The sequence below is a fragment of the Lynx canadensis genome, chromosome B1 (genome assembly GCF_007474595.2).
Source record: "Lynx canadensis isolate LIC74 chromosome B1, mLynCan4.pri.v2, whole genome shotgun sequence".
Lineage (NCBI taxonomy): Eukaryota > Metazoa > Chordata > Mammalia > Carnivora > Felidae > Lynx > Lynx canadensis.
The window spans coordinates 137,976,763-138,182,979 of record NC_044306.2 but is presented as its reverse complement, the minus strand read 5'-3'; the positions used below and the strand labels follow the sequence as shown (position 1 = coordinate 138,182,979).

Below are 206,217 nucleotides of genomic sequence, written 5' to 3'. Positions count from 1 at the left end.
GCTCTGTCTCTCTCTCAAAAATAAACATTAAAAAAATACCATCTGATTTAAAACTGTATGTGGCAGTGGAATTGGGGCCCCTGAGGGGTGTTATGGTGGCGCTTCAGATGGAGCTGATACTTTAGAATGAAAGGAAATTAGCCTGGAAACTGGATAAATGTTGACATTATATAATGACTAGTGAGACAATAGAACATGAAACTAGAGGGTATAGACCTCATTATTCTGCTCAACCTGGGCTTTTTTTTTTTTAATTTTTTTTAACGTTTATTTATTTTTGAGACAGAGAGAGACAGAGCATGAACGGGGGAGGGTCAGAGAGAGGGAGACACAGAATCTGAAACAGGCTCCAGGCTCTGAGCTGTCAGCACAGAGCCCGACGTGGGGCTTGAACTCACAGACCGCGAGATCATGACCTGAGCTGAAGTCGGCCGCTTAAGCGACTGAGCCACCCAGGTGCCCCCAACCTGGGCTTTATAATGAACCACTTTTCTTCACATGTGCCTGCTCCTCCCCACTCCCATTAGACCCACATACTCCCTGCAGGTCTCTAATTCAGACTGTCCTTTCTCTCAGGGATGGACTAGTTGCTTGCCCAAAAATCTCTGGGTTATTGTAATGACTCACCCCACACACGCTCTGACCATTCGATCATTTGTGTGGGATTTATTGGGCACCTGCTACGTGCTGGGGACTAGTGGACACTGGGGATACAAGGATGAATAAGCTGTCCCTGCTCTAAAGGAGCTCCTCATCTAGGGGGGAAGACAGAGCAAACAAATGTAACCTCTTGGCTATGACCTTCAAAGGGCAGGAAGATCCAGCCCATTATCTGGAAAAAAAAGTTATTTTATATCAACCATACACAACAGGAGTCTGGGGGGTGGGAGGGTAGGCAGCAAAACAGTTATTTACTTAACCCCTGGGTACATTATCTGTTAGATAAGCTACTCTATCTTGAATCTGTCTTGAATGAACATCTTCCTCTCTTCCCTCCAAAGGTTTAGCCTGGGTTGGGCCACTCCTTTCAGCAGGTTGGACTCAGGATGGAGAAGGGAATGTTTGTATGTGTTGGGGGGAGGGGCAAGTGCCCATGAGGTCTTTCAGACCTCAGAAGGATGACTGAAGAAAAATGGTTCTTCCCTATCTAATTTCAGAGTGAAACCTCTACAGATATAAGATATACTCTTGCTAATAACAACTTTCCCCTGTAGCATATTATGCTATCAGGGCTAGTGTCTCTTTTCTTAGCTTCTGGTCAAGACCCCAGACATGGATGAGTGTTCATTTCATCCCTTAATGGGGGCAAATGGGATAGTAACCTTTATCCTGTCAAACAAATAATTACCAAAAAATGTGGTAAGAGCCCTAATAGTGGTATATATAAGGCAAAGTGGAGGTACAAAGGAAGGAAGAGGTAGGGGGAAAGGAGAAAGGGTGGTATCTTGAGTAAGGATTTTTTTAACTTGGATTTTTAAAGTTTTTTTTAAATTGTGGTCAGTATGGGGGCACCTGGGTGGCGCAGTCGGTTAAGCGTCCGACTTCAGCCAGGTCACGATCTCGCGCTCCGTGAGTTCGAGCCCCGCGTCGGGCTCTGGGCTGATGGCTCAGAGCCTGGAACCTGCTTCGGATTCTGTGTCTCCCTCTCTCTCTGCCCCTCCCCTGTTCATGCTCTGTCTCTCTCTGTCCCAAAAATAAATAAACGTTAAAAAAAAAAATAAAAAAAAATAAATTGTGGTCAGTATGCATAAATCCCAGCATTTTTAAATGTTCAGTTCAGTAGTGTTAAATATATAATAAAATAAATATATACATCTCTAGACCTTTTTCAACTTTGCAAAACTGAAAGTCTATGCACATGAAAACAATTCCCCATTTCTCCCTCTCCCTAGCCCAGCAATCATCATTGGATTTTGTGTTTCTATAAGTTTGACTATTCTAGATACCTCATATAAGTGGAATCATACAGTGTTTGACTTTTTGTGTGACTGGCTTATTTCCCTTAGCACCATGTCTTTAAGGTTCATCCATGTTGTAAAATGTGTCAGAATTCCTTTTCTTTTCAAGGCCAGATAATATCCCATTGTATGTATTTACCACATTTTGCTTATCCATTCGTCTATGATGGGCACTTGGGGTTGCTTCCACCTTTTGGCTCTTGTGAATAATGCTACTACGAACATAGGTGTGCAACTATCTCTTTGAAACTATGCTTTCAATGCTTTTGGATCTATATCCAGAAGTAGTATTGGTGGATTTAATGGTAATTTTATTTTCAATTTTGGGGGGAACTCCATACTGTTTCCCATAACAGCAGCACCATTTACATTCCCACCAACAATGTGCAAGAGTTTTCATTTCTCCACATCCTCACTGATGCTTGTCATTTTTGTTGGGTTTCCTTTGTTTTTTGGATTTTTTTTTTTTTAGATTACAGCCATTAATCTAATGGATTTGAGCTGACATATCATTGTAGTTTTGATTTGCATTTCCCTAATAGTGATGTTGAGCATCTTTTCATGGGCTTGTTGGCCATTTGTATGGCATCTTTGGAGGAACGTCTATTCTAATCCTTGGCCCATTTTTTAATCAGGTTTTTTGTTGTTCAGTTATGGGAGTTCTTTTTACACTCTGGATATTAACCCCTTATTAGATAAATGGTTTGGAAATATTTTCTCCCATTCCATAGGTTGCCTTTTCACTGTTGGTTGTGTCCTTTGATGCACAGAAGTTTTAAATTTTGATGTAGTCCAATGAGCCATTTTTACTTTTGTTACCTGTGCTCTTGGTATCGTATCTAAGAAATCATTGCCAAATCCAATGTCATGAAGTTTTCCCCCTGTTTTCTTCAAAGACTTTTTTAGTTACTTCATACATTTAGGTCTTTGATCCATTTGGAGTTAATTTTTGTATCTAGTATAAGATAAGGGTTCAACTTCATTCTTTTGCATGTAGATATTCAGTTTTCTAAACACCGTGTGTTAAGGGGACTCTCCTTTTCTTTCCCTGAATGGTCTTGGCACCCTTATGGAAGAATATTTGACCATACACTTGAGGGTTTATTTCTGGACTCTATTCTATTCCACTGGTCTTCATGTGTGTCTTTATGCCAGTACCACATTGTTTTGATTACTGTAGCTTTATAATACATTTTGAAATCAAGAAGCATAAAACTGCCAACTTTTTTCTTCTGTTTCAAGATTCTTTTGGACATTTTGGATCTGTTAAGATTCCATATAAATTTAGGATGGATTTTTCTATTTCTGCAAAAAATTCCACTGGGATTTTGATAGAGATTGCAATATATCTGAAGATCACTTTGGTTAGTATTGACACCTTAACAGTGTTAAGTCTCTAATCCAAAAACTTGAGATCTCTTTCTATGTGTCTTCTTTAATTTCTCTCAGCAACATTTTGTAGTTTTCAGTGTATAAGTCTTTTGCCCCCTTAGTTAAATTTGCCAAGGAAGGATCTTCAAGGAGTGCTCTCTAATAGAAATATAATACACACCACAAATTCCAGCCACATGTATAAATTTAAATTTTCTAGTAGCCACATTAAACAAGTAGAAAAAATAAATTTTAGTAGTTTGTTTAACCCAATCTATCCAAAATACTATCTTTTCATTGTGCAGTCTATATAAAATTATTAAGACTTTTACACTTTTCCCCACACTGTACCTTCAAAATCCATTGTTTATTATTATGGCAGATGTTATTATAACATGTTAATTCGGGTTACCACATATCAAGTGCTTAATAGCCATGTGTGGCTCCTGGCTACCATCTCATAGAGCACAGTTTTGAAGGATAAGTAGTTTATCAGACAAATAAATGGCAGAGGACATTCCAGGTAGAGAAAATGGTGCAAGCGAAATCTTTTGCATTTGGCATTTAGGGACGTGTCTGAAATATCTGAGGTGAAAGTAGGAAACAGTAGGAGATGAAGTTGAAATGCCATGCAGTGGGCAGCACATGAAGGTAGGTGGCTTTCTTGAATGTCATGCCAAAAGAGCTATGTGGTAGGTGAGGGGAGACATGGGAAAGCTTTATGAAGCATAATAATGTGATCAAATTTGTATTATAGAAAGACCACTCTAGAAGAGGTGTGGAGAATGACGTGATTGGAGGTAGAGAGAGGTAGGACTGAAGGCAAGGGGACTGGTTAGGGCACTGTTTTAAGAGTCTGGTCAAGTGATGATGAGGGTCTGAAGTAAGGCAAAGGCACAGATTCTGGAGAAGAGGTTATGGAGAGGAGGGATAAATCCAAAGAAACTAAAATGGAAGAACCAGCAGGCTTCATGCTTGATTGAACATGAAGGGGAGGAGTAAAAAATACTGGATCCTTTTTGGCTCTCTGGATTTGGTATTCAAGTGAAAGACAGGGTCACTTATTGAGATATTAAATCTGTGCTTATATTTTTGTAAAATAATATACTTAATAATACTTAATACTTAATAATAATACCTACTTTATAGTATTCTTGTGGCAACTAAAGGTTAGAACAGAGCCTGGCAGGTAGTAAGGAATCCATAAATATTAATCATCATCATCACCATAATCATCCTAATCATTTTTTGAGATTGGGACTGAAGAAGCAGGAGCAAGTTAAAAAAAGGAAAAAAAAGGTCCTGTGTTGTCAGACATCCAAATAGAATGTTCAGTAGGTTGTTGAATACATAGGCCTGGAGCCCAGCGAAGATGTAGGCTGGAGAGAACATCTTAGTCATAACTGAATAGAGTAAAATCTAGCAGTGGAAGCAGTTGCCCTGGGAAGGTAGGAAGGATTCTGGGTAGAATTCTAGTGAAGTGCTATTCATGAGAATGGCAAAGAAAAGGAAGCCTGTGGCATGGATTGAGAAGATGGAAGAGTTAGGAGAATCAGCAAAATGTGGGAGAGGATTCACAAAATCGCATGTTATAGAGAAGCTACTAAGGAGGGAGAATGAGGAGCCCACTACATACAAAGGTCATGGCTGACTTGTGCCGAGGCCTTTTCAGCGAGTTATGGGAAAAGACCTTACACAGAAGTTTAAGAATGAGGAAGAGGAGACAAGCATAGCATATATATGGAAATCAGTTTTTCAAGAAGCTTGAAGCGAAGGGTAAAGAAACCAAAACTGAGTGTGTGTCTGAGTGTTCAGACAAGAGGGATTTGAGCACACTTATTGGCTAGCAGAAATATAATGAAAGGTCAAAGGTCAAAACCATGAGGAAGGGAATGCTTGATGGAGCTAGTTTCCTAGCGTTGGGGAGGGGGTTAGGCAGGATGGGATGGAGTGATCAGATGGTTGAACTTTGAGCAGAGGGACAGCTTGTTCTTGGAGACTGAAAGGAAATGAGGATGAGGGCAGATAGAGCTTTTAGAGCCAGTAAAGTGAAGGAGGGTGCCATGACAGCCTGTTTCTTCTGAAGGGAAAGGTCAGATCATCTGCTGGGTAAGCAGAGTGGGAATTTGGTAGAGAGCTGCAGAAAGGTGATGAAGGCTTCCAAGAGCTATTGAGCAGAACGAAAGAGGAAGCTGACCAAGAAATGCTTAAAAGATTGTTGAGCCAAATTAAGGGCGCAACCAAGAATGGATGCTCTAAGCTTAAAATGGCATCATGATGTCTGCACAGTAACGGTTACACAGCCTAACTCAGCAGTCTGATGGAATATCCCAATTGAAGTAGGGATGGGGATTTAAAAAAAAAATTCTTTTATGTTTATTTTTGAGAGAGAGAGTGGGGGTGGGGGAGGAGCAGAGTCCTCCCCCCCCAAACCCCCCCATGTGGGCTCAAACTCCAGAGTGAGATTATGACCTGAGCCCAAGTTGTACACTTAACCAATTGAACCACCCAGGTGCCCTAGGGGTGGGGTGAGGACAGGAGAGTCAGGTAACTGAGGTGCTGGTGATAGAGAAGTTTGTATGGAGCCCAGGCTGGAGAAAGGAGAAGGAAATGTGATCAGAAGGAAGCTAAGAACTCATATATAGTAGAGAAATCAGAGGCAACAAGGTTTTGAAAACAGTTGAAGAGCCGATTTCTGTTGGGGAATGAGAATAAAGGGAGTAATGGGCACTGTGCTCCAAGAGTGGGATTTGGGACTTAAGACCTATAGTGGTAGAAGCGTTTTCACTGCTTTTCCAATGATCAGTTCCAAGGTGAGGCCACAGGATTATAGTGGAGGTGGCTGTCCCTGGGATGAGCAGGTCAAAGGTAGACTGGTGCTGAGGAGGTTGAGGTTTACTGGACAGGACCTTCACAGGAGTTTGAAATCACACAGAGTGGTTGTCCAGATTTAGCTGAAGAAGATTGTGAGCCAGGTGCTCAGTGGTTTGGGTCACAGGGGGCTTCCTAAACAAGGACAAGGCACAGCTCTCAATTGTCAGTGAACGCTTCCAAGATTATGTGGGTATTTCATTATTTTTTAATCACCTAGAGAGATGGACTTGATGCAGTTATGAAACCTGCCTGACCTGGAAGCCAGGGTGTGTTTGAGGGTTCCAGACTGGGTGGGTTGGAGGGATTCAGCCCTTCAAAGAACAAATTCTAGCCACACCAGGCAACTGTGAAATAAAATCACAGTTTTATTTACCACGGTATCAGAGGTAATCATGCAAGGCAACTCCCTTGGCCTAAGGAAGGGATTCACCCTGCAGCTCTTGTGGAATTAAAGGAGGGGGGCGAGCCGCCTTTTGGATGAGAGGCATGGACAACAATTTCACATGTAAACAATCTTTGTGCACCTAGGGGTGAGGAAACCATTCCCAGGCTTTAGGTTAGAATAATTTCAGGGGAACATAAAGTTGGGAAGTTTGCCTCCAAGATGACCAGAAGAGTGGCTTTGAGATACAGCAACACCATGGGCTTGGTATAAAATTAGTCTTCTCAGCTTCCTCCAGTCACAGAAGGGTTGGCTTCCCTTTTTCTGTATTAAATGGATTGGAAATTTTTCTTATTGAGATTTTATAGCAGTGGATGAGGGGGGACCTGTTCCTAAAAAATGAATGATTCTATTGCTTTGGATATGAAGGGAATGAGGGGTTTTCTTTTAACAAAGCCCAGCCTTGTTGCTTAAGACCCTTCCCATATTTCCTGACCACTCTTAACAAAGTGCTACCAGGGCACCTGGGTGGCTCAGTCGGTTAAGTGTCTGACTTCGGCTTAGGTCGTGATCTCACGGTCTGGGAGTTCGAGCCCCACGTCGGGCTCTGTGCTGACAGCTCGGAGCCTGGAGCCTGCTTCAGACTCTGTGTCTCCCTCTCTCTCTGCCCCTCCCCTGCTCATGCTCTGTCTCTCTCTGTCTCAAAAATAAATAAAAACATTAAAAAATAAAAAAAAAAACCAAAACCAACAAAGTGCTACCATTTGGCAGCAGGAACCTAGGCAGGGGAGATGGCTGGATTTGAAGGCCTTTACTTCCTAATTCTTAGAGAAGAGCATCTACTTAATGAGAAACTGGAGTACCGAAACCAACCCAAACCTGTCTCTTCTGTCGGTGATATACTGTCCTTTGCATCTTTCCAAGTTATCTTCAGTTGGAATGAAATTAACATTTTCATTCAACATCTATTTATTTGAGCCTCTCGTAGAAGCCAAGCATAAGGTCAGCTCCATGGACAGGAGTATATGGCTGTGCTCATGGAACTCAAGGTCTAGCCAGGCAGCCAGAAGGCAATCAAATCCTCACTATGAGAAGAATATACCACAAACTCTAACAAATGCTATGGAAGAATCACTAAGCATCTTTTAAGAGCCAGTCATGGCAAGTTAACATTTGTGAAAACCTACACCACACCCCCCTTTGACCAACATCTGGGTAAAACAAGGTGTACAAACCAAACCAAGCTCCTCCCCACTGTCTCTCTCTCCCTGCTCCCAAATCCCAGCTCTCTGAAATAAATGAACAATCCCTATTATTGTGACAGAAGAAAGACAGTATTGAAACGTTTTCACCCACAGCTCTTCCAGCTCTCCAGTTCCCCTTCCCCCACAAACACCCGCCCCAATTTCTTTTAGGATAGTTATTTTGGTTTCCAAGGGCAGATAAACAAGCTCTTATTTATTTCTCAGTATTAGCTGCAGTTATTGTTTCTGTTTCAATGACCTCTTTCTCTCCCTGCTGTGTCAATTACCACAGGCTGCTCTTAAAAGGCAAAGGCCCCTGCTGTTCTTTAGTGGGGAGGGGGCATTTGTAAATAGAGTTCAGGAATGTCAAAAGGGTGACCCAGATTTTGCAGCACCAGAGAAAAAGCTAGTTCATTGTTGAGTATCTATGTAATCAAATGTGGCCTATTCTTGATGTGGGAAACAGGTGTCTAGAAAGGTTAATTTCATGGAAATATATATCATTACAGAGGGGAACTCACCCCTAAGGACCTCAATGCCAAGCAAATATATTTATCCCAAATCCTCAAATCAGAAACTGTTTTAACGCCTGCCCACTTATTTCCAACCAAGGAAAGCCTAGCATTGATCTTTCTCCAGATTAGACATAAAATTAATTCTACAAAAGAAAGAAAGGTATCCAAATATAAATAGGCCTGAGTTGTTTGTCATTTTTCTTCAAAGCTTCGGTGCTTATCCTAATTTGTTTTCCATTGCTTTTGAAGATTTGTAGTTAATACACAAAGACGCTGTAGGAAAGGTAGGTGGATAACAGACTTCCAGAGCTGGGAAGTGAAATGAGAGTTTTCTTGTCCTACCCTCTCATTTTACAAACAGGGATTTGGAGGCAAAAAGCGGCAACATTTGACTGACAGTAAGTGGTGGAGTAGATGCCGAAATCCAGTTCCTGGACACTCGGGAGGTGCTCTTTTACACCGTTTCCCCGTGAAATTTTGCACTGGGACCACCCAGGGCTTCCCTCCAGTAGGTAAGGGATTGTTTTGGCCTACTCTTTCCCCCACTCTTCTCTAAATTGCACCCCTTCCTATGGGGAAACCATTCCATGGGCTTCTTGGTGGGGCTTACAAATCACTGTGTTCATACATAGGCACACTATGTGGGCCAGCAGATTCTAGTATCCTACTTCTCTGGGCACAGAACTCAGGGAGTGGGCACGAGACCCAAACAGAAGCAATTGGAGTTGTCTTTGTGAGCAGTATTTGGGTATTGTGAGAGGTTTCCTCTCCCCTTTGTATATCCCAAGCAGTGGAGGCGTATGCAGGTTTTGGGTTGCCAGGGCCATCTTTCCCAGCACATACAGAGAACCTGCCTAAAAAGAAGCCAACACATAATGCTCAGTAAGTTGATCCATTTATAATAACCACATGCCTCATTTGTGGGAAATGCCAGGTCTCTGTAGACTAAGAGGGAAAATAGCAAACTCAAAGAGCATAATGTGTTTTCATTGTAGTAGCAGTTATTCTTACTTTGGGAAAACTGGTTTTGTGAAAGGAACATGCTCACCAGGCTGAGATCTGGGTTTGAATACAGATTTTACTGCTTACTAGCTGCATCGGGCAACTGAACTAATAGCTTAGCTTCCTGGGCTGATGTGATGAGGACTGAGAGAGAGAGCTAAGTACCTCGTTCAGTGCCCAGCTCAAGGAAAGGTTAGGTCCCTTCAAGGTGTCCAAGCAGTACCTTCCAGCAGAAAACTCTTTGTGGACTTGATTTTTACCTGTTAAAACTGACTTGTTCTCTCCCAAAGATTCCTTCAAGCAAAAAAGGTGGTCAGGGAAGGTCATCGGTTATATGGAGATAGCTAGAGGGATAGGTTGTTACTTTTAGGTCACTTTTAGGAGATGGTTGCTTTCCCTCTTTACTACTGAAGCCTGTTTTTCATATTCAATTCCACCACGTACTCTAGTTCTCCTAGAGTAGCAAACTCCTTTATTGGACAAAGTACAAAAAGAAATGATGTCTCATAATTTTTTTTTTAATAGTTAGGGTCATTGATTTTTTTTATGTTTATTTTTTTGCAAGCGTGAGCAGGGGAGGAACAGAGAGGGGGACAGAGGATCTGAAGAGGGCTGTGCGCTGACAGGCTGACAGCAGCAAGCCTGCTGTGGGGCTCAAACTCACGAACCGTGAGATCATGACCCGAGCCAAAGTTGGACACTTAACTGACTGAGCCACCCAGCCCCCCCTGATATCTCATCATTAGCCAACTCATACTTATTGGCTGCCTTAATGGTTCCCTTAAATTATATATTATACTCACTACTCTTTTACTTAACAGAAAAAAAGGTTTGAAACTTTCCTCTTCTAATCAAATTTGAATCCATTCTGTTCCTGTGATAGGCTCCCTCCTGGTTCATTTTACATCAACTACTGGAAACACATGTTTGGAAATGAAGTCTCTACTGAACTGCATGAAGCCATTTACAAATATTAATTACTGAAGTAAAGAAACCAAGTTAATAATGCTAAAATGCTATGCTCTAGACCTGAGAAGTGTAAAAGCCTCTAAAGATATAAAAGAGATAATTGTAGATGTTTGAGACACCAATTTCATTAGAATTTACCTCACATAGGCTAAAGTCCAACAAGTCTTGTATCTTTTTGAAACAGAAATGTTTCGGGGCTCCTGGGTGGTTCAGTCGGTTGGGCGTCTGACTCTTGATCTCAGCTCAGGTCATGATCTCTCGGTTTCATGAGTTCAGGCCCCATGTTGGGCTCTGTTTTGACACTGTGGAGCCTGCCTGGGATTCTCTCTCTCCTCTCTCTGCTCCTCCCTCCCTTGCGCTGTGCCCCCCCCCCCCCCGCAAGTAAGTAAACATTAAAAAAAAAAAAAGGAAATAGAAATATTTCCTCTATTTCATAAGGCTTCTGAAGCCATCTCCCCCTCCCCCCTCCCCGCTTGCACATTAACCCATTGATACATAAAAGGTGGTTTAGAAAGGTCTTGGACCAGGAAATTATAAGACAGCAATAAAAGCAGGAACAGGCTTACCTGATGAACAATAACAACAGCCTTCTAAGTCTATGGAATATCAGCCAAAAATTGAATTCAAATTCTACAGGGAGTACAACTCCATTAAAATGAAGATCTTAGACATTATGGAGTAATGATGTTTGTACAAAGTCATTCTAGGTGTTTCAGACTAACAACATTAACATTGTTTGCTAAATAAATACTTTAGCAGATCTCTGGAAGCATGAATCCAGAATGCAAAGAACAGGTACCAGAGTTTTATCAAAGTCTAGTTCCCTTTGCTGGATTTTACTAGCTTTTTCTAGATCTACACCAACCACCTTAAAATCCACACATCCCATTCCTCCAAGAGGGGGTAAAAAGGCAAACAACTGGACAAAAAATGATACAATTTGACTTCAGTCAGGCTTAGATGCGCACTATGCAACCTGGTTCATAGTTCATAAATGACTGGTTCAGTTACGAAAGCACTGATGCTACAGAAATGTAGATGAAACAAGTAGTATACTGGGGAAAGTGGAAATACAGAGCTAATTTGATTGCTTTTTCTTTGTAATCTAGTTTGGTTGAAAGATTTGGGGTATTCATCCATAAGACCAAATAGTTAAGATTTTCTGTGCATACATGAAAAGATGCTCAACGTCACTCCTCATCAGGGAAATACAAATCAAAACCACACTGAGATACTACCTCACGTTGGTCAGACTGGCTACAATGAACAAATCAGGAGACTGTAGTGCTAGAGAGGATGTGGAGAAACGGGAACCCTCTTGCACTGTTGGTGGAATGCAAACTGGGGCAGCCATTCTGGAAAATAGTGTGGAGGTTCCTCAAAAAATTAAAAATAGACCTACCCTATGACCCAGCAATAGCACTACTAGGAACTTATCCAAGGGATACAGGAGTGCTGATGCATAGGGTCACTTGTACTCCAATGTTTATAGCAGCACTTTCAACAATAGCCAAATTATGGAAAGAGCCTAAATATCCATCAACTGACAAATGGATAAAAAAGATGTGGTTTATATATACAATGGAATACTACTTGGCAGTGAGAAAGAATGAAATCTGGCCATTTGTAGCAATGTGGATGGAACTGGAGTGTGTTATGCTAAGTGAAATAAGTTGGGCAGAGAAAGACAGATACCATATGTTTTCACTCATATGTGGATCCTGAGAAACTTAACAGAAGACCAGGAGGGAGGGGAAGGGGGAAAAAAAAGTTACAGAGAGGGAAGGAGATAAACCATAAGAGACTCTTAAATACTGAGAACAAATTGAGGGTTGATAGGGGGGCGGGGGAGAGGGGAAAATGAGTGATGGGCATTGAGGAGGGCACCTGTCAGGATGAGCACTGGGTGTTGTATGGAAACCAATTTGACAATAAGTTATATTTAAAAAAAAAAAAAGATTTTCTGTGCATAGACAGTCCCTTTTACTCATAGAGTAATTTGAGATACTACTTGTGACATCTTTAGCATTTGATGAACACCCACAGATTTGTCAGGGGTTCTATCTGGGAATGCTGCCTTCACAGCAGGGGAACAACAAAATAAAGAGGGGAGCACACATACTTTTGTACGAATGCATACACGGATGTGCACACGCTATTTGCTCAATCTTCATGACAGTTCCAAACGAAGTCTCCACCACAACAGAAGTCAACAGTTGGCCTTGCAGTCGCTCTTAGGTGAACACAATTCTGGCTCAGGAGATAAGTGGTTATCAGTGTTAACCAGTCATCATCCCTCCCTTTACCTTTTAGGCAGGTGTTAATCAAGGTACATCTGGTTGCCCGGAACTCCATTGTATCTTTTTGTCCTCCAGAATACATAGGAGTTTTCTGAGTCCAGAGGAATATATATAGGCTCACTGGGCTCCCAACAGTCAAGCATAGAGCAAGGTGTTCCCAACTTTTCCCTGCTGCCACACTATTCAAATAAACAACTACCTCCATCAGCTATGTATGCCATTACATATAAAGATTCTCAAATGAGGCCTAAGAATACATCCACCCCACCAAGCACAAAGGGCCGTATGAAGAATGAAGAGCAGGTGCAATACTAAAAAGCACCTCCAGGGGCTCCTGGGTGGCTCAGTCGGTTGGGCCTCTGACTTTGGCTCAGGTCATGATCTCACAGCTTGTGAGTTCAGGCCCCTGCACTGGGCGCTGTGCTGACAGTTCAGAGCCTGGAGCCTGCTTCAGATTCTGTATCTCCCTCTCTCTATGCCCCTCTACTCATGCTCTCTCTCCTTCAAAAATAAATAAACATTAAACAAACAAACAAAAAAAGCACCTCCCAAGGGTGCCTGGGTGGCTCAGTTGGCTAAGCTTCCCGCTTCAGCTCAGGTCATCTTACAGTTTGTGAGTTCGAGCCCCGCGTCAGGCTCTGTGCTGACAGCTAGGAGCCTGGAACCTGTTCGGATTCTGTATCTCCCTCTCTCTCTTCCCTACCCCTGCTTGCGCTCTGTCTCTCAAAGATGAATAAACGTTTAAAAATTTAAAAAAAAAGGAAAGCACCTCCCAGAGGTCTGATACATCTCCTGGCCACACCCAGCCCCACCTACCAGTTTCCCTCACACCCCTTTCCTTGTTTTAAAATTAAGTAGGTTCAAAAAAATATAAAGCACACCAACAAAGGGGCAAAACTGAAGGAATTTGGGATTCAGGATGAATTGATTCATCACTATACACAAAATAATCTCAAGGGTACAGCTAGAACTTTCCCAAACTAAGTAACAGATCCACCACATCATCGTGTAAGAGTAACTTTATACAGAGGTGCCTGAATCGTGTAGGAATACAGTGCAGTGTCATTGGAGTTGAAAATGTTAAAAACAGGCTCATTTACAAAATCAAGTTGAAGTTTTTTTCTCTACTTTTATAAAAAGAAAACTTTTTGAAGTTGTTCTGCTTTTCTTCAAGAAAACAAAGTGTGCTCTTTCCATAATCTCCTAATATCTTCATACTTCACACAACACAGTATTTTGGGTTCAGCTCTTCTTACCACCATCCATTTATGTGAAAATTCTCCAAGGTTACAAGCCACGTGAAAAAATGCTCCACTGTGGGAAAAAAATTATCACAATGCTGTATTGAGAAAGGAGAGATAATGGCTGCTCAGATGTCACTGGCAAATAGTTTTTTACCCTCTACTTGTAAAATCTTTGGGGTTGGCCAGGACTCCACTGCCACGTACTTTTCTTTCTCTTTTGGGAATTTATTTTTTTCTAAAATGCTGCCAATGATGCTATTATCCTATCAGGGTAAATGTGCAGCCATAACACAAATTGTAATGTAAGGGCAATAGATGAAAAAAATTACTAGAAGCCAACCTGCTGTTCCGATGGAGTCTAGGACTGACACTGCAGTTGGGGACCAGGTCCAGAAGGTCAAGCTGTGACGTCAGTGAGTCACAGAACTGACTCAGACTACTCAACTCCCAGGAGACTGAAGGGTAGGTGCCCCAGTATATCACCCTAGTCCTGAGGCTCCAATGTTCACACATACTATCAAGGTCCTCCTTTTTAGTTATAAAACTATTCTGAGCTAAACAATGAGTGGTTAATTTTTAAAAGAGGGGTTTAATTTGGCAAGTAGGGAATCCCAGCAAAAGAAAACGAGAGGTTCTTGCAAACTATTTCACTCAGGACATACAAAGCCTGATGAACTACTCTTACTGGAGCTACTCTTAATCCTTGAAACAGCAACTCTATCTCCATAGTAGTCACAGTATTTATTTTCTAGTTTTCCAATATACTTAGGTAAAATTACATAATGTAACAATGAAGAATTGTTAGTATTTAATTCTCAAGATTCTGTGGGGACCATTATCTTTTATTAATTGCACTGTTCTTAAGACAAAATTATAATAAAATCACTTGACAGAAAAACTGGCTGATAAATGTTTTCCTTTGATTCAGGAGGCTGATAGAAATTAAAGTTTTCTTTCTAAACTTAAACCTTAGAATTCTGGGTGACTTTTAAAAAAATGGATGAACGAATTTCTAAATATAAAATGGAGATAATTCAATCTTAAAACTCAATACTGAAAACATTTATTAATAGAAGAAAGTCCAATGAATTCTACACAATGAAAATGCTCAGTCTTTTCCAATAGATACTTAAAGCTAGTGATCCCACTTTTCATTAATATTTGCTAAAATCTATGTAACAGCTTCTAGATTTAGTTATTTGTTCAGGACTGGAATGAAGCCAAAGACACAAAAAAACAGGGATTAAACTAACCTGTGAGCAGCTGTTTTAAAAAAAAAAGACTACATACACATAAAATAGGATTACACACTTTAATCTGATTGACATGGAGGAAGTAGGGAGGATGTGAAAGAAATTTAGTTTTAGCTCTGCTTTATGCATAACAAGATGCTTCTTTCCCAAAAAGTATACTGAGGTTTTAAAAACCACATTTGATCAGAATACTTCAGGAAAACATACTAGTGTAATCCAGGAAATACACTATTTGCAGAATAGGAAAATCGTCATGGGCAATAAAAGATTAAAACAAAAGAAAGCACCTGGGTTTTGAGCAGTTCTAAGGTGAGTATATCTGCAGGAATAGTGTAAATGCTCTTGACTGGCTGCTATGGAAACATGCTAATGAGGATTGGTCCATATCTTAACATTTTTAAAAATATGCTTCTTTGGAAGAATGGCAATATGGGCTGGGAATAAAGATGTCCTTTCAGACACCCAGCTTATTGGCCTGGGTGAGAACGACTTTGAGAACTGGCATGAAAGCTGAGGTCTCACTGAAGTTGCTGGTGCTAACTATGTGGGTATGGATGGTCAATCCTTCTGAGTAGTTTCGAGTTTCAATGCTCCTCGCAATGTTGTGTAAACCATTGATGATCGTGGGTGAAAGCTGAAATAAAGGTAGAATCAAGAGAAAAAATTAAATTAAGGAAGAATTTCCCATAAACACTGATATTTAAAAGGAACTAAAATAAATATTATAAAAAAGCAAATAAACCATTTAGCATTTCTAGAAATAGTTTCTTGGACCAAGCAACTCTTTAAGTTATAAAGCATAACCATGACAAAATGATTTATGTAAGGAAACTATTATGAATTATGAACATGTATAAGCCAGGTTTTTGTTTTGTTTTGTTTTATAGAAATGAAGCCAGATTTCCACCCCGAGCTGAAATGCTAACATCTTCCTCCACTTAAGAGCTTTACTTCTTCAATTATTTTAGATATAGCCTCATACCTTTTAAAAATTTTCCCATGTATATGAAGGAGTTTAAAAATTCTTAATCACTATATCTCAGAGTAAGGACCCTATTTATTCTCAAACCTTGTCTACAATAGAGATCTTGAACTTGTGGCCTACCTGCATGTGTAGGACAATAGTTCTTACCAGGTACTCAATTTATCAATTCTCAACGGTTTTTTGTAATCTTACCATCTCTTAAAACCATAAAATCTATAGTTTCTGTCCCCCATTATTTGGCCTACATGCCCATACTTTTGAGGGAAGAATTTATTTTGGATCAGTCCATGGACCACACCACTTCTACTGTTACATCAACTTCCTTTGGTTTGGTTCTTGTGAAATAAGTGATGGGACTGATGTGAGGGTAGGGAAGAGAATGCTGAAATGGAAACAATACAGGACATATATAATGAACGGAAGACCAGTTACTCCAGGGCCACTACAAGTCAGTATGTATTTCTACTCTTTGTTACAAGAGGAGTTAAAACTATACCCCTGCCTGACAAACACATACTCTCTCTCTCCCCACTACCCTCCCATCCCCAATAAATGACATTTAAGACTCTAGCTAGAGAAAGCCCATTCTATAACTGTCACCACAATTTTATCCCCAAATACATTACATACGTGTGCTGGTGAGATGCTCATTTACTAGCTAAGAAAAAATGATTATCATAGATCCTTCTTTTTCCCACAAACTTACTGTCTGTTCCCTAAGTTTATCATATAGAAACTCCAAGCGTTTGCTGGCATCATCTAGCTTCCTCTTGGTTTGCTGCAGGAGAGGAAAAACAGATGATGTTATATTTGAACGTTAACTTTAATCCAAAGACTTTGCCTTAACTCATTTCACTAACCCTGACACTCATCATGCTGAACAGCTTCATTTAAAAAAAAAAATTTTTTTTTTTAATTTATTCATTTTTGAAAGACAGAGAGAGACAGAGAGCAAGCAGAGGAGGGTCAGAGAGAGAGGGAGACACAGAATCCGAAGCAGGCTCCAGGCTCTGAGCTGTTAGCACAGAGCCCGATGCGGGGCTCAAACTCACAAACTGTGAGATCATGACTTGAGCCAAAGTCACACGCTTAACCCACTGAGCCACTCAGGCGCCCAGCTTTATTTTATAAAGAAACAGAGGCAACTATGAACCAGAAACCTGAAAGACCATTACTGAAAGACAGAGTTCAGTAACCTATTAACGGGAGGGTCGGGGGAGAAAGGTAAAAGGATAAGGGGCTTCCTTCTGGAGTGCAAGATGGAGTAGTGGTGGATTTCACGTGGACTGCAAGCTCATCTGACAAGGTGTGTGCATGTATAACTGCACTATTCACAAAAGCAGGAAGGGCCATCTGGAGGAGCAGTGCATCATTGTACACCAGAAAAGAGGATCTAAGGACAGTTATTGTAAATTATGGGTGCTAGCAGGCTTACACAGAGGTGAACTGGAATCTTATTTTAACCTTTCTACTTTAATATTACTTGTACACTTAGTCCATTTGATAGTTAATTCTGCTTCTTTCTGAGCTGTTAGAACACCAAGAAAAAAAGAAAATTATCTTCTGGTGGCTTAAGATTACTAACACGGAAGTAGTAAAATGAGTTCTTAAATTAAGGAGTCTTCCTACCTCCCAATCCACGTACTAGAAGTCCAGTGAAAGAAAACTATTCTAAAGCTAAAATTACCGGCTTCAATTACAATGTGATTAACTTAATGACCTACATTATGCAGTAACCTTAGAGGTGACACTGGTCTTCAATATTTATTGAGTGCCTATTATTTGCCATGCTTATGTCTCATGGAGCTCGGATACCATTGGGTGGGAAAAAGATACTAAATAAATAATATGTTGTACATGAGATGGTGATGAGTGCCAGGAAGGAAAGCTAACAGTGTGAAGGGCTTAGAAGCGCTGGAGTGCGGGCGGTAAAGAAAGGTTGGAAAGCTACTGGGACACGGGAGCAGAAGCCTGGAGCAAGTGTGCAGTAAGCAATGCAGCCACGTGGGGGCAGCATTCCAGGCAGAGGAGTGCTGACGCGCGCTGGGTATGCTGCAGGACAGTGTCAGCGTGTCACAAGAAGAGTAAGGAAAAGCTCGGAGCTTTTCCCCATCGTGTATAATGTTAGTTGTGGGTTTTTCATACATGGCCTTTATTATGTTGAGGTACGTTCCCTCTACATCTACTTTGTTGAGGGTTTTTATCATGAATGGATTTTGTACTTTGTCAAATGCTTTTTCTGCATCTACTGAAATGGTCAGGTGGTTCTTATCCTTTCTCTTGTGGATGTGATGCATCACATCAATTGATCTGTGAATATTCACGGAACTGCATGTCATCCTCAGGCAGGGGCCATGCTGATCTTCTCTGTACTGGTCCAATTTTAGTATCTGTGCTGCCGAAGCGAGCAAAGATTTATCTATGAATACTGAACCACCTTGCATGCCAGGAATAAATTCCACTTGATTGTGCTGAATGATTTTTTTTATGTATCAAAATCCCAACAGCATTTTTCACAGAACTAAAACAAATAATCCTAAAGTTTACATGGAACCACAAAAGACCCCAAATAGACAAAGCAATCTTGAAAAACAAAAGCAAAGCTGAAAGTATCACAATTCTGAGCAAAGTTGTAGTATGGTACTGGCACAAAAACAGACACATAGATCAATGGAACAGAAGAGAAAACCCAGAAATAAACCCACAATTATATGGCCAATCCATCTTCGACAAAGGAGGCAAGAATATGCAATCGGAAAAAGATGGTCTCTTCAACAAATAGTGTTGGGAAAACTGTAGGGCAACATGCAAAGGAATGAAACTGGACCACTTTCTTACACCATGCACAAAAATAAACTCAAAATGAATTAATTAAAGACCTAAATGTGAAACCCGAAGCTATAAAAGTCCTAAAGAGCATAGGCAGTAATTTGACATCAGCCATAACATTTCTCTAGATATGTCTCCTGAAGCACAGGAAACAAAAGCAAAAATAAACTATTGGGATTACATCAAAATAAAAAGCTTTTGCACAGTGAAGGAAACATTCAACAGTTAAAACTAAAATGCAACATACTGAATGGGAAAAGATATTTGCAAATAACCTATCTGATAAAAGGTTAGTATCCAAAATCTATAAAGAATTGATACAAACCCCAAAAACAAATAATCCAATTAAAAAATGGGCAGAAAACATGAACAGACATTTCTCCAAAGAAGGCACACAGATGGCCAACAGACACATGAAAAGATGCTCACCACCACTCATCACCAGGAAAATGCAAATCAAAACCACAATGACATATCACCTCATACCTATCAGAAAGGCTAAAATAAAAAACACAAAAAACAACATAGTGTTGGTAAGGATGTAGGAAAAAAGGAACCTTCTTGCACTGTTAGTGGGAATGCAAACTGGTGCAGCACCTGTGGAAAACAGTATGAAGGGTCCTCAAAAAGTTAAAAATAGAAATACCCTACAATCCAGTAATTGCACTAGTGGGTATTTACCCCCAAAATACAAAAACACTAATTCAAAGGGATACATGCATCCCTATGTTTATTGCAGCATTATTTACAATACCCAAATTATGGAAGCAACCCAAGTGTCCATCAATAGATGAATGGATAAAGAAGGGGTGGTATGTATATGTATATAGACATACACACACATACACAATGGAGTATTACTCAGTAATAAAAAGAATGAAATCTTTGCTATTTCCAATAACATGGATAGAGCTAGAGGGTGTTATGCTAAGTGAAATAAGTCAGTCAGAGAAAGACAAATATCATATATTTCACTCAGATGTGAAATTTAAGAAACAAAACAAACTAGGGGCGACTGGGTAGCTCAGTGGGTTAAGCGTGTGACTTTGGCTCAAGTCATGATCTCACAGCTCATAAATTCAAACCCCATGTCAGGCTTTGTGCTCACAGCTCAGAACCTAGAGCCTGCTTCAGATTCTGGGTCTCGGTCTCTCTCTGCCCCTCCCCTTCTCGCACTCTGTCTCTCTCTCTCTCTCAAAAATAAACACACAAAAAAAAGAAAAAAAAAAAAAACAGAACAAACTACCAAAGGGGAGAAAAAAAGAGAGACAAACCAAGAAACAGACTCTTCACTATAGAGAACAAACTGATGATACCAGAGGGGAGACGGGTGGGGGGATGAGTGAAATAGGTGATGGGGGAGTACACTTATCATGAGCACTGAAAAATGTATAGAATTGCTGAATCACTATATGGTACACCTGAAACTAATTAAAAGAAAAAAAAAGAAGAGGGCAGAGGAAGAGATGAAGCTATTAAGGATAACATTAGAAACTAAGTCATGTGGCAAAATTGCTCTCTGTTGTATGAACATAACTAAAGTGAAAATAGGAATACAGCTATACTGTAAAAATGATTCCAGCTATTTGTGAGGAGGGGACCTCTTACAGTCCCCGCTCAAAGCTAGTATCATCTAGCTACCAGTAGGAGCCCTGCCCCAATGTGGCGGAGTCACCTGGATGGGATAGCATATTAGGGCCTCTCCCCTAACTAGGTACAGGAATTATAGAAATAGTTTGTCTTTTGTGGTTCTCATCTGGCCCAGGCCTCCTGTGGACCCAGAACGAAGATAAGATGTTGACCTAGAGGAGTTTGAAGTCAACAAAAATTTATTAAGTTGGGCTGGGTATCATGTGCCTTCTTAACCTCTCTATACTGACTCATGCCTGAAGGAGGGCTGGAGTCTTCCTTCATTTTTAGTTTTGAATGACTGTGTCCTATTTAGAGGTATGCACAGGGGACAGCATATACTAGGCCATCTGCTCTCTGTTCCTAGCTCAGTCTTTCCATCACTTCCAGAATGCTGGGCATGAAGATTTATGATAACCTTTCCTTGCTTCTGCTTTCCTGACACTTTTAGTACAGGGAACTGCCTTCCAAAAGACCGGAAGAAAGTTGCACATATTAATACTCAATGTTTGATGAAACAACAAATTCCAGGAGCTGTTTTTCAAGCAGACAAGTGGCCAGTGGCTAAATAAACATATTCAATGTTTGCTGGCAGAAACAGATTTCATCTAAAACAAGACAGCTTTGTGGAACTTTTGTTGTTGCCAATACACAGGCATCCTCTAGGTAAACTAAGTAAAATCAGTTGCTTTAACTATGAATATGACGCTAGTATCGAAAACAATTATTTTTAAGATCTTTGCAAAGTTACATATAAGATTATCTACCTACTTTTAAAAGCTTTGAGTAAGCTCAGAAAGAAATCCCTAACCTGAATTTTTTATATACCACCATTCTGTTCTATTTATGTGCCAAACATGAGGTCTACTGATGAAAGGCAATGCGGCACAGTGGTTGACAGCATAAATTCTGGAGCCAGACTGGGTTTGAATTCTGGCTCTGACCTTGGGTGTTACTTAACTGCTTTTTGTCTTAACTTAGTCATCTGTAAAATAAAGATGACAGATCTACCTACCCTGGGGTTGTTGTAAGGATTAAATAAATTTATATATAAAAGAAATTAATTATATTTTTTTATGTAAAGCAAAGTACACAAGTGCTAATTTTATTACTATTGTACAAACTTTTGCAGAATCTTGTAGGACTTCATACAATTACAGAAGAGCTCTATAAATGATTATTAAAAAAATTTTTTTTAATGTTTATTTTTTTTAAGAGAGAGACACAGAGCATGAGTGGGGGAGGGGCAGGGAGGGGGGGAGAGAGAGAGAGAGAGAGGGAGAGAGGGAGAGAGGGAGAGACAGAGACACAGAATCCGAAGCAGGCTCCAGGCTCCAAGCTGTCAGCACAAAGCCCGATGCAGGGCTCGAACCCACAAACCGTGAGATTATGACCTGAGCTGAAGTCAGATGCCAAACCAACCAAGCCACCCAGGTGCCCTGAAGATTATTTTAATTAAGCAAAATATGAGAAAAAAATACATACAGGATCTGTGGCTGAGGAGAGGCAGCGCTGAATAAGATCCTCAAATGTGGTCTTTAGAATGAGGTGCTCATCTGGAATAGGTTTCTTGGTAATTTTTTCTGTTGGCAAAGACTGCACATGCTGGAAGAAATAATAGCATAAATGACCAGAAATGACCAAAAGCTACCTATATGCAAAGCCCTGAAACTCTGTGATAAAGAGAAACCAGCTAACTACCTTGTAGACAGGCTGTGACAAATTAACATGTGAAATCCCTTGGGAGAAGTAGAAATGAAAATCAAATATTCAGTAGAAGGTACAGACACTCCTCCTACAGCTTTGATTTTGAAAAACAGAATTGGATATAAAGAGTTTGATGAACTACGGAACATATGTTGATCACTATTGTATGTACCTGAGGGGAAGGAGACTGTAGACCTATGCCGGTAGGAAATAAAAGGGCAGTTACAAAGCTGGCTAGTTAGAGTGGCTGCTTGCTCTGCTTGTTGGCTCATTTTTGTTTATCTTTCCATTCTTATGTTCTTTGATTTATTCTTGGAGGTTGGTAACTGGGCTATTATCAAACTGCAAGATTAAGTCAAAAGTTAGGATAGAAGAGACCATGATGTTACTGAATGTACAGATGGAAAAACAAAGAAGGTATGTTTAAGTGTTTAGGGTTCTGATTTATTAGTACATTCATTCAAAAAATATTCGGCAATTATGTTCTAGGCACTGGCTATGTACTTGTGAGCCAATTCAGAAAAGATCTCAGCTCTCTGGCAGTTTTTAGCTAAAGGAAGGAAAAAGAAGTTTTAAAATGTCATACAAAAAGCAAGTTTACAAATACTTACATCTTAATGACAGATGTTACTTGAACAAAAAGTAAAATAATAAAATGCCATAAATACATGTAAAATAGCAACTGCATTGCTATTTTATAGCTAATAAATTAACATTAATGGAACCAACAGGCAATATAACTGGAATTTAACTGAGGGGAAAGTTCTCTTCAGGAAATTCTATTAGAAAGACAAGTAGGAGTTAACTGGTGAAATGGGGAAGTTAGAGTGTCAGAGAAAGAATGTGTACAAAGGAAGGACCATGATACAAGAGGACTAAAAGGAGGCCAGTGTGGCTGAAGCAGAGAGACAGCAAGGAGGAATATGAAGCTGAAGGGCTTCCAGACAATGTGAAATAATTTGGTCTTTATCCTGAGAACAATGTTTTAAACAAAGAGGAGACAAGACCAGATACAACGATCAAAGTCAATGCTTGTAGACCAGTTAGAGGCTCCTGCACTGCCAGAGACTGGAAATGAAGGCAGCATGGGCCAGATTAGAAGTGTATGCGGATAAAGGATTTGAGAGAGATTTTAAAATAATATCAGCAAGATTTGGGGATAGATTTGAAAGAGGGATTAAAGGAAAAAAAGTATAAAGATGATTCCCAGGTTTTTGGCTAGATTGAATATGGATTATGATGCCATTTTACTGAAATAGGAAACACCAAAAAAAGATCAGGTTTGGGAGGAAGACTATGAATAAGGTTGTAGAAATGCTGAGTGTGAGGTGCCTTGGAGACATCTAGGTGGGCAGGTAGCTGGCTATTATGGCCTGGCTGAACATATACATCTGTGCAAGCTCTCCCTTTCGATGGTAACTGAGGTTCTGGTCTGGGTGAGTATTGCATGAGCACCTAAAGTCTAAACAAAAGTGAATGGCTGGGTAGCTTCCCAAACTAACATAGACTTGTAATCAGAAAAGAAAAGAAAAGAAAAGAAAAGAAAAGAAAAGAAAAGAAAAGAAAAGAAAAGAAATTAACAATGCATCTTTGTAATTTATATTCCTATGGAAAGAAACAACTCCTCCCACCTCCATCAAAACACTGGTTTTTAGAACGCCACTTTTAATATTTAGAAGTTCCTTAGGCAGAACTATCTCTTAATAGTAAAGCACACTCTTGTGATAGAGATACAACCTTTATAAATTTGACTTCAATGAACCAAAGACAAAAACAGAACTAATTTTATACTTTGTGCAGGGATTTGTTTCACCTTCACATGCTGAACTTTGACCCAAACTCTTTACTTTTCACAAACTGATCAAAATGTTCATCTTTGTATGTTTAAGTCGGTTGTATCTGACTTTTCATCGTCTAGAAGAACCCTGTGCCAACTAGCTGTTTATATGTGAATAGCAACTACAAATTTATATCTCCAGCTGAAGATAAAGCTGTATATTACTAGCTCTTATACATACATTAGAAATGATATAACTCATTACATTTTTATTTTAGATTTTAAAAGGAAAACCCTTTGGAAATAGCTTCTGCTTAGCAAGCTTGGCTGAAAATACAGATTCAACTAATCTTAAATTGTGGGTACTGATTAGGTCAAATGAAATATAATTGTCAAGTTAGTGTAAACATACACAAGCAATTATAAAAGCCTCTTCTAGAAAGTTTATGGCCATGTAATTGAAAAATAATATCCATCCATGATCAATCTTAAAAAAAGGGGTTACTATTTTTTACTTAGGTTGTCTTAATTGAAACCAAAGTTAGATGCTCATTAATAAAGGTGTAAACATAAAAGTTAACACATTAAAAAGAAAAAATGAACTGAAATAGAGCCATCTCCTCATTCCATTAACACAGATTTGTTACCTGGATGGTATTTCCAATAGGAGCCCCTGGGGCACCTTCAATATTGGGCTTTGAGAAAGATGGTGGCATGCCTGGTTGACCAAGAGGTTGCTGTATGCCATGGAAGGTCTGGCCACCTGGAAGGTGTGGCTGTGGAAATGAAGCTTGGCTTGACAGAGGTAAAGGAGCTGAAGGTTGTTGCTGCAGCATCTGTGACTGGGGGTCACCCAAAGGGTTCATGATTGGTGATGTGATGGGAACAGGAGGCATAAAGTTTTCAGGTATCTTTTAAAAGACAGAAATAAAAGACACTAAGCATAAGAAAAAAAGGTACAATTTCCTCACCTTTAAATAAGGTTTAAAAAAATTTTTTTAATAGTAGAATACTTTTTCAAATGAAATTTTATGCAGAATTCTACAGTAAAACGTAAAAGTAGAGCTAATCTGGCTCAGAGGGGTGGGGAACTCAAAACTGGACCTCTCAGTTTCCCCTTTGCCTTCCACACTTACCCTCGTATGGGGAGCCAACACCTGGTGTTTTTGAAAGAGGATCTCAAAGTCTAGAGAATTATATCTAGCAATAGTGGAATCAGATAATGTGTGTTTATATTTAATGTGACCAAGATGTAATACCCTTTTCCTAGATCACTAAATAGACATTAACTATCAATTCAATCATATTAAAAGTAGTAGATTAAATTCAATCTCTGATTATTATTAACCTAAATTTGGGGTTTTTTTTTTGCTCATTTAGTGTCTCCCAATTTTATTGTTATGACCTCTCCCTACTATATTTGAGAAAAGGACATCACGGTGAGTAAAAAAAAAAAAAAAGTAGAAATGTTTGGGGAGAAAGAAGAAGAATCTTAACTTCTGCTTTAATGGCTGTCAACAGTTACTGACATTTAAACAACGCTTAGCTACAAGGTGATTTCTTCATTCATACTATATGTGATAAACAAAAATAGTCCAAAATATAATTACCAAATTCCTGACTATTGTTGGAACCCCTAAAAGACATAAAAATCACTGGAAAATTTGTTTCCTATTCTTTGAAAGAAACCTGTTAGAAATTTACATCTTATCTTCTTCTTTTTAATGTTTACTTATATATTTTTGAAAGAGAAAGACAGAGAGAGAGAGAGCACGAACAGGGGAGGGGCAGAGAGAGAGGGAGACACAGAATCTGAAGCAGGCGCTCCGAGCTGTCAGCGCAGAGCCTGACATGGGGCTTGAATTCACGAACTGCGAGATCATGACCTGAGCCGAGGTCAGACGTTTAAATGACTGAGCCACCCAGGCGCCCCTACATCTTCTCTTCTAAAGGAAGTTAAATTCACACCACTGTACTGTTTTTAACTTTCTTTCCTTCCCTTCATGGAGAAGATGCAAGCTGAAATGCACTTTAAACCTATCAGTCAGTAAGCTTTGCCTTCAAAAGGATCAGTGAAAGGTAGTATGTTCCAGGTGGCTACATGATTAAAGAACATCTGTAGGCAACTGGATGGACATCTTTTTCTGGTACCTTCTTCTTCTTGGGTACTCTGTTCAAAGCTGGAGGATCATTCCAACCATTCTGAGGACCTATAACAGATAATAAAGAGCATTTTCCTTTAGAATTCTGAAAAGAGGACAACTAAATTGTATCCATCGCACAGTACCTTCAAATTCTGCCTTAACTAACCTGAGGATAACCATCACAAAGGTTTTACCAGCTCAGGTGTGGGGATCACTCTGTAGCCCTGGATTCACAAACTCATTCCCTCAAATATTCACAAGGTCTTGGCTTAGGAGGCAAGATAACTTGACATTATTTCCATTGAAAGTGAAAGAGCTGTACTAAATTTAGGGATGGTGAAGTGTTTATGTCTATATTGGTGTATAACTTTCAAATCAGTTAAGAATTCTCTTGTAATAAAGAAAAAAAAATCACCTGAATCTGCTAAAAAAAACAAAAACCTTGATGTATTCAGCATACTAAAAAAATAAAATAAAAGTAACAATCTCCTACTTCCCAAGAGAGTAATTTAACATAAGCAATTGAACATAAGCAAATTATCCACATGGTAGAAACAGTGTTAAAAACAAAAAAAAAACAAAAAAAACCGGGTCCCAATTACACAACACCAGCAATTTCATCATCCTTCCCTGAAGAGTTACTTATAAAGTATAAAAAAGCATTCAGGTATCTGTGATAAGATTTTTTTTAATGCCACAAAAAAAAATTCCAGATTGGCAGCAAATATAAAATTAAACTACTTGTCAATGTTAGTAAATTTCCTCTACACGTACCCCCTGCCCCCAAATCTTCATCTCAAAGTGAAACACAGACATCAGTAGCAGAATTCATTAAGTATCTTAATGCCAGTATGTTTAAAGAAAACATGCCAGAAATAAAGATAATTTTAAAATCAAAATATAATCATTTTACATTTCATTGAATTTTGTGTATGTTGTATATTTAAAGACCAAAAATTACTCCTCTTTTAACAAATTAAACATTCTTTCAGTATTTTACCTTCTACTTGTTCTACTGATATCCACGATATGAAATCACAACAAAATTGCTTAGACGAAAGAACCTGTGATCCATACATAATGTCACAGAAACTTTTTAAAAAAATAAGATCTTCTAACCAGCATGTACTCATTTCCCTTGATTTTTTAAAAAAGTTTATTTATTTTTAAAATTTATTTTACCCAATGTGTGGCTCAAACTCACGACCCCTGAGCCAGCCAGCCAGGCATCCCTCATTTGCCTTGATTCTAAAAATGGGATTAATTTTCTACAAGTTTACGAGGAGACAGAATGCCAAAAGAGCCTCAAAACATTGAAGAGCTAATCACAAAACATTAAACTACATGCTGCTATCTGCTTAACAAATTCTTAAAGTTCTGGGCTTGCACAGAGAATCATTCAAATCTCTCATCACCTTCTAATCTTACTCATAGCTAAGACAATCTTGATATGGTCATGGTCTTTATGATTATATAAAATAGACGACTTTAATGATTTAAAGCTACTGCTGTCACCATGTTAATTCAATCAACTCTAAGATTTGATTTAAGAACCCAAATTAAAAAATGATACTGATCACATTCCGAATATCATCAACTTTGAGGTTCACATGCATTATTGTGAATGTCCATTCATTAACTATATTTAATGATTGAAAATTTTCCAGAGGTATATTTTATAACTAATTCACCTTCCAACATAGGTGCCTGGTCTTGCATAGACTGATTTTCTGCAGACAAAATGTAAAAGTCACTTAAACAGTATTATCATGAAAAACATTCTAAACTCATTTTGTAATTGCTTCTTCTCCCTCCATCAAGCCAAAAAAGAAAAAAACTAATTTTATAAAGGAAAGAAACTTTTTAGTCAAGTCATGTGAAATGTCTTTTATCTAATTAAGAAAATAATCAGCTTTTGGGTAAATTGAATTCATCTAGGTTGTGCCAGATCCAATTAACTCTTAAACATTACTTTTTTTCTCTTCCTGTGCTACATGTCTCTTTTAAGAAAAAAATTTTCCTGCCTACTTGAAATATTTCCCTGTTTGCATGGAATTTTTTTCTACTACTTCATCAGTAATATCACTGTGTGTGGGGGGAGAGTATTTGGTACTATTTAAAGCTGTGAATCAAAATCAGCTGAGAGATCGATCTTGTTAAACTGCAGATTCTAATTCACACTAAGTACAGGGAAAGGCCTGAGATTCTATTGTTCCAGCTAGCTCCCAGGTAATGCCAATGCTGCTGGCCAAAGCACTCTTTTAGTGGGGACTTAAAGAAAAATGGGAGGCTTTAGCAAGGTGGTGCCACTTTACTGCTAGATTTAGGAGGCAACAGGGGGCTGCACCCTGATGAAACTGTAATTTCATGTAATTCATGTCACACCATGAATAGAAACATAAATGAGAACAGGCCCAATAAATATGTAACCATCCCATATGGTCTTTTCTGTAAGAATATATGGATTTGTAGACTGTTGAGCACAGGTCTTTCAGAAACAACTACATCTCTTAAGAGAACTGAAGTTTCTGGCAGTGGACATGAAAAGAAAAGGGTGAAAACTAACACAGCAATGCCAAAATTATCAGATATTATTATCAGATATTCAGGGTCAGGCCAGGCCCAGCCTCAAATCAAAAGTATGCAGTGGAGGTATATTATATGCATATGTAACTTACGAAAATTGAACTATCTTCCTTTGGGGATAGAAGAACCAAGAGAATATAGCAATTAATGAGTTCAATTCGGTTTGAGTTCTACTCAGGAGGCACGTGCCTCAGAGAAATTGTGAGGTGGGGAGGTAACCCCATAGCTTGCAGTTTTCCCTCTAATCTCTCATAGCAGTGACTTAAGCCCTGGGTATTAAAACCTGGGAGGGTATCCGGAGATTTCAAAAACTGTAAGTACAAAAAGTTTGTGGAGCAACTTCATACAACCCTTTTGTAAAATGACTCCAAATTTATGATGAAATCAAATCAAATTCAAAATTAGGAATGACAACCTAAATTAGAAACAAAAAGACTTGCAGCAGGAGTACATAGCCAGTGGGGTAGCTCACATAACTTGAGGGTGGAGAATGTCTTGTTGAATAGAAAGTAACAGTTGTACAATAATCAAAGTTCTCCCCCAAATATATGCCTAACTGACTCCTCCCAATGTCAAACCATGCAATATATTTAGCCATTTTTATTTCAGCCCAGATAATCCTTGTTCAAATCTCTTATCAATTTAATGCAGTTTTGTCTCAGCTATAATTCGCTTTTGAATTTTTTCACTTTTATGTCTTTAAATTGACTGTTTAAATATGACTTTTTTTTAAATTTAAAAAAAATTTTTTTTAACGTTTATTTATTTTTGAGAGAGAGAGAGACAGAGCATGAATGGGGGAGGGTCAGAGAGAGAGAGAGGGAGACACAGACTCTGAAACAGGCTCCAGGCTCTGAGCTGTCAGCACAGAGCCCGACGCGGGGCTTGAACTCACGAACCGCGAGATCATGACCTGAGCCGAAGTCGGACGCTTAACCGACTGAGCCACCCAGGCGCCCCTAAATATGACTTTTTAAAAACACAGCTAAACTGACCTCTGTAAATACGCTTTAATAGCAACCTTAGGTAAAGCAAACTACATGAACAAAATAAATATCTCTAGGAAACAGTATTACAGAGGTTCATTATAGATATGCAAAATGATACTCTTGGTCAACATTTTTAAAAAATCAACATAGAACAGTCATTGAAAATAAATCAATACAGCATAATCTAATCTTAGACATAATTGTCCCATAAAACTATAAAGAGAATCTTTTTTACTCTTTCAAAAAACTATAAAATGAAGATAAATCTCTCTTTTTAAAACATGACATGACTTTAAAGGCATGAAAAATATGGTTCATGGTGTAATATTAAGAAAAAATGTAAGATGTAAAATTGTGTGTGTATATATGTGTATTATGATCTCAATTCTTTAAAAATAGGGGCACCTGGGTGGCTGAGTCGGTTAAGCATCTGACTTCAGCTCAGGTTATGATCTCACAGTTCATGAGTTCGAGCCCCACATCAGGCTCTGTGCTGACATCCTAGAGCCTGGAACTTGCTTCAGATACTGTGTCTCTCCCTCTCTCTGCCCCTTTCCTGCTCACACTCTCTCAACAATAAATAAATGTTAAAAAAAAAAAAATACATGCACACAATGAGATACTACCCATTAGAATGGCTAGAATTAAGAAAGAAAAAAACAAACAAACAGAAAACAAGTGTTGGTGTAGATGTGGAAAACAGTATAATGCTTCCTCAAAAATTTAAATACTGAATATTGAATTTGATCCAGCAATTCCATTTCTGGGTATGTATCCTAAAGAACTGGAAGCAAAGACTTGAACAGATATGTGTATACCTGTGTTCAAGGAGCATTATTCACAATAGTTCAAATGCCCACATGCAGATAAATGGATAAACAAGATGTGCAATATAATACAGTGAAATATTATTCAGCCTTAAGTAGTAAAGAAATTCTGATACATGAATATTGGAGAGCATGAAATAAGCCAGTCAAAACAGGACAAATATTGTATGATTCCACTTATATGAGGTACCTAGAGTAGTCAAATACAGAGAGAGAGTAGAACAGTGGTTACCTGGGGCTGGGGGAAACAAGGAGTTATTTAATGAGTACATAGTTTCAGTGTGGGATGATGAAAACTTCTGGAGACAGATAAGTGGCAATGGTTCTTCAGCAATGTAAACGTACTTAATGTCACTGAACTATACACATAAAAATGGTTAAAATGGTAAATTTTATGTTAGTATATTTACCACATTAAAAATATTTTTAATAGATGCATATAGACATACATAGATATATGTATATATGTGTACGAAAAGAATAAATAAACCTATATTATCACTGGTAATATTTGGGCGGTAGAATTATAGATAATTTAAATTTTATTCTTTTTTTTTTTTTTTCAACGTTTATTTATTTTTGGGACAGAGAGAGACAGAGCATGAACGGGGGAGGGGCAGAGAGAGAGGGAGACACAGAATCGGAAACATGCTCCAGGCTCTGAGCCATCAGCCCAGAGCCCGACGCGGGGCTCGAACTCACGGACCGCGAGATCGTGACCTGGCTGAAGTCGGACGCTTAACCGACTGCGCCACCCAGGCGCCCCTTAAATTTTATTCTTTATAATATTTTGAGTCTTTAAAAATCCTACAGTGAAAAATTAATAAAAATCAAGGGAAAATTAATTTAAAAATTGAATATGGCATGTTACTGGAGATCCTTATCCACTTTAGTGTAGGGTTTAGTTCTCCAGTATCTTTGGGGAAGGAAGAAGGAACCACATGGTCCCACATATACAGGAGTGCAGCTGAGTACCATCTTTACTTGAATCCCACTTCTCACTCGGAACGTTCTTAGGTATTCCAGCAGAAGCAAAATGTGCTATATACACTGGCTAAGATACTTTTCAGTGGATTCTTTTTTTTTTTTTTTTTTTATGAAATTTATTGACAAATTGGTTTCCATTCAACACCCAGTGCTCATCCCAAAAGGTGCCCTCCTCAATACCCATCACCCACCCTCCCCTCCCTCCCACCCCCCATCAACCCTCAGTTTGTTCTCAGTTTTTAACAGTCTCTTATGCTTTGGCTCTCTCCCACTCTATATTAGTGCAGTGATATGAAGAATTTTGGCTAACAGACAATTTGAGAAAGAACAGAGCATCCTTCTTAACCTCCCATTTCCCCTATAAGCCTAGCATGTCACATTAAAAACAAGAGGGTCGGGGCGCCTGGGTGGCGCAGTCGGTTAAGCGTCCGACTTCAGCCAGGTCATGATCTCGCAGTCTGTGAGTTCGAGCCCCGCGTCGGGCTCTGGGCTGATGGCTCAGAGCCTGGAGCCTGTTTCCGATTCTGTGTCTCCCTCTCTCTCTGCCCCTCCCCCGTTCATGCTCTGTCTCTCTCTGTCCCAAAAATAAATAAACATTGAAAAAAAAATTAAAAAAATAAATAAATAAAAAAAAATAAAAACAAGAGGGTCATGAAATTAAAAATTAAAGTTTAGAAAGACATGAATCCTTGAGGTCATTTTCCAATGACACAAGATAAAACAGGTACTTATAATTTGAGTAAGGAATATTTACAAAAATTAAAAAAAAATTTTCAGAACACTGTTCTATGAAAATATGTAACATTATGCCCCTTCAAGACTTCTATGTGACAAAGCATGAGACTATATACCTAAATTAAATTTTCCATGGTTTAATAGAATCAATAATGTTTACTCAAAGATAGTTTCATGACAGCCTGAGGGTCATTTTATCAGAAAATAATTTTTTGAGTAAAATTCTAAGGCCTTCATATTTGAAAGTGCTCTCCTTTAGTAATAATAAGCACAGATTAAATCAGGACGGGGAAAAAGTCATAGACAGTATCCTAATTATCCTAGAGAGTAAAACCATGCCTTTCAGCAGTTCAAACTCCTTCATGAACTTTCCTGCCTACTGTATGAACTATCAACTTCTTGCCCTGGCATAAAGCTTTCCAAAATTTGGGCCAAATATAAATGTTATGTTCCAAATTACGGCAAAGCTATGTGATGTTCACTAGAAATGTACTGTTCACTTCTGTCTCCCTACCTGTGCCTGGAATAATTCTGATTATAGACCAAACAAGTACCCATTAAGAATTTACTCAATGAATGTTCTGGTATTTGCAACATTAGTTTCTCTGAGCCTCAGGCATAATTTGGAGGCTCACAAACAGTTACAAGTCTTGCAAACCCTAGTGTCTGTCAAAATTATCCACTGGACAAATGGAATTCCCAAGTCTGATAGAGAACCATATGATATGAGACCCATAAAAAAGTAGAGAAAATTTTCATTCACAATTATTTGTACACTGTAAACAACATTTTTAGGAAATCAAAAAATAAAATATGGTAAAATACAGGGGACTATTAACAGGCAAGAGGTAACAAAGCAGCTGGCTTAGAACATGCTGAATACTGAAAAATGTTTGCTTCTTCTTCCTATTAGTCACTCTGTTTCTCAGCCAGGTTAGAACATTCTGTTACTTTGTATATAAGCAAAGACTTTATCTCAAGGCCAAATACACTTTTGCTTAAGAATACCCATGCAAATATTTAACTTAGATGATGAAGTAACAAAATACCTAAAACAGTGTTGTTATAGGATTTTTGTAATTCTAACATTGATAACTACTTCTATGACTTATATCAGGACTAGACCATCTGGTAAAGAAGAATGAACTTATTAGGCTTTATAGACTGAGAGACCTGGGTTTGTATCTCAACTTGGAGACTATCATCATGCAACCATGAGTTTAACTCCTAGGAAACCAAGTTTCCTCATGTCAACTAAAAAAAACATTTCTATTTCTCATGGCTCTGATAATTAAATAAGAAAATATATGGCAAATGATGGTACATGTCCAGTATATGTTCAGTAAATGATGACTCACCTCTCTATTTCCCTGCACCACTTTAAAGTGGGAATTTTCTGGAACTCATCTTTCAGTCAAGAACTCTATCATCCAACTATTCAGAATAGATACTATCTTCACTATTGAGGTTTCAGAAGGTAATTTTTGAACTCTACAACTGAATTAGCACTCCTCTCTAAAATATCAATCTACTGAACTATTTATGTTGAAAGTTACAGAAATTTTATTTGTGCAGTAAAGGGTGATAGAGATATGTGTGTGTGTGTGTGTGTGCGTGCGCGCACACACACATGTGCACGCATGTATGTGTGAGATTTTTGGTACTTTGGCCTTTATATATCAGAGAAGAAAGGTGATAGGTATATAATTCTGCATTCATGAGACTTTGTTAGAATACAATATTTCTTCAATAGATCCTATTTTATAATTGTTTTCAGTAATTATAGCTACTGCTTAAAATATATATATATATATATACACACACACACACACACACACATACATACTGGACGCCCCAGGAGCAACTAAAGTATTAGGAGCAAAGCAAGATTCATTCATCTCTTTGTTCCTTTAGTTCAAAAACATCGGTTATAATCTAAAAGGGAAACTATTTTCCAATACTAAAAGGCACAGAGCTCTAATTTTGAGTCAGGTTTTGTGTAATCACAGCCAACTTTACAGTCACTATCCCCAAATGCTTTAATGTATTAATGCATTCAATCTTCTTCATGAGCTTATGAGCAGGTATTAATATTATTCTGAGGAAATGGAGGCTTGAAGAAGTTTAAGTAACTTACCCAAAGCTGGGGTACAAACCCAGGAGATTGAATTCCAAAGCCTGCATTCTTAACCAGTATGGTTAGTGGTTCCTAACCCTGATTCATCGATCCCTTTTTAAAACACATGCCTTTGAGGCCCCTTTTGGTAGGGGCCAAAATGAAAACCAGATAATAAAACCTCCCCATAAAAAATTAATGTAATGCTCTAATTATAAAATGAGATAAGAATTTAGAAAACGTGTATCTCATTATAATAATAATTTAAGATTATGGTTTTCATTAGAAAACTTCAGGCATGACTACACTGTTAGACTATCTATCGAATCCTTGAAATTCCTAAACTATCTGAGGGTGATGCCGCCCTAATGAAGAATCGCTGCACTACTGTCCACAGACTTTCTACTTTTCTGCTGTCTCATTAGAGATCCTCCGTCAGAGTTGTGTTCTCTCACTTTTTTCCTTTAGATAAGCATATCCAGATCCCTCATCTTTATAAATAAACATAACTATAAAATTATATACAATCACCATGTTTAATCTCCATGAATGGGCTTAAGGCACAAATAATTTTAAAAATGCTAAACTTCTCAATAAGAACAGAGCAAAGTTTGGCTCTAAAGAAATTAGTGTCAATTAAACCTAGTTCCAAACACCACTTATCTTGCCAATTAATTTCTTACCACTTATTTTAAGTTTAGTGGCGGATTATATACTCTTACCCTTTTGAAGCTCTAAAGTTTTCCTCATTTAGCAACTAAAGTTCATTATGGGACGATCACACTTTTAGAAATAGTTTCAGAATTTGTGATAAAAACTCAACACCTCAGATTACTCAGTTTACAAAGAGTCAGACATAATTCCCCTCCATCCACCCACGTGTTCATGGAAAAATAAAGGAGGGAGCCAAACCAAATCCCTTTCAAGCGCAGACCTGTTCTTTGCGACGCAGGCAGCTCACTGGCAGCAGGCAGTGTACCTGTTGTTCCAGGAGGCAGTGCATAAGCTGAAGATGATGGTGGAGCTCCTGGTCCGCCATGCTGGAAGGATGCTCCAGAGGAAGGGGGAGGAGGGAAAGAAGCAGCAGAGCTGGAGGTAGGTGGAGAGGCCTGGGGCTGTGTTGCGTACAGCTGAGACTGCCCAGAATAGGAAGAAGCAGAAGATATGTAAGGGGTGTTAGGGTAAGCGTTTGAAGCAGAAGGAGCAACGGGCTGCTGAGGTCGATACATTGTTGACCCCCCTGTTCCGAAGGAATACTGCTGGGCTGGTTGATAAGCTACACCAAGGAGAAGAAACAGAAATTTTAATTAGTTATAAGTTTATTGACAGCAACAAAAAACCAGTTATCTCATTCTATGGAAATTATTTTTGTCATTATTATTAGAACAATAAGCTACAACCAAATATTAACCCTTATATGTTATGCTTTTGATGACTTGGATACCCTTAAATATACTAAAATATACCCATTGGATCAATATGTGAAATATGCCATCTCCAGACTGCTTCTGGCTATGAAAATCTTTCAATCATCAAACCCAAACACTGAAAGACCGACCCTTTTCTCAGACTTCCTGTGCCTGAGAAAAGACTGCAGTGACACCGACTAGCCACCAGATGGAACCATGCAGGAATTACACGTCCCAAGCACTCCCCGTTACAGTAAATTACAGGGACTTTGCTGGCGGCTCAACATCTCCTCCACCGGAAGAATTGTAGGGTGAGCACTATTGTTATGAATCAAATACCTTCTCCAACATCTAGTAAACTAATCAGCTACTCACATTGTGATTTTGAGCTTAGTTCCAGATTAACAGCCAACTCTCTAAGATCCCTGACAAAACAATTACTACATAGTATTTCATATACTATACACAGTTGGTTAGTAAGCATTCAGGCAGCCAACTAATGTTTTGATGCAAAGACCTGAGCCCAGATTAGAGAATATTACCACATTTTTCATGACCAGGGGTAGGTATGGACCTCTACAGAGTGAATCTACTAGAACTGTACTTGTTCTACTCTGAAGACAGCATTTTCATGAGTGAAAAATTGTGTCAAATCTGTATTCATGTTAAGTAAGAATATCCACTTTAGCATAGAACATGCTTATTAAGATTAGTTCTTACTAGGCAGTGGCCTCTTGCTTTTGTAATAGTTGTTTAATCATATAATTTTCTCCTTGGAGATTTTTTTTTCTCTTCATGTAAATTTTAAAATAGTGGTGATATTTTACTTTATAAGTGCCAATATTTTCTAAAAAACAAAAGCCAATGGTGGGCACATGTTATTACCATACATTTGTCGAAATTCATAGAATGTTCAACACCAAGAGAGAACACTAAAGTAAACTATGGACTTTGGGCGATAATGATGTGTCAATGCAGATTCACTACTATAACAAATGTTCTACTGGGGTGCAGGCTGTTGATAGTCAAGCAGGTTGTACATGGGGGCAGGGGAGATATTGGATATTGAAATGTCCCTTGGAACCATTTTTCCAAAAATGGTTTGTGTCATCTTGCTGAAAGGAAAGAATATATAACAAAATCATTTCAAAAATTCTGTTTTTTAATACCAAAATCATGGGACAATTCACTGTTCTTAGTAATTGCTCAGGAACAGGAGCCAACTGTTCTGAATGGACTGACATAGGAGGCTGTTTCCAAGCATGCTAATTAGGGATGTCACCTAGGGAAACTGTGTTTCTCCCTCTCAAGTCCTACACAGTTCTTTCTTTACTTGTTAAAACTGATTTGATCATGGGTTTGGAGCTTTAAAGCGACATGTTACTACATTAGGTAAGACATGCTGTTGTGCAAGGACTTCAGGGTCACACTACTTACGCTGTGGCTGTGGATAAGGTGGTACCTGGGTGTGCATGTGACCTGGAGATGTGGGAAGCTGAGCTGTGGTCGCATTTAGATTAACATTTCCATGCATTATGAAACCTGGAGGTGGAGGATTTTCTCCCTAGGAAATGAGAATATGATAAAAAGGAGGATTACATTTGGAACCAAAAATCTTACCAGATGGATTTATAATCTCTGAAATGGAACTGTTTATTTTTTTTTTTAACTTTACTGTGTAAGAAACACTGCATTTTGCACATTCTGTCTTCTTTAGAACACATTTTCTGAGCAACACATTCTAAGTGATTTAAAGATCAGACAGGTCTAAAGTATTAATTGCAATAAATGGCAACAGATGCTAATAACTTCACAAAACAGTGTCAATGATATTTATAATAAGTCACCAGGATTTTCCATCTCTACTAAATTCCATCCACACTTTGGAAATATAAGTATAAATGCCACAAGGGAACTTTCGTTTCTCTTCAATTTCTGCAATGCTCAAAAACAAAGAAGAAAGAAAAAAGAAAATCTTCAGTGAAATCAGATTTAAACCATCGTTAGAACTTTAGTTGATATTTTTCTAGCTGAGGTCAATTTAGAACTGCAAAAGGAGAGGGAGAAGAAAATAAACTAATTGTCCAGAAACTTCTTGCATCCTAAAGCATTAAAATGCAATAAGCAGGCGGACAAATGGGGGAAGGGGAAATTAAGAAAAGGGGGGTAGAGAATATTTAACTATATATATATTTAAGTGAGCAGAATTCTGCTCAAAGATGAATAATGAAGGATATACCTGTGTGTCAGAGGGAGAGGCTGCAGGTGGATGGCTGGGAAGGGCGGTAGGAGTTTTGTTACTCCAGGTAGTGACAGTAGGGGCAATTCTAACCTGAATTGAACAAAGAAATACCAATCACAGAAAATAAAAAATAAAAATGTTAAAAGAAGAAAAAAAAAACACCCAGAAGGCATTAACAGCCAGATGCAAAGCAAAAAATAAGAGTAGCAAGATAGCATATGTTAGTCAGGCAATTGCTTTCAAGGTAGCTGGGATTCCAAAAGAAAAACACATTCACAACAAAACAGGGAGAGGGAGGCAGTAGAAAAATCAACATGAAAACCTAAATCAAAGCATAAAAAAAAGTAGCATTCAAGTGTCAAGAATAAGGGGAAAAGCTAGTTCCTGTAAGTAGGTAAGGAAAGAAGATATTGGAGGAAAAAAGGTAATCGAGTAGAAAAGTGATTTTGAAGCATTAATAGTATTCATGCTACTATTAGATCTGTAAGCATATTGCTACAAGTTCCCTTTTCTGGATTTTATTAGAGCTGCAAAAATCGTATTAGTCCCATATCAGGCTTAGAAACATATAATCAAAGGATATTAGAGATCAATCAGTCTAATCCCCACCCATGACCACTGAGAAAACCAACACCTAGAGAAATGAAAGGGCTTCCTAAGGTCAATACAACTAGCTGGTGACAGACCTAGGACTGAATCCAGACCTCCTGATTTCCAGGCCAGTGTTTGCTATACTACACCATGTTGCTTACCCTGGAGTCCTAAGATTTTCAAAACAAATTTTTTAAGCCACCAAAATCTTTCTGGTCAAGTAAATCTTCATAGAAATTCCAAGTGGAAGTGGAACTCCTACTAATCTGGCCTCCCTCTCACCCTTTTACCCCTTCCTGTAAACATTCCTTTAAAACCGCAAGCTGCTGTCCTCATTTGGTATATGATAAAGCTTTAATCAAGAAAATCAGTGCTTGGGGTGTCTGGGTGGCTCAGTGAGTTAAGCATCTAACTCTTGATTTTAGCTCAGGTCAGGATCTCACAGTTGTAAGATCAAGCCCCATGTTGGGCTCTGCACTGGGCATGGCTTAGGATTCTCTCTCTCTCCCTCTCTCTTTTTGCCCCTTCCCTGCTCCCGTGTGCACACATACTCTCTCTCTCTCTCAAAATAAACAAAAAAACAAAAAAACAAAAAAAAAAAAAAGAAAAAAGAAAATCACTGCTTAGTTTCTGAATTTGTTTTTCTTTTGTTAAAGTATTAGACTGCTACATCAAAGTACAATGAAAGTCTTTCAGTGTTTTTATATCTTCCCAGAAAGACAGATAAACTCAAGGACATAGAGAGTAAATATTCTCTTTTCCCAAAGTAGAGGGTGTCTCACCTCAGTACCCTTCAAGATAGCATGACTGAACAAAAGATGCTTGGGAGTTCTAATATCAAGTTGGCCAGGCGATATTAAGAAATTCAAGCTCTGTCTTAAAACTCTGGCTTATCACTTGATGTCTGTGCCTCTTAGTTCTTCCAGTCACTGCCTGCTTTGCCCTACCTATGTCATAGACTTTTCTCAAACTAGTAAAGTCTTCATAATAGTGGGAAACCTAATCTGCTTTGTTTACCAATGTATCAACAGACAGAATAAAGACAGGCACTCATAGAAAAGCTCTCAATAAATTATCAAATAAAGGAAAAAATAAAAAAACAGAGAATACTCTAGATAGTTACAGTTAAATCCAAATGTGATCTATTCCTGATTAAGTATTAATCAAAAGTGCAATAGACAAAAGAGCACTAATTGATCTTTTTTTTAGCTTTCCATGATTTTATATTTACTTTTGTTGCAACAAATTATAAAAAAGACCTTGTCAATTCTATCAGTAATCTGATGTATTTTAAAATGGGGAGAGGATCTGCTTTGTTATCAATCAAGACCATTTATTACTCATGAAAATGTACTTTTCATTCAAGAACATGAAGGTTATCTGCGGGTCCGGAAATATAAGTTTCTGTATGAAATAGTAAAAGACAGTAAAATGCCACATTTTATGCCACTAAATGTTTTAATTTACTTACTTACTTAAAAATATCTAATCATCTTTATAATCCCCATGACCTACAATTTCATACACCTTTGGTCATTCACTAATATCCAAGTTATCCAAAAGAAGTATGTTCTGAATACTGTGTTGATACAAGAGACACAGTAAACCTGTAATAATGATTCAGAATAAAATACTCAAAATAAGAGTACCTTTTCTAAAAATATTTCATAGTATTAACCAAATCACCCACAAATTATTCCCACTACTTTACTTACAGCTTGTCAGATGAATCAAGTTGAAGCAGTTTCAAGAACAGATGTACATGTGTATGGGTAGTTTGAATGATGGGGAAATAAAAAATCTCCCCAGAGAGCTTACATTAATTTATATCTAAAATATAATCTGTTTGACCAGATTAAAGTGATAATTAAAAAAAAAAAAAAGCAGACCAGGGGCACCTGGCTGGCTCAATGGAAAGAGCATGTGACTCTAGATCTCTGAGTCGTGAGTTTGAGCCCCACCCACGTTTGGTGCAGAGATTACTTAAAAAAATAAATAAATAACTTAAAAAAAATAAAAAATAAAAATAAAAAGAACAGACCATCACTTTCAAGAATACAAAAAGAAAAACTATTAAAACATTATGTTGTCTAACTAGACAACTAGACTTATCATAGCAGATTAAGGTCTCTTACCCAACAAATTTTTGAACAGAAATATATAAATGTTCCTACTTAATCTGGACCATATCACTCACATGGGGATAATATTGTTGAGCTGGAACTCTTGACATCTGTGTGTGGCCAGCCATTGGTCCAGGCCTGCCCTTAGGCAGCTGCTGCCTCTCATAAGGAATTTTAGATGATTCCTGTCCTGGTACAGGCTGTCCTTGTGCTCTACAAAGTCTGTCACGAAGCTGCACAATATTTGGCTATAACAAGCAATGGAAGAAAATAAAGCAGAATGTTAGAACTCACTGAACTATATGACAGCATGTTGCTTTTCTTAAAGTAAGCTTGATCGGTCATATGCTCCTTGTTCATATGCTGTTTCCTATATAATAGATCCTAGCACAAGAGGGTTTAACATCATGGCTTCTAATACTCAAGACTGATACCAAAGGCCCATGATATATCATTTAACTGAGGCAAGGATTTGAATTATGCCCACCACACAGTAGTATGTAAGATCAATGCCACTCATCATCTCTGCTCTTTTGTATTTTCTTATAGTTGAGTAATTTTCACAAATCACAAAAGTAGTTAAAAAAAATACAACTTCATTTCTTTATAGGGAAAAAAGGTCCCCAAAAGAATCAACTGCTGACGATGTGATGAAAGAAAATGGTGACCTAAGAAAGGAAGGAAAATTAATAAAAAAAAAAAAAAGAGAGAGAGAGAGAGATGTTGGAAATAAAAGAGTAAGATGTCACACTCATGGTAGCTTACACAGATCTACAATTATACAGATCTACAATAAGTATGAGTTGACCACATACATGTTCCAGATATTAACAAACAACAACAAAAAGGTAATGTTAAAATATTTCAGCAAGAACTGATTTTAGTAACTTTAAAAAGTCATACATTACTATACATTCACTAAAGGTTTAAAGCTGTCATTTAAACTGTTAGGTATACTATTAGGGAGGAAGGTTAGATACTATAATGATATCACAAAGTCTCAGGACATGTTCCCCAGAAAATACTAAGGGTCTACTGAAATATATAGAAGACAGCAACTTCAAAATTGTTTATTTTTACATAGAGAATGTTCTTTAAAAGTCCAAAGGAAACATGAATAATAATATACAGAAAATGTATGTGGTTAGGGGTGCCTGGTCAGCTCAGTTGGTTAATCATCTGACTTCGGCTCAGGTCGTGATCTCAGTTTGTGAGTTCAAGCCTTGCGTCGGGCTCTACACTGACAGTGCCGAGCCTGCTTGGGATTTTCTCTCTCACTCTTTTTCTGCCCCTCTCGTGCTTGTGTGCATGCACATACTCTCTCGCAAAATAAATAAACTTTAAAAAAAAGAAAAAAAAAAAAGAAAAAAATGTATGTGGTTATAAATGGTATTGAAGATAAAGAGTTTAATACTGAGGCTACAAGATCTAAAGGTCTTAGATTAAGTTAGTCTTAAAGGGTCTTATAACTCACTATTAAAGGGGTGTTTAAAAAGTCATAAAATAATTATGCCAAGGTCATCATAAAGTCTGTTTCTATTCTACCTAATATTCTCACAGATAAAATCGAAAGATACGACATGTAAATGTGTTTCAAAACCAACTAGAGTCAAACCTCCATAATGCTGGAACACAGACTTAAGTGTTTTTACTCAGTGAAACTACTCAATGAAATTTACTGATATTTCCCTACAAGAGACAAAATACTGAAAACAATTAACTAAAAAAATCCATCAAAAACAAAATAAAGCTTATAATAAAAAGCATAGAAACAAGAAAATATCTTCAAGGCTCAAAATTAAGCTCTGTCACACACACAATATAGATACAAACATCCTACTTGTGGATAACTGTCCTCAAACCTCTCCCTGATTTCTACCCATGCTTCATTATTAAATTTAGGTTGCCCTCTTCTGTGATTCCACTGCACTACTACCTCTATCATAGTTATGTATCACTTTTGGAAAACTCCCTTAGGAAAAGAATCTTGGCAATCGTGTCCATCATTATATTGTCAGTCACTTACTTAATTCCATTGCATTGAAAAAGCCCAATTTAATGCATACCAAATAATAAATCAGAAATGTCATTCTCCCTGCCTTGCGTATTTTAAAAATATACTTGTCTGCAGACAGTATCAGACTGAAATGGTATACAGAATGAACTTCTTCACTAATATCTATGTCTATGTCTAGCATTTGTGGGAATTTTAAAACTACAACCCCAATTATTTAAGTATTAATATTCATAGCTTTCTAACACAGAAGATTCCTACAAAGAACCATGTACAAAGAATCAGCATTTGGCTCAAGAAATTAGAAGTTGGTCCTTTTCCATTTTTTCCCTCAAATACTATGCCCATCAGTACAAAGGGATCTATCGTACTACAAGAGCATCCTATCTCTCCAATACCGTCTGGGTACACCTAAAATGATCCCTGAATAATTGTCAGTAACATTCACTTATGGTCAGATGACAGAAATTCAATTGTTCCAAAACATTCTACTTACCAATATTCTTATGTTTAATACTAAGTGCTACCCACTGGACTCACCTTATTCACACATTAAAAGAAGAGAAATGGTCAATTCTAATTACCTGGTTGGTGTTTTCAGGAAGAAAAGCCAAGGCTGCAGCAATACTGCCTTGGGCTGCCAACAAATTAGCATACTGACTCATCTTCTCAGCCAAAAGAACTCCTACAGTATTGGTGTCCATGGCTTGGGTGAGTTGCACAGCTTTTCGCAGGATGACAACTTTCTCAATAAGATCCTAAGTGAGGAAAAGAAGGGAGAGAGAAGGGCAAGCAAACAAAATTACCAAGATGTGTATGCAAGAGAGCAGGAATGAAGAGATACTAAGATTTCTAAAACCTCCTAAAAGTATATCTTATTATCCTCTCTCTTAAAAACTTCTGCAACAGCTGTCCACCATTCACATAAACTGAAAAAGTAAGGAGGAAGAAAGTACCTTATCATGGTTAGGGCATAGGTTATTTCCTTCTCCTAAATATCCTTGCCAGATACTTGTCTTGTGAGCTTAAAGTAGGCAAGCATCCAAAGTGAAAGTGATCAGCAGATAAATGTCTAAAGGCAGAAACTGGGTTCCAGCAGGTATAAAAGAAACTGACTGAAAACATCATACTACCTATACTATAAAAACACTACTACTAAGAGGTGACCTCCAATGAGCTTACTATTTCAACCCCAAATTTTTCACATTGTTCTTCAATACCAATTATTTCAACAATGGGAAGCCTCAAGTATAAAGCACAAGAATATCCTATCTATCGGCCCTTCAAAAGTACACAGATCCAGAAGTGTAAAACAAGTGTGCTTTCTCTCAAAAGACCTTAGGAAAACAGTGATTTCCTACCAGATTTTCAGTTTTAATAAAGTGATCTTTAAAGTTACAACTGTACTGAGAAAATCTCTTTCCAGAGCGAAAAAGAAATACCTGAATGAAATATTATGAGACTCTGAATAAATGCTTTGAAAAAAAAATCTAAATACTGTATACAGTTACTCCATGCCTGAAAATAGTCCCCATATTTTTTACTCCCCCTCTTGTCCAGGTTTTAGTGCTACATAGGATTCCATTTACCTCTTACTTTCATTTTCCCTTAATCATGACAATTAAGATTCTCTATTGGTACTGGGAAGGTCTCCCATTCCTTACCCCACATTGCCTCTTTCCTTGCCCAAGGCAGATAGGGTCACCAGAGGCAGGGAGAGAAGCATGGGGGAAAAGACGTACACTCTAGTACTGTTTTCATGCTCTTGCCACCTGCTTCTTCCAATAAACTACCAAATCACAACCTTGATTTCACAAGCAGTTGCAACTCCATTTTACTATTTCATCATCTCATACTTTGCCCCGCCAAATATGCTACAAATACACATAAATTATCCAGCAAAAGAACTTCTAAAACATAGGTAACTAAGGTGAAAGCAATGAACTTCTGGAACAAGTCAATTTCTAGAATAGAAGTAGGGTGAAAGACAACACTAGAAAGTAAGCACCCCTTGTTTCAAAGATACTAACCTGAAGGGACAAAGGACTGCTTCCATCTTGAGCTTTAGTCCAACATGCAACTAGTTTCTCTACATTCCCTGCACAGATATAGCAGAGACATGCCTGAGTCTGCAGGAGGATATCACCTTCACTTTCAAGCCTGGTTCCCAAAAGATCTACCGATCAAGAGGAAAACAAAATAAGACTATACTCAAGGCAATCTGAACATGAAGTCGTAAGTAAGCCAATAATATTTTCAGAAGTATGAATTAAACTTCACAACCAATGAGTAGCAGATAGAAACAAAATCAGTTATGTAAATGCTCAGTAAGTATTTATTTATGAAATGAATGGAAGTGCGTGACAAATTGTATGTAAGGAATGACTTCTCAAGATTCTATATACCTAGTTGCAGAATGAATTTCCCTGAATTACATTAAAAAATAATAAATGGAAAGGACATTTGAACACAAAAATCCTAATGAACATTTAACTCCATTTCAACACGTCAAATATTTGTGTAAATAGATGAAATATGGCACATTTGAAATGAACATCAATGGTAGGTAGGACTACGATAAATCACTTATGATAATAAAGTTAATATCTTATAACTTTCATATTCTCATAATACTTTCAAGGTAGCAAATGGTTGGTTGTTCTGATACTAGCACTCTGAAGCTTCTGTTCTTACAAGTAAGGAGTATCATTCCTTAGCCACCAGTCTAGTCACAGCCTTTAACAGTAATTTATAATTTCCAATCAAATGTTATAATTACTAATTTTATCAAGTTAGTATTTATTAAGTGAAAGCTAATTATGTGTAATTTTACATATAATAGACTAACTAAGGCTTAGAAAGTGATTTTTCCAAGGTCATACAACTAGTAAGTGGCAGAGGCAAGATTCTAGGTCTAGTCTGCTGGAAACCAAAACTGTTAAGAAATATTATTAAAAGTAATGACTAGATATGGTATATGTTAATAATTCTAAGAAAAGTATCCAAATGGGAACTTCTTTTTCTTATCTATGATTAGCTGGTTTGCAAACATTTCTAATAATATGTTACTAACTTTATATAAAATATACGATGCCATATACATTATATAAATATAAGGCTCATTTTCTTACCACAAAGGGCTGAAAACTCATCTGGTTTAGCATAAGTCAATACTGCAGCTAAAGCCTCTCTCCAATTTTTAAGGTCACAAGACTCAACAATTTCTTTCCAGTTCTTCATCACCACTGCAGTAATTAGCTTAAGAAAGGAAAATAAAGGAGAATTAAAAATCTCTGGTATATTAGTAAAAATTACCTCTGGCTAATCAATCATATCTTTTAAACCTACTATTCACAGTATTTCATGCAGAATAAAGCAGCAACAAAGTGAAGAATATCCCTGAACCAACAGACATAAAAAAGATGGTTATTATTTTTCCTCAAAAAAAACAAACAAACAAACAAACAAACCCCATCACACAAACATTTTTTGTAATGTAAATATGCTGAGAAGGAGGGGTGCCAGGCTGACTCAATTGGAGGAGCATGCGATTCTTGATCTTGGCGTAGTGAGTTCAAACCCCATGTTCGGTGTAGAGATTACTTAAAAATAAATAAATAAACTTAAAAAAATATGCTGAGAAGGAAAAGTATAGGGTATTATCAAAACATTAACAGGAAGGCATGACCTGCTCTGATGGATCAGAAAAAATGTTTTGAGTACACGTGAGATATGAAGTCAGAATTAACTTCATCAAGGTCGAGAAAGAGGAAGATGGCAGCAGAGTAGGAAGACCCTAGGCTCACCTCGTCCCACAAATACAATTGGATAACTATCCAATCATCCTAAATACTCAATTTGATGGAAGAACTAAAATTTAAAATTTAAAATATTTACCTTTAAATTTTTCTATGTTCTAACTTTTCTACAATAAAAATATGAAAAGTACTTTTCATTAAAAAATTATATACATAAAATACAAAAAATAAAAATAACAACGCCAAACTATCAATAATAACTATTTCTGGTTCAAGGAACTATGAGTGTTTTGTTTTGTTTTGTTTTTTTAACTGTTTTCTGCATATCAATTATCTATTCTAAGAATGTATTGCTTTTATACTCAGAACAGTGTTATAGTTTATTTTTAAAACAACATACCCTGGTAATTTTGCTTTGGGATTTTGCAAAGTATTTTTTCTGGGTTCGAGCCAAGAGTTCTTGTCCACCTGCTATGGCCAATATAATGGCATCAGCCATGCGGTTATCATGTAAACAAAGGTCAACAGCACTCTCAAAGTTACCCGTCAGCAAAGCCTGAGTAATTAAACCATCAATATCTGCAACAAGGAAATACACCCAAGTTAAAAAAAGGTTTTGTTAAAAGAAAAAATCTTATACATATCAACTTTTACATGCACACACAAAGGAGAAAACAATGCTAATTTCTGAATATTACTAGCGGATCGATTTCTATGGAAATATATTGAGATGCAAGTAAGTAAAATCAGGTAAAATAACACATTTTCAGATCGCTTAAACTGGAATACTAGAGATCATTACACAGTTTTTATTACATTGATGTCAGAACATCTATCTCCAAGAGACTGATTACATATACTAATTTTTTTTTTTTAACTTTTATTTATTTTTGAGACAGAGAGAGACAGAGCATGAACGGGGGAGAGTCAGAGAGAGAGGGAGACAAAGAATTTGAAACAGGCTCCAGGCTCTCCAGCACAGAGCTCGACGTGGGGCTCCAACTCACGGACCGCGAGATCATGACCTGAGCCTAAGTCAGATGCTTAACCGATGGAGCCACCCAAGTGCCCCCTGATTACATATACTAAATAACTGGGTTCTTCTTTTCAACCCTCTACCACTTGTCACAAAACATTTGTAACTTAAATTTAGGGACTATTTGTTTTCAAATAGGTAAAAATAAAAATGAAATAAGTACTTACCACCACTGATGGAGATGTTAAATGTTCTTCCTGCTGGTGGTAGAAATTCAGATTCTTGTTTTCCTTCTTTGATGCACTAAAAGATGGAAAGGGCAGCAATTTAGCCACAGTGGAGAAATTTACTGGCAAAACAAAATTTATATATTTACTATATATATATATATATTTCACCTACTGACTAGATGACATGAGCAGTTATTCCAGAAAAGTTCTCAGATCTAAGACTTTCCTAAGTATTAACTCCCATTATACAATCATAAATAAAATCCAAAGTCATCAGGAATAATGTTAAACAAACTATAAGTGTACATATCCATTACTGGTAGCTCAGAAATTATTGAAGAATGTTTGTTTTTACTTCAAATAAGAGGAGTTTGAAACAAGCAAAATACACGTGTTTTTAATTTTACCATATTTAGACTGTTAAAACAACTCTGCTTCTACACATCTAAAATTTTCTATGTCTAAAAACTTCTGTCCATTAGGTTTAGTTATAAGGTATTTTTTTTTTTTTTTCAACGTTTATTTATTTTTGGGACAGAGAGAGACAGAGCATGAACGGGGGAGGGGCAGAGAGAGAGGGAGACACAGAATCGGAAACAGGCTCCAGGCTCCGAGCCATCAGCCCAGAGCCTGACGCGGGGCTCGAACTCACGGACCGCGAGATCGTGGCCTGGCTGAAGTCGGACGCTTAACCGACTGCGCCACCCAGGCGCCCCAGGTATTTTTGTTTTAATTGAATCAGTTATGAAAGAAAAACCACTTGGTGCCCTTATATAAATGCTATATAAAAGACTGCATGAATATACTCAAATTCAATTATAGACTTTGTATTCTCTTAAATTAGTCATACCTGCCATAGCAGGTTGGTCTGGTAAAAAGATACACACAGTTCTGTTATAAATTTCTGAAACTACTTATCAGTATATTTTCTTTCTTTAGAAGAAAAGAAACATAATGAAGGCATATTGCTGGCAAATAGTTTAAATGCTTTCTCTTCTATGCATAAAAAGTCACAAGAAGACAAAAATAAAATATATTAAAGAAATCATAGAGAAAAATTTAAAGAAAAAGATAGCTGTCTTGCAGGAGATAAAACAGCTATCTTCTGTGTGTGTTACCTATACATCTGAATGTAAACACCTAGTATTCAAAGTCAGGGGCATTTTTGGATTGGGGAATTTTAGTGCAGAGCACAGCATAGCATCATCAATGCTTAATTAGTTAATACTATTACAGAAGAATAGCTAAAACCTTAACTCTTTCACTAATTACAGGGAAGCATTTTAGAACTTTAAAACAAAAACATTTTAGAGCTTAAATTATTCCTATTAATAAATAAATCAGATACTGATCTGATTATATTCACTAACTTACAAAAAAACCCTTTTTTTAACTCACAATTTTTCAAATTTGCCTTCTAAGAAAACAATAAAATCTATTTATTGACTTCTGAAATGTAAATAATGGTGAAAAAAGCAGTTGATTACATATTGAGTATTTTCAATGTGTAAACTACTATGTCTGATAAACAAATGGCATCATCAAGGTAAAGGAGATGATCCTATCTCCTTAAACTTTTTTTGAATACTCCGAAAGTACACATTGGTGACTATCGTTTTGTTATGTGCATATTATTTTAATCTATTCATTCATAAGTGTATTTCCAAATGGCCTTCTATTTGATAATACATAGTTAGTCTAGTTGTACATAAATGAAAATACATTTCTTCAAGGTATCCTACAATTCTGTATAGGTATTCCCAAAATTGGTTCAAAGTTTTACTAAGATTTTACACATATTCTTTATTTTCAGATTAAATAAATGTCAGAAGATCCACTTCTAAGGAAAGTTGTTTTTTTAACAATTTTCTTGTAAAAGTCTAAATTTACTGATGAATTACTCTTATAACTTAGCAAAGGATTGTAAGAGACATTCCAGTCAAGGTATCTCTATACCACAAAGAACAATGAAAAAGTCAAAGATGAGATGAGAAACAAGAACGTGTTGATTAATTAATTGTCCAAGATGAAATATAATTAGAAAGCAAGAAAAGTACAGAATTATTTAGTAGTGGTTAAAAAAAAACCCAGAAAAACAAAAGGAAAAAAATTAATGATACAACTCTGTGTTCAAGGACTCTTTTTAACTGGTTATAAAAATTGTCAACTACAACTCATGACACGTTTATCATGTCAATCAAAAAATCATGACAGTTCAAATTAGTGAAAATTTCTATACCTGGATTCAAAGTTCAAGACTAATCTAGAAGCCTTTGTTTCTCACTGATCGTAGGTCCTAAATATTAATGTGTCAAGAAAAAACATAAATTTTACATGCAATGCATTGTGGATTTCTGAGCAACGTCTCTTTTCATTGTGACATGCTGATATCCATCTGACCGAATTAAGTCAATCTCATGTCAACTATTAATTTTAAGACATATAATCCAGAAGCTAGGTCAGAGGACTAAAGATTTCACTGATGACAGTTCTGTCAAACTAGTAAATAGACTCCTACCCCAAAAATCTCTAAGAAAACAATATCTCCCAATTTCATTCTAGCACAAGTAGTCAAGCAAATTTTCCATATTTCAATGTGAGATAAACAAATATAACATACTTTACCAATGTAATTAAAAAGGAAAAAAATAAGTACCTCTCCCAAGAGCTGCTCTTCAGCAGCAGGGCTCTCCTCCCCATCACTCTGTGCTACTTGGTCAGAATCTTTAAGAGCCTTTGGTACACAAAACAATTACAGAGGAAGTTGAAGGACGTAGCATTAAAAGAATATTAGTGAACAAGGAAGACAAAAGACCAAACCAACAAAACTCAGAGCTAGTTTAATCATAAGAAGCAACACTAAGTAAATTTATTTAAGAAACACTAATAGAGGAAAAACAGAGCCATGATTGCTAAGACTTTCCTTTCTCCCTCTCCCCCCAACCCCCATCAAATGTCCCTTGGGAACAGAGATCTTAACCTTAAGTATCTGAGCAGCCACTGATATTGTTTGCCCTCTTTCGCAAAATTCAAATATTGTCAAGAGAAAGGAATGCTCTACTAGCTAAACTTATACTATTTTAAAATGATAGTTATTCACTTATTAAAACATCTACAATCAGCATGTATTTTTACACTGTAAAGCAATAAAAAAGACACATGTCTTAAATTACATTTCCTTCTTTGTTATGACCTAAACCAAATTTTTGGAAGGTAGCTATTTTTAAAGGCCTTCTTACCACATCGGGTTCATCCACTTTGTTCAAGGCCAAAGCAATCTGAAATAAAAACAACAACTCACCTACTACATGGAATTCTATTTCAATGCATATAACAAATGCTCACCTCTTTCTCCATTTTCATTGGCAAAATGCACAAAAATTCAGATCAAGGATGGTGTGTTTAAAAAAATAAAATCTGCTATTCGATCACAAACCTAACCTCAAAACAATCATGTTTTCTTTTACTTTGTTTTAAATAACTATAATTAATTTAAGAAAATTTCTTCAGGCACTCACTATGGAAAGAACTGCTATTACAAGTATTTTGACAAACAGGTTCTATTTCTTCATTTTTGCTATCGGGCATTCAGCAAAACTTTTTTTTTTAATGTTTATTTATTTTTGAGAGAGAGAGACAGAGCATGAGTGGGGGAGGGGCAGAGAGAGAGGGAGACACAGAATCTGAAGCAGGCTCCAGGCTCTGAGCTGTCAGCACACAGCCCCACGTGGGGCTCGAACCCATAGACCGCGAGATCATGACCTGAGCCAAAGTCGGACACTCAACCGACTAAGCCACCCAGACGTCCCCAAAACTTTCATATTAATCTCTTACAAACCTACAAATTATAGCACCAAGAAGTTCAGACTAATAATAAAATTAAATATAAAAAATATCTAAAGGATTGAGCAAAGACACATAGCCAATAAGCGGCAGAGCTGTGATGTGACATCGAAGGGTCACGAATCTTCATGGTGCTGAGCACCGCTCAGAGTGCGTAGTATCTAAGCTGTACCATATATGCAACAACTCTGCAATGCTATAGAGAACTTTAGACACTCTGAAAGAACAACAAAGGGCTAATACAAATTACACAAAGAATCTAAAGTATTTCCTTCAAGGTTTTCAAAGTCAGAGTGTTTTTCATGCTGTTCATGTCAATATTGTGGAATGAATAATAATTAAGCCCCTCTGTGAGAAGAAGACTGAAAAACTGGAATAGGACTTTCTTTTTATTTATTTTATTTTTATTTATTTTTTTAATGTTTTATTTTTAAGAGAGAGAGAGGGAGGGAGGGAGGGAGGGAGGGAGAGAGAGAGAGAGGGAGAGAGAGGATCCAAAGCAGCTTTGCACTGTCAGCACAAGGGCCCGATGCGGGGCTCAAACTCATGAACTCGCGAGATCATGACCTGAGCTGAAGTCAGACATTTAATTGACTGAGCCACCCAGGTGCCCCAGGACTTTCTCTTTTTAAAAGGGAATCTTTTTATTAAGCAATTATTATTAAGCTGAATATTAAGCTAATCAATCAGACTTTTGTTTATTCAGGTTCAGTACAATAAATTGTCCTTGTTCCAAAATATTTACTTACTTGTCAGCTGGACCAACTCAATACAGAGTTTGGGAACGTGGGCTAAGGCATAAACAGTGAGGGTAGAAAATTGTGGTAACTTCAAACAGTACTCTATTCTTTATTACTTAAGCTGTAGTGAACATGGGGTGATCTCTAACAGTTTCCCCTTTTTCTCTTCCTCCAAGGCCACTGGTTACATACCCTCTTAAAATCTAAGTGTTACTTCCAGTGTTTGAAGTTCAGAGCCTCTTATCTTCCAAGGCCCAATTCTACCCGATACAACACAGCTCATTAAATCAAGTTTGAATTATAGATGGTTCCGGCAGCTTTTAAATCCAGGTACAAGGTAAAGTTACACATTTAATAATATGTATTTAGAACTTTGGCAACCAAACACAAATTCTTATTAAATATATATTGAATGATTTGAGGTTATCTGTGTAGAAGTTTATAAAACAGAACACCTATGCTACATAAATATTTACTTTTATAAGCACAGCCTTTTAACCTTTCCCAGAAATTTACCTTCTTTCCTAGGTCTTTTCTGTATCCTAGAAGTTCCAGGTATTTTCCCCGAGAATCATCCTCAAAGTTTACCTTTAAAAAGACATAGTCTTGAAATAAAGACCTGCATTTAAATTTTCAATTAACTGATCAAATTCTAAGTAGAATTATTAAAAATCATCAAAAATAAAGTCTACTGTATCAAGGAAAGTTTTCTATATCTACTATATAGAAGACTCACTGAAAGAGTCTCCAAAATATTTTTTAAATATCAAGTATACCAGTAATTAATTATCCTTGTTGAATAAAGCTTACTTTTATTTTTTAAGTAAACCCTGTGCCTACTGTGGGGCTTGAACTCATGACCCCAAGATCAAGAGTCAAATGCTCTGCTGACAGAACCAGCCAGGCACTCCAAAGTTTAAACTATAATTTTTGTTAAGTACAAACTAAGTCACGTCCAATGGTTATATGCATGCAGAACCCAACACTATGGGGAACACTCAATGTCCTAAAACTCTCTCCCCAAATTCATAATTACAAGATATGAAATTCTATAATTTTAGAAGTTAACCTTGTTATATTCAAGATCTCTTTGGAAAATTCGGTATTAAGAAACAGACATTCCACTGGAGGCAAAATGACCAACCAAAAAACTCTATTTTCTATTGTCTTAAATGCAATACAGTAAAAGGAATGAGAAATGCCTCCAACCTCTCTCCCCTGTAGCCTTTCCCTCTTTTCCCATTTTCCTTAACTGGATCTACTATAGAAATTATTCTATGTTTCTATTATACTAAACTCTATGTTATTAATTTTAAAATAGATCTGCTGAACGTTATGTCTCTCTCACTTAAATATAACTATTATGTCATTTTTTACTTATTAAAAGAAGTACTTCATATTAGGCTTTTCAAAGCAGAGAAGGAAGAACTCTTGACATAAAAATATGGTTGTGTGCTCTTCATGTTTCTTTAATTTCATCAAGAAGCTCCTGAAATCACAATCTTGTATAATTTCTTTATTAAGACATATTTCAAATATAATGGGAATAGTTAAATTTGCAGATAATGAAATGGTTTTAATGCCAACTTTACCTTCAAAAAGGACCATACGTTTTTTTCAAACTCAGTCTGAGAAGCATCAATTTTTTTCTGACAATAACTGACAAATCCTTGTGACTGCACAACCTGCTGAAGTTGGTCCGATCGGCTGAGGAATTCCTTTTCTGTTACAACCTGACTAATGAACACAGGGCGTGGCTGCTGCTGCTGCTCAGCTCCCTGCTGAGACTGCATTCTGACATTCTCAAAGGTAACCAGTTTGCCTCCAAACTAGAAAAGAACAAATGAACAAAGTCACTCTCAACCACAAGGATAAGGCCAAAACTTGCACTTAGTGTAAAACCTGCTAACGGAAAGAACTATGGTCTTAAAATCTATCACTCTGGATAAAGTTAGCTGATACAGTATCCCATACTCCACTGTCTGACCTTGATCTTCAATTACTATTCTTATTACCTACTACCTTCTAGATAAAATGTACTATTTACTGTGCCCCATAATTTCTCACCTACTTGTTTACACCAACTTCTACATACTCAATGTTACTTCTCTTCAAGGCCTGGGCAAATGTCGCCTCTCTCACCTCAGATGTCCTCAATATATCATAGATCTCTTTTTTTTTCTTCCAAAAATGTGGGAGCTTCACGAATCTGTGTGTCATCCTTGCACAGGGGCCATGCTAATCTTCTCTGCATTGTTCCAATTCTATCATATGTGCTGCCCAAGTGAGCACTATAGACCTCTTTTGACTCAACTATTAGCTATATGTATTTGCCTCACTTTCTGTCCTAGGCTGTAAGTTTTAAAGGGTGGCAGAATATGCCCCTCCAAAATATGCCATTTGGCATAAGGATTATTTGGAGCTAAAGACTACTTGAAAGACAGCAGGAAAGAAAGGCACGCTGACCTGCTTTTTTTTTTTTTTTTTTTTAATATTTATTTATTTTGAGAGAGAGAGAAAAAAAGAGAATGTCCCTGGGGAGGGACAGAGAGAGAGAAAGAGAGACGGAGACAGAGACAGAGATAGAGGGAGGGAGGGGGGAGAGAGAGAGGGACAGAGAGAGAGAGAGAGAGACAGAGAGAGAGGATCCCAAGCAGATTCTACAGTGTTAGCGTGGACCCTGACTCGGGGGTTGGAACTCACAAACCACAAGATCATGACTTGAGCTGATATCAAGAGTTGGACGCTTAACTGGCTGAGCCATCCAGGTGCCTCTGACCTCCTCTTTCCTTCCTAAAAGCAGGAGATGAAACTCCCATGTGAGAGTTGCCCTGTCTATTCCAGGGGGAAAGAAACATTCTTATCACCAGAGGTGGGAGTCAGGCTGAGAGAAATCTATACAAAGAGACTTGTTAAATGATAATTATCTCCCTTTAGTCTCTTTAAATATTTTAGGTACAACTGCCATTTTTTATTCAACCTAGTATATAAGCACTTAGGTTTTGCCATTTGTTTGTATCTTCATTTCCCAGTGAGGGCCCAAGTATACATAAAAATTTGTATGCTTTTCTCCTGTTAATTTGTCTTGTCAATTTAATTCTCAGGCCCAGGTGAAAATCCTAGGAGGGTAGATGCAAAGTTCTGCCTCTCCTATACTTCCAAGGAAGGTTCTGTGGTTCTGTATCTACTCAGTCTTGTATCTCCTACAGTACCTACAATACCTTGTATATAGCAAATATACAGTTAATATCTGATTTATTTATACAAATAAATATAGGTAAGGAAGGAAGCACAGAACCAAACTTCATCCTTCATACTCAGTAATTTTTGTGTAAGGATTATGGTTTTTACATAAACTTATTTTTTTTAATGTTTATATATTTTTGAGAGAGAGAGACAGAGTGAGAGTGGGGTAGAGGCAGAGAGATAATAGGGGGACACAGAATCCGAAGCAAGCTCCAGGCTCTGAGCTGTCAGCACAGAGCCTGATGCAGGGCTCGAACTCGTGAATCACAAGGTCATGACCTGAGCTGAAGTCGGGCCCTTAACTGACTGAGCCACCCATGGTGCCCCCATAAACTTATCTTTTTAAATGTTTTAAATGTTTTAAATGTTTACTATGTTACTTTTTAAATGTTTCCACATTCTAGGAAATAGCAAGAAAACATAAACCACTATCTTTATGGAATTTAACATGAAAATACAACTGAAACAATAGGCACTTGTAGGTTCTAAATGTGGTGCAGGTAATACCACACAGGATATGGAACTTTACAGAAAGGCAAAACTGCTAGGTTTCCCCAAATTTTAGGGGAGTTGGTGAAACTGCACCCTCCAGAACCAAGACCTAAACTGGGTTTCACAAGAGGATTTAACCATTTACTTGGTTCTATGTAATAATATAATGTCACTTAATTGCAATAATGGTAAGTGCTGCCTGTTAGTCATCATTTTTTCAAATCAACCAAAACAAATATGGATATTGAACACAATAAAAATATTTTTAAAGTCTTAACAATATAAAAATACTGTAATTTACCAAAATTGGTAGAAATAAGAAATTGGAAAAATTGGAAGGAAGCATAAATGTACGAATTTAATACTGCACAGAAGAGTTTTAATTAATACCATATGAAGTTGATAATATCAAGACATGGACATTTAGGTATATTATTTACACTTATAAAGATAATCACAAAAATAACCCTAACTTCTAAAACTTCAATGGCAACCTAAAGATATTTGAGGGGGACACTGAATTCTACCCCTCATGTCCACAGAGAGGGCATTTTTCTTGCATTCTGTAAGAGGAACTAGCAGAGGAAGAACACTTCCAGCCTCTTCTGTCCTTCGCACTCTCCTGGAAGAGAACTGACTGATGTTCTTCAGGAAAGAAATGCAACATGCTCACATCAGCTCTTCAGGGCTTCTTTTTGTACCTTTCTTCATAAAGCAATAGCCCATATAGATAAGCTGCCAGCACCTTTAAAGAAAGCCCTCCAGTACTTGGACTTGCCTGTAACTAGGTTAGTAAGGCTGCCTAATGCACGGGTGAAGCTAAAAAAAAAAAAAGTCATCAAATCAGAAACTGGAAATATAGAAGCAAACAAAACAGCCCAGCTCTCACAGTCTATGTTCTAGTTTGCTAAAAGGTACATTATGGTTGAACACCTCTAAACTATAGCCTCCAATCGAGCTTATGGCAGCACTAAAGCTGATATTTTGATTCTCCATCTCTCTTATTTGGTTTTAAACTCATATGGGGAAGAAAAGAGTGTTATTTATTGTCTTTATCATACTCCAATACTAGTAAGTAGAGGAGGGTGAATGGGGAGGAGGAAGACGTTCACTTCTCATTCCAAAGATAAATATATAGTGAACGCTTTCTATTTGTCAGGCACCATTATAGGCACTAAAAACATACCTGGGAACTAGACAGTCTGTCCTCAAGAAGCTTATATTTGGGGGATCTTTTCTGAACAGGTGGTTTTCTTTTAAACCTTGTACATATACAATTTTAAAATAATAAATTATTAATTACTTAGGGAAGGAAGGAACTAACTAGATGAATGGTTAGGATTCAGTACAGAAAGTGGAAAGTCATAAAGGAAAAAATTCAAAGGCAGGAGTACAGATGGTAGAGAAAACTAAACAGGAATGATGACACTAATTAAATCCAAAGAATGGATTTATGAGTGACATAATCAAAGGTCTATTTTAGGAAGATTAATCTAGAGTATGTAGTATAGATTGGAGGGGGAATAGATAAGCAATAGACATGCAATCATATAACAGCTCAGTGTGAAAAGATGAAAAATTAGGCAGAGTAACCACAATGTAAAAAGAAGAATTAAATCCAAGAGATTTATCAAGAGAGCAATATCTGGACCTAAGGAATGAATACAAGAGGTCAAAGGAAAAGTTCCAAGCCTGATTCATAGAAGAATGATATCAAGAACTCAGTAGTAGCTGCAGAGATAATTCATTCAGTTTTGGTAAAAGTGAATATACAGAATTCTATGTTGTGTACAAATTCTGTTACAATGATGGGAAGTTGAATAATATGTTTATTTTTTTAAGTAATCTCTACCTGCAGTGTGGGACTTGAACTCATGACCCCAAGATCAAGAGTCTCATATTCTACCGACTGAGCCAGCCAGCCACCTCAAATAATGTAAGTTTACTATCTTAGTTTTAGGCATTATCACCAACAGACTCACTCTCATCATTATGCACAGGAGGCATCAGATTAGGTTGACAGTAGAATAGCTAAAATCTTTATATCTGTAAGATTAGACAAGTTCTTTAATTTCTCTGTGCTTCTCTTTATCTACAAAACAGAGGTAATAGTAATAGCTATTTTATAAGCAGTTCTGAGAATTAAATGTTACTATATGCAAAATGCTTAGAACACTGTCTGGCACACAGTACATAAATATACTTTAGCTATTAAAAAAATACACTTCAGCTATTAATATTACTACTAATGAAATTTTATTTTACCTGTAGGTTGTATGAAGAAAGTAACCCAACACTGGACAAATGGTCTGTTCTATACAAGACTTAAAAGCAGTAGTGAAATAAGAATATTTAGGAAAGGACTTTATTTCTTCTTTCTGATCTACCAGAGTCTTCTAAGCTGAAGTTTTTCTAAGCTGAAGTCATTAACTTGACAATGACATAGATGTAATACCAAAAGCACAGGCAACAAAAGCAAAAATAGACAAATGAGGCTTCTGTTCAGAAAATAAACAATCAACAGAGTAAAAAAAGCTACCTACAGAATGGGAGAAAATATTTACAAATCATTTATCTGTTAACATTCAGAGTTAACATTTAGAATCCATAAAGAACTCCTACAACTCAGTGACAAAAAAAACCCAAAAACAACCTGATTAAAAAATGAGCAAAGGACTTGAACAGACATTTCTCCAAAGATGACATACAGATGGCCAACAGATACATGAAAAGATGTTCCACATCACTAATCATTAGGAAAATGCAAATCAAACCACAATGAGATTATCATCTCCCACCCATTGACTATTATCTAAAAAAATTGAAAAACAGCATGTTAGTGAGGATGTGGAAAAATTAGAACCCATGTGCACTGTTGATGGGAATGTAAAATGGTACAGCCACTATGGGAAACAGTAGGGAGCCTCCTTAAAAAATTAAATATAGAATTACCATAAGATCCAGCAATCCTACTTCTGGGTATATATCCAAAAGAATTGAAAATAGGATCTCAAAGACATATTTGCACACGAATGTTCATTGCAGCATTATTCATAATAGCAAGAGGTGGAAGCAAACTAAATGTCCACAGATAAATTAATGGATAAAGAAAATGTGGACTATTTCTCAGCCTTTTAAAAGTAGGAAATCTTGTCAGACGCTGCAACACCTTGAGGACCTTATGCTATGTGAAACAAATCAATCACAAAAAGACAAATATTGCATGATTCCATTTATATGAGGTATTGATAGTTGTCAAACTCAGAGAAACAGAAAGTAAAATTTGATTACCAGGGGCTAGGGAAGGGGAAAACGAGCAGTTGCTGTTCAATAGTAAAAGAGTTTAAGTTTTACAAGATAAAAAAGTTCCGATGATCTGTTGTACAACAAACGTATTTAGTTAACATACTGTAATTTACACTTAAACACGATTACGATGGTAAATTTCGTTACATATTTTTACCATAAAAAAAAGAAAAGAAATTGGCAATTAAAAAAAAGTTGGAAGGAATAAAGAGAAGGAAGGAGGACACACAGATACACTTTCCTCCAAATTAAAAAAAAAAAAAATGAAGAAGAGAAAATTATGAAGGAAGGAGAGAGAGAGAAGGAAGGCAAGTTTAATAAGGGGATGGACAGTGTGATGGTTGTACTACGATGTAAATGTACTTAATGCCATTGAACTGTATGTTTCTAAATGGCTAACATGGTAAATTTTATGTTATGTATATTTTAGCACAATTTAAAGTAAAAAACAAAGTAGGTCCTATTTTTCCTGAGAAACCATTTTGAATAATGAAAAATCTACAGACATATTTCACACTCAATCTTCTTCCATCTGAGTGATCCTATAAGAACCCTTTACTAAAAGAAGTCCTTTGTGCTTATGGACCATAAAAACAAATCCACCTACTGAAAAGGAAGCACCAACAGGCCTTCGGATCCACTTGGGTGGCTTCTTCAGAGGCAACACTATACTATGCTGAGCAGTTTGCTGAGGAATTTGTAATGGTGGAAGGGGCTGTCCTGTGCCAAAGGGATCAAGATTCCCAAAAGATGATGAGAGCTAAAAAAAATAATGCAAGTATAATTTATATGAGATTACATTACATGTTTTCAAGCCATACTCAAGAAATATTTTTATCACAATTATCCAATTAATCCATAGCATTGATAGTAAAGTCATTTTCAAAATAATACCATGATAAGATGATATTTTTCAATTGTTACGATTTAAAATCTTAACGCTTTCTATTACCTTGTCAACTTGTTTCTGCCTTAAGCCATCTGCGCTCCCACCCATGATAGAGTAAACGCTGATTCGCCCATCAAAGGAAGCAGCTGATAAGACAGCAGGATTTCTGGGACACCACTGAATATCAAAGCACCACTGTGTGTTGGTGGGAAGTTCATATAACACCTAAGCAACAACAACAAAAAGTCAGAAAACAGTATAGCCACTTTACAGCCAAAACACCTGTATTAATATGATTAACAAGTGCAGCTTAATTAAATAATTCCTTTTAAAAAACAGTCTTGAGCCAGGAAAAAAAAATTATAAATACTTGTTTAAAATATTAGAAGCCCATTTTGATGATCTATTATGATAAAAATAATAACGCTTATTCAAAGTTTCAATCAAATTTAGAAGAAGTGCGTGTTAAAAACTAAGGTTTTCCTGTTTTTATTGAAATGGTAGTAGTGGGTGCATCTGAAAGACCAGAAAAATCTATTATAGTAAGCTTGTTAAACTCAAAGATAATGGTCTTCTGCTCTTTTGCTTGCCAAGATCCAAACAACCATAATTAAACTATTTGAAGACCAAATTTAAAAAATAACCTCAAGGAGGAAGAATTCACTGAGAATTTGGCTTTTACTCAAGCAAAACCATGTATACAGCATTCTTATTACTGCAAAATAGAAACATATTTAGCATAAACAGTTTTCTTTAAAAGGAAACAATATGGAAAAACTATAAAAAATGGTTGATATAAAACATTTACAATGTAATAATTATTGCTAACTCAAAGTTAGTGTGATGCTAATTGATGCTTATAGGAACAAAAGTTTTATGGTTTTAAGAAGTCAAGGGGCGCCTGGGTGTCTAAGTCTTGGTTAAGCGTCCCACTTCGGCTCAGGTCATGATCTCACAGTTCGTGGGTTCCAGCCCCTCATTGGGCTCTGTGCTATCAGCTCGGAGCCTGGAGCCTGCTTCGGATTCTGTGTCTCCCTCTCTCTCTGCCCCTCCCCTGCTCATGCTCTCTCTCTGTCTCAAAAATAAATAAACATTAAAAAATTAAAAAAAAAAAAAAGAAGTCAAATTATCTTAAATTTGACTCAGACATTTTGAATGTTTTACTTTATAAGAAAACAACTAAGTGAAAAGGCATTTAGCCTGCTCATCTTTTTTTTTAAATTTTTTTTAATGTTTATTTTTTTATTTTTTATTTTTGAGAGAGAGAGAGAGAGAGAGAGAGAGAGAGAGAGAGAATGAAAGGAGACACAGAATCCAAAGCAGGCTCCAGACTCTAAGCTGTCAGGACAGAGACTGACATGGGGCTCGAACCCATGAACCATGAGATCATGACCTGAGCTGACGTCGGATAGTTAACCGCCTGAGCCACCCAGGCACCCCTAGCCTGCTTGTCTTTAAGGCTTAAGGTTGATAAGACTCATAGCTTCAAATGTGAATCACTGGTCTGTTCCTAATTTGCTTCTGAATAAAAATCTACTAAAGTTTTTAGTTGCAGCATGTACTAAAAGTTTATTCCTTCAAATTCTAAGCACACACAACTAGTCATATGCAAAAATTCATTTTATCAAATCATATAATTAAGAATATTAGAGTAATTTCCATGATTCTGAACTCATTTGGGAAGGCACAGTATAAAATGCAAGATTTTATTATTTGGTCTACAAATCACATGAGGCAAAACTTACTATTTTAATTTTTTTCTCCTATGTCCCCTAACTTTTAAAAAATTTTTTGAGAGAGAAAGAGTGCATGCTTGCTAGCAGGAAAGGGCAGAGAGAGAGGGAGAGAGAAAAATCTCAAGCAGGCTCTGTGCTGCCAGTGCAGAGCCTGACGTGGGCTCAAATTCACAAACTGTGAGATCATGACCTGAGCTGAAATCAAGAATCAGATGCTTAACTGACTGAGACACCAGGGTGCCCCTATGTCCCCTAACTTTAATGTTTCTATATTCTTACAGATATCACTGCATCTGAAAATTTTAAACCACAAATCAAATAACAAAAGTGCTTATTTCTATCTTAATATTATAGATTAAAACCTATTGAAGATATTCTTATATTTGCTAGCATTCCATCAGAGTAACTAGCAAAACACTTACAATAATCTATCATAATTATAGAAGGTAAAAGTTGAAAAGCTGTAAGTAATATCTATGGTCTTGATGGGTTAAACAGGTAATGGGGATTAAGGAGTGCACTTTGTGATGAGCACAGGGTGATGTATGAAAGTGTTGAATTACCATATTGTACACTTGAAACTAATATAACACTGTATGTTAGCTAACTGGAGTGAAAATAAAAACTTAAAAAAAAAAAATCTATGATCTCTTCCCCAGTACTGAAAAAGACAGAAGCCATTCATTCAACTAAGAAAAATAATTTTTAATAGTTAAGAGTTTTTTTTAGCCCATTAACTTAACCCAAAGCAATTAAAAGCAATTAAGTTATATTTATATGACATTTATATTTAATAAGGGGTAAAATTTCCTACATCTAAATTTCTATGGGTAGGACATATGACAAATATTATATTGTGATGTATTATATTCCTGCTGTATAGTTCAGAAGAGAGATTGAAAACATACATCTACTTGGGCTCCTGGGTGGCTCCAATTCTTGACATAGGCTCTGGTTGTGATCTCACAGTTGTGAGTTCAAACCCTGTGTCAGGCTCCATGCTGAGGATGGAGTCTGCTTGGGAATCTCTCTCTTTCCCTCTCTCTCTGCCACTCCCTTGTGCACGTTCTCTCTCTCTCAAAATAAATAAACATGAAAAAACAAAAACCAAACAAACCAACAAAAAAACCCATACATTTACTGATTTCCAAAAGTCAGGATCTTCAGAAATGGGAAAGCAGGAAAAAGACCCAAACTTTGAAGACACCGATTTCCAGAGATCATGTTAAATAAATCAAATGAAGTATTTGAGTGTAGGTAAACACAGTTTATTGGAAATGGGGAGTGGGAGATGGTTACTAATTTCAAATATACTATTTCAGTGGCTGATTTTCTTAGAAGAAACAGCTGAGCTTAGATAATGTTCCTGATAAAATCTCTGCTAGATTAACATCTCACACATACCTCCATCTCTTTTCTTTAATTCTAATAATACACTAAAGAATCCTTATGGAAAATTTCTTATTCATCTAGAGATAAAATTATACTGGCTGTAAGTTTGAGAAACATTTCCTCCCCATACCTCTCCTGTGTTTGGGTTGGAGCAGAGAATCTTAGCATCTTTTCCACAGCTCAGCAACAATTCAGGATCTGCCATGCTCCAAGCAATTGCCAAAATCCCCCTAAAAAAAACACGAGGTGAAGAAATTTTTAATCTTGAGAAAACCAAGTCTCCAAATGATTCCTGCTTAGGCTTTGGAGAAACATACTGCTAATAGAAGTGTAATTTAATATAATCTTTCTGGAAAGCAATTTAGGAATGTGTATGTTCTTTGATCACTGAAAAGATATTCAATATCCTCTCATAATCAGGGAAATACAGTATAGGAAACTCAAATTGTTTAAGATTGGCTTTTGCTTCCAACATTATATTTTTAAAAAGTTAAAATTAGGGTGCCTGGGTGGCTCAGTCGGTTAAGAGTCCGACTCGGGGCGCCTGGGTGGCTCAGTCGGTTAAGCGTCTGACTTCAGCTCAGGTCATGATCTCACGGTCCATGAGTTTGAGCCCCGCGTCGGGCTCTGTGCTGACCGCTCAGAGCCTGGAGCCTGTTTTGGATTCTGTGTCTCCCTCTCTCTCTGACCCTCCCCCATTCATGCTCTGTCTCTCTCTGTCTCAAAAATAAATAAACGTTAAAAAAAAATTAAAAAAAAAAAAAAAAAAAAAAGGAGTCCGACTTCGGCTCCAGTCATGATCTCATGGTTCGTGAGTTTGAGCCCTGCATTGGGCTCTGTGCTGACAGCTCAGAGCCCGAAGCCTGCTTCAGATTCTGTCTGTCTGTCTGTCTGTCTGTCTGTCTCTCTCTCTGACCCTCCCATGCTCATGCTCTCTCTTTGTCTCTCAAAAATAAATGTTAAAAAAAATTAAAAATAAAAAGTTAAAATCTTTGTAAAAATTATAAGGACAGTAAGATGTACAGCCTTATATTCCTCACCCTGACTCACTGATTTGGCCACATTTACTTAATGTGTTTCTCTCTCTCTCTCTCTCTCTCTCTCTCCCCATATATACACTGACCACTTGAGAGTTAATTGCAGATACTATGACATGTCACCCCTACACTTATCTCTGAGGATATAAACATTCTTCTATGTAGCCATAATACAATTACATACTGAAAATATTTATTATTTATATGTAACATTTAAAAATATATAGTCTGGGGGCGCCTGGGTGGCTCAGTTGGTTAAGTGTCCAACTTCAGCTCAGGTCATCATCTCGCGGTTCGTGGGTTTGAGCCCCACATCAGGCTCTGTGCTGACAGTACAGAGTCTGGAGCTTGCTTCATATTCTGTGTTTCCCTCTCTCTCTGCCTCTCCCCCACTCATGCTCTGTCTACCCTTTCTCTCAAAAATAAACATCAAAAAAAATTTTTTAAATAAAAATATATAGTCTATATTCAAATTTCCACAATTGTATCAATAATATACTTTATATCAGTCCTCCCATTAGAATCTAATCATGCATGTCAAGAATTAAGGCATGTCAGGAATGACTTTGAAAGAAATCTGTACATATTTAATATCACATTTTAAAGATCATTTAGGTTCTTACTAAGTATTAAAGACAAAAATATCACAGAATTATAGAGCTGGAAGGGACCTTAAAGATCCTATAATGTAACTCTTGCATATATTAGAAGGAGAAAATTGAGAAACTAGAGAGTTGATTTGCTCCTAGCACTCAGTATGGTTTTCTGTCTTGCTAAATTACGATCACTCCTAAAACTGGCAGTACAATAAAGTGTTAAGAGCATGGATTCTGGGATCAGAAAGTTTGGGTTGGAAGTAAGCACTTGACTAGTTATGTGACATAGGCCAAGTTTACCTTGCTGAGCCTCAATTTCCAATTTGTAAAATGGGTTAATAGGATCTATACCACAGGTTTGTTATGAGAATTAATCAAGCTAACATTCAAAGTGTTTGTACATTTTACATGTTATATAAATGTTAGTTGTCCTCCCACCATAATGTAAGTTCCCCAAGGGCAGAGATTTTTGTCTGTTACATTACTGAATCTCAGTACAGTGCTTGGTACAGAGCACATGTTCAAGAAGTATGTGTTAAATGAATGAATAAAACCTTATCTAACAGAAAAATATTAAGACTTCTCAGAATCATCCTTTCTTTACTAAAAAGCTGATCGAAGCATAACATCTGAATAGGATTACATTTTTACTGCACTCTTCTCCTAAAGCTAAAGTAGAGGTCACAAACTTTAAGACTTCTCCCAGTGGGAGAAAAGGGATTTAAAGTTTTAGTGTATATATCCCTAAATAGGAAAGAAAGCCCCAAAGTACTTAGAAAATATTAGAGCTAGCAATATTTGTTTGTTTGTTTGTTTGTTTGTTTGTTTGTTTGTTTCAGGGCCCCTGGGTGGCTCAGTTGGTTAGGCATCCGACTTCAGCTCAGGTCATGATCTCACAGTCTGTGGGTTCGAGCCCCGCATCAGGCTCTGTGCTGACAGCTCAGAGCCTGGAGCCTGCTTCGGATTCTGTGTCTCCCTCTCTCTCTGCCCCTCCCCCATTCATGCTCTGTCTCTCTCTGTCTCAAAAATAAATAAACGTTAAAAAAAATTTTTTAAAAAAAGTTAATATTATAAATCTTCTAGGAGAAGCCACAGGAGAAACGTTTTGTGTCACTGAGTTAGATAAAGTGTTTTTTGATAGGTCACAAAAAACACAAATATTTTTTAAACTTACAAATTGGACATAATCAAATTTAAACTTTTGCTTTTTGAAAGACCATGTTTAAAAAAAAGACTGGGGCGCCTGGGTGGCTCAGTCGGTTCAGTGTCCGACTTCAGCTCAGGTCATGATCTCAAGGTTGACAAGTTTGAGCGCTGCGTAGGGTTCTGTGCTGACAGCTCAGAGCCTGGAGCCTGCTTCGGATTCTGTGTCTTCTTCTGTTGCTCCTCACCCACTCACACGCTGTCTCTCTCTCTCTCAAAAATAAACAAACATTAAAAAAAATTATAAAAAAAAAAGACTTAATTTTTTTTTTTAATTTTTTTTTTCAACGTTTTTTATTTATTTTTGGGACAGAGAGAGACAGAGCATGAACGGGGGAGGGGCAGAGAGAGAGGGAGACACAGAATCTGAAACAGGCTCCAGGCTCCGAGCCATCAGCCCAGAGCCTGACGCGGGGCTCGAACTCACGGACCGCGAGATCGTGACCTGGCTGAAGTCGGACGCTTAACCAACTGCGCCACCCAGGCGCCCCAAGACTTAATTTTTAAAAAATGTTTATTTACTTTAGAGAGACAGAGAGAGACACAGTGTGAGCTGTCTAGGGGCAGAGACAGGAAGACACAGAATCCAAAGCAGGCGCCAGGCTCCGAGCTGTCAGCACAGAGCCCAATATGGGGCTTGAACTCAATGAACCATGAGATCATGACCGGAGCCAAAGTCGGACTGACTGAGCCACCCAGGTGCCCTAGAAAATACTACCATTAAAAGAGATTTGTTTCTTGTTTAAAACCATGAAAAAAATATGTATAAACCCCTGGACACCTGAATATCAATGACAGGAAATGTGCCAAATTACCAACTAAATTTAATGCTACCAGAATTCACATAAGTAATTTCTCATATCTTTTGATTTTTTAAATTTTTATTAATTTGTAAAGATTTTATTTCTTTAAAGTAATCTCTACACCCAAGGTGGGGCTCAAACTCCATAACCCCGAGACCAAGGGTTGCACGCTTTACCCCTCACATCTATGTAGAAAATCTGCACATTTATTAAAATTGAAAGCAGAATAACCCAGCTAATTTCTCAATAATGCTTTTAAACTAAAATAAAAACTTAGAAATAAAACAAACTTTTCAATTGTTGCTTGTCACTGAATGTTATGGAAGACTCTTCATAAGCATGATGACCCTAATAAAGATCAAATTGTATAATGTCATGAGTTGTCCCAAAGTGCTGTGATATACTGGAAATTTGATCTATTAATTATTACATGAAATAAGTAGTGGAAAATCCTTTAACACATTTTTGTACTGTTATAATATGAATTTTTGGGAACAGAAAATGAGATGACTACTGCTTCAAATAAAAACCATTTAACTTTTACAGGATAGAGACAAAGGAGATTCCTTAATTTAAAAATAATTATCTGATAATTCAAAGAAGTAAATATGTTTTTACAAATAAACAAATCAAGTTCCTTAGATGAGCGGCATGATACCTGGCATGATTTTCCAAGACACGGAGTGGAGAGGAAGCAAAGCGAAGATCCCACATCTGGACCACTGGTAATCTATCATCCTCAGAGGCAAGGACCATCTGAGTCGCAACATCAGGATGCCACGCCAACCCAGAGCAATGCATCTGCAGATAGTTAAGGCTCACACTGTATCAATCCTATTACTTTATGAAGAGCCAAAATGAGCTTGAGGAATATGCCTTTGTTGAAACAAACAGTAGAAAACATCAGCTCAGGCTTAGTTTATTTAAAAAAAAAAAAAACCCAAACTTAAAACTATTAAATTTTGAACCCTACTATCTTCACAGCCTGCATTTGGAGATGTCAAGCTATGATGCTTCTTGATTAAATGATTAAATAAAACGATTAAATTTTATTAAACAGTCTTAAAACAGTAGTTTTAAAGTAAAAGGTTGAATGTTTTCAATTCATCTCGCTATTCAATACACATCACCATTCTGGATCAGAATAATTCTGTACCAAAAATGAGTTTACCTGTCAAAATTGTAACTAGGAGGAAAGTTTTATATAAATTTAAATTTAATACTTTCAGAAAAATGAAAACAGATAAAAGATTATAATAACAAAAAAATCCACACCTTTCCTCTATTTTGCCAAAAAAACCAAGACAAAATGTCTAAAGCAACAGCTACCATTTAAATTTTCACATAGAATAAGTTAACATTACTATTGAGAATTACCTGAAGTTTAGGTCCCACTAAATATTCCAGAAGATGACTGAAATGCTTATTGAAATGCTTTATTCAACTGAAACTTGTTTTAAATTCCTAATTCATTGGAAAACAATACCCTGATGAAATATTCTTCTAAATAGTTTTTTGCTGTTATAGTTAAATTATATATATATTCTCGGATTTAGGCAAACTTATTTCTAAAAATGTCAAACTAAATAATGTAATTAAAAACAAACAAAATAAGGCCCTATATTATGTCTAAATTATTTTATAGCACACTGTCACACAGTATTAAGGAATCTGTAAGGTCAAAACTTTAATGTGCTATACAGCTACATCTACTGGGCAAGTAGGAGAATATTAGCTCACTTTAGCAGTACTTAATGAGAGGAGATGAAGCCAGGAGTTTGGCAACTACAAGTTCATAGTCACACAATTACTAGCAGGAAAAATTTGTGTGTTCTAGAGAAAGCTAAAGATAAAATATTACTATAATACTTTGAAACAGCTAATACAATAAAAACAATCAGTATATCAGGGAAGAAGCTATTTAATTAACAATCTCTCCCTTCATTATTAATAATATCCAGCATGGTTTATTGGAAACTTTATTATTTTCCCCAAGGAAAAATCTTCTCATTCCAACATGATTGGTCCATGAGAAGACAGGATTTGCCTTTATAAAAATCTGATTTGCTGTCAACACGGACAAACAATATAGAAATACCTACAGCAGAAACATAACATGTTTGTTATAAATCAATCATATACTTACCCTGTTACTATGGTCACTGACTTTGATGATAGGTTCATTTTTTCTAAGATCCCATACAGTGGCCCGGCCACTGGGACTGGCTGACGCTAAAATATGCTGGACTTGTCTGTTCCATGCAATGCAGCTGATATCTTCTGGAGGCTAAAAGGAATAAACTACTAAAAACCATCTCCCAATTACGGTCAAATTTAACTATAAAATCTGATCCTTCTTTTTAAAAAGGGATTAATTTAAATCTGACCCATTCATTCCACAAATTTTTTATATTCATAAGTTCTCAATATATACAATACATCTTAAAGCTCAGATATATGCCACTTCAAGTATATTACCTTGTTTAATATTGTCTCATTCACCAGGCATTTATTAAGCTCCTGCTATAAATCAAGCACTTTTTCTTTACTTAGCAACTGCCACAAGGAAGATAATGAACTACAAAGTAGACGGTGATCAGTATGACAGACAACTAGGGAGAACAAAAGTTACAGCCTAGACCACTAGAAGAATATCTTTATAAATGGTAGATCTTATGCTACCATTACGCTACCTCTAAGATTGCCAAAATGCTGGGGTCCATTATAAGATAAACTTCAAGGAGGCAAGTGGAGGATTGTTCTCTGTTAACTTATTAGAAATACATAGGAAAGGGACGGAGTTGTTTTTTTAAAGATTTAGTTTCCTTTCTAGTCTATGATTTTTATTCTGTGGTTGGATATTGTCAAAATACTACACAACGCAAAATACTATACTATATATAATACTATATCTGAAAAAACTACCAGAGACTTGTCTATTTTATTCACTACTATATGTCAAGTACATCAAACAATTATCTGGTGTTAGGCACTGAATAAATATTTGCTGTTGAGGACTCACTGATACCTTGAAGAAACACATTTACTAATACTGTACTTTACAATACCTAAGGAAAATCAATAACAACACTGATTTTAAACAAATATATTTTGTGTGGAAAAAAATGAAATAAGTGTTGAAGAACTGACTTTGGTTATTTTGATTACATTAAAATCAACACAATACCTGTGTTTTCGCTCCTGGTGTCATTGGAGTTGCAAAATTGTTGAGATCCCAAATGTAGATTTCAGATTCATTAGCACCAGAGGCTACCAGATTAGTCTGCAGTAAGAAATAATTAATAACTAAACAGCATTTAAGAATAATTAAGAGAACTCAATTAACTGTTCAGAGATGGAAAGATCTAGGAGTTTTAGGGCACACAACTTTTCTGTTTAATTAAAAAAAGCAGAACTCAAGAATTCCTAAATACTATGCATAATAATCTGAAACTGTGATAGTGTTTTATTTTTGTTTTTAATTAAAAAAATTTTTTTAACGTTTATTTATTTTTGAGAGACAGAGAGATGGAGCACAAGCAGGAAAAGGGTAGAGACAGAGAGACACAGAATCTGAAGCAGGCTCTAGGGTATGAGCTATCAGCACAGAGCCTGATGCGGGCTTGAACTCACGAACTGAGAGATCATGAACTAACCTGAAGTCAGATGCCTAACTGACTAAGCCACCAAGGCACTCCATGAAACTGCAATGATGTTTTAGAGACGTGTATTATAAAATTCTACTTCATTCACAAGATAACATGTCTACTGACATGATAAGACATTAAAAAAATAATTATATGGATAAATTCTTAAACAATCATGCAACCATATGGGGATTATCATTTCTGCATCCCTAGAAGGGGATCTGATTGTAAAAGGCAAAAACAGACAAAACCAATTATTGCTTTCAGACCAATAACTGAATCCTAAAATAACAGCATCTATCTACAGATACCTCAAAGCCAGCTTCTGGAGCCGGACCAATACAGGGCTACAAAAATCTCTTGTCTTAAATCCTCATGTATTTCTAGTTCATTTACACTCAATCTTGTTCTGGGTGGCAGTATTTCTAGGTTATCTCTGTTGCATACCTTAAGGATCAACAATACCCTAAAACTGTGATAGGAAGTACAGAAAGATAATGAGTTTCATATATTGACTTTCATCCCTTATTATTCATTCTTATTATAAATTCTTCCCTGATCGACCATCACGTAACTATGGAAATAGAGGAATTCTATGGTTGTAGTCACCTATAATACAACACACTAACCAATAATCAGCAGTTGTTTCATTAGCAAAAGAACTAGCTATCTAACCTAAAGAGTAGGTACCATAAACTATAGAAATCAAGTTTGGGTTTCTGTATTTCTGTATCCTAAGTACCTATTTATAATACAATAAAAATAACTATTTTAAACTTTTTATTTGAGAGCGAGCATGAGCTGAGGAGAGGGGCAGAGAGAGGGGGAGAGAGAGAGAGAAAGAAAGAGAGAAAAAGTGAATCTTAAGCAGGCTCCACACGCAGTGTGGAGCCCAACTCAGGGCTCAACCCCACGACCCTGGGATCATGACCTGAGCTGAAATCAAGAATCAGAAGCTAACCCCACTGAGCCACCCCAGTGGCCCCATTTTAAACTTTCTTAAGATAACATTTATGTTTTGGTTGTTATGCTCTACTATCCTATTAATTCAAGATCTTTACTAACCAATACATCTATATAGTTAATATTCAGTAATGTTTATGATGGCAACAGTAGACTAACTCTTGTCTACCCATTAGATTTGCACTGTATTTGTGTAATTTTCTAATTATTTGATAGAGCAGTAATCGCTGTCATGAATACAAAGTTTTTCAATTAGTAAAACAGAGGATTAACCAGACACCACAGCACTAGCCTAATGCTGAACTAGCACAAACTTTTAAAAGTCATTGTTTCCAACCTCTGGAGCTCCTAATGTTTAATAAAAAATATCCTCAGATGGCATTACAGCTCCAGATTTGTAGAATTAAACCCATCAGCCTTATCCCCTCCATAGAATTATTATCATTTACCCTGATCCCAACTCTGAACCCTCCATTCTTCAAAAAAATACACTCACTCATCAACCTGCACAGGCACACATTTTTAGCTTTCAATTCCAAGACTGAGGCATAGTAGATTTATATTCTTTTCTTTTTTTTTAATGTTTATTTATTTTTGAGAGAGACAGAGAGAGACAGAGTGTGAGCAGGGGAGGGGCAGAGAGAGAGGGAGACACAGAATCTGAAGCAGGCTCCAGGCTCTGAGCTGTCAGCACAGAGCCTGACATGGGGCTCACACTCATAAACCATGAGATCATGACCTGAGGTGAAGTCGGACGCTTAACCGACTGAGCCACACAGGCACCCCTCATATTCTTATTTCAAATAAGCAGCACATATCTCAAGAATTATGAATAAATGTCAAAAGTCTAACCTGGAAAATATTCACATCCAAGGCTCTTACTGGGCCGGTATGCTTGTCATTTTGGGCAATCACAACTTCCTTGTCTCCAGCTATAATTTTAGAAGGATCATAAAGAATAATATTTCCATTTTCACCACCTGCAATCAGAACTCCAGAGACATTTCCTTTGGAATCCATCTTATAAGGCCCCCAAATCAAGTTGTGGTACCTTTAAGAGAAAATGAGTAAATGACTCATTTTTTAAGTCAAATAACTATAGAAAAGAACTTGAAATTACATATTTAATTCCTATGTTTTCATAAATAATCTAAAAACACTGCTTTTCCTCTATTCCTGGTAACTGTGCATGACTTGGTGAAATAGCATTTTAGTTTTTATTTGTATTCATATGTGCATATTTGATTTTATAATCTTAAAGAGTAAAAACTTTTTGGTAGAGGTAATATAGTATCACAAAGTATACCTGATTTGTGTGTCAAAATATATGGGCTTAAGAATGGTTTTACCATTTAGAAACTGTGAGACCCTGGGTGAGTTACTTAATCCTGCTAAGCTGCTTTTAGTTCACCTGTAAAATAGAGCTAATCAACCATTTCCCTTGATATTGTTTCATTACAGAAGTACTCACTGACAAGTGGTCTGTTAAATAGTAAAGGTGTTAAAGGAGTTATATGGAATTTTCTTTACGTATATGTGTGTGTGTGTGTGTGTGTGTGTGTGTGTGTGTGTGTGTGAATCTTTAAGTTTACTTATTTATTTAGAGAGAGAGATAGAGAGAGTACAAGCAGGGGAGGGGCAGAGAGAGAGGAGAGAGAGAATTCCAAGCAGGCTCTATGCTGTCAGTGCAGAGCCCGACACGGGGCTCAATCTCACGACCTGTTAGGTCTGACCTGAGTCGAAATCAAGAGTCAGACACTTAACCAACTGAGTTACCCAGGCGTCCCTGAAATTTTCTAAGAAAAGTAATGTATTATGACAGTGGAAAAATGACATCAAAATTATGTCTATTATGACAAGTGCCCCCACTGGTGGAGAATAAAAGATTATAGTTTGAAAGGAGATGAAATATGAAGGTGGCATTAGTTATATAATGAAACAAATGGTGGTGAGTAGAAAACCTGATAGACAAAATGCATCTGAAGCTCCCATCACAGAGGAGGGCTCTGAAGATGAGAGGTCCATTGAGACTTCATGATTTGAGCTATGTGAAGTTATGTTAGCTAGGGTACAATCTCTTCACCAAAATCTGCCAAACTACTGAGACAATAAAGCATATTTTACTACTCAGATGAAAGGGTTCTTTTTCTGTATTACAATAGGGTGTTAAGTACTTGGAAAGGCGATCCAAATAACACTGTATCAAAAATCATGTCAATAAAAATCTCTGTGAAATGTTTTTAAATATAGATAAGTACAAGGAAAAAATAAAAATAACCTACCATTCAGAGATAATCCTATTAACATCTTAATATTATCTTAACAACATCTTAATATTATCCAACCACTCCTTTTTTTGACCATACTTATCCTTTTTTTGTAAACAGGTGAGATAAAGGAGGTAAAAGTATGTCTACTGTATCATGAGGAAAAAAACTACTGGAAAAGAGCCTTTCCCTCCTATCCCACACATCAGTCAGCAATAAAAAAGTCTTTTACTTCCACAGAAATTCACTCATATAGGGAGGGAGGCAGGCAAACCATAAAAGACTCGTAAATACAGAGAACAAACTGAGGGTGGATGTGGAGGTAGGGGAGAGGGGAAAATGGGTGATGCACATTGAGGGCACTTGTTGAGATGAGCACTCGGTGTTGTGTGTAAGAAATGAACCACGGGAATCTACCCCAAAAACCAAGAGCACACTTTATACACTCTATGTTAGCCCATTTTAGAATAAATTATATTAAAAAAAAAAAAAATAGAAATCTACTCATATACTTTTTCTCAAAATATTTCATGTAATTGATGGTATGCCTTGCAGTTTCTAATAATACCTTATTTATAGATAAATTAGGCACCAACCACAACATAATAATCACAACCATAAATAATGTGAATTTAAGATTAATCAACCTCATACCTGTGAGAAGAAGAGAAAGTGGCACAAGATTTCATATCCAAGGATGGATCAGAAAGGTCTAATTCAAATATCTCAAGGGAAGCATTGGTACTAAATGTGGCATCCAGCTGCTGAGCAGATGTTCCTATAGAAAATACATTTATGGTGAGTACACATGCAAAAATAAAAGACTTGGAGAAAACCATACAAAACAGAAATTAAATGCATGTTTTTCAATTATCTCACTCATGAATGCTGCTTATGACTAAAATCTCAGGATATGTGCCATTGAACAGATGCTTAAATTACTACAGCAATGAGATTCTGACACAAGGCTTAGAGATAATGCTTCTAAGAGTGGGTAGTGAAGATAATTTTTTAAACATGTAGATGTTTATTATTTACAATGTCCGCTTATAGCTACAAATGATGTAACACTTCATATAAAAATGCTAGCATCAAAACTGTTCTTCATTCAAATCAATACTTACCTTTTTTTTTTTTTTAACATGTTATCTATCGTGCTTAACACTGGAGGAATAATGATGAAAGAACTCTTATGAAGTGGGGAACACACTATAAATGTAACATATCATGATTAATGCTATAATGAACAAGGTGCTAAGGAAACAGAGGAAGGTCACTGAACGCAGTTCACAAGGAGGATGGAGGTAATCCTGCTAGGGAAGGAGAGGCTTTCTAGAGGAGATGAAGCTTAATATGAATCTCAAAAGGACAGGCACGGATAGGCCAAATGTGGAAAAGAAGAAATAAGTGACTCCTACTATGTTCTCTCTGTTGAACTTACCTGTAGCTAGGTAAATGGGATGATTCTGGGCAGGGCTCCAGGCCTGCATGGCTGTACGGTCTACTTCCTTTAACTTCATCCTGCTAAAGAGAATATTTTATATAGAAATAAACTGAACATGTCAAAACATAGAGGGGCGCCTGGGTGGCTCAGTCGGTTAAGTGTCCGACTTTGGCACAGGTCATGATCTGATGGCTCGTGAGTTCGAGCCCCGCGTCAGGCTCTGTGCTGACAGCTCAGAGCCTGGAGCCTGTTTCAGATTCTGTGTCTCCCTCTCTCTCTCTCTCTGACCCTCCCCCATTCATGCTCTCTCTCTGTCTCAAAAGTAAATAAACGTTAAAAAAAAAAAAAAACATAAGACATTTTTTTACATAGAAATACACTTAACTAATGACTACATTAGAATGTTCAAATGCCAATAAATCAAACTGGTTTCGGTATCATTTGTCAGGAATGTTCAATATTAGAAAGAAGAAAAACTTGTTAAATTATATTGAGACAAATATAGGGCTTTTCGAATTGTTTACAAATTACAGTCCTTCAACTGAAAAATCAGTCTGAAAAAAAAAAAAGAAAACAATACAGAGTGAGGGACTAACTTTGCTACACAATATACTTCTCAGGTAAGGACAGGTGGCGGTACATCAGGGGCCAGAGAAGGCACGCAATAAACAAGGTACATCTTCTGAAAGCAGGATTACTAAATTGCAACAGCAGTTTTAGAAATTAATTTTAAATTAAAACAGGCTAATTTCAGAGAAGAATGTAGTAACATCACAGATTTTAAAGATAAATTTAGCAGAAATTTTAAATAGCTGGTCACTCCAAGCTACGGTTCCATATACCACTAGTTTATGTATTTTCTGTTAAAGTTACTTTGGTAGAAAAATACTGTGCTGTAGTTTAAAAAAAAAAATTTGTTATTATACATAAATATATCACATGGCACAGTATTCCACTGTAAGATGTACCATAATTTACTCACTTCGTCCACTACTGGTGAACACTGGAGTTGTTTTTAATCTTTTGCTATTTTTACAAACAATGCTGAAATAAATAGCCATATGTACATGTTATTCCATTCATGGGCCAGGATAGCTATAAATTTCCAGAAGCAAAACTGCTGGGTTAAAGATAACGCAATTCTGGGGCACCTGGATGGTTCAGCCAGTTAACCGGCAGACTCTGGATTGTGACGCAGGTAATGATCTCGCAGTTCATGGGTTTGTGAGTTCGAGCCCCGCAGTGGGCTCTGCACCTGCTTGGGATTCCTCCCTTCTCTCTCTGCCCCTCCCCACTCATGCTCACTTTCTCTCCCTCTCAAAAATAAGATTTAAAACCTTAAAAAGAAAGATAAATGCAATTGTAACATTGATGGTTATTGTCAAGTTGCTCTCCATAATCACTATACTGTTTCACACCCTCTACCACCTTACAAGAGGAACACTTTTAGATTTTTACCAAAGATAGATGAACAATGTTTACTCTTAAGTAGTTACAATTTGCATTTCTGATACCATAATGTTGAGCATCTTTTTATAAGGTTATGGGCCATCCATAATACACCTTTTCTGTCTATCCTTGTCTATACTTCTTGCCTATTTTTCTACTGAGTTGTCTGTCAGACTTTATTTTTTTATTTTGGTTACGATTTTTTTTCTTACCTTTCACAAGATTTTGATTCTTTTTCTTAATGTTTATTTATCTTGAGAGAGAGAGAGAGAGAGAGAGAGAGAGCGAGCGCATGAGCAGGGGAAGGGCAGGGCAGAGAGAGAAGGAGATAGAGAGAATCCCTCGGACCTTGAACTGTGAGATCATGATCCGAGACGAAATCGAGTTGTACACTTAACCAACTGAGCCACCCAGGCGCCCCAAGATTTTGACTTTAAAAAAAAAATAGATTTATCAGAGCTGTTTCAGGTTCACAGAAAAACTGAGTGAAAAGTATAGAGTTCTCACATACCTCTCTACCTTCTCCCCCATCCTCCTCCCCTCACCCCCACCCCAGCCTTTCCCACCATAAAACTGTCCTGTACCACAGTAGTGTATTTGTTACAACCAACCTATGTTGGTGTATTAGTATCAAGCAAAGTCCACGGTTTACTTTAGGGTATACTCTTTGGGTTTTGACAAATGAATAATGACACATATCCACCTACCCACAGTTATAGTATCATTCAGAAGTTTTCCTGACCTAAAAATTCTGTGTTCCACATCTTTATCCCCCTCCTCTCCCCATCCCTCCTCCTCCTTCCTGCCAACCACTGATCTCTTTCCTCTCCTCATACTTTTGCCTTTTCTAGAATGTCATTTAGTTATAATTAGATAGTATGTAGCCTTTTGAGATTGGCTTCTTTCACTTAGCAACAAGCATTTAAAATTCCTCCCTGTCTTTTTGTGACTTGATAATTCATTTCTTTTTATCATGGAAAAATATTCCATTGTATGGAGGTACCATGAATTAGTAGTCACATTTATCATTTTTTAAAAAATGGTTTCTGAATTTTGATTAACTACAAAGGCCTTTTGCATGCCAAAGTTATAAAGAAATTCACCCATATTTTTCTTCTAGGCAAATTCATTTGTGGCTTTTCTTTTAAATTTTGACTCAGGTCCTGGTATACGATGTATGTTCATAGTTTATTTTTTTATTACAACAAAACTATTGAAAAGTCTCTTTTTCCTACTAATTTTAAGATAATCACTTTTATCATGTACTAAGTTCCTATATTTAGGTTTATATTCCTATAGGTATTATGATGTAGATTAGGATTTATATTCCTGTATATATTTAGGTTTATTTCTGGATTTCCATTCCTTATGTCCATCTGCTGTTTATTTACATGCTAGCACTCCACTGTTTTAAATACTAAGGCTTTATAGAAGTATGATTCCAATAACCTCTATCCATTGCTTTTTTTCCACCCTATTTTTTTTTTTTTTTGCTATTATTACTGTTTATTTTACTACATAAACTTCAGAATAGTTCTTGTCTAATTCCAGAAAAAAAGAGAATGTTAATATGTTTCCTGACTCTGCATCAAATTAATAAACTTATGGTCAGGGGCGCCTGGGTAGCTCAGTCGGTTAAGCATCTGACTTCAACTCAGGTCCTGCCCTTGTGGTTCGTGAGTTCAAGGCCCACATTGGGCTCTGTGCTGACAGCTCAAAGCCTGGAGCCTACTTTGGATTCTGTGTCTCCTTTTCTCTGTGCCCCTTCCCCACTCATGATCTCTCTCTCTCTCTCTCTCAAATATAAACATTTAAAAAAATTAAAAATAACAATAAATTTATGGAGAAATTGACATAATGCAGAATCTTCCCAATAAGAACATGTTGCCTTTTAAGTTTTCTTTTTTTATCTTTCAGTATTATTTTAAGCTTTTTGACATATTGGGTTTGTTTATTCCCAAGTATTTTATGTTTTGGTTTGGTTTGTAAATGTGGCTCACCCCTAACCCACCCCTATTACATAGACTGTCTTCTTGTTATTGTTATACAAAGGCTAGTGGTATTTGTACTACCATATTAAACAGTAGCAATAACAGTGGGATTTCTTGTTCCTTTCTTTAGTGGAAAAGCCTACTATATCACCATGGAGCATGACTTTAGGATTTGAAATACACATACATATGCACATATAGATATAAATATATATAATGTAAGGAAATTAGCCATTGATTACTGGTTTATTCAATGCTATTTATAAAGACCAGGTATTAAATTCTGTCAAACGCTTTTTATTAGGTAATCAGAATGAACAGATTCTTCTTCTTAGGTCTATCACTGAAACAAATTATACTAACAGATTTCTTAATATGGACCATCTTTTTGTACCTTGAATAAACTTCTCATGATGTATTTCTACTAACATGTTGCTAGATTCCATTTGTTTAACAGAATTTTGCTTCTAGAGTTGTGAGACTGAGTCTATTCTTCTTTTGTGCAATCTTGTCACGTTTTGATACCAATGTTGTAACACTTGAGTCATAAAAAGTTTTCCTTCTTTTTCTATGCTCTAAAACAACTTCAATAACAGCATTGGAATTATTGGTTCTTCAAAGATTTAGCAGAATTCTCTCATGAAACATGTGGGCTGGGTACTTTTGAAGGTCTTTTATGGAAATTGATCTATTTGAATTTCCTTTATACAAAGTCATTTTTGTAAATTATATTTTCCTATGATAATCCTTCAGTTTTTTTTCTTTACGGATTTTCTCATTATTTCAGACTTGAACAACATAGACTCACGATTCTTTTAATTTATGCTATTTATGTTTATTAGTCTTTATTACATATATTTGTGTTTTGCTTCCCCCTACCCTCCTCTTAGTAATTGATCAGCTTAGCTAGTGACTTGTTTATTTTCAAACAGCCAATTTAGTAGTTTAGTAGTCCTTTTTGTTTTCTAATTCATCAATTTCTTTTATTTGTATTAATTCCTTCCTTCTACTCTCTTTTCATTTACTTAGATCTTTTCCTAACTTTCTAAGTTAAATGCTTAACCCACTCATTTTTGTTACTTATTTTTTGTAAGTATTTACAGCTTTGAATTTTCTCTGAGTAATGCTTTAGCTAGATTACATATATTTCTTGTATTTTCATCACTATGGTCATCTACATATTTTGCGATTTCCATTTGTAGTCTCCATTGATCCAACAGTTGACTGAATTTAATATCCAAGTGGAAGGGTCTTTTACTGCATTGTGATTTTTTTTTTTTATAGTATCTCTCCTTTCTAAAATTTATTGAAGTTTTCTTTGGGGCCTATATAGAAGGTTTTGTAAATGTTTCATGAGATCTAAAAAGAACAGGTACTCTGTTTTCAGGATCAAGATCAATATATATTAATCGAATCTACTCTATTGACTTAATTGTTTAGGTTGTCTACAGCCTTACTGTTTTTCCATTTGATCTGTCCTGGACCAAGAACAGTGAATTAAAGGTCACTACTACTAATGTATTTGTGCTTATTTTTCCTGTTATCTCCTGAAAGTTGCTTTGTTATTTAACACATAGTTATTTGGTTGACAGGTATTCATAATATTAAATGTTCACTGTCAAATACACATTTATAGCTTTGTATAGTATTGCTCTTCATTTTAAATAAGGCTTTGGGTCTGAATTCCACTTTATCTCATATTAAGACCCGTATCAGGGGTACCTGGGTGGCTCAGTCAGTCAAGCATTCGGCTCTTGATTTCAACTCAGGTCATGATCTCCCACTTTGTGGGACTGAGCCCAGCAATGGGCTCTGTGCTGACAGTGCGGAACCTCCTCGGGATTCTCTCTCTCCCTCTCTCTCTCTCTGCCCCTCTCCTGCTCACGTTTCACACTGTCTCTCAAAACTAAATAAATAAAGAGGGGCGCCTGGGTGGCTCAATCGGTTAAGCACCCGACTTCGGCTCAGGTCATGATCTCGCTGTCTGTGAGTTTGAGCCCTGTGTCGGGCTCTGTGCTGACAGCTCAGGGCCTGGAGCCTTCTTCAGATTCTGTGTCCCCCTCTCTCTCTGCCTTCCCCTGCTCACACTCTGTCTCTCTCTCTCTCAAAAATGAATAAACATTAAAAAAATTTTTTTAAATAAAGAGAGCTTGTGTGGGAGTGAGGAGAGGGGCGGGGGTGGAGTGGAGAAGAGGGAGAGGGGGGAGAGAGAGAGAGAGAGAGAGAGAGAGAGAGAGAGAGAGAGCGCGAGCGCGGAGCCCCACACAGGGCTTGATCCCCCATGACCCTAGAATCATGACCTGAGCCCAATCAAGAGTCAGATGCTCAACCGAGTCTTCTAGGTGCCTCTGCCCTTTTCAATTTTGAGCCACTTTGTTTTCACTGGCTGTCTTCAATACAGAAAAAAAAGAAAAATTTCAGATTTTGCTTAGTGATCCAATTTGAACATTTTTCAATAGATTAGCTAATAATGCCATATAAAATTTACTGATATAAGTCTTTTCTTCCTGATTTGACAGGTATGATTGCTTAGTTCTATATTATTTTGCTATGTTTGGTTTTATAATTTAGAAATGTACTTTCCCTGTTGTCCATATTTGTGTATTTATCATTTTTCTGATAATTAGTATGACTTGTATTTTTGTTCTCATAAGTACTTCTGGTTCTATCTTAATAATTTAAAACAATATTATTTAGGGGCATCTGGGTTGCTCAGTCAGGTAAGTATCTGACTTCAGCTCAGGTCATGATCTCGTGGTTTGTGAGTTCGAGCGCTGCATTGGGCCCTGTGCTGACAGCTCAGAGCCTGGAGCCTGCTTCAGATTCTGTTGACTCCCTCTCTCTCTGCCCGTCCCCACTTGCTCTCTGTCCTGTCTCTCTCAGAAATATATAAGCATAAAAAAAAACCCCAGTATTATTTAGTACCATTAATCCTCTATTTCTTTACACCGTAATTACTGTGAGCACTAATGAAATCAGTTTTCATAATCTTACTGCCCCTCTTGTACTCCACAGTTATTACAGTCAATAGTATTATCTTTCTCAGTGTTTACCTTTGTACTGTTAAATATGCTTATACCTCCACTAACTGACTTGTCAGCTTTAAATAACGTCCTTTGACTCCCAGCTATTACAGATGAGGCAACCCATTAACTTATTCTACCTCCAATTTTTTTCTTCCCACTTCTCTTAATTTTTTAGTTTTATAATGAATTCCTACATTATCAGATATTGAACATATACACTTTATTCTTTCTTCCTCATTCCCACCTTTGTTTTAGTCTCGGGTTTACAGTTAAATATATTCAATGCTCTCCAAGAGTACTTTTGCCAGCTTTCTCATTCATTTCTAGAGAATAAAGTTCATCCTCCAGTAGTTTCCTTACGAGGGCCTAAGACTAACGATATGCCCTGGGTCTTACATGTTCAAAGTGTTTATACATGAAGAGTATTTTACAGATGATAAAAATGAAGGCACAGAAAGATGAAATAATTTGTACGTGCTAGCAAGGGACACAGCCAAAACTCGAACTCAGAAGTTTACTTCCAGAGTCCAAGCTCTTACTTGTTACCTTAACAAATTCAGGTATTCGATTTTAATCATAGAAGGCATGCTAACATTTAGAAGAAATACTGACAAAACATCTAGGATGCAGGAGGACAATGAGAGAAGGAATGTATTTTAGAAACTGTGCTAGGTTAGGCAAGAGTGGATTAGGAGGTTGCATCACGTGGTTAAAAGTAGTAGAGCCTTTGGAGTCAACACTGGATTTGACTGTTGGCTGTGCTACTTATGATACTTTGGACACACTGTTTAACCTCTCTGAGCCCCACTTATAAAATAGGGACAAAAGAGACTACTTCATGGGATGTTGTGAAACTTAAATGAGATGATATATTTGAAATACGAGGCCAAACACAGTGCCCAGCACATAGGTTAACATGAGTTTTAATATGCTAACTACTTTTTAAAATTATTACTATCATGAGATTAACCAAGAAAACCATACATCTAGTTTCCTAAGACTATTCTAAAAAAAAGGGCAAAATCTCAATTTTCTAAGAAGTGAAAAAGAGGCCTATTTTCTATATATGAAATGTCCTCTTCCTCTGAGCCAACTGTCTTTAATAACAAGTTCAAGTCCCAGTTCCTTCATAAGTACCCTAATGATCCAATACACAATTATCTAAATAATCTCTTAACTGTCTATACCACTTTAAACATATTATAATAAAGTATCTTATTCTATCTTAAAACTTTATAACACTCTATTAGTACCTATTGTTACATCTTTTTCCACTGCCTTTTCACCAACTGTTTTATATGGCATCTTGTCTCACTAACTAGACAAATAATGTCTTTTTTCAATAAAAAATTACAACTTTTACCCTTTCTGGACTCAAAATTGCTTAGCACAGGGTGAAGTAGATACAAAGCTTTGCTTGTTCAATTTTAAATGTTTATTAGGGAAATACAAAAAGAGTGATGAGCTAGAAAGATTACTTTCAGGTAAAACATTTAATTTTTAAATTCTTTTTTTTTTTTAATTTTTTTTAACATTTATTTATTTTTGAGACAGAGAGAGACAGAGCATGAAGGGGGGAGGGGCAGAGAGAGAAAGAGACACAGAATTGGAAGCAGGCTCCAGGCTCTGAGCCATCAGCCCAGAGCCCGACGTGGGGCTCGAACTCACGGACCGTGAGATTGTGACCTGAGCCGAAGTCGGACACTTAACCGACTGAGTCACCCAGGCGCCCCTAATTTTTAAATTCTTAAGTGTTTAAAAGAAAAAAATAACTTTACTAACTTTAACTTTTCTTATTTAAAAACTAGGGAGGGGCACCTGGGTAGCTCAGTCAGTTAAGGGTCAGACTTTGGCTCAGGTCATGATCTCATGGTCCATGAGTTTGAGCCCCGTTTTGGGCTCTGTGCTGGCTGCTTTGAATTCTGTGTTTCCCTCTCTCTCTTTGCCCTTCCTCTGCTCTCGCATTCTCTCTCTCTCAAAAATAAATAAACATTAAAAAAAAAAACCACTTTTTTTTTTAATAGGGAAAAATACTACTAGGGTAAAAAGAGGTTTTTTAAAAGGGTAAAAAAGTTTGTTTTAAAAAAAGATTTTATAAAGTGTCTTAGAATAATTTCTAAAAGTGAAAACAAAACAACCATGTATATTAAAAAAAAAAACAAAACTGAACTACAGTATGTCTAAGAGCAAAGGTACAACAGAGGATACCTGATTCATGAACACTTAGTTAATGTGTAACATTTACTGAAAGAGAAAGAGACAAATTCATAAGCACATAAAATGGTTAAGTGGAAATTCAAAACATTTATAAAAGTCTACTTCTTGTCCTTAGCACTCAATGTTCCACTAGATGCAGTTCCACTTATTAACTTGTACTGAACACAAGGCTTCAATACCAGCTACTTTTTTTTCCCCCCAATCACTACAACAATGGCCTGGAACTACCTTATGTGGTCTGAATCTAATTAAATAAGAATACCATAATCTACCCACTGCAATCATTCTTAAAACACTAAGACTGCTATGAAAATACAACTTGCATATTTCCTTTCCTTAGAAATGATCATTTAGTTGTAATTAATTTTCTTAAAAATCTGAAGAAGGCTTAGATTAAACCAAGTGTACTTCCCCGAGTGAAGACTTGCTTTAAAAGCTTTGTGCAATTTTTTTTCAATATCAAATGTGATAAGAATTCACACTATGCAGGCTTATTTCATTCAAGACTATTTTACACAGAACAAAATCATTCTTATAACACAAAAAGAAAAGTGTGAGGACAGTGGCTTGTTCACATATGACATCTATAAGACAATATCTATGGCGTAACAGTTTAGGGTATGGAGTCCAGAGCCAAACCCTCAGTTTAAATCCCAGCTCCATCATGTCCTAGGCTCTGGCTTTAGGCATGTACCTTTACCTGTTGTGTGCCTTGGCTACCCATTTGGTAAAATAAGTATAATAAAAGTATGTATAAGAAGGGTTGTTGTGAGAATTAAATAAGGCATTACACAGAGGCCTTAGAACAGTGCCTGGCACATAGTAAATGCATGCCTGTAAATGTCAGCTACTGCAAAAGTCACAATTTAAAATGCGTATCCCAAAGAATACACCTGAAGAATAATTTATGTTTCAGACTAGAACTCTTATTTTTTTGTCCAAGTTTCTCCCTACAACATGCACGTAGTTAAATGCATGCAATTTAGTGGAAGCTTTTCTCTTTCCGCTCATTTTCTAGTTGCTAATTTTGTAAAGCAATACTAAACTCCAACAGTACTATTTTCTCAAACATACCAATCTTACAATGCTCCATACAGAGATGACCCATTCTTCAGAAAGTAAAAAGTAGAAGAGTTTATGGAAATGGAAATTCTGACTCTCAAACCAGGAATACAATCTCTAGTTGGGACTGCCTTATTAAAAATCCATCTTGTGTGGGCAAATATCTCACCATGGATGGACAAATTTGTTCTAGAGGATTTATTGTTATCGATGTTCTAAGGCTCATTTCACTCAACCAAAATCACATCAAAGTGCCAACCGTGCACTGAACTAAATGGTGTCATACTTATCTAGAATCTAATAAATAAAACATTTTGAACTAAAATTAACCGAAGAATGACAACATTTCTGGGGCGCCTGGGTGATCCAGTCGGTTAAGTGACTGACTTCAGCTCAGGTCATGATCTTAACCGTGTGTGGGTTTGAGCGCGGCATCGGGGTCTGTGCTGACAGCTCGGAGCCTGGAGCCTGCTTCCGATTCTGTGTCTCCCTCTCTCTCTGCCCCTCCCCCGCTCATGCTCTGTCTCTCTCTGTCTCAAAAATAAAATTAAAAACGTTAAAAAAAAAATAAATAAATAAAACATTAAAAATTTTTTTATAAGAATATTTCTAAAAACACTGTAAAAATCAATTTAATAATACCACTTGACAAGAATTTCTAAACTTCATGAAATTACATACAAAATTCTGTGTGTATTTTTTAAAGTAGGCTTCTTTAAGTACCCCCACACAGGGCTAGAACTCACCACCCTGAGATCAAGACCTGCTGAGATAGACGCTCAACCAACTGAGCCATCCATAAGCCCCTGTGCAGTGCATTTTTCTAGGAAGGTGATCCAATGCTTTCCTCAGGTCCTCAAAACGGACTGTAATTCCAAAAAATTAAGAATCACTGCTCTTTACAGTTACAAATTTCTTTCTTTTCTTACGTTATTAGTTTCAAAAAGAACCTATGTATCTAAAATTAGGCAATATAATTCTTAATCCATTCCAATGTCACATTTCCCAAACAACCTTGGATGTGTGTAACATTAATTCACAACTACAAAAACACTTCAGGTTATCCAAAAGTTGTTAGAGTCTACAAACCTTCCCCAGGTCTATTTAATCAAGAGAAAGAGCACAGAAGAACCACTAAAAAACGATGAGTAAACTTCAGCCAATCCCAGAACAATCAGTATGTACAGAAAACGTAGGACGGTATGATAGAAGAGCAAGGCTCTGATATTGATTGAATACAGTTACAATTAGCGACAAACACAATCACATTTCAGTTTTCTGTAGTTAGAAAGCAGTTTTGGAGAAAGGATTTATCACAGACCATCACTGCAACTTCAGAAAGACTAAATAAAATTAGTTGCTTATGCTCACATAAAAGTTCATAATGCCCACAAGCCCACGCAATATTTTGATTTATTTTTCACCTGTCCTGTAACTTGATCTCTCATCATAATAACTTATTAGCAAAAACATACAACACTTTTTGACATTTCCTTCGAGGAATAGACGGCAACTGGTAACTATCCTTAAAATAATCCAATCCTGGTTCAATGACAGTAGCTTCCAGTTAAAAACCTATGAACCTTTAAATCTGGCAACAGTTCAAATACAAACAAAAAAATCATAACCAAACTAAAATGAACCAAAGTGATCCTGAGGTTTGCTTCCTTCCCTCGCCCTTGGGGCCCGCACCTCTTTGTGCACAAGGGTGTGAGTGTCCTCTGACCTCAGACCCCCGTTACCGGACCTGGCACGACACCCTGTCGCAAGCCTCAGGGGAGCTCCTGCTCAGCAGTGGAAACGTTGGCGGATGTGGATCCGCGCGATCCCCGAAGCAGCCGTGACGCCAGGCGTTATCCAGACGGGCCCGAAACGAAGATCAGGGACGCGCCGCCACCACAGACCGGGCCGCAGGCTGACGGGGACCAGCGGAGGCCGATGCCACGGTCGTAGCTTTCGCCTGTGCTCCACCTCAAGGCCCGAGGACCGGCGAAGAAGACAGGGAGGAATAGGCAGACACACCTTGTGGGGACCCTCGGCGACCGGTTCCTGCGTTAGCGCGACGCCCGTCGGACTCTCCCAGCATTCGCCGCCGCCCCTCCTCCCGCCCCAAAGCCACCTCCACGTTCCGCTTCAACGTGGCAGCCACAGCCCCGCCCGGGCGGCCCGCGGACGCTTCCGGGAGCGACGCCTCGCCCCGCCCACTTCGGCGCGCTCCCCTTCACGGCATTTCCGGGAGGGGTGGCAGGCGGGCGTGGGGAGCGTGTAGGTGGCGCGGGCTTGTGAGGTTGGGGGGACCCGTACTGAAGGGCGGCGTACAGGTTGAGGATGCGGTGACCCGGCGTACGCGAAAAGAAAAAAAAAAACAGGTCCTGCTGTGCTGGGTGTAGCTATCTGTTCGAAGAAGGGCCGAGGCCTGCAAGAATGCCACCTAGAAGTCCTGCGAGACATCGGCAGCCTCCGCGACACTGCCAACACTGGACAAATCACTTGGAAATGGGACTGCACGGCCCTAATTGCAGAAACTAATTTGTGATTGGGTTGGTTAAAAGTTGTTCTACAGTATTGCTTTTGAGGACTTCAAAACCAAGTGATCTGACTATACCCGAGGTCTGTTGTGGACAGTGTTGTTACTCCAGAGGCATAGTGGAGCCAAGTAGTCCAGTTAGCATCATATGGCACTATTTAAGATGTACTAGGGTTTGCCCTTAGTCACTGGGCTTCGCCAGACCCTGGCTTCGAATTAGTGTATTGTCTGGATGTCGTTTTTAGTTTAGGAATTGTTTTACAGCAAAGTAAAACCGGAGGAAAAGTACTTATAAACAATTAGAACCTGGATTCAACCCAGGTTTCCTAACTTCTAGGCCAGTTCTCTTCCCGTTACACCGAAGAGTCAACCATCTCTTTCAAGTTTTTTCTTAAATTTTCTTTTTTACATTTATTTATTTTTGAGAAACAGAGTAAGACAAAGCGTAAGCGGGGGAGGGGCAGAGAGAGGAGACAGAATTGGAAGCAGGCTCCAGGCTCTGAGCAAGTGGTCAACACAGAGCCTCATGCTGGGCTTGAACCCACGAACCATGAGATCATGACCTGAGCCGAAGTCGGATGCTAACCAACTGAGCCACCCAGGTGCCCCTCAAGTTTTTTCTGAAGTGCCTTCACTTCTAGGTATCAGAGTAGGCACATTTTTGCGCTCCCACTGCACGCTTTCACACACCCTTTTAGTGTCTTATACTTAGTTCAATTTGAAAAGGAAGTTTATTTCTCTAGTACAGAAATAGACCAAACGGATTACTTAGGCTACAGCAGCAAATTTCTAGTGTCCTACAAATCCATTTTTACTTACAGCTGCAAGGACTAGTTTACCTATAGATGCCAATGAAAAATCCAACTTAGAAGTGGGCCCATCACTTGAATCAACCGAAAACTTAACTCCCTACTGCCCCAACCCCAGAAGACCCCCGACTACCTGTAAATGTACATCAGTATGGAGAAAGGGCTCATTAGAACAACTTACCAAAAAACTCAAATGATTCAAGCAGTGGTTACATTCTTTGGTATCATTTAATGTACTATATGTTCCTATTGCAGAAGTCAAACTACAAACTTCCCTGCTCCCCACCACCCCCTTTTGTAGACTGTGAGGTATGAACAGTATTTCATGACTGGAACACAGCCACTTTCAATGGTCTCTGTATTGCCTATGGCTGTTTTTGTGCTACATGGACAAAACTGAGTAGTTGCTAGAGACCATTAAAGAGTCTGCAAAGCCTATTCACTGTATGGCTGTATTTATAAAAGAAGTTTGCCAATCCCTATCTATTAGGATTTGCCTACAAGTCAAAGTATGAGACATACAGTATTGTATAAATTTTTATTTCAAAGCCTTGTTATAGTAGCATGCATACAAAGACAGTATGAAAACTGTCATAATATAACTGGTAATCTAAGGGAAAAGTGTATTTGTTTCTAGACTTGATATATCTGGTTAAATATAAAGAGTTCCTAGTTTGTTTTAAATAGAGGGAGTTCTCACTTGGACTATGAAAGCTGAAACCGCGCAAAGCACAATCTGATTGTTCTATAACCTTAAAATTTGTCCAAACATTAGAAACTGATTTTGGTTGAAATATAAAAAATAAAATATTCAAAACATTAGAAACATTGAAAATTAGAATGTTTTATTTCTTTATAAACAAGTCTCAAGTAGTTTGAACAGTGCTTGCTTTCTCATATAACTTACAATATGGAGCAAGCATCTTTCCTATGCCTTGGCAAATTGTCATCCTCTTTTCTGAGTTTGATCTTTTTCTAACGTTTAATGCTTTGCACAGTGTCATGAAACATCTCAGAGTTCCTTTAATGTGGTTTTTCACCTGAATCACTTCCTCCAAATGTATTCATCCTTCACAACACACAACTGCTTTCCTCATTTATAACTATGTTCACCTTCACTAAATTCTTCTGGCTATATATCCAATTTTAGTGTATGTGCTGCTGAAGCAGCACCTTCTGGCTGTATATCCAGAACTACTTCCTGAATGGCAGCAGTGTAAACATTCCCACAGTCATATCTTCCGGAACTCCATTTACATTCCAGCCAAATCCTATGAAGTTTTGCACAGTAGTCTCATACCACTGTGCAAAGCAAGGACTGCCTGTGATTCTTGGAACATGGGTGCAAATTTCCCAGTAGCATCCTTATCTGAACATGCAGCTTCACCAGTGGAACATTATTCCATTCACGCCGACCTCCAAACGATGCTTAACCTTAACCGACTGAGCCACGCAGGCGCTCCAGACTTCTGAACGATGAAACCAGCCTTTCCCAGCAAAAAACGTTCTTTTTTAGTCTCCTGGTAATTACCATTTTCCTTCAGTGCAGCAACTAACCTCAACACTCTGGCCTGAATGCTAGCCAAACTGATTAGGATTTTTTATTACAGTCCTCCATCCAAAGTAGAAGCAAGCACTCCATTTCAACTGTAAGTGGCTTTCTGTTCCTAGTGTAATTTAAACTAAAAAATGTTGAAGCAACTTTACTTTGCTTTTTATATTCCTCGAACTTTTAAACCACAGTTTCTGCTGCAGCTTTATGTAGGCCTGGGTCTCGTCTCGTCTTCACTATGCTGTCGCCATTTTCAAATCCAATTTCACTTCCAGTGTTAAAAATCACTTGTTTCTTTGCTGCCCTGCCAATTCCCTCTTCTGATTATCCAGTTTTGTACAATGTTGCATGGGTTTATTACTGGGAAACAAGTAAGCAATACAACTACATGCTTTACTCTGTGAACTAATAGATGTTTAGTGATCAATCACCAAGAGACTTTGAAAGATGTGATGTAACTGGTTACTGACCATGATGCACATCTTTTATAATGCATAATCAGTTGTGGAATAAAGAGCTAGCAACAAAACTTATGCAACAATTCAGTTACTATTGTAACTGAAATCACAACTGTGTTGTAGGAGGATTGGTGTTATTTAACTAAACTGTGAAAACTGATCTTCATGTATAATGGAACGGTGCAAAGTAAGGACCACCTGTATCTAAAAAGAAAAACTTACATTAGTTCACAAAATAATCAACTTTTAATCCAATTTAGTTAACTACTAGCCAAACTTAACCATAGATCAAAATAGAAACTGAAGATTTTCTCAAAGGAATGTTAGTTCCAGAGTGAATTCCCACTGGAGATGGAAAAATGTTTGGAGACAAGGTAATACAGAATTCTTCAAATTAGCATTTGCAGACAGTCCAAAGACATCCTTTTGAGAACTTAGGCCCCTTCCCTCATTTCAACAATTTTGAGGTCTGCAAAAGAGTAAAGTTCTGGACAACTCTACTGTTGTCCTGATTATAAAGCTTTATAATCATCACAAAGCACAAGACTGTATGTATTTACAACTTATTCCACACCAGCCAGTACCATGTTTTCTCCTGTGTAACAGTAGCATCCATCCCATTTAATGTTTTGTCTTTGAATGCACTTATTTTGTAAATCTTTTGATTAAGGCCCGTCAACAAAATTTATATCAACTTTTATGTTTGTAGAAATTTATGAAATAGAAAATAAACTTAAATCAATACTGAGTATTTGCAAGAATTTTTCCTCTTTATATTCCTCAAATTTGAAACACCCCAAGACAACATGCCTAATTAGTGACAGATTAATCTGGTATTAAATTTGAGATTCCCAGCTTCTAACCACCTACTTATCTACTGTTCTCGAATAAAGATTAAGTTATAGGATGGTCATTCAGTGGCATATCAAAGAGTCATTTATAGGACATACAAAAGTTCAGCAAATTTAAACCCTGGAATATATGATCTCTAAGAACCTCAGAGGCTGAATTACACCATTATTTTTGAGAAAAGATAATCATCAAGGTTAAAAGTCCTGACCCCAGCCACCCAATTGCCTATCCTGCATCAAATCTATTGATTCAGAAAATTATCTTTGAAATCATATTCTTGTTATCTTTGAAAAATGAAAAAATAAGGAAAAAAATTTAATTGAGTACAATGTCCACATTATGCTCAAATATCAATTTTTTGCTCAAATCTGATTGTCCGTTCTTTTGTCAAAACTAGCAAATTTATAAACCACTTACCTTACTATATAAATGTTCAAATTCTTTATCAGATAAATCTGACAAAAACACCCTTCAATTTCATTCCTAAAACAGGAACACATTCACAAGTAAATCAATATACAAAAAAATTACATCATATCTATAATTTTTTTCTCCCACTAGGATTTTCTTTTTCCATTATGTCCTCATCCACATACATTAATCACAACAGATCATGATGTGAACAGCAGTGGAAAAAATTTAATCATTGGACATTTATATTTTCTTCCTATTTTCAACTTGAGCTTTAGTCATAAGTTTTTCATTGTTTAGCCCTTTTTATTTATTTTTTTTATTTTTTTTTTTTTTAATTTTTTTTTCAACGTTTATTTATTTTTGGGACAGAGAGAGACAGAGCATGAACGGGGGAGGGGCAGAGAGAGAGGGAGACACAGAATCGGAAACAGGCTCCAGGCTCCGAGCCATCAGCCCAGAGCCTGACGCGGGGCTCGAACTCACGGACCGCGAGATCGTGACCTGGCTGAAGTCGGACGCTTAACCGACTGCACCACCCAGGCGCCCCTGTTTAGCCCTTTTTAAAGAACACATAATATATACACATTTCTATAAATTTTAATTTTCATGAACCGGTAACACCTCCAATTTTACTTCCAATTGGAAAAATCATACCAAGATAATCTCAAGTGTATCATTTAACTACTTCGCACAGATTACCTTATGCTAACTTAGAAATGTCTTAATATTAAGCTTGACATAGAAAGGGTAACCATACCTAATACAAACACATCCCAAAACTGGTTGTATCTTGTTTTTCACGTAATGCTTTTTGTTATTACACAAGGTCTCCAAAATAACCAGAAGCACTTAAGCTTTAAAGGAAAAGAGTTGTCACTGCTAACAAAGAACTTTTAAGCAGCAATTAAGGGAACAGAAGACTCAAAAGATTACAAATCTCAGGCACAAATTAGAATTCTACCAATTAGGGGCATTCTGCTCAGAATGCCCCAATTAGGGGCTTGGCAAAGTCTGTATTTTGCACATCAAGAGAGATAAAAGACCGTGGTGGGAGGGGGGAGCAACAGAAAGAAAAGGAAATATACTCACCAAACTGGATAAATATCAAGCTTTTGAGGAAAAGGACAAATCGCTCTAAAGCTGCTGCTGTGTATTTATACCTTTATTCCATCCAATGTCAAATATATGTGTAAGTGCCTTTAAGTAATTGGATTGCATTCCTTAGAAAACTCTAAACAGAAATTTCAACCATTCCAAGTCAGTCTGCACCCCAAGCAAAATACCAGGGATAGGGGTACTCAATTTCTCTCTATAGTCTACTTCCAGCTTCTCTAACCACCTTCACCTAAGGAGGAGTTGGGAGAGGAGAAATGGATCCAAGAAAAAAAAACATATATGATCAAAGTCCAATATTCTCTATCTATAAAATAAGCTTTCTTATATATTCTCTAGAAAATTTCCAATAGGAGTGGCATCACTTATGGAATTTATATATTCACGGGCAAGAAACCGTGCATCTTAGAAATGAGAGCACTTATTTGAATACATATGCTCTCATACTTCTCATTACCTGACCAGAGGGTCTAATGTTAAATCTCTTGATTCAATAAATTGAAGCAGTTTATAAAAAAAAAAAAAGAGTAAAGGGTGATAGTCAGCCTCCAAGATGGTCCCCAATGATCTCCCACCTCTTGGTATTCACACCCTCATATGTGTCGACTTACATGTTAACTTGGCATTTCTCTCTTGGATCATTCCCTCTGGGGAAAGATAGTTGTCATGTTGCGAGAGTTCTCAGGCACCCTATGGAGAGGTTCTCATGGTGAAGCACTGAAGTCTTCAGTCAACAGCCATCAAGAAACCAAGGCTTGCCAAGTGAGAGCCCAGAAGATGATGTCTCTCTGCTTTGCCCTCCTCCCACTGTAAGGTAAGTGTTGTTGTAAACTACTAAGTTTTGAATAACTTTTACATAGCAATAAATAATTCATACAGAGGGTCACAATCCATATTCAAAAAGCAAAATGTACAACTTATGAATTAGCTGGAAAGGTCTGAAGTTTTAGGAAAGGGTCAGATTCGGGAACAGTTTTTAAGTTGGCCACCAATAATTTCAAAACCCGAAGGCTTTCTGAATGAAACGGTGAAAAATTCAGCAAGAATGTAAGTCAGTTACCAGAAATACATTTTAATTCAACAGGACAATAAATAAAGGTTCTAGTAGAAATAAGAATCTGACAAAAGAGTAGGTGTTCAACAAGGAAGATACCAGTCCTAGAAGGCAAAAGGTCTATTTGCTTTCCTAGGGTTGTTGTGAGAAATACATTTGTTTATAAAACAAACTTGTGTGTCTATACAATGCTTAGCACAATGCCTGGCACGTAGTGGTTCAAGAAGCATTAGTTGTTCTTTTTTCTCCAAGTGACCAAATTAATAAAATTCTGTAACAGGAAATTAGATTTCACCAAAGTCTTCGTAAATCTTTACTTAGATAATCTGCCATTTCCAACGCACTACCATTGTTCTGGGAACACTTAATACATTTAAAAAAAGATATACTACCTCCCCTGTATATCTGGAGTGATTATCTTTGAAGTCCCAGGAATCTTTTTCCAACATCTCCAAGAATGTAATTCCTAAAAAGAGATATTTTCTTTTATATTACAATGCACAACAGTCCATGCATTTTCCCAATATCTTTAATACAGTTTACATATCCTCATTAATGTATTCAATAATCACAACGGTTCATTATGTGAACAGCAGTGAAAAGGTTTAATCACTGGATATGAAGTTATTGGAAGAAGCAAAGACAATCAAATGATTAAACTGAGAACCTCAACGTCACTAGTAAAACAGTAAAAAACAGCAACAAAAATGCACAAGTTATAAACGAACATAAAGATACATAACTACAACTAAAAAAAAAAGCATGCTTTTATGAGGAATTACCTATTTCCCTATCCAGGAGTACATTAAGAAAACCTAGACCCCTTGTGGCTTCCATAAAGTGAGTTTTCATTTAACCAGTTTACATTTAAGTACATCTGTTTTGCAGCATAGCAGTTTTCAGTAACTCATTTGTAATTAATAATTTCAAGAATGCTTTCAGAATAATGTGAGAGCCACGGTTTCATCTATCCTTGGGCAGCCACAATATCTGGAATCCACTTAAAAGAAAATTAAAATAAAAAACCCTTCCCTCTGAACTCTGATGCTGAACTGGCAGCAGGGGTACTTTCAACTCTAACTTAAGAAAATGAAAAATGAGATTGGGGCACCTGGGTGGCTCAGTTGGTTAAGTGTCTGACTTCAGCTTAGGTCATGATCTTGTGGTTCGTGGGTTCGAGGCCCACGTTAGGCTCTGTGCTGACAGCTCAGAGCCTGGAGCCTGCTTCGGATTCTGTGTGTCCCCCTCCATCTGTCCCTCCCCCACTCATGCTCTGTCCCTCTCTCTCAAAGATAAACATAACAACAAAAAAAAGAAAATGAAAAATGAGAGCCTGCACCTGGGGATTCCCTCCCACCCAGCTACTCCCACCTGCCCTCTGTACCGTTTAGCAACTTATGAGCTCAGAGCTCCACTTCCTATCTGTAATGTCTAGCACCCACCAGGCTTGCTCTTTTAATATACCCTACGGTAAGGTCCATTTAAGTTACCCTTAAGGGGTGAGAGGAGGGCACAGGAGTACTTTCCAGGTACTGATTACTATTTTAGAACTTATCCAATTGCACAGATTTTGAGTACTCAATGCTTTTTCTTTTTCCTACAAGCACTACTTTCACATGCATAATTTTGCTGAACATGAGGTATTTTTCAGGGGCATGTATTTGTGTGGTAGAGCCTGAAAAGACAAATTCACCTTACACATTGGTCTCTACATGCAAGGAGCATCCTCTAGCAGGTTCCCTGCAAACCTGGAGTCCTTAAAAATCAGGCAACCACCACGATGAAATACCACTTCACACAAGAACGTGGAGAAAATGGGACCCTCATCCACTGCTAATGGGAATGTAAAATGGTCCAGGCACTTTGGAAAAACAGTTTGGCATTTCCTTGAGGTTAAACATTAACACTTAGCATATGACCTAGCGATTCCACCTTCAGGTATATACTCAAAAGAAATGAAAACATATGTCCATACACAAACTTGTACACTAATTTTCACAGCAGAATTATTCATAATAATCCCCCACAATGGAAACAACTCAAATGGTCAACTGATAAATGGTTAAATAAAATCATCATAGCAGTATATACATACAATGGAACATCTTTTGACAATTAAAAAAAAAAAATGGAAGTACTCAGGGCGCCTGTGTAACTCAGAAATGTCTTGATTTTGGGTCTGGTCATGATCTCACAGCTCGTGAGTTCCCCGTACTGGGCTCTGTGCTCACAGTGTGGAACCTGCTTGGGATTCTTTCTCTCTTCCCCTCCCTCTACCTCTCCTCTGTTTATGCTCTAAATCTCTCTTTCAAAATAAATAAGTAAATATCTAAATGAAAGAAGCTGCTTGCAAAAGGCCGTATATTAGTTTTTGATTCCATTTATATGAAATTGTATAGGCAAATCTACATAGACAAAAAAAAATAGTGGTTTCCAAGAACAGAGGATAGGGAAGATATAGGGAGTGACTGTTAATGAGAATGTGGTTTTTTTTGGGGGGGGGGGAGGGGTGGTGATGAAAACGTCCTAAAATTGATCATGGTGATGACTGCACAACTCTTGAATATACTAAAACTTAATGCACACTTTATATGGGCTAACTGTATGGTGTAGGAGTTATATCTCAACAAAACTGTTACCAAAAAAACAAGGCAACCAATTTTTTCCTTAAAGATAAAACTGTTATGTATTTCTACTTAGCCTCATTTGGGTCTTAACTGGTTGAGTACTAAGAAAGTTTCTAATAGCCTAACAGACTGAAGATAATTTTAATCCAGATCCTACCCTTTGCACGTCTAACATCCAAGCAAGCACACAGCCCATGGTTCAATTTTCCCCAAAGTCATGGACTATCCTCAGGCCACATGACTTTTAAGAAAGGGACATACACAAAAGCTCTGTTAATCTCGTTCAAACAAGATACAAGCATATTATAATGGAAAGCAGATGTCACTAAGTAGTACCTTTTGGCTGGAATCTGGACTAAGAAAACAACAAGGGGAAAAAGACGCAATCTGGCTTGGAAATGTTGGAATCACCCTCGCCTACAGGAGAAGGAAATGAAAAAACTGAATGAAAAGTACAAACTTTTCTGGTTTCCTTAATGGGCCTCCAATGTAAGCAGGAGAGAAAGAAGCCACTTAATATGCTAAGTGTCTCTTCAAAGACAGAAATTATGCCCTATTTTGGCCCCATTTTGTTTCTTCCATGACAATTGAAATCTCATACCGTAAACATATAGAGCTTAACAAAGACATCTTTTGAAGACCTTCTCGCTTCTTGAAAACTATCTACAATGCGCCACATCCCAACCCAAATCATTTCATTGCGCTTTCTGTCCTGACCCTCTTACTAATTATATTGACGATTCCCCACTAGACATGTGGTGCCCCAAGGATCTTACCTTGTTTCCTTAATTGCCCCACAGTGACAAACGGTCTTGTAGAAAATGTTCGTTGAATTAAAAAACGACGTATCCCCGTATTAACACTCTTATTCATGCTCCTCCGGGGTCACATATCTAAGGCCAACCATCCCAACAGCTCCTATAACATCGCCACATCAGGGAACTACCAAATAAAATGCAAGGAAATTATATGCCTCTCAGTAGATAATTTATTTGGGGGCCCAATATTGTCTTTAACATTTCTAGGGTATCGCGTTTATCGCTCTCCCTCCCATCTCTTCACCCATATCCAGTCCCTTTAAGAGTTCGTACCGGAGACCTAACGGCATGCCCCTAGTTTCACCTCAATATTACTCCTACCTCCCCGCTTCGCATTCTCAGGCCTTGCCTCACAGGAACCACGATGGCACCGGATGTACCCGGTGCGTGTTGAAACAGTAGCAAAACTAGACCATAAACAACTAAATCCACTAAGCACCCTGGAACAGAGAGGAGGAGTCGTCAAATGCTCGTCTTAATGTTCTAGGCTCTTCCGATTGGCTGCAGCGACGCGACGTGGCCTGTGATTGGTCACGGCGTCAAGCGCAGCGCCCACGAAGAGGAAGAGTAGGAGTCTTGCACCTTAAGAGCCCGCCTTTTCCGACAAATAAAGGTCGTAGCCGCCGAATCCACGGGCGGAGCTAAATTTATCACCATTAATGCTGTCGTAGGACCACCCAAAGTGGAGCCCCACGTAGCAAGAAGATGACCCGAAGTTGCTCGGCAGTTGGCTGCAGCACCCGGGACACCGTGCTGAGCCGGGAGCGCGGCCTCTCCTTCCACCAGTGCGTGAGAGCAGCCTCCGGCTGTCTAACTCCCAGCACGGCCTGGCGGGCAGTAGGCCAGGGTGGGGCGGGGCCGGGCTTGCGTTGCGCCGTTGACGTGACGTGGCGTGACGTGCGTAGCGTGGGGGAAAGGAACGAGGGACCTTTGAGAGTTGGTGTTTTTCCTGTCTTTCCGGCTTAGCGTGTGCCTCCAAATTGCTGATTCTCTCTCGTTGCCTACCGCTTACCTAATGGCGTTTAGCAAGGGTTTTTCGAAAGGAGTCATGCTTCTTTTCGGTCGTCTTACTATTTGACGTGAGGAGATGGGAAGGGTGGACAGTTTGGGAGAACTGTTGAAGCGTTCGATTCCATTAGAGTTGTGTGGCTTACCCAGGAACAGGAGTACAGATGGATTTTCACGAATACTGCCTGTTACTGCAAGTTATTTAGTAGAATTGGCTGAGCTCCACAAGGCCGGTCCTATTCTGGCTGGATCTGGTCATGGCAAGGAAGGTACATTGGCTCAAGAGTGGGGTGGGTTTTCAGACCAGTCTAATTCGAACCCACGTCTATAGTCCATCCATGACATACAGTTGATTCAAAGTTCAAGGCACAATGCGAAGTAGAAGAGTAGACAAAAAGAAACGTACTTCAAAAAGAGGTAGTCTGTTAAGGTAATAGATTATGAGAAAATCAAAAGTAGTTTTACGGGACAGATGGTATTTGAGTTGGACCTTGAACTTAGGTTGTAGAGTGGGGGTGGGAGGAAGATAGCGCTTAAATACGAATAACATGGGAAAATGTAAAGGGGTGGAGAGTGCAGATATCAGAGGAGTGGAAAAAGTATCTTGAAGACATTAAAAAAAAATGTCAGGTTAAGGAGTTTCAACTCTGTATGGTAGGCCTTTTGTAGTCATTGTTTTGTGTTCTTTAAATAGGGCTGGTTCCTCCACCTAAGCTGTTAGAATTGTATCTTGTAACCTTTCTTTTCTTCTCTGGGATTTTCCCCCATCAATTAGTTCCTGTTCATTTTAAATTGCTCCCTCTACTGATTACTTGCCTAAAGTCGACATTACTTCCATTTTTAAACAGGCACACAAACTCTTGAGCCTATGTGCACCTCTGCACTACCCTATCACGCTTTCCCTCTATAACAAGGCTCCTCTAAACAGGAACATACACCTATTTTCCTAAGTCCTATTGACTTTTCAACCTATGGTAGCCAGGTCACTACTGCTCTAATGCACTGACAAAGGGTCAACAGTAATGTTGCCAAATCTAAGTGAGCACTTCTAAGTCCTCTTAACCTTTTTTTTTTTTTTTTTTGAGTTTTAATTATATCGACTGCTCCGTGAAACTCTCATCTTCATTGGCTTTATTGACACACTCTGTCCAGAGTTCTCTCCTTTTCCTCTAATTTTTTTTTAAATTTTTTGCTGCCCTGCTTTTCCTGTGCCTTCTTAAGATTCTTTAAGCGAGGAAGAATTCATTTATTGCTTTTATTTATTTTATATATTGAGGACCAAAGTAAGACCTACTTAATTTTAAGAAGAGAAAGTGATGCAATTATTACAGTAGTATACTATGATTCGTCCAGGCTGATTTCTTCCCATTCATTCCATTTTCCTGATTTCTGGAAATGATTTTTCTAAAAATGCAAATTTTATACTAGTTCCCTTAAAAAAGGATTTTAATCCTGGGGCTTTTCAAATGCCTAAAGGCAGAGTCCAAACTCCTCTGTGAAGACTTTTCTCCAATACCTGTCTTCCAACCTGAATTTAATTTCCTCTGTATTTCTGTTATTTTTTATGTGTGCTAAATTAAACACATGCCCTTATGTATGAATGGGAGGGAATAATCTTTGTCTTCTATGCCTAGGAAGTTGTAAGGAATGCAGAAGAAGGTAGAGACAGGAAAAGGAGTTAGAATACTATGGTGTTAATCGTAGCAACAAAGTTATATTGATCAGAAGTAAGGGTTCAGCAAAAAGGTAATATAGGTTGGAAAGAATTTGTCAACTTGCCATCGCCCAAAGGCGTCATCTTCAGACTTCTTGAACATGGAGCCCTCTCCACAAAGAAATTTGAGTACATGGCCTGATAAATGTGTACTGATTTATAAATTACATACACGAAGTGATGAACTAATATGTATTATGAAACACAAAAATTAAGCGATGCGGCAAAACATTATAAAAATAAATTCTAATGTTTTCTTCAAATCTCAGTAGATGAGTGCACACTCCTCTGGTAGCCACTGACCTAAAGGATGGATCCCAAACTTCCTAGCACACACGATCTTTTGTGATCTGGCCTTTAGCCACCCCTCCAGCCCATCCATAACCAGTTCAAGCTACCTCTGTACTCTTCTTTAACCCTCTCCAGTCTACAAATTAACTTATTTTTCAATGCTTTGTCAACCAGTAAGATCCTAGTAGTTATTTTATATCTATGTTTATGCATTTGCTTGGAGTGGCCACTGTCTGCATGGCAAACTCCTGTTGATACATCAGCTCTAGCTCCAATATTCTGTCTTCTGAAGCCTTCCCCAACATCCTCACCACCATTACCAGAATTGTGAAAGATGTTGCAAGGACACAGGCGAGGGGCTTTGGCTGAAAAGCATGAATCAAAATGATTAAAGGTGTGGAAACTGTTGTTATGAGAATACTGATACTTGGTCAAACACATAAATGGTTAAATATGAGATGGGACTGGCAAGTTTAAAGAAGTGACAGTTTGATTCATTCTCCTTTTATTGGTGTAAAGAAATTAAACAACTTATTTCATAATCAAATATATGTATGATAACTTGGAAGAGTTTTTGCCTGAATTGTAATGAATTCTATTTTTATACTTTTAGCTATGAAACATTTCAAACACATTAGCAGGCAAAGAATAATACATAACAAACACTGATATACCCATCACTAGAATTAAGCAGATGTTAACATTTTGCCTTGTTTCATTTTTTTTTCTTTTCTGTTAGAAGAGAATTAAGTTACCAGGTATAAAGCTTTACCCCTCATGGGGCGCCTGGGTGGCGCAGTCGGTTAAGCGTCTGACTTCAGCCAGGTCACGATCTCGCGCTCCGTGAGTTCCAGCCCCGCGTCGGGCTCTGGGCTGATGGCTCGGAGCCTGGAGCCTGTTTCCGATTCTGTGTCTCCCTCTCTCTCTGCCCCTCCCCCGTTCATGCTCTGTCTCTCTCTGTCCCAAAAATAAATAAACGTTGAAAAAAAAAATTTTTTTTTTAAAATAAAAAAAAAAAAAAAAGCTTTACCCCTCAATCCTTTCTCTGTCTCCCCAGAGATGACCACTGTAGAAAGGATTTTCCTAGCCACTTTTTTAGAAAATATGATATGCAGAGAGCCCAAGGTAATTTCTGCCAATAGTGTAAAAAAGGCATAGTTAACAGGAGAGAAAACAGATTCTGCATTAGTGTAAACCAATTCATTATTGTGTATATGAAATGATGATTGGTTTGGGATTTTTCTTTTGCCACAGGTGATTTTAGAATAGGGGAACATGAATTCCAATTTCAACTACTATTTACTGGTGGCTATACTTAGTTCTGGTCTTGGTTTCATCTTCAGTAAAAGGTAACCTGTTCGTGCAGAATTTTTTAAAGACTAAAATAGTTTTAAAAACACACATAAGCACTGGGGCGCCTGGCTGGCTCAGTAGGAAAAGCATGTGGTTCTTGATCTCAGAGTCATGAGTTTGAGCCCCATGTTGGGTGTAGAGATTACTTAAATAAACTTTAAAACATATGCACACCCACACAAGTAAAAATAGCACAAGGTAAATGCTTTAAAAGTAGTATCAATTATTATTACCAATTTAATTTTGTCCAGAATTCAAATTAGTCATGCTTGTTAGACTACAGTATTTTTCAAGCCTTTCATGGTGTGTTATGCATAGGAAATATTTAATACTTTGGGGCAAACCAACAAAGCTGTTTGGGACTGGCCTGTAATACCTACTTCAAGGGCTCCAAGTGGCCCAGGCCATTCCATGAGATAAGGGGATTGATGGCTGTAGTGAGCAGGCATGCCAGTTGGGAAACCGCATCAGAGGATCAGGCTAGTAATGTAACTTGGTGGACTGGCCAACTTTTTACTGTCCTTTGCATGGTTAGAGACTACACCCCATCTGTGGAAAAGCTGCCTCACAAACGTGCCATTAGTTAAGAAAAGAATTCAGTAAAAAGACATAGATTTGCCTCACCTTTATTAGAAAAACAATTTCCTCTTGATCAAGTGGCATTATCTTCCGGGAACAATAAAATGAAAGTCTTGAAAGTGGAATTGTTGTTCCTAGGAAAGAACAAACTCTGGGTAGCACTTTACCATTTACAAAGTGCTTTTGAATGCATTTGTCACCTTGTGCACTCTTAACTACAACCCTGTGAGGCAGCTGAGAGATTGAGACATGTCTGTTAAAGGTAATTGAAGGTTAAGTACAGATTTTCCAATTCAGTATTCTTTCTCAAGGTGATTGAGAGAATATCTCAGAAGTATGTTTTACCATTCTGCTATATTTCCCCAACAATGAGCTGAGGACATTAAAATTTTCACTAGTTTCAATTCCTAACAACCATATGCTTTAAAACCCAAGTTAAAATATACAAAATTCACACAGCTGCCTGTAGATCTGTCTCCAAGGTAAATCAAGGGAGAGGGTGCAGAAAGAGTAGTTTTGTGATCCCCCCCCCAACAAATTTCTAAACATAGTAATTTGGCTAGGATTAAAAAGAGAGGAACACGAGGTAATTTTTGTATTCAAGGCTAGGAAAAAGTGGTGCCTTTCAAAACAAAAGGAAAATTGAGTATGGGAAATGTACTTACTTGTTTTCTACTGCTGAGTAACAAATTTCTTCAAAATGCAGTAGAAACATGATCTCACAAATTTCTGAGGGTAGGAATCCGGGAGTGAATTAACTGGGTGTTACAGGCTGTCTCATAAGGTAGTAGTAAAATGTTAGCCAACACTAGAATGTTCTGAACACTTGATGAGGCTGAAGGGTGCAGTTTCAGAAAGACTCATGTGGCCTTTAGTGGGGAAGCCTGTTTCTTGCCCAGTGGACATATTTCTGCAGGACTGCTTCTCACATGGCAGAGAAATTTTCCCAGAGAAAAACCATTGAATAGAGGGAGCAAGTACCTTTTATTACTTAGTCTTATTGCCCGTTGTCTCTTCTCCTTTTTTTTTTTTTTTTTTTGTATTTCTTAGAAGCAAATCACTAACCCTAGCCCACACTCAAGGGGAAGGAAATTAGGCTCCACCCCTTGAAAGGAATAGAAGTAAAGAATTTGGGGACATAGTTTAAAAACACACATACCAAATTTGAGCAGATTCTGTTAATGTAGTCAGTGAAGACAAAATGTAGGATATTTAATATGAGAATTACCCTCAGAAATTAAAGCAAATGAGCTCACTTAGATACTGAACTCTTGGATTCAAAAAATCAAAGAACTTGGAAATCAGATTAAGTAAGTTTAATTGGACTTGATGTTTATATGAAGCAGTTAAATAATAAATGGGTTTATGTAATAAATACTGTAGTATTACCATATTTTCATGTTAATGGAACTTTAATATGATTGCTGTAGATTTCCAACTGATACCATACAGCGCTCAAAATGGATCAGGGCTGTTAATCGTGTGGACCCCAGAAGCAAAAAGATTTGGATCCCAGGACCAGGTGCTATACTATGTTCCAAACATTTTCAAGAAAGTGACTTTGAGTCATATGGCATAAGAAGAAAGCTGAAAAAAGGAGCTGTGCCTTCTGTTTCTCTATACAAGGTACTTAAATCTAGGTGTAAACAAAACTAAATTCTACAGAGCCTTTAAAAACCAAGATACCTCACATTATAGCTAGAATTTACAAAGATTTAAAAAAAAAAATCCTAAATCTTAAAATAAATCCATTAATAGATTTTAAATGTGTAGAAAACTAGGTTTTTGGTTTTTTGTTTTTAATCTATATGTAATATTAGTAATTCTGCTTTGAAGTTTTTAAGGTATATAGATGCAAATCATTTTCTAGACCCACATAAAGATTACTAAATTGATCGCAAAAAGTAACTAGTAGATGCCTTAGAATTCAGGCTTTTGTTTGACACAGTTTCCATAATACTTAGAAATTATGCCTTTTTCGGGCTCCTCCCAGTAATGTTGATCTTGACCAAAAATATACCTAATTGTTAGCATTGATATAGAGAGGTATCTATGGAAAATAGAGGGCTTTCTATGATTCAGTCACCAGGATTAGTGTTACGTTCTTAGGTTTCTTTTTTTATGTTATCCTTTTACCCGTTGGCCACATTGCTGTACGCACTCCTCGCTGCACAGTCTGCAGTAGTCCTCTAGCTGTTCTCTGCTGACGCTATCCTTGCCTCCTCTTATCCATTGGAATTTCCTTTCGATATTGTTTTCTCTCATTCCTGTATTCAGAAGAATGTCATTGGTGTCAAATCCAAACTCCTAAGCTCTAAGAGCTTCCTTTTAATTGTGCATTTCTAACTGCTCCAAATTCTCTTTTCAAACCACATGTACTAACTTCTGTATATGTGATAAATTGACTAACTTTCATGCTTTTGTAAAATCAATAATAGTTACTATTTATTGAGACCTACAGTGGTCTAGGCATTGTGCTAGGAGATTTACATAAATTATTGTATCCTTAAAACAACTCTGTATTATTACAGTTATACAAATGAGGAGATGAGGGATTGTAGAGGTTTAGTGACAGCTAATAAATGAGGGAGCCATGATTAAACCCAGATTAGTCTCAATTCCAAAGCCCATGCTCTGTCCACTATGCCTTCCTTTTTGCACAAATAATTTTCCTGTCCCCTCCATTAAATCATGTCATTGCTGCTTAAAACACTGCTCAAAACTCATTTCTACGAAGCCTTCCCAAATTACCACCTTTCTCTTGTTACTTAAACCATTTCAGAAACTTTCAACGTCACATTAACTTTTGACATCAGGTTACTATTTCTATATGGTTGAAAAAAAACCCCAAAAAACCTTAAACCCTGTTCACATTTTCCTATAAATACATTTGAAGAAATTAGAGATTATGACCTTTGTTTAAAACAACTCTCCACATTAAAGGTGAGTCCTTTGATTTAGTGGTATTTTTATAGACCGCCTTCTGTGTGATCATTTCAAAAATAACCTTAATTTTATATTTCTGTTGTAGGTTCTTCAAGGTGTACACCTTAAAGGTAAAGCAAAACAGAAAATCCTAAAACAGCCACTTCCTGATAATTCTCAAGAGGTTGCTACTGAGGACCACAACTACAGTTTAAAGAGACCTCTGACAATTGGTGCAGAGAAACTGGCTGAGGTGCAACAGATGCTACAAGTGTCCAAAAAAAGACTGGTTTCTGTGAAAAACTACAGGATGATCAAGAAGAGAAAGGGCTTACGACTAATTGATGCACTTGTCGAAGAGAAACTACTTTCTGAAGAAACAGAGTGTCTGCTACGAGCACAGTTTTCAGGTATGATGTTTCCCTTTTCTTTTTTCTTTCTTTCTTTTTTTTTAAAGTTTCTTTTGAGAGAGAGAGTGCGCACATGCACATACACATGTGTGTGGGGAAGAGGCAGAGAGAGAGGAGACACAGAATTTCAAGCAGGCTCTGTGCTGTGCTGTCAGCACAGAGCCCAATGCTGGGCTTGAGTTCATGAACCGTGAGACCATGACACCAAGAGTTAGATGCTTAACTGACTGAATCACCCATTGTTGCCCTGTGATGTTCCCTTTTCCGGAAATATCATTAAAGTATTTACTTCGCTGTTGCCTATGAAAACATGCTTTTAGCTGAGACATGAAGTCTCAGGGTAAGCAAAAAGAAGGAAAAGTAATTGCCAAAATCCTTTTATGTATTTCCAGTTTTAAAAGTAATGTACTTATTATAGGAAAGGCAAAGAAATATATAATGATAAAAGTAACACATAATCCAACTACCCAGAGGTTAGATCATATGGCTTATACCATATACTGTACTTCTCATTTTTTATAAAGCACTTACTCGCTTTACTGCAAATTCTTTTTAAACAATTTAAGTGCTTACATAATTTATCACAGAAGTGTTTTTGCAGTGGAGTCGAACCAGGTAATTTTCCAGTTCCCTTTGAGCTTGAAAATTCTTTGAGTCTCCATATATTATTTTCTAAAATACCCTATGGAAGATATACATGTCCATTGGAAAGACTACCTACTCTTTTCTTTGTGAACCAGCATATTTGAAGAGGGACAGAATAAGTATAGCCAACTTACTCTTTGATGAAAGCCAGCAGAGATTTTGGATTTACATCCTGGTAAAAAATAAGTATGTCTTGTTTCTAGAAAAGAGCAGGTACCTCCAAAGGAAGCGAATATTTTGTGTTTTTCCAGGAGGGGAACAGAGGTGTAATAAACAGGGATCCCCACCAGGAACAGAGGATTTTTTTCCCCTCAAAGTAGGCAAGGTCATCTGTTCAATTTGAATAGCATCCTATTGCCGGAATTATTTCTTGTGTCTCATTTGTACCCTCAGATAAATAGTAACCAGGAAGCAAAATAAATAAATGTGCTCATAATCCAGAGACTTAATTTTATCCAGTTATTTTATCTTCTTCCCTGTTTCTCTGAAATTCTCCACTTAGGCTGCCAGTGAATAATAAAACATAGTGATTCAAGTTGAAACTTTCTTCTTCCCTCTTTTGAGTGAAACGATCCAGGATGAGCAGGATAAATTGGTCAAGAGGTCCTAAGATTGGATATTAGCCTTTGAAACAAACTCAGTTAAACTGTGATGGTATTTGTATCTGTATTTTGATGGCCACTGCTTTTTATATCCAGATGCTATGATCTGTACCTTAGAATGTTACTGTACACCTTCTTCATCACAAAGAATAAATAAATTTATTTTAACAGATTTTAAGTGGGAATTGTATAACTGGAGAGAAACAGCTGAGTACTCCACAGAAATGAAACAGTTTGCATGTACACTCTACTTGTGCAGTAGCAAAGTCTATGATTATGTAAGAAAGATTCTCAAGCTGCCTCATTCTTCCATCCTCAGGACGTAAGTGAATTACTTTTTAGATGCTAAATAAACAAGTATTTTATTATTTAATTGCATTTTATGTTTTGAAGCTATTCGTATTCAGACTCTCATTTATTAGTCCATTTGCTCTTTTTAAAAACTTCTAGTGGTATTTGCATATTATCACAACAGCAGATTTTCACCAACAAAATGAAGGTCTATAATCTGACAAATTTTTTGCATCTTCCAGACAGAGATATTCTCGGTGATAAAATTTGAATCTGAAAATATTGGGATTTCTAATATACTTCAGTAGTTTTAATATCTGACTATCCTAGAAAAATCTACAACAGTTCTAGATTGACACCATTGGTTTGAGGCTAAGCATAAAAATCTGCATTTTTGTTAAGCACTGTAGTTGATGCCCAGTGTGGGTTGTTCAGGGAGGAAATTTTGGTAAATAATTTTGTAGGATTTGTGGTCAAAATACACGGATATATTTATAATTCACTTAGTATGAAGCAAATAACTCAGTGACTTTACAGTAATGTCTTATAAAAGTAATGCTCAATTTTTACTGTTTTTTATCACTGGTTTTACAGATGCCTTTTTATTTTTATTTATTTATTTATTGAGCTTAAAAATGACAGAAATATATTGTCTCACACTTCTGGAGGCTAGAAGTCCAAAATCAAGGTATTAGCAGGTTTAGTTCCTTTGGAGGGCTGTGAGCGAGGGGTCTGTTCCAGGCCTCTCTCCTTAACTTGTACTTGGTAGTCTTTCTCCTTGTGTATCCTTACATCATCTTCCCTTATGTATGTGTGCTTCTGTGCCCAAATTTCCTCTTTTTATGAGGACCAGTCTTAGGATTGGGATTCACCCTAATGACCTCGTTTTAATTTGATTACCTCTGTAAAGACTGTATCTCCAAATAAGGACACTCTGAGGTACTGCGAATTAGGATTCCAATATATCTTTTTTGAGGGACACAATTCAGCCCATAACAGTCACTTTCCTGATGCATAAACCTCCCCATTACCTACAGACCAGAGGCTTGACTCCTTCCTGTGGTTTATTGAGCTTCCGGTGGTGCGGCCCCTGCTAAGCTCTGAGGCTCATCTCTGGCCTCCCTCCCTGCCCTTTAGCATTCCATGCTCCAATTGTAAGGTACTCCTTAATGGCCTCTTTTTGCCACCAGGACTTACTATTCCCTGTGCCTGAAATGCCCATTCTCTCTCTTTATTGGTCCTAGTGATTACTCCTCAGTCTTCAGGCTCAAATTAGACCTCCTTTCAGAAGCCTGCTTGCTGTAAGTGCTCCTCTCACACACATAAGAACTGAATCATAGTTCTTTTTTTCTTTTAATGTTTGTTTATTTTTTTTTTTGAGGGAGGGGGGAGAGAGAGAGAGGAGTACAGAAGATCTGCACTTGATCTTAGCCAAAAGGCTGAGAAGCCATGAGAGGTACAGAGGATCTGAAGTGGGCTCTGTGCTAACAGCAGAGAATCTGATGCAAGGCTCAAACCCACAAACCATGAGATAATGATGTGAGCCGAAGTCGGATGCTTAACCGACTGAGCCACCCAGGCACCCCAGACCTGAATCATAGTTCTTAAAACACTGTCTTCCCCACTGGACCATGAGCTGCCCAAGTATGAGGTGCATCTGGTTTTTTGTTACACTACCACTGAACCCCCAACTCTGCATTGTACCTGAAGCATTAAATGGTCCCTTGATAAATATTTGTAGAAAGAAAGAATGCCTGAATGGTCATTTAGCATTTTGAGTAGATGGAAGGAGGAAATGCAGTGGACCTTAAGTCGCTTTCTGAAGAGCAGTACTCCATTTAATTCAGTGCAAGTGGGATAAAGGCCAGCCAGGAGTAGCATCATCTCTCCCTCCTGGAAGGTACCTCTTGGTTTCTTATTGCTTCAACTTTAAAACAGATTCAGGGGCTCTGAACTGGAGAAACTCTAAGAGAGCACATAGTCCACCATCCGCTGACCCCACCCATTTTAAAGAAGGGGGAAATTGAGGGCTGGTAGGCAGTAGGACCTTAATTATATAAGGGAACAAGAATTCCTGGCCCCCCAAAGGTCCTTCTGGCTGGACTAAATCAAACTGACATGAAACTGATTAACAGGAGAAAATTAAATTTAATAGCTGTACATACAGGGAATCCACATAGACATGGAAATTCCAAAGACAGACAAAAGAGGTATATATGTCATTCTGAACTAAGGAGATATGGGGATAGGGGTCTGGGATTTCAGAGGAAAGGCATGCACTTCACAGGGCAATATGTGAAGCAGATGTTTGGTAATTAGATGTTTGCCCTACCATACATTTGGTTCACTTAGATAAAATCTATCTCTGTTAATAACTCTTATTCTGGGAAAGCCTCCCCAGTTTAGATTATTCTGTGTGGTTAGGAAGGGATAAAAGTTTCTCTTGAGCCTGCAGGGTCTCAAATGCCTTCAACTCAAAATAATCCACATGCCAGGGTATCTGGGAGGCTCAGTCGGTTAAACATCTGACTCTTGATTTCAGCTCTGGTCATGATCTCAGGGTTCACTTTGTGGGATCAAGCCCCACTTTGGCTTAGGCTCCATGCTGACAACACAGAGCCTGCTTGGGATTCTCTCCCTCCCTCTCTCTGCCCCCCTGCTCGTGGGCTCGCTCTCTCAAATAACAAATAATCCACATGCCAGAGCAGCACATTCTGGGGATCCTGTCCTGAACCCCTTCAATTATGATATTGTTGTTTTCCATTTTGGGGAAAACATCTGTTTTATTTTCTAATGGAGATATAATTAATGTATAACACTTTATTTGTTTTGGGTGTATAACAGGTATCCAGTATTTGTATATATTACAAAAAGATCACCACACTGTCTAGTTAATATCCATTCCACGGTTAAAATTACTTTTTTCTTACAATGAGAACTTTCAAGATCTACTCTCTTAGCAGCTTTCTTTTTTTATTTAAAAAAATTTTTTTAATGTTTATTTTTGAGAGAGAGAGAGAGACAGAGAGAAAGAGAGAGAGAGAGAGAGACACCACAAGCAGGGGAGGGACAGAGAGAGAGAGAGAGAGGGAGACACAGAATCTGAAATAGGCTCCAGGCTCTGAGCTGTCAGCACAGAGCCTGATGTGGGGCTTGATCTCTGGGAATGGTGAAATCATGACTTGAGCAGAAGTCAGACGCTTAACCGACTGAGCCACCCAGGTCCCCCGCTTAGCGACTTTAAAATGCATGATACAGTATTATTAACCATAGTCACAATGCTGTATATTACATCTTCTTTTTAAAAATGATTAACTTTCCTCCACATACTATTAAAGTAATACTAATAAAAAATTTGGAAGTGAGAGAAAAGAATGGAAAATTCATTAGTTGTTTATCTACCTTGTATGTCAACAATTATTAACATTTAGGGAATTTGCTTCCAGTCTTGTTTTTGTGCTTAGATTTGCTAGCTTTTTTTTTTTTTCCTTTTACATAGTTAATGATCTTTAATAGCTGCATAGTATCAGGTAGTTGTACCCCATTTATCCGGGGCATTCTCCAACTATTGGACATTTATATTGTTTCCGTTTTTGATTGTAGTGACCAGAAACATTTGGATAGTTGTATATAGGCTTATTCACTCTCTTCTATCATCTGATTTTACTATTTAGGCCAGATATTATTCTTATTTATAAATGTCTACTTTTTGCTAGGCAGGAGATTTTTTATAGATACTGTGTTGATATATCCCCCTCTCTACCTTTTGTTAGTCAAATTTTCTCTTTACTGGTTTTAAAGCACTGCTTATGGATTTTGCCCTGTGGTTTGTGTGAGACATTTCTTCATTTCCTGTAGTTCTCCATTAACTTCTGGATTAAATAGTCTCTGGCAATTCCAGCTCACACTGATCTTTTCTCTCTTTATGTCCATTTTGTATTTTTGCTATGACGCTATCTATTTAGTATAATTTTAGTACTCAAAAAATTGTTTATTTCTTTGGGTACTTTGTCTGAAACTAAAATACCTTGTTTAATATGATAGTAATACATGCTTGTTATAAAACATTCAGACAATATGTAAGTATGTAAATACTGGAAAATGAAAAAGGTTTATAGACCTTTTCCAGACCATTCCCCTAATTCCCAAGATAACTGCTATTAGTAGTTTGGTATATATTCTCTCAGACATTAAAAAAATATATATCCACAAAATTTTGTGTTAATGTCTATCTATTACTCTCATATATTGGAAGTATCTAGATTTTATCTTGACAGTTCTGAATAGTCAAACATATTCACATTTGATTACATTTCTATTTATTTTTTTATTAAAAAAGATATATCTTTTTAACACACCTCTGCTTATGTATTACATTTATAATCATTATAGTTAATATTTATTTGGTAAATTTATTTATTGGTCAGGAGTGGCCAGTGAGGCAGGAGGAAAACCAGGAGATGTGATGGCCTGGAAGCCAAGTGTAGAAAGTATCTCAAGGAGATAGTCCACTCTGTCCCTGCTGCTGGGAGATCAAGTAAGAGGAGGGCAAAATTGACCATTGGATTTTGCAAGATGGAGGTCATTGATGACATTGATAAAAGCAGTTGCAGTGGAGTGGTAGAGAGGTAGGCCTGGCCAAAGTGGGATCAAGGAAGACTGGAAGCCTAAGAAGCAGAAACAATGATTAAGCACTCCTTCAAGGAGTTTTGCTATGAAGGGAGCAGAGAAATGGGTCTGTGGGTAGAAAGGAGCATAGATGAAAGGGAGGACACCTGTTGAGAGGGCACTTGTTCCAGCATGTTTGCATGCTTAAGGGAATGGTCTGGTAGAGAGGAGAACTGGTGGTGCATAAGAGAAGGGATAACTGTGGGGGATAATATCTAACACCATTGTGGAGAGAGGTTTAGCCTTAATTAGGAGTAGGGACAATTCATTCATTTAAACAGGAAGAGGCAGAGACACAGATTCAATAGGTTAGCAGATTTAGTGGTAGGAAAATGAGTTTTTATTGGATTGCTTCTGTTTTTCTCAGTGATATAAAGATAATAGCAGAGAATTGGGGAAGCAGAGATAAATTTGGGGAGAGGGGTGCCTGGGTGGCTCAGTCGGTTAAGCATCCGACTCTTGGTTTCAGCTCAGGTCATGATCTCATGGTTTCATGAGTTCAAGCCCTGCCATCAGGCTCTGTGCTGGATTCTCCTTCCCTCCCTCTCTCTGTCCCTCTCCTGCTCACGCTGTCTCTCTCAAAAATAAATTTTAAAACTTTAAAAAAAAGTTTGAGGAGAAAAGAGACAATTTGAATAGTTGTTTTTCCTCCTGTGATGATGGAGAAACAGTTATATGGTAAACAATTAGATGATGACAGACCAAGCTAGACTCATTTTTTTTTTTTCAACGTTTATTTATTTTTGGGACAGAGAGAGACAGAGCATGAACGGGGGAGGGGCAGAGAGAGAGGGAGACACAGAATCGGAAACAGGCTCCAGGCTCTGAGCCATCAGCCCAGAGCCTGACGCGGGGCTCGAACTCACGGAGCGCGAGATCGTGACCTGGCTGAAGTCGGACGCTTAACCGACTGCGCCACCCAGGCGCCCCTAGACTCATATTTTTGAAAACCCTTGTTCAGTGAGACAGGTACCTGCTTCACTAATTTCAACTTGTCATATCTTTTTCTAATTATTAGCCACTATCAGTCACCTCTGTAATTTTCTTTGTGTTGATGTTGGATCTTTATCAGTTCTCTCTTGAATTCTCTATGTCTAGAACCTTCCCAGAGCTGTGCTTCTTATAATTCCAGTTCTTTGGGTCTTTAAGGTAGTTTGTTTTTACATATCTTTTGTAAGAATGTCATAACATCCTCAGCCTTCCTTATCATAACAGTGATATATATGGTATGATCTTAGTAGATTTTCTCTGTCTCTGATTTTCTATTTAGGTTTTCATTGCGATTAATAAATTAGCTCCCTCTATAGGTAAGATGATGTGAGAGATTCAAAGGTAAACAAGACCATGGGAGGAGCTAAGAGTCTTTTTTTATTGTTGTTTTTTAATGTTATTTATTTTGGAAAAGAAAAAAGAGTGCCAGTGGAGCTAATAGTCTTAAAGAAAAACACTCCTTGGCACGATGGCTCTTCAGCCTTGTATTTTTTCAGGCAGAGTTTTAAGCCACCCAACTGACTCCTTATAATCACTCTATAACTAAGCTATTGTTCAATTTAAAATATCCTCTTGGGGCGCCTGGTTGGCTCAGTTGGTTAAACATCAACTCTTGATTTTGATTCAGGTCATGATCTCACAGTTGTGAGTTTGAGTCCCACTTTCGGCTCCGTGCTGCTGGTGCAGAGGCTGCTTGGGATTCTCTCCCTCCCTCCCTCTTTCCCTCTCTCTCTCTCTCAAAATAAACAAGACATTAAAAAAATACCATTTAGATATCTATTTAAAAATCAAGCTCAAAGAACAAGCTTTTTTAAAAAGCCTATTTAAAATAAAAACTTTTACAGGGCGCCTGGGTGGCTCAGTTGGTTAAGCGTCCGACTTCAGCTCAGGTCACGATCTCACAGTCTGGGCTCGAGCCCCGCGTCAGGCTCTGTGCTGACAGCTCGGAGCCTGGAGCCTGCTTCAGATTCTGTGTCTCCCTCTCTCTCTGCCCCTTCCCCGCTCATGCTCTGTCTCTCTCTCAAAAATAAATAAAAACATTAAAAAAAATTTTTTTTAAATAAAAACTTTTACATAGAGGCATTAAGTAGTTTCATAATATACTGACTCCATGTGCAGCACAGCATCTTTGGTGTTCATTTGAGAGTCAATCCTAATGCAAGAAAAAAATTTAAACAATTAAAATTTGGAGACCCGTTTGCAAAGGACATTCAATATACTACTGGGCTGTAGCACCCTGGTGGGTAACCACTGTCCTATTTTCTCATTATCTTACTGTTTCATCCTATTTTAAAATATAAACAACTGATTAATACATTTGTCTCTTAAATAGGTTATAAGCAGCTTAAAATTGATGTCTTTTGCATGCTGTGTGTTTTTCAAACCCATTAGTGCATCTTGAAATCAATTCAGTGGGTCATAATTGGCATTATACACACACATATGTTACATATATGTGTGCATGGCACGTAATGAGGGTAAATTTCATTTATGGAACTTTTAGTTTGTGGCAAAGTATGTGGAAAGCCCTGTCCTGAAATACTTAGGGCGAGGTACATTAAAATCTCAATTAGAGGCCTGCTGTCCAGGAAGAAACCTTGGCAGTCCGGAATATAGCCCCCAAGTCAGAAATATAACATCCCAAAAAGTCATTTGAGTTACAGAAGTAAACTTTAGCTAAGATGAACACGTCAGTCTCTACTAGAGAATCCAATTTGTCTTATTTCAGATAGTTCTTAAACTTGGCTATTGTCTCTCCTGACCCTACAGCAAATTAGAGGTAAATTAGAACTGAGTGAAAAGGATTCTGAAGACAGCCACTAACAGTAATTGGAAAGCATAACCAGTATGGAAAGGTCAGGGACACTGCAAAAGAACTCCTAAGGTAGTAGTGTATGTACTTTGTGCAGGGCAGACAGATGCAGACGCCTTCATTGTTCCTTGAGGGCACAATTTGACGTCACAAGGAGCGGTGAGAAAAGCACTGTCAGGACACCGGGAAAGTTGGGCTTCACACTTGTATGCAGCTAGCAGCACAGCAAGGGCTGTGCGGCTTCAGTTCTGCCTCTGTCCCCATTTCCCAGTCTCTAAAATGAGGTAGATGTGCTAGATGTTCTCAAAGTTTCCTTCCCCTTCAACCGTTTTCTCATTTCATTGAATTTACAGGTAAGACTGGTTTATGATCTAAACACGACAGTTACAACAAACCGGGTAATTGTTTTGTATATATCTTAAAGAAGTAGATGAGCAATGGTGTATTGAAATACTTACTCTGTGTCTAAGCTTCTCTGTTATCTTAGTATTTTATGGTAACTATTTGAATAGATGCTTGAAAATGTCCGTAGAATTTGGCTACTTATATTTGGCTGTGTTTCTATAGGGATCTGAAGCAACTTAGCAGCAGTTAATGTATTTTTTCCTTTTTTTTTTAATTTCTTCATTTAGTTTTATATATATATATATATATATTTTTATATTTCCCAGATGGTTATCCAAATGCAAACCCAGTCCAGGCTTCAACAGCAACATTTTTTCTTTTCTTCAGCGAAGAGTAGAGAACGGAGACCAGCTCTACCAGTATTGTTCACTGATAATAAAAGGCGTATCTCTCAAGCAACAACTTCAGTGGGACCCCAGCAGTCACCATTTGCAAGGATTTATGGACTTTGGCCTCGGCATACTTGATGCTGATGAAACACCCCTTGCATCCGAAACTATTTTGTTAATGGCCGTGGGTATTTCTGGTCACTGGAGAACGCCTCTTGGTTATTTTTTTGTTAACAGGGCATCTGGATATTTGCAGGCTCAGCTGCTTCGTCTTACCATTGGCAAACTAAGTGACATAGGGATCACAGTTTTGGCCGTCACCTCTGATGCTACAGCTCACAGCGTTCAGATGGCAAAAGCGTTGGGAATACATATTGACGGAGACAACATGAAGTGTACATTTCAGCATCCCTCATCTTCTAGTCAACAGATTGCATACTTCTTTGATTCTTGCCACTTGCTCAGATTAATAAGAAATGCATTTCAGAATTTTCAAAGCATTCAGTTTATTAATGGCACGGCACATTGGCAGCACCTTGTGGACTTAGTAGCCCTGGGGGACCAGGAATTAGCAAACATAGAAAGACTCCCAAGAAAACTTGCAAATTTGAAAAACCACGTGCTGAAGACGAACTGTGCTGCCCAACTGTTCAGTGAGAGTGTGGCCAGTGCGTTGGAGTGCTTGCTATCGTTAGGCCTGCCTCCTTTTCAAAACTGTATTGGTACCGTCCATTTTTTACGCTTAATTAACAACCTGTTTGACATTTTTAATAGTAGGAACTATTATGGAAAGGGACTTAAAGGACCTCTACTGCCTGAAACTTATAGTAAAATTAATCGCGTGTTAATTGAAGCCAAGACAATCTTTGTTACATTATCTGACGCTAGCAATAATCAAATAATTAAAGGTAAGCGAAAACTAGGATTCCTGGGATTTTTGCTTAATGCTGAGAGCCTAAAATGGCTCTATCAGAATTACGTTTTCCCAAAGGTCATGCCTTTTCCATATCTTCTGACTTATAAATTCAGTCAAGATCATCTGGAATTATTTCTCAAGATGCTTAGACAGGTATTAGTAACCGGTTCTAACCCTACCTGTATGGCATTCCAGAAAGCTTACCATAATTTGGAGACCAGATACAGATCACAAGACGAAGCCTTTCTAAGTGAAGTAAGCATCCTTGACATTTCAATTGCTCGAAGGACAGACTTGGCCCTTTGGACAGTTCAGCATCAGTATGGCGTCAGCGGCATAAAGACTCTTTTTCACAAAGAGGATATTTGCCGAGACTGGTCTAATTGTTCGCTAAGTGAGGCGTTACTAGATCTGTCAGATCACAGGCAAAAACTCATCTGTTGTGCCAGTTATGTTGCAAATAAGTTATCAGCTCTTTTAACTTGTGAGGAGTGCATCAGTGCACTGTATGCATCAGATCTCAAGGTTGCTAAAATTGGGTCACTGTTGTGTGTTAAAAAGAAGAATGGTTTACATTTCCCTTCACAAAGTCTTTGTCAAGTCATAAATATTTGTGAGCGAGTTGTAAGAACCCATTCAAGAATGACAGTCTATGAACTACTTCCTAAACAGAGAGAATTGTATCTTCAGCAGAAAATATTATGTGAGCTTTCTGGGCATATTTATCTTTTTGTAGATTTAGATGAGCATCTCTTTGACGGAGAAGTGTGTGCCATCAATCACTTTGTAAAGTTACTAAAGGATATAATAATCTGTTTCTTAAAGATCAGAGGTAAAGATGCAGCTCAGTACCCTTTAAAACACCATTCAGAAAGAATTGAAATGAAAACTTTGCCAAGAATACACTGGTCATCATTACAGGATTACAGATGTTCAAGTTTTGCTAATACCAATAAATGCAGGCATTTGTTAAGTAATGACGGATATCCATTCAAATGAGGGACCTAAAATATATTAAAATTTTCATGAAAAATTATTGGTCAACATTTAAAGTTCAACCTACCATATTTTATAAATTGACCATTCTGCACAGTTGACAAGTTTGTAATACTAGGATTTCTAATTATGCGTATTATAAAATCTGCTTGTACTTGGTATGGTTTGCAACATTTCAGTTACTCGGAATGTAGAACGCAGTTAAGTCAGTAGGAACAGACCAGCCAACAGATGCTGCCTTTGAATATACTACTATAAGACTGAGTAGTGTGACTGGACATACTTTTTAACTTGTTCAGTCTACTTTAAAACAAGAGAGAATAACAACAACTAAGAGTCATTAAAACATTGACTTCTTTTATAAATAGACTACATTCCCTAAAAGAGCTTTGGTTTACAGCTCTTAAGAATGTTGACAGGAAAAAAAAAAAAAAAAAAAGAAAAAGGAATATAAAACCTTGGATGTAATTTTTACTTACATGTGAAAATCTAGATGTGGTTTGAAAATTAGGCTGAGTTAAAATATCAAATACCACAAAATCCCTTTGCCAGGGTACCCTAAGATGGAAATACTTAGGCTTTATCGGGCAGAAGGTAAGCACATGTGCCATGAGATGGTTCCGTGTGCTGCAGCAAAGTTGGGGAATGTAGTCTGAGAAGTAAATAGGGGATGTCATTTTCACAATCCATTGTCCTTGGACTTCAAAATACTACTTTTGAATAATAGAGTAGATACTTACTTGACTCCACTGGAAGAGCCCAATGCTCATCAGAGAATGAGGAGAAGCCTTATTTCAAGCTCTTCTGAAGTGTCCTTGTGTTTTGCAGGGGGCTGAAATATATTTTCAGTGTTGAATGAATAAAGGGACTTCACACCATCCAATTAATAAATTAGAAAAAGATGGGCAGTTGAGACAGTGGTTATGAAAATATTTGTCTTAATTATATGATTAGTTTTTTCAGAAATTTAGGAGAAGCTTAAATGATCTGAAGATGGAAACATACCTAAGGACAATTTTCTCCATTCTGTCACACCCAGACTTGGAAAGATGAGTAGAAAAACGTAGGTATATGTTGTACTTTCACATACGAGGAGTGTTTTAAATGGATAAAAGAAGAAACAAGCGCATGATTCCCCTATGTGTGTAAAACATCTACTCTTTGTATGTGAATAGTCATGAAGTATAATTAATATGAAAACTTAAAATTGCAAAAGATTAATGACTAGACAAAACTTGAGTTTTATTAACTGAAATTCTCCTTAAATTATATATTTTGATATATTTGTTTTGTTCTACCTCAAACAAAGGTTTAAGTTTGGAGATGTAACCAGAGTTGTACTAAATTTTATGTAAGAGCTATCGCTGAGAAGTCTCAATAGTGTGGGTTGTATTTGCAATAGAATTTTAGATACACCAGGATGAATCTTATTTAAAAGAATCCTACTTGTAAATCACCACCTTTAACTTATTGCTTATATAAATCCAAGTTTTGTCCAGATCTTTACTTAAAACTAGGTTTATATCTGTAGGTGTCTCATGTTCTTTGCTGTTGCATTTTACTAATGTACTAGTATATTCTGTAGTTTAATTAGTGTTTTGCACTATTTGAGTGCTGGATAAATTGGACAAATATTGACAACAGGAATATTTCCTTTACTGCCTTTTTAAAATTTTTTTAACGTTTTTATTCATTTTTGAGAGACAGACTGTGAGCAGGGAGGGGCAGAGAGAGGGAGGGAGACACAGAATCCAAAGTAGGCTCCAGGCTCTGAGCTGTCAGCACAGAGCCCGATGCAGGGCCTGAACCCATGAACTGTAAGATCGTGACCTGAGCTGAAGTCCGACCCTTAACTGACTGAACCACCCAGGCACCCCTCCTTCACTGCCTTTAACAGTTAATTGCTCTTGCCTTAGTGAAAGTATTTCTTTTTTTTTTTTTTAATTTTTTTTTTAACGTTTTATTTATTTTTGAGACAGAGAGAGACAGAGCATGAATGGGGGAGGGTCAGAGAGAGGGAGACACAGAATCTGAAACAGGCTCCAGGCTCTGAGCCATCAGCCCAGAGCCTGACGCGGGGCTCGAACTCACGGACCGCGAGATCGTGACCTGAGCCGAAGTCGGACGCTTAACCGACTGAGCCACCCAGGCGCCCCTTAGTGAAAGTATTTCAAGTCTGGTATCAAGTTTACTTAACATGATATGCTTTATGGCGAATTTTTAAAATAAGTTATTCATATTTGATGAGGGTAATTTACTTTATAATTTCCACTTAGCACCTTTGTCCTTTTTTCGTCAGAGAAAAACATTCTCTTTAGAAATTTATCCTTCCTATGTTTCAACACATAGAGCAGGAACAACTGGATATCCACATGCAAAAGTATTAACTCTAAATGGGTCAAAGACCTAAATGTAATAGGTAAAAATATAAAACTCTTAGAAGAAAAGAGAGCAAATCTTTGAGACTTAGATTAGGCAATAGTTTCTTAAATATGACACCAAAAACATGAACAACAAAAAATAAATTGGACTTCACCAAAAAAACTACAAAAAAACTTTTACTTAGGAGGACACTGTCAAGAGACAACCCACAGAATGGGAGAAAATTTTTACTACTCACACATCTGATAAAGGACTTGTATCTAGGATATACAAAGAACTCCTATAACTCAATAATGAAGGACAAATAACCCAGTTTGAAAAATGGGTAAAGAATGTAAATAGACACTCTTCAGAGGAGATAATACAAATGGCCTATAAAAACATGAATATGTGCCCAACATCATAAACCATCTGGGAAATGCAAATCAAAACCACACTGAGGTATCACTTTACACCCACTAGGATGGTTATAGTAAGAAAGTTAATAGCAAGTGTTGACAAGAATGTGGAGAAATTGAAACCCTCTTACACTGTTGGTGGGAATGCGGATGCTTTGGAAAACAGCTTGGCAGCTCTTCAAAAGGTTGAACAGAGTTACCATATCACCTAGCAGTTCTACTGACAGGCACATATATAATATATCCAAGAGAAATAAAAACATGTTCATGTAAAGATTTTTACACAAATTTCATATTATTATAGCTACAAAGTGAAAAAACCGAAATGTCCAACTGATGGATAAGTAAAAATGTGTTGTATCCATACAATGGGTAACATAGTAAGTATATATTATGCTTTATGACAAACTGCCAGAACTCTTTTTGTGAGATAACTTCACCACTCTGCATTCCAATCAGGAAATGTATGAAACTTCCAGTTCCTCTCCTTTCTTCCCAGTACTTGGTATAGCCAGGGTTTAGTTTTGAATTAGCCATTCTAATAGGTGTGCAGTAATATTTCACTGTGGCTTTCATTTCCATTTTCCTAATGGCTAATGATGCTGAGCATCTTTTCATAGGATTATTTGCCATCCACATAATCTTAGGTGAAAGGTCTGTTGAAGTCTTTTGCCCCTCTTTTGGAAGGTTGGTTTTTTTTATTGAGTGTTAATTATATATTCTGGATAGAAGTGCATTATCTAATGTGTTTTGCAAATATTTTCTGCCAGTCTGTGGCTTTTCTTATTGTGTTTTGAAGGGCAGACATTAATTTTGAAAAATGCATTTTATCAGTTTTTATCTTTTAGGGATACTTCTTAGTTTCATATCTAAGAAAACGTTGCCTAACCCAAAGCCACAGATTTTTCTTCTCATGTTATCTTCTAGGTATTTGGTCGCTTTAGGTTTTTCATTTTTAGGTTATGATCCATTTTCAGTTCATTCTGGTCTTTGGTAGAAGTTGAGATTCATATTTTACATATGGATATCTCAGCAGTGTTTGTTAAAAAGATTATTGTTCCCTGAATTACCTTTGAGCCTTTGTAAGAAATTGACCACATATATATGGGTCTACTTCTGGGCTCTGTTCTGTTCCATTGATCCATTGGTCTAACATTTCACCAGTACCACAGTGACCTGATGAGCCTTATATGAGCCTTGAAGTCAAGTAGGAGTTTCACCTTTGTTCGTTATTCAGAAATGTTTGGCTCTTCTAATTGTACCTTTCTCTATATATTCTTTAATCAGCTTGTTGACTTTTTACAAAGATTCCTGCTGGGATTTTGGCTGGAGCTTTGGGGAATCTAAAGATCAATTTGGAGAGAAGTGATATCTTCATAGTATCGAATGTTCCAATTCACAAACATGGTAGATCTCTCCTTTTTTAAGGTCTTCTCTGATTTTATCAATGTTTTCTACACTTCACCTACAGATCTTGTATATATCTGTTACATTTCACATTTTGTGGTGCTACTATGCTAATTGTAAAAATTTGTTTCTAAATGTTCGTTGCTACTATGTAAAAATACAATTTTACATATTGACTTTGCTTAAACTCACTTTTTCTAGCTTTTTTTCTTTAAAGATTACTGACTTTTGTATATAGGCAGTCACGTTGACCAGTAGATACTGTCTTATTTCCAATCTGTGCTCCCCTGCTTACTATACAGTAACCTCCGATACAATGTCGTAGGAGTGTCTTGTTCCTAGTCTAGCAGGGGAAACATTCAGTCTTCACCATTCATATGATATTAGCTGTAGGCTTTTTAGTAAATGGTCTTTTCAGGTTGAGAATCCTTTCTCTTCCTGGTGTGCTGAAGAGTGTGTGTGTGTGTGTGTGTGTGCGCGTGCGCACATTTCAGTCATAAGTGGGTCCTGAATTTTGTCATAATTTTTCTGTACCTTTTAACTTTTTTGGGAAAATATTTGAGCTATAATATACATATTGTAATATTAACCCTTTTAAAGTTCAGTAGTTTTTAGTATATTCAAAAGGTTCTCTGCAACTTTTACGATCATAGAGTTTTACTTCTTTTTTATATCCATGCAGTGAGTTACATTATTTTTGAATGTTGTCAACTTTTTATTCCGGAGATAAACCCAACCTGGTCATGATGCATTCTTTTTATCTATTGCTAGACTTCATTTGATAATATAATCAGGGAGTTAAATGTCTCTGTCCTTATAGTAAATATTACCCTGAATATATTTTCTTAATGCTTTTGAGAAAAAAAAAATGCCCTAAATGCTTTCATAAAACTATTTAAAAATTATAATTAAAAAGCCCTTATACCTTTCATTTTATAAAGTCATTTGGATCATAAAAACCTCACATTTGGTCTATAGATAATGACAAAATCTGCATTAAGGAAACACACACAGACACACACAGCCCTAAGTAATTGACACAGTAGAAAATAACTCCAATAGTAAAGGCTTTCTATAGCTGATTGGCTTCCTTCTCCTTTGGGTTGCTGCTACGGAATTTCTACAGAAAATGCTGAAAAAGGATGCAACATGATGGTAGAGATCCTAGTTTGAAGCTGCGTTTACATAACAAGTATTCTCTTAGCTGTTTGTTACAGAACAATAAAAGTGGAAAACTTTTCTAAAGATTTTTTTTATTCACATTTGACATAAGATTTAGAAAATGTTAGTTGTCTGAATCCAAGAACTGGGAAGCTAAAGCAGTAGTCCCTGCTCTGCTTGTTTTATTACCTGCAACATTAAGGTTTTGTTTCCCAGATAAGACCTACAGGTTGCTTTTTGTTCTTGAAAGAAAAGGAAACTGAGAAAGGTGCTCACCATAAAAACATCAAACATTAAAAAAGAAAGAAAAACATCAAAAAAGAAAGGAAAGAGTAGACTGAGTTTCTGCCCTTACACAGTGGAAAAAAGGCCTATTTTCATTTCAAAGCAATTTTGGGTTAATGATAATTGGGCAAAATTATACTTATTATTTGTGTGCTTTCAGAAGTAATGTCAAATTTACTTAAAATCAGATATTTTAAGTTTCTTTTCTGGTACATTAAATGGTTAAAAGTGGTGTTCTTAAAGAAAAAAAACAAACTTTTTTTTTTTTTTTACAGAATAGTATAAATGTTTATTTTCTGTATGATTTACTTTGCTGTCCTGTTTTTACAATATAGAAAAGTGTATTCTTCGAATAGCTCTAGTAAATATAAATTTAATCTTTCTACTTTGGGATGTAAATAGAGCTAAAAAAATTATATACCCAACCCTCCCCAAATAGTCTTTTAAAATTGTTGAATTAATGTGGATATTAATCTTGTTCAGCAATTTGATGCAAATGCCTAAATACAAAAAGTTGCTTAGTAAGTACTACACAGGAAGGAAAGTCTTAATACTTTAGATAGCTTCTTGAAAATCAGAAAAACTAGTAGCATTTGATTGCACCTTCAAGTTTTTACAAGCAAAACATTCTCAAGCAATGCCGTCATACATAATCTACAATTGTAATCCAAATTTCACAAACATTTTCTGCACACTGTATATAAATACACATCACAAAGGTGCAATTAGAATTAAACACAGAATATGTACAAAATGAACAAAGTTTAGGTTTAGACCAAAAAGGTATTGTAATCTTTTGAAAAATAACTTGATTAGATATTTTATCCTCTTACACTAATTTACATTTATACAAATTTTAATTAAACATACTAGATTGAGGTGCTAAGAATGTTTGCACTATCTACATTTAAAGTTACTGCACTATAATTTTATAAATCCAAATTTCAAAAGGAAGATACTTCAATGAATAACGGAATCTTCTTTTGGATTACTTAATTTCTATTGCCTATATCTTGCATGTTCATATGAACATATATACACACTTAATACATACAACTATAGATTCCTTGTAGGAAATGTAATAATCATATACTAATAATTACTGAGGATTAAGGTACCTAACAAAATGCCTGAATTCAACATGGTTTTTCTTGTCATAAAATCCAGAGTCCTCGTACAGGCTCTTAAATTCATAAAGCTCTTGAGTTTTGAATTTGTGAAAATGATTTAGGTTATTTTAGTAATAAGAAAACACTCATACCTTCAGCTTATCAAATCACTGGCTAAAAATAATGCCATTTTAAGCTTCCCTTATAAAAAGAAGTCCCACTATAATTTTGAAAGCTTTGTTAGGAGGCCCTTTCAGTAAATCAAATAAGACTCCTACACTGGATTGAGACCTCTTAGTTCAAAAGTCTATAAAGAGAATTGTATAGATGAAAAGTCTTTCCCTCAATTCATTTATTAGAGCTTCAATGTTCTTTATTTCTCCAAGTCAAATTTTATACCTGATGATTATGTAAGTTTCTGTATTATCACTACATAATAAGTTCTATTCATATGCACCTCTCACTTTTCATAGTACCCAGTAATCACTTTGACAATTTATTAATATCATTTCAAATACACAGCACCTCCTTCAAAGAAAATGGAAACATCCCAGAGCATTTCTTAGTCACTCTTTCTTAGAGAAACCTTGCCTATCAAGAACTACTGCCTGTCCCTTAACAGTTTTTCTTAAAAAACAACTTCTTAATTTTAAAAGTATGCCTATGGATTCCTTCCCCTTCTGACATTCCCAAAGTGACAACACGATATTATTCCAGAATCTGTGCTAAAAAGTTTTTTCTTAAAAAGGTAGTGCTTTTCTAAACACAAAAATGTCATTTGAATATGTTTCATAAGAATTTGTTTATGTAGACATTCTATCTGCTTAGGTCTACTGCCAAAGAATGACTGGGTAATACCAATGGTTCTCTGGCTTTTTCTACTGGAGCAAAGTCCTACAACGCCATACATTATAAATTATATTAATTTATAAATGTCCTTTGTCAACAGCATCAGATGGATAGAACATCTAATTCTTAAGAAACCCATGCAAATTAAAAATCTATATAATACAATAAAGAAAAACTCAATTTAGAAGGGGCATAAACAGATTTAACTAAGATTTAAAATGTATTAATTTCCTCATTTAAAATTTCTTCTTTCAATATTATAACTTCAGGTCACACAAGGACTGAATTAACAGTACAATCATTGTTAAATTATCTTCCAGAAAATCAAGTGTCCCTGGACCTTCAATTTTCTGTACAGTTTCATTTATCAGTCTTTTGTGCAAGAGTTAGCAATTCATGGCACAAGGGTCACTTTTTGCTTTGCCTGCAGAATTGATGACGCTCATCAAACATCGTCCAAATTCCTCCAGTATCATCCGTTCGGCTGCTGCCTTTGATTTTCCCTTCTTGTCTGCCTGCTCTGCCTGGGCAAGAAGGCAATTACATGTGGCTTCCGCTACTTCCTTAGTTACAAATGTAAATGGCAATCTGAAATGATTTTTTGAGAGAGAAAGAGAGACGATGATGGTGTTGAATAACAACAAAAGTGGATGACATTACTTCACATGAATATCTGTTAACATGTTCATGACTCACCAACACACTGAACATTACAATTTGTGCAGTGAGCACAAGCACAGCCCAAAGAGCTTTAAAAAGTTAGACCTGTTTTATTATTGCATATAAGAAAATGTAATTTTACATAAAATACATGTCTTATTACCTACACAAGGTTATCTGGTTAACTAAAAGATGTTAACTCTGTATGTCAACTGGATAATTCTATAACAAATTCTCCTAATTCATGAATTAGTTTTCAGAGTGCAGTCTTTGTTTTATTTATTGCTGTTTCTTCACAGCCTAGAACACTGCCTGACACATAGAAACACTCCATGAATATTTGTTCAATGAATGAATAAAATTGAGCACTGCATGGACAACACTAAAAATAAAGTACTTTCCCAGAGTCCCATATATTGTTCACAAAGCAAAAAGCACACCAAAATTTTGCATTTTTCCATCATGACAAACAAAACAGTGGGGAAACCAAATGCTGTTCTCTACATGGAGTTTCATTCATAAAGACCTCAACTTTAAGTATTAAATAAGAGCAATCCATCCTGAGGCTTGCTATATGTAGCCACGTCTTAAAGCCTTCAGAGACAAATCAGGCAACCAAACGTAACCACGACACTAATGTTACCAACGACACTGACAGAAGGAAACTGAAAAACAAATGAAGTCTGAAATTCAGACCTACTGTGACAAGAGAGTAATTGAGGGTTTGGGCTGCTGTACAGTTGTATAAAAATCTTTAAAATGTAAAACACTTTAAATTAGAAAATATTATACTATTACAATAACGTTAATATTGTATAGTTAGTAACACTGTATAATAGTTCTTCAGAATTGCTATCTGAAATATTTTGTACAAAAAGAAGCATTTCTGTAAGCATTGGAGCCTATTTCAACTTAGGCATTTTACATAATATACCATCTGGAAGGCTCATTGCATTTAATAATTCTTCAAACTAACCTCTACTAAACCCTCTGATACAAATCCACACCAGGAAGCTGTGCGGCATCGGACCCTGCCAAATACTGGGACAGTGATGCTTTATTCTTTGTGGCCACTTGGTAAGGATGATGGGAAGGACAAGAGAACCGAGACCTAGAGAGGGGGAGTGCTTGTTGAATTCATAAACTACTGCGTAGCACACACAGTATTTAAACTCAGCTCGGCCAAACTTTAAAGCTCGAGCTTTCCTACTCCAGAGTTTAGCAGTCCAGTGAAACAAGGTGCCCTAGTAGGATGGGGAAAAGTGCTACATGGGCACGGAAAAGGCAACAGAAGGTAAGGATGTGCAAAAGTGTGAATGATACTGCTACCAGGAACAGGTGTAAAAATTCAGTTTTCTTAGGGATTTGTCAAATTACATCACTACCTCATCTTAGTGGAGAGAAATCGAATTAAGCACAAAGCATGTTAGAAGTGTGTACTATATCTCACAGTGGTTTTCCTATTACCTTCAAAATCCTTTACAAGTAACTAGAGATAGAAAATGCAAAAAGAGGTTTGCAACAAGGCAAAGCATGAACTTAGCCTTGTCCAAAAAGAAGAAACTTTACCAGAAATAATACTGATGTTATACTATAAAAAGACATTAAAATACTGACTTACTTTCCTCCTCCACTATTCAAAGCCGGTGTTGGCCTAGTAAGCAAGTCCGAAATTTGAGAAGATAACTTAGTTTTCGCTGCCGTCTGTTGCTGTACCCTTACTTCAGCTGCGTCTGCCAAGTGCATCAGTGTCTTTCGTTCTGGGCTTTCTTCAAAATTCTTACAGCCAACACATTTGCATATTGAGGAACACATTATTTTTGCCTAAAAGATTTACAAAAGAAAAGCTTCCAAATCAAACCCAAAAAGCATTACTCTTAAGTAGACTCTAATCAAATCAACAGACAACAGAACTAACTGCTCAAATGACATAAGATACAATGGAAACCTCTCTTCCTGACACTCAATGGGCTACCTACACGTGGACAGGTCAAATATTTAAGTCCAAGAGTGGCTACACAGTGTTTGTTTTTGAGTGCTTCCACATCATTTCTTCCCCCACTAAAGGTTTTCCTTCTGATATGATTAACGTGTGTTCTTTATAAAGAATATGAATGATACAATATTAAAAAAATACTAGTTATCCAGAATCCATCCACCTCAACATGTTGATCATTTTCCACTTATGCAAACACAATTATCACATGAAAGGAATTTCATAGATGCTATTTTTATTATGGATAATCTCCATAATCTCCCTCTGTGAATCCCCTTCTCCAGCTTCCCCAAATCCTTCCATAGTCCATATTAAACCAGTGTGCCCTTGTATGTAAAAATGTGTAAAACATATATATTTATGAAAAACACAGCCCTTATGTACATATACCTATCTTAACTAACAAATACACGTCTTTTTTTTAGTTCATTTTACAAAATCATATGCCCCACTTTCTGCATCTTCCGTTTCTCACACTACGCCTCATGGAATCCCTCCCCCCAAGTCATCTAGCATAGGCTGGATTCATTCTATTTAATGGCTGAGTATTAATCCCTGGTATAGATGTGCCACCTGTTGCTGGGCATTTATTTTGTTACCAGTTCTTGAGTACTACAAATAATGCATAAAAGATTATTTTATATATATATATATACATATATATGCTTTTATTTCTATGAGCTACATTTCTAGAATTGGGCTCACTGGCCAAAGGGTATGTGTATTTTAATAGATGTGGGCAGACTGTCTTTACAAAAGGCTGTAACACCTCACATCTCATCAGCAATGTATAAAAGAAGGCTTTCCCACATTTCCTCCAACAGTGTATATTCTAGCTCTTTTTAATATTTAGCAATCTGGGGGAAAGAGGTGAAGTGAGATCTCACTGTTCCGTCATTGACATTTCCCAAGCCTAGTAAATTTGAGTATCTTTTGTTGGATGCAGTTTCTTCAGTGAACCCATGTCAATTTAAAAAAACATACCAACTGCCCTTTCTCTCTACAGCACCTAGCAAGACAAACAAATCGTATGATGACGAACACATTTAACCCTGCTCCTTTCTTACAATACACAAATAAATTCTCTTTACCAAGGGAACAAAATGGATATACATTCTGGGTTAATGGAGTTAAGCTACACTTAATAAGTATCTAATGATGAAGAGAGAAAATCCCTGATATCAAGGGTGAAAAAGACACACCAATAACGATAATTTGGATTAAGTATGAAGAACCATAAGAAAGGTACTAATAATCTAACAGGAACTCAGGAAGAAGAAATTAGAATGACAGAGTATCCGTTTAGCTTTGCTGATTCAACTTCCCTTGTGGTCAAAAACAAGGAGAGGAAAAAAGGTTACAAGGCACAGCCATTTAAAAAATGTGGACGCTCACACCTCCACTCAACAAGCCTTGAAAGCTGAGTGAAAGGAACAGGCATGTGTTATCCAGATGCAGACTAACTGGACCAAAAAAGCCAATTCAGTTCAAAAGACCAACAAATGAACACACAAACTGTCAGACAATATCACAACCAATTCACAAGGGGCCAATCAGCCACTGCTAGTCCTAGATTAGTGCATTCCAGTTCTTCCATTTCTTGGTCTTTGAGAGTGACAAGTTAGTTATTAGACACTATGTGTGTCCTGAAAGTCAAGGATTTTTATAACTGGGCAGCTTTCTCTCTTTTAGTATACTTCAACCAGCTTTTCTATTTCTATAAATTCTCTCTCTATATATAAATATATAATTGTTAGTTCTTGTATGTTTATCATATGCCTAGCATGTACAGACCGTTCAATGCCATATGCATGGAAGGGCTTCTTTGCCCTTCTGACCCAGCTTTACATCAATTTCCATTTTGTCTCTTTTTGTGGACTTGGTTTGATAATAAGAATATGCTATTCTTACATTTTTTAAATATCCATGACAAATTTTGTATGACATGGTTTATGAACAGATGCCACCTATTTCATCATGTGTTCAAATAAAGGAGTCCAGGGGCACCTGGGTGGCTCAGTTGGTTGAGCATCCAACTTTGGCTCAGGTCTGATCTCACATTCTGTGAGTTCAAGCCCCACGTCGGGCTCTGTGCTGACAGCTCAGAGCCTGGAGCCTGCTTCAGAGTCTGCGTCTCCCTCTCTCTCTGCCCCACCCCTGCTTGCTCTCTGTCTCTCAAAAATGAATAAACTTAAAAAAAAATTTTTTTTAATTCAAATAAAAATTCAGGATAAAAAAGGATAAAAAACTGACTTGTTGGACTCTAAAACATTATTTAAGACACTTTCAAAATACTCTTAATTATACACAATTTTCATTCATTTTGACTTTAGGACCAACAAGAGGTTACCTTACTATACTTCTTAGAAGGAGTATTTGACTTCTAACACAGGTGAATTACGAATTCATTACATAGGGAATACAGCACACATAATCTTTACTGTGACACATTTTGAATGGGAAGGGGCACGGAATGGCAGGCACACACTCCTAAAGCAGAGCAACCTTATGAGGGGAGAATGCCGTCCTTGGTACTGCTTTACCAAGTACAACGCCAGGGCTTCTGCCAAAACAAAAAATAAGGTATCCTTCTGAATATGAAATCTGAAAGTATGAAAATCTAATAGATGAGAAGAGCCAGCTAACTGTAGGGATGACTCAATTCCAAAGATTGTCAGTGAAGAGTTTCAGGTACACCAAAAAAGCAAATACACTAACACAGGGTTCATCTTGGGCATGAATAGATTATTCTATTTAAGCTTTGAAAATAAAAACAATGTTTATTTGAAAATAAAAACAATGTAGTTATATAGTACTTCGTCTATAGCAAGAAGGGGATGATTTAAATAGCATTTAAAAATAAAATAAATAGCACCTGTCAAAGATGCCTGACTAATCATGGTCAGCAGCAAAAATGGATGCAATCACTTCACAATGACCAATAACCTCAACCAGCAATATTTCATGTTTCTTTCCTATTTTTATGCTCAGAAAGCAAACTTCGTAACATAATTCAGTTTTCCAAAGAGCACTGTTCTTCAACAAGGCACTATAGGCATGTTGGGCAAGATAAATCTTCACTTTCAGGACTGCCCCTGGAATGCAGGCTATTTTGTAACCACATATATTTTCAAAAGCCCAGGGGGGGACAGTTGGTAGCACTACTCTTCCATTAAAGACAACTGCTAGTTTCCAAACCACTTTGATGTTATTTAAAAAAATTTTTATTTATTTTTTTTTAATGTTTATTTATTTTTGAGAGAGAGAGACACACACACAAAGTTTGAGTGAGGGAGGTGCAGGGAGAGAGGGAGACACAATCTGAAGCAGGCTCCAGGCTCTGAGCTGTCAGCACAGAGTCCGATGTGGGGCTCGAGCTCACAGACCGGACCGTGAGATCATGACCTGAGCTGAAGTTGGACGCCCAACCGAGGCACTCAGGCACCCCCAAAAAGTTTTTTTTTTTAATGTTTACTTATTTTTGAGAGAGAGAGAGAGAGAGCAAGCAGGGAAGGGGCTGAGAGAGAGGAAGATACAGAACCCGAAGCAGGCTCCAGGCTCTGAGCTGTCAGCACAGAGCCCAATGCGGGGCTCGAACTTACGAACCATGAGATCATGACCTGAGTTCAAGTCAGACGCCCAACCGACTGGGCCACCCAGGCGCCCCCTGATGTTATTTTTACTAAAAATCAATAAATTGTTGCTCTGATTTACACACTTCCAGGTATAATGATCAAGAAGTTATGAACTGGTAATCAGGTAATGAGTCCCAAAGCCATAATGACAAGACCAAGGTATTGTTCCTCTGAAGCCCTGCTTGGGAGGCCAGAAGGTCTTCCTCAAACTAGGGCCCTTGCAACAACTGTGCATATTTTCAAACTGCGATAGCAGAATAATTTCCCAATTTGTAAGTAAATTTTCAACGTTTATTTATTTTTGGGACAGAGAGAGACACAGCATGAACGGGGGAGGGGCAGAGAGAGAGGGAGACACAGAATCAGAAACAGGCTCCAGGCTCTGAGCCATCAGCCCAGAGCCCGACGCGGGGCTCGAACTCACGGACCGCGAGATCGTGACCTGGCTGAAGTCGGACGCTCAACCAACTGCGCCACCCAGGCGCCCCTGTAAGTAAATTTTTACAATATACCCTTTCTAAAGTTATTTTCAAAAAAATGGTTAGATTATGTTCCCCAACCAGCATCTCACCTCATAGCATTCACAGTAGTTTTTAAGACATCCTGATCGTTTGCAATTACATCCTTTGCTGTGACGTCGATCTGATTCTCCCTCCTTTCCCTTCCCTATCTTAGGTTTAAAAGCTTCTGGATTTCTGTCAAGGCATGCCTATTAAAACAGATCAAATATCAACTGAAGCTCAATCACATTAGATTAAATACAGCAAAAGGAATTAATTTTCATTGTAAAGGAAACAAGTTCTACAAAAATCAGGTGAAACTGGAAATTTCTGTCAGTTAAATAAAATAAAAAGTAATCACCTTTATTGCTTTTTGCCTTTCATTTTCATGTTCCAAATTATTATAACAATTAGTACAGTTGCAGTTGTTGCAAAATTCACCATTTGCAAAGCAATCACAATATCTGGAATACAAAAATCAGTGCAAGTCACATAAAAAAGTCATTGGTTATTTTTTTTTTTTATTATTATTGTTTATTTATTTTGAGAGAGCAAGCAAGAGTAGGGAGAGGGGCAGAGAGAGAGAGGGAGAGGAAAAAAAATCCCAAGCAGGCTCCATGCTGTCAGCACAGAGCCCAACACAGGGCTCAAACCCATGAACTGTGAGATTGTGTCCTGAGTCAAAATCAAGAGTCGGACATTTAACCGAATGAGCCATTCAGGCATCCCAGAAAAATCATTGTTAAAATACATAAAACTAGAAATTATCTGATTAAAAGCATTATATATGCAGAGCCACCTACTTACAGAGTTTATTTTTACTGACTGTCAACCACGTTGATCAGCCTCAAAATTAAAGTCACTGGCTCCTAGAATTTTGGTTTAGAAACTTAGTTCCAGTAGTAACTGCTGTCAACACAACAGCTACGTGATTTTATGTGAACCCAAAGTAAGTTATTTCAAAATTATTAAAAAGGAAACACATGAGCTATATTCCAGTAGTGCAATCTGCTTACTTGAACTACAGTTATGCTTCTTGGGATTTTAAACCACTTACATGACCAGTGCTTTTCACTTAAGTGTTTCATGTCAGATCTATTGGTTCAGACCTAATATGCAAATTAATCATCCAACAAATTCTTTTTAAATGTTTATTTGTTTTTATTTTTGAGAGAGAGTGTGTGCGAGCAGGGGAGGGGCAGAAAGAGAGGGAGACAGAGAATCCACACTGACAGCAGAGAGCCTGATGTGGGGTTCGAACTCATGAACTGTATGATCACGACCTGAGCCGAAGTCAGATGCTTAACTCACTGAGCCACCCAGGTGCCCCCATCCAACAATTTTTAAAGCTACTCAGAGTATCACCTCACTTAGGAGACCAAATATAAAGGTCATAAGTATAATCAAATTTATTATTATTAACAAAAGAGACTATGTCTGTCTCATGCTGCTGTGTCCCTATATTCCTACTCCAGTGCCTCATCTATGGTAAAGACTATAAAATAACTTCTGAATGTATGAAACAGTATTTTTACACTGTCATAAGTGCTCATGCACTTGCACGTTTATTTAAATTACTTGGACTTATGAAACTGGTTTGTTAAGAATTTTTATTTAACTCCATTTACTTTTAAAAGTATTTTCAGTTATATCCAATGAAGAAATAGTAGCAAAAAGACTTACAATTTCAAACACAGCGATTTTGTACAATTACAGGGCTTCCTGGGCCGACTGGCAGACTCTGATGGTATTATGCTATACAGATACAAAAAAAAAGATACAGATTTTAATCAATTAAAGATAACTATTGCAAATTGGAAATGTCTCTGCAAATTCCTCCTAACAAATGCACCCATCTCTAATAATCCATCTCTATGTTGTCCCTTCACATCAAATTCAAAAGCAAGTTGTACAGTCAAGACAGGGAATTTTTAAGAAGGAGGTTATGAATAGCTTCTAAAGAACACTCACAAAAAAACTCTCCTTCTGAGAGAACTAGAGCTGAAATCTGCTCAAAACTTTTGGGATTCAATTATAAAAGCAATGAGGGGAAAGGGGTATACGGGGTTGGAAGTGGAGAGAGGTGGACTGGTCCCATGCAATTAACTAAGCACCGCTTCTAAACCAATATTACAAAGGAAGCAATTCACAGATTAAAAAACAGATTAATAACAACAACAAAAAAGGAAAGGACCTAACAAACAATTTGAAAACTAGTTAATATCATTTTTAAAAACATATTCAGGATGAGAGAGAGAAAAGAAAGAGACAGAGAATATGTGGCAAAACTGATGAATCTAAGCAAAAGACATTTGGGAATTCTCTCCTCCTGTAACTTTTCTGTTTAAAGCATCTCAAATAAAAAGTTCTATAGAGGTGTGCTCACATGGCTTTGAGGAAAAAATATCTTATGATGTTTTAAAATACATATATTTAATGTTGCATTTAACCTGATCCAACAACTTCACTTACATATTTTCAAAAGACTCACCCATTGAATGGAAGCCTTGCCTGGGTCTGGATACCAGGTGTTCCGGTGAAGTTTGAGTTGCTTGCTATAGACACATATGAAGACTGCTGTAGCTACATAGAAAGAAAGGTAGTTTTAGACCATATTTACAAAAATGCACAATACTCTCAGATATAATGATCAATAAGGAACACAAATTCATCCACTAAAACAGGAAAAACAGTATGGAGAATTTCATACACACTACTTCATGGAGCTCTTCTAAAGGCCCAAACTAATACCAGAGGTGAAAACAACGTGAACATTTTAAAGTACTACATGGTACAAATACAAGAAACTTTTCATAGAGGAGTAAGCATATCAGGATTAAGAAATTCTGGATGAATGACTCAAAAATATTAAGTATTAATTTGTATTGGCTAGAAAAACTCAAGTGTCTACTTGTAAATAAAATAGGCACTATACTGATCATTCATCACATTATAAGTTATAGGGAATGAGAAGTTACGTGAGCAATAAGTTTCTATTTTACATTGATTTCTATACAAGAAAAGAGATGCTGGAGACAAAAATACTAGACATTCATTTTCTAATCAGTGGTCACATTAGCATACTCCATAGTACATTTCATTAAAGTACACAGGTTTCTTTTCTCTCTCTTATAATCTGTGTAGATCAACTCAACAGCTTAGAACATGGTGCTAATTTGCTGGATTCTTACGTGAAAAAGAAAACTTCTATCTGCTTTAGAAGCAGCACTCCTAACCCTCACCAGCCAGTTAGATAATACATGGTTTTAACTCTAAAGATGACCAGATGAGAGTATCTGGAGAGGTCACTAAAGATGAGTCACCTAGAAATGTATCTCACGGTCTACTTTCCAGGAGCAAGTCAGTGGCATCCTACTCATATGTGAGGAAGAGCTGGATCACAGTGGCAATGTTCTCTAAAGGCACTTGGACTCCACCAACTTCAATTTCAATTTCTCTTCGATCTACATAGTCTTGCCCTCTTCCCAAGCTGCTCTCAGTCCCTAAGTGACTTGCATATGTGACTTGTGCCATTTCTAAACGCTAGAGATACACAAATAAATTCAGAAGTTTTTGTTAGCATCTTAAGATTTTAGAAAGAGCCATTTTCATACTGAGTAAGATGTTTTTGAGTAGTTTCAGAATGTGATAGGACTGCACATCTTAGACCAAATCATCCTTTCTGAAATGCGACGACTCCATTTTTTTCTCATACCTGAGTAACATACTGAGCTGGAAGCACTGCGTAGCCCACATTCCCTGTCCCCGGAGCCGGGGCCAGCACAGTGCCTGGTGGCAGGTTAGTGAGGTTTGGCTGGATCTGTGGCAGTGGTGTGGCAGGCATGATGAGCCGCTGCTGTGGCTGGCTGGTGGTAACTATTTGTGAAGTGGGATTGATCGGTTTGGGAACAACCTTAAAAAAAGAGGAATTTACAGAAGTAAATTTTACAGCCTCCCCATTCAGCATATATCTCTTGTACGTGAATCTTAACTTTCAATTGTAAAACTGAATTGTCTGTTTGGGAGAGACTGGGAAAACAAGTTCTGTGACACTCACCTGTTTGACAGTCTGGGCGGAGACAAGAGGAACTGACATCCGCACGGGAGTGGTATTAACAACCACTGGCTTTGCTTTTGAGAAAAAGGGGAGGAAGGACAATTTATTTTCAGAAAATAGTGCTTGAAACATTTAAGATACTTAGTTCTCTCAAGATATCCTGATAAAAGAGCTTAAAGAATTTCATTTATTTCCTGTCTAGAGCACTCTTTAATCAAGATAGTTACCCTTTTCAAAATTCCTTAGCCCATCTACCAAGGACGGTATATCTCAGGGAGCTCCAGTCTATCCGCCTGCTAAGGGAATGTTCGTCATTCAAGACAGTCTACTGAAAATATTTCAATCTGTACTCAGGTGATTTAAACATTCCCTAGTAAAGCCAGTGAGATGAAATGTTGTATAAATTTTAAAAAACTGCCATTCAGGAGCTTGAGTCACAATGCTGTTCTGTATTCTAATTGCCATGTTTGTACCGAAACCAGAGAAGGTATCATTTTTATAGTATAATACATTATTTACAGAGTACCTACTAAAAGGCAGCACAGCATGAAGGTTAAGAAGATGGTCTCTTAAGTCATAACACCCTTGGGGGTTCAAATCCCAATTCTGCTGCTTTCTAACTCTCTTTGCCTGTACTCCATCTACAACATGGGGATAGTACCTCCGTTACAGAGTATAAAGATTAAATATGTTAATCTATGAACATTTATTAGAACAGTGTCCAACAAACAGTAAGTGCTCAATAAATGTTAGTTGCTCAATAAATGTGATTATTGTTATTACAACCAACATTACTCTATAAATGGCATTGTAGACAGTGTTCCGGGGAAACTAAAGTATAAAGACACTTGCTCAAAGAGGTTACACTCCAGTAGAGCAGATGAGACATATACCAAATAAAATAAACATGAGTAAAAAGGAGAAAGTGCTGCAGAGTCCGAGGGAGACAGAATGTATGTCTGACTGGCAGAGGATATGGAATACTGAAAGAATGCATGACAGGCATTGTGTCTGAGGTGGGTCGTGATCAATGGTCAGGTTGCAGAGAGGGCACACAAATTGGAGCAGGACATTCCATGAAGAGGTAGAAGCAGAGCAGTGGAGGCCTGATGCTGGGAAGCAGCGAAGCATTTCACAAAATGTTAGTGAACAGACCAGTCTGGTTGGAACCTAGGGTTAAAGTAGGCAAGCACGGGTCTTTAACGTTAGGGTAGAAATCTACATATTTAATCTGCATTCTTAATTCAGTAGGCGATGAGAAGTTTCTGAGGATTTTGAAGTACAGAAATATTACTTGGAATAGCACAAAAAGAAACTGTATTTGGCCACAGTGTATAAAACAGAATGGAGTTCCACAAAACAAGGAAAGTTAGAAGAGTGCACAAACTGAGGGTCTACTTGGGATGACACAGCTGGGGACGGACAGGAGAGAGCAACTGCAAAAGAGAAGGTGAAAGTGAAAGGAACCACCCAAGAGAGGGCAGAAATTGCACGTTATTAGGGAAGAAAATGTAAGTCAGTGTGAAGCTTCCAAGTGGCCAGAAAAAGGACAGCAACCAGATGGAAAACCTCAAGGGTGAGATGATTTGAAGGGAAGATGAACCCTGACATAGAGACAAACTATGATGAAATGGACGAGAGAGGCTGGCACTAGACCTGTATGTTTGGACCAAAAGAAGTACAACCTTTCAAATTGCTTACTGCCATTTCCACAGTCTAAAAAAGGGATTGAAGAAGATAGGAAGGATAGCCCGTTAGGTTTTATTTATGCAAAAAGGCCTAGAGCCTGGTCTGAAAGAGAGAGCTGGAGATAATGGGATCTAACAACAAAAGAAAAAGAACACACTTCCTTAGATAAAAAGGCTGGGAGGGCTGATGGCTGAAGACAGAAGGCTGAGAGTCCCGGAAGAACATTAGACAGTTCTCTGACCTAAAGAGAGCAGGCCCCTGCAAGCAAGGGGACAAAGGGAAAGGGTAGGGTAAGTGGGGACCTCCAGAAAGTGTTTGATCAGTGGTGATGACTGCATCTCTCTCAATACACTAAAAACCACTACACTGTATGCTTAACAAGGGTGGATGCTATAGTCAACACAAATTCTATCTCAATAAAGTTGTCATACAAAAAGAGTACATGACCATGAATTATAGAAGCAGTGACATCGGATACCTAATTTGAACTTACTTCCTGTTCTGAGTCTCTTCAGTTACTTCAGTTTTATTTGGTTAAGTTATACTAACCACTACAGACTGATCTCAGCAGTACTAAAAAGAATTAAAGGAAATTATAAGACTGAATTCCTGCTTGGAACACAGAAGAACAGACTCCCTACTCCACTTGTTCCTTGGAGAAGAGATGCTGGCCATTGTTCCATGGACACATACAGCAGTGATTCTGAAGTGACTCCAACAACCAGAGAAGGTAAGAATTTCCTGCTGGTCTCTGAAACAAAGGGAAGGAGCGTGTGGCCTGCCTTCAGTCACATCAAATGACAGATGCAAATGATTTTTATTTGGATAATAAAGAAAGGGTTAACTGTCTCCGTGTGTGTGTGCGCGCGCGCGCGTGTGCATGCACCCGCGTGCGAGCACACACACGCACACAGAACTAGAACATTTGGAAACTCTAGGTTTACGTTAGCTTTGCATCTGCATGCTGAGTTTTCACTAAAACCTGGGAAATGAAGACAATAAAAAATGAAATGGCCAGAAAAGAGAACATTACAAATTACCTAGGGAAAGGGGGACATATTAATGTTATATAACTACATCACCAGTCTCTATTTCTCCTCCCCCTCAACTTTTGAGCACAGTCCCACATTACTATTACTGCCATTTTCATAGAAACTGGAATAATCTTTTCTTTTTTAGTCTTTAACAGAAATTCTGAACAATCTTGTTAGAATAGCCTCATTCCAACTTTTAGAAACCATACGTGCAAGTGTTTAAGGCTTTTTAATTTCTTAAATTGACTTTCACCAAGATGGTAGATTACATTCTAAAGAGATTAACCATGAAGTCTTCTGGATCTTTCTAGTGTGTGGCCTGCTATCCAACCAGCAGTTAACATGGTAGAACCTTTGAATACTGGCTTTGGTGGGAAATGTACAAGATGACCCTAACCCCCATTGGCATAAGGAAATCCCTCACTGGAAATTAAGCCCTTATAAAGACATATTAGTACATTCATGAACGAGAGCAACTAGTTTTCATGTATCTCTAATAAAAATTATAAATTTAATTCATTATTCCTGCAAAATAATATATATTATATATACCTAGGTCTCTTATGGGATAGGAGAACAAAAAAAGAAAAATATGGGTGGACATAAGGGAAATTGCATGGGTGGTTGTGTATGTGAGCAGGCCCGAAAAGGGTATATACAGGAATAACTGAAGGAGCTGGAAAGGTAAAGGGGAGGGCAGGGAGGGAAAGTTGAAGGTACAAGGCAAAAAAAGAAAGAAGCAGAGAAATAGAAAAAGGTGTGTGTGGGGAGGCGGGGTGGGTTTTCAGGAGGCAAAGAGCCTAAGTAGAGAGAGGCAGAAAGGTAGATAAAAACTTAGAAAAGGAAGTACCAGTAATTAGAATTATGCAGTATCCAACCTATTCATGTACTCTTCCTGGATCTTTAGCTTCTTTTCTACTTATACCAAAGGCTTATTATTGACTAAAATTAGTGTTAACATCACATTGGAAATGGATCTCAGCATATAGTACACATACAAACACACACATAAAATATAACAACTGTATCTCACGATTGCTTCATATCGTTGGGATTATCCAGGTACACTGGACTTGCAGCACCTCTTTTAGTACCCTGCTAAGTTTAAGTACTGAGAGAATATAAAACTTGACTCCCTTAGTCAACAATATGTGTCATTTTCCTTTCATTAAGAATACTTTAATAAAAGATTTTCTTCTAAAATCAGCTTAAAGAGGGGCGCCTGGGTGGCGCAGTCGGTTAAGCGTCCGACTTCAGCCAGGTCACGATCTCGCGGTCCGTGAGTTCGAGCCCTGCGTCAGGCTGATGGCTCAGAGCCTGGAACCTGTTTCCGATTCTGTGTCTCCCTCTCTCTCTGCCCCTCCCCCATTCATGCTCTGTCTCTCTCTGTCCCAAAAATAAATAAACGTTGAAAAAAAAAATTAAAAAAAATAAATAAATAAAAAAATAAAATCAGCTTAAAGAGGGATTAGAAAATAAAACTACTTGATAGGTCTAATTTTAATAGAATACAAACTAAAATACTGTTTCCTTCACATATCCTCTATTTTCTCCCATCAGTAATTTAAAAAATAGATAGGATTTTTCTTCCACAGTTTCCCTTAGTGAACTAGCTATCGGCAATATGTTGCTCCAACCCTCTGATCCCTTAATCAAAATGAAAAAGGAAACAAGTGATCTTTAATTCTGCTATTTACATCCAGTAAATAATAAGTCATTTACTTGCCATCAACTGCTTTGTGACATTGAAGGGATACGCAGCAGTCTTCCAAGACCAAAAATCAGGCCCTAAATCATAAACTGTCCTGAGCCTTTCATACCATCCAATTTTTAACAAGTAGATAAATATGGAGAGAGGTTCTGTGTGTGAGTCTATGTATAGGTATCGGGTGGTAGGAAGGGTTAAACACAAACAGAAAATGGAAGGACTACAAACAGGCATATCCTCCAAAAGTACAACTGAGCAAAATAACAGAACATTGTAAGTGCTTTTTATTAGCAACTACAGATTCAAAGTAAGTAAAGGATGAAAGTGGTGCAAAGTTCTTATTTATCATTTATACCTTGCCTACTAGTCATTTCAATTGACCCAAACCCTATCAAACAGCTTCACAGTTTAGAAAACAAGATAAATAATTTGGTTTCATCTAAATTTGTCCCACTAACGTAGACGGTAGGCTTACAAACCAGCAACATAATGGCTACGCACAAACTGATAAATAATTCTGATTGTCTGGTAGTATAGTACACTGTGTACCAACTTCTAGCAGAGTGAAATACTATATTTATATACAACTATGATTCTATTTTGCGGCTTTCTGCAACAGTTGCTGAACTCATACTGTCGGCTGAAATGCCATACTTAATCAGGCTTTCAGTGAGAAAAGGACCAATGTTCTTTAATAATGTTCAAAGAATTAATGACTGTTTTTAAAAAATGGTTACTAACCTTGCTGGAGAGGTTGAGTGTTTGTACTGGGATTCTGACTAACTGGCTGGGTGGAGCTACTGGCTGTTGTGGCAGTAACAAGTCGGACATAATGAAACTTGCTTCCAGGCACTTGAATCTGCTGGACATTGGGAGCAGTTGCCAGAGGAATAATTGTCTTAAACTGTGATGTGCTCACGCCTCCAACAGTGATGGTCTGCACAGCTGATTTCACTGCCTATTAAACAATACAACACGGCTATCGTTAATCTGGGATTTAACTTGCCTACTCTTTTAAACTTATGACAATTGCTCAGGTAAAAAAGTATGTTCCTGTATTTCATCAAAAGCTGTTGAAAGGAACAACCTGTTCAAAGAGAAATGGAAAGAATAGTAATGAATACAGGAGTGAAACCAAAATCGGCGAGTTCTACCTTCCATCTCTAGTAGTTACTTCCTTGGGAATCCAGGTCAGGTGACTTGCTATGAAGAAATCATTACTTAAATTACAAGAACTTACTCAGTTTTGTTAATATTTATAAGAAAAGAATTATTTTAAACCCCAAGAATTTAGCTTCATATTCAACATCGAGAAAAGAGGATGCAGACACTTGGCTTTATTTATTGCTACCCACCAAATTAACTATGACAAATTTCATTTTCACATGTTCTAAAGAAGAAACCCAAAAGAAAAGCCCATCTTATACCCTCATTAAGTCCAGTCAATTCAACTGTATCTGCAGATACAAATGTAGCCACTAACATATGGGTAAGGGGTCAAATTCAGTCTAAAACTACCCCAATTTTGGTTGTCTAACAAAACTAATTTTGGGAGATTCAAACTTGAGTCAATATAATCATTTTAATCCTTTCCTTCATTCTGATAAACAGCAATGTGACTTCCCAAAAAGCTAAATGAAACATCAGAGGCAGAACAGAATAAAAGTCTCTCAAGATGTCTTCAGTTGGTGTTTAATCAACATACAACAGACTGTCCTATAAAGGTCTAGGCCAGATTCTCAACCAGTTCTATCGTGTTATTTTACAATTATATCCCCACCTATTTGTCAAAGAGCCCTCATGCTAAAAGACCATTCACTGATGTTGGAAATCTATATTATGCGGATAATAATTTATGAAAGAATAATTCTTAAGAATTTGAACATTTTCATAAAAGCCTAGAAAAGAGAGAGAGAGAGAGAGAGAGAGAGAGAGAGAGAGAGAGATGGAGGAATTCATTTAGCATGGAAACTCTACAGGCAATAGTCAAAGGAGATTACTTCATAAAACGAGTCACACATTATCACTGGGCAGCAGTACCACAAAGCAGATCTAAAATAAAGATAAGAGACAAGAGCCACAACCGTCATTCGGTTAAATGAAAATATAAAGCTTAAGAAAAGGGATAAAATGTGTACATATGGAAGCTACTGAAAAATCAAGCAAGCACGAGACAAGTATGTACAATGATGCAAGAGACACGTATCAGCTCAAAATGGGAAAAAAAATACTATCTTAAGGTGCCTCAAGCATAGATTTATTAGATACTTAATATGAATAAAGAATAGTGCTTTTAATACTCTAAGATGAGCTGTTTTAAATCTAGCAGCCATATTATGGGCTAGGTATAGTGTAGCCCAGGACAGAGCCTAGTTTGGGTACATTTGCATAGCATGCCTTTTTCCAACTCTTTCAACGTTTCTGCATCCTAAGCTTCAAGCTACAACTCTTACAAGATGTATAGAATTGGGTCTTCAAAACAAAAATCAGATCTGACTGTAAGTTTAAATCGTTTATGTCTGTTTACATCTAACAGACCTACTTAAAGATCTGCATTTAAATCCACTGTTGTACTGTTTTCTATTTGAACCACCTGTTCACTTCCATTCTTTTTTCTCTTTCTTACCTTCTTTTGTGTTATTATTCCATTCCTCCTCCCTGTATTAGCTTTTTATTTATACATTATGTTGCTAATCTTTTAATGGTGACCCTAGAGATTACAATGGACAATGTAGGAATTAAATCAGTACTTTACACATCACCCAGGAAATGAAAAGAACCACTAAACACGAATACCATTTACTTACTGTTAAGTATTTTAATTCTACATATAATAATTGAAAAAAAAATTTTTTTAATGTTTATTTTTGAGAGAGAGAGAGGCAGAGCATGAGCAGGGGAGGGTCAGAGAGAGACGGAGACAGAATCTATAACAGGCTCCAGGATCCACGCTGACAGCACAGAGCCCAACACAGGGCTCGAACCCAGAAACCGTGAGATCATGACCTGAGCTGAAGTCGGACGCTTAATCAACTGAGCCACCCAGGCGCCCCTCTATATATAATAATTTTAACTCCACAAGGCATTAATTTACATATACTCACAAATTTACCCTTTCTATATCATCCTGCTTCAAAGTACGAATGATTTTCCTTCTGCCTAAAGAGCGCACTTGAGGATTTCCTTAAGTGTGGGTCTGCTGATGAGGAATTCTTTCCATTTTGTTTCTCAAAAAATGTCCAGTTATTTGTATCTCATTTGTTGATAAACTCATCTACTAAATTCTTTTTTTTTTAATATTTATTTATTTTTGAGAGAGACAGAGACAGAGCACGAGCTGGGGAGGGGCAGCGAGAGAGAGGGAGACACAGAATCTGAAGCAGGTTCCAAGCTCCAAGCTGTCAGCACAAAGCCTGACACAGGGCTCGAACTCACGGACCAAAAGATCATGACCTGAGCCGAAGTAGGACGCTTAACCAACTGAGCCACCCAGTACTCCTCATCTACTAAATTCTTAATCTCAGTTTTATGTTTTCAATTTGAAAATATTCACCTGATTCCTTTTTTTTAATTGAGGCATACTGGACACACAATGTTCCATGAGTTTCAGGTTCATCAGATTCCTTCTTACAGTTTCTTTCTGCTGAAATTCTTCATCTTGTTACATTTCTGAATATATTAATCTTAGTTATTTTAAAAGTCTGAGTCTGATAACTCCCATTATCTATATTTCTTGGTTTTGAATAATTTGGTCTGGTTGCTTGGTGACCTGATGATTTCTGATTCAATGCCAGACATTGTTTACAAAAAAATTAAAGACATACTTTGAGGCTCTGAATGATGTTATATTCCTTCAGGGATAATTCACTTCAGCTTCTGGCACGCAGTTAAAAGTAGGGGCAGATCATCCTAAACCAATCACAAATTGAGCAGTTTGAAGCACAGCTTCAATCTTCCATAGGCCTGGTCTATTTCTGGTTCACTCTTCCCCTATATATTATATCAATGGTCCCAACTAGGAATGTGGTGTTTATAGGCTTCCACCTCCTTGGTGGGCCTGAAACCAAATTTTTGTTCATGAGATCCAGAAGACTGACAGATCCGCTCAGCTCCTTAATCTCTCTGTAGCCACTTTCTGTTCATCACTTCAGTCTCTCAGCCACAACTTACAAATCAGCAAATGATCTAAGAAGTGTCATAGTGAACATGAGGCTGACTTCACTAGGCTTCCCTTTATTTCATGAATGTTACTTCAAACAGATTTTTAAAATATGTTTCCCCTGCTTTTTAGTTGTTTTTAGCGAGACAGTTGGTCTCCAACAAGCTAGTTCTGTATAGCCAAAAATAAAATACCAACTACTTGGGTTTTAATCTAGGTCACACTCCTTTGTTGTGTGACCTTATGCAAGTAACTGAACTTCTCTGTGCCTAAGTTTCCTCATCTGAAAATAATACCTTTCTTATAGGATTGCTGCAAGGATTAAATGAGTTAAATCATATGAAGTGCTGATAACATCACATATTATAATGCTCAATAAACGTGAGCTGCTATTTATATCATCATTATGCCCATTACAGAAGGGAAAAACTGAAGCTCAGAGAGATTAAGAAATTTCCCCAAGGTCATAGAGCTAATACAAAGTAGCAGAGCCAGGATTTGAACCAGACCCAACTCCAAGGGCCATTCTTTTAAGTAAGACATCATAATGCCTCCAACTTTACATGCTTAATCAACAGTTATTAAATGACTTAACAAAACTAAATAGTATCCAGTCCTCAAGAACTGTTAAGAACTAAAGTTGCATATTTGCCTCTAAGAAACTTTGAAACTATTTTTTATTCAGTATGCTGAATAGAAGTATAAACACATTTTTTAAATGTTTTTAAGACAATTTCAGACTCACAAGAAGTTACAAAATGAATACAGAATTCCCATACTTTCCCCAATAGGCTAACATCTTCCATAATCATAGAACATTATCAAAATGTACCAGGAAATTGGTACAATACCATTAACTAAGAACAGAACTTATTTTGGATTTCCCAGTTTTTATATGCATTTTTGGAGGATGTATGCTAAAGACTGTATAGACTTATGTAATCAACATTACCATCAAGATACAAAATTGTTCCACCATGACAAAGAAACTCTCTTGCACTACCCTTCATAGTCACACCCTCCTCCCCAACCCTAACTCTTGACAAACTGATTAAATTGCATTTTCCGAACACCTGAAATACTTGGTAACATACAACAGTTACTATTTTTGCAAAAGACAGAAGCACTGGAATACAACTAACTTCTTTGAGGATTTACAAGTTAGTCCCTTCCTTTAAGTACAGTGGTCTGAGAAACTCCATGTGAATGCCCCTCTGAACATACAACATTACCAGAAAAACAGCTAATGTGTATTCAATAAGAATCCTCAGTATCTCTATTTCCTGATTAACATTCTTGACAGCTGGGTTAAAAACCAGCTATCTTAATTTAAATTCAGATAGCAACATTTAACAGGTATTAAGGGGCTGCCCTAAAATACATGGACTTGAAAGATTTCCTTATTTGTACTGTTTCCTAAGCTATCTCTATTTACAGATTAATATCATAATTATGTGTTTAAAAATAAATGTCTTTGAACGTTATTTTCCAATTAGCAAATGGCAAAAGTCTTTGCTTAATTCAAGTTTACCTATAAGGAAAGGAATAAAACACTCTTCCAGTTCTGCAAATGAGGACTCTTATTCTATCTGGTAAAGCTGGAGAGATAAAGAGGGAGAGAGGGAGGGACAGAGGGGGAGAAAGAAAGAGAAAGAAACAGACTCAACCAATACTCTAAAACAATGAGTTTGCAGCGTTCCATATTTGGTTCTGTTTGTAAATACTGCTTAGAAATCATTGTTTGGACATATGGGCTTTGGTTCCAGTTAGTCTCAGTCTTGTGTGTATTTTGGCAAGCAAACCTAATGCTTTTATATCTTTGTTTCTCTTTTGTACAAGGGAGAACATTACCACTAAATGAAATCTGTACAGCACTTTGAAACACCTGCACAAATCATACTGTTTCAAACAGATGTTAAGATGGCCTTTGTTTAATCTAATGCAAAATCATAACAATATTTTCCTTCATGCTAACTAGGTAGTGTTTACTAAAGTGTGTTTGTTTCACTGAACATTAGCTCTTCAGGATTAGTTATTACATGAAACAGTCTACTTTGTCAAATTAATTTATGAAACCCTAAAGTAAACAATGTTAAACAAAAGCCTTCTCAGAGTCCTTACTATGCTAATGACCACTATAAAGTTCCTAGATGGGTATGGTATAGGGTGCTTCTCAAACTTATTTAACAGTAGCATTTGGAGGGGAAATTTTTCTTTTATTTTTTTTCTTTTCTCTTTTCTTCTTCTCTTCTCTTCTCTTCTCTTCTCTTCTCTTCTCTCCCTCTCTCTCTCTCTCTCTTTCTTTCTTTCTTTCATATATTGGTGCCAAGAGAAAGACAGACAGTATCATGTAAAGACACCCCACAAACTCATTGTTTTAAGAGTACTGGTTGAGTCTGTTTCTTTTTCTTTCTCCCCCTCTGTCCCTCCCTCCCTCCCTCTTTCTCTCTCCAGCTTTACCAGAGAGAATAAGAGTCCTCATTTGCAGAACTGGAAGAGTGTTTTATTCCTTTCCTCATAGGTAAACTTGAATTAAGCAAAGACTTTTGCCATTTGCTAATTGGAAAATAATGTCCAAAGACATTTATTTTTAAACACATAATTATGATATTAATCTGTAAATAGAGATAGCTTAGGAAATAGTACAAATAAGGAAAGTATCACAAAAGCTGTAATATAAAATGTTAGCACAGACATACTAAATCCTAAGCAACTTGCACCATAAATATTTGTGAAATCTCTTAAAGTAGCAATCTGTATGTATTTCTACATAGAATATGACTTGAGACTCATTTTGAATCTAGGTAAATGGCAGCTAAGTTCAGCATAATTTTGTAAGAGGAAAGAACTTATGTTTTTCTTTTCTTTTTTATTGAAATATAATTGACATAACACTGTATTAGTTTTAGGTATAAAGAATAATGATTTCATATATGTATATATTGCAAATTGATTACCACAATAAGTTAACATCCATTACTGAACATAATGAGATTTTTCTTGTGATGAGAAGTTTTGGGATCTACTTTTTGAGATCTACTCTCTTAGCAACTTTGAAATATACACTATTGTTAACTAAAGTTATGCTGTACATTACATTCCCAGAACTTATCTTAGAAAACTAACTGGAACTTTGCACATTTTGATCACCTTCACCCATTTTACCCACCACCACCACCCCCACCTCACAGCAAACACCAGTCTGTTCTCTGCATCTATGAGTTCCTTTTTCTTTTTCTTTTTTAAGATTCCACATATAAGTGAGATCACAGCTATTTGTCTTTCTGTATCTGACTTACTTCATTTAGCATAATTCCCTCAAGGTCCTTCCATGTTGTGGCAAATGGCAGGATTTTATTCTTTTTTTTATGGCTGAATACTAGTCCATTCATTATATATAAGATACACCACATCTTCGTTATCCATCCATCTGTCAAAAGACACTTAGGTTGTTTTCATGTCCTGGCTATTGTAAATAATGCTGCAATAAACATTAGAGTACAGACATCTTTTCAAGATGGTGATCTTATTTCCTTCAGGTAAATACCCAGAAATATAATTGTTGGATTGTATGGTAGTTTTATTTTTAATTTCGTGGGGGGTGGGGGGGCTCCACACTGTTTTCCAGGGTGGCTGCACCAGTTTACATTCCCACCAACAGTGCACCAGCATTCCCCTGACGCTTGTTTCTTGTCTTTGCTAACAGCCATTCTAACGGGTGTGAGGTGGTATCTCACTGTGGTTTTGATTTGCATTTCCCAGGTGATGGTGAGCACCTTTTCATGTGCTGGCTGGCTATTTGTATGTCTTCTTTGGAAAAATGTCTATTCAGCTCCTCTGCCCATTTTTTAATTGGATTGTTTGGTTCTTCTCAGTTGAGTTCTAGGAGCTCTTTATATATTTTCAATATCACTCCTTTCAAATATATACTGTGCAAATATTTTCTCCCATTCCATAGGTCGCTTTCCCATTTTGTCGATGGTGTTCTTTGCTGTGCAGAAGCTTTTATGTTTGATATAGTCACACTTATTTTTGCTTTTGTTGCCTTTGCTTTTGTTGTCAAATCCAAAAAAATCACTGCCAAGACTGATGTCAAAGACCCTTATTATTTCCTTCTAGGAATTATATGGTTTTAGGTCTTATGTTCAAGTCTTTGATCTATTTTGAGTTTATTTTTGTGTATGATAAGATAATAATACAGTTTCATTCTTTTGCAGGTAGCTGTCCAATTTTCCTAACACCATTTACTAAAGAAATCATCCTTCCCCCATTGTATATTTTTGGCCCCTTGGTCATAAATTAATTGACCATATACATGTGGGTTATTTCTGGGCTCCCTACTCTGTGCCATTGATCTGTGTATCTGTGTTTATGACAATACCATACTGTTTTGATTACAACAGTTTTGTAATATAGTTTAAAATCAGGACTTTGTAGGGTTCCATATTAATATAGCTTTTAAAAATTTATGGTGAGGGGCGCCTGGGTGGCGCAGTCGGTTAAGCGTCCGACTTCAGCCAGGTCACGATCTCGCGGTCCGTGAGTTCGAGCCCCGCGTCAGGCTCTGGGCTGATGGCTCAGAGCCTGGAGCCTGTTTCCGATTCTGTGTCTCCCTCTCTCTCTCTGCCCCTCCCCTGTTCATGCTCTGTCTCTCTCTGTCCCAAAAATAAATAAACGTTGAAAAAAAAAAATTAAAAAAAAAAAAATTTATGGTGAAATGTTTACAGAGTTTATCACCATGGAAAAACTATGTTTACAATAACCTAATTCCCAAACTTCAGGTTATTAAATAAACCCACCAAGAAGCAAATTTGCAAGCTGTCAAATGCTTCCAGGCTAAGAAACAAATGAGAAGATAAGAAGAGATAAATATTGTATGTATTATATGACTAATGTCAGAGTCAAACCTTGGGATGAGTACCAGAACTTTCAGCACTCTTCTACTGACTGGTGAAATATTATGAAATAGGCATAGGCATTCTTGTGCTATTTTTTCACAGACATTAAGCCACCTTAAGTGTATTTACAGTTATGAATTACAGTGACAAGGATGAGTAATTTAAATATATTAGTATCTACAGAAGCATTCAAGGAAAGGGTTAAATGACCATAACAGGCAAAATTAGACAACCTGCTCTATAAGCATCAGCCTTATACAAATCAGAAGCCAACCCTACTAAAAATTAAAACATTATCAAGATAGGGTAAATAAAATAGCATGGGATTGGCCTAGGAGCAGAATACTAAAGATCAAAAGAATAGATAAAAGAACCTATATAACAAACAAATGAACAAAAAAAAAAAAGAGACAAACAAAAAACAGACTCTCGAATACAGAGAACAAATTGGTGGTTGCCAGAGGGGAGGTAGGTAGGGGGATGTGTGAAATAAAGAGGATTAAGGGCACACTTATTGTGATAAGCACTGAATAATGTATAGAATTGTTTTATCATTATATTGTACACCTGACATTAATATCACACTGTATGTTAATTTACTTCAATAACAAAAAGGGGAAAAAGGAAAAAAAACTACAGAATAATTAACTATAGCTACAGATTATGACATAGGTGAATCTTACACATTATGTTGTAAAGCAAGTTTCAAATTATTAAATTAGGTATTATAACAAAAATGATTTTGAAATAAATTATTTGGAGAAGGAAAAGAACCTATATATAGAACAGTTCATGATGAAAGCTGGCATTTCAAATCAACAGAGAATGATGAGCTATTCGGTAAATGGTACGAATCAGCTATTCGGTCTGAAGAAAAAGAACTGGATCCCTAGAATTCATTCCGTGTAATAAGTTTCAAATAGATCAAAGATTTAACCTTAAGAAAACACCAAAACCAATACTGCCATAAAGCCAGAGACGCAGACCAATGGAACAGAATAGAGTCTACAAATAAACCTGCACATATATGGTCAAATGATTTCTGACCAGGGTGCCAAGACCATTCAGTGTGGAAAAGACAAAGGGTGTCAGGAAAACTGGGTATCTACACACAAGAGAATGAAGTTGGATCCTTTGCCAGGATCCTTTGCCAACAACATATAAAAAAATGAACTCAAAAGAGATCCACGATCTAAATGTAAGATGTAATACTAAAAACCTCTTAGAAGAAAAACATATGGTGATGCTTCATGACATCGGATTTGGCAATGATTTCTTGAATATGAAACTAAAAGCACAGGAAATAAAAGAAAAAATAGACAAACTGGACCTTCATGGAAATATTTAAATTTTGTGCTTCAAAAGACACTGTCAACAAAGTAAAAAGCAACTCAGAGAATGAGAGAAAATACTCACTAATCATATAGCTGATGAGGAATTAAGATCCAGAACAAAGAACTTAAAAAAAAAAAGTTTTTAAACTGTATTTATTTATTTGGAGAGAGAGAGAGAGAAAGAGAGAGAGCTCACAAGCACGTGAGGGGAAGAGAGAAGGAGAATCAAAATCCAAAGCAGGCTCCATGCCATCAACAGAGCCTGATGTGCGGCTTGAACTCACAAACTGTGAGATCATGACCTGAGCTGAAATCAAGAGTCAGATGTTTAACCGGCTGTGCCACCCAGGCGCCCCTAAAGAGAGAACTTTTAAAACTCAAACAAGCAAATGGATTCAAAAATAGGCAAAGAACTTGAAAAAACATTTCTTTAAAGACATACAATGGCCAATAAATACATGAAAAAATATTTGAACATCACTAATCATTATGGAAATGCAAATCAAAACTACAATGAGATACTACCTCACACCCATTAGGATAGGTACTATCAAAAAAAGTGTTGATGAGGGACGCCTGGGTGGCTCAGTTGGTTAAGCGTCCACTTCGGCTCAGGTCATGATCTCTTGGTCGGTGAGTTCGAGCCCCATGTCGGGCTCTGTGCTGACAGCTCAGAGCCTGGAGCCTGCTTTGGATTCTGTGTCTCCCTCTCTTTCTGCCCCTCCCCAGCTCATGCTCTGTCTCTGTCTCTCAATAATAAATAAACATTAAAAAAAAATTTTAAATAAATAAAAGTGTTAATGAGAATATGGAGGGGGCGCTTGGGTGGCTCAGCTGGTTAAGTGTCCTCAGGTCACGACCTCGCAGCTCATGAGTTCAAGCCCCATGTTGGGCTCTGCATTGCCAGCTCAGAGCCTGGAGCCTGCTTTCAGATTCTGTGTCTCCCTCTCTCCCTGTCCCTCCCCCACTGGCACTCTGTCTCTGTCTCTCTCTCTCAAAAATAAATAAATACTAAAAAAATTTAAAAAAAGAATATGGAGAAACTGGAACCCTTGTGCATTAATTACATTGTAAAATGGTACAATTGTTGTGGAAAGTACTATGATGTTTCCTCAAAAAATTAAACACAGCATTGCCATGTGATCCAGAAATTCCACTTCTGGGTATATACTCAAAGGAATTGAAAGCAGGGTCTCCAAGAGATATTTATACATCTATGTTTATAGCAGGATAATTAAAACGTGGAAGCCACCCAAGTGTCCATCAACAGATGAATACACATAAAATAAAGTGTTATTTAGCCTTAAAATGGAAGAAAATTCTGACATATGCTACACCACTGGTGAACCTTAGAAACGTTACGCTAAGTGAAATAAGCAAAGCAAAAAGACAAATACTGTATGATTCTGCTTACATGAGGTACTTAGAGTAGCCAAAATCACAGAGACAGAAAGTAGAATGGTGGTGGCCAAGAGCTGGTGGGAGGGAAGAATGGCAACTTGTTATGTAATGGGTACACAGTTTCAGTGTTCCAAGAGATAGCGTTCTGAAGATGAATGGTGGGGATGGCTGGACACCAGGATGAATGCACTCAATACCACCGAACTGTACACTTAAAAATGGTTAAGACAGTAAATTTTATGGTGTGTGTACCCTACCCAAATAGATATCTGCTTTGCAAGATGGGCTATGAAAATCAGGATAAAAATGATATAGAGGCTAATATTAATTTAACCATTTCATAAAGTTTAAAGAACAAGAACAAGTCTATCTGTTCTTGTACTTAATGTGTAATAAAAGAATATTGTATGTAAAATAAGTAAAATACAGCCAAATAACTTTTAAAAATGAATGCACATTTTATAATATTGGAATAAGGAAGACTAACTAGATATAGCTCAAAAACTCAAAATTCATAAAGACACTATAATATTTTAACTAATTTCATGAGCAATATTTCTGCAAGGAACAGAAACAAGACAAAGCCAACTGGGAAAAATGTTTGTAACTACATTAATAACAAACAAGTGATTTCCTTAATATGCTATGGGCTTTTTTCAGTTTTTAGTTCACAAGGAAAAAGAGACAAACCACCCAATGGGCATCACAGTCCACAGAAGAGGAGTCCAGAAGACACAAAGACATGAATAATTTTTAAAAATATAAATCTATGTGAGGGGCACCTAGGTGACTCAGTTGGTTAAGCGGCCCACTCTATCTTGTCTCAGATCACAATTTCACCAGTTTGTGGCTTGTGAGTTCAAGCCCCATCCCTGCATGAAGTTCTGTGATGACAGCATTGAGCCTGCTGGGATTCTTTCTCTCCCTCTCTCTCTGCCCCTCCCCTGCTCTCTCTCTCTCTCTCTCTCTCTCTCACACACACACACACACACAAACACACACACACTCTCTCTCTCTCTCTCTCTCTCTCTCTCTCTCTCTCTAAGTAAATAAACTTTAAAAAAAGATATAAATCTATGTGAGATCTTTTAATTAGATTGGCGAAGGCTAAAAGTGATGTATTAAACAGGAGTACAAAAATAGACTCACTTAAATATAGTCCACTGATCTCTGACAAAGGAGCAAAAATAATTCAATGGAAATAGTTTTTTCAACAAATGGTGCTAGAATAGGACATCCACATGCAAACAAGTGAATCTAAACACAGACACCTCTCATATGGATTCAGACCTAAAACTATAAAACTATGAAACAAAACAATAAAATTCCTGGAAGATAATATAGGAGAAAATTTAATTTACCTTGGGTTTGGTGATGACTTTTTAGATACAGTAACAGAAGCATGATCCATGAAAGAAAAAACTGGTAAGTCAAACTTCATTAATATTAAAAATTCCTGCTCTGCAAAAGATACTGTTAAGAGTATAAAAGATAAGCCACAGACTGGGAGAAAAGATCTGCAAAACACATTGTAAGGTCTAAGATGCAAGAGCCATCTGGGTTCCATTCCAGAAATTCTTGAAACCAAAAAGCACCACAGGAATGCAACCAACCTATGAAAAACTATAGGATGTACACAACCCAATTTTGTTTTTTGTTTTTGTTTTTTTAAAGGGCACGATGTATATGAATCCCAAACGTATCTGAATCCCAAATTCAAACATAGCATAAAAAAGAAATATAATGATTAGGGAAATCTGAATTAACTAGGTATTTAATAGCATCAAAGGAATGTGGGTAAGTTTAAAAAAGTGTTCCTATCTTTTATATATATAAAAAAAAATCTACAGGGGCGCCTGGGTGGCGCAGTCGGTTAAGCGTCCGACTTCAGCCAGGTCACGATCTCGCGGTCCGTGAGTTCGAGCCCCGCGTCGGGCTCTGGGCTGATGGCTCAGAGCCTGGAGCCTGTTTCTGATTCTGTGTCTCCCTCTCTCTCTGCCCCTCCCCCGTTCATGCTCTGTCTCTCTCTGTCCCAAAAATAAATAAACGTTGAAAAAAAAAAAAAAATTAAAAAAAAAAAATCTACAGATGAAATGACATGATTTACTTAAAAAAAATGTGGGAGGAGGTTATAGATAAAAACAAGGTAAAACTGATAATTCTAAAGTTGGGTAAAGGACACATGGGAATTAATAATATCCTAACTTTTTAATATTTTTAGTTTTTAACATATAATTTTAAGTTTGTATAGTACAAAAAGGTTTTAGTAATATGGTCACAGGACCCCACTCGTACTCAATCAACATAATTATAAAAGCATAAAACAAAACCATCAGGAAAGATAACAGAAAAAAGAATAAATTCTCAGTCATTTATTCCTTCTGTTCCATAACCTGGCTAATGGGTACTGGTATGAGGAGCTATAGACAAAATAAAACTTCAGGCAACAGAATCAATGGAGCCTACAACCTGTAATCACCTCAACACCACCTCTTATTATTCTTACAACAATCTATGTCAAAGTTTATCAGGAAAACAAACACCCTTCACTTCAAATTGTACTCATTTACAAAAATAATCATCCCCAACTCAAACATGTAAGAGCTTCATGCCAAAAGCTATCAACTTCTGAAACCTCTGTGTCCAAACAGTTCTACCTCAACTTTTCGATTCTGTCATTGCTCATATCACTTCCTGTCTGGATATTTGCAAAACAAATTCAATCATCTTTATGACTCGCCTCTATCTGCTACCAGAGACATTGCTAATTTTTTTGCAAATTTCACTTTCACACTTTGACTATAGCTCATTACGACTCAGAAACATTCCATGGGTCTCCATTTAATGACAAAATGAAACCTAAATTTGCTTTGTTTTAAAAATCATCCATAATCTAACCTTATCTTTATATGCTCTCCATTCCCTCCAAAGCATTACTAATGCCAATCAGATTAGTTGTCTTACCATCCTACATGTACAGTAATCTAGTTCAGCTCTAGACCTTCACACTTGTGGCTGACATCCACTCTAATTTATACCCATACAAAAATCTTAGGATGATTAGAGAAGGCATCCCTGAGCTATCTGTGGTTGAATCTCCTTATACAGGATCTCATACCATCATAAATCTTTTCATGGTTTTGCAATTGTATCTGTTTTTATATTATTTGATTCATTTCTATCATAGCCCCTCTCACCACCTCCTTAGGCTTTAGGTTCTATGCATATTCATTGCTCTCTAGTGTTTCATACCACAGCCCCTAAGACATAGTAGATACTGATTAAGTATCTGAGTAAATGGTAAATGAAGAAGTACCAGGATTTATCTTTCTTTAGTTTCAAACCATCTTGTCTATACCACACAACTAAGCACCTATTTCATTACTCATTATTGTTTTACATGCATTCAATTTTGTCTCTCCAACCACTGTAAGCTCTTCTATAGTTTCTACAGCCCCAGCAGAGGGTACACACTCAACTCAATAAATACCAATAGCCACGAAAAGCACAGAATGGAAGAGTGTCCCTCCATCATGGAAAATTTCATTATTGTTCAGGGTCCCAGTTTTCTGTCAATTACCTGTACTAATGTAGCACTATTATGCTATATATGTATGGCCGATCATGTTACAGACGGCGTGCTGCTAACCAAAATCCAGAGTCTCTTCTGCTTCCTAGGCATATAGCTGATTATATTTCCTAGCCTCCCTTGTTAAGATGAGGCCATGCAACTCAATTTTAGCTAGTGAGGTGAATGGATGCTATATGCCTATTTCTAGGTCTGGTCCAGAAAAGCCTCTCACATGTGCTTTTCCATGTCTTTTGCCTTCCAGCTGGCTAGAATGGAGATAACTTTCAGAGAGACTGAGAACATCATTCAGTTTATCATTAATTTCAAGCCTATTAAAAATATTAGCAAAATTAAATTAAAATATACGTGTCACATCACTGTTTATGAAACATTCCATGAAATCATATCAACATGGTGATCTGATATCACCAGTATCTATTATATTTTTTAAAACATAAATAAACCATTCTTAAGCAGGTGGAAATTTACATTATTCCCTTTCCTCTGTGAGTTCGTATTTAATTCCATATCCTCTAAAAACTTTATTCTAGTGTAACATTTTTATGCTTGAAATTCTTTTAAAATTCTCTGAAATAAAAAGATGTATATAAATTGAAATTTTGAAAACATTATTTCCTATTACCCTTTTTGTACAGCTCTGAGCATTAAATAATTTTGTCTGTATCAACAAGAGCCAAACTATAGAGATAGCCCAAATGTCCACTGACTGATGAATGGATAAAGAAAATGTGGTGTGTATACACACACACACACACACACACACACACACACACACACACACACACACAGAGGAATATTACTCAGCCATCAAAAAGAATGAAATCTTGCCATTTGTAACCACATGGATGGAGCTAGAATGTATTATGCTAAGCAAAATAATCAGAGAAAAGACAAATATCATATGACTTCTCTCATAGGGAATTTAAGAAACAAAAAAGATGAACATATGGGAAGGGGATGAAGAAAGAGAAGAAAGGGAAACAAACCACCACAAGAGACTCTTGTCACAAAGAACAAACTGAGGGTTGATGGAGGGAGATGGGTGGGAAATGGGCTAGATGGGTAATGGGTATTAAGGAGGGTACTTGTTATGATGAGCACTGGGTGGGGTATGTAAGTGATAAATCATAGAATTCTACTTCTGAAACCAATACTATTTATATATTATATATATATAATTTGGATTGAGTTAATAATTACTGTATATACTTAAAGCAACACAAATATATTATAAATTGTGATTATCACAAATGAAAAAGATTTTATTGGGAGGTATCTCTTATTCAGATGGATGACAGGATTCATTACTTCATGTATCCACGGCTGAATATTATAATATTGCAAGAGTGAGAGCTCAGCACCAATTCTACTCCTATTTTGGTTATAAACACTGAAAAACATTATTTTCACATATAAGTATACATGAACAGAAGAATATTTACTATACTACTATACATTAATATTCTGAACTTCTCTTGAATTTTATACCAAAATTTAAATTGTATTCTACCTCCAAAAATTATTCTTGATGATCTGAAAACTCACTTAGGTCCTCCTTTAATTTAGTAGAGAGAAAAAAAAACTGAAATCAATGTGAGTTACAAGCAAAATGTTTTAATAATCTTCAGTCATTTGTTTCTAGGGCTTATGTCAAAAATGTTTTTTACCGAAACCTGTCAAGGTGCACAGGTCATGATTTCACGGTTGTGGGATCAAGCCCTGCATCGGGCTCTATGCTGAGGATGGAGCCTGCTTGGCATTCTCTCTCTCCACCCCACCCCTGCTCACACTTTCTCTCTCACAAAATAAATAAATAAACATTTTTTAAAAATGCAACTTTTTTTTTTTTTTAAAAAGGTCCAGACAGCCATTCCAATAAAATAAGAGGTAGATTCAGAGATGACCTAGATGTTGCAACCATCAGATAAGCACTTTAAAATAACATGAAACTAGAGTTCTAGAATGAGAAGAGGGTGGCTCAGTTGGTTGAGATTCCGACTCCTGATTTTAGCTCAGGTCACAATCGCACAGCGATGAGATCAAGCTCTGCACTGGGCTCCACGCTGAGCATGGAGCCTGCTTGAAATGCTCTCCCTCCCTCTCCCTCTGCCCCTCCCCTGCTTATGCATGCTCTCTCTCTAAAAAAAAATTAAAAAAATAGAATGAGAAGAGAGAAAGAATGAGGTAGAAGAAATAAATGAAGAGATAATAGCCAAACAAAAATAAAATAAAATATAATAAATCATAGATCCAAGATGGTTTAAAATCAAGATAAATGTGTATTTAAAAGAAGAAAGCAATAACAACACAGCACATATATGGATACATAATAGTCAAACCACAGAAATCCAAGTATAAAGAGAAAATCTTGAAAGCAGGTAGAGAAAATAAAGACACATATACAAAGGAAGAAAAGACAAAAATTACGGCATTACTTCTCACCAAACACTATGCACTCTAGAAGTCAATGGGGTGACATTTTTAAAGCACTGAGGGAAAACTGCCAACCTAGAATTTTTTACCCAATGAAAATATCTTTCTAACAAGTAACAGCAAAATAAGACTTTTTCAGGCAAACAAAAGCTGAGAAATCTCTCGTCAGCAGAATTTTCCTTAAAATTTTTTTTAATTTTCCTAAAAATATTAAATTTTCCTAAAGAAAGTTCTTTAGGGAGGAATTTTATACCAAACTAAGATTGGGGCCTACAGAAAGAAAGGAACTGTGTAAGATACAGTTAAAATGAAAATAAATAAGACTTGCTTATTTTTAATTGTATTAAAAGGTAATTTTGTGTAAAGCAAAAACAAAAAATGTATTATGGAGTTCATAACCTGTAAAAGTAAAATGTTTAACAATGACAGCTTATAAAGGATAGGAAAAAAGAACTGGAAGTACTCTATTGTAAGGTTCTTATCCTACATGAAGTGACATAAATATAAAAGTAGACTGTTATAAGTCAAAAATGTAGTATTTGTCACTAGAGCAACCAATAAGTTTTTAAAAGTTTAAACTATAATAAGCCAATAGTGGAGATAATGCAAAAAAAAAAAAAAAGAGTTAAAAAACAAAAGGAACAAATGAGACAAAAAGAAAATAACTAGTAAAAATCCAACCATATCAACAATTATATTAAATATAAATGGTCCCAGGGCACCTGTGTGGCTCATTCGGTTGAGTGTCCGAATTTTGATTTCGACTCATGATCTCTCTGTTCATGGGTTCAAGCCCTGCATCGGGCTCTGTGCTCTTAGCTTTGGATCTTCTGTCTCCCTCTCTCTCTGCCCCTCCCCCACTTGCTAGTGCTTATTTTCTCTCTTTCAAAAAATAAACATTAAAAAAATTTAATATAAATGGTCTATAAATACTGATTTTTAAATATTGACTGTGTATCTAATCACCTTGCTAAATTTATACGTTAGTTCTAACAGTTCATAGCAGATTCTTAAATTTTACATGCATATAATGGTATGTAATTTGTAACAATTTTTTACTTTCTTTTGAAACCCTATGTCATTTATTTCTTTTTCTTGCAATACTGCATTAACTCAGACCTGCAGTAGAATTGAACACGTGTTGCCCTACTAACGAATGAGGGGTCAACCAGGCAATTAGAGAAGAAATTTAAAAATATATGGAAACAAACGAAAATGAAAATACAACAATCCAAACGCTTTGGGATGCAGTGAAGGCGGTCCTCAGAGGAAAATACATTGCAATCCAGGCCTATCTCAAGAAACAAGAAAAATCCCAAATACAAAATCTAACAGCACACCTAAAGGAAATAGAAGCAGAACAGCAAAGGCAGCCTAAACCCAGCAGAAGAAGAGAAATAATAAAGATCAGAGCTGAAATGAACAATATAGAATCTAAAAAAACTGTAGAGCAGATCAACGAAACCAAGAGTTGGTTTTCTGAAAAAATAAACAAAATTGACAAACCTCTAGCCAGGCTTCTCAAAAAGAAAAGGGAGATGACCCAAATAGATAAAATCATGAATGAAAATGGAATTATTACAACCAATCCCTCAGAGATACAAACAATTATCAGGGAATACTATGAAAAATTATATGCCAACAAATTGGACAACCTGGAAGAAATGGACAAATTCCTGAACACCCACACTCTTCCAAAACTCAATCAGGAGGAAATAGAAAGCTTGAACAGATCCATAACCAGCGAAGAAATTGAATCGGTTATCAAAAATCTCCCAACAAATAAGAGTCCTGGACCAGATGGCTTCCCAGGGGAGTTCTACCAGATGTTTAAAGCAGAGATAATACCTATCCTTCTCAAGCTATTCCAAGAAATAGAAAGGGAAGGAAAACTTCCAGACTCATTCTATGAAGCCAGTACTACTTTGATTCCTAAACCAGACAGAGACCCAGTAAAAAAAGAGAACTACAGGCCAATATCCCTGATGAATATGGATGCAAAAATTCTCAATAAGATACTAGCAAATCGAATTCAACAGCATATAAAAAGAATTATTCACCATGATCAAGTGGGATTCATTCCTGGGATGCAGGGCTGGTTCAACATTCGCAAATCAATCAGCGTGATACATCACATTAACAAAAAAAAAGAGAAGAACCATATGATCCTGTCAATCGATGCAGAAAAGGCCTTTGACAAAATCCAGCACCCTTTCTTAATAAAAACCCTTGAGAAAGTCGGGATAGAAGGAACATATTTAAAGATCATAAAAGCCATTTATGAAAAGCCCACAGCTAACATCATCCTCAACGGGGAAAAACTGAGAGCTTTTTCCCTGAGATCAGGAACACGACAGGGATGCCCACTCTCACCGCTGTTGTTTAACATAGTGCTGGAAGTTCTAGCATCAGCAATCAGACAACAAAAGGAAATCAAAGGCATCAAAATTGGCAAAGATGAAGTCAAGCTTTCGCTTTTTGCAGATGACATGATATTACACATGGAAAATCCGATAGACTCCACCAAAAGTCTGCTAGAACTGATACATGAATTCAGCAAAGTTGCAGGATACAAAATCAATGTACAGAAATCAGTTGCATTCTTATACACTAACAATGAAGCCACAGAAAGACAAATAAAGAAACTGATCCCATTCACAATTGCACCAAGCATAAAATACCTAGGAATAAATCTAACCAAAGATGTAAAAGATCTGTATGCTGAAAACTATAGAAAGCTTATGAAGGTAATTGAAGAAGATATAAAGAAATGGAAAGACATTCCCTGCTCATGGATTGGAAGAATATTGTCAAAATGTCAATACTACCCAAAGCTATCTACACATTCAATGCAATCCCAATCAAAATTGCACCAGCATTCTTCTCGAAACTAGAACAAGCAATCCTAAAATTCATATGGAACCACAAAAGGCCCTGAATAGCCAAAGTAATTTTGAAGAAGACCAAAGCAGGAGGCATCACAATCCCAGACTTTAGCCTCTACTACAAAGCTGTCATCATCAAGACAGCATGGTATTGGCACAAAAACAGACACACAGACCAATGGAATAGAATAGAAACCCCAGAACTAGACCCACAAACGTATGGCCAACTCATCTTTGACAAAGCAGGAAAGAACATCCAATGGAAAAAAGACAGTCTCTTTAACAAATGGTGCTGGGAGAACTGGACAGCAACATGCAGAAGGTTGAAACTAGACCACTTTCTCACACCATTCACAAAAATAAACTCAAAATGGATAAAGGACCTGAATGTGAGACAGGAAACCATCAAAACCTTAGAGGAGAAAGCAGGAAAAGACCTCTCTGACCTCAGCCATAGCAATCTCTTACTCGACACATCCCCAAAGGCAAGGGAATTAAAAGCAAAAGTGAATTACTGGGAACTTATGAAGACAAAAAGCTTCTGCACAGCAAAGGAAACAACCAACAAAACTAAAAGGCAACCAACGGAATGGGAAAAGATATTTGCAAATGACATATCGGACAAAGGGCTAGTATCCAAAATCTATAAAGAGCTCACCAAACTCCACACCCGAAAAACAAATAACCCAGTGAAGAAATGGGCAGAAAACATGAAAAGACACTTCTCTAAAGAAGACATCCGGATGGCCAACAGGCACATGAAAAGATGTTCAACGTCGCTCCTCATCAGGGAAATACAAATCAAAACCACACTCAGGTATCACCTCACGCCAGTCAGAGTGGCCAAAATGAACAAATCAGGAGACTATAGAAGCTGGAGAGGATGTGGAGAAACGGGAACCCTCTTGCACTGTTGGTGGGAATGCAAATTGGTGCAGCCGCTCTGGAAAGCAGTGTGGAGGTTCCTCAGAAAATTAAAAATAGACCTACCCTATGACCCAGCAATAGCACTGCTAGGAATTTATCCAAGGGATACAGGAGTACTGATGCATAGGGGCACTTGTACCCCAATGTTCATAGCAGCACTCTCAACAATAGCCAAATTATGGAAAGAGCCTAAATGTCTATCAACTGATGAATGGATAAAGAAATTGTGGTTTATATACACAATGGAGTACTACGTGGCAATGAGAAAAGATGAAATATGGCCTTTTGTAGCAAGGTGGATGGAACTGGAGAGTGTGATGCTAAGTGAAATAAGCCATACAGAGAAAGACAGATACCAGATGGTTTCACTCTTATGTGGATCCTGAGAAACTTAACAGAAACCCACGGGGGAGGGGAAGGAAAAAAAAAAAAAAAAAAGAGGTTAGAGTGGGAGAGAGCCAAAGCATAAGAGACTGTTAAAAACTGAGAACAAACTGGGGCGCCTGGGTGGCGCAGTCGGTTAAGCGTCCGACTTCAGCCAGGTCACGATCTCGCGGTCCGTGAGTTCGAGCCCCGCGTCAGGCTCTGGGCTGATGGCTCAGAGCCTGGAGCCTGTTTCCGATTCTGTGTCTCCCTCTCTCTCTGCCCCTCCCCCGTTCATGCTCTGTCTCTCTCTGTCCCAAAAATAAATAAAAACGTTGGAAAAAAACAAAAAAATAAAAAAAAAAAAACTGAGAACAAACTGAGGGTTGATGGGGGGTGGGAGGGAGGGGAGGGTGGGTGATGGGTATTGAGGAGGGCACCTTTTGGGATGAGCACTGGGTGTTGTATGGAAACCAATTTGACAATAAATTTCATATATTAAAAAAAAAAAAAAAAGAATTGAACACGTGTTGGAAGTGGATATCCTTGTTCAACACTGCACCATAACATGAAGTCTGATGTATTTCCCCCTTTTCAAATTATGAAAGTATCCTTCTATTTTTATTGTTTCAAGTATTATTAACCAAAATGGAGGCTGGCTACCATCAGCATTTTTCCACATGTATTGAGATGTATTGTATATATTCATAAAATTATTCTTTTTTCTTATTAATTGTTGTGAATTCAATGGATAGATTTTTGAATGTTAAACCACACTGCATTTTTAAAAATGTTTTTACTTCTTTTTGAGAGAGAGAGCACACATGCATGCTAGCAGGGGACGGGGGCAGGAGAGGGAGAGGCAAAGGGAGAGAGGGAAGGAGAGGGAGAGGGAGAGGGAGAGGGAGAGAGAGAGAGAGGGAGAGAGAGGGGGAGAGAGAGAGAGAGAGAGAGAATATCCCAAGCAGGCTCCATACTGTCAGTGCAAAGCCTGATGTGGGGCTCAAACTCACAAACCACAAGATCATAACCTGAGCCGAAATCAAGAGACGGACACTCAACTGACTCAGCCACCTAGGCGCCCCATAAATCATACTGCATTTCTAAAATAAATCCAAATATTCCATGAAAAAAAATATTACTTAAGGTAAGAATAAGATTACAGGACAAAACACACATTAAATGTCAGAAAGTAGAGAACAGCTTTGCTAAAATCTAAAGCAAGAAGAAAGTAAACCATGCAGAATCACGTTTGCATTGGTATAGTGGTTATTTACATGTCTAATAAATACTTTGTAGAGAACTGAGGATTACTTTACAAAATAAATATAATGGAAGAAATACGTCCTATAATAATAGACAACTATAGTATCAAGTAAATTGAGAAAATATTAAGACTTGCCTGACTTCCCATAACAAACCTGGTTACATTAGTGTCAAAGATGGAGAAGAAAGTGAGAACAGTTTTCAGATAGTAATGAGAGGAAGGAAGGAAAACATGTAGTCCGACCCCTCCACTGCAGGATCAGTGGCCTAATGGCTGAAGGAGGAAAAAATGGCCATCATTTAAGAGATCTGCTGGGGAAGCAGTCTTGTAGGGGAGAGCTGGGTATCTGTTAGAACAAGATAAAAAGAACATTCAGCGAAGAGATTGAAGATTTAGGGGATTATTTTGATACGAACTCCAGAGAGAGCACAATGGAAGTAGTTCAAGAGTTGGGGATAAGTGAGAACAAGGACAGAAGATACTGACAACCTTAAGGAGATCAGATGTGGGAGATAAAAGGTGATGTAGGAGTCTGGGCCTTTGGATGGTACCCAATGTAAATCGGGATAAATAATGAGAGAAGTCCTGGCTATTCAAGGCAGATGGTGGTAAGATTGTTGAGTGTTGGCAGGTAGGGAAAGGTGGATACTTGGGAGTTTCCTTTTGACCACTTTTGACCAATGGGGGCAAAGCTTTACTTTTCAGTCTTTTTCTTAATTGACTTTCTTGGTATTTAAAATTATAGCCCAAGAGCATTCTTGAAGTCATTTCTCTTTCCAGTATTTTTATTTTTGGTTTTTGTTTTTTTTTTTTTGGTTTCTCCTACTACCTCTTATCATTCCTTCTCTTTCATTGACTCCTTTTCTTTTAATAACTCTTAATATTTCTGTGGTTCAGTCCTGCTTTCTTCTATCTGTACACACAACCTCATGGTCCCTGGTTGATTTCATCTATATGCATAGTTTTAGTCACTGCCTATATTCAGCTTCCTAAAGGACATTTTACTTTAGCTATCAATGAGTACTTCAATGACAAACATCTGCAAGAACTAAACAACATCTCTTTGCCCAAACCAATTATTCTCTCTATATTTCCTTTCTAGTTTAAGAGGATAATGGAATTTTTTCTATTATCTCAAAATTTGGGTGAAGTGAGGTCAAGGCTAAGAACTACAAATGATAAATCCTCACACTCTAAAAAGGAAGACAAAGGCATCCATGGCAGACTTACTGAGAGACAGCATCACTATCATCCATCTCCTGCCTGTTGAAAATGAAACCAAACAGACTTCAAGCTGTATTATAAAGCTGTAATCAAGACAGTATGGTACCAGCACAAGAAGAGACACTCAGATCAATGGAACAGAACAGAGAACCCAGAAATGGACCCACAAACGTATGGCCAACTAATCCTTGACAGAGCAGGAAAGAATATCCAATGGAATAAAGACTGTCTCTTCAAATGGTGCTGGGAAAGCTGGACCTTTCAACTGGACCAGCTATGGGAAAGCTGCATAGCGACATGCAGAAAAATGAACCTGGACCTCTTTCTTACACCATACACAAAAATAAACTCAAAATGGATGAAAGACCTAAATGTAAGGCAGGAAGCCATCAAAATCCTCTAGGAGAAAGCAAGCAAATACCTCTTTGACCTTGGCCTCAGCTACTTCTTACTCAACACATCTCCAGAGGCAAGGGAAACAAAAGCAAAAATGAACCACTGGGACCTCATCAAAACAAAAAGCTTCTGCACAGTGAAGGAAATAATCAGCAAAACTAAAAGGCAACCGACAGAATGGGAGAAGGTATTTGCAAATGACATATCAGATAAAGGGTTAGTATCCAAAATCTACAAAGAACTTACCACACTCAACACCCAAAAAACAATCCAGTGAAGAAACGGGCCAAAGACATGAACAGACACTTCTCCAAAGCAGATATCCAGATGGCCAACCGACACATGAAAAAATGCTCAACATTACTCATCATCAGAGAAATACAAATCAGGGGCACCTGGGTGGTTCAGTCGGTTAAGCGTCCGACTTCGGCTTAGGTCATGATCTCAGGGTCTGTGAGTTCGAGCCCCGCGTCAGGCTCTGTGCTGACAGCTCGAAGCCTGAAGCCTGTTTCAGATTCTGTGTCTCCCTCTCTCTCTCTGACCCTTCCCCATTCATGATCTGTCTCTCTCTGTCTCAAAAATAAATAAATGTTAAAAAAAAAAAAAGAAATACAAATCAAAACCACAATGAGATACCACTTTACACCTGTCAGAATGGCTAACATGAACAACTCAGGCAACAACAGATGTTGGCGAGGATGCAGAGAAAGAGGATCTCTTTTGCACTGCTGGTGGGAATGCAAACTGGTGCAACCACTCTGGAAAACAGTATGGAGGTTCCTCACAAAACTAAAAAATAGAACTACCCTACAAGCTAGCAATTGCACTAGTAGGTATCCAAGGGATACAGGTATGCTGTTTCGAAGGGGCACATGCACCCCAATGTTTATAGCAGCACTATCAACAATAGCTGAAATATGGAAAGAACCCAAATGTCCATCGATGGATGAATGGATAAAAAAGATGCGGTATATATATATACAATGGAGTACTACTCGGCAATCAAAAAGAATAAAATCTTGCCGTTTGCAACTACATGGATGGAACTGGAGGGTATTATGCTAAGTGAAATTAGTCAGCGAAAGACAAATATATGACTTCGCTTATATCAGAACTTTAAGATACAAAACAGATGAACAGAAGGGAAGGGAAGCAAAAATAATATAAAAACAGGGAGGGAGACAAAACAGAAGAGACTCTTAAATATGGAGAACAAAGGTTACTGTGGGGGGCGGTGGGCTAAATGGGTAAGGGGCATTAAGGAATCTACTCTTGAAATCATTGTTGCACCTATACGCTAACTAACTTGGATGTAAATTTAAAAACAAATAAATAAATGAAATTGAAAAAACAAAAAGAAAAGAAGAGGAAATGAAACCAAACAGATTAGAAATAGAAGTAGGGGCACCTGGGTGGCTCAGATGGTTAAGCATCCGACTTCAACTCAGGTCATTATCTCACAGTTCATGAGTTCAAGCCCTGTGTCAAGCTCTGTGCTGACACTTGGAGCCTAGAGCCTGCTTCAAATTCTGCGTCTCCCTCTCTCTCTCTGCCCCTCAACCGTCTGCACTCAGTCTCTCTCTCTCTCTCAAAAATTAAAAAAAAAAAAAAAGAAGTGAATTTATAAATGTAGAGAAGACTATACCTCCATAAGAACAAAGGCAGGGGTTCTCCAAGAAAACCTCTGGGATGGACTAAGTAATAACTAGAAGAAGGAAAAACCTGACATCTCAATTTTGGCTAGCAACACACTATAATAAACTTTTTGGTAGTGATAAGAATGCTTATCTTGGTCTAGCCACCAGAAATGGATGCAGGAAGAGATTTCTTGGGAGAACCTGACACATACCTGCAGGAGTTTAGGACATATGTGAACACAGAAACTGGTCCCAGCCTAAAGAATTCTGAATGCAAGAGGCTAGATGGAACTGTCAAAATTGTAGAGCAAGGAAAAGGAGGACAGTAGTTAGTCAAGCTGTACTTCTACCAGTGGGTTCTTCAATAGGTTTCCCATTAGGCAAACAGATGCTGCAGAAGGGCTAAAGCGTCTTAATGGGCCAAAGACATGTGCCTCTGCTACACTGTGCTGCATGTGCCTGGTACACTGCAGTACCAGGTCGTAGGGCAGACTACAGGAGGTAAGAGACAGCCAGGAGAAACTGCCAAAGATAGCCTGAGTGTGTACCACACTCTCAACAAAGAAGTGGGCAATGGGGACATATCCATGGGGATCTTCAAAAACTTTCCTAAATGCACAACTGTAAATGTCCACACTTGGACACCTGCTACACTGGCAGCTACATTACAACAGTCCTGGTCACAGAAGTCTTTGTCATTTCTCTTCTAATCTTCCTTCCAATCAGAAGCCAAAAGCAAAAACGGGGAGGAGGTAGAAAAGTGAAGGAAACAGAGCACACTCCCCTTCTTGACTATATGGTCCCTGAGTCATGATTGGGTCTGAATTCAGGGGAGAAGCTTTCAAACTAGATTTAAGTCTTTGACTAGACTTTTCATACTTGTGAATTTAATCACCAAAATAAGGCTTGTTCTTATAGTTAAAAATAACCTCTTGTCAAGATGTAGGGAAGGAAGATCCAAGATGGCATAGCTTAAGTCAAGGATGAGAGAAAAATAAAGCTAGTTCCTATCTGTATGCAAATCAGATATAGCCCATATACCAGACTTACCAGTCCACAGTGCCACCATCTACTCTGTTAATCAAGTCAGGAACCTAGGAGTCATCCTAGATTCTCCCCCTCCCTAAGACCCTGACATCCAATATTATGTCTTAAACCTCTTTTAACACATCTCTTCTTCCCAAGCCCCTTAGCTACTAGTCTAGCTCAAACCTAAAGTACTGGAATAATCTAACTTAGTGATTTTCTACCCTGGCCCATACTTATGAATCTTAAAATATTAAAACTAAATATTAAAACTAAAATATTAAAACTAATACCTCGGCTCCATTTATGGGGATCCTCATTTATGGAGTCAGGTAGGACCCAGCCATAAGTTTTTTCAAGGGGTCTCCAGGGTGTTTTCAAAAGTTCATACATGGTTGAGAATCACTAACCTAACTGGTCTCTCTTCCAGACTGTCTTTCATAATGCCACAAGAATCATCTTTTTAAAAATGCAAATCTTAGAGCATCTGGCTGGTTCAGTTGGTTCAGTGTCTGACTCTTGATCATCTCAATCACAGGATTGAGCCCTGAGTCAGGCTCTGTGCTAAGCATGGAGCCTGCTTGAGATTCTTTCTCTTTCTCTCCCTCTGCCCCTCTCCCTTACTTGTGTGCTGCTCTCTCTCTCCCTCTCTAAAAAAAATTAAAAAGAAAAAACATGCAAATCTCATATTAACCTTGAGTAGTCGTTTTCAATCTAGGGTACCCATTAGAATCACTTAGAGAGCTTTTAAAAATCCTGATACCAGGCCAAACTCTATACCAATTAAAAGTCTCTAGGAACACAAACCAGGTATTCCCAGGTGATCCCAATATACAGACAAGGAAATCACTGCTCTAGAAGCAATGGGAAGCCACAGAAAGTCTTTTAGAACAATAAAATGCAAACTCCCCTGCAGATAATAAAACCTTCTCTCTAACCTTCGTACCCTCACCACTCACACTACCAGAGCAATATAGTTCCCTCAAAGGGCCACACTTTTCCCCTTTTGTGTAAAGTATTACCTCAATCGAGAAATTACCTCAAAGCAAGTATTACCTCCACTGCTCACCCACAGCTAAGACCCAAACCACCTTTAAGGTTAAGATCTTTCAAGAACAGCCTTTGTATACAGTGTCCCCAACACACAGCTGAGCTCATCAACCCACCTATAACTGTCTTGATTCTGTAGGGCAATTCTTAATGTTTACGTCTAACTTCCCTGTTGAACTGCTTGAAGTGAAAAACGTGTCTTATTCATGTTTTTATCCCCAGTGCCTATCACTAGGCATAGCACATAGTAAGCACTCAAATATCTACTGCATTCATTCCATTTAAGTAAATAATTATTTTCTATTATCATGCAGGTAGAATCCCATTATTAATAAAGTGAAAGAGACATCATATTTATATATTATATTCAAGTCTCATTATAACAGAAACCAACAGCTATACTTCTAAAAAATGTGAAACAAATATTTAATGTTTGTTCTATTTATGAATAGTAGTAAATAATGAAAAAGGCCATAAAAAGGGCAGTAAGTTTCCAGAATCACAAAGGTGACATCTCACAGAATAATGATGGTTAGCTTTACACCTGAAATGTCCTTAAAATATACCTTTTCAAAATGTTATGCTGGTATAATGACATCTGCGTGTTTTAGGAAGTGAACTAAGAGTAAAATGACAAGTACTTAGCTACCTTAAAATAAAAACAGATCATGAAAAGCTTTCAAATGCTTTGAATGAACTATACTTAAATCTAAAAACTCTGAGAATCTGGTGACCAGCATTTGATGGCAATTTCTAGTACTCTGGGTAATCTGTTACCCAGCAAAAACTCAGGTCTCCACAAAACCCAGGACAGTTTAAGCAGAAAACAGAGTATTTTATCAAAATAACAATAAAGTTACATTCAACATTTTATATTCATATAGTCACTACATATGTGACTTCCCAAAGATAATAATTTTGCACAAATATTAACTTGAGAACTATACACATTATGTACCTCATTCAAAAGATTTTTGTTGTACCCGCATTGATATGGGCCATGGAAATTATCTTAGCATGCAAAAAGATTACTAAGTTACTATGTGTTTAGAATAAGTTCTTTTTTCTTGATTACTAAATTAATCTAGTATTCGATGAAAGCCTATTACTTGTTTGGGAATATGTTAAAATTGAAGTATCTAAAGTGACTAGTAAGAACATAAAGGCATTAACCACAACACTTGAGCATTTGTGGCTAATTTTTTTTTTTTTTACCTTATTTGGCGATTTCAAAGGTGAGATGGCTATTTTATTTGGTGTCTGTGTTGTAGAATTTAAAGTTGATCCAATAACACCACTTTCAGATATTGTTATGGTCTTTGATGGAGTCCCGGGAGTAGACTGTGAAAGAACCCTACCTGCAAATGAGAGGCAGCACATCAGTTTGACTTTTTTCAATAATGATATAAAATGTATGTGATGATGATCTACACCCACAAAGACTGTAGTCTGTATGTTCACTATTTCATATGTATCCAGGTAGGAACTTAAACACTCAAGTGAGGCCCTAATGAACTAAGGTGAAACTAGTCAGAAGGAAACAAAACAATGCTTCTTAGTAACACTTAGTATCTTAATACCACTTTATGTAAAGTCCATGAAAACACTTCTCACTGTTCTCATCAATCCTGTTAAGTTATATTTATCAGAAAATAGGCTCAGGACAACTGTGCAACATGCCCTGTGTAACACAGTTCCTGAAAGTCAGGCCTTGAATCCAAGTCTCAAAACTTAATCTCTGTACTATACTACAGCTGTTTTACTCTGAACTTAAATCATTCAGGATACAATTTCAACCCACATCTATAAAACAGACATTGGACTAACCTGAAGACTATCTGATTTAATACTATCTGATTTTAGACTGCCAAAAGGAAAACAAAAAGTTCTTCTCTGACAGATTCCAACAGGAGTACAGGAATACTGTGAACCCTTCTGGACACTACCCTTCAGGAAAAACACAGAAAACTGTAGGGTGTCTGGATGGGTTAGGAAATTGGGAATCATCTCACCATGAACTGAAATACTAGGAATTTTTATCCTAGTCAAGAAAGGAATACAAAGACATGACACATCTCCAAATTCTTGAAAGACCGTGTGACAGTCATTAGTGCTAGTCACCAAGTATTCTGGTTCTCTCTCATTCTGGGCACATGGTAGAACTGTGTACTCCCTGCACCCCCCGCCCCCACCCCATTCCTGGTGATTAGGTTAGGGTCACATGACAAGTTCTAACCGATGAACTATGAGTAGAGGTATTGCATTTCTGGGCCAGAACATTTCTGCCAAGGCAAGACCTTCCAAAGCTCTACTTTTCCTCTGCCACATCTGAGATGTCGGTTCCTCTGTCAGCTTGAGTCCTTGTGAGACTGTAAGAAGAGCCCCCTTTCTAATCCACAATGGATATGTGATCTTATCAAGTATGAATAAAAAGTGAAAAAATTTTTTTAAACTTCTGAGATTTAGAGATTTTTATTATGGCAGGAAAGCCAAGATTATCCCGACTCATCTCTAGGCTGTCAAGTTGAAGGATTAGAGCCACTCTCTATCACATCAGATGCATAGCACAAATGCACAGAAACAGAAGTTTCAGTTCAGCACTAGGAAAGAACTTCTAACAAAAATTTCCACTTGAAAAGACTGTTTCACCACAAGTGAGTTTTTAGTCACTGAAGGCATTCCAAGCAGACGCTGTATAATCAAATTCACTGGCTGAAAAGGGAATTCAAGCACCCAAAGAAGAGAAAAGGTAGATAACTACATTATCTCTAAAATTCCTTCTTAGATGCTATGATTTAACTTATAAATATATCTGGAGATGAAAGAGAGAGGGAGAGAGGGGAGAGAAAGAGAAAAAAGAAAGGACTTTCTCTTTAGACAAAAATAAAAAACTAGCACTTAAGAGCTTCCGGATTATTTTTTTCTGACACAGTATACAGTTTCTTTTTTAAAATCAAGTTGATCTGACATTTATGAATGTTTAAAATATTTTCAATTTATTTGTAGTACACACTTACATTTAATTTCATTGAAATAGTCATTAACAAATTTCAGTTGAGAGTTGATTTTTTTTAACCTGAATAACATAACTAAGTCAATTCTATATAAACTAAATGAATCTGCATCAAATATTTTTAGACCACCCTAAAGTGCTAAACCTGCCTGAAGTAAAATGATTGCCTGTTCTAGTTTCTAAAACTAGTTATCTGTGGGATAAACCTGAAGCCCAAAAAATGATTATATTAAGAAAATAAATTATCGGAGCACCTGGGTGGCTCAGTCGGTCAAGCATCTGACTCGGTTTCGGCTCAGGTCATGATCTCGTGGTTCATGGGATGAATCCCCACATTCGGCTCTGCACTAACAGTGAAGAGCCTGCTTGAGATTCTCTATCTCTGCTCTTCCCCCAACCCCCCTCAAAATAAACAAACATTAAAAAAAAAAAAGAAAAGAAATGACCAATAAAGACACAGTTTTATAAAATGCTCATCACTTATGGTTATTACTATAACTTCTTATTTGTTTGGCATTACATAAATTCAGAAAAAAGTGTCAGAAAAAGTTAATGCAGAAAATCCTCAATTCCTGAAAATAGCTGATCCAGAAAAGGCCACTTAAAGTGAATTCATTTAAGACAGGGACAAAAATTTCACTACAAATAAGAAAACTAAGAGTAAATCTTTCAGTTTTCTTTTCCTTTTCCTTTTTTTTTTTTTTGCTTATATTTAACAAAACTCGAGTTTATAATTAAAACTACAGTAACTCTTAGGATGAACTGTTAAGTCTAGGCGAAAGAGGATTCTTCTGAAAATTAGTGTGACAGCACAATGACAGATGCAGTTTGAATGGGCACAACTTGATCATACTGAAGGTCATCTCTGCCAGGCCAAAATATTTCAGGATTTCATCAATTTTCCCAAGAACCCTCTATACTTGTTAAAATTCAAGTTACTCTTAAAAAAATTTTTTTTTGAGAGAGAGAATGAGTGAGTGAGGGCAGACTGAGAGGGAGAGAGAGAATCCCACGAGGTGCAGACAGAGAGAGAGGGAGGGAGACACAGTGTGGAGCCTGAGGGGGGGGGGGGGGGTTGAGCTCACGAACCATGAGATCATGACCTGAGCCAAAGTCGGATGCTTAACTGACTGAGCCACCCAGGCGCCCCTCAAGTTATTCTTTTTGAGGGGCTTGCTTGTTTTTCATCCAGATAGCATCCCTCCTGATTATCTAATCTCCAAATCCCTATTTATCCTTAGCTCCACAGACAGATTCAACAAGTATGCAAATTCTACAACCTCCCCTTGAAATCAATTTGCAAGGTATTTACACTCCACTGTCAGGTGTTCTCCAAGAATCAAGAAACATACTCCAAAAGATAGGGGATGGGGGACAGGCAGGGAGCTGGCTTATCTAAGCAAGGACTAATTCTTAAGAGATTAATTTATTAGTGAATATTTTCACATTGATAAAGCTTGCTCCACTGTAGAAACCTTGTACCTCGGGAGCTCTGATAACAAGGACCTCTGTATCTCATTAAACTGTCTCCAAAGCCTTCTGAAGTGTGTGGAATCAACATTTTATAGAAGAGGAATCGATAATTATTTACCCAAGATCACAGACAAAATCTATACAAGAGCTATGACTAAAACCCAAGTTTCCCAATAGCTCCTTCCACACCACCACATTGCTTCCATGATATACATATTCATTCAAAATACATATTCACTGAACCACATCTATGTGCCAGAAACTGTGCCAAGTCTGGAAAGAGAGATAAACAAGGTAAAAGAACTATCGTTAATGTTCTTTTACGAACACATACACACAATGGAATATTATTCAGCCTAAAAAAAAATTCTTACATGCTACAACACAGATGAACTAGGAGGACATTGTGCTGAGTGCAATAAGCCAATTACGAAAGGACACATACTGTGTGATTCCACTTATATGAGATATGTAGAGTAGTCAAATTGATAAGAGACAAAAAGTTTCTGTTAGGAGTTGGGAGGGAGGGAAGAATGGGGAGTTATTGTTTAATAATGATTCTGTTTTGCAAAATGAAAGAAGTTCTGAAGATGGATGGTGGTGACGGTGGTACAGCAGTGTAAATATACTTAATGCCACTGAATAGTCCACTTAAAAATGATTAAAATGTTATGTATGTTATGCCACAATTTATGTATGTATTTTTATCAAAAATTTTTAAATATAAATTAATTTTTAAGAGAGTTTTGTTTTGTTGAGAGAGAAAGAGACAGAGAGAGGCTCAACCAACTGAGCCTCCCCAGTGCCCCAATATAAATTAATTTTTAAAAATTACATGACAAACAAAACAAAGCCAAAAAATTACCACTAAGAAAAATTATAAATGTAGTAGGGGAAACAGACAAGAAAACCAAGTATTATAACACAGTGTGACTAATGGAAATATTAAAAACCAGTATGAAATGTAATAGAAGTCTAATTAAAGTTAAGAATTTGGTAGGTATAATTAAGTTCTAAGGGAATACATAGGAGATGATCAGGGGAAGAGTATGGCAAACAAAGGCATCATAAGTAAAAAGGAATGCCAAGATCCTAAATCCCGAGAGAACATGGTCTATTTGGTAATTTCTTAAAATAAGTTAAATTAGGTGAAAATGAAAAAGGTATGTATTCGATCATAAATGCCTTTAATGTTAAAAAAGCACTGGCATCTAAATTCAAATCTGACAGACTGAAGCCAAGAAACTGATAAGAAATGAATATGGCCAAGAAAATCTGAAGCAAGGGTGTGACAAGATCAGATCTGCATTTTTAAAAAAATCACTTACACACAAACTTAAGTTTATCTTGACTGTAAGACAGAAAAAGATTTCCATCTTCAATGAGAAGCCCAAAAGTCGTTAAAAAACAATCTAAATGTACTTTGAAAAGTCAATAGCTACAATATAAAGATTACAGAACCTCCTTGTGATAAAAGAATTCAACAGGAGAGGTACTTCAGTGTTTTAAAATTTAGTTCCTAAGAATTTAAAAGGCTATATAATGGAACTAGTTGACAGTGGAAATTCTCTCTCCAAACTGAACTTAATGCCAATGATTCTAATGAAATTTAATAGAAGTCTATCTATGCCTTTTGGTAGGGCCAAGAAGTCTGCCCGTAATTAAAAGGTGAAACTATGATTAATGTGCAAACACATTATATAAATGACCCAAAGACCCAGCAATGATATCATTATAGTCAAACGTCAAAGGTGAAATCTTGGCATTGACCAAATGTTCACTCAGGCACATGTACAAACACCACAATTGTTTAGCGTATAATTTTCCCACACAATTAAAAAATGTAAGGGACTCTCTCAAGCTCAGAAATAGTAAAAAACACTGCACTGAGAAATTCCTCTTGGTTAACCCCCTCCACCAAAAACTCCCAAAAACTTCCCAGGGGAATGCTGGGGTCCCTTTTTCATTGATACATCCAAAGCCTTCCTTACTTTCAGCCAACTGAAGCCCACTTCTGGAACCAGATCCAAATCCAAACGCTTTCCAATCTTCCCTCTGGGGCCATACTTGTCCCCATGACAGCCCTCAAGACAGCAGCCTCCTATAACATCACAAATCTCTGCTGAGGGCCAAAAGAGAAAAATACATTCACCCAACAATACTGCCCTCAAACTACAATCTTTCCATGCCTCCTCTCACTTGCTAAAACGAGAAGCCTCCCTAAACACAATGCAAAGCTTCAGGAAAATGACAGATCACTGCCACTGACTCCAGAGTTGCCTGTTGTTACACTGTCTATAAATTTATCAAAAATGGTGGACAGTGGTTTTCATATATATCCTCTCCCACCTACCCCTCACGGTTAGTTAACATTTAAAGTACCTTCCTCAAGAATACACATTCTAGGAATGTAGGTAATTAGCATTTGAAAGTATCTAGTCAAAGTTTACCATCCAGAGGTACTTCCATAAGCCCTTAAAACACAATGGAAATTAGAAATGAGCTCCTAAGTGGTGAAAACGTTCATGTTAGTACAGCTCTGAATTAAAGACCAGTCACCATGGCTGTATGTTTCTAGAAAGATCACACTGCTTGCCAGGCAGAGTAAGAAGAGTGCTGGACTTAAGCCATTATAGAAGGAGAAAGGGAAAGGAATATCAATGGTGTTGCAACGAAGTGATAATTATGGGTCTTGGACTCCATATTGACTGAGGAAGAATCTGAGGACAGGAAGTGAGTGATTCTTGAGAAAGAATGATTAACAGATCAGAGATCTCAAAGTCAAAGAACTGCCAGAATGGGAATACAATGGCAGATAAACTAATAAAGAAAACGAAATACTCAAAGTCAAGATTTGAGGTGTTACAGTAATTGGTGATGACAAATTATTAAAGTATATAATAAAGAGCATTCGGCCACACTGAAGAATTTGCTGGTAAATATAGCTACAATTTTGTTATCACATAAGTAATTACTATCATTGTGACCATTTTCTGTTCATAGAAAACTGCATATAAAGCATTTTGAAACCAAAAACAAACAGAAACCATGAAATAGTATACTCTCACGTGTATTAATTTAAATCAATTAAACTTAGCTACGTGTGCTCTAGAGACAAACTGCCTGGGTTCAAATCCCAGTTCGGCCATTTACTGGCTGAGTGCCTCCATTTCTACACTGGTAAAATGGGGCTGTTATTAGTACCTACCTTCCAGGATTGCCCAAGGGCTATATAAGTGACTACATGTAAAGGGCTAAGAATAGTGCGAGGCATGTGGTAAACACTAGATGAATGTTAGCTAGTATTACTGAAGGTTAAGACTTTGCTACTTTCATGGTAAAATTCTACCAAAAACTAAGGAGACTAAAGTAATGGACTGATTTTGAGATAAGGCATTTGCTCAGAGCACACATTTAAATAAGTGTAAGAAATAACATTTCTTATTAACTAGTTTGGTTTATAATAACTCTACTTGTTGCACTAAAACATTTCAAGATGGCAGAACAGCCTTTCTTAAACCTAAAAGGAAGGTAAATATATAGCTTAATAAACTATAAAGAAATATAACCTGCAATGACTGGTGGTGATACTTGAGTTGTCTGTCCTGTAACTGCTTTACTATTAATTGGTTTTGCAAAGATCAGCTTCGTGATTACTGGACCAGAGGTTGGTGTTCGAGGCTTCTTAGCAATCTGAAATATATAAATAACTATGAAGGCCATTTGTTTCTGTAAAACACCTATTCAGTCAAAATTAAACAGAAGATTGATATACAGAAATACATATGAAACCAGCTCATTTAACAGAATATATCTAAATATTAATGTTAAAAACATCTAAAATGCAGCCATTCATCAAAATACTAATATGATCCCATCCTTAAGCCAATATATAGCAATACCTTTACATTTTATTGTAAATCCTTACTTTAGTCTGTAGGATAATATGCATATGATGAAAACGAAAAGAGTATTTAAAAATAATTTTAATGCTTAATAATGCTTACTTAATAATAAACAATAATAAAACATGACAGCAATATTCTTTCTCAAAATAACAAATTATTCAGTAATAAAAAGATAGAGTCAGTTAAGAAAGCATAGTGCAAATGATGAAGCCACCTGTAAATGCAATTACATTGGCCCCTGGAAGCAAAATATGAATACACATTAAAGACAGGTTATGATTAGACCCTCAGCTTTAGATCTATATATTAGAGTAGATAAACAAACAACTGAGTAAGTTAATATCCTAGGATACAAAGAGACAAGTTTGGCAAAACAGACTATTCTGAAGACAAAGCCTCTAGAAATACCATTTGCTAAAATACTGTTTATTAGACTATCAATTCTTTGAAGGTAGGGTCTATATTTATTCATTCCTGATCTTAAATTATATTGGCATCCTGTTCACCTGAACTAAAATTCTCCACAAGTCAAAGAGGGTAGAGTTATCAATGTTTTAATATTGAAATTATCAATGTATGCAAAGATATAGCTTCTTCTAAAAGTTAAAAGCAGAAATTTAGTTGTGATAGGGGAGACATTAAATATTTTGTCAGATATGAAAACTAAGGCCCTGAAATTGCTATTATTGGAAATAAAGACTTAAAATGAATAAACACGAGGGGCACCTGGGTGGCTCAGTCGGTTAAGCATCCGACTTCGGCTCAGGGCATGATCTCACGGTCCGTGAGTTCGAGCCCCGCGTCAGGCTCTGTGCTGACAGCTCAGAGCCTGGAGCCTGTTTTGGATTCTGTGTCTCCCTCTCTCTCTGACCCTCCCCCGTTCATGCTCTGTCTCTCTCTGTCTCAAAAATAAATTAAAAACATTACAAAAAAATTTTAAATGAATAAACACGACCAATTTGAATAACATAAGCATACCAGAAGCTGCAATGGATCACAGACCTAGAAAAATATCAGCGTTGTGCTCAAATTATAAACTAAATAATACATTACCTTATACTTAGAATATATTACTTTCTTACACTCAGAACATGTTACTGACAAAAAAATATATAAATGAAATACAAATCATTTTTTAAAAAAACAAAACAAGGAGATCCATTACTGTATAAAAAAATACCCGGCTTGGGGGCGCCTGGTGGCTCAATTGGTTAAGCATCTGACTTCGGCTCAGGTCATGATCTCACAGTTCATGAGTTCAAGCGCTGCATCGGGCTCTGTGCTGACAGCTCAGCTAGGAGCATGGAGCCTGCTTCGGATTGTGTGTGTGTCTCCCTCTGCCCCTCCCCTGCTCACGTTCTGTCTCTCTCTCTCTCAAAAATAAATAAACATTAAAAATTAAAAAAAAAAAAAATACCCAGCTTGCAAAACTGATATATCCAAATAAATGTATAACCATTGATGCAATTTGGGAGACATAAAGGGGATATATTTCCCAAATGTATTTACAGGCCTAAATTCTAAAATAAGTCAGAATATGTCATCTATTGACTTATTAATAATCTCTAAAGATAAAAGTATTGATGTTCTTAGAAACCCATGTCTTATAATAAACATTCTTTTAGGAGCTTAGAGTATTTCTCCATTTTTAACTGATTTTCACAATCATATGACTATATGAATACTTACCAATCAGGAAAAAATGTAAACAATACAACCAAAGGCACATTAATTATTCAAATGAATAATTCCAATTTGCCCCCGTGGCTACATTTCTTTAGTGGCTCATTGTTGAAAATAACAGTTTATAGTTCCTTCAAGGAACTATAATAATTTGTATTATAAATTCTAAACTACTCTAGAACAAAATTATTAAGTAAAACAAAACATAAAGTATCACTTTTAATAAATTTATCTAATCAACAAAGACAAAAATGAATCAAAAAAGGAAATTTACAAATATAGCCCAATATATAATCAAATAATACATGCAGGTAATAATTGGCATTGTATTATATAGACTCAGCAACTAATAAGGAGCTATACTGTTCCAAACTCTTAGTTATTAATTACTCTTACACACTACGCACAAGAAACATGGGAAAGTGTTTATATATCTGTAATTAAGTGTAACTATACCTCTTTGTTACTGCCTCTGGCCTCAACTGTCACCTCTTTCCTTCATTTTTCAAGATGGGTCTCCTTCTTCCACCCTTACCTGCTGTCCATACCCTAACAGTTTCAATACTCTGATTAAACTTAAGACAACGCTGAGGATTGTCTAGGAAAAAAACCAGAGAATCATATACACCGTGTAATACTAAACCACATATTCTGGTGCCTAAAGAGGAAACATAGATGTGTAGCTTCTTATTTGTTTTTTTTTTTTTTTTTCTAGGCTTTAGAGCTTTGTAGCTTTTTACTTTTGAATTGGAAAGATCTGATTTGCCTAAAAATAACTGGACAAGTGGAACAATATTCTAATTGGGGTTTCTTCTGTTTTTGTTATTTTTTTAAAATAGAAGTTCTTTTTTTAATAAACAGAATCAGGTTTTATAAAATTAACAATAAATGCTTTCACTGTAAGTACTTAGGGGACTGTAGTAGAAACCTTGTAGATACAAGTAAACTGGTCATGAAACAGCATGCATACGTTGCTCTAATAAATGAAAAAAAATGACATTCTGATTTTCATTATCAGTTTATTGTGAATGTGGTTATGATCCACATCTCCAAAGCCAGATAAACTCTGGTAAACTAATAAAAACAAGTTTCAAAACTGATTTTAAAAAGACAAGATACTTGACAACAAGATGCTTGATGGTATCAGTATATCTCATTCAAGAGATTCTCATCAAAAGAAGTAAAAGGAAGTCAGAGATAAGTGACAGATGATAATGAACAAGAAAGAAAAGGGCACTAAATATTTAATAGTGGCAGGAGGAACATGGGCAAATTACAAGGTTTGAGAAATCATACAAAGTGCTTAAATAAAAAACCCAAGAAAAATAAGCTTCTAGTTATTTTGCCAACATAATAACCAAAACATTATTTCTAATATCAGCAGAGTGTGGATAGTTCCTCAAATCTTCCTACTGCTTTATATACCTGCATGAGTTCTCTAACTCACACCTCCTTTTTTCTGGAAGATGAACCTTTCAAACAGGGAATGCATTTGTGTTTCCTGATATTAAGTGGATCATTTTATTTTAAGAGCAGTGGTGACCTCAAAAGGCCTATTTGAGCTTAAAAAACTGGGAACCATTGAATGTATGCTCTGTTAACCTTCTATCTTAGGATCCTGTTCATACTAACAATAGGAACCATTCTGAAGGATCCTTGAAGTTTTGAGAACTACATCAGTACTATCTTTTACTATGTATTTCATCATGATCAAATAGCCATCTTCCAGCTAAAGCAAAAAACTCAAGAGAAGTAACCGATCCAAAGTTCCACAGGTGATAGGGTAGCACAGAGGTCACTCAAATCCAGCTGGTCCAATTCTAAAGCCAATATGTTACCTTCCATCATGTGACACTGCCTCTTCCACACTGTAAACACGAGTGATGGCAATGGACAGTAAACTGCAAAGAGGCGGCACACGCTGGCTAGTATGTACTATTGCTGGCTCCAAGGGTTTCTCAGAGCAGCAAGTTTTCCTAGACTTTGGCCATCTGTTAACTGAAAAAAATTATGTCTGAATGATTTTTTGACAGCCTAGCAGCAACTCTGGTATCTTTATACCAGCAGAGCATACGTGCAATCAAACTACTACTGAGAATAAAATGCATTTAAAAATGAGGAAAAAGCTATAAATACACTAAATTAGAAATTTAACAAAAATTAAGTTTGCTCTAAGTCCTCTAGCAAACATTTTCAAAGCATTAGACATATCAAATTTTACAAAAAAAAGAAACCCACAAAATTACTAAAAGCAACATTCAAAAGAATTCAATAACAACTATGCATTTAATTACCCTACAAACACAACTAAGAATCAATTTAATTTTTAACATGCAATTGAATTAATAAGCCCCCTTCTTTTTTTTTTTTTTTTTTTTTTTTTTTTTTTTTTTTTTTTTTTACCTGTACTGTTTTTAACTGTTGGGTCTGTAACACAGAGGGCTGAGTTGTTGTATTAATCAGTTGACTTCCTGGGGTCAATGCTGAGACACCAATGACAGGTTTCACCTCTGGCCTCCCTCCAATGGTAACTACTTTAATTTGCTGCGGTGGTAACTTAGCATCTCCTGACTGGGCCTGAGTTGTAACTTTCTGAGCCTGGGGTAGTTGGCTATGGGGTAGTGCTAAAACAATTGGTGAACCAGACTTGCCCAAAGTTGTTAAAATTAACTTCTGTCCATCTGGTTTAAGGGTCTGATTGCCAAGTTTAAGATCTGATGTCTGTGATACTTTGTTTAAAATAATCTGATTGGCTGATATAGTCACAGGAGTCTGAGCACCAAGTTTTTGAAGGCCACTTGGAAAAGCTGGTTTCACTGTGGTATTAGAATCTGCTTTAGTAATTGTGGTATTCACTGCAACTTGGTTAGTGTGGTTACTGTACACTGTGATTGGTTCCGTGGAAATGGGCGTGGCTGTAGAGTCACCAGTAGAATTTATGTTGACAATTTCTTCCAGTTCTGTCTCCATGGGAATTGGGGATGAAACAATAACAGCCTCAATACTATCATCATCCACTAAAGTTATACCAGTGTCCATTATCTCCTCTGGAAGCAAACTATTCACCTCAGCTGGCACCACCTCCATGATCGTTCTCCAGCTAGAAAGTTGATCAGGCGCTGCAATAAAGTTGAAAATGAATAAATTACTAGTTTTCAAAACAGATTTAAGAAAAAAAATTATTTAAAAAAATGCAAGTGACAAAATCATTATTTATTACTGATGTATAATTGAGCGACAAACTTGAAACTACTGACAAACTTGAAAACTGCTGATTCACACAAAGAAAGATTAAAATGTAAACAAATATTGGAAAATATCTTCAAATCTCTAGGGAGCTAGGTCCTAAAATGAGGGTAGTTTGCCATCTATAAAAATCCATTAAATACTCAAAATAATGTTAAAGGAGTTCCAGAGTAATCCATCTCAGCAAGTGCAGATTAAATGACTTATTTGGCTCAAGTCTGATCAATTAACTTCATACCAAAAACAACTTTATTTGGAAAAAAGATTCTCAAATCCTCCTTGGCCATTTAAAATGTCAAAAAAGAAAGCATTTAAAAGGCGTAAAAAACCAGTCTCATTACAAAAAAAGTGGTAATAATAATAAAGCAGATTACGAACAAATCAGAACTATGATGCTTTTATTTATTACTTTTAATGTTTTTTAATGTTTATTTTTGAGAGACAGATGCGCGCAGAAGGGCAGAGAGAAAAGGGGACAGAGATCTAAAGCGGGCTCTGCGCTGACAGCAGTGAGCCCGTCAGCCCGATGTGGGGCTTGAACTCATGAACCATGAGATAATGACCTGAACTAAAGTCGGACACTCAACCGAGTCACCCAGGCACCCCGGAATTGTGATGCTTTTAGCCAAAGGTTATGTAGAACTTCCAATAAAGAAGTCAGTACCCTTATCTAAACATTACATCATGATCATGACTGACTAAATAGTAATGTTGCTTGCCCATACAACATTAAAGATCCACAGAAACCTAATCAGCATTCTTTCTCCCATTTTTTAAAATACAAAAATACAATACCCATTCTGAGATTAACAGACATGAGCAACAAATTATAATTAGCACTGACAGATACTAATAGGGCCAAAATTAATCATTATTGAGTGTTTGCCAATGATAGCACAATTTATCCTCACAACCATTCTGAGACAGTATCATTACCACTCCCACATTACAGATGAAGAAACTTAGATTATAAAATCTGTCCCAGGTCACATAACTAGTAAATGATAGAGCCCAGACTCAAACTCAGGATATGTTTTATGATACCAAAGTTCATAATTTTAATCACAAAATTACATTGCCTTAAACTTTTACGACTGATATTTTTTAAATGAAGAAAAAAACAAGTCTACTCCTTTACAGTCAATCCCCTACCCCAAACATCCCATCCTACACAACCACTACTCTATCTCTATAGATTAGTTTTGACTTTTGCCCATTCTAGGATTTCACATAAATGGAATCATACATTATGTACTTGTGACATAAAGGAACCATGCAATACGACTGAAATTTGTCTTCATTCCTTCACTTACTACAAGTTCTGTTCCTTTTTATTGTTGAGTAATATTCTATCATATGAATCTACCACAATTTGTTTATCCATTCACCTGTGAATGGACATCTGTAGTGTTTCCAGTTTGGGATTCTTATAAATAACACTGCTAGTTTGTTATGGATATATATTTTCATATTTTTTGAATAAAGACAAAGAAGTAGACTTGCTGGGTCATAAGGTAAACTTATTTTTAACTTTCCATGAAACTGCCAAACTATTTCCCAACTTGGCTGTACCACTGTATACACCCACCAGCAATGTGCAAGAGTTCCAGCAGCTCCACATCCTCGCTAACAACTGGTATTATCAGTCTTTTTAATTTTAGCCATTCCAATGGGTGTGAAGTGATATCTCATTGTGGTTTTCACTTGCAATGCCCAAATGACTAATAACAATGAGCATCTTTTTATATATGCAGTATATTGTGCATCTTCGTTTTTTTTTTAAATTTTTTTTAACGTTTTTATTTATTTTTGAGACAGAGAGAGACAGAGCATGAATGGGGGAGGGGCAGAGAGAGAAGGAGACACAGAATCGGAAGCAGGCTCCAGGCTCTGAGCCATCAGCCCAGAGCCCGACGCGGGGCTCGAACCCACAGACCGTGAGATCGCGACCTGAGCTGAAGTCGGATGCTTAACTGACTGAGCCACCCAGGTGCCCCTTGTGCATCTTCTTTTGAAAAGTGCCTGTTAAAATCTTTTGCCTTTAAAAAAATATACTGGCTTTTTTGTCTTCTTTTTTTTTTTTTAATTTTTTTTAACGTTTTATTTATTTTTGAGACAGGGAGAGACAGAGCATGAACAGGGGAGGGTCAGAGAGAGAGGGAGACACAGAATCTGAAACAGGCTCCAGGCTCTGAGCTGTCAGCACAGAGCCCGACATGGGGCTCAAACTCACGGGCCGCGAGGTCGTGACCTGAGCCGAAGTCGGCCGCTCAACCGACTGAGCCACCCAGGCGCCCCGCTTTTTTTGTCTTCTTATTGAGTTGGATAAGCTCTTTATATATACTATAAAATCATCAGTCACAATAACTTGTAGCTCAAAGGAATGACTAGCATTTTGAGACTTCAAAGTACTAACATTTCTCTACATGCAGCTCTTTCTGATCAGGAGAATCCCCTCAGATATTTATGGGAACTTAAAGTAGACATGTAAAAACATCAACACCAATTATGTCTTTAGCAATGGGAGTCACAATAGTACATAACAACAAAGGGCCCAACCCATCATGTCACATTAGCTTCCCTTACCTACTGCAAACGGTGCCCAAGCCCCATCAGTTGCATCTGCACACTCTATTCCCCACAGAATAAGGCAGGATGATGACTTGGGTGCCAGTATCCAACAGAGCCATGAAGTTTTGACTCCCTGCTCTGAATCTCCACCAGTATATTTAGACATGTGGGTATGGCCTTTGGTCCCCGCTTAAGGACAGGGAGATCTTTGCCCAATCTCTATTCATCCCTCTCCTTAAAGCACCTGAAGTCAAGGTGTAGGAGGAGGGAGAAGTCAAGTCACAGAAGGAGATATGGTTTGGCAATGAATTTACTTTCAGTTTCAAGTACCCACAGTTCCAACTCAACTAAACAAACTTCTAATTCACCCAAAATTCTATATCCTCTGACACCAATATCTCAACTTTCGGGATCCTTAACTCAGTGACTACAGCCACACTGCCTTTCAGCTGGGGCTATGGAGTTGAGTGTACAACAATCAAAGCACCATTTGGGCTCTCCGTTCAGACCCTAACTATCCATTAAGAGACAGAACACTGGAATACTTCCCCTGCCCCTGCCACCCTTGCCCACCACTTGGGTGACAGCATTCACTACTAGATGCCAGAATCTTTTCATATCCCCTAACCTAGTCGACATGGCTCTCATCCTTCCTCTTTCATAAAGCTATGTCTCTGCCAGCACTCCATTTTCATGGCCCAAACTGCCAAGACCTGTGAGCAATCAGATTTCAGACCCTCTTTGTAAGCTAACTAAGTTTTCTGTTACCATTTCACAGATACTGGCAGACCACACAGTAGTCCTAGGTAGAGACACAGGACTTACTACAGTATAGTAGGAACATGAGAGAATCATGTTTGTATCACAACTAAGAACCCTGAGCTCAGAGAATCTGATTCATTTGTAATGGGCTGAAGCACACCTGCCCTTTTGTCCACAAGAAGATATTATCTTTATTATACTGCACAATAAGCAAATCTGCCCTTGGTTACAGCACGAGTCACTATTTCTATCATTCAAGGCTGTTTGCTATACAAACATCCTAGAAATGATCATTTAAAAGGGCAGTTGCTGCCTCAGTTGCAGAGGTGCAGGAGTGCAAAGAGCAATGGAAAACTGTCTCCCAACAGTATATCTCTCTACTTACTTATCTTAGTAATGTTTTATATTTCAAATGCACATGTCTTGCACATAAATTCATCCCTAAGCATTTCATGTTATTTGATGGATTGCAATTGTTTTTTCCATTTTCAAATTGTTGCTAGTATATACAACGATTTTTTTTTCATATTGTTCATGTAGCCTACAACCCAGGTAAACTCACTTATTAACTTTAGTTTTTTGATGTAGATTCTTTAGGATTTTCTACAAACACAATCCATGCTGTTTGAGAATAATGTCTGTATTTCTTCCTTTCCAGTCAGTGTGTCTTTTATTTCGTTTCCTTGCCTTACTACACTGAGTAGGACCGCCAGTAAAATGTTTAATAAAAGTGGTAAGAGCAGACATCTTTGCCTTATTACCAATCTCATTTGTTAGATGTGGGTTTTTCACAAATTCTCTTTATCAGGTTCAGGAAGCATATTCCAGTTTTTGGAGTTTGGTTGGTTTCTTTTTTTTTCCCCAATCATAAATGGATATTTCTGTCATATGCTTTTTCTGCAAATATTGAGATAATCACACAGCTTTTCTCTTTTAGCCTTGAATTATATTGCCTTTTTAATTATTAAGCCAATTTTGCATTCCCGAAATAAGCCCTATACTCAGTCATGATGTATTATACTTTGTATATATCCCTGAATTCTATTCCCTAATATTTTGTCTGCATTCATGAGGGACACTGGTGTGTAGTTCTTTTTCTTAGAGTGGCTGTCGGGGATAATGCTAGCCTAATAAAATGTGTTGGGGCATATTCTTTCCTCTTCAATTTTCAGGAAAAGTCAGCATAGAATTGTTACCATTTCTTCCTGAACTGTTTGTTAGAACTCAACAGTGAGTCCATCTAGACATAAATCTTTCTTGTTTTTTAAGTATAAATTCAATTTCTTTGGTAATTATAGGGTTATTCAGGTTACTCAGTGACCTTTGATATTTGGTAGTTTGTATCCTTCAAGGAATTTATTTCTTCTAGGTTGTCAAATTTGTTAGCATTAAATTATACATAATATTCTTTCATCTTAATGTCTGTAGAAATGTCAACTCTTCATTCCTCATTTTGGTAATTTCTGTGTTTTTTTCTTTCTTTCTTTTTTTCCTTAATTAGTCTGGCTGAAGATGTATCAATTTTATTGATCTTTTCAAAGAACCATTTTGGCTTCACTGACTTTCTCAATTCTTTGTCCATTTATTATTTAATTGACTGTTACCTTTATCTCCTTCCTTCTACTTGCTTTATGTTTAATTTGTTCTTTTAGAAGCTTAAGATGGAAGCATAGATCAGGGTTCAGTAAAATATAGTCCACAGACCAAATCAGGCCCATAGTCTGTTTACTGCTCTCCAGCTAAGAATGGTTTTTGTATTTTTAAATAGCTGGGGGGAAAAGTATATATAAATTATATAAAACAGATTTACATGGCCTCCAAAGCCTAAAATATTTCCTATCTGGCTCTTCCCAGAAAAAAGTATGTCTAAAATTCTTAGTTTCACGGATTAAACCTTTCTTCTTTCCTAAAATAAACACTTAATATTAAAAATTTGCCCCAAACCTCTAGCTGCATTCAGTATGTTTTTATTATTACTAGCTTCAAATATTTTCTAATATTCCTTGAGATTTTATCTTTGAACCATGGAAAAATAAAAACATGCTATTTAACTCCCAAATATTTGAGGATTTTCTATCTTATTAGTGATTTCTAATTTACTATTTATTGCCAAAGAATGTGATACTCTTTCCATTATTTCAAATTAGAGACTTATTTTATGGCTCAGTATATGGTCTATCTTAGTGAACACTGCATGTGCACCTGAAAAGAACATGTATTCTACAGTTGCTGAAGGCAGTGTTCTACAAATGTCAATTATATCAAGTTGGCTGATAGTGTTGTTCATATCTTCTATTTTGTCACTTTTTCTTCTTCTATCAATTAATGAGAAAGACTGTTAAAATCCCTAGATATGATTGTGGATTTTTCTTTTTCTCCTTGTCTGTGCATCTTTGCTTCATATATTTTGAAGCTTGCTATTCAGAATGTCTTTTTATTTGTCCTGTTAAAAAAGACTAGGAATTACAGGATTGGAGTCTCCCTTGAACTAGGAGTAAAGTTCAAACTTCTAACAAGAAAAGGTCTGCTTAACTTGGCCAGTCTCTATGCAGTACAGGGCCTTGCAGAATTCTGGAGCCAGCACACCTCAAAGCCACTGAGCAGACTATGATAAATGCTTTATAGTTAGACATCTATATCTGTTTCAATCAGGGTCACATGCAAGGCATGGTGGCCTGTGCTAAAAGAAACTCTGAAAAGGAGCTGCGGGCATGGCAGGAAAGGGTTTGGCCATGTAGCTACATGAATCATCACTCTAATTTTATCCCTTAGGAATGGAAGATATGTACTAGCACATGCAACCTCATCACCACTGTGTTGAGGACCACTCCAAGAAAAGAGAGGGTTTTCACAAGCCAAGAGGACTGAGGAGCTTTACTTCACCTCATCTGTACAAAGGGTTACACGTCAAGTTAGAGTAGGAAAGAAGACAGAACATACAATGTATTCCTCATGCCTCCAATATTTTTTTTTGCTCATAAAACAAAGTTCTAAAAGCAAGGTACAATTCTGGAAGCCATACATTGAGTTTTTCCTTCTCACAGTTGAACATGGTTGAATGGTTTAAGTCTAATGAGAGTTAAAAATTCACTGATTTCAGAAAACCTAATGATTTCTAATATGTCCAATTATATTACATTTTAAGTTCTACCTAAAAAAGCACCCTCACTCTCATCTCCACTGTCCTAGGCACTCTGTCACATTACCCTGGTATTTCGATCATAGCATTTACCACTAGAAAGTATCTGTTTATAGTCTGATTCTTCCTCCCCTACTTCTTTAAAATGCAAGCTTCATGAGGACTGGGACTTGTCTGTCTTCATCACTGGATCCCATATCTCCAATGCCTAGAACAGAGCTGCCACGTAATAACTTCTCAATACAAATTTGAAGAATAAATCATTTAATCATGGAAAAGAGGTATCATCTAAAATTCTAGCATTATTTACATTGGGGTCTGAAAGATAACTTTGGTTTGTCTATTTGAGTAAGACAGGTTTATATAATGCTCTAAGACTTCACAACACTTCAAATAAAATAACAAGTTCACAAGGCACAAACTGAGAAATTCCTTTTCAAATAAGTTTTTAAATACTCAGAATTAACTTTTAACTAATACCCTCTGCAATTATATTCATCTTAAAATTGATAAGGTTCTCTTAATTTTTAACCATTTTAAAATTGTTATCAGTCATTTAATTAACAAATACTTATTGCTTCCCAACTTTGTAAGGGCATTATGGATAATTAACCAAAGATCTTGCCCTGACAAAGCTTAGAAATCAATAGTATGGCATGATCACATCGCTTCTCGGCCTTTTGGCTAAGATCAAGTGTAGAATGGCATGATCACAGTTGTACTCTAGGAGGATTAACTTCATCTCAGTATTTTAGTGGACTGGAGGCAGAGAGACCAGTTAGAAGGCTATTACAGTAATTAGTTTGAGACAGAGATTTATGGAGGGTTTGACTTAGGATAGTGAATGATTACAATAAATAAATATAAAATAAAAAATAACGTAAGACAGAAATGGCAAATGCTCTATGCTTTTACATCTTTTAAGAGTTTCTCACGGAAGGGAACCTGGGTGGGTGGCTCAGTTGGTTGAACATCTGACTTTTGATTTCAGCTCAGGTCATCATCCCAGGGTTTTGGAATTGAGCCCTGTGTCAAGCTCAGTGCTAAGCATGGAGCCTGCTTTGGATTCTCCCTCTCTCTCTCTCTCTTTCTGTCCCTCCCCTCCACTCATGCACTCTAATAAAAAGTTTCTCATGGAATATTATCAGTGCTGAAACACTGTTACTTTCTTAATTATAGGTGAAGGACAACCTGGGTGAACAAATGTTTTCATCCTTGCATATAACATTATGAAGTGGTGACCTATCGTCATATTACAGGTGAATAATTTGTCAGATTAGACAAAAATATCTGAGTAATAAGGGCTATAATTTTGTACCTAAATCTTACCACCAGCATTAACTGGTTAACTATAACATCTGGATTTTAGCCCGGATTTCTAAAATCAAACACTGACAGCTCAAAAAACGAAGTACATAACTACATTTCTCAAACTAAACCGGGAGGACTAGACTATTCCTGAGGAATATTTGAAAAGTCTGTATTTTCATTTTGATAATATGTGTTAAATAGTGTACTCTGGATCATCTGAATAACCACCTCATACTCACAATCAATGGTACTAGAATTAGGGTGGTCTAAAAAAAAAATGCACAGAAGGGTCTTACAAGGTAAATGATATATTTATGCTAAGTAAAAGCCAAACCATCTGTGATTTAAGGAGGACAGCTTTACAGCATTCAAACAGAGAAAAGTGGTATATCACAGGATATACAGTATATAGAAAACTGCACACCTTGCCAAGGTGGGCAATAGTATATTCACTATGCAAAGAAAGAGTTTGTTTCAGCAAAACATCATCCAGGGACGCCTGGGTGGCTCAGTCAGTTAAGCGACTGACTTTGGCTCAGGTCATGATCTCATGGCTTGTGAGTTCGAGCCCTGCGTCAGGCTCTGTGCTGACAGCTCAGAGCCTGGAGCCTGCTTCAGATTCTGTGTCTCCTCCTCTCTCTGCACCTCCCCTGCTCGTGCGTGCTCTGTCTCTCAAAAAATAAATGTTAAAAAAAAAAAAATCATCCATTGCCCTAAATTTAATTTGTTTTACTGGCTTTGTAGTTTTGTTTCTATTTCATTTATAAATCTACTTGCATTTTACACTTACTAAAAGCAATAAACATAAAGAATTTATGCTTATATACATCTAAAAATTAAATATTTTAATAAAACTATTTAGGCCAATACTAAGGACCTATACACTTTCTTTCCTTTAAAGAAGAACTATATATATGTATATTATTCATGCTTAAGACTAACATGGTGGATAAAACATGGGGATTCAAATCAGAAAGATTCATTTCCGAATGTTGGCTCTCCTAGTTGTTTAACACGTAACCCCAAGCAGTAATCTCTCTAAGCCTCCATTTACTTGCAGGGTTACTATGATTTAGATGGAGCAAGAGGAAAAGAATTTTCATTTGAGTTAATAATGTACCACATTCGATATTCTACCAAACAGTAAGGCTTAAGATCTTATCATCTTTGATGTCTCTTCATACAACTATTAATCTGTAATATACATGCATATTATACCTTTATTATGTCTCCTTCCCACTGCAACCAAGAATTGCTAAATCTTTGAAGTTTGCAACCTACTATGGTATCTTTACCTCCATCTCCTTTAACCTACAACACATTCTACAGAAAAGTTACAGAACGTATCTCTCTCGAGTGCATCTCTGAGGCTGTCACTGTCGTATTTAAAAATGTTCTGTAACTGTCACCGTGCCTGGCTGGCTCATTTGGAGGAGCATATGACTCTTGATCTGAGGGTCATGAGTTCAAGACCCACATGGGGTATAGAGATTACTTAAATAAAACTTTAAAAAAATTAAATTTTCTGTGACTCTCAAGGTCTTCTGCATTAAAGCTCTACCTAATCCATCCTTCCAACTTTATCTCCCATGGATTCCTAAACTGAAAGTTTCCTGAGACGATGATACTGAGGTATCCTCTATTCCTAGCACAGTATATGACATATAAAAGATATCCAATAGTAACACTTGAAATAAGCAATGAAAATCTATAATGCTCCTCTTCCCCCCCAAAAAAGACACTAGGCTATCTCCAGTAGCATAACTCTTCATCTCTTTCTAGCATACTTCTAACTAGTAATAGACAAATTGTTCTAACTGTAACAAGGTGAAAACCGGCCTTTAAAGACAATCACAAAGAATCAAAAAAGACAATGGTCCTCTGTGATTAAAAGAAAAGCCAATGAAAAAGCATTTTAATCTCTCTCTTTATTTTAATTACTTTTTAAATTCTGAGTTTTGCTACTAACTTAGCAGCTGACATGTACCAAATAATTGCAACATAAAGCTGTAAGAAAAAAACAGAACCAAATCCCGACTGGATAATACAAGAACATCAAATGATTAACAAAAAAATTCATTCACTAAAGCTTCTGAGTACCTCCACAGTTATTTCCTCTAAAATTTTTTTGGTCCCTTATTCTTCTAATGAGTGAAAGCCAAATAATTGGCTAGGCTACATACACACATGCACACAAAATATTTCTCCTCTGAACGAAACACATGATGTATGATATTGTATGTCATTCTATGACATCATCTCTTTGTAGGACACTTGGATAAGGAAAATTACTGCTAATCATAAACACTACCAGTGGGCATTTCTTAAATACTCACTTCTCTGTTCAGGCTCATATATTCAACATCACTGAACCCAACCTTCCACTACAAAAGCTGGGAAAACTAGAGGGCCCAAATTAATGTATAAAAATTTGATTCAAATGTAACTTTTCAGTAACACTACTGGTGTATGGAAGCAGAAACACTCCTGAGGGATCTGTAGCACAATCTAAAACATACCTGGATCTTTAGGTAACCAAACAAAATTAAACTTTGGCTATCATAAAGTCAATCACTCCAATGCTCCAGCTCTTTAAACAAAGAGCTAACAAGTCCAGTATTCAGAAAAAAGCAGAGGTCTCTATTCATCTCTACCAACTTAATGTCCAGCCATCACAACTTCCTTAACAACAAAGGTAAAACTTGTGAGTCAAAATAGAACTCCCACAGCTGTATTTCCCTTGGATTATAAAATCTACATATTGCAAAATATTCCATAACTTTAGTCTCCAAATTCATGAAATGGAGGGGGGAGCAGGGAAAAACATGGATATAAAATATGACTGACAGTATCTCAATTGTTATTTGCCAAACGGCAGGGGCAAAGGGGTCACTCTATGGATGACAGAGCCATAAAAGAAAAAGACAACATTTTTAATTGTAACAAAACTGGTCCATATGTTTAAAAAATGTGAGCATCCACACCCCAACAAGTTACAGACTACGATCTAAGACACAGAGCTTAAATGCAGAATAAAATGCCTATGCTCTGCCTCCCTAAAGAAACATAGACCCCTATAAAACTGAACATCACCATAACAACACCCGCCACAGTGGATGTTTTAAATATTAAGTAAGGAAATCATGATAAGTGCTAGTGGTTCCTCTAGGCCTCAGCAGCAGCCTTAGGTATAAGAGCAAACTCGAGCCCTCTTAACACTCATAGAATAATGTTGATGTCATTACGAGGCTACTGATTCTTTGCACTCTGGACTAGTCATTCCTTGATCCACAACGCAATTCCTCCCTTACCCACCACCCCCCTAAATAATAGAGATCTCAGTGCAGAGAAGCCCTCGGATACCCCCTTCCCCTCTACCTCCAGCGGCTGCCGCTTTCTCCTCCCTCCGGCTCCGAGGTGGGGGCTCCAGAAGGTCCCGGGCAATTCCGAGCCCGGGCGGTGCTTGTTTTGCCTGTGCACGGTAGCTCCGGCCAGCCGCTTCCTTTCCCAGTCTGCCCGAACTCGAGCGCTACAGGGGACCCGGGGGCCGAGGAGGGAGCCCGGGTGGCGACGCCGCCGCCGCCGCCGCCTCTGGTATGTCAGGGGCCGGGATTGTATTTCGAAAGATCCGCCATTTTCACCTCGTCATCACCATCACAGCTCAGCAGCTTCCCCGACAGCCCGAGCCCGGGCCGCCGCCGCCGCCGCCGCCGCCAGTAACCTCCCCCTTCCTCCTCCTCCCCTCCTCAGCCCTCCCCTCCGGAGAGGCGCACACCCACATATCCGGGGAAACCTCCCGCCCGCCCCGCCAACCTTCAAATGCACAGGGAGATACAAGCGCTCACACAGCCCACGCCGAGACCTTTCACCCCACAGCGAAAAATGGTGCTTCTGCGGGCCCGGCAGCTACGCGAAAGGAAGTCGCTCTACCTGCTGAGTCCCAAGTCCGGCATATTTTTGTTTTGAAGAGCAAAAGCCACACGGAAGGCGGCATAAGGACAATAAAGAATCCAAACACTTTCATTTTCAGTAAAGCAACTTGAGACAGATGAAGCAATGCGTTTTATTCACTGTGCTCATTTCAGATACTAAAAACATGATGAAGACCTTTAATGTCATTCACCGACTGACTGACGTTTTCCTCCACTTCAGCACTACTTTGACAGAGCGATCCATTTCCATATGCATGTCTTATCTCCCCGTCACATCTGTAAATTACAGGCACTGATCCTCCTGCTGATAATGTGGTCAAGACGACTAATTTTAAAAATAAAGTTTCAACTATTTCTCTCTTCACTTAATTTCATCTGATCATTTCTGTCCGTGAACATTGACTTCCAATTTGTCATTGGTTTAAGGCTTCAAAGCCCAAGTAGGTTTAAAATATATCGATCCTAATCATGAATGAACAATTTCTAAAATACAGGAAACACACCTCTAAACAAAAATTATTTGCCAAATATTAAGATCTAAGTCACTAAATTAAAAAAAAATCTGCTGCAGATATATTTGTTCAATACAGAGAAAATAAACAGCTTACTTTAGAACAAGACCCCAGAGTTACCCATCTTTCCCACCAGCTACTCTCATTATGCGGATTAATAACTAAAAAAGAACGTAAGCAGTTTTTAATCATCCTAGAAATAACACAAAACCATAAGCTGCAAGGCTTGTGACACAATTAAAAAGCAAAAACAAAAAACTAAATTGGTTACCTTTTTTATTTTCAGAAAGATTTGCTAATCGCCCATTCAAAAGCTGAATTCTAAACCCACTACTGAACTACAGTATATACTCTGAAAGATCTACCTGAAATGAGCAAACTGAATTTCAAGGTTGAGAACAGGGTCAGTCTACTGTCTTCTTTAAAAGTTAGTCTAAGTAAGGTGGAAGTTGAAAAAACCATTTCATTTCCTTACCTTTCTTGAATGACAACTCCATATAAAAGCCAGTAGATTCAGGCTTTAAACTAGTGCTATCTACCACCCAGCCCGATCGCTCTTTACCTATGCAGCCTGCTAGACTAGGATGAGAGTCTCAAGTGTTCCCAGTTTCTTCGTCTTTAAACTTTATTCCCACCCCCACCCCCCGCAAGCCCCGTCCATCCGCACTGTGCTTGGTGTTTACCGTTGCTTGGCCAAGCTAAGTCCCGGCCCGCTCCCTTTCCCCGTGCACCTCGGGGACATTATGACATTTAGATGGTGGGCTTCGCGAGGAAAACGGACACACACGAATAAGAGATCATACAAAGGGGCGCAGGAAGAACGGGGCGGCGGGCAGCAAGGAAAGGAGAGGCTGGTACAAAATGACACAGCAGCAAAACCGGTTCCCAGAAACCCAGGGCTGACACAGTCTGCTACTCTGGCCACGCAAGGTGCGTGTCAACAGCCGCCGGAACTCTTCCTCCAGACTGCCGGGAAGGGCGGGCGGCCGCCCCTGCGCCGGCCTTGCCGGGTGACAGCCGCCCTCCGGGGTGCAGGCGGGAAGAGGCCGAGCCGGGAGGGGTCTCCCGCCCCTTGAGGCCCGGGGATGAAGCGCGGCAGCCCCGGGCGCCAGGTTCCCGCTCTCCACCAAGACCCACCAGCCCAGGCTCCCAGAAGGGGCGGTCCGGCGCCCTCCGCCCGCTCCACCACCCGCAGTGGGGGCCGGCGCCCCCTTCCCGCCCGCCCAGATGTCCCCACCCCCAGAGCTGACACTTACCAAAGCCGGCGGCGCCGCCGCCTGCTCCTCGCGCCGCGCTCCCTAGGCTCCCAGCAGCCGCGGCGGCGGCGGCGCCTCCGAGACACAGACCCGGGTTTGTTCAAAATCACGCGCCCAGCGCCATTCCACCGCCGCATCCCATAATACGCCGGGCCCTCCCCGCCCGCGCGCCCCTCTCTGCCCGCCCCTCTACTCTACCGGCCCCGCCTCCCCGGCTGGCTTCCTTCGCCCCGCCCCTTCCGCGGCGCCTTGCCCCTCCCCTTGGCAACGCGAGCCTCGCGTCATTCCGCAAGGCGCGGGAGTACGCGCCAGCTCCACGTGACTCCTAGCGGGCGTTCCGTCAAAGCTTTCGCAGGGAAAGTTCCATCTGGCAGAGCTGGGAGGGGGAAATCCGGGATGCGCCTGCAGTTGAGAGACTGCCGCATCTTCTAGCTTTCCTTGTTAGGAAGTCAGTGCTGTAGGTGTGATTTCCAGCAAACTGTCACTGTTTAATGTGTTTCGGTGATCAGTATTCATAAATGTCATCTCTCGTTGTTTTTAGGCTTTAATTTTGCAGGGATCGCGAAAAAGTCCCTGGGAGACCACTCAGAGTTAAACTTATTTTGAAAGGGATTTTTGCAATGTGTAGCTAAGACTAACACAATCAAAATTATTGCATTTAGTCACCTTTTACTTCTTTTATTTTTCCCACTGTCCTTTATTAAAAAATAAAAGACAGCCAAATGTGGAGCCAGATAAACAGTTAATAACTGTTGTGTGAGACAAGAACTACACAGATGAAACAAACAATACAAAACGGGGTAATGTTAAATGGTGTAGTACAGTCCATAATTGCTAATGGAGCACGGAAGACATACACAAATCAACGTGAGAGACTATGACCAGGAAACAAAATGGACGAGGTGAGATTTATGTTGTTCCAATTGCTTTGGAATTAAGCAGTCCTGGTTTTAAATTCTGGCACCTCATACGTTAGTGTATAGCAATTTATCAAGTTCCTTTACCTAGCTACAAAATAAAAATAACAAAGCTTCCCAGGATTTTGAGGGTTAAGAAAGAGAGAGGTGTCAAGCAGCTACACAGTTCCCACCTCAAATGTTAGTTCAGTTCAGCAGAAATCAACACCACCCCTTATCTACCATTGCAAACTCAATGGCAAGGCAAGTGGCATGAAATTAGCAAAAGCTTGGAAGCCAGAATGTCTGTGGCCTGTGCAAGGAAAGGGAGAAAATTGAATGGTAAACAGTCTTTGTTGGGGATCCCTAGGTGGTGAGTCCAGTTTATGAGGACCCTTGGGAGCTAGCCTGAGAAAACATTCTCAAACTTAAGTGACTGGTGGTACTATGTATGACAATTGTAGAAGGAAGAAGGAAGTTGAGACAGAGTACCCAAACCTCGCTGGATTGTAGGGAAATATGCCAAAAAAGAGAGAAAATTTCTCAGTTTATTTCACAAGGCTAGCATAACCCTAATATCAAAACCCAAAACAAACAGTACCCAAAGGGAGGAAGTTCTGTTCTCACCATGACTTTGTTGCAGACAGTTGAGTATTAAAGTATCAGAAACAGTGGTGTGATACTAAAAAGAATTCATAACATGACAAAATATGGTTTATTCCAAGAATGGTTTAACACTAGAAAATCTACTCAGACAATTTATGAAAGGAGAAAAGCCAAATGATGTTCTTTAGGGATGCATTGTATAACATTCGACAGCCATTTCTGAATTTTAAAAATTCATAGTAAATTAGAAATAAAAGAACATTTCTTTAAGTGGATCGAGATAATCATCAGAAAATAGTAACATCATACCTTAGTGTAAAATGGGGGAAGCTTTCACATTAAAGTCAGGGACCAGACAAGGATGCAGGGCTATAGCAGCTATTATGTAATGTTTTCTAGGGTGTCCTAGCTAAATGCAACTAAATAAGAAAAAAGAAAATAGACGTTTGAATACTGGAAAGAAGAGACTAAGTGGTCCTTATTAAAAACAATCACAGGGGGGCCTGGGTGGTTCAGTTGGTCAAGCATCAGACTCTTGATTTCATCTCAGGTCACGTTCTCATGGTTCGTGAGACCCAGCCCCTCATCAGGCTCTGTGCTGACGGTGCGCAGCCTGCTTGGGAAGCTCTCCTCCTCTCTCAGCCCCTCCCCCACTCTCTCTCCCTGTCTCTCAAAATAAATACATAAACATTTTTTAAAAAAATCACGAAGAGCTCAATGTTGGGGTTAATTCCTTAGCATCTGGAGCCAGACTGCCTGGGCCCAAGTTCTGGCCCTGCTACTTAGTAGCTACAAGATCTCAAGCAAGTTACTTTTCATGCAGGTCTCAGTTTCCTTATCTGTAAATTGGAAATAACGTAGACATCCTATGGTTGTTGTAAAGAATACTGAGGAACTATGCATGAAACACTTCCAACAGTGCCTGGAATGTAGTAAATACTCAATGACTGAAAACTATTAATAATCAAAGCTACAGTACAACCTAATATATAATCTAATATTTTTACTTTTTCAGAGAAAGCATTTTAGCTCCTGAGAGTGATTGCTATTCAAACATTTCTATTTCAAAAAAGAATCTTTGCTTTATATTTGCATGATGGCTTTTACAGATGAACTAAAAACATTTATTCAGCAAATATTTATTGATCATCTACTGGATCCCAAGCACCGTGAAAGGCACGGGGAACAAAGTGGCAAACAAGATGGAGCTCTGTCCAATAGAACTTTCCTCAATGGTGGAACTGTTCTATATCCACACTATCTAATACAGTACTCACTAGCTACATGTGGCTATCAGACCACTGAAGTGTGGCTCTACTGCAGCTATTATTTATTTAATTATACTTAATTTAAATTTAAATGGCTATGTGTGGCTGATGACTATATATTGGACAGCACAGTTCTAGAGGAAATGACAGACAATAAACAGGTAGAAAAATTAGAGATTTTTAAATGAATAAGGGAGTTTTTTTTTCCCCTCAGATACCTTCTGAGGAAAATATCAATACAGGGAATGAAAAGAGTGATATAGGGGTGCCTGGCTGGCTCAATCAGTAGAGCATGTTACTCTTAATCTCAGAGTCATGAGTTCAAGCCCCATATTGGGCATGGAGCCCAGTAAAAATTAAAAAAAAAATTTTTTAATTAATAAAAGAAAGAAAGTGGTACCAAAGAAGTATGAGTTGGGTAGCATTATCAAGACAAAATGAAATGTGTTACTGGGTACCTATCATGTGCCAGGTATACTAGATACAAAGTATATATTAGTTAATAAAATTTTCTGAAAATAGATTAGTTTCCAAAAGATTCTTCAGAGGCTATTATGTACCAGGTATACTGCTAGGTACAAACTATACACTATTAATAAAATTTTCTTAAATAGCTTAGTTTCCACAAGTTTACCCAGAGGTTCATGAGTCCATTTGTCATAAGTCCAGATGTCTCTACACAAGCAACCAATTTATACCTCTATATAAGTGTAATTATCACCTTGTTTCTTTTCATTATCATATAACTCTTTTAAAACAGATCTGTAATCCCTTATCAACAGTTTCAAAATCCAAAAATTTTTTCATTGCTTAAATTTATTTATTTTTGAGAGAGGGAGAGAGAGAGAAGGAGCAGGAGAGAGTCAGACAGAGTGGGAGAGAGAGAGAGAATCCCAAGCAGGCTCCACACTGTCAACATGGAGCCCAGTGCAGGGCTCAAACTCATGAACTGTGAGATTATGACCTGAACCGAAACCAAGAATCAGACACTTAACTGACTGAACCACCCAGGTGCCCCTCAACATCCAAAATTTTTGAAAACTATTTTATAAAGCTTATGACAAACTCAGGAGAAAAACCTGCCCAATATGACATAAAGTATTAGTATTCTATACCATTTAGTGTAAGTATACATATATGCCAGTGCAGAAATATGAATGTGTTTGATTATGGGGTCTCATTATGGCCCAAGGGGTTGAAAGGAACTTTTCTGGAATGATGGGATGTTTTTGACCTTGGCTGTGGTGGTTGCATGAGGGTATACAACTGCCTAAACTCACTAAGTATTCTTAAAATGGATACAATTTATTATATGTCAATTATACCCCTTAAAGTTGGTTTTAAAAGAAAAAGTTTTTAAAATTATGTATACATGTTCTTAAGTCCAAAATGTCCTCAGTTCCAAAATACGTTGATACTCAGTGATTTCTAATAAGGGAATATAGATCAGTATCACTTTGAACACACCCTAAGTTTTTTCACATATGATGCATGAAGTGATTGATAATGTCAAACCACCTAAAAGTTAAAAATGAACCAATAAAATCATCTGTTGGTGGTAGGCAGTGTTCAATTACTTTTCCTCTGGCAACAAGATTTATTTGCCTCTATAATAGTTATTTTTTTACATAATTAAAAGGATAGAAGTAGAGGATTCTCTGTAATGCTGTGATCTTTAATATTGATAACAATGTCCCCCAAGTTATCTGTCGTTTCACATTCTGATTTTCAGTTACCTGAAGTCAACTTGGGTCCAGAAATAGACATCTTCCTTCTGACATGTCATCAGAAGGTCAGTAGCAGCCTAACCCTAATGCTAAATCACAATGCCTACATCACTCACCTCACTTTTATCTTATTATGTAGGCATTTTATCATCTCACATCATCACAAGTAGGTGAGTACAGTACAATATTTTGAGACTACATTCATATACTTTTATATATGTATTACAGTATATTGCTATAATTTTTCTATTTTATTATTAGCTATTGTTAATCTCTTACTGTGACTATAAACTAAACTTTATCATAGGTATGTATGTACAAGAAAAAGCATAGTATATGTAGGGTATAGTACTATCTGCAGTTTCAGGCATCTACCAGGAGGCTTAGAACATATCCCCTGCGGATATGCCAGCACTTGTCTTGCTAGGGGTGTAACCATCCCTAGTGTTACGAGTGGGAGTGGGCTCTACCCTTGAAGGAAGTACTTCCAGTGTTCGTCATCCTGAGAAAAGGCACATCGCAAGACAGGATATAGGAACTTGAAAGAAGGGCTCACACAGACAGCAAAGTGCTACCAGTCTCTTGGCCTTGCTCATTTGGATCTGGACCCAGAGTTTAATGTGTTTGAAGAAATGTGCTCATCTTCCACCTAATAGAGGAAGAAAAATTTTGCCATTAGAGAGACTAGAAACTTTTTCTTTTTTTAAATATTTATTTATTTTTGAAAGAGAGACAGAGAGAGACAGAGCGCGAGCAGGGGAGGGACCGAGAGAGAGGGAGACACAGAATCCGAAGCAGCTCTAGGCTCTGAGCTGTCAGCACAGAGCTTGACATGGGCTTGAAATCACAGACCACAAGATCATAACCTGAGCCAAAGTCAGACACTTAACCTACTGAGCCACCCAAGTGCTCCCAGATTTGTTTTTTAATTGGAGATGGGGCTTGGGAGACAAGAGATACCAAGTGTTGGTAAGGATGTGGAGAAAAAAGGAACCCTCATGCACTGTTGATGGGAATGCAAATTGGTACAGCCACTGTGGAAAACAGTACAGGGATTCCTCAAAAAATTAAAAATAGAATTACCATATGATCTAGTAATTCCACTACTGGGTATTTTCCAAAAGAAAACAAAAACACTAATTCAAAAAGATAAACGCACCTCTATGTTTATTGCAGCATTACTTACAATAGTCAACATATGGAAGCCGCCCAGGTGTTCACTGATAGATGAGAGGATAAAGAAGATGTGGGAGATATATATATATATATATATATATATATATATATATATATGCAATAGAATATTACTCAGCCATAAAAAAGAATGAGATCTTGCCATTTGCAACAACATGGATGGACCTAGAGGGTATAATGCTAAGTGAAAGAAGTCAGAGGAAAACAAATAGCATATGACTTCACTCTTATGTGGAATTTAAGAAAGAAAACAAATAAAGAAAATATAGATAAACAGAACAGACTCTTAAACACAGAGAACAACCTAGTGGTTGCTAGAGGGGAGAGGTGGGTGAGGGGGATGTGTGAAATAGATAATGGGGATTAAGAGCACACTCACTGTGATGAGTGCTGAGTAATATGTAGAACTGTGAATCACTGTATTATATACCTGAAAGTAATATAATGCCATGTTAATTATACTTCAATTAAAAATATAATAAAATGAGATAAATTTTCAAAAAAAAAAAGGAAATAAAATGGACTTGCTGGGTCATTCTGACATAGAGGAGCGTTGAGGAAGCAGAATTGTTGCACTGAAACTTCTCTTCCTTTGAAGCTGATATAGCACTAGCTTTTGAAACTGCTGGAGAAGACCAAAGACATCTTAAACCATAAATAAATATATAAATACATAAATAAAAGCCCTCAAGAAGACTAAATTCAATACACACACAAGACTATTGAACAAAAACCATTTTATTCCCTTTTTAAATTGAGGTTCCACATTCAATAAAATGCATAGATCATAAGTGTACAGTGTGATAAACTTTGATAAATCCATACCATACCACCCACATAACCCATACCTCTATAAACATATAGAACATTTCCACCACCTCCTGCTACTTCCCCAGTAAATCACCATTTTTTTTTTATTTCCTCCTTCCTAGGTAATTTCTGAGTCTCTATCACCACAGATTAGTTTTGTTTGACTTAGAACCTCAGGGGTGCCTCGGTGGCTCAGTTGGTTAAGTGTCTGACTTTGGCTCAGGTCATGATCTCATGGTTTGTGACTTCAAGCCCTGTGTTGGGCTCTTTGCTGACAGCTTGGAGCCTGGAGCCTGGTTTGGATTTAAAAAAAAAAAAAGAACTTCATGTAGAGGGACTCCTATTATATTCACTTTTTGAGGTTTGATTTCTTTCACTCGGTATAATGTTTTGAGATTCATTCATGTTCTTGCACATATCTGTAGTTTTTTCCCTTCTAATGCTGAGCGGTATTCTATTGAATGCATATGCCACAGTTTCTCCATCCACTTTCCTTGTGATGATCATTTGTGTTGTTTTCCCCTGAGGCTATTATAAATAAAGCAGCTATAACATTTTTACACAAGTAAACAAATGGAAATCATGATTTTAAAAACACAAAACTGATGATACACTGAAGAATGATTGAATCTTGCTAAGTGGCCTGAAAAGTGGAAAGGATATCTCAAAACACAGAGCAAAAAAATATAAAGAGAGAAATTATGATGTAAAAGGCACATAACTTTGAAGATACATCCTAAAGACCTGAAATATGACTGTTGGAATTGCAGAAGGAGAGAAAGGAACAGATAAAGAGAGGTAATAATTAAACAAATAATAATAGAAAATTTCCCTGACCTAAAGATACATGTGCGTCTGCAGATGAAAGGGGTCACTGAGTTCCAGGTAATGTCAATGAGATAAGACACATTTAGGCATATCTGAGGAAAATTCCTATAAAGAAAAGATCTTTTAAAACTTTTAGGTGGAAAGAACAAGTTACTTAGAACAAAGGAGACTGTGGGGCTGGGGGAGGAGGAGGAGTGGGGAAAAAGAGGAAGAAGAGGAGAAAAAAGAGGGAGAAGGAGAAGAAAGGTGCAGAAATAAAGCCAAATGAGAACAATCAAAGGCTATTAATTCAGAACTTCTATAGCAAGAGATTTGAGACACCATCACTTGTGTTTGACAGAGACTCAAAGGCAGGCAGAGGAATGGAAAGCTTTATAGTGGGAAAAGGGAATTCAGGTATGCCCTGATTGGAGGTTGTTGGCATGGGGGAGCTGTTGGAAGCTACCTAGAAGTGGGGTATCCTACATATTTGGTTAGGGGAGTGTATTTGGCTTTCCCTGGTTGGGGCAAAAATTAGGGAAGCTGTCAGTAATTAATCAAGTGGTGGCCATTGGGGGCTGATAACTACAGTTGTTTGGCTTCCTGGGATGGTGGCTGCAGATGGTGAGTTGCTTTCCTGGACTGGTTGCTGAAGACTACTTTGTCAGTTTTATTTATTTATTTTTTTTTAAAGTTTATTTATTTTATTTTGAGAGAGAGAGAGAGAGAGCGAACATAAGAGCATGAGCAGGAAAGGTGCAGGGAGAGAGGGAGAGAGAGAATCCCAAGCAGGCTCCACACTGTTAGCACAGAGCCTGATGTGGGGCTTGAATTCACCAACTGTGAGATCATGACCTGAGCCAAGATCAAGAGTCGGATGCTTAACCAATTGAACCACCCAGGCGCCCCAGGTCAGTTTTATTTTTACATATGGTCTTGTCATTGTCTGTTTGCATACTCAGTCTCTCAAAGAGAAGAAAGAGAATGAGAATGGAGAGAAGAGGGAGGGAGGAAGGAAGGAGGGAGAGGAAGAGAGGGAGAGAAATCACTAGCATTGGACTTCTCATGTGAAATCCTGGAAACTGAAAGACTGTGGAGTAACATTTCTAAGGTTGCTGAGGGAAAAGGACAGTAGCACAGCCCAAATCCCATTCAACCATCAAGATGATAGATATTTGTGAATATGCACAGATTCACAAATAGATTACCCATGCACAGCCTCTGAGGGATCAGTGAAGAGTGAGCACTACCAGGGGCACCTAGGTGTCTCAGTCAGTTAAGTGTCTGACTTCGGCTCACGTCATGATCTCATGGTTCGTGGGTTTGAGCCCAGCTCTGTGCTGACAGTTCAGAGCCTGGAGCCTGCTTTGGATTCTGTGTCCCCCTCTCTCTCTGCCCCTCCCCTGCTTGCATTCTGTCTCTCAAAAATGAAGAAACATAAAAAAACTTTAAAGAGGGAGCACTACCAAACAACAAAACAATCAGAGCAGAAACCTCCTATCAAGACAGGGCAGATGAAGAGAAGGGGAATCTGTAATGATTAATTTAGTTTGAATTTATATAGTAATGTAAGAGAAAAATGACAATGAAACTGGGAATTAATAGCACAAGTGTTAAATTAGTGATTCCTAAAACAGGGGAGACATACTGCAAAGGAGAAGCAAGTACTTGCTGAAGTGGAACAAAGTGCCAACCTATCTCAGTGCAACTAAGGAATTCAGTAAGGGTGGAAGGGCCAGAAGTCAGTATATTCTCAAGGTCTCAACTAGAAGCAAAGGATGTGGAAATAAAAATATTCTATGCATCTCATTTACTGAGGTAAATGCCTTTACAGAGGCAATGGGGGACTAAAGCGTCCAGAAGCGAGGATAGGGCTAAAAACCTGTCCTCATATATTGTTAAAGAAAAAGTGATAGTGATTGTCAGAAAAGGGAAGGTAATCACCAGTTAAGTTGAAAAGAAGATGAGCTTTAATACACTTTTCACACTAGTTAAATTGAAAAGAAATGATGCAGGACATGACAGAACAGCATAATAAGAAATGGAACACCCAGAATGAGCGGCAGAACTCAGGTAAGAATTAGAAGTAAAAAACATCATTTTAGAAATGAAGACTCAATTCGTAGGAAACGAGGAGTAAATAGAAGTGACAGATAATGCTTTAAGAGAAATAGAATGAAAAGGAAAAAATTAATCAAAAAATGTGAAAAAATAAAAAGATTTTGATGAAAAGTGACTAACATTAAAAGAGGTAAAGATGATCTAACATAAAGACAATAGTAGTGCCCAAGAAAAGAAGCCAAAGGAATAGAACAAGTACAAAAAGTAGAATTATAGATAATGTTATTGAAAAATTGAATACTGAAACTACTGAAAGAGCACACTGTATACTGAAGAATATTGACCCAGAATGACTAACACCAAACCTTGGTCTAGTAAAATTACTTGATGTTAAAGGGGAAAAAATTGGAGGGCATCTAGGCAAAAATAGCAGGTGACTTACAAGGAAAAGAAAATTAAACTCTCATGAGATATTTTTCAGCAATGCTTTAGGTCATGAGAAAATGGAACACCACACTGCAGATTCTCAAGAAAAGTGAGTCAAGGATTATTATATCTAACAAAACTGATTTTTCAAACATGAAAGGCACAAGATGTTTCCAACATACAAGAACATTCAAAATTATGTTTTCCAGAAGCCCTTCCTGAGAAACCTATTAAAGAACTAGCTTCCATCAACTAAAACAACTAGAGAGGTTTCAACATAAGAGCCGACAGTGAGCATTACATGTGTATTACTTACAGAACTAAGACTAAATGAGGACTAAGAGGAAGAAAATATACTTTGTAATAGCTCTGGGGGCTCACAATATAGATATAGTCCAATTATGAAAAATGAGAGTAAATGGGAGAGAAATAGCAGGAAAATGCTGAATTCTTCAGCAATCATATTGGGGATGGTAATATTAGTATTGCTATGCCAAAGTTGTTGTGTGTACAATCAGGAGGGAATGAAATGAATAATTTTGGAATATTCTGTTTCTGTAATCTGTGTACTTGTGAACCAGGATTCTGGATGTGGAAGTAAGGAGATATAGATGTAATACAGAAGAGGTTAAGTAAAATCACCTAAATTGGAATTTAGTAAAATCACCTAAATTGGAAGTATCAGTATGAACTCCTGACTTATTTTATTCTTAAAATATGTATATATTTCCTAGTTCTGTCCTATGAAAAGGTTCCAAATGTCCAAGACAGTAGCAATGAGCACCCTAGCACTCAGATTGTTATCTGTAAATATCATTCCTAAAAGGAACTAAAGGAACAAGGACTTCTTAGTGAAACAATTGATTCTGAGTCTAGACTA

The 206,217-nt window shown here is 37.4% G+C and overlaps 3 protein-coding genes, 1 long non-coding RNA gene and 2 other non-coding genes across 44 annotated transcripts; 1 reads left to right on the top strand and 5 right to left on the bottom strand.

Annotated features, from left to right (window-relative positions):
* Positions 1–15,157: 15,157 nt before the first annotated feature.
* Positions 15,158–87,290, bottom strand: SEC31A (SEC31 homolog A, COPII coat complex component). Of its 31 annotated transcripts, none has more exons than XM_030313565.2 (29): positions 86,863–87,265; positions 75,368–75,447; positions 74,581–74,704; positions 72,512–72,710; positions 70,237–70,332; positions 69,196–69,336; positions 67,708–67,850; positions 63,541–63,640; positions 60,346–60,507; positions 60,001–60,153; positions 53,942–54,178; positions 52,866–52,937; positions 51,006–51,044; positions 50,423–50,500; positions 47,764–47,839; positions 46,961–47,139; positions 45,934–46,060; positions 44,833–44,978; positions 43,387–43,560; positions 40,863–41,036; positions 38,072–38,164; positions 37,270–37,396; positions 35,358–35,699; positions 27,875–27,913; positions 26,191–26,249; positions 24,687–24,950; positions 22,041–22,160; positions 16,804–16,875; positions 15,158–15,746 (listed from the first exon to the last, which is right to left on the bottom strand). In XM_030313565.2, the coding sequence occupies exons 2-29, from the start codon at positions 75,444–75,446 to the stop codon at positions 15,567–15,569; spliced, it is 3,795 nt and encodes a 1,264-aa protein (XP_030169425.1). In that variant the 5' UTR covers position 75,447; positions 86,863–87,265; the 3' UTR covers positions 15,158–15,566. The 31 variants fall into 31 exon arrangements, with proteins under 31 accessions (XP_030169425.1, XP_030169420.1, XP_030169429.1 ...); XM_030313560.2 differs by having other exon boundaries at positions 75,368–75,450; positions 87,138–87,257; XM_030313569.2 differs by having other exon boundaries at positions 35,403–35,699; positions 75,368–75,450; positions 87,138–87,257.
* On the bottom strand, positions 18,402–18,508 carry LOC115513158. The gene has a single exon (XR_003968581.1). It is a non-coding gene; the product is annotated as a U6 spliceosomal RNA (small nuclear RNA).
* On the bottom strand, positions 54,535–54,641 carry LOC115513126. The gene has a single exon (XR_003968553.1). It is a non-coding gene; the product is annotated as a U6 spliceosomal RNA (small nuclear RNA).
* A 1,685-nt stretch (positions 87,291–88,975) lies between the features above and the next one.
* LOC115512488 lies at positions 88,976–97,941 on the bottom strand. Of its 3 annotated transcripts, none has more exons than XR_003968405.1 (7): positions 97,779–97,941; positions 97,298–97,463; positions 96,858–96,938; positions 94,287–94,360; positions 93,452–93,647; positions 91,731–91,796; positions 88,976–90,665 (listed from the first exon to the last, which is right to left on the bottom strand). It is a non-coding gene; the product is annotated as an uncharacterized LOC115512488 (long non-coding RNA). The 3 variants fall into 3 exon arrangements; XR_003968406.1 differs by lacking the exon at positions 97,779–97,941 and adding an exon at positions 97,644–97,771; XR_003968404.1 differs by lacking the exon at positions 97,779–97,941 and adding an exon at positions 97,661–97,771.
* Positions 97,925–117,713, top strand: THAP9 (THAP domain containing 9). 3 transcript variants are annotated; one of them, XM_030313581.2, is made up of 5 exons: positions 97,925–98,124; positions 103,715–103,910; positions 105,316–105,619; positions 107,038–107,188; positions 115,300–117,713. In XM_030313581.2, exons 1-5 carry the CDS (start codon positions 98,045–98,047, stop codon positions 117,275–117,277), a joined length of 2,709 nt encoding a protein of 902 aa, XP_030169441.1. In that variant the 5' UTR covers positions 97,925–98,044; the 3' UTR covers positions 117,278–117,713. The 3 variants fall into 3 exon arrangements, with proteins under 3 accessions (XP_030169441.1, XP_030169443.1, XP_030169442.1); XM_030313583.1 differs by lacking the exon at positions 97,925–98,124 and adding an exon at positions 105,101–105,227 and having other exon boundaries at positions 103,844–103,910; XM_030313582.1 differs by lacking the exons at positions 97,925–98,124; positions 103,715–103,910 and adding an exon at positions 104,031–105,227.
* A 3,119-nt stretch (positions 117,714–120,832) lies between these two features.
* Positions 120,833–195,707, bottom strand: LIN54 (lin-54 DREAM MuvB core complex component). 5 transcript variants are annotated; one of them, XM_030313556.1, is made up of 13 exons: positions 195,543–195,707; positions 181,217–181,932; positions 176,792–176,915; positions 169,952–170,094; positions 140,886–141,102; positions 135,714–135,787; positions 135,372–135,569; positions 134,148–134,239; positions 133,340–133,411; positions 132,018–132,120; positions 131,728–131,865; positions 127,147–127,349; positions 120,833–125,453 (listed from the first exon to the last, which is right to left on the bottom strand). In XM_030313556.1, exons 2-13 carry the CDS (start codon positions 181,898–181,900, stop codon positions 125,252–125,254), a joined length of 2,250 nt encoding a protein of 749 aa, XP_030169416.1. In that variant the 5' UTR covers positions 181,901–181,932; positions 195,543–195,707; the 3' UTR covers positions 120,833–125,251. The 5 variants fall into 5 exon arrangements, with proteins under 5 accessions (XP_030169416.1, XP_030169419.1, XP_030169415.1 ...); XM_030313559.1 differs by having other exon boundaries at positions 181,880–181,932; positions 195,543–195,706; XM_030313555.1 differs by lacking the exon at positions 195,543–195,707 and adding an exon at positions 193,221–193,533.
* Between the last annotated feature and the right edge of the window lie 10,510 nt (positions 195,708–206,217).

What these genes read in the sequence shown, in the direction of transcription:
- LIN54 (XM_030313556.1), bottom strand. Translation starts at nt 181,900, where the DNA reads ATGGAGGTGGTGCCAGCTGAGGTGAATAGTTTGCTTCCAGAGGAGATA. An exon ending in AACAGTTAAAAACAGTACAG is followed by an intron (nt 176,916 to 181,216) that starts GTAAAAAAAAAA and finishes TATATATTTCAG; the next exon opens with ATTGCTAAGAAGCCTCGAAC. An exon ending in ATCACCACCAGTCATTGCAG is followed by an intron (nt 170,095 to 176,791) that starts GTTATATTTCTT and finishes TCTCATTTGCAG; the next exon opens with GTAGGGTTCTTTCACAGTCT.
- SEC31A (XM_030313565.2), bottom strand. Translation starts at nt 75,446, where the DNA reads ATGAAGTTAAAGGAAGTAGACCGTACAGCCATGCAGGCCTGGAGCCCT. An exon ending in GGCAGAAACAAGTTGACAAG is followed by an intron (nt 60,154 to 60,345) that starts GTAATAGAAAGC and finishes TATTTTTTTTAG; the next exon opens with CTCTCATCATCTTTTGGGAA. An exon ending in GCCTGCGTCGCAAAGAACAG is followed by an intron (nt 27,914 to 35,357) that starts GTCTGCGCTTGA and finishes TTTTGTCTGCAG; the next exon opens with AAAATCAGTCTATGCAAGAC.
- THAP9 (XM_030313581.2), top strand. Translation starts at nt 98,045, where the DNA reads ATGACCCGAAGTTGCTCGGCAGTTGGCTGCAGCACCCGGGACACCGTG. An exon ending in CGCGGCCTCTCCTTCCACCA is followed by an intron (nt 98,125 to 103,714) that starts GTGCGTGAGAGC and finishes TGATTGCTGTAG; the next exon opens with ATTTCCAACTGATACCATAC. An exon ending in GCTACGAGCACAGTTTTCAG is followed by an intron (nt 105,620 to 107,037) that starts GTATGATGTTTC and finishes TTATTTTAACAG; the next exon opens with ATTTTAAGTGGGAATTGTAT.